Raw genomic sequence first — 288358 nt, 5'->3', positions numbered from 1 at the left:
TGATCATCTCTAATCGAGATGTAAAATTTACGTCAGCCTTTTGGAAGGCCCTATTTGAGGGATTGGGGACCCAATTACATTTCAGTACCGCATATCATCCTCAAATGGATGGGCAGACGGAAAGAGTAAATCAAGTTGTTGAAGATATGTTGCAAGCCTATGTAATGCAACAACCATCTAAATGGGAAGACTACTTGCATCTAGTAGAATTTTCCTACAAAAATGGATACCATACATCCTTACGGATGAGCCCATTTGAAGTATTATATAGGCGTAAGTGCAGGACACCTCTGAGTTGGAGCGGGCCAGATGACGAACTAATGTTGGGACCAGATATGCTGGAAGAGATGGAAAATATGGTGAAAAGTGTGTGAGTTAGTTTAAAGGCTGCTCAAGACCGACAAAAGAATTTTGCTGATCAGAAAAGGAGCTTCCGAGAGTTTCAAGTAGGGGAGCACGTGTACATTTGGGTTAAGGCCAAGAAAATCACCTTGCAATGGACCAGATGTGCTAAGCTAGCACCCCGATTCTGCAGGCCTTTCCAGATTTTAGCTCGAATTGGGTCAGTAGCATACCAGCTCACTCTACCCAGCCACATTCATGTGCACAACGTTTTTCATGTTTCTTTACTTAAGAGATATATTTATGATGCTAAACATATAATAAATTGGTAGGACATCCAGGTGAGTTGGAAAGACGAATCTCTCAAAATAATCTATTGTATACGTACATACAAATGTATAGATATACAGATGCAGAAGTAAAAGTTAGCAGTTGAATGAATTTTTTTTTATCACTGAATTATTTTATTTTGTCAAGTAGGTCGAACCGGAAGGATAATTCCTGTTAGAGACAATGGGTATACTCAATCGGAGAGAAGTAATGCTGCAGAGACGGCTTATCACCCAAGTTAAAATCCAGTGGCAGCATTGTGGGCCTGAAGAAGCCACCTGGGAAGATGAGCAGACTATGAGGGAGGTCTATCCACGGTTGTTTCCCATAGAGGAACATCGAAACGATGTTCAATCTTAGGGGGGGAGGATGTGATATCCCCCGTGAATGTGAATATTTATTTTTAATGCCAGTAAAACAAACTGGAAATAATTTGTGTTTTTATAATTAGAATTTTTTTTTTAAATTGATTAAAAGAAATTTAGTACTGGAATATGTTAAGGAAAGAAACTGTTTTAATTCATGAGATATATCTATCATAAGGGTGAAGGAAATGAGTTCTCAAGAAATAGTTGGTGGGGCAGTTACCCAACCCTAACTGCTCCTCTGAAAAATCCATCCCTAAAAGATCAAGAGGATGGGAGACAGGGGCATCTGTGATCAAGGGAATGGAGGAGTAAGAAAGGAGAATTTTTGTGCTGTAGAGATAGACAGACAAGCAGTGGATAAGTCTGGTTAAGATCAGATATCTGCTGCTATTAAAGACGGAGTTTTCTTGAATAATTTACCAAGTTCGAGTACCTCGGGAGGAGACTGAAGGCACTGGAGCGCAAGTCTCATGGCTGGGAGGTTAAACGAGTTATAAGGTTATAGGCAATTCAGAAAGTCAGATAAGTTTACATCTGGAATATCTTGCTTAATTATTATTGGAAATAATTTTCTTAGACTAGAATGCTAAATTACAAGCCTGAGAAGTTTACATCTGGAATATTTTGCTTAATTATTATTAGTAGAAATTTTCTTAAAATAGAATGCTAAATTACAAGGCAGAAAAGTTTACATCTAGAATATCCTGCTTAATTATTATTAGCAGTAATTTTCTGAGAATAAAATGTTAAATTACAAACCAGATAATTTACATCTGAAACATCTTGCTTAATTACTAAGAGCAGTAACCCTTAAACAAAATCCTAATCTCAAATATAGCCGCATATACGAATAGTAATTAAGGCAAACTGATTCACTAAACATGTATAAACTAAAAGCCCTTTAAGTTCAAGAGTTGGCAACATGAGACAAAATTTTCGGAAAGCTTCAGAGATAACATTGTGTATCTATTCAGAAGAATTCCCAGATAGCAGCATAAATAATGGCCCAATACCAGTAGGAAAGAACAACATCTATGTTTCAATAAATACAGAGAACCATTTCCTTCTCAATATTAAAACAAAAACATAACTCTATTCCAATCTGACGGAATCCCCAAATCTGGGTACAAATAAACGAAACTGGAACTAATTCTTTAGTTGGAAAGGAAGCAATCGGTAGGAAATTGTAATAAATATAGCCGCAAGGCTATAGTTATCCACAAAATGGAAGATTTAAAGATGGAAAGCCTATAGCAAAGAAACAGTCTGCGAGATCAAATACATTCAAGCCAGAAAGCAAATAAAACAGAGTATTAAATATCAGTGAGCGAAAGAGTCACTTAAAATTATCTTCCAGTACAGACACCAAGAAAATGACCTGCAGGTTTTGCATAAGAAATAACCGTGAATCATACATTAACCAAAGATAAAGACCGTCCTCAGAAATTACAGTTCAAGAGGAAAATGTCCCAGTTTTACATAATCAAACTCAGGCCGAGCCGACTTATTCATGGAACCAGTTTGAGGATAGTAGTCACCACAAAAATTAAAGAAAAGTACCATACATTCAGAAGGAGTAGATATTCCGGGCCCAACCCTCATAAAACTAAAAATAACGCCTCAAAGGCTAGAGACTCGTGGTCTCATTAACAGAGAATACATGTCAAGCAGCTCAACCTAGCTAAAAACTGAGAAGCTCCAAACTAGAGCAACCCCAGCTCTTGCTAACATATACACGTGACATAACGATTCATGAGACCAGGGGCACGCCCTTCGTTTCTTGAAGGATATACAGAACCAAGCTCATACATGTTGAAGACCAAGCAGAGTTTCGATAGTCGGAGCCAGGCCTCTCAAGTTGCACCTGCATACCCTGACAATGAGGCTAGTTAGGAAACATTGGCGACTGAATCAAACACTGCAACTCTAAATAAACAATGCCTACGTGTTGGGTTGACTTACCCGTGCTGTCACAAAACACGTCCAGTACCCCTGTAGCCGCGCCCAAAGCCATAGCAGCACACTGTAGTCAAGAAGGAAGAACAATCAAGGAGCGAAAGGCCTTCTCGAGCAGCGGCGAGGATGAAAAGGCAGAAGTTGGGTTTAGAGCTTTATCACAGTGAAACCCTTTGTGTGTGTACAGGAGCAGAAACCCTCCATTGCAAGCAAGAACAACAATAAAGACCTTTCCTGTATTCAACCAAGCATAACACTGCCAGCAGTGGCGTCCACCGTCCGATTCAACACGGCAAGGAGAGCCCTCAATGTGGTACAAATCTCGAAGCAGCAAGGGACAGTTGTTCACCATGGAGAAGCATCCCAAGGAGTTCGTCCCCTCGTCCTGGCAAGTGGCCTCCGAAAATTAAAGTCCACGATAAAGAATGTACAGTTCCACAATAGATAAGTCTGTGGATATTTATGATAGTACCCCGATGCATAGAATGAGGGTTTGTATAGTTGGATAGTCAATTAGGTGGTTGACAAAACCATTGATAAATGTAAACCTTCGAAATCAGAAACTCCCTACAAATTAAGCTATGGTTGTAACAACATCCCCCCAACCCCAAATGTATGGTGATGACATATGTATACAGTGTTTATTGTAGTTAATAATATGGTTAGTGATAAGTCAATATAATTAGCAATTATGAATATGTTGTGATTTGTAATCATTTTCAATTTTTTTTTATATGGAGACATTACATCAAAAATCTCTGAACTTTCAGTAGCTCCTATTGAAAATGTAACATTCCCATACAGTTCTTAAAAAGCAAATTTCCCACCTCTTTTATATATATATATATATAATTGCCAGAAAAAATTACAAAACAAACTCACAGAAACCACCTGACCAAAGTATTCACTTTGTAGATAATGCAGAGAGACTTTTGCCAAAATTCTAATGCTAGTTTGTTTTCACTGATTCAGGGTTACTATATATGATAAATTTTCCATTTCCTCTAAATAACGGGATTTCCCATAAATAACGAGAAGATTATGTGGGCGTGCTTTTTACATCGTTATGGTGTAAAATTTACTTTCTATGGTGAGTTAAATTAACTTTCAGTGTTCTTACCAGGAACTCAAATTTATAAGAATAATGGTTTTCAATTTTATGTTATAGTAATAGGTAATATAAGAAATTAATAAAAACAATTTACAATGAAACTGCGGATACATAGCTGGTCAACATTGCTATCACTTGTTAAAAAAAATTACAATATAATTTTTTATTATTAATTTATTGTTTTTTTTTTTTTTTTTTTAAAGATAATTAGATAATTAAAACGAATATAATTAACCATAAACATAAGGGAAAAAAGAATAATTAAATCAATTACATCTGTCGGCTAAGCATCTCCATATATATAAGTGAAAAATAAGGCCAGTCTTTCAACATTCTCTCACATCCTGAAGATGAACCACCGTTGCTGGTTCGAAACGTCGATGAAAAAGAATCCTGATGCGATGTTGCTGGTTCGAAACGTCGATGAAAAAGAATCTTGATGCGATGTATCCGAAAGATAATTTGAATAATTATTCAGATTTTTTTAGATATACTAATAAAAGATTGGGTTCTAATTATTTTATTATTTCTAAAATTTAAGTTTTAATAGAACACTGTTATAATAATAAGATTTTTGAATTTTTTTCCAAATTCTTGTAAAGTTTGAAAGTTTGACAGAATAATTTTCTACCTCCGTATTCTTTTTTTTAAAAAATCATTATAAAAAAAATCCAAATTTCCTCTCTATATTTATAAAAAAACGAATGTTAATTATTTCTCAAAATTTTGATTAATTTAATTATTCTCTAGAGATAGGAATTAAAATATAATTTACCAAATTTGAGGACGGCTATAAAAAAATTACTAATGGTAGTCAACGTCGTCATTATTAAAAACTCCATGTACACTCTGAGTTTCTTGCTCGTCTCGACCATAATAACTCGGTATTTCGAACAAACAAACAGATATAAATAATAACATAATGGGCCAATAAGATTATTTTTCTTTTTAATTTTCACTGACTTTATACATTTAAGTTTAAATCTAAAATTAATTTTCATAGAATTCTTGTCGAGAAAGGATTCCCACTTGCTTTAGGAAAAAAAAAAAAAAAAAATATAAAAGTTTTGGTTAATTTATTTATTTGGTAATACATAATATTTAAAAAAAAAATTATTTGTGAAATTTATCTAGAGTTAAATTTTGAAAAGAAATTAGTTGTGAGGGTAGTATAATTGGTGATAATTATGAATGTAATATAATTGATGATAATTATGAAAATGAAGTATTATGTTCTAAAATTTCTAAATTTAAAAATAAAATATTATATTTCAAAAAATTTCAAGTTTAAATTTGTTGTTACTAATAAAAAAATTCCTCCAATATAATAAAATAAAAAATAAAAAAATAAAATTGTAATACAATTAATTTAAATACTTTGTCAATTTTCTTTATCATAAATTATTAATTTAAATTCACTTTATAATTATGATACATTATCAAATCACTCCTTACCATAAATTATTAGTTCAAATCTATTTATAAGTGTCCCTTAAAGAAAATAGATTCGTCTAATATAATATAAAAAATAAAAAATAGATTCCTCTAATAAAACATAAAAAAACGAAAAATAGATTCCTCTAATAAAATATAAAAAATAAAAATAGATTCCTATAATATAATATAAAAAATAAAAATAAAAAAATTATAATACAATTAATTTAAATACTTCCCCAAAATTTTCTTTACCATAAATTATTAATTTAAATTCACTTTATGATTATGATACATTATCAAAGCACTCTTTACCATAAATTATAAGCTCAAATCCACTTTATTATGGTCCCTTAAAGAAAATAAAAACTCCAAATTTCTCAATCGTTCTATATTTATCGAAATAATAATTTACTAGGCTACAATTTTTTTTAACCTATTCAACGTCATCATTTATAGTTAAACTACATGCATATTAACACAGGGAAATATTTTTTATTAATATCTAGAATATAATATAGTTGTCATTTAATTGTCAAGTAAATTTGAAGTTTTAAATAATTTTGATAAAGATATATATATATATATATATATATATATATATATATATATATATATTAATTATATATATTAATTATTAATATAATTATATTAAAAATATTAATGTGGTTGATATAACCAAAAAATTTATAAATATAATTAAAAAATTATTGTAACATGAAGATTAACCATGTATAAAAAGGTTATGGGTCTATTTTAACTTAAGATTTTTCTTTTATATATAAATGAATGTTATAAATAATAGCTAGAAACTTATCATGAAGGAACTTATTAGAATTGTAATAATCTCAAACCCTTAGGAAATTGGTGGGTGGGAGTCATGAATATAAATTTATTAAAAGTAATGGACCATTTTGCTAAATAAAAATTGCTTACATATAAATGAATGTTATAAATAATAATGAGGAACTCATCATGGAGGAACTTATTAGAATGGGAATAATGTTAGATTTTAGACTTTTTGATCCATATTGCAAGTGAGGATGGGAGTCTTCTACTAAGGCCAGGAATTAAAAAATGGATTCAACACCATAAAAAACTTCTAAGGCCCCTAAAATTATGAAGTTTGATCATTTTTACTTGGATTTACAAAAATCTCTGCCAGATTTTTCAAAATATCTCCGCGATTTCCACAACTTTCAGGAAAAAAAACATAATCGTTAGACTACAACGTGAGGATGTCTTTAGGATTAATCACATCATTAATATTTGGTCTACTTTTCGACCAACTAATGTGGTTCATCTCAAATCCCAAGGAAATTTGTAGGTGGGGAGCCACATGGCACGAATCTAATTTTAAAATTTTTTCAAAAGCCAATGCAACTTAACAAACTTTTTAATACACTACAACACTTGATAAACATTAAGACATATGGTGAGCATATTCCATTGAGAATCAATCTAGGCAAATATTAAAAAAAGTCAATAAATACTCATCAAGCTTAAATTGAAATAAAAAATTTTAAAAATAAATTATCAAATCAATTTCAATTTATCATTATAATTTAAAAAAAAAAATTCAAATTTCTCAACATTTCTATGTTTATTAAATAATAATTTACTATTTAACCAACATCCAAATATAAGGATGGCTCTATCTTAAATTTAAAAATAGTTTTAGTAGTGTTATTTTTTAAAAGTTTTTTTTTTTTTTTTGTCTCCTGGTTCACTATTCAAATAAATTAAAGAAAAATTTGAGAATGAAATTTATCTTAAAGTATAAAAATTTGGGTTAATCTAATTAATCTTGAGTATACAAATTTAAAATATTTAGCTATACTTTTATAAAAATATATGCATTTTTTTAAATTTTATATATTTCTATAAAATTTTGGTTGTTAAGTAATTTTTTTCATAAAATTTTGGTGAACCACTTTTATAAAATAATGGAAATATGTAATTTTTTTTTGGCCAAAAACATGGAATTTGAGATTAGGAGAAATTTAGCCCTTAAAATGTTCTTATCAAATAACATATATAAGTATGGGAAATAGATGAGACATATAAAACTATCTAAGAAGAAATTGTGTTTCTAGGTCGAATGAAGAATTTAGGTACAATGAATGACTTAAGAAAATATTTTAAAGTTTTAGAGCATGTTGGAGTTGACCAAATCTAATTTAAAACTACAATATGAAAACATAGTGGAAACTGCTTTAAACCAAACTAGGCATTATGATAAAATGACCTATTTGAAACTCATGGGATTAGAAAAATCAATTATAGATGTTTTCTAAGGCACTCATTGCGTGAAGGTTGCTAGTTCAAAACCTCAAGGGTACAAAAAAACTAGAAATGTTAAGGGTTGGTGTGGTCTAGGTCGAGTGCAATCCTTTGTGATTTCGATGTCTTAGATTCCCCTAACTCATGGTTTCTTAGCAAAATGTTAGTCTCACAAGCCGTGAACAAGCTAGCAAATAAATAGAAAAAAGAATGATCTATTTGAAGGTAGGGATTAGCCTAGATATATTTTTAAATATCACCAAGCATCATGGAGTTGTCGTAATTAAATTTTGACCTCCAAATGTTCAAAATCATAACATTAAAAATATCTCACCATGATGCAAATTTTTACATTATGCTTTATAGAGTACATAAAAAAGGCATCAAAATGTATCATGCAACTAGTCCTCAAAAAACCTTTTGTGTTTTCTATGCACTACTTCTTATGGCACACCATTTATGCTTCATATGTAAGAGACATAACAATTGGAACCTTAGAAACCAGGGATTCACACATTTTTAGTGTTTTTTTTACATTTTTACGATTCAACTAGATAATGCTGTCTTTTTGGTTTGACAATTGAGAAGTTGTTTTAAGGGGTTTTTGACAAGATTCAGTGTTACCTATGGAAAATTTCACTGGCCCCATGTAGAGCATGTGAGCAACAATAAATTTACAAACATGGCCATGTTTATGTGCTTGGAAATCCAATTTTGGCTTATTCAAACTCGGAACTAAGCCATGTTATTTAAAATCTAGGCATGAGGATCACCTATCTCAATTTTTAAGATTTGGTATGCATCACAAGCTTAGGTCCAAGTTTATCATGAGATAATGAGTTAGTTCACTTCAGTCTTTTATTTCAACATCGAGGGAATTTCATAATTTAATTTTATGAAATATCATTTTTGAGATTATCTACAAAGAGTAAGTCATTAATCTATGACCAATATTCATAACTATTAGTTACAATTAACTAATTTATCACCATTTGAATAATTCACTTAACACTCATTACATCGAGTAATTCTCAAATGAACAATAAAATATAATTAAAACTAGTAAAATCCATACTTTAGAACTTACACCTAGTAACTAAGACTTCCCTTTAGACAAACCACAACTGTGGCAACGTCAATTAAAGTTTATAATGTTGCAACATCAAATAAAGTTTATAATATTCTTCCCCATGTATAAAATTATTTAATGCATCAAGTCACGTGATTTTGGATATTCAAAGTATGGTTCCCAATGTAATAGGGGTTCCACGTTGATGTTGACTTGTTTCAAAGATAAAAACATCAACCGCAGTAGCCTCATGCAGCAGCTCGTAGCAGCCCTAAACGTAGCAAGCTCACGCAGCAGCACACAGCTGCCCTCAGTGGCCTCCTGCTGCTGAGGATCGATCAACATGGAATCATCAGAGGACGAAGAGCCTCCCTCAGATAACCAACGAGAAAATGAAGGAACAACAAAAGCTTTCACCTCTCTCATTTTTGCAATGGGTCTGGCAAAGATCTGACCATCAGCCACCAAGTTTGTTAAAAGATTGGAAGACATCCTGGAAATATCGAGCTCTTCCTTATAAAGCAACACTCTCCCTAGCGAAACATGGATTAGTTGGGTAGTTTACACGGTTATGGCCATAGCCCAAAACGGTACAAAAATGGGTAGAAAGGAATTGGTCTGCAACAATAAACGGAAAAATCTCATTCAGGTTCTATGGAAGAGGATACTACACATTCCACTTTGAAACCAAGGAGGATCGAGATCTAATATTTAGGAATGGCCCGTACTTTATGGATACAAGGGGTTTGTATCTAAACATATGGATGTCAGATTTCAACCCAGAAATAGATAGACCCAATGCCATTCCCATTTGGGTCAGATTGCCACATCTTCCCCTCCACTATTGGGGAGACGATTCATTTAAAGCCATAGGAAATGCAGTTGGGAAATACATAGATAGGTGTGAGCCAAAGGAAAACATGCACGCATGTGCCAGAATCTGTGTAGAGGTGGATCTAGGAAAAGGGCTTACAGAATCCATCAAAATCAAAGTGGATCAGTGGATGCATATACAACAGATGGACTATGAACAAATCCCCTTCAAATGCAAGGTATGTCATGAATATGGTCATTTTGCTAATAGATGTACAAAAAAAAAAGATAATGAAAACGAAAATATTGAAGACCCGGAAAACAAATGGGAACGGGTCAAAAGAAAGAAGTAAGTCCATAAATAACCAAATCTTTCTTCTACGCGGCCCTCCATATCCTCTGATCTCCATCCTCTATCACCAAAAGCTAACAACAATTCTCTTGCTAGCCTCAATCCTTTTGAGCCACTGGATCCCTCCGTCCCCCCATCCCTCGGACCCAGATCCCCTCACCACACTCCCTTCCCTACCCCCCCCTCCCCCGCCCCCCCCCGCCCCATCCCCTCTGGCCCCAACCACCCAAATCTCACCCCCTCCCTCAGTAGACAAAATCCTAACTAGAAAGAAGTCAAAGGAAGCTCTCCCAAATGTAGAAAATAAAAAAAAGCAGGAAGAAAGACAAACAAAGAGCTGAGGGATGAAGCAGCAACAAAGGAAATGGAATTAGGAATGCAACAACCTATGGAAACCTTCTTAGGAAGGAACATAGGAAACAAAAAAAAAGCCAGCAAATAGGGAAAGGATCCATGCACCACCCAACAAGCAAATAATGATAGTGGTCTCCTGGAATTGCCGAGGATTGGGATCAGTCATCAAAGAAAATTCCACAAGAGACATTCTGGCAAAAGAAAACCGAGAAATCCTTATGATTCAGGAGACAAAAAAAAATAGCCAAGAAATTGAAAATATTAAAAAAAATTCAGAAATTATGAAGGTTAAGCAACACAGGCCATAGGAGTGTCAAGAGGTATCTGCACAATATGGAAGAAATGAATATGGGAATTAATACACTACAAAAGAGAACAACACTGGATACAAACGAATCTAATGCAAATCAGCACAAAAGAGAAGTATAGTGTCATCAATATATATGCCCCAAACCACTACAAGGAAAAAGAGCAATGCTGGGCCACCATAAAAGAAGCACTAAAAGAAACACAAATAGGAAAAATAATTCTAGGAGACTTAAATTTGGTAAGAACTATAGAAGAAAAGTTTGGAGGCATAATCACACAGACCCGTCCAAGGATGCACTAGAAGAAATAATGGAACAACATAATCTTTTAGACATCCCCCCAAGCAGCAGGAAATACACCTGGAGCAATAAAAGAGTGGGCAAAAGAAACATAAAAGAAAGGTTGGACATAATCTTGATACAAGAAAACATAGCAGCAACGTACAGTTCCATTAAAACAAAAATCATTCACACCACGGCATCCGACCATAAATCAGTAGTAATAGTCATGGGCAAAATGGAAAATCAAGGACTGCTCTCATTTAGATACAGCTCAATTTGGGACAGCAATACAAAAATCAATGAATTAATTAAGGAAGCATGGGAGCCAAGAGTATCAGGATCACCACAATATATTTGGGAGACAAAATTAAAAAATGCAAGAATCAAGTTAAAGGAATGGGCAAGAGCAAATGAAATTAAAAAAAAAAAAATGAAAAAAGAATTACAGCGGAGAATGGGCGGCATGCAAATTGAAAAAGAAGGTAGAGAAGAAGGCAAGCAAGATTATCTAAGAGAAAAGGAAATATTTTGGGAAATATACAGGGAAAACAGGAAAGAAGAAGAAGAGGTTAGACTAAAATCCAGAAGCCTATGGCTCAAGGCAGGGGATAAAAATACATCTTTTTTCCATAACTCAATGAAGATTAGAAGAGCAAGAAATCAAATAGAAAAAATCCAAGTGGAAAATCAAGAGGTCAAAGGTGCGGAGGAATTAAAAAAAGCAGCCCACAAGCACTTTAAAAATTTACTGTTAGCAAAAGAAGAAATGGCTGAATATGAATATTCTTTCAGGACACACAAAAAAAAAGAGATCAAAACGCAGAAATGTGTAAAGAAATCATAGAAGAAGAGGTAGTGGCAGCTATATGGAGCATGCATCCGGATAAAGCCCCAGGGCCCGACGGATTTACAATAGCATTCTTCAGATCTCATTGGTATAGGATCAGAAAAGATTTCTTAAGAATGGTGAACATGGAAAATTTTAGGGGCTAATGTTCGCCCAGTGGGCTAATTTTCCATGATTTTTCCAAAAAATGATTCGCCAATTTCCAATTTTTATAAAAGATGATTCGCCCAAATTTTAGAATATAAAATTATTTTATCTTAAAAATCGCCAACATTATATAGAGACTATATATAAAATCATTATAAATTTGAATAATTTTGCAAATATATCATTAAAAAATTTATAGTTTGCATATTAGGGATTAGTGAGAATCGCCAATGTTTTTAAACTTCAAGAAAATTTTCCATCCTTAAAATTTTCCTTGATGGTGAAGAATGTTTTAAAAAAAAATAATAATAGGAAGCAACACAAAATCCTCCTACCTCGCTCTAGTCCAAAAGGAGTCAAATCCCTCCACCTTGAACAGGTATCGCCCTATATCTCTGTGCAATTCCTATTATAAGATAATAACAAAAATAATTGCAAATAGAATCAAGGAAGTGCTACCAATAATCATATCTAAAAATCAAGGAGGATTTGTGCCCAACATGCAAATCATAGATAATGTAATTATTGTACAGGAAGTTGTACACTCTAGTATGCTAAGGCAAGAAAAAGACATAATAATTAAATTAGATATGGCAAATGCATTTGACAGGGTCAACCATCCATATCTCATGGCTATTCTTCAAAAACTCAGTTTCTTAAGAGAAATAATAGAATTCATCTAGGCATGCATTTCCACCCCTTGGATTGTCCCCCTCATAAATGGAAGGCCAAGGGAATTTTTTGAAAGCACAAGAGGACTCAGGCAAGGATTCCCTCTCTCACACTTCCTATATATTATAATGGTTGAAACTCTAAGCAGAGATTTGGAAAAACAAAGAAAAGAAAGAAACATTACAGGGCTCAGAATAGCAGAAAGAGTAAAAATAATCAACCACTCACTTTTTGCGGATGACACCCTGCTGCTGGGAGGGACATCAATAATAATAGCAAGAAGGTTTAAAAAAAATTTAGATGATTTTTCACAGGTTTCAGGTGGGCTTCTGAATAACACAAAATGCAGAATATATGGATGGAACACCCCCCCCCCCCCCCAGAATCATGCAAAGGATTTCACAAATATTAGAAATCCTAGTACAGGAAAAATGGACCCATTTCTTTTACCTGGGACTTCCAATCTCAAAAGAGAACATGAAGGAAGAAATATGTACTAAGTAGATTGAAAAAATGAAAAACAAAATTTAGAGCTGGGGTATGATGTGGTTAAATTTGGTAGGAAGGGTTATTTTAATCAAATCACTCCTTGCAGCACTACCTATCTACCAATATGCAATAATCATGGCCCCAGCAAGTGCAAACAAACAAATGGAGTTAATCTTAAGAAGCTTTCTATGGTAGGGGGGAAACAAGAAAATAAAAAATTCAGCCTAGTGAGGTGGGAGCAAGTAGTGCTACCATACGAACAAGGAGGTCTTTCTATATGGATACCTGGACTCACAAACGCAGCCCAGGGAATGAAGATAGTATGGATATTGATCACGGGAAAAGAGAGCTGGTGGAAAAAAACTCTCATCTCAAAACACATGGATGGTTCAAGGTACAGATTGATCAATGGAAATATCCCAATAAGATGTACTCAAGCTTGGAAGCTAGTAAAAAAAAAAATTCCTTTATTGAGTAGCTACATCTCTAAAACCCCAAGCAATGGAAAAACAATATCGATATGGGAGGACAAAATCATGGGAAAAGAACCACTGAAGACTCGTCCAGAAATAGAAGGCATCCAAGAGTGGATGAAAGGAAAAAGTATTAACATTGCATTCTCAATTTCTCTATGGAATCAAAAGGATTGGCAATACTGGAAACTCTCAACAATACCTGCAAATCTGGAAGGGCAATGGAGAAAAATTAGGTAGCTCCTAAAAGGGGCAGCACCAATCAACTATGATGAAGAAGATGGATACCTCTGGGATCGTAGTGGTGGGCATTACACAGTCAAGATGGGATACAAAATCATACAAGAACAACCAAATCAACAAAATTGGGACCCTTGAAAAATAGCCTGGAAATCTAAAAGCTTGCCTAAGATCAAAATGTTCATCTAGACTCTTTTAAAAGGGAAGGTATTAACCAGTGAAAACTTAAAAAAAAACGGTTTCCAAGGTCCATCAAGATGTCCATTATGCCAAGAGGCTGAAGAAAACATTCAACATTTATTTCAAGAATGCATTTTTTCCAAAGAATGTTGGCAACAGCTTATAAGCCCCTTGGAAACGAGAATAAATTTTGAAAAACCATTGCCGAAATTTTTACAAACACTAGAGAAGGCCTATCCATATACAACAAAGAAGAAAGTCACAATTCAAAGAATATGGAAATGCATCCTAGCAGTACTATGCTGGCAAATTTGGTTGACAAGAAATAAGTGCATCTTCAAAAACCAAACTCCAAGAATAGGGAAAACTCTATCAAAAACGTGGAGATTAACTTCTGAAATCCTCAGCGTTAAAGGAACAGAACCAACATATCACCACATTCTACAACAAGAAGAGTGAGATTGGCTCAGCAAAGCCATAATAAATAACAATGGACAAAAAGGACAGAGGAAAGCAATCTCACGAAATATTTGGAAAATAAGAATGACTGAAGAGGAACTAGAAATTTGGAAAAAAATTCAGAACAAATACTGCCTCTACTTTTATGGGGCCTCAAAGCATAATCCGGGAAAGGCAGGGGTAGGGGGATTAATCCTTGATCCTAATGGGAGAGAAATTGTCACCTATGAATGGGGACTTGAACAAATCTTAAATAATAAGGCTGAAGCATACAGCCTGTTGATGGGATCAAGAATGATCAAAAAAAGAGAAATACAAAATCCTATAATAATAGGAGACTCAGCCATAAGAATTGAGGCAATTGCACGAAATAAAAGCCCAAGTAATGAGTACATGAACATAATTCTCAGAAGAATCAGGAAGAACCTTGAAGACTCTACCGATGTAATCTTCAGACATGTCTTGAGAACACATAATCAACAGGCGAATTATTATGCAAATCAACCAGTGGAAAAAATTGAAGGGAATACTCGTGAAAATCAGGAGGAATATCACAACTCAGCCCCATAATAATAAGCAAAAGATCATAAGTATGAGGATCCCCAAAAATAAGGAACAGAGCACAATGATAAAAGAAACAAAAAATAAATCAATAGTCAAAAATCATCAAAAGACACTCCATTGTAGACAAAGGTAGAAAGTCACGAGAATGAAATGGAAACAACTCAGTAGTTCAGAAATTCACATGAGTATAGGAAGGCAGCAAGATCACAATCTTGGTCACAAGAATCATGTTGCAGACCACCCCATCGAAGGCAGTCATTGGAGTGCTCAGAAATGCTATAAAAGCATAAGGAAATCAAATATTTCAAGCAAGTGTTTCATGCAAATTTGTGCTCACGCAGAGTTTCTCTGCTCCCCAGTTCAGCGATCAGGGTCATCGCCCTCTCCAAGCCCTTCGCGCAAATCTATTACCTTCCCTGCCTCTCTACGAATTAATTCGCATGGAGCAGAGTATTCATATCGCATCGGCGGATTGTTAAAGGGGAGCGAGAGTCATCTGATCGATAGATCGACAGATCTAATGGTCATCACATGGGGAAGGCACACGGAAGATAACTAGCGAAAAGGTGGTTTTTATACAGGAAATGGTATTTCGGGTGAGCAAAAAGTAGTAAGTGGTAATTCGAATTGGGCACCCGATTCCATTAACTGCTCGACACGTAGCAGCGAAGGAGAGAGGAAAAAACAACTTTTCGAGCGGGTAACCACCGTGTAAGTGGTCCACCCGAAATCACTGTCAGCCGTCGGATCCAGTGGTGATGATCAACAGTGGAGGATCATCGATCATTTTGTTGACCAGGTAAAGTCACTACCGTCAGATCTAAAATCAGATCAACGACAGAGAGTTAGATTCGATGGAGTAATGGACGATAGAGATCAGAGCGGCGCAAGGAAATGCGATGAAGTATGGACCGTCGGATCGGAGAGATGGAAGGGAATGGATGTGCCGATATGCGATGGGTTGATACTCTGATGGTTGATGAAGCGCCAATCGGAGATTGGAGAATACGAAGGAGTAGCGCTCCCATGGAAGGCATTAACCAGAACTCGACCTCAGTTCTATTATGTCACATTCAAAATCACAGTTAGGAAAGTGCCGAACAACAAAAGCGTGGACAACAATAGTGAAGGAAGCAATAGATCATGAAAAATAAGACTCAGGAGGCATAGCTCGATCGAGCTAGTGTATCTCATAGATTAGTTGTTAAATTGATTTTGGTGTCGTTAAATTACAAGTATTGGTAGATTTGATTAGTTTGCTTCCATTTGTACATAACTTTAATATTAGCATCACATATGCAATAAAATATTCAAAAAAAGGCTGATAACAGGTGACTCTTACCTCATTCCTCCCTTCAGGGACCATGGCTTAAGGAACAATTCCCATTCAGCCCAAAAAAGACAAAATTCTGGTTTCTTATGAAATTTAGCGTTATTCTGCTAACTAGGTCATCCTCTTTCAGTTTTAGAAGAGAGGTTGCAGTTGTCATTTCTGATATCTTAAGTTTTGTATTAGATTTCATGTTGCTTTCATAGTAGGTTTCAAGCATTTCCATGCATGAACTTGACAAATAAATGATGCAAATTATGTTTTCTCATATTTTTCTAAACCCTTCTTGTTTTAAGATGATTTATGTATAAATGTCATCAATGATGTATATGTTGCACGAGTTTCTACATTGAAAGAAGAGCTTATGTCATCAACGTTAGCCACACCATATCCACCCGTGACCGCCAAGGGCCACTACGTTCTCAATTGGAAGTATTGTTTTACAAAGACAACTTATTCTTATTGAGCAAATCCAACCATCATAAAACTTTCGTTTTAGTTCTAAGTGAGTTTCATCCACTCCCTTGCCTTATTTCTTCCATTCCTCACCTTCCCTAAGGTCCATACCACTTTCCAAATCACTCATTATGATTTCGTCCTGTTCCCGTAGGAAAATAGGGGATCTTGTAGGTGAACTAGGAAATCCTCTAGACATCCTGAAGGAAAACCTGTAGTGGCCTATTTTGAGCCTGATTTGTGAAAAAAACATCACGAAAGCGAGGAGAACGCCCCTGCTTGCCTCCCAAGACATCTGACCCATTGCAATCATCTCCCTCCACACCTATCTCACTTGCCATGCAACCAAGAAGGATTAGCATTCATGTTCTTACAAAAAGATAAAAAGGAAAAAGGTCATGATTATTCATATGCACAACAGTTAAGCGCTTGTTTAGATCAGATTCCATTCTTAGGGTAGTTAATATATCACATGTGTTAAATTAGAATTCTTTTGAAATCAAGGTACATGAACAAATAGCTAGATGAGTTTTGTGTTTTAGGCATCTCTTTCAGCCTTTCATTACTGTAGTAGGTAGCATTTCAATCCTCTCCATTAGGGTAAAATTCTCCTTTCTCAATTCATAATCAAACTTCTTCTAAATCAATAGAAGGATGGTTTGAGAAACCCTAGTGGTCTATCGACCCAGCTCAACAATGACAGAAAGTGGACCCATTACATCTATTTGTGTATACAACACAGTGACCTCCAAGTTTGTATGAACCCTGAGTTGATGAAGTAAAGTTGGTAGCCCCAAGAGGTGCAACATTCTTGCTGCAATATTGGTGCTCATCAAAAGGCAAGGGTAGGAACAACAGGTTGGACCGAGGTCAAAGCAGTGTAAGGTTTAAGTTGATTGGATGGAGTGTTTGCAGGAGGATCGATGTACCAAATTGGGATCCCCAAGGTAATGTTGGGCAGACTCAACGTAGCCATGAGAGGTGTAGAATAAACTCTAGGAGGTGGGAATAAAAAAATATCTGACCAAAAGAATAGTGGCATGGAGGAACTGATCTATGATGGTTAAGGCCTGAGGAAATGGTTCTAGGCATAAATCGATTAGGAGAGACACCAGCAGAAGGAAAGGGTCCCTGAGGAGTAGTATCGGGAGGTAGGATTGAGTTAGGAACAATAGGTTGTTGACCTAGATTTAATCAGGAACGCAACAGATTACAGATACAACCATAAATACAGACATGCAGAAGAAATAATACTTCATTTCATTAATGTAAAACACTAAATATGCTTACAACCAGAAATGGAAATAAACCATCTAGGGCGATGGTAGCTTATCTCTGAGAAGAGATGTGGTGGCTACATGCCTTTGAACTGTCTTATAATGAGGCTCGAAGGCCTATTTAATTTTGAGAAACAATGGAAAACCTTAAACATCCAAAAACCTAACCTTAGAAGATGAAACACCAAATTGTGGGCCCCGTTTGGGTAAATTGGTACATCAACTTCCTGGGGTCGTAACTTTGGCATACGATCTCCGTTTGACACACACAGTATCTCGTTAGAAATATCTATCCGAGGACTACAACTTTGGGAAGAGAAACATTGGTCCATGGGGCCATGTTGCTCCCAGTTTTCCTAAAAACATCTCTAAGGGGCTCAAAATGGCTCCGGAAGTTCAGGACTCGAAATGCTGCTAAAAATAGTAAACTATGCTACAATTAAGGAAACTGAAAAGTTGAAAGAAACAACTGTGGGTGTCCAAGAGGACTTGGCAGGTGGCCACCAATATCCACCTGGATCATTCCTCCCCCCTTAGGAAGCAATGGTCCCCATTGTTTTGAGTTCCTCCATGAGATGAGGAAACTTCTGCTGAACTTGGTCCCTGGTGAGCCAATTGCCATGGTGAAGGAGTTGATCTGCTTTGACAACTCGATAGAGTTGGATATTCTACTGGCGAGTGTGTTTGATCTGTGTCCATGATCCGATCAATTGCAGCTTGTTCCATGCAATCTGGATTTAACTCTGTGGGTGTGAGTTGTTCTGCAATGTCGGATGTGTCTAGTAATGGTAGAAAGTATGGTCGAAGGCGGTCCACATTGAACACTCGGCGCAGGCCAAGGAATGGGGGAATGTTGAGCTCAAATGCATTGTCTCCCATAGCCTTGGTAATGGTGTAAGGACCATATCAGAGTGGTCCGAGTTTCCGATAGGCTACGGTAAGGCGTTCCTTTTGTAAATGCAACTAGACTTTGTCGCCCACCTGAAACTTGTGTGGCACCCGATGTTGATCATGTCGTTGCTTGTACTTGAAATTTGATTTCTCCAGAATGTTGTGGACCTACTGGCAAATATGTTGGATGTGCTCAATGAATTTGTTTGCCTTATCTGTTTCAGACTAGACATGAGCCGAATCTGCGTGAGTAGCTGCAAATGGCATGGCCACATCAATGGGACATAGTGGCTGGAATCCCAAGCCCACCTGAAAAGGGCTATGGCCAGTCAAGCTGTGGAGAGCCTAGTTGTAGTTGTGCTGAACATAGGGGAGGCTCTCATCCCATGTGCATGGATGCTTTGAGTTGTACATGCGCAAAATGCGTACGATCAGTTTAAGGATGGGAGGTTGTGGACTTAGTGAGTTTGGTGTCTAGCATCGATTAGAAACTAGACCAAAATGTACTGAGGAACCTGCTGTCCCAATCTGAGATGATAGACTGTGGGATCCAAAAGTGTAGCCACACTCGTTCAAAGAAGAGTTTAGCAGTGGCTTCTGCTGTGATATTCTTCTTGCAGGCCGCCATAATGGCTATCTTTGAGAACCTGTCGATGACCACAAAAACACAATCATTTCTATGCTTAGTGGAAGGAAGGCCCGGCATGTAATCCATGGAGATGGATTCCTAAGGTCAACTATGGGTAGGCAGCAGGGTATAGAGGCCTTGCTTCTTTATGGTCAGTTTGGAAATGGCACAAGCAGTGCATGATCTGATGTACTTCCTGACATCCTGTCGAAGATTCGACCAATAGAAATACTTCTACAATACTGCCACTATTTTCTCGACCACAAGATGCCCAACAACCCGACTGTAGTGTGCTTTCCAAATAATATTGGAACGCTCACTTGAAGGAACACAAAGGTGACCCAGGTGGCATAACAAGGCATCCTGGAGGTGAAAATCTGGAACATGCTGACCCTACAAGAGTGTTTGGTATGTGTGGCTGAATTTCGGGTTGCTTTTGTAGAAAAGTGGCCAATCAGAAGTCTCGTGCCCATAATAGTTGAGCACAGTGGTTAACGCCATGATCAATGGTCGATTGAGGCAATCTGCAACATTATTGGTGTTACCCTTCTTATACTTGACACTCAAACGGAACTGTTGCAAGTATGTGGACCACTTTTGATGGCGGTCATTCTGCAATTTCCCTTGGGTCTGTATAAACTTCAGGGGTCGGTGGTCTGTGTGGATGATCATTTCCTTCCACAAAATGTAATGCTTCCATTGTCGGTAGGCCTGAACAATGGAATACATCTCTTTTTCATAAGTGGGATACTTGCGGACTGTGTCTGAAAGTGTCTCACTATGATATGCCACTAGATGCCCATGTTGAGTAAGGACTGCCCCAATAGCATAGTCAGAGGCATCTGTCTCGACCTCAAATGGTTGTTGCAAGTCTGGTAATACGAGCACTGGTGCCGAGCAGAGGTGATCTTTCAACTCTCTGAATACCTTGTGTTGAGATTCAGACCAAAAGAGTTTCTTTTGCTCCTCCCTTGGTGACTTGACTTAAGGGACAAGTGATATGAGAATATCCCAACACGAACCTGCGATAGAAGTTGGCAAGACCTAGAAAACCGTGGAGCTCTATCAGAGTGGTTGGAGATGGCCAATACTGAATGACTTGGATCTTGGCTGGATCCACATGAACCCCCATTCATCAATAATGTATCCCAGATACGGAACCTGGGTCATGCCAAAAGTGCATTTCTCCAAATTGGCATATAACTTATGTTGCCGCAGTGTTTGGAGAACCTGTCGGATGTGGTGGAGGTGCTCTTCCCAACTCTGGTTGAATATCAGGATGTCATCCAAGTATACCACTACAAATGAGTTGGTGAATGGCCGCAAGATGTCATTTATTAACCTCATGAAGGTTGCAGGATCATTCGTCAATCCGAAAGGCATAACCAAAAATTCAAAAAGGCCCTCTTTGTGTTTGAAGGAAATCTTCCACACATCGGATGGTTTGATTGGTACCTGGTGATATCCTAACTTCAAATCGATCTTGCTTAAATATTTTCCCCCCTTCAGTTGGTCCAAGAGGTCATCAATCTGTGGGATCAGGTACCTATTATGGAGAGTGATCTTGTTCAACACCCGATAGTCAATACAGAGTCTCCAAGTCCCATCCTTCTTCTATACCAACACGATCGAGCTCCCACAGGGCGATGAACTCAGATGGATGTGACCTTTCTGCAGCAACTCCTGAATCTATCTGTTGATTTCATCGCTCTCCAGAATGGAGCGCCGATAGATTGGTCCATTGCGCAACAGCACACCTTGGGTCAAATCGATGGAGTGCTTGACCTGATAGTGCAGAGGAACCCCAACGGGGAAGGTGAAAATGTCCTCATACTCCTCCATGATCTTGTCCATCAGTAGTTTTTATGCGGAGGGGCCCTATCTGGAGGTCATGGCCACTGTATTCTTTGTTCCTTGAGGGCATATCATCAGGAAAACAAATTTCCCAGTTTTGGAAATGAGCTTATTACATTGTTTTACAGTAACCAAAGAGATGGTGGTATGCGGTGCTACCTCCGGTATCCTGTACAACTTATTTCCCAAAGTAACAATAACAACATGGGGCCTTGATTCATACATAGCAAGCATGTCACTTCCACAAGTATGGTTGTGCTAATAAAACATCGCAAACATCAAGGGGAGAAACGTCACACAATACCTCATCTGCAAAGATCTCGTCCTTGGTGAAGCCACCCTTTGGTGTACGGTTATGGATGTGTTGTGGTCGATAAGCCCAGCCGCTTCACGACCTCTATCGAAATGAGGTTCTTTTGGCTCCCGCTGCCGACAATGAACTATAGCAGGGAGCCCTTTACCCACATCTGGGAGTGGAAGAGACGCTCCTCCTCCTCTGGATCTTTGGGTTCCTCCTTCTGGATCTTCGTGGTGGAAATGGTGGCGTTGGGCTCCACATTGATAATCTTCTTCCCTTTATCATTCCCATTGTCGGGTTCTAACTCAGAGTTGGAACATGCATTTGATTTGAAACCTTTAACTCAGCCACCAATGACTGCTTGGCCCGACACTCACTTGTGTTGTGAGTGGAGCTCTTATGGAACTTGCACCACTTTCCCGTGTCCTTTTTCGGCATCGCGGCACTGTTCTTTGCTTGCAACTTTGGCACGTTGTCTTGGGCCACCCTGCCTTGTCTTTGTCCTTTGTTCTGCGGTTCAGGGGCACCTTTCCCTTGCTTCAGATTCGCAGATCCAAAGTCTCGCTTCTTCTGTTTAAACTTTTTCTCGATCTTGACGGCATATCGGTATGCCATGCCAAGCGAGGATATGTTCAGGAATTCTATTTCTTCCTGGATGTACCTATGCAAGCAGCTGCGGTATTTGAGTACCAAATGCTGCTCTGAACCCCTGATACCCAACTTTGTGTGAAGGGTATAGAAAATATTGGTAAACTTCGGCACGTCTTGGTCCCTTCCCTACCGCAACGTGGTCCACTTTATGTATTGACCCTCATAGCTTCCTATAGGGTAGTACTACTCCTTAATGGCATCCCAGAATGAATTCCAAGTGGGTGTGGCTGAAAATAGTGAGCCCATACTTTCATCCTTCTTCTTGCAGTAGGTTTCCCACCAGTCCTTGACGTGGGGGGCTGCTTTGAGAAGAGTGAAAATAATCTTTTCCCCACTGGAAAAATCATGAATAGAAAAATAACCATCTAGCATATTTAACCATTTATCTACAGCATCTACGTCTATCTGACCCTCAAATATGGGTATTTCAAAATTAAATTGTACCTTAAAGGTTGTGGCATGTCAACAGTAGCTGTTGGAAGCCGTTGCGTCACCTCTGGGTAGCCGCTGAAGGATTTGGGCGAAGTTTTCCATCATCGCGTTCCTTTGTCACTCGAGGGCTTCTTCGAGCAAGATTTTGATAGAATCTCCTACCTCTCATCTTTCTTTTCATCCGCCATGTGAGGCTGTCGGGATTTGCGAGGCTCGTCTTGCAAAGGTTCAACCAGTTTAAGCCCTAACTCCTTATATCCTAACCTCATTGGGGACATGCAAATAAAAATAGAGAAAAAACAAACCGCTCTAATACCACTGATCCGGATTTAAACAGGAACGCAATAGATTAGAGATACAACCATAAATACATATATGCAGAAAAATAATACTTCATTTCATTAATGTACAATACTGAAATATGCTTACAACCAGAAATGGAAATAAACCAGCTAAGGCGATGGTAGCTTACCTCTAAGAACATATGTGGTGGCTACATGACTTTGAATTGTCTTACAATGAAGCTCGAAGGCCTATTTATTGTTGAGAAACAATGGAAAACCCTAAACATCCAAAAACCTGACCCTAGAAGATGAAACGCCAAATTGTGGGCCCCATTTGGGTAAATTGGTACATCAACTTCCCGAGGTCGTAACTTTGGCATATGATCTCCTTTTGATGCACACAGTATCTCGTTAGAAATATCTATCTGAGAACTACAACTTTGGGAAGAGCAACATCGGTCCATGGCCCCATGTTGCTCCTAGTTTTCCCAAAAAACATCGTTCTAGGCCTCAAAACGGCTCCAGAAGTTCAGGACCCGAAAAGCTGATAAAAATAGTAAATTGTGCCACAATTAAGGAAACTTAAAAGTTGAAAGAAACAATGGTGGGGGTCCAAGTGGACTTGGTTGGTGCCAGCAATAACTACCTGGATCAGTTGTGGAGGTGCAGTCTGCTATGAAGGCAAACTAGACCATTTGTGGGCGGCCCAAGATGCTTGGAGCATGCAAACACTAGATGAGCTAAGCTCAAAGGAGTATGCAGTGGACCATAGTAAGCACCAAGCGAAGTGGAATGTTTGTAGAATCCTGGAGAGACATTGGTGAAGGACGAGACATCGATATTATCAGCCACAGAGGAAACGTTGGACTGAGGTGAAGTGTGGGCTTTGGGGTCATATTATGTCAACTGATCAATGGTGACGATCTTTCCATTATGGGGAAAGCCCATCTTATGGTGAATCGAAGATGCGACAAGGAAAATTTTAAGGATGGAAAATTTTCTTGAAGTTTAAAAACATTAGCAAATCTCACTAATCCATAATATGCAAACTATAAAATGTTTATTGATATATTTATAAAATTATTCAAATTTATAATGATTTTATATATAGTCTCTATATAATGTTGCCGATTAAAATAATTTTATATTCTAAAATTTGGGCAAATCTTCTTTTATAAAAATTGGAAATTGGCGAATCTTTTTTGTGGAAAAATCATGGAAAATTAGCCCACTGAGTGAATATTAGCCCCTAAAATTTTCCATGGCAACAACTGACATGACATAAGTATAACTACAACCCCAAATGATGTTATAGTCTAGGGGAGCATTAATGACCTCAATGTCAATACATAAAATCTTGTCGGCAATTGTGATTGGGCAGTTGCGATATTAGCCAAGGGGATGTGAAGGATGGCCATCCCATGCCTGAAGAGTGATGGTTGACAGGGATAGGTTAGTGCAACCAATTTACTTCCAAACATTGGCAACCATCACGCAGGTGGAGGCACCTTCATCAATGATACGTCACTGAACAATGGTGTTTCTGATGGAGATTGTGTTTGAAATGAAATGGAGGAAGGCAGCGGTGGATTTTTTGACTTTTCAGCATGAAAGAAAATCATTTGATCGCCTTGAGGATCCACGACACCCAAACCAGATAGCAAAGCTTTCAATTGGGAGGGGCACATCTGGAGGACTTCTAGCGTTGACATGGCAGCAGGAGATTGTGCCAAGTCATCTACTATGCTATATGTATGGGCAGCTTCGGTAGAAGCAATATTTCAGCATAACAGACCTTAACGGATCTTGGGAATAACCTCAACCTTCATTTGAGGGACATGTAAGGTACCGTTGGGTGAAGATAGAGGTTGGGTGAAAACTTTGGGTTGGGACTCAATTGCAAACTTAGGGGATGGATTGGGGTATTGACGCGATTAATTTTGACAGTTGACTTGCTCGGTATTAACATCATCATAATTCATCATAAGAATCTGATAATCATGGTTACTAGATGGTGGAGTTGGTTGAGATACCTGATCGTGTGTAGGTTGGGTAGCTATATATCCTTGGTGAGGGAAAGGATTGGTAGGCACTTCCAGTTGAGATGTTGATTAGGTGATCATGTTCTAAGTGAAGAAAATGCTCAAAATTTGAAGTGCTTAGAATTGGTTGAAACAAAAACAACCGAATAGATCTCGTCGTCCTGATTCTGGTGCCATGAATGGTTTGAAAAACTGGCACCGTATGGGGGAGTTATCGCATTTTAAAAATGCCAAGTAAACTACAAATTTTTGAATTTTGGAAAAAATTTAAAAAAAAAAAGGATATTTTGAGCAATATTCCTTGGAATATTCCATAGAATATTCTCTAGAATATTCGCTGGAATATTCTGTTTGGTTGGACCAATCAGAGGCCGACACCTTGCAAGCCCAGAGGTCGCCATGTGGCCCTGAATTGGCATGTTAAAAATTTTATTGGTCGAGTGGGATCGAACCCGTGACCTTCCGCATACAAATCTACAGGCCTGACCGTCTGCGCTACATGTTGTTTCTTAACCAATATGGAACGTGGGTTGTATTTATTGGGTTAACGTTTACGGTTTGAGGGATAAACTGCTAGCGGTTACCCACCAGCAGTTTCGACCTAGTCACATGCCGACGGTTAGGGCGACAGTTACGCCAACTGTCAACAAACCCGCCAGCGCAAACTGTAACCACCGCCTCGAATCAGTGTCACATGCGCAGACTCCACTGACGGTTACCGTCATCCCGGTGGTCAAGTCTTGGCAGACTGTCAAAACTAGCAGAAATTGCTATTTTTAGTGCCAGTTAACTCCAGTTTCCGGATTTGGTGGAGTTTCTTTAGGCCAACTTGGAAAAAACTTCAGTTGGTCATAACTTTCACTAGACAAAACCTTTTGGAGTGAAATTTTTTTGATTTCGAGGATTTTGATCATTCTAGAGCCAATGGTACAGGTTACAGAGTCAACAAAGCTGATCTTCACGTACTTTTTCAGCAGAGAAGCTGGGAGAGCCACAAGGGCCTGGGGAGTGTTAGAGTTGTATTGGGCTATGGTTAACCATTGGAGGTGAAACAAAAGCCAATCTTTACTGTTTTCTATGTTCTGAACTCATTTCCATATCTTATTTCACCTGTTTAGGCTTTCTTATCACTGTATAACCAATTTGGGCATCTAATAAGAGCAAGGACATGCCCATTTGGGGGTCTTGGACCCAGCAGATGTAGCCCAAGAGGGGTGAACTGCCTCATCAGCTGTTGTGTTATATTATGTGATTTTATCTTGCTTTGTTTTTCAGATTTAATATGCTAAACAGTAAAATGAAATAATACTCCTTCACACATAAGACTCAGAAATTTACCAAAAACACTTTGTTTCAATTGCAAGACATGAGTAACAGTTTGCACATATAATTTAATGGAAATGAATACCTTGAACATCAAATATAAGTAGTTTCATTTTCAGATCAAATGGTATCAGAGCTCAAGTTTTGAGTATTAGTTTTGTGCAAAGATATATTTGACTGTTTTGCAAGTTTTAATGCTTACTAGGCTTAAACTTCAAAGAGGGAAAGGACAATTGGTTAGAGCACAAGATAATCCTCAACCAAGGAGGGCCAGGGTGCCATTATCTCCACCTTCTAATTCACCCTCAATAGCCTTAGAAGAAGCTTCAAGTATGTCTGAAAGGGAAGGAGAAGTTCCTAAAGACATGGATCCAAAAGAAGAAGAAATTTTTTGGACATGACTGAGATGGCAAGAATATTATACCAGGAAAGGATTGATAGGTTGGTTGGAGAAGGGTCTAAACATCAGAAAGAAGGAGAGGGCTCTTCAAGAGGAAAGAAAGGTGATGATAATTCAAAGAAAGGACATGGAGGAAATGGTGATCCACCATCCCCATCATCATCCTCTTCCTCTACATCGTCATCCTCTACCTCGGTAAATCAATCTCATAAGCTTAAATCTTCTGGAAAAAGTCCATTTTTAAAGCTAGATGTTAAATTTGAATTACCCATGTTTAACGGTGAAGTCAATGCAGAGAAACTTGACAACTGGATAAGACAGTTGGAAGTTTATTTAAGGATACAGAACTTACAGGATGACGACACCAAGATTCAGTTAGCCTCTTTAAGAATGGATGGAGTAGCATTGGTATGGTGGGAAGCCAAGACCAAGGATGAAATTAAGAAACATGGTAAGATTACTTTAACATGGGCTGAATTTATTTCCACAATTAAGAAGCAATTTTATCCTCTTGCACATTTACAAAAGGCTATAATGAACTGGCAAAACTTTAGACAACTAAAGGGACAAAATGTTCAAGACTACACCCAAGAGTTCAGGAGAAGAGCACTCTTATTAGGGGTAGACTTACAAACTCAAGACACTTTGCTGAAATATATAGGTGGTTTGCACAGCTACCTTAAACATACTAGATGAAGTTTGTGTACAAGCTACGCATTTAGAGACTAGAGGGAAAAACAATTTTGATGAAGGTAGAAACAAGCCTTTTAAGGGGAAAACAAAGAGAAAACCTTTAATGGAAAAGGAAAAAAGAATGCATCTGTCAAAAAGGAGGGTGAGAAAGTGATATGTAAACATTGTTCAAGAGAAGGCCATGAAGAGAAAAATTGTTGGAAACTTTATCCTGAGAAAAGAAATTAGATTAACAAAAGCAAAGGAAAGAAGAAAACTACAGCTACTACAACTACACCTCAAGGTTTAGGTGATGATTCAGGGGATGAAACCAAAATTGCAGCCATGGGTTTGAAAAGTATGAAGGGAAAGGAAAATAAAACTAAAGCAAGCACTAGTACTTCAAATTGTCATGTACAAGCTCCTAATGAGGAAGAAAGAATTGAATTGTTCCATGTGAGGGTAGTCTCAAAACATACAAAAATTGACACACTGTTTGACAGTGGGTCACAAGCAAATATCATATTAGAAGACTTGGTCAAACAGCTTAAACTTGAGACCATTCCACATCCAAAGCCTCATCCACTTGGGTGGATATGCAAGGATGCAAACATACAAGTCTCAAGAAAGTACATATTGTGCTTTGCAATTACTGCACACTTTATTGACACAGTTGAACTTGATGTAGTACCGCTTGATATATCAGGAATTGTTTTGGGAAGTCCTTACTTATTTGACAGGAAAGCGATCTTCCATCGCCATGAAAATAAATATCATCTTTTCAAAGATGGTAAGAAGTACTTTGTCAGGGGACATCGCAAGAAGGCAAACATAGTGATGGTAAATGCGGGACAGGTAAAAAGGCTAGTTAATTCAAGTAAGAGTTTTGTACTTCTTATGAACGAGCCTAAGGTTGATGTGAATCATGAGTCATTTGAAAATTGTGATTCCAAGCTTAAATCATTTTTATATGACGTAGTTGATGCACATCATGAGATGTTTTAGGAACCAACAGGTTTGCCTCCTAAAAGGGAGATTCAACATGAAATCCATTTACATCCATATTGTCCTCTTCCTAACAGGCATGTACCGCATGTCTATCATGGAGAATGTTGAAATAAAGAAGCAAATTAAAGACTTGTTGGACAAAGGTTTCATAAGACCATGCACTTCGCGATGTGGGTCACTGATAGTGTTGATTCCAAAGAAATATGGAACTTGGCGCATGTGTGTGGACTTCAAGACATTGAACAAAATAATGGTAAAGAATCGTTACCCACTCCCAAGGATAGATGATTTGTTAGATCAGCTAAAAGATGCTAAATATTTCACTAAGTTAGACTTACATAGTGGTTATCATCAAGTTAGAATTGAAGAAAGTGACATTTGGAAGACAACTTTTAAAACCAAACAAGGACTCTTTGAGTGGCTTGTTATGCCGTTTGGTTTATGCAATGCACCTGCAACTTTCATGCGAGTAATGGATGATGTCTTACGTCCTTTTCTTGATGATTTAGTTATTGTCTACTTAGATGACATCTTAATTTTCAACAAGAATAGAGAAGAGCATGTCATGCATGTTAAGAAAGTACTTGATATTTTGAAGAAAAGTCAGTTATTTCTTTAAATGTCAAAGTGTGAATTTGGAAAGACTTCTTTGGTTTATTTGGGATACATAGTAGGAGGAGGTGCTTTGAGAATTGATCCTTCTAAGGTAGAAGCTATTGTGAATTGGCCTACTCCCAAATCCATTACAGAGGTAAGAAGTTTTTTGGGTGCAGCTCAGTATTGGAGGAAGTTTATTTCTAACTTCTCTGCCATAGCAGCTCCTATGCATGCAGTGACAAGTGTGAAGCGTGCTTTCCAATGGGGAGGCAAGCAACAGAAAGCTTTCGAGTCTTTGAAAGAAAAGATAAGTTTAGCTCCAGTTCTTGCATTACCGGACTTGAGACAGCCATTCAAGATTCAGACCGATGCTAGTGATTACGCCATGGGTGCAGTTCTCTTACAGCATGGTAAGCCTATCACATTTCATTCTGAGACATTTAATGGTGTTTTTGTGAATTATCCTACATATGATAAGGAGTTGTATGTGTTGGTACAAAGTGTCAAAAAGTGGAAACACTATTTTATGGGCAAAGAAATAGTTGTTCATACAGACCATCAACCTTTACAGTACTTGCAGTCGCAAAGTAAATTGCAGTAGTCACGACATTTCAGATGGATGGGCTTCCTACAACAATTTCACTTGGTAATAAGGTACAAGAAAGATATTTTCAATAAAGTTGTTGATATGCTTTCAAGGCCTATTATTAGTGCTACTAATTTACTTAAGAATGATTCTATTGTACATGAGAGCTACATAGAACAGTATGCATCAGAATGTTGATTTTAAGTATGTGTATGCTAACTTGAGTGAAGGGAATCATGTTGAGGAGAATGATTATCATTTGCATAATAATTTTCTGTTTCATATGGGCAAGTTATGTATACCACAGGGAGAGAGACTAAGTATCATGAGAGAAGCTCATTCTTCTCTTATTGTTGGACATTTCGGGGTAGGCAAAAGGGTGGCACATTTACAGAGGTATTGTAATTGGCCTCACATGGTAGATAGTGTTTCACGTTTCATTAGAGGTTGTTCATTATGTGTTACAAGCAAGCCAAGCAATAGGAAGCTTGGATTATATACGCCATTTTCGGTACCTTCTAAACCATGGGAAATTGTTCCTATGGATTTTGTAGGAGGTCTACCATTATCTAGAAAGCAGCATGATTATCTTTATGTAGTAGTTGATAGATTCAACAAGATGTGTATTCTTATGCCATGTAAGAAAACTATAACTGTTGAACAAACTGCTGATTTATATTTTCAACATGTATGGGTTCATTATGGCTTGCCTACTTCTATTGTTAGTGACAGGGATTCCAGATTTGTTGGGAATTTTTGGTCCAATCTATGGAAGATGATGGACACCAAGTTGAAGAAGAGTATTGCTTTCCATCCGCAAACAGATGGCCAAACAGAGGTAGTGAACAGAACCGTTGTACATATTTTGAGAGGTTATTGCAGCGAACCGTTGTACATATTTTGAGAGGTTATTGCAGCAAGCATCCCAAGCTTTGGGATGAGCACTTGTATTACATTCAACATGCTTACAACCGGGCCAAGCACTCTTCTACAAATACTTCACCTTTTGAAGCTTGTTTTGGGTATTTGCCTAAGTCACCTTTAGATTTCATTCTTGAGAAGGATGTTTCCATTGATGGGCATAGTGACATTGACAAAGCTCGCATGTTCATTGAAAGAATTTAGCTCATACATCAGCAAGTTCAAGAACAGCTTGAAAAAAGTCAAGGCAAGTACAAGGAGAGACATGATAAACATAGAATTGATCATAAGTTTCAAGAAGGAGATGAGGTATGGCTACATATTAGTAAGGAAATAATGCAAGGAGAAGGTAAAAAGTTGAAGCCTATTCATTATGGTCCATTCAAGATCCTTAAACAAGTTGGAAATAATGCTTTTCAACTAGATTTTCCTTCATATATGCAAATGTATTCCATTGTGAATGTGGAAAATTTACGTTTGTATGAACCTCCTTTAATTGTTGATCATGAAAGTGACATTCAGCTGCCATCCATAGATGATTTCTCACCAGAATTTTTGGATGAGCTGAAAGAGGATGCTATCCTTGACAGAAGGACACACACTTTGAGGAGGGGAAATGTTGATTATGTTCGGGTTGGTCTTAAAGGTAGAAAACTGAGTAAGGCAAAGTGGATAGAGGTGGAAAAGGTGAGGGAGTTGTACCCTTACCTTCTTAATAGGTAATTGAAGGATTTTGGGGTCCAAAAGCTTCCCATTTGGGAGGTTTGATCAGGTGATCATGTTCTAAGTGAAGAAAATGCTCAAAATTGGAACTGCTCAGAATTGGTTGAAACCAGAATGACCGGATAGATCTCGTTGTCTTGATTTTGGCGCCGCAAACAGTTTGAAAAAATGGAACCCTATGGGGGATTTATCACATTTTAAAAATGCCCAGTAAACCGCAAATTTTTGAATTTTGGAAAAAAATTAAAAAAAAAAAAATATTCTTTGGAATATTCACTGGAATATTCTGTTTGGTTGGACCAATTAGAGGCCAACACGTGGCAAGCCCGGAGGCCACCATGTGGCCCTGAATTGGCATGTTAAAATTTTTATGGGTCAAGCGAGATCGAACCCATGACCTCCAGCATACAAATCTACAGGCCTGACCATCCGTGCTACACGTTGTTTCTTAACCAATATGGAACGCGGGTTGTATTTATTGGGCTAACGTTTACGGTTTGAGGGATAAACCGCCAGTGGTTACCCACCAGCGGTTCCAACCTGGTCACACACCGACGGTTACGACGACGGTTACGCCAACGGTCAACAAACCCGCCAGCGCAAACCGTAACCACCGCCCCGAATCACTATCACATGCGCAGACTCCACCGACGGTTACAGTCAACCCGACGGTCAAGTCTTGGTGGACTGCCAAAAATGGCGAAAATTGCTATTTTTAGTGCTAGTTAACTCCAGTTTCCGGATTTGGTGGAGTTTCCTTAGGCCAACTTGGACAAAACTTCAGTTGGTCATAACTTTCACTAGACAGAACCTTTTGGAGTGAATTTTTTTTTTATTTCGAGGATTCTAAGCATTCCAGAGCCAATGGCACAAGTTGCAGAGTCAACAAAGCTGATCTTCAGGTACTTTTTCAGCAGAGAATTTTGGAGAGTAATAAGGGCCTAGGGAGTGTTGGAACTGTATTGGGCTATGGTTAACCATTGGCGGTGAAACAAAAGCCAATATTTACTGTTTTCTATGTTCTAAACTCTTTTCCACAGCTTATTTCATCTGTTTAGGCTTTCTTATCACTGTATAACCAATTTGAGCATCTAATAAGAGCAAGGACATGCCCATTTGGGGGCCTTGGACTCGGAAGATGTAGCCCAGGAGGGGTGAACTACCTCATCAGCTGTTGTGTTATATTATGTGATTTTATCTTGCTGTGTTTTTCAGATTTAATATGCTAAACAGTAAAATGAAATAATACTCCTTCACACATAAGACTCAGAAATTTACCAAAAACACTTTGTTTCAATTGCAAGACATGAGTAACAGTTTGCACATATAATTTAATGGAAATGAATACCTTGAACAACAAATACAAGTAGTTTCATTTTCAGATCAGATGAAGCAGGAGGGGGAGGAGGAGCAGTTGGCTACAATCCTTGATAATTTTCTTGAGCATCCCATACTTGCAGCATTTAAGGTAAAAGAGGACACTAATGGGTATAATGAAAATATACGATGCAACATGCACATCGTTTGTTCGCACAAAGACCCTTGTTTTGCTTGGTTTGACCACCCTATTGCTAGGTTGCAGGATTAGGTTGAGGATCCTGAGGGGCATTGGGTGGAGGACCCTGGTTGCCATGATTACCTTGAGACTATTAGTTCTGATTAAACTTCCCTTTGTTCCTTTTCTTGGGGCTAGGGGGATTGGGTCCACTCTATTGAGCATACACTTGACCTTGTGGAGGAGGTGCATGTTGTGGCAGAGGGGGAGCAATCATGGGGGGCTGGGGAATTATTGTCGGAGGGGATGGAGCATTAGTTAGAGTATACTGATAATAATGGAATGGGGCAACATTGGGATAAATAGGTGGTGCAACAACTATCCCTGACATATTTTGATGCAGATGGGGATATGCATATGGAATTTTGGGACCTGGATAAGGCTTGCCTGATGGAGGATCGGGGTAGGGATAATTGTAAGTGGAACTGGTCCCTCCCTGAGGTGGACCATAAATCATCAGAGGTGGAGAATATGGTTGGGGGTGTGAAATGGTTCTAACTATTCCATCCGTGACATGAGATTCCCCCATTGCATTGGCAACACCAGGCCAAGGCAGATCGGGGATGATAATGTAAACGTAACTTGATTAGTCTTGCAGGAAAGAAGTTCTTGTCTTTCCTAGATGGATTAAAAGGTTATAATCAGATCCAGATCAGCCTATAGGACCAAGATAAAACCACCTTCACTTGTCCTTCGAATACCCTTTCTTATAGGGTCCTTCCTTTCAGATTATGTAATGCCCATGCCACTTTTCAAAGGGAAGTTCTAAGCATCTTTGTTGATCTAGTTCTTGAACCTGTAGAGATATACATGGATGATTTCACTACCTATGGGTGTGACTTCCTGGAGGCTCTCTCTAACTTGGGGAAATTACTAAAGAAGTGCACTCAAATGAACCTATCAGTTAGTCTCTAGAAGTGTGAATTCTTGATGAATGCAGGGACCATTTTGGGTCATTCAATATCCCAGGAAGGAATACAAGTGTGTTGGGAATCACGATTTCTATTAAACCAAAACCTACAGGTGTTAGTAAACAATCACATCGTCAGAGATAAGGATCCATAATATGCGGTTATTCCATGTCTCGAAACACACGGGGAGCATTGGTTTATCTAATGTCCAACAATATTCCCCCCAATGCGAGTCGGGTGTGTATCGAACTCATGACCTACGCTTTGATACCACTTGTTGGGAATCACGATTATCGTTAAACCAAAACCCACAGGTGTTATTCAACAATCGCATCGTCAGAGATAAGGATCCACGAGAGGTGGTTAGTCCATGTCGCAAAACACATAGCAGGAATTGGTTTATAAAATGTCCAATAAAGTGGACCCAAATAAAATGGATTTGATAAAAAGGGTCGCTACTCCTCAAAAGTAGAGAGACGTCAGGAGTTTCTTAGGCCAAGTTGGATATTATTGGAGGTTTATCATGGACTTAAACAAAGTAGCCTCACCATTATTTGGATTGCTGGCCAAGGAATCTGGATTTTTCTAGTTAGATAGTTTCCAAGAGGCCCTAGAAATCTTGAAGGACAAGTTGACTATTGTACCCATAATTGGAGGCCCAAATTGGGCTCTCCCTTTCCACATCCATGCTGATGCATCCGACAAATATGTAGGAGTAGTTCTAGGCCAGATATAAGACAAGTTTCCTTATGCCATTTACTTTATTAGAAAAATAATGTCTAAGGCTGAATTGAATTACACTATAATTGAGAAGGGACTCCTAGTTGTTGTCCATTCCTTGAATAAATTCAGACACTACATCATTGGTTATAAAAACTTGTGCGTATTGTTGGGTGATTTAATGGTTAGTTAAATCCCTGTCATTTAATTTGTCAACCCGGGGTTTTGTAAACTGACGATGTATACCTATACTATATGTACTAGGTGGTTATATTTCATATTAGATTAATCTAAATGCAATTAAAACTAAGAAAATAAATCAATCTAATCTAATCCAAACCAAAAAAAACATACAGAAACTAAAATCACACTTTCATAGATGAAAATCACACCACACTTATGGAATTGAAAGCACTCTTACTGAAAGGAAATCACACTCACACTTGCATAATTGAAAGCACACTTGCATGAAAAGAAATAAAATAACAAAACTATATTATGTTACCAATGTACAAAGACTTGCAAACTATGGTTGATGGGGGCCCTCCATTCCTCAGCAAGCACACCAAACTACCATCACATCTTTAAGGTAACAATATGCTGGAGAATCTTAGACTAAACTATTTTGTTGATTGGAAGAATAGAATACATAGATATATAGATATATAGATAGATATGTTCCTTTTGAAGGATGCACCCCTATTTATACAAAAACTAAGGATGACTGATCAATAAATGTCGATCCCTCAAATCTCTCCTAAATCTACATTTATCTCATGTGGTTACAGCTAATGTCCTAAAAATGTGAGATACATATCCTCTCAAAATCCTCTCATCCATGATTCTTCTCCTTTGAATATGCATAGATAACGATCCTCATCTTCTATAATTACTCCACAAATCTTCATGAGTTGGAACTTGAAATTTGAGTTTGTAGTTAGGAGGCCAAGTAGGACCCTTCTAGAAGCTCCAAGTAGGCTTACAATATCACAAAACATATACCACTTTCATGTATATATGAAAACATGTTAATTTTATAATATTTAATCACAAATTCACTTAAGATACTTAAAATAAATGACTTTCAAAAATATAACTCTAAACCCATATGATCTTGAAAGTGGTTACTTAATGTAGGGTTATGTAGTTACAAAGTTATGGAATGAGGGTAAAATGATGGACATTAAGGTGAAAGTGGATGAAATTTTTTAGGCCCAACACATACTGACTATGCTGATATCAAGTACTCAATGAACAAGTGTGATGTGAATGCTAGAATTATTAGATGACAAGATCTTCGATCTAAAGCTAAGTTTATGGAGATTTTGACACTTTGTGTTTTGAGCCTAATTTTGAGCACTGATCACTCCTCCCCACTTGAAGCCTTTTGGACCCCAATAAGATCACTTTCATTTGTCCAGTAGGTGAGGGTACAGTTCCCTCACCTTTCCAAACTCCATCCATTTGGCTTTTAAAGTATTTGTACCCTTGATCCCCACTCTAAGATAGTCGATACTTCCCCTTTTTGATGTCCTTGTTCTTCTATCAAGTATAGTGTCTTTCTGAAGCTCATTAAGGAATTCATGAGAAAATAGTTCAATAGATGGAATTTGAATATTCTCTCCTTTATCTTCAATAAAAGGAGGCTCATACAACCTTAAATTCTCAACATTAACAACAACATAAATTTGCATATATGAAGGCAAATCAAACCTGAAGTCATTGTTACCAATCTTTTCCAAAATTTTGAATGGACCATATCTAATTGGTTTTAGCTTTTTAACTTCTTCTTGGAGCCTCTCTTCATTAATGTGAAGCCAAAATTCATCACCAACTTGGAACTTGTGATCTTGACAACGCTTATCGTGCCTTTCTTTGTACTTGCCTTGGATTTTCGCAAGTTTTTATTCAACGCTTTGGTGTACTAATTGGGTTTGTTCAATAAAATTTCTTGCTTTGTCTATGTCGTTATGACCTTCAATAGCAACATCTTTGCCAAAAGTAAAATCCAAAGGGGATCTAGGCAAGTATCCCAACAACTTAAATATAGTGAAAATGTTCATCCCACAACTTAGGATGCTTGTTGCAATACCCATGAAGAAGATGTATCATTGTTCTGTTCACCACTTCTCTTTGACCATCTGTTTGTGGATGAAAACTTGTACTCTTTTTCAATTTGGTGTCCATGAATCCCCACAAGATTGACCAAAAATTCCTAACAAAGTGAGAATGTCGATCACTAACAATGGATGTGGGTAATCCAAAATGCACCCAAACATTCTAAAAGAATAACTGAGCAGTTTGTTCAGCTGTAACTTTCTTTTTACATGGCATCAAAATACACATTTTCCTAAACCTATCCACACCTACATACAAATAATCATGACCTCCTTTTGACAATGGAAAACCTCCTACAAAATCCATAGAAACACTCTCCCATGGTCGTGAAGGAACCGGAAGTGGTGTGTACAATCCAAACTTTCTATTGCTAGGCTTACTGATTGCACATAATGAACATACTTTAATAAAAAGAAACACACTTTCAAGCATACGAGGCCAATAACAATACCTCTGTAGATGTGCCACCATCTTACTTACACCGAAATGACCAACAATAAGAGAAGTATGTGCCTCTCTTATGATGTTAACTCTTTCTCCTCGTGGAATACAAAGCTTTCCAAGATGGTATAACAAGTTATCATGCAAATGATAATCCAATTCCGCTACCTAGTTACCTTGAGTCAAGCTTGCATAACCATCTTTAAATTCATTATCTAATGCATATTGCTCAATATAACTTTCATGTAAAAAACAATTATACTTCAGTAAAGTAGCTGCACTAACAGTAGGACTAGAAAGAATATCAACAACTTTATTGTAGATACCTTTCTTATACTTGATTACCAAGTGGAATTGTTGAAGAAAACCCATCCATCGGAAGTGCCTTGATAGTTGCAACTTTGATTATTATTGCAGGTATTGAAATGGTTGATGATCAGTGTGAATGACTGTTTCCTTACCCATCAAGTAGTGTTTCCATTTTTTCACACTTTGCACCAATGCATACAATTCCTTGTCATATGTAGGATAGTTAATCATTGCACCATTAAAAGTTTATGAATGAAAACATATAGGCTTACCATGTTGCATGAGGATTACACCCATAGCGTAGTCACTAGCATCGACCTGAATCTCAAACGACTATCTCAAGTCTGGAAGTGCAAGTAATGGAGCTGTACTGATCTTTTCCTTCAATGCATTAAAGGCCTTATGATGTTTTCCTCCCCACTGAAAAACCTTTTTCACGCTTGTCAACGCATGCAAAGGAGTTGTTATAAGAGAGAAATTAGCAATGAATTTCCTCTAATATTGGGCTTCTCCCAAAAAACTTCTTACCTCCATAACTGTCTTGGGCCTTGGGCAATTCACAATGACATCAAGCTTGGAGGGATCTAATTTCAACTCACCTCCTCCAACAATATGGCCCAGGTAAACTCACAAAGTTTTTCCAAATTCACATTTTCACATCTCAAGATACAATTGTTCTTGTTTTAAGACATCAATTACTTTTCTTACATGCATAACATGTTCATCACAAGATTTACTAAAGATTAAGATGTCATCTAAGTAGACTATGGCAAACTCATCAAGCAATGGCCTCAGTAGATCATTCATCACATACATGAATGTAGCGGGAGCATTACATAAACCAAACACCATAACTAACCATTCAAACAAACCTTGTTTTGTTTTGAATGTGGTCTTCCAAATGTATCTTCCCGCTGTTCTAATTTTATGGTAGCCACTTCTTAAGTCCAACTTAGTAAAAATATTTTTCATCTTTCAATTGATCAAGTAAATCATCTATTCTAGGCAGTGGGTAATGGTTCTTTACCGTAATTTTGTTCAATACACGAAATTCCACACACATGCGCAATGTTCCATCCTTCTTTGGAACCAAGACAATAGGTGAACCACCCGGCGAGAAAGATGGTCTGATGATCCCTTTGTTCAACAACTCTTGAATTTGCTTCTTAATTTATGCACCTTCCATCACTGACAACTTGTACATGCCAATGTTAGGAAGAGGACAATCTTGTTTACTTGTATCTCATGTTAGATTCCACTCTTGGGAGGTAATCCCTTTGGTTCCTGAAACATATCGTCATATTGGTTAACTACGTCAACCAATTCAGATTTCAAATTTGAATCACAACCTTTAAGAGCTTCATTATCAAAATCATAGTTGGGTTTGATCATTAGAAGCACAAAATTCTTGCTCTAATTCACTTGTCTTCTCATCTTCCCTGCATTAACAAGCAAAAGATTTATTTTCTTGCTATGAGCTCTCACAATATATTCTACTCCACCTTTGAATAAATGATATTCATTTTCATGCCTGTGGAAGATAGCTTTTCTGTCATAAAGGTATGGGATGTCCAAAACTATGCCACAGATATCTAACGGCACAACGTCAAGCTCCACTTCATCTATCAAATTTGCAGTAATGGAAAATTTCAGTTTACACTTTCTCATAACCTCCAATTACGCGTTGTCACACACCCAACCCAGTGGATACGGTTTATGATGTGGAATGATTTCCAAATTTAAACTTTTGACAATGTTTTCAGAGACAAGATTGGCTTGAGAGCAGTTATCGAACAGCGTATCAACCTTGTTGTGTTTTGATATTGCCCTTCTGTGAAAAAGTCCTATTCTCCTCTTTTCATTTGGAGTTTCATTTTGTGAGTTTGAAGAACTAGTGCTAGCAATGAATTCTTTTCCTTTTAACCCATGGTTGTGATTTTAGTTTTATCACCCGAATCAAATCCCAAATATTGTTGAGTGGTTGCAGTTGTTTTTTGTTTTCCTTTGTTGTTGTTTTTCTTTGGTCTCATTTTAGGATGAAACTTCCAACAATGAGCTTCATCGTGACCCTCTCTGGAACAATGTTTGCATGTCATTTTCTCTCCTTCTTTTTTGATAAACGCGTTTTTCTTTGCCTTCCCTTTCAAAGCCTTTTCCTTTCCTTTACTCTTAAATGGATTTTTACTACCTTCTTCTTGGGTGTTTTTCCCTCTTGCCTCAAGATGAGTGGCTTGCACACACACATCATCTAGATTATTAGGACTAAACATTAAGATATTATGCCTAAGGTAACTGTGTAAACCCCCTATGTACTTCAACAATGTGTCATGTGATTGCAAATCTACACCTAACGTCAAAGACTTTTTTCTGAATTCTTGGGTGTAATCTTGCACGTTTTTACCTTTCAACTGTCTAAAGTTCTTCCAATTCATGATGACTTTCTGGATATAAGCTAGAGGGTAGAATTGTATTTTGATTGCAACAATGAAATCAATCCAATAAATTGAGATCTTACCATGTTTTTAAATCTCCTCATGAGTCTTTGATTCCCACCATACCAATGTTGCACCCTGCATTCTCAAGGAAGCTAATTGAATCTTTATGTCATCCTCTTGAAGGTTTTTAATCCTACAATAGACCTCCAAATGACGAATCCAATTATCAAGCTTCTCTGCATTCACTTCACCATTATACATTTGCAACTCAAATTTAACATCAAGTTTTAAAAGAGGTGATTTACCAAATCCTTTTGAAGAATGATGATGAGTATGAGTAAAGGTTGTGTTAGTGGAAGAGGGTGAAGGTTCTTTTGAAGAACAAGATGAAGAATATGGTGGAGAGGGTGGAGGTTTTTCTCCATTTCCATTACCTCCTTATAAATAGCCTTCTCCTTTGGGAGGTTTGGAACTTTCCCCTTGTAACTTGGTATTCCTCTCTTCATAGACGACCTTCGCCATCTCTATCATCCAAAGAAAGACATTCAGAAGGTCTTCTCATCTTTTGTCATGTTTTTAGGTTCTCCTTCATGAGACATGATATCTGGAGTGTCAACTGCAACTTGATGCTGAACTGGTGTTGGAGATTATGGAAACCTTGCTCTCCTTCCCCTTGACCCAACTTCAGGGCTTCCAACTAGCTTCCCTTCTCCTCTTTTGAGTTTTAACCTTGTAAGCACGACATAAAATTGCAAACAATTAAATCCTTATTTCACAAAGAAAACCTAAAGCTCTGATACCAAAATGATCTTATTTAGAATATTAGATTGTTGTGCTAAGATACTTCTCAGATTAGAAACAAATTGCTTTCATTGTGCTTAAGGATTCATGATTTTTTGCAAGTGAAATGATGAGTTTTTATGTTAATTTTATGAAAAATTTAATATAAATAAGAGACTGAACAACTACATAAATATGTACAGAACATCATCAAAAACATATTACTATAGGAACGTGATAAAGGAGTTCACCCCTCATGGGATACGTCTCCTTCGTCCAGCTTCCAATGGCTTGGGCCTCTCTATTATGCTCCAAAGTGTAAAATTTTGTGTTTACAATGGTCAAATTCTTTTGAAACCTACCCCAATCAGTTTAGAATAACCAAAAATGGCTATCTAGCCTCTTTTTGCATCCAATTTTGTGGAAAACTGAAGAAGTTATGACCTCTCCTAGTTTTTCCACTATTCGCTCCACAAATTGCTCCAAATCCAGCATGATCCTACTAATTATCTCCAAAAAGTGCTAACCGAGAGAAAATTTTACCATGCGACAGTCCATAATCTGTCGGCACCGACTGTCCCATCGCAAATTGCAATTGGCGAGAACTGAAGGGCTTATGGTTTGTGTATACGGTGGGGTGAAGTGTGATTGTGATATGGTAGACGCAACAAAACTATTAACCAGAACTCATAAACTTATCGAATCCGGCGTATTTTCACAATTCGCAATCGTCAGAGTACTGATGGTCCTATATCTGCAAGACTTTGTTTTCTGTGGTGTGTGATTGTGAAATGCGATTACGATTATCGCATCACAACCCTCCCCTACTCGGGGGCTAATTCTTTAATGTCTTTCCGCCTGCCCTGTTGCAATGTGCGAGTACGAGTATCGCATCACACCCTAGCTATTTCTCGGGCCGATTTTTAACGCCGACCCACCTGCGACATGAGATTTGCAAAATGTGGGGGCTAATGGTGGCCTGCCACTTGGTGTTTCCCAATTCCCTGAAGAGTGCTACCACATCATATTTTCCTGCCATCTGTCCAAGTCAAACCTAAACTTTGACTTGCTCTAACTTTTTCATACAAGCTCGGATTTGAGTGTCGTTCACACCGTTGGAATCAAGATGACAAGATCTTCGATTTGAAGATAATTTTATGGAGATTCTGACAATTTGAGTTTTGAGCCTAATTTTAAGCCACTAGTGAGTGAGAGAGAACAAAGATGGTTTGTGCACTATAGTATTCTATGGGCCATAGATCTCACTTCTTTTTATTTGGATCCATTTACATTTATAGAAAGAGATAGTAGAGCAACATCACCTTCCAATTGGGTTCTCTCCCGGAACAATTTCTCGAGTCATATCTTGTTTTATTATGATTATAAGTAATTGTATTTTATATATTCTCTATTTCTTCATTTTTTATATTATATGCATAAAAATAGAAACCTAATAGATCCATAATTCTAAGGAAAATGATCCTCATAATATAGATTTTGTATTTTCAGTATAAAATTTATTAGATATGTTGGGTTGAACTACCCAATGGAGTATCGATAGTTATTCACAAATCAAAAACATTAGGAAATCACCTTGTACAATAATATAGCTTAAAAATGAAACAAAATATAAGTAGTCATTTATATGATCTCAAATCACGATCATAGAAAAATAATTAGAGGAAAATGCTTACATGAGCCCCAAATCATTAGCTACTAGATCTAGAATTATGAAAGAAAAGGCCACATCATTCCAACATCTTAAACTATAAGCGACCAAATGGTAAGAATCTAAATGAAGAGGTCATATAACCCACTTCTATAATTTATATTAAGCCTAGATGCCTAAGAATAGGTAGCAAATGTTACATGGACTCTAATTTCAAAGATGATCAATTCAAAATACAAAGACTAAGGAAGTCTCCTGTAATCCCAAGTACACCCCAAGGTGTTGAAATTTTCATTGATACTTCATCAATTTGGATGAGTAGTCCTTATGATACCCACCTTCATAAGTGGGGTGCTTCTTGAGGCTTCATGAAGTAACAACAATTAATGTTGGAGAAAGTAACTAGTAGTATTGGAAAGGAGAGGTAGGATACAACTTGTTGCCTTGACATGGAATTTTGAATGGCCCTCAAATTCAACCTCCCTATGGTTGATACAAAAATATAAGAAGCCTACCAAGTATAGCTATAAAAAATTGTGAAGAATATTGATTGAGATTATTCTATAATCTATTTGTGATCTATCTTACCATTCCCATCTACCAAGTATAGATATAAAAAATGGTGACGAATATTGCTCGAGATTATTCTATAATCTATTTGTGATGATGTGGTCTATCTTACCATTCCCATCATCATCATTGAACAATGTTATTTACCATATTCACATTATTCCTTATGTAAAGTTTGAAGTGGTGTTCTTGATAGTACTATTTAGATTATAGAGGATATTCAATAAAAAAAATTAAATGTACATAATTGATGATCATCTAAATTTTTATGCTGACACAACAATTGGAACCAACATATATCTACACTAATGGTGGAATTGGATTTATCAAACATCAAGATGGATCAAATCCCTTGACTTGAAAACATTTCTTCATTTTATTTTTCTTTTAAGAAAAGTTCACCTCAAAGGATTTGATCCCTCTCAACACTTGATAGACCAATGGTTATAATAGAATTTATTAAAAAACTAGACAATAAAAAAGACTTTATCTCAAAAGTATTATATGTAGAAATTTCAAAATATTTGTAAAGCTATTAAATATTGTAAATCAATATCTTAAATAATTTCTTAAAATTTAATAAACATAAATTATATCACTAAAAATAATCAAAACCCTCTCCATCATTATTACTTTATCTAATTTTAAATTCATATTAAACAAATAATTTATTAAAAATTACCTATCAATAATAAGTAAATAGTTCAAAGTTCATTCAAAAAATTAAAAAATATAATATTATAAATAATACCATTTCAATTTTATATGTATAATTATTTAAATAAAAACCCATGTAAATGTAATGACTAATTTGATACATATTTATTATAAGGAATTCATGTGAAGGAAATGACATCATTGACTCAAGTGATTGCTTCAAGCTAAATATATAAAGCAATGAAGCATTTGACAGAGGTTAAAGCATAGTTCTACAACCAAGGTGAATCATGGAGAGGAGTTATGACACACTTGACTGCCAAATAATTTTTAAGGACATCGAGACCCTGCTCTCTACCGATCCCACTCATCTTGTACCCTCCAAACGGAGCATCAGGAGATACTACGTGGTAGCAGTTAACCCAAATCACTCCTGCTCGAATAGATCTCGAAATCCTATTGACTGTATCTATATTCTTCGACACAATTCCAGCAGCTAAACCATATATTGTTTTATTGCCCAGTTCTATGGCTTCTTCAATGGTCCTGCAAATATTATCGTAAAGTTGTAAAAAACAATTAAGTTGTGACAGGAATCATAACAGAAAATAGATAGTGTAATTTAATAATTAATGATTTTTTTATTTAGATTTCAAACTTACCTGAACTTGAAAATGGACATGACTGGTCCAAATATTTCTTCTTTCCCAATCTTCATGTCCTCCTGATACATCAAACCATAAAGAAATCAACCATAAAACATTAGAAAATTTTATTTTATATATATATATATTAAACTGTTGTCAAAGTAAAAATTTATGGCATCCAGATGTATAGTGTTCAGTGAGAGAACCTGCACATGGGAGAAAATGGTTGGTTCAATGTAAAATCCTTTCTCACCCACGCGACTACCGCCTGTCAATAGTTTTGCTCCTTCTCGCTTCCCATGCTCAATGTATTCTAATATTTTCTCAAATTGTGTCTTGTCAATCTGCTCAGACAGGAAATAATATTGACATGAATATAGTGCTTCTTTCTATTCAAATTGCGCCTTTTCAATGTACTTAGCGAAAATAATAGAAAGTTACATTGTTCATTTTCTACTTAAAAAAATGAAAATTTAAGAATGTTTTTGATGTGAGATTTACATGTTGTATGAGTAACTACAACATTATTATGTGAATTGTAGATTTTAAGAATATGTTGGAATTTTTAGTAAATAATTTTAGATATCTAAGAATCAAACAATTCACACCTCTCCCAAAAATCAGTTTCATAAATATTTCTGGAATCTATAATCGACATAAATTCACCATTGCATAACTATACTACATTAAAGTTTCCATGTAATTAAATATTCCTAAAATCTGCGATCGACATAAAGTTAATATTAGATAACTATACTGCAATAGGCTTTTAGAGAGTATGGAATTCATTTGTGGAATTGCAATTTGAAATTTGAGAGGAAATGATACCGAATTTCAACCAACATTGGTAACCCATATTCAGATGACTACAGTTCTAAAAATGGCAGCCCCTTACAGAAAATTGCGGATATAATTGCACAGATCAACATAAACTTACCTGAGGACCATGGTCAACTTCTGGGTTGAAAGGATCGCCGACCACCTGTTTCTTCGCTCTTTCCACTACTCTCTTCACAAATTTATCGTGGATACCCTCTTGAACATATATCCGGGATCCTGCGCAGCATACTTGTCCCTGCCATCCCAATGAAACAGTAATTGGTTTGATTAATGGAAGCGGACCTAATAACTGACTATGGCTACATCGTTGAGTTGTGCTTACACTATTCACAAATATGGCCATGTGGGCAAGATTCACGGCCTCCTCAATATCAGCGTCATCCATGATAATCAACGGAGATTTTCCCCCGAGTTCAAGGGTTACAGGTTTCAAGTTGCTCTGGGCAGCGGCCACCATGATAACCCGACCTATATCAGTAGACCCTGTAAAGGCGACCTACACACAAACAAATACTTCTTTACCAATATTGCTTCCATGGTACCTTGATGCTAAGAAAGATAAATAAGAAACATGATTACCTTGTCAATATCCATATGGCTGCTTATTGCAGCACCAGCCGTTTCTCCAAAACCAGTTATCACATTAAGAACACCAGGTGGAAGCCCTGCCTGTGACAACAGCAAAACACTGACATATTGGCATGAAAACTTCTTAGGGGATAAGAAATGATTTCTGACTTCAACGGTGAATAGAAATTACCGACACATATTGACTTACTCCTTGGCCAGATGTGCACAATAAAGTGCAGTTAGAGGAGTTTGTTCTGCAGGTTTGATAACTATAGTGCATCCACAAGCCAAAGCTGGAGAGGTTTTCATGAAAAACATGAAAAGTGGGAAGTTCCATGGTATAATCTGACCGACCACTCCAATAGGCTCATGCAAAGTATATGCCTGATATTGCCCTCCCATTTTTAATGTTTCCCCATGTATTTTATCAGCCGCTCCTGTACATGTCATGAAATTTATATATCGTAATCACATAGAAACCATTGTTAATTGCATTTCCAGAGCAGAGTAAGTCAATATAATATTTTTTTATTATTGGACAGTGGAGGTCCTGCAATGTTTATAATTGTGATAACTTAGAAGTTACAACCTTGACAATGAACCATATTGACGAACCCTCGTTAACCTACCACAGGATACATTTTGTTTTATTGGTACAAACTACACAAACAACACCTATTTCTTATTCTAAGGAATCAAGGTATAGATAAATATGTCATAAAAGACAACAGTCTAGTGACAACATTTACCTTTACCTACTATTTAAAGGAATCAAGGTGGCATTACAAACAAATAGGTTATATGAGATAATTTTTTAGAGGGTTTATTGTAATAATTAGGTTGGTACAAATAACGCTTATTTCTTTTATAAAAAATCAAAATAAAGGAATCAAGATGAAATTACAGAGAAATATGTTATATCATATAAAAAAAAATATAAAAAAGTTAAATAGTTTATTATATTTGGCATCTTATTTTGAGAAATAAGAAATCAAAATAGATAATTATATTATTGAGCGGAGAAGCTTATTCTACAACCTATTGCGATGTGTAACATTGTCTATTCATCATCAAAGTTGAAATTTTGGTCATGTTAGCCAAAAAAAAAAAATTAAAATCTGAAAAAGAAAACTATACAAAACATTTAAATAATGTAGGCTCATAGAAAAAAATTTACGTAAAGAAATTAGATCCCTCTAAACTCATGTTGGATCCATATTTAAGATAGATCTATGCGGCTAGATAGACATGTCATAACATGATATTAAAACTAGAAATAGAAAAAAAAACAATAATCCACAAACATATCATAACATGAGATTCAAACCCTATAACCAAAAAAACAACATAATCCCTACAACAAAACTTTCCCTCCTTAACACCTACCACAAGATACACATAATATAATATGAATTTTCAATCTTATACCTACCCGAAGATACATATAAGACTCAAAATTCCTTAATGGGAGCTATTTTAAGCACAGGTATCATGGGAGCTATTTTAAGCACAGGTATCATGGAGTATTGACTGTTCAGTACCTGCATAGTATCTGAGAATTTGGATACACCCCATCACATTGAAACGAGCATGTGTGAGTGGTTGTCCATTATCTAGGGTTTCAAGAGCTGCTAGTTCATCTATATGCTGCTCTACCAAATCAGCGTACCTATCCAGAAAGCGACCCCTTTCCTACCCACAAAAAAGGAAATTCTTCATGAGATCCAAATCACAAGGCAAAAACACAAGGGAATCTATTTATGCACAAGGGTCTAAAAAATGATATTACATAGCCAGACATTCGAGGCCAAGGTCCCTTATCAAAAGCCTCCCGGGCCGTCTTCACAGCCAAATCCACATCCTCCTTATCACCTTCTGCGACGCGCGTTATCAAATCTCCTGTTCGAGGATCCAAAGTTTCAAAAGTCTTCCCTGCACCACCAACACCTTACACCCATTAATCCACAGAAATTTCGCCTCATCCTATTAATCCACAGAAACGCCAAGCTCAAGTTCAGAATATTTTAGCATTCAAGTTTGGATAGAAATTTTGGGAGATCTGAGTTACAGCTATCAAATTACAGGATTTTGGGTGCTCAAAGAGTTTTTGAGGGTGCTGAATCAATTTCCACCATAAAAAGAAAAAAACAATTCAAACATTCCTATGATCATAGTCTTTGAAAAGAAATATCGAGATTCTGGTTAAAAATAATTTTCGAGGAGAATATGTGGCCTTGGAAGACAAGGCCGTTTATATCTATATCTAAAAATAAAGAAATAAAACATCAAAAACTCTAAATATTTCAACCTACCTATTAACATTGTTTAAAAATGCTACAATTTTGTTAAGACTGCTAGTTTTTTCAAGAAATTTAATTGTGGGAGTGTTTAAATCATTTTTTGATATTGGAAATAAATTAGTACCATCAAAAATCCTTGCCACACCCAAAATAGTTTAACCATTATAATAAAAATTTAAAAATTTACCACAAAATTTTATCAAAATCAAAATCAGACAAAAATTTCTCTCAACATACTTAAACTGCTTAATTTATATCCAAAAATAAACCAGCAAAACCTAATATTTCAAAATAACATATACATACCTGAAATTGCATCCACAAATTTTCCATCAATAAAGAGTTGGGTGAATTTCACAGACACGATACCATTACCTACCCCATTATCTGAGCCGGCCATTCTTTCACGCAACTCGAATTTCTTGAATCCTTCACGACTGCACACCATTCGTTATAATTAGAAAGTGCTAACAACCATTCGTTATAATTAGAAAGTGCTAACAACGAAGTAGAAACAGATCCAAGCGAAACGCCATGCACCCAAAACCAAGAAAGTTGAAAAGGAAATGAAATTGAGAGAATTCCATTATAAGCAATACCTTCAAGGGAAGAATCTCAGACAGCGTAATCAACATATTGATATCCTATTTATAGGAATCTAATGACTGAGTGACAGAGCCGAGAATCTCTCTAGCTCAACTCTGTATGGAGGAGTGATGCACACATTCTCAATTTTACCTCCGTTACATTCCAATCTCACCAGCTAAAACTGGTAAATACACTCCTTTTACCTCCGTTACTTTACAACGGAAACTCTTATTTTAGCTTCCATTCACACGACCAGAAACTGTTGAATGTCATCTGTGATTAAAATTAACTCTGAACTAACCGAGTCAACCCTTAGAGAGTTGGCGTAACGATCTTTCTCAGACTTTCAAATACATGTGATGTGTAACCTTCCATTTAATATTATTTGTCCATCAGTGAAATATATATATATATTTTGCATGAGTTTTTGGAAATTGAGAATTATGGGAGTTTGGGTATGGCTGCGGGAACTGTAAAATGTTTTCTCTAAGAAATTGTTATTAATCAGATTAATTTTTTTTACATGGTGGGAAAATTAATCATAACTTTGTTGTCAAACCACCAGTGAGGACAACCATCTCTAGGTGCTAATCGAGAATGCACGCTGATTCATCATTGTTATTTCAGGAAAACCATGCCACCTCGAATAACCCCCACCTGGAATAACCCGTTGCCATCACTGTTATTCAAGGAAAACCATGGCACCTCGAATAACCCACACCTGGAATAACCCGGTGCCATCACTGTTATTCAAGGAAAACCATGCCACCTCGAATAACCCCCACCTGGAATAACCTGCCGCTGGAAACCATGCCACCTCAAATAACCCCCACCTGGAATAACCTGCCGCTGGTGGTCTTTAACCTGTTTCACCCTGGTGGTTTTTAACCTGTTTCATTACGTCCGAAGAGGACTCATCACTGTTATTCAAGGAAAACCATGCCACCTGGAATAACCCACTGCTGGTGGTCTTTAACCTGTTTCCTTAAGTCCCAAGAAGACTCATCACTGTTATTCACAGAAAACCATGCCACCTCGAATAACCCCCACGTGGAATAACCCGCTGCTGGTGGTCTTTAACCTGTTTCCTTACGTCTACTCTTAGCCAAACAAAAGCAGTAATATTATATAATAAAAAAATTAAAAATATAAAATATTTTTTAATTATATAATTTACATAATAACAATAATCAAAATTAATATCGAATCAAAATATTCAAATATTCAAATCAATTTAAATTTATACTCTCTCTTATATATAAATATATTTTCTAGTTGTCTCTCTCCTTGAGTCTCTCCATTATATATATATATAATGTCAAGTTCATTATCAGTTCTCTCACACATGAATAGTCTTTGAAACGGCTTAAAAATACAAAAGAACAATTTTATGTTTTTATAGTTATTCTTAGGAGAAAAAGAAAAGCAACTCTATTGTTTAAGCATTCACTGCCACATACAATATGCACACACGATCTTCTCCAATATATACATAAACAGGGAAACAAATACTCATCAGCATGACATCCCAAATATCGCCCTTAGGTCGAGGTGTCACACGCTTCCTTAACCCATCAAGAGTTTACTCTAGTTTCTCAACTAAGGATATGGGTGTTAAGGATGTCTTTGGCCTTTCTTCCTTCGAAGGTTTCAACATAGGCTCATGTTTTGTGGGAAGTTTAGCATATTTCTCTACATGCTTTGTATTTTCCGGTAGCATGGAGGAGACTGAATAGTCTTTGAAACGGCTTAAAAATACAAAGGAACAGTTTTATGTTTTTATAGTTATTCTTAGGAGAAAAAGCAAAGCAACTCTATTATTTAAGCATTCCCTGCCACATACAATATGCACACAAGATCTTCTCCAATATATATACATAAACAGGGAAACAAATACTCATCAGCATGACATCCCAAATATCGCCCTTAGGTCGAGGTGTCACGCGCTTCCTTAACCCATCAAGAGTTTACTCTAGTTTCTCAACTAAGGATATGGGTGTTAAGGATGTCTTTGGCCTTTCTTCCTTCGAAGGTTTCAACATAGGCTTATGTTTTGTGGGAAGTTCAGCATATTTCTCTACATGCTTTGTATTTTCCAATAGCATGGAGGAGACTCAAGGCGCTAGAGTGCAAGTCTCAAGGTTGGGAGGTTAAACGAGTTATGGTTAAACGAGTTATAAGGTTATGGAATATCTTGCTTAATTATTATTAGCAATAATTTTCTTAGAATATAATGCTAAATTACAAGTGAGACAAGTTTACGTATGGAATATCTTGCTTAATTATTATTACCAGTAATTTTCTTAGAATAGAATGCTAAATTACAAGCTAGACAAGTTTACATCTGGAATATCTTTCTTAATTATTATTAGTAGTAATTTTCTTAGAATAGAATGCTAAATTACAAGCCAGACAAGTTTACATCTGGAATATCTTGCTTGAATACTATCATCAGTGACTAATAAAATAGAATGCTAAATTACAAACCAGATAAATTACATCTGAAACATCTTGCTTAATTACTAACAACAGTAACCCTTAAACAGAATGCTAATCTCAAATATAGTCGCATATACGAATAGTAATTAAAGAAAATTGATTCACTAAGCATGTATAAACTGAAACCCCTTTAAGTTCAGGAGTTGGCAACATGAGACAGAATTTTCGAAAAGCTTAAGAGATAACATTGTGTATCTATTCTGAAGAATTCCTCGATAGAAGCATAAATAATGGCCCAATACTAGTAGGAAAGAACAACATCTACATTTCAATAAATACAGAGAACCATTTCCTTCTCAATATTAAAACAAAAACATAACTCTATTCCAATCTGACGGAATCCCCAAATCTGGGTATAGATAAACGAAACTGGAACTAATTCTTTAGTTGGAAAGGAAGCAATCAATAGGAAATTGTAAGAAATATAGCCGCAAGGCTACAATTATCGAGGGAAAAACCTATAGCAAAAAAACAGTCTGCGAGATCAAATACATTCAAGCCAAGAAGCAAAGAAAACAACATTTTAAATATCAGTGAGCAAAAGAGTCACTTAAAGTTATCTTCCAATACAGACACCAAGAAAATGAGCCGCAGGTTTTGCATAAGCAATAACCATGAATCATACATTAACCAGAGATAGAGACTGTCCTCAGAGATTACAGTTCAAGAGGAAAATGACCCAGTTTTACATAATGAAACTCAGGACGAGCCGGCTTATTCATGCAACCAGTTTGAGGACATTAGTCACTACAAAAATTAAAGAACAGTACCATTCATTCAAAAGGAGCAGAGATTTCGGGCCCAACCCTCATAAAACTAAAAATAACGCCTCAAAGGCTAGAGACTCGTGGTCTCATTAACAAAGAATACATGTCAACACGATCAACCTAGCTAAAAACTTAGAAGCTCTAAACTAGAGCGACCCGACTCTTGCTAACATATACATGAGACATAACAATTCATGAGACCAGGGGCACACCCTTCATTTGTTGAAAGATATACAAAACTAAGCTCATACCCATTGAAGACCAAGCTGAGTTTCGACAATCGGAGTCAGGCCTCTCAAGTTGCACCTACATACCCTAACAATGAGGCTAGTTAGAAAACATTGGCGACTGAATCAAACACTACAACTCTAAAATAACAATGCCTTAGTGTTGGGTTGACTTATATGGGCGGTCACAAAACACCTCCAGTACCCCTGTAGTTGTGCCCAAAGCCATAGCAACACACTATAGTCAAGAAGGAAGAATAATCAAGGAGCGAAAGGCCTTCTCGAGCAACGGCGAGGATGAAAAGGAAAAAGTTGGGTTCAGAGTTTTACCACAGTGAAACCCTCTGCGCGTGGACATGAGCAGAAACCCTCCATCGCAAGCAAGAACAACAATAAAGACCTTTCCTATATTTGACCAAGCATAACACTGCCAGTAGTGGCCTCCACCGTCCGATTCAACGCGGCAAGGAGGGCCCTCGATGGGGTACAAACCTCGAAGCAACAAGGGACAACTGTCTGCCATGGAGAAGCATCCCAAGGAGGTCGTCCCCTCGTCCTGGCAAGTGGCCTCTGAAAAGTAAAGTCCACCATAAAGAATGTATAGTTGCACAATAGGTCAAGTCTGTGGATATTTATGACAATACCCTGATGCATAGAATGAGGGTTTGTATAGTTGGGATAGTCAATTACGTGGTTGACAAAACCATTGATAAATGTAAACCTTGGAAATCATAAACCCACCTACAAATTAAGTTATGATTGTAACAACATCCCCCCAACCCCAAATGTATGGTGATGAGAGATGTATACAGTACTTATTGTAGTTAATAATATAGTTAATGATACGTCTATAATTAGAAATTATGAATATGTTGTGATTTGTAATCATTTTCAAATTTTTTTATATGGAGACACTACATCAAAGCCCTTTGAACTTTCAGTAGCTCCCATTCAAAAAGTAACAATCCCCTACAGTTCTTAAAGAACAAATTTCCCACCTCTTAAAAACAATTTTATATATATATCAGAATTATATATATATATATATATATATATATATATATATATATATATATATATATATATATATATATATCAGAATTGCCAGAAAAAAAGTACAAAACAAACTCACATAAACCACCTGACCAATGTATTCACTTTGTAGATAATGTTGAGAGACTTTTGCCAAAATTCTAGTGCTAGTTTGTTTTCACTGGTTTAGGGTTACTATATATGAGAAATTTTCCATTTCCTTTAAATAACGAGGATTTCCCATAAATAACAAGATTATGTGGGCATGCTTTTACTTCGTTATGGTGTAAATTTACTTTCTATGGATATGGTGAGTTAAATTAACTTTCAGTGTTCTTACCAGAAACTCAAATTTATAAAAATAATGGTTTTCAATTTTATGTTATAATAATAAGTAATATAAAAAATTAATAAAACTATTTTACAATAAAACTGAGGATACATAGCTGGTCAACATTGCTATCAGTTGTAAAAGAAATAATTTACAATATAATTTTTTTATTTATATTTAATTTAATTTTTAAAATATTTATTATATTATTGATTTATTGTTTTTTAAAGTAATTATTATGATTCAAATTTTTTTAAAATATACTAATAAAAGGTTTAAGGATTCTAATTATTTTATTATTTCTAGATTATTTCTAAAATTTAAGTTTTATTACTATAAAAAAATTTAAATTTTTTTTGTCCAAATTCTTGTAAAGTTTGACAATCAGGGTAATTTTCTACCTCCGTATCTTTCTTTAAAAAAACCATTATAAACAAAATCCAAATTTCCTTTCTATATTTATTGAAAAAGAATGTTAATTATTTCTCAAAATTTTGATTAATTCAAATATTCTCAAGACATAGGAAAAATCCAAATTTCCCCGCTTCTCTATATCTATTAAAATATAATTTACCAAATTGGAGGACGGCTATAAAACGACTTACTAATGGTAGTCAACGTCCTCGTGTGTAAACTCCATGTACACTCCGAGTTTCTTGCTGCTCTCCGCGTTTATGAATATATAATATATTTACGGGTACATATCAATCTGAGGAATCTCGTTTGTTCTACTTGTCTGATAAGTGTAATAACAAAATATATATATAAAATTTAAAGTTCGTAAGTCTTTTATTTTTTAATTTAAGATTCTTTAACATCACATGAGGACACCTTTTACTTTATTTATTAATTATGAATATGAAAAATATGGGTTGCTTGTAGGCTTGTGTTGGGAAGGGTGTAATAACAATGTGAACAATTATATTATATTGATGTCCATCGCTATCGGTTCCGCCTCTGGGTATTTCGAAGGAACAAACCGATATAAATAATAACATAATGGCCAATAAGATTATATTTCTTTTTAAACTCAAATATAATTGTCATTAACATTAAATTATATATTTTCAAATTTAAAAATAGTTTTGATGTTGACTTTATACATTTAAGTTTAAATTAATGATAAATAAATATATATTATTATTACAATTATATTAAAAATATTAATGTGGTTGATATAGCTCAAGATTTTATAAATATAATTAAAAAATTATTGTAATGCGAAGATTAACCATGTATAAAAAGGTTATGGGTCTATTTTAACTTAAGATTTTTTTATTTTTTTTATAAATAATAACTAGAAACTTATCATGAAGGAACTTATTAGAATTAGAAAAATCTCAAATCCTTAGGAAATTGGTGGGAGTCATGAATATAAATTTTTTAAGTTTATCAAAAGTAATGGACCATTTTGCTAAATAAAAATTGCTTATATATAAATGAATGTTATAAATAATAATGAGGAACTCATCATGGAGGAAGTTATTCGAATTGGAATAATGTTAGATCTTAGACCTTTTTTATCCAGATTGCAAGTGAGGATGGGAGTCGTCTACAAAGGCCAGGAATTGCTCGGAATCCGAGTAAACAAAATTAAAAAAATCTTGTAGAGCCAGTGTGTTTGAATCATGTTTTCGATGGTGGAAATGGATTCGGCACCATCAAAAAATTCTAAGGCCCCTAAAATTATGAAGTTTGACCATTTTTACTTGGATTTACAAAAATCTCTACCAAATTTTTCAAAATATCGTTTTCAAAATATCTCGAGATTTCCACAACTTTCAGGGAAAAAAACATAATCGTTAGACTACAGTGTGAGGATGTCTTTCGGATTAATCACATCATTAATATTTGGTCTACTTTTCAACCAACTAATGTGGTTCATCTCAAATCCCAAGGAAATTGGTGGGTGGGGAGCCACATGGCATGAATCTAATTTTTAAAATTTTTCAAAAGTCAATGCAACTTAACAAACTTTTTAATACACTACAACACTTGATAAACATTAAGACTAAGCATATGATGAGCATATTCCATTGAGAATCAATCTAGGCCCTTAATTAAGAATATTAAAAAAAGTCAACAAATCCTTATTGAGCTTAAATTGAAATAAAAACTTTCAACAATAAATTATCAAATCAATTTCAATTTATCATTATTATTTAAAAAAAAAAAAAAATCAAATTTCTCAACATTTCTATATTTGTCAAATAATAATTTACTATTTAACTAACATCCAAATATAAGGATGGTTCTATTTTAAATTTAAAAATAGTTTTAGAAGTGTTGTTATTTAAAAGTTTTTTTGTCTCGTGGTTCACTATCCAAATAAATTAAAGAAAATTTTAAGAATGAAATTTATCTTAAAGTGTAAAAATTTGGGTTAATCTAATTAATCTTGAGTATTTTGGCCAAAAACATGGAATTTGAGATTAGGAGAAATTTAGCCCTTAAAATGTTCTTATCAAATAACATATATAAGTATGGGAAATGGATCAGACATATAAAACTACCTAAGAAGAAATTGTGTTTCTAGGTCAAATGAAGAATTCAGGTACAATGAATGACTTTAGAAAATATTTTAAAGTTTTAGATCATGTTGGAGTTGACCAAAACTAATTTAAAACTACAATATGAAAACATAGTGGAAACTGCTTTAAACCAAACTGGGCACTATGATAGAATGACCTATTTGAAACTCATGGGATTAGAACAATCAATTATAGATGTTTTCTAAGGCACTCATTGCATGAAGGTTGCTAGTTCAAAACCTCACAGGTACAAAAAATACTAGAAATGTTAAGGGTTGGTGTGGTGGTCTAGGTCGAGTGCAATCCCTTTGTGATTTCGATGTCTTAGATTCCCCTAACTCATGGTTTCTTAGCAAATGTTAGTCTCACAAGTTGTGAACAAGCTAGCAAATAAATAGAAAAAAGAATGATCTATTTGAAGGTAGGGATTAGCCTAGATATATTTTTAAAGATCACCAAGCATCATGGAGTTGTCGTAATTAAATTTTGACCTCCAAATGTTCAAAATCATAACATTAAAAAGATCTCACCAAGATGCAAATTTTTACATTATGCTTTATAGAGTACATAAAAAATGCATCAAAATGTATCATGCAACTAGTCCTCAAAAAACCCTTTGTGTTTTTTATGCACTACTTCTTATGGCACACCAATTATGCTTCATATGAAAGAGATATAACAATTGGAACCTTAGAAACCAGGGATTCACACATTTTTAGTGTTTTTTTTTTACATTTTTAAGATTCAACTAGATAATGCTCTTTTTTTGGTTTGACAATTGAGAAGTTGTTTTAAGGGGTTGTTGATAAGATTCAGTGTTACCTATGGAAAAGTTCACTGGCCCCATGTAGAGCATGTGAGCAACAATAAATTTACAAACATGGCCATGTTTATGTGCTTGGAAATCCAATTTTGGCTTATTCAAACATGGAACTAAGCCATGTTATTTAAAATCTAGGCATGAGGATCACCTATCTCAATTTTTAAAATTTGGAATGCATCACAATGGGAGCATCGGCAACAAAATTAGCTAAGCATACCAAACAATTACTAAGAACTTTAAATGAGCAAATGAATCACATAGCATCAATCGACACTTCTTAAGCTTTGTCGTTGATTTTCAAAACTTATTGAGAGGTCACTTATTCCAAGATTGCTCTAGCTCAACTAAGCTTACCTATGTAGCTTTCCCTATAATCAATCCCACTGAGGTCTCTACCACATTTGCAAAAACCTTAGCAAGTATTATGCCCTCTGAACATCTGAGTTAGTTCGCTTCACTCTTTTATTTCAATGGAAAACCCTAAAAATTGAAAAACCTAACCCTAGAAAATGAAACACCAAATTGTGGGCCTCGTTTGGGTAAATTGGTACATCAACTTCCCGAGGTCGTAACTTTGGCATACGATATCCATTTGACGTACACAGTATCTCGTTAGAAATATCTATCCGAGAACTACAACTTTAGGAAGAGAAACATCGATCCATGGATCAATGTTGCTCCCAGTTTTCCCAAAAAACATCGTTCAGGGCCTCAAAACGGCTCCAGAAGTTCAGGACCCAAAAAGCTGCTAAAAATAGTAAATTGTTCTACAATTAAGGAAACTGAAAAGTTGAAAGAAACAATGGTGGGGGTCCAAGTGGACTTGGTGGGTGGCCACCAATAACCACCTGGATCAGTTGTGGAGGTGCAGTCTGCTGTGAAGGTAGACTAGACCATTTGCGAGCGGCCCAAGATTCTTGGAGCATGCAAACACTGGATGAGCTAAGCTCAAAAGGAGTAGGCAGTGGACCTTAGTAAGCACCAAGCGAAGTAGAATATTTGTAGAATCCTAGAGAGACATTGGTGAAGGACGAGACATTGATATTATCGGCCACGGAGGAAATGTTGGACTGAGGTGAAGTGTGGGCTTTGGGGTCATATTATGTCAACTGATCAATGGTGATGATCTTTCCATTATGGGGAAAGCCCATCTTATGGTGAATCAAGGATGTGAGAAGGAAAATTTTAAGGATGGAAAATTTTCTTGAAGTTTAAAAACATTAGCAAATCTCACTAATCCATAATATGCAAACGATAAAATGTTTATTGATATATTTATAAAATTATTCAAATTTATAATGATTTTATATATAGTCTCTATATCATGTTGGTGATTTTAAAGGTAAAATAATTTTATATTCTAAAATTTGGGCAAATCATCTTTTATAAAAAATGGAAATTGGCGAATCTTTTTTGTGGAAAAATCATGGAAAATCAGTCCACTGTGCGAATATTAGCCCCTAAAATTTTCCATGGCGACAACTGACATGACATAAGTATAACTACAACCCAAAATGATGTTATAGTCTAGGGGAGCATCAATGACCTCAGTGTCAATACATAAAATCTTGTCGGCAATTGTGACTGGGCAGTTGCAATATAAGCCAAGGGGATGTGAAGGATGGCCGTCCCATGCCCGAAGAGTGATGGTGGACGGGGATAGGTTAGTGCAACCAATTTGCTTCCAAAAATTGGCAGCCATCACACAGGTGGAGGCACCTTCATCAATGATACATCGCTGAACAATGGTGTTTCTAATGGAGATTAGTATTTGAAATGAAATGGAGGAAGGCAGGGGAGGATTTTTTGACTTTTCAACATGAAAGAAAATCATCTGATTGTCTTGAGGATCCACGACACCCAAACCGGATAGCAAAGCTTTCCATTGGGAGGGACACATCTGGAGGACTTCTATCGTTGACATGGCAGCAGGAGATTTTGCCAAGTCATCTACTATGCTATATGTATGGGCAACTTCAGTAGAATCAGTATTTCAGCATAACAGACCTTTAGGGATCTTGGGAATAACCTCGAGCTTCATTTGAGGGATCTATAAGGTTATGTTGGGTGACGATAGAGGTTGGGTGGAAACTTTGGGTTGGGACTCAATTGCAAACTTAGTGGATGGATTGGGGTATTGACGCGATTAAGTTTGAAGGTTGACTTGCTCGGTATTAACATCATCATAATTCATCATAAGAATCTGATAATCATGGTGACTAGATGGTGGCGTTGGTTTAGATACCTGACCTTGTGTAGGTTTGGTAGCTATATATTCTTGGTGAGGGAAAGGATTTGTTACACAAAAATATCGTCACCATGATTATTTGCAGTCAGTATGGGTCTCAGACCTCAGTTCTTCAAATCAAGCTTTCGAAATGAGAGAAAGACATTAAAAATCAATGTAACTCTAGTTCCGCACTTTCTCTCATGGTCACCTGCGGTCCCGCACCTTCTGTGTACAAAAGCTGCAGACCTGCCTGCTCTGTCCCTAACGGTGTAGGTGCGGACCCCTGTGAAAGTCAAAAGGCGCAAGTTTTATCTTAAAAAACTCACTTTGGGTTAATGCTAGAGGTTTCTAGAAGGAATTTTGACGTGGATTGTTCGCTCTGAGGTGGTTCATGCATCCCAAAAGAGAAGGAGCTAATCCCTTGATGAGAGGAGCTATCCCTTTGAAGGAGGGCTTTATCCCTTTGAAGGAGGACCTAGTAACCTCCCTCCATTGCACTATAAATACAGGCATTGGGCTGGTTGCTGGAGAGGTTAGAAGTTGAACATTTTTTAGGGTAAATGCTGGTGAAATCAAGACTTCCTAGTTGAGCTTAAGAGGAGAGATCACACATCTTTTTGGCTTCATTGGGGAGTGAGTGAAACTTGTCAAAGTAGAGGAGACTTCTTGCTAGACCCTGGGAGGAGCTTGTACAGCGTCAAGGCAAAGGTTGTAAAGTTCTTCTTCTTTTGAATTAATACAATTAAACTCATTTTTCTCAACAAGTATCTTATGTTATTTGTTTCATGGACTCCTTGACTTTCATGTTAAATATGTTTTATGAAATTGGCTTTTCAAGTGCTATTTAATTTGTTTGCCTTGTTTTTGTTTGCAGATTCACGAAAAGGAGCTCATTTGGATCAAAGGAGCAAGGGCATCCACAAGCTTGCGTTGGACCTAAGGTAGGCCCTAAAAACACTTGTTTGCTATTGTTTATCAAAGCATATTTAGAGAAAGATAGTGTCTGGTTGGTTTGCTTGTCATTAGGTCTTCTTTAGATTCTAGGAAGGTCTATCTTGTCTGCAAGATCGACTTATTCCGCGTGACAAAATAATGGAGAAAAAGTCGGGGTCCGCAAGCCCGCAATGGTAAACCTGCAGGCCCCTGCGCGTGGGTTTTGCGCCTAAAAACCTTCCCAAAAATGAAATAAAGGACTAAAACAAAAAATTAAACGGTTAAAAATGAAGAGTGGGATGATGTGGATTACCTGGAGAAGGCGGCGTTCGATTCCAACGGTTGGATTTTCCGCAATCTTCACGGGAAGTTTTCTGAGCAAAAGCACTATTTTCTCACCCAAAATCAAACGGTAAAAATGAATTGACAAAGGCCCTTTTTATAAGTTTTTTGCGTAAGTAAATTGCAAATTTGTTTATGTTTCACTTTGAAAAGGTATTTTGCGACATTTTTATCCATTTCAAACAGGTATGAGTAATGTTTGTGTTTTTGTGCAGAATAAAGGATTATTCAGCCAAAATCTATCATTTTCGACGAAAAAACATGTAGAGTCATCTTTAAGCTCTTTTCTGACTCCTAAAACATGAAAAGATTGCCGAGTGTTTCTTTTAGACTCGTTAAAATAGAATTAAAGGACGGTCCACTTACAGCTCTTTTTCGACCGTAAAAACATGAAAAGATTGTCGGATTTTTGCCGTTTCAAATTCGATATCGGTCATAAAACGACGTGTCATTGATCGCTTTTTTACTTTTTCGGGTCAAGGGCACTAATAACGAAAAGTACTCCTTGGTCATAAAAGATCAAGCGGTTCTCTCAAGTATTATTTTATACTTTTTCGGGCTTGGGAGACACAAATTTACGAAAAAGGTCAACCCTGGAGTCTTCTTAAGTTTTTTCAGACTCTCTAAAATTGAAAAACACCGAGTTTCTCCTATACTGGACTCGTTAAAATTTCACAGTAAAGTACATGTTCAATTACAAACAGGAACGAACCACTCCTTCTTAGGGTTCGAATTTAAACTAAGTTGGACTCATCCGAAGGATGAGCTTATAATCAAGCAAATGTTATCCTCCTCAAGCTTGTCAAAAATAAAGAGGTACTTGCTAGAAATGGTGGGGGAAAAGAGAGAAAAATGAGCTTGTTTGTCATACTTTGTAACCACTCTTGAACACGACACTTTTGTTCACCTGGGTTGGGAAATCCTTTGCCTAACAGTTGATCAAACCATATTGAAAGTCTTCAGTCGGTTTCTGGGTATTAACTTTGGGTCAATTGTCACCAAGCCATCTGTCGTGTCGTTATGTGTTCAAGAGGTCACTGCCAATAAGCCATTCATCTGCAAAATATCTGTCATCCATCTTGACCATCCCTGAGTCGGTCCTTGCAACTAAATTTCTTCAACTTGATCTATGATTTCATGTTGTGGGCCTGCCTACGACGGATAGCTTTCTATCGACATCAACTCATTATCTAGAAAGATGATCTAGGAATCGTCAGTACCTTGAAGTCTGCATGCCTCAATGGCAGGTTTCTCGCCTTTGACGACAGTTTACATCATTGACTTTCGATCAAAGGATTCCGTGACATGTTCGACATCAACACATTTATTCACATCTCATGGATTGTACTGGGTACTTTGAGATCCATTGACATCACTGGTGGTTTCTCTCACACTTGTTAACAGTTTACATCATTGACTGGTAATCAAGTGGTTTCTACCATGTTCGACATCAACACATTCATTCGCATGGATAGAATCGCACTATTTTGGGAAAGTAGAAATGAAGACCCTGGATCCAGTTTCCATAATCCAGGTTGTGAGGGATTTTGTATTCATTATATAATGGACTATTCATAAACAGATGGTTGCGTCCATAGTGTGGCCACATGAGTCTATACTTGTGATGTTTTACAAGATCATTCCTATATCAGAGCAGTAGTTAGTTTTTCTAGTCAGTTTTGATCTAAGCATGGGAATGCCTACCTCAGCAATGATATGATCTCATATATATATCTTGCATTGAATGTTTTTACAGGTTCCAACCGGGTTCTCCACAAGATGATCGTCGAAATGATAAAGTAATTCACTCTTCCTAAATGATAAGAAATCCTCATCTACTACAGACTTCGCACTTTAGGGGGCAATCTGTTACACAAAAATATCGTCACCATGATTATTTGCAGTCAGTATGGGTCTATCATCACTTGTACTGTCCTCCTAAGCAAGTCTCAGAGCTCAGTTCTTCAAATCAAGCTTTGGAAATGAGAGAAAGACATTAAAAATAAATGTAACTCTGGTTTCGCACTTTCTCTCATGGTCACCTGCGGTCCCGCACCTTCTGTGTACAAAAGCTGCGGACCTGCCCGCTCTGTCCCTAAAGGTGTAGGTGTGGACCCTTGTGAAAGTCAAAAGGTGCAAGTTTTATCTTAAAAAACTCACTTTGGATTAATTCTAGAGGTTTCTAGAAGGAATTTTGACGTGGATTGTTCGCTCTGAGGTGGTTCATGCATCCCAAAAGAGAAGGAGCTAATCCCTTGATGAGAGGAGCTATCCCTTTGAAGGAGGGCTTTATCCCTTTGAAGGAGGACCTAGTAACCTCCCTCCATTGCACTATAAATACAGGCATCGGGCTAGTTTCTGGAGAGGTTAGAAGCTGAACATTTTTTAGGGTAAATGCTGGTGAAATCAAGACTTCCTAGTTAAGCTTAAGAGGAGAGATCACACATCTTTTTGGCTTCATTGGGGAGTGAGTGAAACTTGTCAAAGTAGAGGAGACTTCTTGCTGGACCCTGGGAGGAGCTTGTACAGCGTCAAGGCAAAGGTTGTAAAGTTCTTCTTCTTTTGAATTAATACAATCAAACTCATTTTTCTCAACAAGTATCTTATGTTATTTGTTTCATGGACTCCTTGACTTTCATGTTAAATATGTTTTATGCAATTGGCTTTTCAAGTGCTATTTAATTTGTTTGCCTTGTTTGTGTTTGCAGATTCGTGAAAAGGAGCTCATTTGGATCAAAGGAGCGAGGGCATCCACAAGCTTGTGTTGGACCTAAGGTAGGCCCTAAAAACACTTGTTTGTTATTGTTTATCAAAGCATATTTAGAGAAAGATAGTGTCTGGTTGGTTTGCTTGTCATTAGGTCTTCTTTAGATTCTAGGAAGGTCTATCTTGTCCGCAAGATCAACTTATTCCGCATGGTAGGATTGGTAGGCACTTCCAGTTGAGATGAAGCAGGAGGGGGAGGAGGAGCGGTTGGCTACAATGCTCGATAAGTTACTTGAGCATCCCATACTTGTAGCATCTAAGGTAAAAGAGGACACTAATGGGTATAATGACCATATACGCTGCAACATGCACATCGTTTGTTCGTACAAAGACCCTTGTTTTGCTTGGTTTGACCACCCTGTTGCCAGGTTGCAGGATTAGGTTGAGGATCCTGAGGGGTATTGGGTAGAGGACCCTGGTTGCCTTGATTACCTTGAGACTATTAGTTTTGATTAACCTTCCCTTTGCTCCTTTTCTTGGGGTTAGGGGGATTGGGTCCACTCTATTGAAAATAAACATGACCTTGTGGAGGAGGTGCAAGTTATGGCAGAGGGGGAGCAATCATGGGAGGCTGGGGCATTATTGTCGGAGGGGATAGAGCATTAGTTAGAGTATACTAATAATAATGAGATGGGGCAACATTGGGATAAACATGCGGTGTAACAACTAGCCCTAGCATATTTTGATGCAAATGGGGATATGCATATGGAATGTTGGGACCTGGATAAGTTTGACTGGTGGAGGATTGGGAGATGTATAATTGTAAATGGAAATGGTCCCTCTTTGAGGTGGACCATAAATCGTCAGAGGTGGAGCATATGGTTGGTGGTGTGAAATGGTTCTAACTATTCCATCCACAACATGAAATTCCCCCATTGCATTGGCAACACCAGGCCAAGGCAGATTAGGGATGACAATGTAAATATAACCTGATTGGTCTTGCAGGAAAGAAGTTCTTACCTTTACTAGATGGATTGAGTGGTTATAATCAGATCCAGATCAGCCTAGAGGACCAAGATAAAACCACCTTCACTTGTCCTTGAGGTACCTTTTCTTATAGGGTCCTTCCTTTCAGATTATGTAATGCCCCTGCCACTTTTCAAAGGGAAGTTTTGAGCATCTTTGTTGATCTTGTCCATGAATCTGTAGAGATATACATGGATGATTTCACTACCTATGGGTGTGACTTCCTGGAGGCTCTCTCTAACTTGGGGAAAGTACTAAAGAAGTGCGCTGAAATGAACCTATCAGTTAGTCTCTAGAAGTTTGAATTCTTGATGAATGCAGGGACCATTTTGGGTCATTCAATATCCCAGGAAGGAATACAAGTGTGTTGGGAATCACGATTTCTGTTAAACCAAAATGCACAGGTGTTAGTCAACAATCACATCGTCAAAGATAAGGATCCACGAGATGCGGTTATTCCATGTCGTGAAACACATGGGGAGCATTGGTTTATCCAATGTCCAACAATCTTCCCCCCAATGCGAGTCGGGTGGGTATCGAACTCGTGACTTACGCTTTGATACCACTTGTTGGGAATCACAATTGTCGTTAAACCAAAACCCCTAGGTGTTAGTCAACAATCGCATCATCAGAGATAAGGATCCATGAGAGGCAGTTAGTCCATATCGCAAAACACACAGGGAGCATTGGTTTATAAAATGTCCAATAAAGTGGACCCAAATAAAATGGCTATCATAAAAAGGGTCCCTACTCCTCAAAAGCAAAGGGACATCAGGATTTTCTTATGCCAAGTAGGATATTATAGGAGGTTTATCATGGACTTCAACAAAGTAGCCTCACCATTATTTGGAATGCTGGCCAAGGACTCTGGATTTTTCTAGTTAGATAGTTGCCAGGAGGCCCTAGAAATCTTGAAGGACAAGATGACTACTGTACCCATAGTTGGAGGCTCAAATTGGGCTCTCCCTTTCCACATCCATGCTGATGCATCCGACAAATATGTAGGAGTAGCTCTAGGCTAGATATATGACAAGTTTCCTTATGCCATTTACTTCATTAGAAAAATAATGTTTAAGGCTGAACTGAATTACACTATGATTGAGAAGGAACTCCTAGTTTTTGTCCATTCCTTGAATAAATTCGGAAACTACATCAATGGTTATAAAAACTTTGTGCGTATTGTTGGGTGATTTAATGGTTAGTTAAATCCCTGTCATTTAATTTATCAACTCGGGGTTTCGTAAACTGATGATGTATACCTATACTATATGAACTAGGTGGTTATATTTCATATTAGATTAATCTAAATGCAATTAAAACTAAGAAAATAAATCAATCTAATCTAATCCAATCCAAAACAAACATACAAAAACTAAAATCACAATTTCATAGATGAAAATCACACCACACTTATGGAATTGAAAATACTCTTACTGAAAGGAAATCACACTCACACTTGCATAATTGAAAGCACACTTGCATGAAAAGAAATAAAATAACAAAACTATATTATGTTACCAATGTACAAAGATCTGCAAACTATGGTTGATGGGGGCCCTCCATTCCTCAGCAAGCACACCAAACTACCATCACATCTTCAAAGTAACAATATACTAGAGAATCTTGGACTAAACTATTTTGTTGATTGGAAGAATAGAATACATAGATATATAGATAGATATGTTTCTTTTGAAGGATGCACCCCTATTTATACAAAAATTGAGGATGACTGATCAATAAATGCAGATCCCTCAAATCTTTCCTAAATCTACATTTATCTCATGTGGTTACAACCAATCTCCTTAAGAATGTGAGATACATATCCTCTCAAAATCCTCTCATCCATGATTCTTCTCCTTTGTATATGCATAGATAACGATCTTCATCTTCTATAATTACTCCACAAATCTTCATGAGTTGGAACTTGAAATTTGAATTTGTAGTTATGAGGCCAAGTAGGACCCTTCTAGAAGCTCCAAGTAGGCTTACAATATCACAAAACGTAAACCACTTTCATGTATATATGAAAACATGTTAATTTTACAATATTTAATCACAAATTCACTTAAAATACTTGAAATAAATGACTTTCGAAAATATAATGCTAAGCCCATATGATCATGAAAGTGGTTACTTAATGTAGGGTTATGTAGTTACAGAGTTACGGAATGAGGGTAAAATGATGGAAATTAAGGTGAAAGTGGATGAAATTTTTAAGGCCCAACACATACTGACCATGCTGATATCAAGTACTCAATGAACAAGTTTGATGTGAATGCTAGAATTATTAGATGACAAGATCTTCGATCTAAAGCTAAGTCTATGGAGATTTTGACACATTGTGTTTTGAGCCTAATTTTGAGCATTGATCACTCCTCCCCACTGGAAGCCTTTTGGACCCCAACAGGATCACTTTCATTTGTCCAGCAGGTGAGGGTACAGTTCCCTCACATTTCCAAACTCCATTCATTTGGCTTTTAAAGAATTTGTACCCTTGAGCCCCACTCGAAGATAGTCGATACTTCCCCTTTTTGATGTCCTTGTTCTTCTATCAAGTATAGTGTCCTGTTGAAGCTAATTAAGGAATTCATAAGAAAATACTTCAATAGATGGAATTTGAATATTCTCTCCTTTATCTTCAATAAAAGGAGGCTCATAAAACCTTAAATTCTCAACATTAACAACAACATAAATTTGCATATATGAAGGCAAATCCAACCTGAAGTCATTGTTACCAATATTTTCCAAAATTTTGAATGGACCATATCTAATTGGTTTTAGCTTTTTAACTTCTTCTTGGAGCCTCTCTTTATTAATGTGAAGCCAAAATCCATCACCAACTTGGAACTTGTGATCTTGACGATGCTTATCATGCCTTTCTTTGTACTTGCCTTGGATTTTCGCAAGTTTTTCTTGAACCTTTTGGTGTACTAATTGGATTTGTTCAATGAAATTTCATGCTTTGTCTATGTCTCTATGACCTTCAATAGAAACATCTTTGCCAAAAATAAAATCCAAAGGGGATTTAGGCAAGTATCCCAAGCATGCCTCAAATGGCGAAGTTTGAGTTGAAGAGTGCTTGGCTCAATTGTAAGCATGTTGAATATAGTGAAAATGTTCATCCAAAAAATTAGGATGATTGCTGCAATACCCATGAAGAAGATGTATCATTGTTCTGTTCACCACTTCTCTTTGACCATCTGTTTGTGGATGAAAACCTGTACTCTTTTTCAATTTGGTGCCCATGAATCCCCACAAGATTGACCAAAAATTCCCAACAAAGTGAGAATCTCGATCACTAACAATGGATGTGGGTGCTATATACATATTTGGGCACTTCAACCCCAAGCTTATATGTCAATAAACTAGGGCTCATCAAACCCTAAAAGAGTTGTTTCATACCCTAATAGAACATGGTCATATGATTACATCATTCCCCAAAAGTTCCACCTGAGAAACCATCCAAAAATGGCCTAAACTGAACCATATTGACTGCTACATTGGCCAGGTGCGATGCATACTGAGTGATACACTGCTCAAGTGCGATGCATACTAATTAGGCCTTCTATAGGGTGCGATGGGCGAGGATGGACAAATGTCCGAGACAGTTTTCTAGGTGGTTGCTCATGGAATCTTCTAGAAACTTCTCCTATGACACTTGCCTCTCTGAATTCACCCAGGGATGAGTAAGAGATCCAAGAAATCTCCAAGTGGAACCAATTGTAACAAGTGGAATGACACTAATCAAAACCCCAGAGATGACTCACACCCTTGCACACATCTATAAATGGATCCCTCATCTAAGAGATCTAGAGGCTGGAATATTGTGAATTGCAAGGAAGTGCTAATAATTTGTATTTGAGGAAAGAGCATTCTATTGTTGGTGTGATCTTGCTATTTCATGAGGTGAAGAGGGATTGATGCTGGGAGGATGATGCTGGATCAGAAAACTGGGTTGTAATTCTCCCTTCTATTTAATAAAGTTCTTCAAGTTTTCTTCCATATGATTGTGCAATTGTGAATGTTATCATTTCTGAATGTTATTGTATGTTCATTACATATCTGATTCTGTAATGCTTATGTTGTAATAGATCAAGATGCTTTGACGGTTCCTTGTTACTGTGTTTCTACAGGTACTGTCCAAGCGGGATAAGTACGGGGAGGAGTTGCAAGCTCTGTCAAGGGGGAGAGAGATCAAGCAAGGGATTAAGAGGAAGTTCCAAGTTGGTTACATTGTCTCTCTCTTATCTATTAGACATAGAAGAAATCGTGAATTGCTTTAAACTGTTGTTTCTAGGGTAGTTGCCAAACCTAGATGGCTAGTCATTCGAAAAGACACTAGTTTTCCCAAAAACAAATTGGCGACTCTGTTGGGGATGAATAGACATTTATTTGTTGTTATTGTTTGTTTTATAAACTATAGACAGAGCCTGAAGTTAGCTAGGTACCCTTCGAACTGCTCTTGCTCTGCAATTGCATAGTAGATGAATGTTGCTTCAGTCAATCTCTGGTTTAGTTTATGAATTAAAAATTTGAGTTACAAGCACATATAGATGCCCTTTTGGTAGCTCAGCAACCTCTCAAGACATTCCTATGTACTTTTCTCTTTACTGTCCATCATAGCTCAGCTTAACTCACTGAAAACAGCTGCACATCTGAGCCAAAACCCACTTCAGTTGTGCTCCCTGGCCCATCGCACTATCTGTCACTGTAAACCAGTATGCATCGCACCTCCCGAGTGTGTAAAGTGTGATGCATCCCTGTTTCTATGAAGCCCAGGTGTGATGACTGACTGAACCTATTTCCATTCTAGAAATTGGGGTTTTTGTCCTTGTTTTCAGTTCTGCTTAGTTGTTTTTGCTGCTTATGAACAATGCCTCATTACTGAAACCTCCTTGCATCACATAGATCAGCCTCCATTAGATTAGGATTAGTAAATGTTTTTATGTATTTTTCCATCATTTACAATCCTTTGTCGAAAAGTTTCTTAGATCGATCTGTCGCTTTGGTACAAAAAGTGTCGTAACTGTCGTTTTGCGTCGAAAAGAGAAGTGTCGTGGATTCTTCCTTCCCTGGATAGTCGATTGAACTTTTCATCATGTATTTGGTTTGATTTGTTGATATTTGAAGTGTCAAAAGAATTTTTTATTCAAAATTGAAAAGTGTCGTTTAGTCTTCCTTTCTCATTTGAAAAAGAAATTGTCGAAGATGTAATTTTGAAAGAAATATTTCAAATCTTTGCTGCATTTAGTTTTTTTTTTGGCATTTTTCACATAAGGAGAACGAAAGAAAAATACATGCATTTTCATTTGCATTTAGCTTGTGTGAGAAAAATTATTTAGGAAAATGCAGTAGTGTGTGCTCCTTGCTCTTTGTTTGAAAGAATTGTAATCTTCTTTCCCTAGTAGCTAGGATTTTCATTGCAAAATAAACAAAGATTGTTTATCATTGTAGATTGCATTTTAGGAATTTCAAATTAACATCACGTGGTGAACCATTGAAAGGAAAACTTTAAACAAGATCAAATCTAAAATAAATTTCAATGAAATTAACAACACTTTGGAACTTAACGCAACACATCTAGAGGTCTAGGCTAGAGACGTGTTTCGGCGTTGTAAAAACTAGTAACTATCATTTTCATCGAAGGTTGGGTGATTCCTCCTCCTTGATACAAGTGCTAGCACAGACTTGTGCTTCTCGTACCATTGTTTATATATTGGGAGACCACGATAGGCTTATATCCTTTATCCATAGGAAGTTGAGTCTACTGCTTTATTGATCGCAATGCACTGAACACAACATTTGGGAAGATTGACTGTCGTACATAAGTTCTTGGTAATTTCTCTTTAATTTACCACCAAGGTGTATATTGCAATTTTGAGATTGGTTTGGTAATTCCTTTGTCTAGATTTTCCAGAGTAGTGACTTTCATTCCTTTTCGACTCTTTAAAAGAAAAGGTCCATCTGAGCACTTGTCACTTCAGGCTCATTAAAAATCAAAGGAGACTAGAGTCATCTTTAGCTTTTTCTCGACTCTTAAAAATTGAAAAAGAAAAGTTGTGTCAAAGTGTCATTAAAATTAATTGAATTCATAATAACATCATTTTCCCCTTAATTTTGAGTTGGTCAAGTAATCCGCAATCGTGGAAGAAAGTCAATCAAAACCCCGTCGTTTGCGGAGACTAGTGAGTCAACTGTCTTTGACTCCGGAAGCGAAGCCAATCTAGGCAAAACGGTCTCGTTTAACTGAGTCTAATTCATTTGGTTTATTTGAAACTTTTGTTTCAACATCGTCAGAGACTACAGTTACTCTGATCATTTCTGGTACATCTGCCTTTAGAGAAGAAGTTCCGCAGTTACAAGAGGACATTAGAACTGATCCTGGTGTAATAGTAGACACTTCTATACTTGAACAACTCCATCTAGAGTTGATCCAGAACCCATCTCAGTTCAAACCGAGGCTACATTTGAACCAATAGTTGTTCAAGAACCTCCCTTTGAGACTGAAGTTCACTTACCTGAACATCTGGAAGTTGAGTTTCAAAATTCAGAAGGTGTCACCCCTCCAGTATCTGTCACTGCAGAAACTATACCTTCTTCAGCTCCAGAATTTTTTTACGGACCTGACAGTCTACCTCTCCCACCTGGTCTGATTGCCATAGAAGAGATAGTAGAGGATCCTCCATCCAGTACCCCATTACATTTTGGAATTCGGATTCATTTGTATCCTTCTAATCCTGAGTTTGGTTCTTTTAATCATCCTTCATCGCAAGTTCCTGTCGAATCGCTAGGAAAACTTTTGGATAGACTAAACATGTCTGAGCAACCGTTAACATCTAGGACTGTGTCATCTGATGCAGCCATGACAGAACTTCCTGCTACCATTCCTACAATGTTTGCTAGTATACCATCTACTTCGGATAGTTATCAATCACTAGCTGGAGTCCACTCAGGGGCTACTTCGGCAACATGGTTTGCTCCTATTTATTCATCCGGAGTCCCATCTGGTATTTCTTATGTTGAAACTCAGCAATTTGATCTTGCATGCCAGTATCAATTTGGGCAGACCAGTCTTCAAAGACCGGTATATCCTTTAAACATTGGACTACCGCCATATGGAGGGCAATATGCCTTTTCATTGTTCCCTCCTGGGGAACAACCATATGAGAGTTTACAACAAAATTCAAGTCAAACTGGAATTACATCCAGTGGTTGGGTACCAATACTGCCACAACAACCAAGGGTTGTATATTCAATGCAACCAATCCAACCTGTGTCGAATATTCCCACTACACCTGCTATTATGACTGTGTCGCAAGTACAAGCACTACCTGTTGTGTCTCAACCTCAAGTCTCTCAGGTTGCGATACAACAACCACTTGTCTCTATGGCTCAATCACAACCCCAGCTTAGTGTTTCCTTATCTAGAACGACTCAGGCTCAAACAGGTATTGTCACTCCGTATCTTGGTCAATCTTCCAATATTGGGCAACAGCAAATGGCCCAACAACCATGGCTAGTACAATACCAACAACCACAATTCCAGCAAACCTACCGAGGACCTGAACAACAAGGCTTTGTAGGTAATGGACAACCGTATTTTCAAAATGGTTACCAACAACCACACTATACTGGTTATGTCCAACAACCTTATCAAAGTTACCAGCATCAGATACATTATGCTAGTATGCAAAGACCTACTGCTCAGGCAATTCCATCCTATCCTCGGTATCCTTCACCTAACCTGAATCAGTAGTTTCCTTTTGTAGCAACTCTAGAATTACCAGATTTGAATCGGCTGACGAATGATCCAATTGCATACGCCCCTTGGTGGCATGCGATTCCTCATAAACTTCCCTCGGATATTCCTAAATTCAATGGAAATCCAGGTGAAGATCCATCGAATCACGTAATGACTTTTCATTTGTGGTGCTCTTCTAACACCCTGAATGATGATTCGATTAGGCTTCGCCTCTTTCAGAGAAATCTCACTGGTCTGGCAGCAAAATGGTATATTGAATTTCCTAGAGTTTCGTTTGATAACTTCAGCACCCTTGCCACTACTTTTCTAACCCACTTTCAATTACCCATTAGGTACGAAATGGGAACAGAACTCCTTACCAACTTTAAACAGACCATGGCCACTCACATATCTGATCATATTCATGAGCGACGACGTCATCGTCAAATGGTAAAGACGTATGTTCCTGATCAACTTTTAGCTGAGTGGTTTATTAAGTCCTTATTGCCATATATCACTGAGGACGTGGCGAAAGGAGGAGTTTTCACTCAAGAGCAAGTCATTGCTCGTGCCCAATATTTATACTTGATCTATACCCAGTCTGCCACACTCTACGACAAAATTCCTGACGCTCCAAGACCAAAATTTTCCATTCCACCCCCTCCTAAATCGAATAGGGACTCTCATTCCGGTGACGGCGTGATCGGTGCCTCAAGCACGCAAACCACAAAGGCTCCATCTCGCAAAGCTATTGTTGTTTCTAGTCAGAATGCAAATGACAAACCTCTTGCCTGGAGATTAATGCCGTGTCATTTGACAAAGGAAAAAATCCAAAGCAACCAGGGGGCAAGAAAAAAGGGAAAAATAATAAGAAGAAACAGGAGAATTCAACTCCTGAAAATCTTCTGAGAACCCTGTTGGGCCAAAGAAACCTCCTCAATTTCCATGTTACATATGTAACGAGAAGCATTATACGAGAGATTGTCCACATCGAGCTGAGGTTGCAAAATTTTCAAAGACTTCAAGTACCTCAGCGGTGTTGACTGATCCATTTCCGAACCCAGAAACTAATATGGTTTCTATCGATCATGCTTCCACATCCCAAGTGCTTATGCTATCCATCTCAAAAAGGAAAAATGATGCTTTGATATCGACAAGGAATAAAGATTATGGGAATCCATCGTCGTCAAACAACCAGGCTACAGATCAACCTAGTGGTTCAACAACGACTTCGCTAGAAGTTGTTTCACCCACTATTCCTGAATTAACTATAAAACTGCCAAAGGGAGTCGTACATAAATCGACATTTAATCCTCATGCTTGAGCTGTTAAGAATTATAATATAGTGGAGGATCTAGCTCAATCACCATCCGCTATGTCGACACTTGAGGTATTGCAAAATTGTCCCTCCCAAAAGCAGGCTTTGTTATTAGCGATAGGTGGGATTGATCTAGCGGATTCCAATCTTGTGGCCCTTAATCATAAAGGATATACACCTGAGTTACCAGCCCAACTCGCTTTCCTTATACAAGTAAAATCCCTCAATAAAAATGTTCATCGAACCATCATTGATGAGGGGGCATCTACCTGCATTATGTCGATGAGTTTCTGGAAAACTCTAGGTTCTCCACCCTTGTCACGGTCATCAACAACATTAAAAGAATTCGATGGAAGAACATACACTCCGTATGGGATTTTAAGTAACTTGCAAGTTGAACTGGGGGGCAAGATAGTAGAAATTGAAGTCGAGGTCATTGATGGAAACCTTGATTACAATATCTTACTGGGAAGGCCTTGGATTTATGCTATGGCTGCAGTTGTGTCTACATATTTTAGAAAGATTGCATTTCCCTTCCAAGGTGGAATCACAATCTTTGACCAACTAGCCTTTTTTCCTAACAGTTCACAAGCTACTGGAAGCATTCCATTCATCCATGGAAGTTCTCAACCGCTTCAAAATGTCGGAGTAGGTCTCCTAAAAGACCCTTCCTTAATGGGTACTTTTGTCCTCCCGCCTCCATCTGGTCTTGCAGAAGTGGCCACAGTAGAAACCCGTCATATGATATCTTCTACATCATTTGAGTTTAAGAATAACTCCGACAATTTTGATAGTGTAGATCACCGTGAGGTGTTGCCACCAAGCCCCATAGAATCTTTGTAGCAATCAATTTTTTGGGCCTGAGCGGAAAACTCGAATCAACACTTTTAGGTAGATAGGTCTTTAGAGTATGGTACCTCTTCCGATCCTTGGTCTCGTATATATTATACAGATGAAGGAATCATCCAATTAATGATGATAGGAGAGATGTCGTGGGAAGATTACCACCATCGTTCCCACCTTCAAGATAACAATGAAGATTATTCAAACGACCTCAATCATCCTTCAGTTTTTGATTTTTTATTAAATACTATAAATATAGTAGATTCCGAGCGAAATCTGTCCAACATTGAAGAAACTATCGCCATTAATATTTCGACCAAACCTAATGTTGTAGAGAATATTCACGTTGGCAAATCTTGTTCTCCATCAGAACTAGAAATTTACTACGCTCTCTTTCGCAAATTCAAAGATGTCTTTGCATGGTCATATGAAGAAATGCCAGGCATCGACTCGAGAATTGTTGAACATGAAATCAAGATGTATCCAGATGTCAAACCAGTACGAAAACGGCTTCGCCCTGTTCATTAAAAGAAAGTCGTTGCCATTAAAGCAGAAGTTGAAAAACTTTTGCATGTTGGCTTCATTTACCCTGTTCCTCTCACTGATTGGATATTGAATATTGTTCATGTGATGAAAAAACAAGGGATGATTAGAGTGTGCGTCGATTATAGGGATGTAAATCAAGCGTGTGCAAAAGACAACTATCCTACACCCTTTATCGACCAGATTATTGATGAATGTGCCAGATGTGAAATCTTTTCATTCATGGATGGATTTTCTGGATACAATCAAATCAATATACGCCCACAGGACCAGTCAAAAACTGCATTTATATGTCCGTGGGGCACATTCGCATATCGTAAATTACCATTCGGTCTGAAGAACGCAGGGGCAACTTTTTAGAGGGCAATGAATTACACCTTCCATGACATCAAACACATCGTTCAACGTATCTCGACGATCTACCAACTCATTCGCGAAAGTGGACTAATCATCCACAACATTTGAGAGCCATATTTCTACGTTGTCGACACTACAAGATATGACTCAATCCGTACAAGTGTGTGTTTCGTGTTGGTTCTAGTCGATTACTTGGTCTTGTAGTTTCTAAAGACGGAATTCGACTCGACCCACTTAAGGTTTAGGCAATCCTTGACATGCCTCCGCCTTCAAATTTGCTTTAGATTCAGAAACTCCAAGGGAAAGCTAACTTTCTGAGGAGGTTCATTCCACATTATGTTGAGCTCACTAAAGGTTATACACATCTTTTGAAAAAAGAAGTACCCTTCCACTGGGATCAGGTTGCGCAAGCTTCCTTTGATGCTTTAAAAGATTCCCTGATAAAAGCATCATTAATGTACGCTCTTGACTATCAAAAAGACTTTAACCTGTATCTGGCCACTATAGATACAACCATCGCCATGGTTTTAGTGCAAGAAGATAATGGAATTGAACATCCTATATATTATTTAAGTCGCAATATTAATGATACAGAAAGCAAGTACTCTTATGTTGAAAATTTGGCTTTAGCAACCGTTCAAGCAGTACAGAGATTTCAACACTACGTTCTCTTTCGCAAAACTACCATTGTGTCAGATTACAACCCTATGACCTTCATTATGTCGCGTCAATTACTGGGGGGGAAATATTCCAAATGGATAGCCATTTTGCAGGAGTTTGATATGGAATTCACCAAATCCAAATCAAAGAAGTCTCTTGTCTTCACGGAGTTACTTTGTGACCTTCCCTCATCATCCAACGATTTAACATCCAAAGCATCAATCGTGGATGAGACTCTGTTTCTGATATCGTCAAGCGATCCGTGGTACGGAGATATACTGGTCTATCTCCAAACCCAAACTTTTAGGCCTAACACCTCTCGCTCTGAACAACGGCATACTCGATACCAAGCCAAAGACTATCTGATCATTGGTGATACACTTTACCGTCGTGGTGTCGATACAGTTCTACGAAGGTGCCTCACACATGAGGAGGCCGAAAAAGTTTTGAATGATTGTCATTTAGGTGCTTGTGGGGGCCATCTATCTGGTTATGCTACTACATAAAAGATCTTACGAGTTGGTTAATTCTAGCCCACCATATTCAAATATTGCATAATTGCAGTAAGAAGTTGCCATGATTGTCAGATTTTTTATCATAAAACCAGATTACCACCTGCACCACTGCATCCAGTATTTGCTGTTGGGCCATTCGCTAAATGGGGCATTGATTTCATGACATGTAACCCCACCTCGACCAGGGGGCATGGGTATATTATAATCGCTGTCGACTATTTTACAAAATGGGTCGAGGCGACGCCTACATTAAACAACAGAGGCGAAACGATTGCTCTTTTCTTTTTTAATCATATAGTTTCTAGATTTGGTGTACCACAGGCTATAGTCACAGATCATGGGTCACATTTTCGCAATCACATGATGGTCGAATTGATTGTCAAATTAGGACTGTCCCATGATAGTTCCACTCCATATTATCCGCAGGCTAACGAACAAGTTGAGGCAATCAACAAAGTCCTTAAGCGCATGCTACAGAGAATGATTTGAGTCCACAAACGGAATTGGCATTTAATCCTATACTTAGCTTTGTGGGCATATAGGACTTCGGTGAGAAATGCGACCGGATTTACACCCTTTCAATTGGTGTATGGTCTGGAAGTTGTCTTACCAATTCAGTGCGAAATCTCATCCCTCAAGCTTGCAATTGATCTGCTTCCTGAAACAATAGCAGAAGAGGCTCTTTTCTTGGAACTAATCCATATGGATTAAACCCTTCGTGATGTCGCGTTGGGTAACGAAGCACATAAGAAACGTGTCAAGGCACAATATGAAAAAAATGTCAAGCCTTGTGTCTTCTCAAAAGGCGACCTAGTCTTGCTTTACGATCAGGACTCTAAAAAATTAGGAGCAGGTAAATTCGAACCTTTATGGATGGGCCCCTACATTGTTAAATGAGTATTGACAAAAGGAGCTTACGAGCTGGTCGATTATGATTGGATTCCACAGTCGCAGCCTCGAAATGGGTTGTATCTTAAACGTTGCAATGCTTGATTAAGTATAGTAAATTCATTTAACATATGATTTTGTTGCATTTTTGTTTTCTTTTAGAGTTGTCATTTTGGTTAGGTAATCCACTTCGCATTTGTTGTAGATGTCAGACTTTTTGGAACCATTTGTTGGGTATGCCGACAGAGCTAGTCGTAGTACGCAAAACCTATCTTCTACAGCTTCGACCATTTTCGCTCCAAGCGGCGAGTTAGTGAGTTTCAGGGGGATATGTATTGGTCGATCGACGAACAACATCGCTGAGTATAGTGCATTGATTGAACTTCTCTTTGATGCCATTTCACATGGCATACGCTGACTCGTTGTTAGGATAGATTCACAACTCGTCACTCTACAACTTACTGGTGTTAATTCCGTTCGAAACCCAGCTATTTATCGCATGTTCCTAAGAGTCAGGATTTTGGAAAGAAATTTTGATCCATTCAATATCAACACATTTCCATAAACATAAACACATTGACTAATTCATTAGCAAACTATGTGTTAAATAGAAATTTGCAGCATTTGTAAAGAAAGCATTTCACATCAACATTTGCATCAGGATTGCATAACTTAACCAAAATAAAACTTCGAAAATCAAAAATAGATAGTTGTTTATAGTTTTTACAAAATGTTTTGTGTCCAAGGCAAAATTGGTCATCTGACCTAGAAACTCAAAATGAATGCAGAAAATCATCCTAGACTAATGATGTTGGTGATAGCATGTCACCTCCTGTGCTATCATGCGCAGGAGCCTAGTCCAACGACTTGGTACGCTAGTAGTATGGCGTTGTAACCTCAAAGGTAACTCGTCGGTACTGACATCCTGAATGCAGAGAGTGAGGCCCTTGATATGATCCTGAAACACTGCCAGGGTCTCCGATATGTCCAGATCCCGAAGGACGGCCCTCCCTACAACCTCTCCTGCTCATCTACCGCCCGTGGGCGTGCCGCTGGTCGCACTAGTCCAATATCTGCACACGCATATGAGTTTGATTAGTCTTGGTAACATTGAAAACCCAAAAACATTATAAAACTGATAAACAAAGATGTGGCTGAATCATTTTACCTATAGCACTCCACTGATCGCCAGCTGGTAACGCCAAATCCGAGTCGCCGCAGAAATCCATCCCGATGTATGGATACTCTGCAAATACCATCTCCTGGCGGTTGAACCGCTCGAAAAAGGCATCAGAGAAATAAATCTGTGACAGGTCGACATGTCTAGCCATAAGATCAACCCATCTCTGCATCTGTGGTTCCCTCGGTGCTGGCAATCCTAGTGAAATATTCTGAGGTTGCATCAGTGGAATCCTCTCCAAAGCAAAAGCAATGAATATGGATCCATAGCCAAAATTCTTGGTTCTTCCATTCTTTAGTTTGGAGAGTTGTTCTTTTATGATAGGAAGTATCCCCTCACACCAATTGAACACCTTCGGTTCGAGGCATTCCAGGGCATACTACATATAAGGTCTGTTCACCAAATGTAAGGCTGCGCTACCAGCCAATCTAGAAAAGGTAAATAAAATGGTCCTCAAGGGCTGATCAGTGACATCCCATATATTGATCTTGTCATCTCTACTAGGCTGAGATCCATCCCTGCAGAACTGACAAATGTAATCTTTCACGGATTCACCCCCATGAGCGAATCCTGATAGTGAAAGAGGAGCACCACGCCTCGACAATCACGTTAGAAAGTAAATGTCCTCGACCGTCAGAGGAATAGATTTACCTTTGATCTGGAATACCTGGTCAATCGAATCCCAAGCATCGAGAAAATACTGTAACAAATTGATCTGTTGCCTCACACTGGATATGCAGAGGAACTTCAGAAAACCATAGTTTCTTAATGCATCAACTGTGCCCTGGTCATGTAAAAAAATCATGCCCTCCTCTTCATGTTCTCATTCACGCCATGTGACAACCATATTGATCCAACCAATATCTAAAATGAAGACAAAAGATGAGTTAGGATCCAAATTTGAGAAAAAATGGGCAAAATTTTGATGAAAAAACACTGTGTAAAGATGCCTTTCTACGCCCATTGCACCCTACCTTTGAGCAAGGTGAGATGCATACTAACTGACCTGTTGGCAGCTCAGTATGAATCACAGCTTTTGATACAGGCTAGGTGCGATGATTGGGGAACGAAATCTTCAAACCCTAGGGGCCCAGAAAAATGAAAAAACTTGCTCAGAATTCAAGAAAACGTGGAATGAAAATGAACAGCTCAAGGTTAGCTCGTACCTAGTCCTGACAACGTGAAGAATGGTCCACAGGATCTCCCAAAATCGACTGGTGAAATTTGAGGGGGAAAACAGCTCCAGAGCTCCAAAATCAAAAATTTAAAATGAAATTATGAAAGTGAAAGGTAAAACTACCTTTTATGGTTACTATTCATGTACTTCAAGCAAAATGTTAGTTTTAGTTCATTTTTCGTCCATATATATGTATTTCTAAACAATTTGATGGAGTTTTGAGCAGGTTGAACGACTGATGAAAGAATCTGATGTGCTAAATAGTGAATTGAACATCTTTGACCACTGTATCAAGCATAGTTCCCCCATGGTTCAAGCTCGTTAAAAAATGAACCCACCTTTGGTAATTAACCTTTGTGATTAACATTCTATTAGCCTTTTGAGCCTTGGTTGTGTACCTCTCATTACCTCCATTATTTTGGCCGATCATACGTTTCCACTTGGTTGTTTACCATTTTTGAGGAACAGTTGTGATGGGTGGTCTTATTAGCCAGCCTCTTTACAGAAATCACCATGTTTTGAGAAGTTCCAAGATTACCCGAAACCAGTTGCTACCCTAGACACCACTCGTTCCTCAAAATCGAGTCTCCTTTAAACCCTTTTCAGACTTGTTAAATATGAAAAGATTGTCGAGCAATTGGCCTTTCCAGCTCGTTAAAGTGCTTGGAAATGTCATCCCTCCTGTATATTTTAATCTTTTTTGGACCTGAGGGATTATCTCATGAAAAAGTTCGAGCGCTTGTCTTTTTCAGCTCGTTAAAGTGATCGAAAAAGTCATCCCTTTTGTATTATTTTATCCTTTTTCGGACTTAAGGGATTATTTTATGAAAAAGAACTATTGGAGTTTTCTTTTCGTCCCTTTTCAAACTCTCTAAACATGAAAAGGACTGAGTTATCCTTCTCATTAACGTTAAAAGAATAGCGACAAACTTGTCCATTCTAGACAAGACCAAGTTTCACTGTCGCTAGACTCGTTAAAACATAGCGACAGGTTTGCCCGAAGGGAAAATTATAGAACAAGCATATGTTATCCTCCTCAAGCTTGACAAAAATAAAGAGGTACTAGTCAGCAGTGACTTGGGAAAAAGGGAGAAAACTTGAAGAACTTATGGTAGCAGGTTTCTCTTGAACATGACACTTTCACTCCATCACCATTATTGAGTTGGGTTGGGTTATTCCGTTCACCGGTCATCTCACCATTGCTCTTGCACACCATCCATTTTTGGGGTTAACGCTACCAATCCATCTCAATGTCACCGACATGTTCAATAGAAGTCATTCAGTTGAGAAACCACAATCCAGTTAATGCCTCATCCACTACAATACCTTCAACCTTCATTTTTCATGACCGCCATTCCTGAACCTTGTGTCGTCAAACCGTTTTCACCTCCAGAAAATCATTTGCTTCGTTTCGTGTCGTAGATGTGGGATACATCAAGGCCCTCCTACGACGACTCACTTCTTGTCGACATCAGCTCATTATCCAAGAAGTTGACTTAGAAACACCCCTTTTAGTGCTTTGAAGCTTGCATGCCTCAATGGAAAGTTTCTCACTTCCGGCGACAGGTTGACATCAATCGCCTTCGACCGAAAGATTTTGCATCGTGTTTGACATCGGATCATATATTCACACCACATGAATTGTACTGTAGTACTTTGAGGGTCATTATCATTATCGGTGATTCCTCTTGTGCCTGTTAACAGCTCACATTATTGGCTGGTAATCAGGCGATGTCTTTCCATGTTCGACTTCAGAACATCTCTTCACATGGATTGACTTGTACATCGGGCGAAGATTGAACGAGTTTGAAGACCCCGGATCTAGTTTCATCCATCTCGCTTAATCCCTTGGAGATCAAGCAAGGGATTAAGCGGAAGTTCTAGGTTGGTTCCATTGTCTCTCTCTTATCTATTAGACATAGAAGAAATCGTGAATTGCTTTAAACTATTGTTTCTAGGGTAGCTGCCAAACCTAGATGGCTAGTCGTTCGAAAAGACACTAGTTTTCCCAGAAATAGTGGGAAATCCAAAATGCACCGAAACATTCTGAAAGAATAACTGAGTAGTTTGTTCAGCTATAAATTTCTTTTTACATGGCATCAAAATACACAATTTCCTAAACCTATACACACCAACATACAAATAATCATGACCTATTTTTGACAATGGAAGACCTCCTACAAAATCCATAGCAACACTCTCCCGCGGTCGTGAAGGAACCAGAAGTGGTGTGTACAATCCTAACTTCCTATTGCTAGGCTTACTGATTGCACATAATGAACGTCCTTTAATAAAAAGAAACACACTTTCAAGCATATGAGGCCAATAACGATACCTCTGTAGATGTGCCACCATCTTACTTACATTGAAATGACCAGCAATAAGAGAAGTATGTGCCTCTCTTATGATGTTAACTCTTTCTACCAGTGGAATACAAAGATTTCCAAGATGGTACAACAAGTTATCATGCAAATGATAATCCAATTCCGCTACCTGGTTACCTTGACTCAAGCTTGCATAAACATCTTTAAATTCATTATCTAATGCATATTGCTCAATATAACTTTCATGTAAAAACCAATTATGCTTGAGTAAAGTAGCTGCACTGACAATAGGACTAGAGAGCACATCAACAACTTTATTATAGATACCTTTCTTATACTTGATTACCAAGTGGAATTGTTGAAGAAAACCCATCCATCGGAAGTGCCTTGATTGCTGCAACTTTGATTATGATTGTAGGTATTGAAATGGTTGATAATTAGTGTGAATGACTGTTTCCTTACCCATCAAGTAGTGTTTCCATTTTTTCAAACTTTTCATGAATGCATACAATTCCTTGTCATATGTAGGATAGTTAATCATTGCACTATTAAAAGTTTATGAATGAAAACATATAGTCTTACCATGTTGGATGAGGATTGCACCCATAGCGTAGTCACTATCATCAATCTGAATCTCAAACGACTATCTCAAGTTTGGAAGTGCAAGTACTGGAGTTGTACTGGTATTTTCCTTCAATGCATCAAAGGATTTTTGATGTTTGTCTGCCCACTAAAAAACCTTTTTCATGCTTGTCAATGCATGCAAAGGAGTTGTTATAAGAGAAAAATTAGCAATGAATTTCCTCCAATATTGGGCTTCTCCCAAAAAACTTCTTACCTCCATAACTGTCTTGGGCCTTGGACAATTCACAATGACATCAACCTTGGAGGGATCTATTTTCAACTCACCTCCTCCAACAATATGACCCAGGTAAGCTAACAAAGTTTTTCCAAATTCAGACTCTGACATCTTAAGATACAATTGTTCTTCTTTTAAGACATCAATACTTTTCTTACATGGATGACATGTTCATCACAAGATTTACTGAAAATTAAGATTCCATCTAAGTAGACTATGGCAAAATCATCAATAAATGGCCTCAGTACATCATTCATCACATGCATGAATGTAACGGGAGCATTACATAAACCAAACTCCATAACTAGCCATTCAAACAAACCTTGTTTTGTTTTGAATGCGGTCTTCTAGATGTCTCCTTCAGCTATTCTAATTTGATGGTAGCCACTTCTTAAGACCAACTTAGTAAAAATATTTTTCATCTTTCAATTGATCAAGTAAATCATCTATTCTGGGCAGTGGGTAACGGTTCTTTACTGTAATTTTGTTCAATACACGAAAGTCCACACACATGTGCAATGTTCCATCCTTCTTTCGAACCAAGACAATAGGTGAACCACATGGCGAGGAAGATGGTCTAATGATTCCTTTGTTCAACAACTCTTGAATTTGCTTCTTAATTTCTGCAATTTCCATCATTGACATCTGGTACATGCCAATGTTAGGAAGAGGACAATCTTGATGTAATTGTATCTCATCTTAGATTCCTCTCTTGGGAGGTAATCCCTTTGGTTCCTGAAACATCTCGTCATATTGGTTAACTATGTCAACCAATTCAGATTTGAAATTTGAATCAAAACCTTTAAAAGCTTCATTATCAACATCATCATTGGGTTTGATCATTAGAAGCACAAAATTCTTGCTCTAATTCACTTGTCTTTTCATCTTCAATGCATTAACAAGTGAAAGATTTATTTTCTTGCTATGAGCTCTCACAATATATTCTACTCCACCTTTGAATATATGATATTCATTTTCATGTCTATGGAAGATATCTTTTTTGTCATAAAGGTATGGGATGTCCAAAACTATGCCACAGATATCTAACGTCACAACGTCATGCTCCACTTCATCTATGAAATTTGCAGTAATGGCAAATTTCAGTTTACACTTTCTCGTAACCTCCAATTGCACGTTATCACACACCCATCCCAGTGGATACAGTTTATGATGTGGAACGATTTCCAAATTTAAACTTTTGATAATGTTTTCAGAGACAAGATTGGCTTGAGAGCCGCTATCGAACAATGTATCAATCTTGTGGTGTTTTGATATCGCCCTTATGTGAAAAAGTTCTATTCTCCTCTTTTAATTTGGAGTTTCATTTTGTGAGTTTGAAGAACTAGTGCTAGCAATGAATTCTTTTCCTTTTAACCCATGGTTGTGATTTTAGCTTCATCGCTCGAATCAAATCCCAAATATTGTTGAGTGGTTGCAATTGTTTTTTGTTTTCCCTCCTTATTGTTTTTCTTTGGTCTCATTTCAGGATGAAACTTCCAACAATGAGCTTCATTGTGACCCTCTCTGGAACAATGTTTGCATGTAATTTTCTCTCCTTCTTTTTTGATAAACGCATTTTTCTTTGCCTTCCCTTTCAAAGCCTTCTCCTTTCATTTACTCTTAAATGGATTTTTACTACCTTCTTCTTGGGTGTTTTTCCCTCTTGCCTCAAGATGAGTGGCATGCACACACACATCATCTAGATTATTGAGATTAAACATTAAGATATTATTCCTAAGGTAACTGTGTAAACCCCCTATGTACTTCAACAATGTGTCCTGTGATTGCAAATCTACACCTAACGTCAAAGACCTTTTCTTGAATTCTTGGCTGTAATCTTGCACGTTTTTACCTTTGAGCTGTCTAAAGTTTTGCCAATTCATGATGGTTTTCTGCATATAGGCTAGAGGGTAGAATTGTATTTTGATTGCAACAATGAAATCAATCCAAGAAATTGAGATCTTACCATGTTTTTAAATCTCCTCGTGAGTCTTTGATTCCCACCATACCAATGTCGCACCCTCCATTCTCAAGGAAGCTAATTGAATCTTTATGTCATCCTCTTGAAGGTTTTGAATCCTACAATAGACCTCCAAATGACGAATCAAATTATCAAGCTTATCTGCATTCACTTCACCATTATACATTTGCAACTCAAATTTAACATCAAGTTTTAAAAAAGGTGATTTACCAGTGCCTTTTGAAGAATGATGATGAGTATGAGTAAGGGTTGTGTTAGTGGAAGAGGGTGAAGATTCTTTTGAAGAACAAGATGAAGCATATGGTGGAGAGGGTGGAGGTTTGTCTCCATTTCCATTACGTCCTGAAGAGCCTTCTCCTTTGCGAGGTTTGGAACTTTCCCCTTGCAACTTGGTATTCCTCTCTTCATAGAGGACCTTCGCCATCTCTGTCAAATCAAAGAAAGCCATTCTGAAGGTCTTCTCATCTTCTGTCATGTTTGTAGGTTCTCCATCATGAGACATGATCCCTGGAGTGTCAACTGCAACTTGAGGCTATTGGGGATTGTGGAAACCTTTGCTCTCCTTCCCCTTGACCCAACTTCAGGGCTTCCAACCAGCTTCCCTTCTCCTCTTTTGAGTTTTAACCTTGTAAGAATGACATAAAATTGCAAACAATTAAATCCTTATTTCACAAAGAAGACCTAGAGCTCTGATACCAAAATGATATGATTTAAAATATTAGATTGTTGTGCTAAGATCCTTCTCAGATTAGAAACAAACTGCTTTCATTGTGCTTAAGGATTCATGATTTTTTGCAAGTGAAATGATGAGTTTTTATGTTAATTTTATGAGCAATTTAATATAAATAAGAGACTGAACAACTACATAAATATGTACAAAGCACCATCAAAAACACATTACAATAGGAATGTGATAAAGGAGTTCACCCCTTCTGGGCTACATCTCATTCGTCCAGCTTCCAATGGCTTGGGCCTCTCTATTATGCTCCAAAGTGTAAAATTTTGTGTTTAAAATGATCAAATGCTTCTGAAACCTACTCCAATCAGTTCAGAATAAACAAAAATGGCTATCTAGCCTCTTTTTGCCTCCAATTTGGTGGAAAAATGAAGAAGTTATGACCTCTCCTAGTTTTCCTACTAATCGCTCCACAAATTGCTCCAAATCCAGAATGATCCTATAAATTATCTCCAAAAAGTGCTAATTGAACGAAAATTTTACCATCCGACAATCCATAATCTGTTGGCACCGACTGTTCCATTACAAATCACAATTGGCGAGAACTAAAGGGCTTATGGTTTGTGTATACGGCAGGGCGAAGTGTGATTTTGATATGGCAGACGCGACAAAAATATTAACCAGAACTCATAAACTTATCGCATCCGGGATATTTTCGCAATTCGCAATCAGCAGAGTACTGACGGTCTTATATCCGCAGGACTCTGTTTTCTGTGGTGTGCGATTGTGATCTACGATTTCCATTATCACATCGCAACCCTTCCCTGCTATGGGGCCACTTTTTTAATGTCTTTATGCCTGCCCTGTTGCGATGTGCGATTACAATTATTGCATCGCACCCTAGCTATTTCCGGGGTTGTTTTTTAATGCCGACCCACCTACGAGATGAGATTTGCGAAATGTGGGGACTAATGGAGGCCTGCCACTTGGTGCTTCCCCATTCCCTGAAGAGACCAGCCACATTATATTTCCCTGCCATTTGTCCAAGTCAAACCTAAACTTTGACTTTCTCTAACTTCTTCATAAGAGCTCAGATTTGAGTGTCGTTCGCACCGTTGGAATCAAGATGACAAGATCTTCGATCTGAAGCTAATTTTATTTTTGAGCCTAATTTAAGCACCTGGTCAGTGAGAGAGAACAAAGATGGTTTGTGCACTATAGTATTCTATGAGCCATAGATATCACTTCCGTGTATTTGGATCCATTTACATTTATAGAAAGAGATAGTAGAGCAACATCACCTTCCAATTGGGTTCTCTCCCGAAACAATTTCTCGAGTCATATCTTGTGTTATTATGATTATAAGTAATTGTATTTTGTATATTCTCTATTTCTTCATTTTTTATATTATACCCATAAAAATAGAAACCTAATAGATCCATAATTCTAAGGAAAATGATCCTCATAATATAGATTTTGTATTTTCAGTATAAAATTTATTAGATATGTTGGGTTGAACTACCCAATGGAGTATCCATAGTTATTCACATATCATAAACATTAGGAAATCACTTGGTACAATAATATAACTTAAAATTGAAACAAAATATAAGTTGTCATTTAGATGATCTCAAATCACGATCGTAGAAAAATAATTAGAGGAAAATGCTTACATGAGCCCCAAATCATTAGCTACTAGAACTAGAATTATGAAAGAAAAGACCACATCATTCCAACATCTTCAACTATAAGGGACCAAATGGAAGAATCTAAATGAAGAGGTCATATAACACACTTCTATAATTTATCTTAAGCCTAGATGCCTAAGAATAGGTAGCAAATGTCACATGGACTCTAATTTCAAAGATGATCAATTCAAAATACAAAGACTAAGGAAGTCTCCTGTAATCCCAAGTACACCCAAGGTGTTGAAATTTTCATTGATATTTCATCAATTTGGATGAGTAGTCCTTATGATACCCACCTTCATAAGTGGGGTGCTTCTTGAGGCTTCATGAAGTAACAACAATTAATGTTGGAGAAAGTAACTAGTAGTATTGGAAAGGAGAGGTAGGGTACAACTTGTCTTGACTTGGAATTTTGAATGGCCCTCAAATTCAACCTCCATATGGTTGATACAAAAATATAAGAAGCCTACCAAGTATATCTATAAAATTTGTGAAGAATATTGATTGAGATTATTCTATAATATATTCGTGATCTATCTTACCATTCCCATCTACCAAGTATAGCTATAAAAAATGGTGACGAATATTGATTGAGATTATTCTATAATCTATTTGTGATCTATCTTATCATTCCCATCATCATCATTGAACAATGTTATTTACCAAATTCACATTATTCCTTATCTAAAGTTTAAAGTGGTGTTCCTGATAGTACTATTTAGATTATAGAGGCTATTCAATAAAAAAAATTTAAATGTACATAATTGATGATCATCTAAATTTTTATGTAGACACAACAATTGGAACCAACATATATCTACACTAATGGTGGAATTGGATTTATCAAACATCAAGATGGATCAAATCCCTTGACTTGAAAACCTTTCTTAATTTCTTTTTCTTTTAAGAAAAATCCACCTCAAAGGATTTGATCCCTCTCAACACTTGATAGACTAGGTGTTATAACAGAATTTATTAAAAAAACTACACAATAAAAAATACTTTATCTCAAAAGTATTATATATAGCAATTTCAAAATATTTATAAAACTATTGAATCTTGTAAATTAATATCTTAAATAATTTCCTAAAATTTAATAAAAATAAATTATATCACTAAAAATAATCCAAATCTTCTCCATCATTATTACTTTATCTAATTTTAAATTTATACTAAATAATTTATTAAAAATTTACAAATCAATAATAAATAGTTCAAAATTCATTAAAAAAATAATATTTAAATAATATCATTTCAATTTTATATGTATACTTATTTAAATAAAAACCGATGTAAATGTAATGACTAATTTGATACATAAATATTATAAGGAATTCATGTGAAGGAAATGACATCATTGACTCAAGTGATTACATACAAAAATTTGTTGAAGCTTCAACCTAAATATATAAAGCTATGAAGCATTTGACAAACACATTTGATAGAGGTTAAAGCATAGTTCTACAACCAAGGTGAATCATGGAGAGGAGTTATGACACACTTGACTTCCAAATAATTTTTAAGAACATCGAGACCCTGCTCTCTACCGATCCCACTCATCTTGTACCCTCCAAACGGAGCATCAGGATAAAATGCGCAGTAGCAGTTGACCCAAATCACTCCTGCTCGAATAGATCTCGAAAGCCTATGGACTATATCTATATTCTTCGACACAATTCCAGCAGCTAAACCATACATTGTTTTATTGCCCAGTTCTATGGCTTCTTCAACGGTCCTGCAAATATTATCGTAAAGTTGTAAAAAACAATTAAGTGTGACAGGAATCATAACAGAGAATAGATAGTGTAATTTAATAGTGACAGGAATCATAAGTTTATTTAGATTTCAAACTTCCGTAAACTTGAAAATGGACATGACTGGTCCAAATATTTCTTCTTTCCCAATCTTCATGCCCTCCTGATACATCAACGCAATAAAGAAATCCACCATAAAACATTAGGAAATTTTATTATCCATGAGTATCCCACATGCTTTTTCAATATATGGTTTTAAAACTGTTGTCAAAGTAAAAATTTATGGCATCTAGCTGTATGGTGTTCAGTGGGAGAACGTGCACATCGGAGAAAACGGTTGGTTCGATGTAAAATCCTTTCTCACCCACGCGATTACCGCCTGTCAATAGTTTTGCTCCTTCTCGCTTCCCATGCTCAATGTATTCCAATATTTTCTCAAATTGTGTCTTGTCAATCTGCTCAGAAAGGAAAGAGTATTTACATGAATATTTGGTATACACATTTTTATAATTAGAGTGCTTTTATCCATTCAAATTTCTCTTCTTCAATTTACTTACCAAAAATAATAAAAAGTTATATTTGTGATTTTGGAGAAATGATTTTTTTTTAAGTGAGATGTGTGTATATATATATATATTTTTCTCCGTAAAGCTAACTCTATTAAAAAAAAACCATAAATATTTACAATAGGCCCTGCCTCAACAGTTGTCATTGAAGTACATCATAAAATTCTAAACTGCCCCAGATTTGGGGAAACCAGTTTGACAGGGAAAACCGTACATAAGACCAGTATTCAAGTTTAAGACAAAAACCAGAGGAGGATTCAGCACAGGACCACCTGTAGCTATATCAAAATGACAAAACCACTTATCGATCATATAAACAACGAAAACAACACGTGAATAGACCAAACCCGTCAGCAGTAGACTTCTGAGTTGGCGCTTAGGTGGCCACCTATGCCACGCGGCATCAGTTGTTGTCAACCTGGTTCGGTGGCTCCTCGATGATGGGGCAGGCATACTGGTCCCAATCTTCTTCCTTCTCCTCCATGTCGCCCTTCTCCACGCCACCTGGAGGCTTACTAGCATGCTGGCCTACCGCTCGAGCTACCAGCAAACTCCATCCTGATTGAAGCTTTTGCTGCTTTACCACCTCCATGCGGAATGTCACCAGCTTGCACACCTTCCCCATGCAGACTGCCACGACTAACGCCCCTGCGACCACGACCCTCTCCTTGATTTCTCTGCCCTTGAGAGGGTGCAGTCGAATTTCTTGCCTGAGCACTGTTCTGCTCATTATCCTCGGAGAAAACTATGGTTACATTCGCTGTAATGATGGACCTCTTCAGGCTACTCTGGAACCTGAACTGGGTCGAATGAGGGACAGAGCCTAAAAGCAGAGGGGAAATAGTAGTGTGGAGCCTGATATCACTATGCGCGTCCATGGAGGCATGCTCTAGACCCTGACCACTGCGCGTGTGGGGGTAGTTTCTGAGCAGAGGCCTGGGAAAAGGCGAGAACTCATGAGAATGAGGAGAAGAGGTCGGAACAGGGCTCGGCACAGTAGGAGGGTGAGAGCTGCTACCGCGGGTGCCACCGCTGCGACTTCTCATGCGGTGCCTGACCATATCAGCTAGATTTGTATGCAGAGCAGCAGGACACGGGGAAGGGGAGGAGAACAGGCTGTGGATAGAGGGCTCCAGTGCCGGATTTATAGGACAATGCTTGGAGTGGGAATAATGGTGCCCATCTCCGAGGTCAATGCAACAAAGGAGCCAGCATCGGCTTCCAGTGACGGTTCTGCAACAAGAATTCCCGGCTTGAGGCAGACAGATGCAAAGAGAGGGAGGAAAAGCAGAGGGTTTGAGAGGCTCCATATTGTTTCCATCAACAACAAAGTCTCGGCCAGAGGTGCCATTTAATGTAGCTCGAAGGCTTACCTGCGTTCGCCTTCGGTGAGCATTGAACAGTGCGCTGCCCGCCGTCTGGCATGTCCGATCGCCAGCGGCCATTAATGTTCTTGGAGAACACCCACATCCGGGTGCGTTGCTTCCTCCTGAGCCATTTCATTCTTTACCAATTCCTGATAATCCATCATCTGTTGTTCAGTGGCTAGAGTAGAGAGTGTACCTGTATGGAGATCTTTTCTGCTTTCCACTCCTATATTTTCCAATAGGTCAACTACTTTGTTTCCCTCCCAGTGTACGTGCTTGAGACTGATCGCTTTGTGGGAGGATAGCCAGATTTTGATAAGCTTTAGTCTACTCTCCATTCTCCAGTTGTTGCTCACCTTACCTGAGGTTGTTCCCTGTAGCATTTTGGTGACCATATTTATGAGAATTTGCGAATCTCCCTCTATAACCAGCGGGAATATACCCTTTTTTTGGGCTATAATGAGTCCCTACCATAATCCTTCTAACTCTACCGAGTTGTTGGTGTCCCATCCAGTTGAGCCAAAGTAGGTTAGAATAGTACTTCCTTTATGATCTCTGAAAATTCCTCCAAATCTAGCCTTCCCTGGATTTCCTTTCGAGGCTCCATCGAAGTTAAGTAGGAACATGTTACAGGGAGGAGGAATCCACTTATCTGGTGTCCTGCTTCTTGCTTGAGTTTTTCCTTTGATTGTCCTTTCTTGGTTCCACTGCAAATTCCAATTTGCCCATATGGTTTGTTCCAACAGGAGAGAGGGAAAGTCTTCCTCAGACCATGTTTGAAGAATCAGAGTTTCCCTGATATTTTGACATACTGTATTCCATAGAGATTCCAAGGGCATACATTGGTCCTTGAAGATTCGTCGGTTTCTTTCCTTCCATAATGACCACATGAGAAAACCCGGTATAAGCCTCCATAAAAAGTTTAACATCTTGCTTATGAATGGGTTCTTTGCCCAGTTGCGAACAGTGGAAACTAGATCTCCTTGTGTCCTTCCATCCTTTTGGCATCTAAAGCTGACCTTTTCCCAGAGCTTGTACGCTAATCGACAAGAGTTCATAAGATGTTGAGAGGTTTCCTCTTCTTGCTTGAAGTTGGGATAGATGGAGGGGCCGTGGAAGCTTCTCTTCCTAAGATTGTCCCAAGTAAGGATTTTATTGTGACATAAGAGCCAAAGAAAGGTCGAGACTCTCGGCCAAATCTTGGGGTCCCATATTTTATTCCAAAGAGGGTCCTTGACAGTGTGTTCCTTCATGATGATGTGATAGGCCTCCCTAGTTGTGAAGGTTCATTTTTCTTCATAGCCCCATCTAAGAATATCCTTTTCCTCTGAGTATTGTATTTTCCTCTTTGCTAATTCAGTACTAAGAATCTGTTGAGCTAAGTCTATTCCCTGTCTTATTATGTGGTCCACGCTACACCATTGCCTGTGCCCTTGCAATGTAGAAGGAAGCCAGAAGTGCTTGACAGTGTTATAGGTTTGCATTGCCTGCTCCGGGATTTGATGAGGTAAGATCAAATCCTTTAGTTTGGGTTGCTGCTGCCAAGAGTCGTCCCAGAACCTTGCTGTATTGCCATCCTTCACTTCCCAGAAGCTATGCTGCTGAATTAAGAGCTTGTGTTGCTTGGCCGCATTCCAAATTAGAGAACCTGGGTTGACTTCTGAAATTCGGATTAATTCTTCGGTGGGTCGAATGTTGGCATACTTGGCAGTACATAGGGATGCCGAAGGGGTGGATGGCATAGAAAGCCATCTCCACCAAATGCGGGCACCCATAACCATATTGTTGTGGTAAGGATCCCGCAGACCCATTCCACCAGCAAGCTTTGGCTGGCAAACTATGTCCCAATTGACTAGAGCCCATTTGCGTTTTTTATTGGAGTTGCCCCACAGGAAGGATCTCTAAAGGCATTTGATCTCTTTGAGAACCCATTTGAGTGCTGCTAGGATCGAGAAGAGATACAGCGGCATGGATTGCAAAATCGCCTTGATTAAGACAAGGCGACTGGCCATATTGAGAGCCCGATGAGTCCAGGAAGATAATCGAGCCTCCAGTTTTTCTAAGAGAATTATCCAGGAGGAATGTTTCAAAGCTGAGTCAGTCAAAGGAGCACCAAGATATTTGGAAGGGAGAGCAACGATTGAGAATCCAAGAATACGAGCTATAGAAGCTTGGGTGACAGCTGGTGTATGAGAAAAGAAGATTTGAGATTTGGCCTTGTTTATCTTTGCTCCAGAGGCCTCCGAAAAGTCCGTCAATAGTAAATTGAATTGTCGAGCTTCCTGGACTGAAGGGTGACCAAAAAGCATATTGTCGTCCACAAATTTCTGATGAGTGAAGGTAGGAGAGTTAGGAAATGACAGGCCTCTTAGCGTCTGGGACAATAGAGCAACTTTAATGCTGCGGCCAAGACCTTCTGCCATTAACACAAAGAGGAAGGGGGAAAGGAGGTCCCCCTGTCTGATACCCCAGGAAGGCTGGAAAGGTGATGAGGGGATACCATTGATCAATATAGAGAAGAAAGAGGAAGAGACGAGACTCATGACCCGGCGAATCCAAATTGGGGAGAAACCAAAGGCAGATAGGGTCTTTTGAATGTACATCCAACTTAAACTATCAAAGGCTTTTGAGAGGTCGATTTTAAGTAGCATACCTGATTTTTTGGAGTGCTTCAGGGAGTGGATTATTTCATGAGTTAGGATTATGCCGTCCGTAATCTGCCTACCTTCTACATATCCTGACTGCTCCGGCGAAATGAGAAGTGGTAGCAGCGATTTGAGTCTTAATGCTACGATTTTGGACACTATCTTGTAGATGACGTTGCACAGGGCGATGGGCCGAAATTTATCACGAGTGCTAGATTGAGCTTCCTTTGGGATAAGGGCTATAAATGTGGCATTCATAGCCGAAAGCATCCATCTGATGGTTCTTGATTCTTCAACAATCTGCCAGACTTCCAATTTAATTAGCTCCCAGAAATTATGGAAAAAATTGGAGGTAAATCCATCCAACCCCGACACCTTGCCTTCTTTCAGTTGGTGAACTGCATTTTCCACTTCTTGTAAGTCGACCGGCCTGAGTAAGATCTGGTTGTGCTTCTCTGTGACGAGTTTGGGGATGTTCTCTATGATTTTTCCTATAGCTTGCATTTTGTCCACCTGTGGTTCTTGATGAGCTCGCTTAAAGTAGTTGAGAAGTTCGAGCTCGATTTCTTCAATTTTTTCCACTTTTACCCCCTGCTCGTTTTGGATGTGAGTAATATTGTTATTCATTCGGCGCTGAATATTGGAAAGGTGAAAAAAATTGGTATTTTTTTCTCCTTCCTTAAGCCACCTGATTCTCGACTTTTGCCTCCAGAGCATTTCTTTTTGTTTGGCCCTCTCTGAGATCTGACTTTCAAGAGACTTTTCCTGTTCCGAAAGTTCCTATGATCTTCCCTCTGTGATGATCTTTTGCTGCAACTGTTTCATATCTTGATCTAGAGCAGTCTGAGCCTGGAAAGTGTTTCCAAATGAAGAATGGTTCCATTGTTTAATTTTACTCTTGAGGTATTTAAGTTTCTGCTGAAATTTGAACATGCTTGGACCATTTGGAGAAGAGAAGTTGGTCCATTCCGAATTCACCAAATTGACAAAGTCCGGATGTGTCATCCAAAAAGCCTCTAATCGAAACGGCCTGCGGGTAGCATTGCCTGGTCAAGACCATTGGAGAGAAATTGGCCAATGGTCTGAGCCTGTCAACAGCAGGATTGAAGCTAAAAGGTCCCCCCCTATGTGTATTGCGTTGTCAAAGATTAGGAATCTGTCCAGGTGAGACTCAATGTGGTGCGAAACAGCTCTTTTGTTATTCCAAGTAAAAAGGCCATTGTTGAATGGCATGTCAATAAGCCAATTGCTTTGAATGTAATATTTTAGATTGTTAATTTCCTTTTCCAGCTTGTTTCTTCCTCCCCGCTTTTCCTCCATCTTGGTTATCATGTTGAAGTCGCCTCCAGTAATCCAGAGTGGATGAGACCGATCAGTATTGATTGAGGAAAGGGTATTCAGAAGTTCTACCTTATGCATAGCTTCCTGGGGAAAATATACATTGGTTATGTGACCATGTATATTAGTTCCTGTAATGTGGAAAGTAGCTTGAAGGAAATGCTTGTTTGCATGGATGTTGTTGAGGTCGATTGTGCGTGCATCCCACATGATTGCTAAGCCTCCTGAGGCACTAGAGGCATCTACTGTTGCTGCTATACTACCTCACCAGACTTTTACAGCAATTCGATCTAGAGAGATGGAGTTGCATTTAGTTTCCTGCAGAAAGAGAATTTGGGGCTTCTCTTGCTTTATCATGTTCTTAATTAGTCTGCTTTTCCCAGGGCTATTGAGCCCCCTAATGTTCCATGAGATTAGCTTCAAGATGGAAGGTTGGAGAGAGAGTTGTAATACTTTGTAAGCTTCGAGTACCTGCCTAACTCCACTAGCATTTCCCTAATGCGGATCGTGCATTGAAGATATGTTTTCCTGCCTCTCTTTTTGTTATATTTGATTATGCTTTTCCCATCCCAAAGACCTCCAGTTTGAATACCTAGGGATTTTTTCCTTTGAGCTCTGGATAGAATTACTTCCATATTCTCCAACTGTCACTCTGGGATTTTATCATAATTTTTTGTTCTGCATGCCTACTCTAGACCAAGAATGTCCAAATCCCCAATGTCTATGCTTTATGGTTCTTCTTCCATATGTTGTGTGTCACTTATGTCTTCTGTTGTTTCTGTTGCCCTGGAAACGTCGGGCTACGAGTTGTCTACTTCCATTCCTTGCGAGTGCCAGGTTGGGATTGTGCGTGTAGCCATAGAGGAAGGATTTGTGAGCAATGGTTCTTTTGGTATTTTTTGGGGTCAGAATGTGCAGGTTGTTTGTTCATCATGGGATCCTTCTTAGATGGGTCAAAGGGCTTAGGGTTGTGTACCTCTTGTCGGGCTAGCACTTCAAAATTGTTGCTCGTAGAGGGTTTTGATGAACTGGCTTGAGGCTTCTTAGGGATTGTAGCAGGTTTCTTATGATTTTTCCTACGATTGGCAACTTTAGTGAAGCCAGTCAGATCTGGCTCCTCAGGGGCAGTGGTATTCAAGGGTTTCTGGTTTAGAGGACAGTCCTGAAACAGGTGACCCAGTGCATGGCATCTCCTGCATCTGAACGGCACATCTTCATAATCAATTAACTGAACCCATTCAACATCGTCGTGAAAAATACTTACCTCATCCGAAAGTGCCTTGCTAAGGTGCATGTAAATGCAAATGCGGGCGAAGGAGGTGTATCTTAAGAGTTTTGTTTCCTCTGCCGTTTTGAAAAATTCACCGAGACCATTTCCTATGGTTTGTAGCGTCTCTTCGTCCCAGTGTTCCATTGGGAGAGAGTAGAGATGAATCCAGACTAGTGCCCAGCTGAGATCTTCTTTGTCTGAATTAAAGCACTCCACCCATCCTGTAAGGACTTGTAGTCCTTATGCGCACACTCCTGCTTGAAGTGCGAGCTCAACCTTAGCACGCAAAGGCATTATGTTATAATGAAGTGTGTAGAAGGGAAGAGCGACGAGTTTTATATGCATGGAGGCATGGGTTAAAACTTATGGAGGTCGACCTACGAACATGAGCAAGGCCGACACATGTTAGAGGCATTTGCAATGGAGTAGGGGTGTTGGGAAAGTCGGTTGGGCAGCCAAGACTTCGCCCTACCATTGGTATATATTGATGATGCGTGGAGATCATTTGGACAATCACTCATCACTCAACAACTTCGCTCATGTGAAGAAGTGCGCAGATACAAGGTGTGGACGCAGCAAATAAGGAAGGCGCAGTTTGGAGATGCACCCGTTCTTGGGCAAGGCCGCACGGAGGTAAAACACATATCTTGGTTTTTGGTGAAGGGCGTGGTAGGGTCGCCCGCCGGTTGGAGTGTAGGGCATGCACGGGTGTGTGGCGCCCAGGTTGTGCGAAGGAGCGCCCGACGGTGAAACGAAGGGTGAGTGCATGTTTGTGCAACGACTTGGCATGGGTTCTTGGGTGACTCGGGTGAGCGCCCGGCCGTCGTGCAAGTGTGCACGGTGAAGACAAGATTCGGTTGAGAAGTGCGGAGGACAGCTCGTGTGAGGGCGCGCCCGCCCGCCTTGGACAAGGAAATCTTGGTTGTCGCACAGAGGTGTGACAAGGTTGTAAAATTGGCTAAGTATGAAACTTGGTGTTTCCCAAGTATACTTGTAAAGCTTGTAACATTGAAGATTGTATAATATATTATTCGGGCAGAATCATTGTTCAGGGAGTTGCCCCTCCCTTTATACTGTGCAATTGTGTTCTCGTTTATAATTTCTAATGATAATGAATGTGTATGGGTGTTCATTGGTATAAAGGAAACATTAATAATACTTGGTTGCGAAATACAAACTAAGTAGGAAAGTGGTTAGGCGTAGTCCACGAACATAAGTATTAGTGAAAAGAAAGTCTTCGGTGGTGCCGCACCTCGCCAAGCGTGGTTGAAAGACTACCACCAGGTTGGGGGTGTGACAGGTGGTATCAGAGCAAGGTTGCTCGTGACGAAGTGCAGGTGATATGCACTTGACAATTGGTGTTTGAGCAGGGTTGCTCGTGACAAGTACTTGCAGGTGAAGAAAGTTGATTTCACATACAAGTGGAGCAAGAGCTGGTTCATGTTTGCAGGGAACTTAGAGAACGCTAAAAGGAAAAGATGGTGGATGAACCTATGGCATGTGAATCTAGCCATAATGCAGGTGAAGTCTTTCGGTACAAAGTGTTGGAACATATGGGTCAATGGAGTTCTAACTGGATTTTGATGAAGGCTGAGAACATGAGGATTCGAGAAAGATGTTCGGAACTAAGGAGGGAACTTGAAGAACTCAAGAGCCAATGTGGAAGTACGATAGATGTTGAACTCAAGGAACTTGATGAAGAGATCCGACGAAGTGGTCTTAGTCTTCAAGAGGTCTTGGATGAAAGAGCCCGGTTAAGGAAGAAAAGTGCCATGGTGGAAGCCAAAATCAAGCAAGTTGAGGAAGAGATAAAGAAGAGGCTTCTTGGTAATAAGATCGTTGTAATTGAGCAGGAAGAGCTCGACTACATTGACAGGCTGGGAACTCACTACCGAGACAATCTAGAGGATGTTCGGAAGCTTAGTTCCATGAAAGTAGTCAATGGACACTTGGTTGGTGCACTTGAGCAGAATGCGATGGAGGACAAGCTTGAAGGGAGTCAAGCTAGACCAGGATCGGGTTGCTTAGAAGATCCAAGAAAGGAAGTGAAGTACCTTAGGAGGAATGTCAAGTTGGAGCACAAGCCAATTGACACTTCTGAGGTCGAATTCTTGAAGAAGGTTGCTGATGTGAGACACAAGATAAAGCGGACAGAAGGAGGTGATTCCTTGAAGCTGAGTTTTGTGCAGGTGACCGTGAAAGGCAAGAGATTTGCAGCTTTGGTGGATACGGGGGCTACTCATAACTTCTTGTGCAAGAAGGCAGCAAAGTCTTTTGGGAAGAAAGCTAAAATGGGGAGGGAGTGGAGTGCTTTCAAAGCAGTCAACTCTACCATGAAAGTTGTTATTGGTGTACTGGATAACACTCAGGTGAGAGTGGGATCGTGGTTTGGAAAGTTGGACTTGAGGATCGTGGACATGGATGATCATTCTACGGTGTTGGGGCAAGATTTTATGAGGCTTGCACAAGCCATACCGATGGTGGACCGGGATATTCTCTTGATCACAGCTGAAGCGAGAACCATGATGGTTCCGATGAATAGAAGGAGTTGCTTGGGGTATAGACCGAGGATGAATTGTATGACTTTGTATCCCAAAGATCCAAATGTGAAGCATGAGGATGTGGAGCAAAGAGGACTTGGGACTATGACTCAAACAACGAAGGAAGGGAAGGTGATAGACTTCATTGCAAGAGCGAGGAAGAAGGAAGGAAGTGAGAGGACAATCTCACGAATTATGGAGCACTTGACAGAGACATCTTCTACTGATGATCTTCACAATGGAGTTGCAGAGGAAGGGAGTCCGAGTACTACTTCAGAAGCAGTGGTTGGAGAAGATTATGAAGGTAGAGATCCGGCTGGTATAGTGGATTTTTGCAGGTATGCTATGGGCATATATGACTTTCAGTTGACGAAGGACAAGCTAGGTGAGCTTGGGTGTACATGTGAGGAGATTGAGGCTATGCACAGACACTTGAGGACACAACATCAATCTGATACATGGGTGGATGAGAGTCAAGGAGGAAACTTCCAGGCCCTCCTTTCTCTATAGACAACCTTGGAGATGGGTTGGTGTGGAGGCCTTGGTAGGGAGGAACCACATCAACTTAGCAAGGGGCCTTGGGAGAAGGCTTCTTTATGACAGATTGCAGACTTGGATGCGGATGGCCAGATGTTGGGATGGAGTCTACATGGGTTGGACACCATGGACAACTAGAGTCATGGACATCAGGTTGGAGACATGGAGCATGAGAGTTTTGTAGGGACATTATGCAAGAGCATGTGTAGAGGTGTCATCCATGGACATTCTATGGGGAATGCCAAAGCAAAGGATGTTGTGCAGATGCTGATGTGACATGGAGGTGTTTTGTATGATCCGATGGGGAGGTTGTACACTCCTTTTACAACAAGACCATGGACCGAACATGTTGCAGATGGGATGGAGTTTCCATGGACCTGAGCATGGGATTGAGAGCAGACTTTGATGAGTCCGAGATGTAGCAAAAGTCAGGGAAAGACTGATGGTGACATAAGGATGTGCATTCTTGTGGTTTGGGCATATGGTTGGATTAGCTACCCGACTAGCTTGAGTCATGGGGGGTACCAGTGTGCAGATGTGTGGCAAAATCAGTGGAGTATCTTGGCAAGCAGACTACATGGAGGGACGACACATGATGGAGATGTGGTTCTACATATGTTGCAAGGATGTTTGCAGTATGTGGAGGAGTTGATATCATGGATAAGACTGTTCGGATATGATGATCTTGATCTTGCTGGATGGCTATCATGATGGTATGTTGTCGAGGACGACAACGACTTCAGGTGGAGGAGGATGTAAGGACCTGCAGTCCTTATGTGCAGGCTGCGGCTTGAAGTGTGACCTCGACCTTAGCACGCAAAGGCATTATGTTATAATGAAGTGCGTACAAGGGAAGAGAGATGAGTTTTATATGCGTGGAGGCATGGGTTAAAACTTATGGAGGCCGACCTACAAACATGAGCAAGGCTGACACATGTTAGAGGCGTTTGCGATGGAGTACGGGCATTGTGCAAGTCAGCTGGGCAGCCAAGACTTCGTCCTACCATTGGTATATATTGATGATGCGTGGAGATCATTTGGACAATCACTCATCGCTCAACAACTTCGCTCATGTGAAGAAGTGCGTAGATACAAGGTGTGGATGCAGCAAAGAAGGAAGGCGTAGTTTGGAGATGCGTCCGTTCTTGGGCAAGGCCGCACGGAAGTAAAACACATATCTTGCTTTTGGGTGAAGGGCGCGACAAGGTCGCCCGCCGGTTGGAGTGTAGGGCGTGCACGGGTGTGTGGCGCCCAGGTTGTGCGAAGGAGCACCTGAAGGTGAAACGAATGGTGAGCACCGATTTGTGCAACGACTTGGTACGGGTTCTTGGGTGACTCAGGTGAGCACCCGCCCATCGTGCAAGTGTGCACGGTGAAGACAAGATTCGATTGAGAAGTGCGGAGGACAGCTCGTGTGAGGGCACCCGCCCGCCCGCCTTGGGCAAGGAAATCTTGGTTGTCGCACGGAGGTGTGACAAGGTTGTAAAATTGGCTAAGTATGAAACTTGGTGTTTCCCAAGTATACTTGTAAAGCTTGTAACATTGAAGATTGTATAATATATTATTCGGGCAGACTCATTGTTCAGGGAGTTGCCCCTCCCTTTATACTGTGCAATTGTGTTCTTGTTTATAATTGATGATGATAATGAATGTGTATGGGTGTTCATTGGTATAAAGGAAACATTAATAATACTTGGTTGTGAAACACAAACTAAGTATGAAAGTGGTTAGGCGTAGTCCACGAACATAAATATTGGTGAAAAGAAAGTGTTTGGTGGTGCCGCACCTCACCAAGCGTGGTTGAAAGACTACCGCCAGGATGGGGGCGTGACATATCCCCTCAAGTATAGGCCAGCAGCATTGAAAAAATAGGGGCCGCCATCTAGTACTCTGTTTCGGTTCTCCAAGCAGTTAAAAATGGTCGTGAAGAACCCTTTAGGTCCTAGCTGAGCGTTATGTGTCCTTTCGGCTTCCATTTCGTTGCTATCCAGCCATGTAGCGCTTTCTTTGTTGGCCACATACCGATAAACTTACCAATCAATGCATGATCTCTCATGTACTCGATCTGGGCATTGATCTGATGACTCGGGAGCTCTATTTTCGGGCGTTCAGCAGCGACCGGTCTACAGGTGTTTGAGGTACCCTGGGGGTTCTCCCTGTCATTCTTCTTGGCATCTTGTGGATCTATCTTCTCTCTATCTCCATTTTGATCAGATGAACTAGTTGCCTCCTCACGCCTCTGAGGAGAATCATTTGCGTTGGGGGGAGGCGCAGGTTCCTCCCCTTGGGGGGTATTCATGTTGCTCGCGCTGCCTCTTGTCGTATGCTACGTTTCATATTGATGATGATATGACAGTATTGTAGAAGGTTGCTCAAGTCTGTCGTTGCAGGTTCTGCAGAAACCCTAAGTCGCCATTCCCTCAGACGCACTCGATCATAATTATTAATAATTGATCAAATCTTCTCATATTGACAACACTACAAGCTAAGCATTGTTGTTAGTTGTGAGATGTATACATATTGGATAAATAGTAAAGTGATATTTTTATGTGGATTGTAGATTTGAAGAATATTTTGGAATTTGAAAATTAAAAAAAATTAAACAATTTCAAATATTTAAATATTGCATAAAATTAATATTCTCTAATCTGAAGATCCAGAATGGTCAGAATTAAACAATTAACCTACCTCTCAACAATAAATTTCCTAGATATTTCTAGGATCTACAATCTACATAAATTCAGCATTACATAACTATATTACAGTAAGGCTTCTAGCAATGAGTTTCTTAAATATTCCCGGAATTTGCCATTGACATAAATTCAACATTGCATAACTATACTACAATAGGCTTTCAGAGAGTATGGAATTCATTTGGGGAAATACAAATTCAAATTTCAAAACAAATGATGCTGAATTTCAACTAATATTGTAACCCATATTGAGATGAATACAGTTCTAAAAATGGCAGCCCATTACACAAAATTGCGGATATAATTGCACAGATAAACATAAACTTACCTGAGGACCATGCTCAACTTCTGGGTTGAAAGGATCGCCTACCACCTGCTTCTTCGCTCTTTCCACTACTCTCTTCACAAATTTATCGTGGATGCCCTCTTGAACATATACCCGGGATCCTGCGAAGCATACTTGTCCCTGCCATCCAAATGAAATAACAATTGGTTTGAATAATGGAAGAATTTTTTTAGTAATTTTTAATTTTATAAAGTTTTGGTCAAGATAAGATTACTACGGATTTAGATCAAGACTAAATCTCCCCACTTAACAATTTACTTAATTATAATAAAAACATTGCCAATTTACTTAATTATAATAAAAACATTGCCAATGACTACTTTGAGCTTAGCATGTTATAAAATATCGCAGTGACTGCTTTGAGCTGACCATGGAGTGTGGGCAAGATTCACGGCCTCCTCAATATCAGCATCATCCATGAAAATCAAAGGATATTTTCCACCGAGTTCGAGAGTTACAGGTTTCAAGTTGCTCTGGGCAGCGGCCACCATGATAACCCGACCTATATCAGTAGACCTGTAAAGGCGACCTACACACAAACAAATACTTCTTTACCAATATTGCTTCCATTGTACCTTGATGCTAAGAAAGATAAATAAGAAACATGATTACCTTGTCAATATCCATATGGCTGCTTATTGCAGCACCAGCCGTTTCTCCAAAACCAGTTATCACATTAAGAACACCAGGTGGAAGCCCTGCCTGTGACAACAGCAAAACATTGACACATTGGCATGAAAACTTCTTGGGGATAAGAAATGATTTCTGACTTCAACGGTGAATAGAAATTACAGAGACATATTGACTTATCTCCTTGGCCAGATATGCACAATAAAGTGCAGTTAGAGGAGTTTGTTCGGCAGGTTTGATAACTATAGTGCATCCACAAGCCGAAGCTAGAGAGATTTTGATGAAAAACATGACAAGTGGGAAGTTCCATGGTATAATCTGACCGACCACTCGAAAAGGCTCATGCAAAGTATATGCCTGATATTGGCCTCCCACTTTTAATGTTTCCCCATGAATTTTATCAGCCGCTCCTGTACATGTCATGAAATTTATATATTGTAATTACATAGAAACCATTGTTAATTGCATTTCCAAAGCTGCGTAAGTCAATATGATATTTCTTTATTATTGGACAGAGGGAGGTCCTGCGATGTTTATAATTGTGATAACTTAGAAGTTACAACCTTGGACAATGAACCATATTGACAAAACCCTCGTTAATGAACCATATTGACAAAACCCTCGTTAACGTACCACACGATACATTTTGTTTTATTTACCTATTTCGTATTCTAAGGAATCAAGGGATTAGATAAATATATCTTAAAATGACATCAATCTAGTGACAATATTTAAGTGTTATTTAAAGGAATCAAGGTGGCATTCCAAACAAAAACAAATAAGGAATCAAGGTGGCATTCCAAACAAAAACAAATAGGTTATATGAGATATTTTCTTAGATAATTTATTGTAATTTGATTGGTACACATAAAATTTATTTTTAGGAAATCAGATAAAAGATAAAGGAATTAAGGTGGTACAAACAAATATGTTAATGAGAAAAAATAAAAAAATAAAAATAGCTTATTGTACTAATTTGGTTGGTCCAAACAATATTTATTTTTATTTTAAGAAATGAGAAATCAAGATAGATAATTATATTATTGAGCCGAGAGGCTCATTTAACATGCCAGTGTGATGTGTAATGTCCATCCGTCATTGAAGTTGAAATTTTGCTCATGTGTGTCAAAATAAAAAATTTTAAAAATCTAAAAATAAAAAAATAAAAAATAAAACTATACAAAACATTTAAATAATATCAGCTCATAAAATAAAATTTGCACTTGAAGAAATTGAATCGCTCTAAACTCATATTAGATCCATATTTTAGATAGATATGTGCTAGTATATAAACATATCATAACATGATATTAAAACTAGAAATAGAAAAAAAACACCGATCCACAAACACATCATAACATGAAATTCAAACTCTATAACCAAAAATAAAACTATACAAAACATTTAAATAATATCAAATCATAAAAGAAATTTGCATTTGAAGAAATTGGATCGCTCTAAACTCATATTAGATCCATATTTAGGATAGATTTGTGCTAATATATAAACATATTATAACATGGTATTAAAACTAGAAATAGAAAAAAAAACAACAATCCACAAACACATCCTAGCATGAAATTCAAACTCTATAACCAAAAATAAATCTATACAAAACATTTAAATAATATCAACTCATAAAAAAATTGGCACGTGAAGAAATTAGATGGCTCTAAACTCATATTAAATCCATACTTAAAATAAATCTATACTAATATATAAACATATCATAACATAATATTAAAAATAGAAATAAAATAAAAAAAACAATCCACAAACACATCATAACATGAAATTCAAACTTTATAACCAAAAAATATAATAATAATAACCATTCACAAACACATCATAACATAAAATTCAAACTCTATAACCAAACATCATAACATGAAATTCAAACTCTATATCCAATTCAAAATCTATAACCAAAAATAGAACATAATCCCTCCGGCATGGCTTTCCCTCCTTGACACCTACCACAAGATATAAAATATAATAGGAATTTTCAATCTTATACCTACCACAAGATACATATAAGAGTCAAAATTCCTTAATGGGAGCTATTTTAAGCACAGGTATCATGGAGTATTGACTGTTCAGTACCTGCATAGTATCTGACAGTCTCAATACACCCCGGCGGAGTTGTCTATAATGCGATTTTTTGAAGATTCCGGTGACGGAATCCGGCGAAGAAATTGAGGTCAAATCTTGATTTCTTGCAGTTAAAATGGTTTTTTAACTGCATATTTGGATTCAGCACCCTGAAAAACCCTTGGAACGCTTTCATTGTGCAGAAACTAGCTATCAAACTTGTGATTCCAATAATTCCTGCCTGATTTCGACCGGAAAAATCCGCCGAAAAGACTTTCAAAAAGTGGCGTTATAGACAACTCCCACCCCGGCAAATCGACTGCACGAGCAAGGGTCAGTGGTTTTCCATTATCTAGAGTTTCAAGAGCAGCTAGTTCATCTATATGCTGCTATACCAAATCTGCGTACTTGTTCAGAAACCGACCCCTTTCCTCTGCGACACGTGTTATCAAATCTCCTGTTCGAGGATCCAAAGTTTCAAAAGTCTTCCCTGCACCACCAACACCTTGCACGCATTAATCGACAGAAATGTCGCGTCATCCTTGCACCCATTAATCCACAGATATGCCAAGCTCCGAATATTTTAGCATTTAAGTTTTGACACAGTTGTTAAACATGCTTTAGCTTATACATAGTTAAATAATCATGTTTCCTTCGGATACACAGTTTATATCTATATCGAAAAATAAAATAAAACAGCAAAAAATCAAAATATTTAGTTAGGATTGTTATTTTTTCAAGAAATTTTCACTCTTCTCTATATTTATTAAAATATAATTTACCAAATTTGAGGACGGCTATAAAAAGAATTACTAATTATAATTAACGTCGTCATGTGTAAACTATATGTACACTCCGAGTTTCTTGCCCCTCTATGAAAATAAATAACTCGATATTTCGACAAATAAACAAATATAACATGATGCTCAATTATTTTCAAATTCAAGTTTTCTGATTTATATTTTCATTTGAAAATAATTTCGGAAGAAATTATATTGTAGATTTAGGTTGACGTGTTTCGAACCAACCAGTGTGGTTCATTATCAGGTCCAGATAAAAAATCAGATCATAGGAGTAAGTTAAATAAAGAGTCAAGACCTTCTAACGTCTATGGGAAAACGGCTAAAAACAGTTATGGGAAAACAACTAAAAACAACTAATTTTGACTCGATGAGAAAAAAACAAAATATTAATTTTTTATTATTATTATTATTATTATTATTTATTTATTTTTAACTGAATAAATAAACTGAATTAAAAAATAAACACATTATATAATAATATTTAACTAACATGACCTTAGTTTAACCTAAGGAAGAAGTAATAAAACAACAATTGAACCAAAAGGAAAAAATATATAAATTAGAAGGAATTACTTTTATGAATTAGTTATAAAAAGAAAAAACAATTAAATTGGTTATACAATAAATTAAATGTAATAAGAATAATTAAACTGGTTGATTCTAAACGCTTGGACAAATGATTTATCATGTGATTTACGGCGAAAAACTTTTTTCTCATAAAGAATAATCAAATCTTATTTTAATTTTAATTGTTTATTAATATATTATTTTTAGCTTAATAGTTATTCGGAAAAAAGAGAAAGAAATTATGATAATAAATAACTAACATGACCCTTAAAATGAAAATAACCTAATCCATTGATTTTAAATCATATTATAAGCATTTGACATTAATCAAAGTGGACGAGAGGAACAGTCGACGACTCGTAAGAGCTAGGGTTTACAAAATTAATCAGGTGTTGAACGCCATGGAGGGGCGTAAGGGGGGGAGCTCAACTCCCTCCTACAGTCAGGTAGTCTCCAACCGAGGAAAGAAAATGTTGGAGGTTGATAAAGGTCTCTCAGGAGGAGGGAAACAGGACAACGATGATACACAGAAGCAGAATAATAGGAGGGAGGGAGATGGAAAAAAAGATAAAGAAGAAGAGGACAAAAAACAGCAAGCAGAAAACAAAAAACAAAATGGTCCATGTAAGCCTAAGACCGTTGTCACACCCAGAGTGGTGTTAAGTGATCTAGCACTGCAGGCGCATAGGGATCACATGAGTACTTATGCCATCATTTGTAAATTCATGGGGTTATGGCCCACAGAGAAGGCGCTACAGGCATGGATTAAATATCATTGGAAACCTAAAGGGGATATAGACCTACATCTTGGGTCAAAGGGTTTCTTTACTGTAGTCTTTACTAACATCGAGGATAAAGACATGGTGTTTGAAGGAGGGCCCTACTTCTATGCAGCTACAGGCCTCTATATGCGGCCTTGGATGATGAATTTTGTCCCGAAGCGCGAGACCTTCACCTCGGTCCCGGTTTGGGTAAGACTCTACTCCTTACCTCTAGATTACTGGCAACCAGAATCTTTATCAGCAATAGGAAATAAATTAGGGCGTTTTGTTAAAATATCTGAGGCAACGAGAATGGGAAAGTACACCTCCTTTGCCCGTATATGTGTGGAGATGGATCTCTCTGGAGCTCTACCGGATGAGGTGATCCTGGAAGATTTTGATGAAGAATGGGTGCAAACAGTGGATTATGAACATGTTCCTTTTAGATGTCGCAAATTCCATGAACATGGGCATTTATTCAGAGACTGCCCTCTCAACTATACAAAGAGCAGAATTAAAGTTACAATAGGGAAAGATACTTAAAGCTTTCATAAAGTGGGAAATAGAGGTAAAGGAGGGAAAAGGTTGCAAAAGAAAAACCACACCGAGGAAAAACAGGCAAGTCAGAATAGGTACAAGATACTAGAAGAAGAGGAAGAGGTAATAGAGGCAAATCAGGCCATAGAGGACAGCCCAGGGGAGAAGGAAAAGGAAGAAAACAGGGAGAAGACACAGGACAATAACCAGCTAAATGAGACTATGCTGAGCAACATGGAACTTGAAATGGACCAAGAAATGACCCCGAGTGAGGTGGAAATGGAGGATCATGAATTGCAGGATATTCTCGAAAGAGAACATCTAGATCTGGAAAGATTCCTGAAACAGGGGACCATGGAAGGTATGGATTCATTACCTCAAGATGAGTTTAATAGAGTGCAGCAGCTGTTTCTGTGGAGAACTCAGGCTAAAGGGATGAGAGGGAAAAGAAACCTCGAAAGACAGGACAACGAAGGGGTGAAAACCTTGAAAACCACATCAGGACTTGCTCCCAGAAACCCAGGAAGGAAAAGGGGCAGAAAGAAACAAAATGAGTTACTGATAGAATGTGGAAAACTGATGATAGATTTAGGTAAGATGAAAGATCTAACTAGCTACTCCTTTACAAATCTTTCTTAATGAAGCTCACATCTTGGAATATTAGAGGTCTAGGGAGTAAAAGGAAGCAAAGGAATCTTAACAATAGAATGAAACAAGAAACTCCATATATGATTTTCATCCAGGAAACTAAATGTTCAATTCAAAAAATAAGAGAAACACACAATAAATGGCTCAAGAGATATGAATTTCTAGAAGTCAAGGCAGACAAAACAGCAGGAGGTATTCTAACACTTTGGAACCCTCAAAAGATTGGCATAGTGGATGCTGAAGCATCTAGGAATTATTTATCAGTGGTTATTCAGCCTATGGCAGACAAGGAGACTTATTTAATCACAAATGTTTATGGCCCTTAGAGACCTGATGACAAACTCAGAATACTCACTTCTCTAGAGGATTTAAGAGTTAGACATTCGGGAATACCATGGATTCTGGGCGGGGACTTTAACATGATTAAATCTCTATCAGAAAAAAAAAGGTGGGACCATAACGCTAAGCAGAGACTCTATAGCATTTAAGAATTTTATAGACATCATGAAGCTGGTTGACACAGTTACAAATAATGGCCTCTTTACCTGGAACAACAAAAGAGGAGGAGAGGCTCAAGTAGCCTCAAAGTTGGACAGATTCATTATCTCAAAGGACCTCATGCTCACAGGCCTTGATATGACAGTGAGAATTCTCCCCTTTGGTGGCTCGGACCATTGGCCTGTTCAATTTGAGGCGACCGGCATTGGAACCCCAAAGAATAGACCTTTTAGGTTTGAAAACATCTGGCTCACCCATCCAGAATTTATTAGCAACATTGAAAAATGGTGGAAAGAAGATATGCAGATCCAAGGAACAAGGATGTTTCTATTACACAAAAGATTGAAGTATATCAAACTCAGGCTCAAAGATTAGAATAAGAATGAGTTTGGTAATATTTTTGAAGCGAAAAAATTTGTTGAAAGAAAAATGCAGGAAATTAATCAAACCCTTATCACAAATGGCTTTGATGGGGAAAGAAATGAACAAGCCAACAAGCATCAACAAGATTGGGAGGACTTATGCAAACAAGAGGAAATATTTTGGAGACAAAAATCAAGAGTACAATGGCTAAAAGAAGGGGAAAGAAACACAAGGTTTTTCCACAAATCTCCAATGGAACACAAGTCTCACAACAGAATCTCCACAATAAAGGACTCCAAAGGCCATCATCTCAATACCCATAACGAAATAGAAACTGTGTTGGTTCAGCATTTTCAAAGCATAGCAGAGGAACCTCTCTTCGATAGATCACAATTCATCAGGGACTTCACAAAGCACATCCCTATGCTAGTAATAAGAGAAGATAATTATAATCTTAATATGTCGGTGAATGAAGAGGAGGTTAGTGAGGTCATCAAAGAAATGCAGAATGGAAAAGCACGAGGCCCGGATGGCTTCAATGTAGATTTCTTTAAAGCATGCTGGAGTATTGTCAAGCAAGATATTTTGAATGTGGTGGAGGACTCTCGGAAGAATAGAATGATATTGAAGGCGCTCAATACATCCTTCATCCCCTTGATTCCTAAATAGGACAATGCTATGACACCAGAATTATTTAGGCCTATAGCTTTATGCAATGTGGTATATAAGATAATATCGAAAATTATTGCCAACAGACTCAAACCCCCTCTTCCTACTCTGATTTCGGTGGAGCAGAAGGGATATGTGGAGGGCAGAAAAATTCTCAATAATATCATTCAAGCACATGAGGTGGTTCACTCATTGATGAGTAAAAGGCAGGAAGGAATGATTATGCAATTGGACCTAGAAAAGGCGTATGATAAGTTAAATTGGACCTACATCAGGAAGGTCCTGCTAGCTTTTGGATTTGACCACAACTGGGTAAGATGGGTAATGGCCCTGGTGACTTCCTCTAGTTTTTCAATTCTGGTAAATGGTTCTCCATCTAAGACCTTTAAACCTTCAAGAGGCCTCAGGCAGGGAGATCCTCTATCCCCCTTTCTCTTTATTCTTATGATGGAAGGACTAGGTCGAGCCATAAAGTCCGCTAAAGAAGCAGGTAAGATCCAGGGTCTCAAACTTTCCGGGAACGGGTAGGCTTTGACCCATCAACAATTTGTAGATGATACCATGCTACAGAGCATTCCCATGGTCAAAGAATCGCTTGCTTACAAACAAATCCTGAGTGACTTCACTATGGCGGCATGCACAGAGGTGAGTCTCTCCAAATCAAAGATTTTCTTTTTCAATACTAACATTGTTATTCAACGAAATATCTCCAGAATTCTAGGCTTTCAAAGAGAAATGCTACCTTCCAAATATTTGAGTGTACCACTCACTGACATACCTCTGAACAAGACTGTTTGGGAGTCTGTGATTAATAAGCTGCAGGACAAGACGCGAATATGGACTAACAGATCTTTGAACTTGGTGGGCCGATTGGTGCTTACAAAAGCTGTCCTGCAAACAATCCCCATCTTCATGTTTTCAGCCCTTCTAGCTCCAAAAGGAGTTATGCAACAATGCAGAAATATCCAAAGAGATTTCCTTTGGGGTAAAGGAGAAGAAAAGAAGAAATGGGCCTTGGTTGCTTGGGAAAAGATTTGTAAACCTAAAAACCATGGAGGTTTAGGACTGGATGATCCTGAAGTGCTAAATAAAGTTTTGGGGGAAAAATTATGGTGGAGATGGATAAAAGATTCAGATGCTCCTTGGGCTCAAATTTGGAACCAGAAATATGCAAGCAATTGGCAAAACAAGGACCACATAAGAATGTCTGGCATCATAAAAGGCTCCCACATCTGGAATAAAGCTTGGGAAAATAGAGACATAGTTCAAAAGAATAGCTTCTGGGAGATTAGAGCAGGAGACCTGGCATGGTTTTGGGAGGATAAATGGCAACAGGAACCAAAGATGTTAAGAGAGGACTTTGTGGATCTCAAAAATGATACTGATAACAAAGGGTTACTCCTGGTAAATGACTTTTGGGATCAGACAAACAGCAAAGGAAAATGGAGAACCTAGAAGAAAATGGATTACAGGGATGATAACCACTTGAAAGCAAAGGCTGATGCTCTAATGGCCATTCTGGATCAAGGAAAGATAATGATATCAGCTGATCCTGATCAAATCAGATGGGGAGATAACAATGAAGGCACCTTTAACCTTAAAGAGGCAAAATTCATAGCCCTTAAGCTTGATTCCACAAAACCGGATTGGGTATGGAAGAATCTCTGGAAGAACCAAGGATGGATGAAAACCAAATTGTTCATGTAGCTGATCATAAGAAAATTCTGACCTGGGAGAATATCCGGAAAAGGGGCGTTTTGGGCCCATCCAGATGCCAGCTATGTGAATCACAAGAGGAAACAATGGAGCACCTTCTGAACACCTACATATTTACCTCCGTGTTGTGGGATGGTATTGCCTTAATATTCAGACAAAAAGACAGGGACCGAGGAAGCATTACCAATACCCTAAGCAACTGGAGGAGGAACTTCTCTGATTATGAAACGATAAACAAAGCTTGGGCTTTAACTCCAAGCTTCCTAATATGGGACGTATGGAAATAACACAACAGTAGAATTTTCAAAAGTAAAAAAAGTTCCTCCCAGAACATCATGGAACAAATTTTAAGACAGCTCAAGGAGACGGTTGGAATTTTAATGCAAACACCCCCTACAACTCTCCCTTCAAATGTTGATGTGTAGATACTTCTTCAGTTGGGTATGCAAGGGCTTATTCCTCAGGGCAAGAACAGGGTGGTAAAGCAACTGGTCACTGATAAAGATTTCTGGCATCCTCCCCCTTAGGGATTTATGAAATGTAACATAGATGGGGCCTCAAAAGGAAATCCGGGTATGGCTGGTTATGGTGGTGTAATAAGGGATGAAAAGGGTTGCATACAATACATTTTTCATTTCAATTTGGGAAGAGCCACAAACAATATGGCGGAGCTAATGGCATTAGAGAAATATTTAGAAATCCTGAAGTACGATAATCTTCAGAATATTATAATTGAAGCAGATTCTGAGATGATCATCAATTTGTTCAACAGAATCTGTTGTGGTTCGGCTGCAGAAAAGGTCTCAAGACACTGGAGGTTTCTGCAGGTTTATCAAAGAATCCATCTCTACCTGCAAAACATGAGAACCTTAAGCTTCACACATGTGCACAGGACGGCCAATAAATTGGTGGACATACTTGCCAACAAAGGTGCACTCTACACCAAAAGCAGTAATAAGTATAGATGGCAAGAGGTTCCTCGGGGTAGATTGAGGGATGACTGTCTTAACCAGGCAAATGAGGACCGAGAGATACATCAGAAGAGAGAAGGTCAGCAGTAGCAGAGGTTGGGTTTGTAGATACACAATCAACATGAAGGGGTTTTCCAGAGGTAATTTTGAAAATGGCACGCAGGCCTTTGTTAGCTTTATCAGTCCAGAACAACTCAGACACAGAGTTCTTGGGTGGGAGATGATCTGCAGATTAAGGATTCTTTCAAAACTTTCTCCTAACTCAGATCAACTTAGTTTTACTCGACGGGAAGAGGGGGTGAATAGTCTCCAGTCAGAAGGAATAGCAACACCCCACCATAGGTATATAACTATTGGCAATGGATACAATGAACTGACGGGGTTGGTCTACATGTTTTTGGATGCTCGAATGGCGGGAATCGCTCCTCTCATCCGTTGGATCAAACGGCTGAGGATCAAGGGTGGAGATTCAAATTGCAGAATGATGGGTTCAGGCCAGAGTCTTTGCTTCCTCAGCGGACTCGAAACCTTCCTCATTACTACCTTTAGTTTCAATACCGCCCTCACGGTGGTTTTTGGCTTATCGAAAGCTCTCAACTCTAGAAAGTGGTTTCAAAGATTTGAGCCCGATGCCACTCAACATGCAACACGTGGCTCTAGTAGGAGAGAGAATACCGCCCTCATCGGGCGGGTATTCTCCAGGCTTCTTTTCCATCCGATATATTCTTCAACCATTGGATCTTGCAAGGCGGATCAACGGCCCAGGATCATTTTGCATGTTGGTGGGTCCGGGTCAGAGTTACGCCTTATTGTTATCGTCCGTGCTTTTTTAGCTTCATGGCAGGTAGTAATGAATTTCAGGCGGACCACATACGCTATATTTATGCCACTTTTTGGACCCGAAATCTGATTAGTTTGGTTTTTAATTCTTTTTCGGGTCCGGTTCTAGTTCCAACTTGTATGCCTTGTTTCGCTCCTTTGTGACGGATCAAATTGCATCTGTTTTTTGGAGGACGTAGGGGTGGGAGCCCATGGCTCAACTGTTTAGCCTTGGGCTCTCTGGCCCATTCCCTGGGAGGGACAGTTAATTCAATGTCCCCCGATTCCTTAGGGGTGGTTGTAATTTATGTAATTAATCCTTTTTGGTTAATATGAATAGAAGGCACGACTCCTGCTTCAGTAAAAAAAGAAAACAACCTAATCCAAATTAATGGAAGAGATAATCAAATAAAACATCAATCAAGTCAAAGGAAAATAAATAAGAAGGAAATAATACTATTAATTAGTTGTACAAAATAGAAAAATTAATTAAATTGGTTATACATTAAATTTAAATGTATAATCAAATTCAATGCAGAAATTTTGACTAGTCTAATTAATCTTTGGTATACAAACTTTAAAATATTTAGCTATATTTTTATAAAAATATTTAAATTTTTAAAGATTTTATATATTTCTATAAAATTTTCGTTATTCAATAATTTTGTTTTATAGAGTTTAGGTGAATCACTTTTATAAAAAATGGAAATATTTGAATTATTTTGGGCAAAAAACATGGAATTTGAGACCATGGATAAATTTAGCCACTAAAATTTTCATATGAAATAACATATATAAGTATGGGAAATGGATCAGAGATATGAAACTATGTAGAAGGAAATTGTTTTTTTAGGTCAAATGAAGAATTTAGGTACAATGAATGACTTAAGCAAATAATTTAAAGTTGTCGATCATTTTGGAGTTGACCAAATCTAATTTAAAACTACAATATGAAAACATAGTGGGAACTGCTTTAAACCAAACTATGCATCATGATAGAATGACCTATTTGAAACACATGGGACTAGAACAATGAATGAAGGGTGTTTTTCTAACGCACTCCTTGTGTGAAGGTTGCTAGTTCAAATCCTCATGGGTACAAAAAAGGCTAGAGTTGTTAAGGGTTGGTGTGGTCTAGGTCGAGTGGAATCCCTCTATGATTTTGATGTCTTAGATTCCCATAACTCATGGTTTCTTAGCCAAATGTCAGTCTCACAAGTCGTGAACAAGCTAGCAAATAAATAGAAAAAAGAATGACATATTTGAAGGTAGGCATTAGCCTAGATATATTTTAAGGATCATGGAGCATCATGGAGTTGACATAATTTAATTTTGACCTCCAAATTTTCAAAATCATAACATTAAGAAGGTCTCCCCAAGATGAAAATTTTTACAATATGCTTTATAGAGTACATAAAAAAGGCATCAAAAAGTATCATGCAACTAGTCCTCAAAACACCCTTTGTGTTTTCTATGCACTACTTCTTATGGAACATCATTTATCCTTCATATGCAAGAGATATAACAATTGGAATATTAGAAACCAAGGATTCACACATTTTTAGTTGTTTTTTGACATGTTTTGTATATAAATTTAGACTAGACAATGCTCTCTTTTTCGTTTGAAAGTTGAGAAGTTTTTTTAAGGGGTTGTTGATATGATCGAGTGTTACATATGGAAAATTTCATTGGCCCCATGCGGACAATGTGAGTAGCAAAAAATTTACAAATATGGCCATGTTTATGTGCTTGGAAATCCAATTGTGGCTTATTCAAGCATGGAACTAAGGCATGTTCTTTTAAGTCTTGGCATGAGGATTACCTATCTCAATTTTTAATATTTGGAATGCATCACAATGGGAGCTCCGACAATAAAATTAGCTAAGCATACTGAACAATTACCAAGAACTTTAAATGATAAAATGAATCACATAGCATCAATTGACACTTCTCAAGCTTTATCGTTGATATTTAAAACCTATTGAGAGGTCACCTATTCCAAGACTGATCTAGCTCAACTTAGCTTAGCTATGTAGCTTTCCCTATAATCAACCCCACTTATGTCTCTATCCCATTTGCAAAAATCTTCGCAAGTATTGTGCCCTATGAACTACTAAGTTAGTTCACTTCAATCTTTTATTTCAACATCGAGGGATTTCAATAATTTAATTTTATGAAATGTCATTTATGAGATTATCTTTAAAGGGTAAGTCATTATGACCTGTAATCATAAATATTAGTTGCAATTAACTAATTTCTCATTGTTTGAATAGTTCAATTAGCACTCATTACATTGGTGATGCTCACATAGGAAATGAAATGGGATTGAAACTAGTCAAATCCATACTTTAAGGCATGTACCGAGTAAATAAAACTTCCCTTAAGGGAAACCAGAAATGTGACAATGTAAATTAAAGTTTATAATGTTGCAACATCATATAAGGTTTATAATATTCTTCCTCGTGTTTAAAATTAAGCAATACATCAAATCATGTGATTCTAGATATCCAAAGTATGGTTCCAATGTAATAAGGGTTCCACCAACTTGTTAGTAGGGTTATTGAGAGAGGGGTACCATGTTCCATGGCCCTAATACCTACATCTATCCAATATACTTGTGCGTATTGTGACTCTTCACAAAATTTTAGAGGAAAAAGTATGAATGAGTCTAGTTGTTCACATCAAAAGAGTCAAATTGATGGTGATCATTTCATGGCAAGGTTTCAGAGGAGGGGGAGGCCCTACGAAAGAAAAATCCCCATGAGTGAGAACCCATCCAAAGCCATTTGATGATCCAAATATATATTTTTTTAATTGAGGCATCATGTTCATGTGATAGTGAATAAAACACATAACCTACTTTTTCTATAAAATCTCCACGGGGTCTTCTGTATCAAGACGTTGAACAAAAAACTTCACAAACGTGGGGATAACAAGATATATGTTATATTACCCTTGATACCATGGAAGAATGTAGATAAAGTTGATTATGCTCATGAATAGATAAACTATATGGGTCACAATGCAACTCTCCAACTTATTAAATTGTATTTTCTCACACTTATTTATAGATTTTGTTATATTTTGCTTAGTGAGAAGAGTAAAAGTGACTTACTATGTCATATGGCTTAATGTGTGTTGAATGTAGAAAATTGGAGCAGTTTTGAGATGACTTGAATGTAGGGACTCGAAGTAGGGAAGCAAGAGATTCTAGGAAGTGATCTCCCTCCTTAACTCCTCAAATCATTTGAAGATTGCCCCCCTCTATCTCATCAGCTCATTGCCACTGGCAGCCAAGCAAGCTGAGTTCATTGACAGCCAAGTTAGTGCTAGTCAAGGAAAATTTATTCTCAAGTTAGGGAGCTGTTGGTAGCTCCAGTTTTTTATAAATAAGCAAGCTAAGGGACTCATTAGGATTCAAATTTTTGCTGTAGCCAAGAGTCCATTGAGTTGAAGTAGATTTGACTGCTATTGTTATGATGTATTTGACATTTTTATGATAATGAGAAATTCTGTTTTGATCCATCACTGAGTTGAGTTGGAGGGCTAAATCTCTTGGGTTAGGGGCCAACCCTAGCAGCAGAAGTTCCTCTCTTTTGTATCTGTATTATTAGCTTAGAATGTTGATTAACTGCTAAATTTATTTATGTTTCTGTTTAGCTTATAAGGTTGATTAAGTTTTTGCTTATCCATGCTTTCATTATCTTAAAGAGTAGATTGCTATTACAGTCTAGTGAAGGAAAATATATCAAGAAATATTGTGACAGTGACCTCTATCTCATCTTCCTTATGGGACCATGATTAGGGGACCCCACTCTAACAACCCAAAAACAAAGTTTGTCTTTTATTCATTGGCTAGGTTAAGTCTCATTCTTAGCTAGATATCTGTTTATGATTCCTTGGAAATATTTGCAGTTGTTATTATTATTCTTGAGGTTGTTGTAGCTTAGAAGGTAGTCCATTTCACAGATCTAGTCCTTAACAATAGTTAGATCAGATTTTCAGAAAAAAAAAAAAAAAAAAAAAAAAAAAAAAAAAAAAAAAAAAAAAAAAAAAAACTCATATTTTCCATGTTGACATGAAATAATTTGTAAATGCAAAGAGAGACAGGTTTTATTGTAGGGATTATTGATCTGGAGGAAGGGAATCCTCTGACCAAGTCCACCTAGGTCTTCTTCACCTTCTCTTGAGGCATGCCAACCCATATTCTGAACCTTTGTTTTCCAACCACCATGAGCAAACCATCTTAGGAAAATCCAACCTTCTTGGCATGTTAGGCTTGACCTTGGGTGAGGTTCACCTTCCCTACACCTTCCACCACTGTCATGCACATTTCCAACACTTCATTCCACCATTCTTGTCCTCCAAAACCTCTCAGCCAACTTCCTGTAGCAGTTAAGGACATCCTGTAGCAGCCTATTTTGACCCTATTTTGACCTAAAAATGATAGTATATCCTAGTTTAGGTGTAGGTTAACCCCTCAACTTGGGCTCCATAACCAAAAGTGCACCTAGACCAGTCCTCTCACTTCTTTCCTTCCTGCATGATTAAATAGCATTAGCTCTTTTATTTCTAAGTTTAGTAATTAGAACTTTATCTATTCTACAAGTGTGAATGAGATAGTTAATGCATGCATGTTTGAATTATGAAATGATATCATAATCTTCCATTTTCAAGCAACCCTGATAGCTAGGTGATCAAGTACAATATTAGCATAATTTCCTTTCTGCAAGTGATTGGTGTCATTTCATAGAATTTACAAGTTGGCAACTTTCATTTCTTGGTTTTATAAGAATTTACCTTCTTTGGACTAGAAATAGCTTTACATTCCATTGTTAGCTGTCAAACTCCCTTTAGTTCAATAGAGGAATGGTTTGGAACCCTAATGTTCAAGTGCCCCAGTTGAGAAGTGACATGAGTAGGATGATGCATCTATTGTGTATATATCACTATCACCTCCAAGTTTGTACAAAACCCCGGGTTGATAAAGTAAAGCTCGTAGCCCTAGGAGTTGCAGTAATCTTGCTGCAATACTGAGGCTCATCACTTTTTGGTGTCATTGCCGAGGAGGTTTCTAGTAAATGTAATTTCTTCTTTTCATTTCTATTTTTCATTTTCTGGATAGATGTTACTCTTGATTTCCTTTCCGTCTTACATTTGGTTTAGAAAAAAAACTCATAAAAAGGAAAAACATTTTTCTTTCATGCCTCGTAGGAGTAGAGACACTTTAGGGAAATTCTTTCCAAATACCCCCGCACCATTAAAAAATCAACCTTCCCTCTTCTTTGGTGACTATCAGCTTCCCTCTCTAACTGCAGGAGAGTTAGAAGACTTGTTGAGTCTTGAAAATGTCATTCATTTCCATTACACTTTCACTATTATGTCCATTATATCACCTCCATTTCACTACTATGTCACCACATTCATCCCACTTTCATTATCATTGGGCTACCTTTATGTTTTTCCAATATTTATTATTTCTAAGCCTTTTAAGTGAATTTGTGGTTAAACATTAGAAAATAATGTGCATATGCTTATACCTAACAAATGGGTTGAGTTTGTTGACATGTGTAGGTTGAAAGGAGACTTCTAGAAGACCCTTATGTGGCACTCTAAGGCCAAATTCGAATTTGGTTGGAAAGAATCATGGGATCATGAGGTTATGTGTCACATCTCCTAATTGTATTGTAACTCTAAAAGACATGTGTCTTATCAGTTCCTATTTTGATTAGGACTCTAGAGGTAGAGGGAGAGATTCATGGATTATCATTAATGAGATGACTCTCATCTTTTTGTATAAATAGGAGGTCTCTCTCCTTCATTAGTTAGTCTCTCTTTAGTCTTTCCTTTAGTCTTTTCTTAGTCCTTTTAGCTTGTTAGTCTCATGGCTTTTGAAAGCTTTTGTACTTTGCACTTTTGAAGAAATTGAATAAAGCTTTGATGTTCTCAACATGGAAGGAGATGTGAAGTAGATGTCATGGAGCATATTAGGATGTAAGTAGATTAGATTTCATTTTGTAAATATTGCTTTGTAGAATGTAAGGTAGATTAGATTTTCATTCATGCAATTTTAATTTATGCAAGTGTGTTTAATTTTGCTTTGATTTCATAGGTAGTAGGGGGCCCCTGCCTTGTACAGTTTGAATTACTGCATTTTATTTTCTCCCGGGATTGTGTGTGTTGTATTTGCTTTAATATCTAATGGTAGTTGCAGTTGTCTTATTCATAGTGCTGCCCTTTTTATTCTGTTTTCTAGATTAGCTTTTAGTTTAGTTTTACAAGTTGTATGCTAACTAATTTATGGTCTCTTTATCATGAATTATTTATCTTTAAGAGAACCGAATACTAATGAATTGCAACTTGTTTTGAAGTAGTCTTGGCTTGTAGCACTAATTCTTTTTCCACTTGTTACACATAATCATGTATGTAGGAAGCAGTATGATGGAAAAGGCATAGTAGTGTTATAATTTGTCATTTAGAGTTTTTATCATTTCTTGGATTTGTCTTTAGCTACTTCCTAATCGTGTTTTACACAGTACTATGTGATAGAAGCAGGGAGTTAGGAAGAGATAACCATTATCATCAGTCCTTGAAGTGATTTTCTTATTTCTTTTATTTGCAGCAATATGAGTAGTGACTAATGCCATTAGAATGTGGTCATTTACTTTCAAGTCATTTCAAGTTCTTTGCTTTTAGTTTCATTTCAAGTTATTTCTTTCAAGCTCTTTCTTTGCAAGTTTAAAGTTTGATTACTTTCTAGACTTATTTCTAACTACTTCTTAATCGTGTTTAACATAGTACTATATGTTGAAGCAGGGAGTTAGGAAGAGTTGAACATTATAACTAGTCTTTAAAGTGGTTTTTCTTACTTGTCACCTTAGAGCTTGATTACTTTTTGGACTTATTTCTGACTACTTCTTAATCGTGCTTAACATAGTACTATATGTTGAAAGCAGAAGGTTAGGAAGAGTTGAACATTATAACTTTATAAAACAACGAAGTAAGAAAGAGGTTAACTAAGCACATATAGTGCACCACACTTCATCAGTTTACGATACCCGGATTGATAATTTATGTAGAGCAATTTAAGACATTAAATTGACTAAACATTTTGGCGCCGTTGCCGGGGAAGTGTAATTAGGAGACCTTATTTCTTACATCTGAAAAAAAAAAATTAATAATCCTTGAGTATGCTCTCCTCCTGCACTTTGTGTGATCTAGAGGATCAGAAAAAGGATTGTTAAGTAAAAAAAGACAAAATAATAATTCTTGAGTATGCTCTCCTCCTGCACTCTGTGTGATCTGGAGGATCAGAAAAAGAATTGTTAAAAAAATAAAATAATAGGAGACAAAATAAACTTCATCACTTCAATTGATTCAATAAAAAAAAAAAATGAAAAAAAAAAAATGAAAAAATGAAACTCAAGTGCTTTGATAGGTTCAAATTGTCCAAAATTGTCTGGTTATGCTTTGTAGTGGTCTTCAAAACACCGTATCTTGTTCAAATAAGGTTTTGCCACTTAGCTGTAGAAACTGCCCTGATTCCGCAGCCATCTGACAATTCCACAGCTGTTTCAAGGTTTAGCAGGTTACAGGCATCCAATGAAAAAACCGACCACATGGGCATCTCCAGAATTGTCCCGACATGGATCCTATCCTAGTCACCCAGCTCAGATCGATGAAAAACCAGCCTAGGACCTCAGTCAAAGTCTTGTTTTTAACATGTTTTTCTTGAAGTATTTGCTGCCTGAAATTGAAAATCATTAATCCTTTTTATAAAAATTTTACAATTTCAGAGAAGAAAAAAAGAGAAAAGCAATCTATGGCTGTCTCCATTTCTATTTTTCATTGTGGCTTCAAAAAAAAAAAAAAAAAAAATCTGCCTCCCTGATCAAGCTTTGGTCCATTTGGATTCAGTGGTGGATTTTGTTGTCATGTGTGGTTTCAATTTGGGCTCAAAACTCTCTTCAATCATGCATGGGCTTGCTGGGTTATGTATGAAAAATCCAAGGAATAGAAAGAGTTTGAGTAGTCTGAACATTAGCTGGAAATCTGCGCTAAATTTTTTCCCACAGACACCACCTTTAATACCAGCATTATAGCCAAAACAACAAAGTCATGACTCGTATCAAAAAGGAAATTCCAACGGCCATGAACCTAGTGGATATATAGCTTCACAACCAAGATTTGACGATGCATCTGAAATCTGAGGATCCGCCAACAAAATGTCATCTAGAACAGGCCCATTTGTGTGAACGTTTTGTTGTCGTATCTTTGTGCTGCTCCATTTGAGTCGTCCAACACTAGAAAGCAGATAACTGAGATCCAGTTGCTGAGTCTTCATGAGGGATATGCGCCTTGGTCTTAGCCTATTCTCCCAAAAAGCCGAACGCAGCAATTCATCAAAAGTGCAGAACAGAAAAAAATTAACTCAGAGAAAAACGGCAAACTTCACACCTTCGATTCTCCCAAACAGAGACGAATTTCAAAAAACTAAAACATGGGTTTTTTTTCCAGGTGGGTTAATTAGATAACCCAGAAACCGTTTGATAAAATTCGTGGCGGTCTGGGAGAAATCTTCGGTTCTTTGGAGCCTCTTTTTTGCCGCCGCGTGAAGAAAAACGTGAGTTATTAACTGATAGTTTGATTAATTAAACTAACTCCGCGTGTCTGAGGAGGAGAAATCCAAATAGGAGTTATCTATGTGCTGTTGTTAAAAGCCTAATTATAGTTATACTCTTGAGACGTGACCGATGCATCCAAATCATGATGCTGAGTGTGCTGTGATTCTGTCATAGGCAATGGATGATTTTGCGTTTGAATGGACACGTTTGACTCATGTGTTGCAAGCCTTAAAATTGCATGGTTCATTACGTTGATATATGTTGGTGCAGCATGTTGACAAAAAAAACTATTATGCAGCACAGCGTAGCCTAAGCTCCCATCAATATTTGGTTCAGTCATTACTACAGCACCATACGTTGACTGATAGCATTCATTTAAACTGATGATCAGGAATTCACTCATAGATAATAGGCTATCTGTGTTACTCACTAGGCAGTGATTTTGTGTGCTACATAAGCCTAGTAAACTGAAAAATATGGAGAATATCAGTATGAATGAGCTACATACCATACACCTCACATGCTTTGCTGAAAAATCGTCAAACTCAAGTGATTTATTTGAAGCGAAAGTCAAATCAGTTAATTGCAGCTCAAACAAAGCTTGGCAGAGCTGAACCGTGTTAGTTGTCTTGAAGGGGCACATTTTTTTCTCTTCCACGCACACAGCCACTCCATTTCACAGCACTTTCTACACTCTGCACTTTCCGCAGCCATTCAGCGATTCCGCAGCCATCTGGTGATTCCGCAGCTGTTTTGTTAAACTCTAGGTTGTAGGTGTCATCAGGCAAAACAGGTCACATGGGTAGCTAGGGAAATGTCAGTACATGGATGGTGTCCTATTCATTCGGTCAAATTTGATGAAAAATACCTTGGTCAAAGGGAAGTCAAATTGGGTGTTATCATAAAGTCGCCACACTGAGTCGCCACACTAAGTCGCTGCATGTCAAGGAAAAAATAATAATTTTGAATCAATGAAATGAACAAGTTATTTTCTCACTTTTCTGAAGGTATTGATTAATTTTGGACTGATAATGAAAATTGAATGGCTAACTTTTTATTCAAGATTTTTAGCTACAGAGCTGTTCCTCAATTCCGCAGCCAGAAAAACCTCATTGTTCAAATCAGCCTATCTTTCTCATACAAAATCAGATTTTGATGATTTAAGTACCATTGGAAAGATCTCAACAAGATCTATACAATGAGAAATATATCATTAGAGTTTGAAATGGCAAATAATGAAATAAATTGCTGAAAAGAAGCAACATCAACTTGAGGCACTAATTCCAAAGCAGGTATAAATTCTTTTGATTTTTCCTTTGAGAACTTGTTTCATTAATACAAATTCTTAGTTTTGTGTGTAAATATCATAACTAGAGAGATTGATCACCTCTCTCCTTTGATAATCTTACATTCCATTGCAGAAGAAGTATTAGTTTTTTTGCAGGTTCCAGGAGGAAGGACAAATGACTACAAGATAATGGTGTCTCTCTAAGAGACCAATTTGTTTCATAAGAGGATGATCAACAACAAAGAGGAAATAAGCTGATGCAAAATCAGATCCAAACACTTGAAAAACCTTCAGATACTATTGTCTCCATCACATCCATACTTCATAATAAACCATTCACCTCATTCCACTCCATATTTTCCATTTTCATTCACATACACTTTCCATCTCTTTTTGTCCATTCATAACCCACCAATAAAAGCAAAAGGCTCATTCACATGCTTATTGCCCATTATCATTTCTGTTCTCCATTGCCATTTTCCATTTTCACTTTCCATTCCTTGTTATTTTCATTCCGCAAATAAGTCCTGCTTCAATGCAAATTCTTGAGTCCATAGTCCTTTGAGTCTAAGTTCTTTGTAAAAACACCTTGAGACTTGCATGCCTTAATGGCAAGTCCTCATGCTGACAAACAATGGGAATACATTAATGTCCCTTGTTCGTTAGATCTTCTAGGTGACTCGACATCAGCAAATTCATTCGTACCTAGCAAGATGTGTTTGGGCATCTTGACTCTCATTGTCATCAATGGTGAGAGATCTCGTGTTGACTAGCGGCATCCATTAATGGCCACTAAGCCAACAATTTCCTACTATGTTCGACATCAGAACATCTTTTCACATAGTAGGAATTGTGCCAATGAGTTTTGAAGACATGAAGACTATTATTTTCAGCATTTTGGAGCAGATTCAGCAAGTTTTAGTAGAAGCAATAAAAAGTCATCTTATCTCTCTATCCATGACTCCTCTTGTTCAGCCACTTGAAGAAGAATATGATCAGAAGTTTTCAGCCACCACACATACAACTCATCCATTCCAAAGGGTAAGTGAAGGTATGGCATTTTCTAACTTTTAACCATAGAATTCCATAAAAAGCTAGAATGATAATTGTTGGAAAAACATTTCTCTTCCTCATTGCATAAAATTGCCAATACCATCAGTTGGGGGGGGAATACATTCATATTCATATCTTTCCATGTCCATAACATATTCAAGAGCTCACATACTTCCAACATATATTAATTATTACATTGCTATTATGAGCATACAATGGCTTTTGAAAAAGTGCTTAAAGGATAAATTGGATACAAACAAAATCATGGTTGTCACACAAGAACCAACCATCATGCAATCCAATAAAGATATACTTTGCAACAATAATCAAAATATCATTATGCAAAGTTCAAAGATCAAAATAGAAGGCAACAAAAAAAAATGGTTGTAACACAAGAACCAACCATGTTGCAATTCAAGTAAAACACTTTGTAGAAATATGAAGTTATCAAATGATATCATGCAAAGTTAAGCCAAAGCTCAAGGATCAAAAGAGTCAATGTAATATATGTTGCATGAGGACATGCAATAGCTTCAGTTGGGGGGTATGTTGAGTCTTGAAAATGTCATTCATTTCCATTACACTTTCACTATTATGTCCATTATATTACCTCCATTTCACTACTATGTCACCACATTCATCCCACTTTCATTATCATTGGGCTACCTTTATGTTTTTCCAATATTTATTATTTCTAAGCCTTTTAAGTGAATTTGTGGTTAAACATTAGAAAATAATGTGCATATGCTTATACCTAACAAATGGGTTGAGTTTGTTGACATGTGTAGGTTGAAAGGAGACTTCTAGAAGACCCTTATGTGGCACTCTAAGGCCAAATTCGAATTTGGTTGGAAAGAATCATGGGATCATGAGGATATGTGTCACATCTCCTAATTGTATTGTAACTCTAAAAGACATGTGTCTTATCAGTTCCTATTTTGATTAGGACTCTAGAGGTAGAGGGAGAGATTCATGGATTATCATTAATGAGATGGCTCTCATCTTTTTGTATAAATAGGAGGTCTCTCTCCTTCATTAGTTAGTCTCTCTTTAGTCTTTCCTTTAGTCTTTTCTTAGTCCTTTTAGCTTGTTAGTCTCATGGCTTTTGAAAGCTTTTGTACTTTGCACTTTTGAAGAAATTGAATAAAGCTTTGATGTTCTCAACATGGAAGGAGATGTGAAGTAGATGTCATGGAGCATATTAGGATGTAAGTAGATTAGATTTCATTTTGTAAATATTGCTTTGTAGAATGTAAGGTAGATTAGATTTTCATTCATGCAATTTTAATTTATGCAAGTGTGTTTAATTTTGCTTTGATTTCATAGGTAGTAGGGGGCCCCTGCCTTGTACAGTTTGAATTACTGCATTTTATTTTCTCTCGGGATTGTGTGTGTTGTATTTGCTTTAATATCTAATGGTAGTTGCAGTTGTCTTATTCATAGTGCTGCCCTTTTTATTCTGTTTTCTAGATTAGCTTTTAGTTTAGTTTTACAAGTTGTATGCTAACTAATTTATGGTCTCTTTATCATGAATTATTTATCTTTAAGAGAACCAAATACTAATGAATTGCAACTTGTTTTGAAGTAGTCTTGGCTTGTAGCACTAATTCTTTTTCCACTTGTTACACATAGTTATGTATGTAGGAAGCAGTATGATGGAAAAGGCATAGTAGTGTTATAATTTGTCATTTAGAGTTTTTATCATTTCTTGGATTTGTCTTTAGCTACTTCCTAATCGTGTTTTACACAGTACTATGTGATAGAAGCAGGGAGTTAGGAAGAGATAACCATTATCATCAGTCCTTGAAGTGATTTTCTTATTTCTTTTATTTGCAGCAATATGAGTAGTGACTAATGCCATTAGAATGTGGTCATTTACTTTCAAGTCATTTCAAGTTCTTTGCTTTCGGTTTCATTTCAAGTTATTTCTTTCAAGCTCTTTCTTTGCAAGTTTAAAGTTTGATTACTTTCTAGACTTATTTCTAACTACTTCTTAATCGTGTTTAACATAGTACTATATGTTGAAGCAGGGAGTTAGGAAGAGTTGAACATTATAACTAGTCTTTAAAGTGGTTTTTCTTACTTGTCACCTTAGAGCTTGATTACTTTTTGGACTTATTTCTGACTACTTCTTAATCGTGCTTAACATAGTACTATATGTTGAAAGCAGAAGGTTAGGAAGAGTTGAACATTATAACTTTATAAAACAACGAAGTAAGAAAGAGGTTAACTAAGCACATATAGTGCACCACACTTCATCAGTTTACGATACCCGGATTGATAATTTATGTAGAGCAATTTAAGACATTAAATTGACTAAACAAGACTCCTTAGGAGAACAACCTGAAATCTTTGAAGAGCCTATTAGGGAAGAAGAAGAAGACGCCATTCTACACACTTACACCATGGATGAAAACAAAAATGAAGTTGAAAATAGAAATGGGAGTGCTTTTCCCATTAGAGAGACTAATGGGGATACTAGGATGAAGAATATAAGTCCCTTTGCCCTTCCTCACTTCCATGGCTTAACCTCAGAAGACCCTCATACCTTCTTTTTTGAGTTTGTTTTCATCTGCAGAACTTATGATTATACCTCTCATGACCAAAGGTTCAAGTTGTTCCCATCCACCCTCAAGGATGTAGCCTTGCACTAGTTCATGGGTCTACCTGGGGATAACATCACTACCTGGGCTTAAATGAAACAATCCTTTAATAACAAGTACACAAACTATTGTAGGTCCAAACACACCAAAGAGGAAATGTTTAGAATGACCTTAGAACTTGATGAATCCCTCGAGGATTATGAGGAAAGGTTCCAACTCAGTTAAAAAAGGGCCAAATACACCCTTGATCCTGAATCACTCAAGTTAGTCCTTCTTATAGGAATCAAGGAGGACATATTGGAAACGCTAAACATGTTGTCTAGAGGGGATATTTATCAAATACCCTATAATGATATCAAGACAATGTTCAAAAACCATTCTAGGGCTGCTAGAAAGGAGGGTAGGCTTAGTCATGCTTTGGCGAGTTCCTCTTCCTCCAACACATCTATCAAGAGTGAAAATGGAAACATGTCGGAGGAATTTAAAAGTGAAATGTTGCATAACTTTTCTCTGGAAATGGACACTATGCAAATCAAGAGGAAACAAGAGGAAGCAGAGAGATGCTTAGCTATCCTTTTCCCTAAATGCACTAGGAGGCACCCCATAAAGTAATGTCTACTAAATGTTATAAAGGTCTGCTCAGTCTGTCAGGAAAACCATTCCACAGATAAGTGTCATTCTCTGCCTAGATTAAAGGTTATATACCAAGGGACTGAAGGTGGGGCTGAACAACTCGGTTATATCAATCAAAGGAGGCCTCAAGGACCTCGACCATACTAGCAGGGCTTGCAAGGTGCATCATATTCCTATTACAATCGCAATCAAATGCACTCCTTCCCCCTTGGTGTTATCCTACTCACCCTTCATGGTACCCACTTTTTCCTTGTTCTTATTCACCTCAGTCTCCTCCCCAACCTTCCAATCAACCATTTCAGCCATATGCTTCTCCACATCCTCAGTGGAATACCCCATCACAAGGTTGGAGGTCTCAATTCAACCAACCTTCTGCTTGACTACCTCCACCTCCATCTCAACAACAACTAATTCATCTTGCTCCACCCAAGCAACCTCAAATGCCTGCTGAACCAAATCTGAACCCGAATAACAAACAAGCACAATAGGTTTATAGTGGAGAGACATCTTTGTTATATGCCTAGGGGGGATAATATGGGGTACCAAGGGAGGTACCCAAGGTAATAATGTAATAATGGGATGGGCCATAGTAATAAATAAGGTGGTTAACCCATGTCATGTAAGGACCACAAGTAGTTAATAATAATGTAATGGGCCCATGGTATTAGTTGATGGTATGAGGGAACCATGGTAAGGACCCATGGTATTGTATGTATGAGGCCTATATAGAGGCTAGAGACTCCACATGGAGAGATATGAAAAGAAGTATTATTGTATGAACATGCATATGGCTTGTGGAGTGCTCTCCTTCCTTAAGGAGTGAATGTATGGTGTTGCCCTACCTTAAGGGTTTGATCTATAAAGAATCATTTCATATTATCTTTGGGTTTACTTGCATTATCTTATATTTTTATATCAGATCTATAGTATTTCCGGGTCAGAGCTACAACAATTGGTATCAGAGCACTTTCTTGGGCAAACCGTGGAATTTTTTTTTTTTTTTTTGCAGGGATTTTTTGGGTGGCGAATTTGCAGATCAGATCTGTACGTTTTGGCACAATATTTGCAGAATCTAATTGCAGATCTGTATTCCTTGTGAAAAAATACCCAAATTCAAAAAAAAAATCAGTTGAATCGGAGTCTGGATGAAGGAGATATCGCTGATCTAAACATCAGTGGGGTTGCAGACAATTTTCAGGGCAGCGAGTTGCGGTGCCGATCTAGAAGCGCTGGTGCAAGATCTGAAAAATATAATTGTAGATCTATATTCTTTGCGAAAAAACACCCGATTTCAAAAAAAAAATCGGTCGAATCGGAGTCCGGATGAGGGAAATATCGCTGATTTAAAATCAGCTCTTTTTGCAGACATTTTGGGTGACGGCGGCAGAGTAGCAGAGCAGATCTGGAATTCTAGTGCCTGGATCAGGATTTTTATCACATGGGCAGATGCAGAATGATTGTTCCATTTCTAAAAACAGGTTATAATAGGGATTCTGAGCAATATTGACGGATCTGTGACCATTTCAATTTTTCGCCAATATTTTTATGATGGCGAGCCTAGATCGCTTTGAACAGGAAGAATCTTTTTTGGGTCATCTCACTAAGCTCCGACAAACTGGTACAGTGGAGGAATATATTACCACCTTTGAAGCCTTAGCCTTCCGCACTAGGGGTCTCACAGATACATTCTACAAGGACTGTTTTATCATCGGTCTTAAAGAAGCCATCAAAGCTCAAGTTCTACTTCACCACCCTTCCACGTGGACGGAGGCTTGCTAGTTAGCTCGTCAGGTCACATTGCCTAGCAAAGATTTTATTTTTACAGAAAAGAAGGAAACTATGGAACCTAAAGGGTTACTTCCTACTGGTATATCCTTATTGCAGATTCATGGATTGATTCAGAAAGAGAAGATCATTGTTTCTATCAATCCTAGTTGTAAACATAATTTTATTAGTGTTAATTTGGCAAAAAAAATTGCAAGTCCCAGCAAAAAAAATTGAACATACACAGGTTGATGATAAAGATGTTCAAATCTATAAGGATTTGAATCTTTCTATGGATAAGTATGTGTTTCATGGTGATTTTTATGCTTCAGATACGAATAACATGGATGTTGTTTTGGGATACCCTTGGATGGAATTAGTGGGTACTACCAATATTAATGTGCAGAAGAAATTTCTGAAGCTCTGGCATAAAAAGAAGAAAATTACATTACAGGATATTTCCATTAATAAGCAGGTAGAGTCCAAGGAGGCTGAAGCAGAAGATGTTCAAGGGACTGACACATCAGATGATGAGCCTTTGATGATCAAAAATCAAACACAAACAGAGGCTGCAGAAGAAAAGGTTACAGATGATGATACATCAGACGAGGGCTCAGTGGTTGAAGTCATATTGAAAAAGAAGACACCACAATAGGCACCACAGCAGGGTGAAGTAAAGAAACAGCCATCGTGGGTTAAAACTTCAACATATCATCACCCACATCACCCAGCGAGACAACCATCAAGATGGAAACCAAGTCGTCACATGACGGATCACGAGGAGAGAAGATCAACCCACTGCACATCAACACAGAAGAGCTGCCATGGTCAACTTCCATCTCAAGCGAGCGAGGCACCAGCGAGATCGAGGGTTCACCTTTTTCTTGGATGGCTAGATGCACGTGCATGGTATCAGTGGACTACTCTTTTGAGTAGATCTTATTATTTGTGTTCTTCCCATGTTTCAGGGATGAAATATGCTTAGGGGGGTGGAATGTTATATACCTAAGGGGGATAATATGGGGTACCAAGGGAGGTACCCAAGGTAATAATGTAATAATGGGATGGGCCATAGTAATAAATAAGGTGGTTAACCCATGTCATGTAAGGGACCACAAGTAGTTAATAATAATGTAATGGGCCCATGGTATTAGTTGAGGGTATGAGGGAACCATGGTAATGACCCATGGTATTGTATGTATGAGGCCTATATAGAGGCTAGAGACTCCACATGGAGAGATATGAAGAGAAGTATTATTGTATGAACAGGCATATGGCTTGTGGAGTGCTCTCCTTCCTTAAGGAGTGAATGTATGGTGTTGCCCTACCTTAAGGGTTTGATCTATAAAGAATCATTTCATATTATCTTTGGGTTTACTTGCATTATCTTATATTTTTATATCAGATCTATAGTATTTCTGGGTTAGATCTACAACAATCTTACCCTGCATATGCTGTGGAAATTCAATAAATCAACCTCAGGTCTGGAATAGTGCTCCTAGATAACCAACCTCCATATCCACATGAGGATATTGAAAGGGAAAATGAAGAGAGTGATCCTAAAGCCAATCCACCTATTTTTCTTGAAATATTGATCTATCCCACTTAGCACACCCCAAAAGAGACTGAACTTCTAAGAGAACTGAAAAACTTGTTTGTTAGGATCCCACTACTCCAAGCCATCAAGGATGTCCCCATATACAACAAGCTAATCAAGGAGAAATGCTTCAAACATCCCAGGAGGAGAAAGAAAGACACCCCTAGCATTAATGCCATTGGTCAGTTTTCTGACCTAATGCCGGGGAGAGTGATTTTCCTAAAGTATGTAAACCCTGGAAGTCATGTGGTAGATGTGCACATTGATGGCATCATTGTCCCTCACACCTTGATTGATCTTGGGGCTGCCATCAATGTGATGACTAAGGAGACCATGCTCAAACTAAATCTCCAAGGATCCTTAAGAAAGACCACAACAATATTGCAACTTGCAGACAGGTCCACAATAGCTCCTGAGGGAGTTGTTGAGGATGTAATGGTCTCTATTGATTCCTGGGAGTATCCTGTTGACTTCTTAGTTCTCCAACCCAAGACCAAATTCAATGGTTATCCTCTCATCCTTGGAAGACCATGGCTAGCCATTTTTGATTCTTACATAAATTGTAGAACTAGGAACATGACCATTAAGAATGGGCATTTGTCCAAACAGTTGTTCTTGTAACCTCCACCTCAACCGTCCCTAGAGCATGACTTACCCTTATGGCTGGAAGAGGAGGAGGATGAAGTATGTCATACCACATCCTATCCAATTTGTACCCTAGATGTTATTATAGGAGGGGGTAAACCTTACGAAGATGGCCTCAATGAACAAATCCTCTAGAACCATCCCCCCAACACCATGCCTCTTGATGAGTTGGTGAAGGAGTTTGAAGATAACCCTTGGACTGATTTATGCCTAGTGGACCCAAGTGCTTCACATGTCAAAATGGTATAATTTGGTCCATCTCAGAATTTGAAGATCAACCCCTCTCTCAGCCAACCAAGAAGAGAAGTTATGTAACATGTTGAGAGAACACTTAGATGTCTTTTCTTGGAGCTATAAGGAAATGAAGGGAGTCCATCCTTTGGTGTTTACTCACCACATATACATTAAGGAAGGTTGCAAAACAGTGTGCCAACCTCAGAGGAGAATGAACCCAACCATTAAAGAAATAGTCGAAGAAGTATTACAGAAGTGGTTGGATGAAGGGTCATTTACCCCATCTCAGATAGTCAGTTGGTGTCCCCTCTAGTTTTGGTACCAAATAAAAATGGAAAATGGAGGATCTGTGTGGATTACTAAGAGCTAAACAAAGCCACTAAAAAGGACCATTTTCCTCTATCTTTCATTGATAAATTCTTGGATGGTGTCAGGCGGAAAGAGTCGATTGTGGGGACACAACCAACCTCCCTAGGAGCCTAAGACTCTCCAGTGACAAACAAGACAAACAAGAACAATCCTTCTCTAAACATGCCTTTACTATATGGGAAATCAAGTGTTTAGATCCTACCTGTAATCCAACGCTGTTGTAGCAGTCCAGCTCCACTGATCCGGATGAGCTCCTCCTTCACTTTGAAACCTGCATACACTAACAATCAAACGATTAAATAGCACTTGATAATCTCATAGAATAAAACATATTTAACACATAGACCAAGGAGTACATGAAACAACTCATAAATAACAAGTTATTGAGAAGAATGGACTCATTTGCATTAATAGGTAACAAAAGGAACAAATACAACCTGAGCCTTGGTGTTGTGCAAGTCCCTCCCAGGGTCCATCAAGAGTTCTCCTTTACTTTGACAAAGCTCACCCACTTCCAAATAGAACAAGAAAAGATGGCAATCTCTCCTCACAAGCTTCTAAATGGGAGTCCTAATTCCTGCAGCATTTACCCTTAGAAATGTATAGCTTCCAACCTCTCCGCCTTCTGGCCCAATGCCTGTATTTATAGTGCTCAAGAGGAAGCTAATCAGGTCCACCATCAATGGGATAATCCCCTCTTTGGATGGGATAGCTCCCTTATTGATGGGATAAGTTCCTCTTTGGTAGGAGTGCATGAACCATCTGGAGGCGCTCAATACACGTCGAACAACCTTCTAGAATGCTCTAGAAATGACCACAAGTAACTTTCTAAAGATGAAACTTGCGCATTTTAACCTTTACAGGGGGACGCACCTGCCCCTTTACATACAGAGCGTCCAAAGACGCAGCTTTTGTGAACATTGGGTGCGTCCCCGCAGGTAAGGTTGAGAGAACCTGCGTACCCAGAGATAAATACATTTATAAAGACTTTCTCTCTTTTTTGAAGTTTGACACGGAGAGCAGAGGCATAAGACTTGCCTAAGAGGATAGCATGACTGTTGATAGAGCCATACTAACTGTAAATAGTCATGGTGACATTTTTTAGTGTAACAGATGGTCTTGCAGGAAAGAAGTTTTTGTCTTTCCTAGATGGATTCACTGGATATAATTAGATCCAGATCAGCCTAGAGGACCAAGATAAAACCACCTTCACTTGTCCTTGGGGTACCTTTTCTTATAGGGTCCTTCCTTTCAGATTATGTAATGCCCCTGCCACTTTTCAAAGGGTAGTTCTGAGCATATTTGCTAATCCAGTCCATGAATCTGTAGAGATATACATGGATGATTTCACTACCTATGGGTGCAACTTCCTGGAGGCTCTCTCTAACTTGGGGAAAGTACTAAAGAAGTGCACTGAAATTAACCTATCAGTTAGTCTCTAGAAGTGTGAATTCTTGATGAATGCAGGGACCATTTTGGGTCATTCAATATCCCAAGAAGGAATAGAAGTGTGTTGGGAATCACAATTTCTATTAAACCAAAACCCACAGCTGTTAGTCAACAATCACATCGTCAGAGATAAGGATCCATGAGATGCAGTTATTCCATGTCACGAAACACACAGGGAGCATTGGTTTATCCAATGTCCAATAATCTTCCCCCCAATGCGAGTCGGTTGTGTATCGAACTTGTGACCTACGCTTTGATACCACTTGTTGGGAATCATGATTGTCGTTAAACCAAAACCCGCAGGTGTTAGTCAACAATCACATCATCAGAGATAAGAATCCATGAGAGGTGGTTAGTCCATGTCGCAAAACACACAGGGAGCATTGGTTTATAAAATGTCCAATAAAGTGGACCCAAATAAAATGTCTATCATAAAAAGGGTCCCTACTTCTCAAAAGCAGAGGTACATCAAGAGTTTCTTAGGCCAAGTTGGATATTATAGGAGGTTTATCATGGACTTCAACAAAGTAGCCTCACCATTATTTGGACTGCTGGCCAAGGACTCTAGATTTTTCTAGTTAGATAGTTGCCAAGAGGCCCTAGAAATCTTGAAGGACAAGTTGACTACTGTACCCATAGTTGGAGGCCCAAATTGGGCTCTCCCTTTCCACATCCATACTGATGCATCCGACAAATATGTAGGAGTATCTCTAGGCCAAATATATGACAAGTTTCCTTATGCCATTTACTTCATTAGAAAAATAATGTCTAAGGTTGAACTGAATTACACTATGATTGAGAAGGAACTCCTCATTGTTGTCCATTCCTTGAATAAATTCGGACACTACATCAATGGTTATAAAAACTTTGTGCATATTGTTGGGTGATTTAATGGTTAGTTAAATCCCTGTCATTTAATTTTTCAACCCGAGATTTCGTAAACTCGCGATGTATACCTGTACTATATGTACTAGGTGGTTATATTTCAGATTAGATTAATCTAAATGCAATTAAAACAAAGAAATTAAATCAATCTAATCTAATCCAATCCAAAACAAGCATACAAAAACTAAAATCACACTTTCATAGATGAAAATCACACCACTTATGGAATTGAAAGCACTCTTACTGAAAGGAAATCACACTCACACTTGCATAATTGAAAGCACACTTGCATGAAAAGAAATAAAATAACAAAACTATATTATGTTACCAATGTACAAAGATTTGCAAACTATGGTTGATGGGGGCCCTCCATTCCTCAGCAAGCACACCAAACTACCATCACATCTTCAAAGTAACAACATTCTGGAGAATCTTGGACTAAACTATTTTGTTTATTGGAAGAATAGAATACATAGATATATAGATATATAGAGAGATATGTTTCTTTTGAAGGATGCACCCATATTTATACAAAAAGTGAGGATTACTGATCAATAAATGCACATCCCTCAAATCTCTCCTAAATCTACATTTATCTCATGTGGTTACAACCAATCTCGTAAAAATGTGAGATACATATCCTCTCCAAATCCTCTCATCCATGATTCTTCTCCTTTGAATATGCATATATAACGATCCTCATCTTCTATAATTACTCCACAAATCTTCATGAGTTGGAACTTGAAATTTGAATTTGTAGTTAGGAGGCCAAGTAGGACCCTTCTAGAAGCTCCAAGTAAGCTTACAATATCACAAAACATATACCACTTTCATGTATATATGAAAACATGTTAATTTTATAATATTTAATCACAAATTCACTTAAAACACTTAAAATAAATGACTTTTGAAAATATAATGCTAAACCCATATGATCATGAAAGTGGTTACTTAATGTAAGGTTATGTAGTTACAGAGTTACAGAATGAGGGTAAAATGATGGACATTAAGGTGAAAGTGGATGAAATTTTTGAGGCCCAACACATACTGACCATGATGATATCAAGTATTCAATGAACAAGTGTGATGTGAATGCTAGAATTATTAGATGACGAGATCTTCAATCTAAAGCTAACTTTATGGAGATTTTGACACTTTGCGTTTTGAGCCTAATTTTGAGCACTAATCACTCCTCCCCACTGGAAGCCTTTTGGACCCCAACATGATCACTTTCAATTGTCCAGTAGGTGAGGGTACAGTTCCCTCACCTTTCCAACCTCCATCCATTTGGCTTTTAAAGTATTTGTACCCTTGAGCCCCACTCAAAGATAATCGATACTTCTCCTTTTTGATGTCATTGTTCTTCTGTCAAGTATATTGTCTTGTTGAAGCTCATCAAGGAATTCATGAAAAAATACTTCAATAGATGGAATTTAAATATTCCCTCCTTTATCTTCAATAAAAGGAGGCTCATACAACCTTAAATTCTCAACATTAACAACAACATAAATTTTCATATACGAAGGCAAATCCAACCTGAAGGCATTGTTACCAATCTTTTCCAAAATTTTGAATGGACCATATCTAATTGGTTTCAGATTTTTAACTTCTTGGAGCCTCTCTTTATTATTGTGAATCCAAAATCTATCACCAACTTGGAACTTGTGATCTTGACGATGCTTATCGTGCCTTTCTTTGTACTTGCCTTGGATTTTCGCAAGTTTTTCTTGAACCTTTTGGTGTAATAATTGGATTTGTTCAATGAAATTTCTTGCTTTGTCTATGTCGCTATGACCTTCAATAGCAACATCTTTGCCAAAAATAAAATCCAATGGGGATTTAGCAAAGTATCCCAAGCATGCCTCAAATGGCGAAGTTTGATTTGAAGAGTGCTTGGCTCGATTGTAAGTATGTTGAATATAGTGAAAATGTTCATCCCACAACTTAGGATGCTTGCTGCAATACCCACGAAGAAGATGTATCATAGTTTTGTTCACCATTTGTCTTTGACAATCTGTTTGTGGATGAAAACCTGTACTCTTTTTCAATTTGGTGTCCATGAATCCCCACAATATTGACCAAAAATTCCCAAAAAAGTGAGACTTTCGATCACTAACAATGGATGTGGGCAATCCAAAATGCACCCAAACACTTCAAAAGAATAACTGAGCAGTTTGTTTAGCTGTAACTTTCTTTTTACATGGCATCAAAATACACATTTTCCTAAACCTATCCACACCTACATACAAATAATCATGACCTCATTTTGATAATGGAAGACCTCATACAAAATCCATAGAAACACTCTCCCGCAGTCGTGAAGGAACCAGAAGTGGTGTGTACAATCCTAACTTCCTATTGCTAGGCTTACTGATTGCACATAATGAACATCCTTTAATAAAATGAGACACACTTTCAAGCATACAAGGCCAATAACAATACCTCTGTAGATGTGCACCATCTTAATTACACCGAAATGACCAGCAATAAGAGAGGTATGTGCCTCTCTTATGATGTTAGCTCTTTCTCCCTATGGAATACAAAGCTTGCCAAGATGGTACAACAAGTTATCATGCAAATGATAATCCAATTCCGCTACCTGGTTACCTTGACTCAAGCTTGCATAAACATATTTAAATTCATTATCTAATGCATATTGCTCAATATAACTTTCATGTAAAAAAAAAAGTATGCTTGAGTAAAGTAGTTGCACTTACAATAGGACTAGAAAGCGTGTTAGCAACTTTATTGCAGATACCTTTCTTATACTTGATTACCAAGTGGAATTGTTGAAGAAAACCCATCCATCGGAAGTGCCTTGATTGTTGGAACTTTGATTGTGATCACAGGTATTGAAATGGTTGATGATCAGTGTGAATGACTGTTTCCTTACCCATCAAGTAGTGTTTCCATTTTTTCACACTTTGCACCAATGCATACAATTCCTTGGCATATGTAGGATAGTTAATCATTGCACAATTAAACGTTTATGAATGAAAACATATAGGCTTACCATGTTGCATGAGGATTTCACCCATACCGTAGTCACTAGCATCAGTCTGAATCTGAAACGACTATCTCAAGTCTGGAAGTGCAAGTACTAGAGCTGTACTAATCTTTTCCTTCAATGCATCAAAGGCCTTTTGATGTTTGCCTCCCCACTGAAAAACATTTTTCACGCTTGTCAACGCATGCAAAAGAGTTGTTATAAGAGAAAAATTAGCAATGAATTTCCTCCAATATTGGGCTTCTCCCAAAAAAATTCTTACATCCATAACTGTCTTGGGCCTTGGACAATTCACAATGACATCAACCTTGGAGGGATCTATTTTCAACTCACCTCCTCCAACAATATGACCCAGGTAAACTAATGAAGTTTTTCCAAATTCACACTTTCACATCTTAAGATACAATTGTTCTTCTTTTAAGACATCAAGTACTTTTCTTACATGCATGATATGTTCATCACAAGATTTACTGAAATTTAAGATGCCATCTAAGTAGACTATGGCAAAATCATCAAGAAATGGCCTCAGTACATCATTCACCACACGCATGAATGTAGCGGGAGCATTACATAAACCAAACGCCATAACTAGCCATTCAAACAAACCCTGTTTTGTTTTGAATGCAGTCTTCCAAATGTCTCCTTCAACTATTCTAATTTGATGGTAGCCGCTTCTTAAGTCCAACGTAGTAAAAATATTTTTCATCTTTAAATTGATAGTAAATCATCTATTATGGGCATTGGGTAACGGTTCTTTACCGTAATTTTTTTCAATACTCGAAAGTCCACACACATGCACAATGTTCCATCCTTCTTTGGAACCAAGACAATAGGTGAACCACATGACGAGGAAAATGGTCTGATGATCCCTTTGTTCAACAACTCTTGAATTTGCTTCTTAATTTCTGCACTTTCCATCATTGACATCTTGTACATGCCAATGTTAGGAAGAGGACAATCTTGATGTAATTGTATCTCGTCTTAGATTCCTCTCTTGGGAGGTAATCCCTTTGGTTCCTGAAACATATCATCATATTGGTTAACTACTTCAACCAATTCAGATTTCAAATTTGAATCACAACCTTTAAAACCTTCATTATCGACATCATCGTTGGGTTTGATCATTAGAAGCACAAAATTCTTGCTCTAATTCACTTGTCTTTTCATCTTCCGTGCATTAACAAGCGAAAGATTTATTTTCTTGCTATGAACTCTCACAATATATTCTACTCCACCTTTGAATAAATGATATGCATTTTCATGTCTATGGAAGATAGCTTTTCTGTCATAAAGGTACGGTATGTCCAAAACTATGCCACAGATATCTAACGGCACAACGTCAAGCTCCACTTCATCTATGAAATTTGTAGTAATGGAAAATTTCAGTTTACACTTTCTCGTAACCTCCAATTGCGCGTTGTCACACACCCATCCGAGTGGATACAGTTTATGATGTGGAACGATTTCCAAATTTAAACTTTGGACAATGTTTTCAGAGACAAGATTGCCTTGAGAGCCGCTATCGAACAACGTATCAATCTTGTTGTGTTTTGATATCGCCCTTATGTGAAAAAGTTCTATTCTCCTCTTTTCATTTGGAGTTTCATTTTGTGAGTTTGAAGAACTAGTGCTAGCAATGAATTCTTTTCCTTTTAACCCATGATTGTGATTTTAGTTTCATCACCCAAATCAAATCCCAAATATTGTTGAGTGGTTGCAGCTGTTTTTTGTTTTCCCTTGTTGTTGTTTTTCTTTGGTCTCATTTTAGGATGAAACTTCCAACAATGAGATTCATCTTGACCCTCTCTGGAACAATGTTTTCATGTAATTTTCTCTCCTTCTTTTTTGATAAACGCATTTTTCTTTGCCTTCCCTTTCAAAGCCTTTTCCTTTCCTTTACTCTTAAATGGCTTTTTACTACCTTCTTCTTGGGTGTTTTTCCCTCTTGCCTCAAGATGAATGGCTTGCACACACACATCATCTAGATTATTGAGATTAAACATTAAGATATTATGCCTAAGGTAACTGTGTAAACCCCCTATGTACTTCAGCAATGTGTCCTTTGATTGCAAATCTACACCTAACGTCAAAGACCTTTTTCTGAATTCTTCGGTGTAGTGATGCACGTTTTTACCTTTGAGCTGTCTAAAGTTATGCCAATTCATGATGGCTTTCTGCATATAAGCTAGAGGGTAGAATTGTATTTTGATTGCAACAATGAAATCAATCCAAGAAATTGAGATCTTACCATGTTTTTAAATCTCTTCGTGAGTCTTTGATTCTCACCATACCAATGTTGCACCCTCCATTCTCAAGGAAGCTAATTGAATATTTGTCATCCTCTTGAAGGTTTTGAATCCTACAATAGACCTCCAAATGACGAATCCAATTATCAAGCTTCTCTACATTCACTTCACCATTATACATTTGCAACTCAAATTTAACATCAAGTTTTAAAAAAGGTGATTTACCAGTTCCTTTTGAAGAATGATGATGAGTATGAGTAAGGGTTGTGTTAGTGGAAGAGGGTGAAGATTCTTTTGAAGAACAAGATGAAGAATATGGTGGAGAGGGTGGAGGTTTGTCTCCATTTCCAGTACCTCCTTCTGAAGAGCCTTCTCCTTTGGGAGGTTTGGAACTTTCCCCTTGCAACTTGGTATTCCTCTCTTCAGAGAGGACCTTCGCCATCTCTCTCATATCAAAGAAAGTCATTATGAATGTCTTCTCATCTTCCATCATGTTGGTAGGTTCTCCTTCATGACACATGATCTCTGGAGTTTCAATTGCAACTCGAGGCTAAACTGGTGTTGGAGATTGTGGAAACCTTGCTCTCCTTCCCCTTGACCCAACTTTAGGGCTTCCAACCAGCTTCCCTTCTCCTCTTTTGAGTTTTAACCTTGTAAACATGACATAAAATTGCAAACAATTAAATCCTTATTTCACAAATAAAACCTAGAGCTCTGATACCAAAATGATCTGATTTAGAATATTAGATTATTGTGCGAAGATCCTTCTCAGATTAGAAGCAAACTACTTTCATTGTGCTTAAGGATTCATGATTTTTTGCAAGTGAAATGATGAGTTTTTATGTTAATTTTATCAACAATTTAATATAAATAAGAGATTGAACAACTACATAAATATGTACAGAACATCATCAAAAACACATTACAATAGGAACGTGATAAAGGAGTTCACCCCTCCTGGGCTACGTCTCCTTCGTCTAGCTTCCAATGGCTTGGGCCTCTCTATTATGCTCCAAAGTGTAAAATTTTTTGTTTACAATGGTCAAATGCTTCTGAAACCTACTATAATCAGTTCAGAATAACCAAAAATGGCTATCTAGCCTCTTTTTCCATCCAATTTGGTTGAAAACTGAAGAAGTTATGACCTCTCCTAGTTTTCCCACTATTCGCTCCACAGCATGATCCTACAAATTATCTACAAAATGTGCTAACTGAGCGAAAATTTTACCATGCGACGATCCATAATCTATCGGCACTGACTATCCCATCACAAATCGCAATTGGCGAGAACTAAAGGGCTTATGGTTTCTGTATATGGCGGGGCGAAGTGCGATTGCGACATGGCGGATGCGACAAAACTATTAACCAGAACTCATAAACTTATCGCATCCAGGATATTTTCGCAATTCACAATCGGTGGAGTACTGATGGTCTTATATCTGCAGGACTCCATTTTCTGTGGTGTGCTATTATGATCTGCGATTGCGATTATCGCATCACAACCCTTCCCTTCTCGGGGGCCGATTCTTTAATGTCTTTCCACCTACGCTGTTGCGATGTGTGATTATGATTTTCTCATTGCACCCTAGCTATTTCTGGGGCCGATTTTTAACGCCGACCCACCTGTGAGATGAGATTTGTGGAATGCGGGGGCTAATGGTGGCCTGCCACATGGTGCTTCCCGATTCTGTGAAGAGCCCTGCCACATCATATTTTCCTCCCATCTATCCAAGTCAAACCTAAACTTTGACTTGATCTAACTTCTTCATACGATCTCGGATTTGAGAGTCGTTCACACCGTTGGAATCAAGATAACAAGATCTTCAATCTGAAGCTAATTTTATGGAGATTCTGACAATTTGAGTTTTGAGCCTAATTTTAAGCACCTGGCCAATGAGAGAGAACAAAGATGGTTTGTGCACTATAGTATTATATGAGCCATAGATCTCACTTCTTTGTATTTGGATCCATTTACATTTATAGAAATATATAGTAGAGCAACATCACCTTCCAATTGGGTTCTCTCCTGAAACAATTTCTCGAGTCATATCTTGTGTTATTATGATTATAAGTAATTGGATTTTGTATATTCTCTATTTCTTCATTTTTTATATTATATCCATAAAAATAGAAACCTAATAGATCCATAATTCTAAGGAAAATGATCCTCATAATATAGATTTTGTATTTTCAGTATAAAATTTATTAGATATGTTGGGTTGAACTACCCAATGGAGTATCCATAGTTATTCACAGATCAAAAACATTAGGAAATCACTTGGTACAATAATATAACTTAAAAATTAAACAAAATATAAGTAGTCATATAGATGATCTCAAATCACGATCATAGAAAAATAATTAGAGGAAAATGCTTACATGAGCCCCAAATCATTAGCTACTAGAACTAGAATTATGAAAGAAAAGGCTAGATCATTCCAACATCTTCAACTATAAGGGAGAAAATGGTAAGAATATAAATGAAGAGGTCATATAACCCACTTCTATAATTTATATTAAGCCTAGATGCCTAAGAATAGGTAGCAAATGTCACATGGACTCTAATTTCAAAGATGATCAATTCAAAATACAAAGACTAAGGAAGTCTCCTATAATCCCAAGTACACCCCAAGGTGTTGAAATTTTCATTGATACTTCATCAATTTGGATGAGTAGTCCTTATGATACCCACCTTCATAAGTGGGGTGCTTCTTGATGCTTCATGAAGTAACAACAATTAATGTTGGAGAAAGTAACTAGTAGTATTGGAAAGGAGAGGTAGGGTACAACTTGTTGTCTTGACATGGAATTTTGAATGGTCCTCAAATTCAACCTCCCTATGGTTGATACAAAAATATAAGAAACCTGCCAAGTATAGCTATAAAAAATTGTGAAGAATATTGATTGAGATTATTCTATAATCTATTTGTGATCTATCTTACCATTCCCATCTACCAAGTATAGCTATAAAAAATGGTGACGAATATTGATTGAGATTATTCTATAATCTATTTGTGATCTATCTTACCATTCCCATCATCATCATTGAACAATGTTATTTACCATATTCACATTATTCCTTATGTAAAGTTTGAAGCGGTATTCTTGATAGTACACTATTTAGATTATAGAGGATACTCAATAAAAAAAATTTAAATGTATAGAATTGATGATCATCTAAATTTTTATGTAGACACAACAATTGGAACCAACATATATCTACACTAATGGTGGAATTGGATTTATCAAACATCAAGATGGATCAAATCCCTTGACTTGAAAACCTTTCTTAATTTTTTTTTCTTTTAAGAAAAGTCCACCTCAAGGGATTTGATCCCTCTCAACACTTGATAAACCAGGGGTTATAATAGAATTTATTAAAAAACTTGACAATAAAAAAGACTTTATCTTAAAAATATTATATATAGCAATTTCAAAATATTTGTAAAGCTATTGAATCTTGTAAATTAATATCTTAAATAATTTCTTAAAATTTAATAAACATAAATTATATCACTAAAAATAATCAAAATCCTCTTCATCATTATTACTTTATCTAATTTTAAATTCATACTAAACAAATAATTTATTAAAAATTTACATATCAATAATAAATAGTTCAAAATTCATTCAAAAAATTAAAAAAATATAATATTATAAATAATATCATTTCAATTTTATATGTATAATTATTTAAATAAAAACCCATGTAAATGTAATGACTAATTTGATACATAAATATTATAAGGAATTCATGTGAAGGAAATGACATCATTGACTCTAGTGATTACATACAAAAATTTATTGAAGCTTAAACCTAAATATATAAAGCTATGAAGAATTTGACAAACACATTTGATAGAGGTTAAAGCATAGTTCTACAACCAAGGTGAATCATGGAGAGGAATTATGACACACTTGACTGCCAAATAATTTTTAAGAACATCGAGACCCTGCTCTCTATCGATCCCACTCATCTTGTACCCTCCAAACAGAGCATCAGGAAAAAATGCGTAGTAGCAGTTAACCCAAATCACTCCTGCTTGAATAGATCTCAAAAGCCTATTGACTGTATCTATATTCTTCGACACAATTCCAGTAGCTAAACCATATATTGTTTTATTGCCCAGTTCTATGGCTTCTTCAATGGTCCTGCATGTTGAAGATAATGGAGAATATCCTAGAATAGGTAGAGTTGGTTCACGTAACCTCAGGATAGGAATTAGTTTCTATTTCTTAGGATGTTGTTCTAACTTCCCTAAAACCATGTTTTCTATTTAATGTGTAATGTGCATAAACAATGTAGAGCGTTCTGCAGACCCGGACTCTCCTGGTTCAGACTCTCTTTCGTAGAGCTGACCAGTGGGTTTTATTTTATTAATACAAACATTGCCATTTTTATCATGGTATCAGAGCATCAAGGCTGAGGAACCTGTACGCTGGCTGGTGGGTGGTTCTTTGAACCGAGATCATCGCAGTTGTAAGGTGGATAACTGCGACGATTCTGAAATCATCACTGGTTATGAGTGTACCTCTGCAACGAGGGCACTGTAGCACCTTTGCACATATTTTCTGATTTTTTCGTCGTAGTTCATTGCAGGAAAGACGTGTACAGCTGCGACAACGTCACAGAAAAGACAGGAACTTCTGCGATGATCGTGGAAGCCAACAACAACATTGTAGTTGCGTGGGGAAGCCAAGAACAAAGGATGTCGCTATCAGAGAAGCTGCGTGGAGAGGCCAAGAACAAGTCTGTAGCTAACAACAAAAGGTTATCTAGAGGTTGAGAAGGAAGCCACGGTGATCAGCGGGTGTGCTATGAGATCAAACAACATTGAAGATCAGTGATCTATCTCTGTCACAGATCTAGGGTAAATTTAACATCTTTTACCTGTGGAATTTTTTTTTCTAAATCGCCAAGAGGAATAACAATATTTTTGAAGCATGCATGAACAATCATAACAAGCTCAATGGTTCCAATTATGCAAATTGGAAGTTCAAGATGCAGACTCTGCTAGAAGCGCAGAGTGCTTGGATGATTGTGAATGGGGATGAGCCAAAGCTCGCGCCTGGATCAACATCGATCCCAGATTGGGAGAAACAAGAAAGAAAAGCAAGGACAATGTTAAAGATGTCAGTGAAAGACTGCATCATACCACACATCAGAGAATGTAAGTCAGGTAACGAGATATGGGGAATTCTGAAGGAATTGTATGAGATAAGGAATTCAAATCATCTTTTGTTTCTCAAGAGTAAGATCCTATCCATGAAGATAGAGGAGAATGAAACAATTGCTTCATTCGTAGAAAGGATCAAGGATCTGAAAAACAAATTATCAGACATTGGTCATACAGTTGACGATACAGATCTTGTAACCATTACAATGAATGGTGTCACTGATGATTATCAAATTTTCATCACTAGGATAAATGCCAGAGAGAAGATCCCGCATTTTGAAGAGATGACAGGTATACTGATGCAGGAAGAAGAGAGGAGATCGACTCTAAAGCCCCAGAGTGCCGATCTTGCATTGACGACGAAGAAAAACTTCTACAAAGGGAAAGGAGGTCCACAACAGCAAAACAGAGCAAGTTCACAGAAACGCCAAATCAGACCCAAGGTATGCATCCGAATAAAAAATACTCTGAAACTAAATGTTTTTATTGTGGAAAATTGGGTCATATTGCCAAGGAATGTAGGAAAAAGAAATATCATGAAGAACAGCATAAGTCGAAAAGACATGCAGGTCATCTCGCAAATGGTGATCAGGTGCAGTAATTTAAGATTGTTCATGGCAGATCGTGATCAGAATGTTGATGCAAATATCTGGTATGTAGATTCAGGAGCGTCAACACACATGACATGGAATAAGCACTGGCTCGAAGATTTTAAAGAAATCAACGAAGGCCCACAAATTTACCTCAGTGATGACAGAAGTCATCAAATCAAAGGGTGTGGGAAAGTTTCTTTCATCCTACCTAATGGTAATATCAAACAAAGTTATAATGTTATGTATGTGCCTGGTATAACAAAGAACTTGATTTCTGTATCTATGATTACAGATCAATATTTGAAAGTTGAATTTTTAAAATCTAACTGTTACATTAAAGATCTGCTAGATGGCATGAAGACAATTGCTACAGGAATCCGAACAGGAGGACTGTACAAGTTGGATGTGAGACCTGCACCAGTTCGAGCATTGATAGCAGCGAGCCTGACTACAAAAGAGCTTTGGCATCAGAGATTTGGCCACATCAACTACAATGATTTGTTGTTACTACAAAAGAAGGAAATGGTAAGAGATCTTGTTATCCTAAAGCAAGTTCATAATGATTGGGATGCCTGTACATTAGGAAAAATGCATAGAGGAGAATTCCCTGTTCAAGTAGAAAAGAAACAGAGGGATATACTACAGTTAGTGCACACAAACCTTTGTGGACCCATGCAGACAAAATCATTAGGAGGTGCACTGTATTTCCTACTGTTCATTGATGACTGTACGAAGTTTTCTTGGGTGTATTTCTTAAGTAAGAAGAGTCATACATTCAAATACTTTAAGCAATTTAAAAATATGATTGAAAGACAAACAGGGAAACAGATAAAAATTCTTTGTTCTGATCAAGGGGGAGAATACAAGAAGGATGAGCTTATCAGATATTGTAAAAAACATGGAATTTTGCAGCAATTTACAGTACCCCATACTCCACAACAGAATGGAGTAATAGAAAGAAAGAAAAAAACACTGGTGGAATGTGCTAGAAGTATGCTGAAAGGTAAGAATCTTTCAAATGGTTTTTAGGTTGAAGCAGTGAATACTGCAGTTATTTGAAAAATAGGAGTCCTACAAAAAGTCTTGAGTCTAAAACTCCTTTTAAAGCATTATATGGATATAAGCCTACAGTGAAACACTTGAGAATATTTGGATCTAAAGCATTTTCCCACATTCCAAAGGAAGATAGAAGAAAATTAGATTCAAAAGCCATCATATGTATTTTTATAGGGTATTGTTCGTCATATAAAGCATACGGATTATTTAATCCCTCTACTCCCAAGATTTTTGTTAGTAGAGATGTTAAATAACATGAGCAGGATCATGAAGAACCTGATGAGTACAATCAGGAATGGGACATTCCATACTTTGTGGATGAAGGAGAAGTAGATAACAGTCAGGGTCAGCAGCAGACTAAGGCAGAGGATGAGCAACAGCAGGAGCAGCAGGAAGAAAAAGCAAATGATGATCAAATAAGGTTTGAAACCACCACCCCACCACTCAGGAGATCAGGTAGGAAAGCTCAAATGCCTGCAAGGTATAGGGAAAATGCTTTTATAACTAGTATGATGAATGTGGTTGAACCATCTAGTTATAAAGAAGCAAATGAAAGTAGTAAATGGAAAATAGCCATGGAATAGGAATATGATTCAATAATAAAAAATAACACTTGGGAATTGGTTGAACTTCCTAGAGGAAAACAGACCAGAGGTTGTAAATGGTTATATAAACTGAAAATTAATGCAGATGGAACTATAGAAAAACCGAAAGCTAGGTTGGTTGCAAAGGGGTACTCACAAAAAGAAGGGATAAACTATAAAGAAACCTTCGCCCCTGTAGCTAAATTAAACACTATTAGAATGTTAATTGCTTTAGCTACTAAAAAACATTGGATGATGCACCAACTAGATGTAAACTCTGCATTTTTGAATGGAGAACTAAAAGAAGAGGCTTATCTAAAGCAACCAGAAGGGTTCATCCAGAAAGGAAAAGAACATTTAGTCTGTAGATTGAAGAAAGCACTTTATGGACTAAAACAAGCTCCCAAGTTGTGGTATGAGAAAATTGATTCATTTTTTCTACAGGCTGGCTATAATAGAAGTAAAAATGACCCTAATCTTTACACCATGAAAGATGAACAAGGGTGCGTAGAGATGATTTCATTGTATGTAGATGATTTGATAATGATAGGTGATGCTACATATCTAATTGATGAAATCAAGCAACAAACGTCATAGATGTTTGAAATGAAGCATCTCGGTGAACTCAGATACTGTTTAGGTCTCGAGATCTGGAGAGATTCAAGTCAAACATTTTTGTTTTCAGAAAAGTATATCAAAGGCCTGTTAGAAAAGTTTAGAATGGATCAGTGTAAGCCGGCACCGATACCATTGCAGCAGAACATCAAATTGCAGTGTGAGGATGGCTCAAAAGTGGCGGATGCAACACTTTACAGACAACTGGTTGGGAGTCTGATCTACCTAACAACCACTAGAACTGATTTGGCTTATGCAGTCAGTGTGCTAAGCCAATTTATGTCTAAGCCACTTGAAAGCCATTGGAATGCAGTGAAGAATGTTTTGAGGTATCTACAAGGTACTGTAGATTATGGAATTATTTACACTGACTCTTTTGATGTTAGATTGGCAGGATTTGCATATTCAGATTGGGCACGAAATGTAGATGATCGTAGATCTATAACAAGTTATGCATTCAGTCTTGGATCCGGGGTGATCACATGGAGTAGCAAGAAGCAGAACACAGTCTCCTTGTCCTCAGCAGAAGTAGAGTATCAAGCCATGTGTGCAGCAACGTGTGAGGCAGTTTGGTTGCAGAGACTTCTCCAAGATGTTGGGGAAGAACAGACAGTCGCAACAACAATCAGATGCGACAATCAGAGTTCAATCAAGCTGGCCAACAATCTGGTGTTTCACAAAAACACTTAACATATTGATACACAATTCCACTTTGTCAGGGAAAAAGTGCAATCCAAAGAAATCCATTTGGAATATTGTAATACATGTGATAATGTTGCAGACATTTTCACTAAGCCTCTTGGAAAATTTAAGTTTCAAACGTTTAGGGAGATGTTAGGCATATATGTGAACCCATTCTCCATTAAGGGGGAGTGTTGAAGATAATGGAGAATATCTTAGAATAGGTAGAGTTGGTTCACATAACCTCAGGACAGGAATTAGTTTCTATTTCTTGGGATGTTGTTCTAACTTCCCTAAAACCATGTTTTCTATTTAATGTGTAATGTACATAAACAATGTAGAGCGTTCTGCAGAGCCAGACTCTTCTGGTTTAGAATCTCTTTCGTAGAGCTGACCAGTGGGCTTTATTTTATTAATACAAACATTGCCATTTTTATCACTACAAATATTATCGTAAAGTTGTAAAAAACAATTAAGTGTGATAGGAATCATAACAAAGAATAGATAGTATAATTTAATAATTAATAATTTTTCTATCTAGATTTCAAACTTACCTAAACTTGAAAATGGACATGACTGGTCCAAATATTTCTTCTTTCCCAATCTTCATGTCTTCATGATACATCAACGCATAAAGAAATCCACCATAAAACATTAGGAAATTTTATTATCCATTTGTATCCCACATGCGTTTTCTGTATATATATATATATATATATAGATATTGTATTAAACTGTTGTCAAAGTAAAAATTTATGGCATCCAGTGGTTAGTGTTCAGTGAGAGAACCTGCACATCGGAGAAAATGGTTGGTTCAATGTAAAATCCTTTCTCACCCACGCGACTACTGCCTGTCAATAGATTTTCTCCTTCTCACTTCCCATGCTCAATGTATTCCAATATTTTCTCAAATTGTGTCTTGTCAATCTGCTCAGACAGGAAAGAACATTGACATGAATATTCAGTATACACATTTTTATAATTATAGTGCTTCTTTCTATTCAAATTGTGCCTTTTCAATCTACTTAGCGAAAATAATAGAAAGTTACATTGCTCATTTTCTAAGGTAAAAAAAAATGAAAATTTAAGATTTTTTTTTTAATATGAGATTTATATGTTGTATAAGTGACTACAACATTATTATGTGAATTGTAGATTTTGAGAATATGCTAGAATTTTCAGTAAGTAATTTTAGATATTGCATAAAGGCAATATTCTCTAATCTAAAAATAAAAATAAAACAATTGATTTCTCTCCCAACAATCAATTTCCTAAATATTTTTGAAATCTATAATCTACATAAATTCACCATTGCATAACTATACTACATTAAAATTTCCCTGCAATTAAATATTCCTAAAATCTGCAATCAACATAAAGTTAATATTAGATAACTATACTACAATAGGCTTAGCTAATATTAGATAACTATACTGCAATACGCTTTCAGAGAGTATGGAATTCATTTGTGGAATTGTAATTTGAAATTTGAAAGGAAATGATGCCGAATTTCAACAAATATTGGTAACCCAGATTCTGATGAATACAGTTCTAAAAATGTCAGCCCCTTACAGAAAATTGCGGATATAATTGCACAGATCAACATAAACTTACCTGAGGGCCATGGTCAACTTCTGGGTTGAAAGGATCGCCGACCACCTGTTTCTTTTCTCTTTCCACTACTCTCTTCACAAATTTATCGTGGATGCCCTCTTGAACATATATCCAGGATCCTGCGCAGCAAGAGGATTAACCACACCATAACATATTAGATTATGATCTAAATGATGGTTCTAATAAGGTTTAGGTGCATGATCAATAGCCTCTTGCTTATAGGCCAAGATAGGATGGTCATACTATATAAGATTATGGTTAATATAGTAGGCTTTTAGGTCCAACACCTTATCAATGGCATCTTGAAGAGTGGGAGGGTGGTTCTCTGATGATATGCGGGTTACCTGGCACATGACCACAACAGTGCCACTGCTCTGAGCCAATCGTTTAGTAGGTTACTAAGCTGCTCATAATGCTTGCCACTAGTTCAGAATCCAAAGAACTATTTGTATACTTATTGCATGGCAAAGAATAAGGTATATCGACAGGGCTCAGTAGCAGGTTCATGGTACAAAGGACTCAAAGTAGAAGGTGGCTCGGCTAAGAATCAGCAGAATAAGGTGAACTTCTGGTTGTTTACTGCTCAAATTATGTTCTAAACCTTGTGCTGACTAGAGCTGTCAGTAACATGACTCTAGTTGATAAGTGGCGTGGTCAGAGAATATTATGGGTTATTGCTACTTAATCTGGGCTTAGCTTCATCCCTGCTTCTTAGTGTCTGATTGGGCTTGAGAGTAAGGGCAAGTCCTGCTTCTGGCTTAAGACTTTTGTTGCCCTTGTTTAGGCATAAGTTGGGCTTGTCTAATGACTTCTGGCTTGTGGACTTGTTTAGGCATAAGTGGAGTTGTCTAAAGGTGAAGGACTAAAGGCTTCTGGTGAAAGGCTTCTGTTGGCCTTATTTGTTGATTTTTATGATGAGGGCTAAAGGTGAGAGTCCCAAGGTTCAAGGTGAAAGGGGCCCCCCCGCCTTAAAGAAATTCTTTTTATCTAATCAAAGTAAGCATAGTAGGTAAGGTATAAAAGAAGAGGGTAAAAAGCCATGTGGTTTAGTAAAGGCTTAGGTAGTCTATTCCTAAGTAGGCGGAGTGGATAAGCTAAGATACTTCCTTCCAGTGCTTGTATCAAGTAAGTAATAGCTTTGGGGTATGTTGTGGGCTCCGCACTCGTTATTGTAAAGGTAACCGGGCCCAGGATCCGCACGACACCATACTGGGTCGTCGTCATGCTAAAAACTAACTAATTCGGAATGAGAGTTCGAAAGTATAATAAGGGTGAGGTAGTTGGCATCAAAAGTCTAAGGATGAGGTGCTCGACTTGCTTGACAAATCTGAGAATAAGGCTTTTGAATCCAGTCATATACTAAGGCTATATTTTTGTCTCTCTCCGGTAAGAGAATAAGGCCGTTGTCTTCTGTATGTCTCCGGGAATCAGGCTATCTTTCTCTCTCCGATAAGAGAATAAGGCTAAGGCTCTTTCCGGTAAGATACTACGACCTTCTGTCTGTATGTCTTCGAGAATAAGGCTGCTTCCTGTCTCCGGGAATAAGGCTGCTTTCTGTCTCTCTTCGGTAAGAGACTAAGGCTGCTTTCCGTCTATCTTTCTCCGGTAAGATAAGAAGGCTGTCAAATCCGGCATAAAAAGGGTCTAATCTAATTAGGGTGAGTTGCTCTCTCTACTCGCTGGACCAATAATAGAAGAAGGTTGTGTAACCAGGCCTAAAACGAAAGGTATAATGATAGGTGCTTGCTCTACTCGCTGGACCAATAATAGAAGAAGGCAGTCTCTCTCTCCGGTAAAAGAAGAAGGGTAAGGCAGCAGCTGCCCTTATTCTTTCACGGGGTCCTCTCGTCATCTCATATATAAGAAGGCTGGCAGTGTCTCTCCATTCATATCAGAAGGCAGCATTCAATCTGTCTGTCTTTCTCTGGCATATGAAAAGGGTGAGGTGGTCGACTCGCTGGACCAATAATACTAAGAAGGCTGTGGAATCAGGTAATATAAGAAGGTTAAGGTTGTCTCCATCCGATCCGGTAAGAGAGTGTTGTCTGTGGAATCTGGTCTAAGGCATAATCCCGTAATAAAAGAAGGCAGTATATCTTTCTTTTCAATTTACTTATTGGGTGGCCCCTCTCAAATAAGTAACTAAAAAAGAGTTCGGCAGGCTCACGATGGCGGCCTTAACAGTCGAGCGATGGCGGCCTTTTAGTCGAGCGTTCGTTACCTCTCCCATAGGTCGAGAGTTCGACAGGCTCACAATGGTGGCCTTAGCAGTCGAGCCCCTCTTCTTAACAGTCGAGCGTGCTTACGCACCCTGTCGGTCCTCACCCTGCCGAGGGCATGATGGCGGCCCATTGGTCGAGAGTTCGACAGGCTCACGATGGCGGCCTTATCAGTCGAGCGTGCTTTCCTTGATGCTTATTGGGTGGCCCCTCTCAAATAAGTAACTAAAAAGCCTGCTTACGCATCCTTTCTTATAACATCAATCAGAGGACAGGAAAGTCAAAACCCCATATAACCCAAAAACATTATACCCTTACAGCAGCAAATGAACAAACTACCTACAAATATTGGCACACCACAGTGGACACACTACCCTCACCAGTTTCTTCATTCATTTATGAGGAAAAGCACTAGGAATAGAGACTGTTTCTTATCCCACCAGTAACCTCCTTTATTCATCAACACACATTATTGTGACAAAAGCAGCAGATCAAGGGAGAGATAGAGAGATAGCATTAGGGAAAACACAAACCAACAAGTTGAATCTAATGAATAAAAACAACTAGTTTACCCAAACCGGGGATACCTATAAGCAATAGTAGATTAACCAGTAACTAGATACAAATACATACCTAGAAACAAGGAAAACAACACCATATAACTTCCTTTATTGAAACCGGAAATAATGCCATATTTGACCTATAAAACCTTTAAGAATGAAATCTTGGTGGTCAACATACCTATTAGGGACCCAAACTCGGCCTTTATAGCAGAGGGATAGACATGAGAGTGGGAGGCATACTGTTCATCTTAGACCAGCGGTTCAACCACATGCGGCAAACAGCGCTTTTAGACTGGTAGATCAACTCCAATTGGTTCAATTTATAAATAACTAGAACTAGTTAGGATGCTTACATAAGTAGGATGGTAAACAGCAAGCAACCCAAAGGAATCTACACATGATCCCGGACAATTCAGTAGTTCCCACCAAGCAAGTAGGCGCGTCTCGTCAACGATCGAAGCAAACAGATGTGTATCACGAAAAAAACACCGATGTAGTACTCTTACTATTTAGCCACTCACCCTAGACAATATTTTTTAGGAATCTTAGACTTGACTTAGACTGTTTGATACTAGCCGAGTTATATTAGTATGAGCAATATCAGGAACATGATTTGTATCTTGACTCGCTATTGGGATATATATGCTCCTAGCTATCCAACTTATACTACTGGTCCTCGTTCAAAGACTGCATCTGGAGACACAACTCCTCCCATTGAAGCCAACTACTAGCCCCATAAACTCATGAAACTGGTCCGTTATAAACTCCTTTATCAACCGATACTTTAGGATATGATCATAGGTACCTTCCTAGGAATCCTGCTAGTTAACCCCCGGAAAGCACAGCTGGAACCGGAAAACATCCTATTCGTGGTGCTAGTAGTCGTTATGCGTATCCAACCCACACCAGGGACGGAGTCACTCACTATTCATATGGTGAGGGATACATCTCGAACTCCTACAGACACCGTAGCTTCTCTAACAACCTATTATTAGACTCCAACTACTCCTACTTAGTATGGGTATGGAACTACACCAAGCCATCTAACAGCTATGCACTAGATTACCAACGCACTATTATCCCTATCGATCTGGATAAGATGATCCCTATGAGACTATTGGGACTAGTACTGCTACCTATCCTCATGTAGACTATGCGTCTCGATAAAGAACTGCAACTATAACTACTGGCCGGGCGTATCCATCTCGCACTTGGGCAACCAGAACACCCTTTTATATCTCTTTTTATTGCTCATTACTCCACACCGATACAACTTAGCTTTGCCCTTAGTATTCTATTTACAAGCAGGGAACACATCATAGAGCCCAAAAACCCATGAATTAGACAGGCATCCCTATCAGTAACAATCACCTGCAATGTTTACCATGTGTTTCCATCCATAAAACCACACGATCAGAATTTTCATCATTCCAACACCGGATCAGACACCAAGCATAAACACTTTCTGAAATCCAGCTAAAGGGATAGAGTACCTAACACACCCTAAACTCGGTGGAAACTAGTCTGATGGTTCTTAGACAACTGGTTATTAATAAGCTATTGCCCCACAGAGTGCATCTTCTACTGGTCCTATATCATATGCTGAAACTGGTCATGCTCCTCCTGTATATGCTGGTGGTTCAATAGGGGACAGACTATGCATCTACTCCTCCTTATTAAGCTATTACTTTCTATGCTACTGCTCCTAGATCTTAGACTTTATATTGGTTGTGGGTAATTCCTAAGCAAGTAATTGGAGAGGTAATAAGAGGGGTATTAGGTGAAGAGTGTGATAGAAATCTATAGGTACGGGTGGGTATTTTCGTTCCTGCTATTTTTGGCCAATCTGGGTCGGCTAAAAAGAATAGAGAAAACACAGGTAGGCCAAGTTATCCCTCTCCCCCTGGTCGAGAGTTCGCTTACTCACCCTCATATTCCCCTCAAAGAGCGAGCTATAAGGTCAGGAAGGAAGGTAAGGGCCCCATATTACTTAGGGGTCACTCACTATTCATATGGTGAGGGTGCGTAAGCACACTCGACTGCCTTTAGTTACTTATTTGAGAGGGGGGCCGCCATCGTTTCTCAAACTGATTCTATGGCCGTGGTTCAGGCTATGGAACCGACCTTTACGACCTCAAAGGTATATTATAGGTAAGGTTAGGAAATATGGATACAGATCGAGCAGTACGCGCACGCTCACTCTTCACCGCCCCTCACTCATCATAGAATAGCATATGAATTCTCCTTCCAATCAAAATATCCATTAGTAAGAGAAGCCAGTCAGCTAGCTCAAAAAGAAAATAGCATATACAAGACCGAGATCTTACCTACGGGATACTGCCGGGCTCCTCATGCAGTCAGGATATCCAATAGCTCTTAGGCCAGGCAGTTGTTTCGTTAAGCTGCTCTTAGGTCAGTTGGTTCATTAAGCCGCTCTACTAAGGTAGGCCGCGATTTGACCTACGGGATACTGCCGAACTCCTCCTTCCAATCAAGAACAATATCCAGACAAGGCTCCTCGCTCACGATCGTAAATGAAGCTAGCCAGTCAGCCAGCTAAGGCTTTTCACTAACGCTCTTAGGCCAGTGACTTAGAATGGGACTGACTGATAGGCCGATTTCTTTCGTCCAGTAGAAGGGTAGAAAAGAGACCCAACCTTGAAACTGATTGAATGGAAACGAGCCTGCACCCACTCAACTAATTGAATGGGACTTATGGGACTGACTGGGACTGACCTGCACCTGGGACTGACCTGCACCTGGGGCTTAGACTGATTGACTGAGAATGGGACTGACTGATGATTGGGACTGATAGGGCTGATTAGGCCAGCGCCCCACTCATTAGGCCAGTATAAGAGACCCATCCAGTAGAACCTATCTTTCCATCCGTTAGAAAAGCCAGTAGAAGAGACTCTTTCGCCCAACTGATTGAATGGCTTTCCATCCGTTAGAACTGATTGAATGGGTTGGATGTGCCATGATTTCTTGTGATGATGCCATGATGTGATGATGTTACATGATGATGACATGATGATGCTATATCTTTCAGTTTAAGCCAGGATGCATGATACTTATCAGTTGTTATTCATGCTACATATGTTTATGGTTCGTGATGGTTGTATTATGCTCATTTAGGATGAAGAATGTGTTTAAGATTACATTCATGTTATACTTGCAAAACCCTGCTAATACATAACATAGAAATCCTTGGAGCCATGGAATAGGGATTCACGCCAATAACATCTCGTGCAGCATGCTACCCCTGATATTCAATGTCATACAGAAAATGTGAAAGCCCTTGGAGGCTCCCATGGTGGAGCTGACGGGCCACGAATACTACGAATCACAGGGTCTTTCGCCTCCCGAATGCTTTGTTCTCGTTTATGACATTCATATCTGGTATAAGTGTGGAATTTAGAAAATTTGTGCGGCAATGCCGACCCTCTCACATTTCATTTTAAATTTAATTTCAAATTTTGCACGCTGAGGTTTCGTTTGCATTAACTACATCCACTTGTATTAAGTACATCCAAGATATAAAGTCGGAGCCGTGGAGCCTGCGGCAGTCGGAGCTATGGAACACACTGGAAAAGAAATCATCGTGTATGGGCTTGTATGGTAATAGGGCTAGTCACTAAGCCAATTATTGGCTTAGTGACTTGTTTTTAATATTTGCCTCAATAGATAGAGCAAGCTATAGCGCAAGCTTGGCCATACTCTCTAACGCCTACCTTGTTTAGGTGAGCTATAAGTGTGTTATAGGTATATTTTATACAGTAAAGTATGTGCATATCAAGTAAGAACCATGCATTTAAGGACTTGGACCAGCTTCGTGTGCTGATTAGATGTGAATAACGAGGATTTGAACCAGCCAGGCATTCCTATGATTCCAGAGGCAAGAAGTAACAGCTCAGACAAGGAACTCACCTATAGCAATCATAATCTCAGGTAAGATTCCGAAAGGATTTTCTTGGGGCAGGATGCATGACAAGTATGTTAATTTTTCCCTATTCCATGGCTCCAAGGATTTCTATGTCTAAGGATACACCCCTGCAAATCGACAGCACCTGCATAGTATCTGAGAGTCTGGATACACCCCGGCAAATCGACAGCACGAGCATGGGTGAGTGGTTTTCCATTATCTAGGGTTTCAAGAGCTGCTAGTTCATCTATATGTAAATCAGTGTACTTATTCAGAAAGCGACCCCTTTCCTACGCACAAAAAAAGGAAATTCTTCATCAGATCCAAATCACAAAGCAATCTATTTATGCACAAGGGTCTAAAAAATGATATTACATAGCCAGACATTCGAGGCCAAGTTCCCTTATCAAAAGCCTCCCGGGCGGTCTTCACAGCCAAATCCACATCCTCCTTATCACCTTCTGCGACCCGCATTATGAAATCTCCTGTTCGAGGATCCAAAGTTTCAAAAGTCTTCCATGCACCACCAACACCTTACACCCATTAATCCTCAGAAATTTCGCCTCATCCTCATCCAGTATTAATCCACAGAAACGCCAAGCTCAGAATATTTTAGCATTCAAGTATGGAAACAGTGGTTAATCATGCCAGTTTCATAATTTATATATAGAAATACAAATTTGTTTGGAAAATAGTGGAAATTTCTGTGTGACATTAAAATTTTGTACGGGGATTTTTTTGAGAGTGCTGAATGTATTTTCCACCATAAAAAACAAATTCAAACCTTCTTATGATAGTATTTTTTGAAAAAAAATTCGCGAAATTCTGGTTAAAAATAATTTGCCAGGAGAATGTGTGCCCTTAATATCTATAACTAAAAATAAAACAGCAAAAACTCCATTATCGGTACCATTACCTACCCGATTATCTGAGCCGCCCATTCTTTTCACGCAACTCGAATTTCTTGAATCCTTCAAGACTGCACACCATTCGTTATAATCAGTAAGTGTTAACACTGAAACAGATCCACGCGAAACGCCATGCACCCAAAACCAAGAAAGTTGAAAAGGAAATGAAATTGAAAGAATTCCATTATAAGCAATACCTTCAAGGGAGGAATCTCAGCCAGCGTAATCAACATATTGGTATCCTATTTATAAGAATCTAATGACTGAGTGACAGAGCCGAGAATCTCTCTAGGTGAGGGGCACAGACACGTCACTCTGTACGTGGAAGTGATGCACACATTCTCAATTTCACCTCCGTTACATTCCAATTATCTCACCAGCAAAAACTGATAAATACACTCCTTTTACCTCCGTCACTTTACAACGGAAACTCTTATTTTAGCTTCCATTCACACGACCAGAAACTGTTGAATGTCATCTGTGATTAAAATTAACTCTGAACTAACCGAATCAACCCTTAGAGAGTTGGCCTAACGATCTTTCTCAGACCTTCAAATACATGTGATGTGTAACCTTCCATTTTTAATATTATTTGTCAATTAATAGTACTTCTTGATATCTCTGCAACGTTTTCTTGACAGCCACTCATACTTCTCCTGCCTTGATTTAGTAGATACCACGACAGAGTCAACAAAAACAAGTTAATGAAATGAATGTCTGAATAACGATTAAAATCGCTACCACAACCGCTTCAAAGTCTACACACGAATAAGAGAAGAGCTCTGACCCTATTATTATACACAGACACAGAGACATGCCAGACAGAAATATTATAAGGTAGTAGTAGCTAGTGACAGGGTGACCCGTGAAATGAAGTATTATGTTCTAGAAAGATAAATTTAAAAATAAAACATTATGTTTCAAAAAATTTCAAGTTTAAATTTTTTATTATTAGTAAAAAAATTCTTCTGCTGTAATATAAAAAATAAAAATAAAAAAATTGTAATACAGTGAATTTAAATATTTTCTCAAATTTTTTTTTACCATATATTATTAATTTAAATTCACTTTATAATTATGATACATTATTAAAGCACTCCTTACCATAAATTATTAATTTAAATTCACTTTATAATTATGATACATTATTAAAGCACTCCTTACCATAAATTATTAGTTCACATCCACTTATAACTGTCCTTTAAAGAAAATAGATTCCTCTAATATAATATAAAAAATAAAGATAGATTCCTCTAATATGATATAAAAAATAAAAATAGATTCCTTAATAAAAAAATTGTAATACAATTAATTTAAATACTTAACCAAAATTTTCTTTACCTTAAATTATTAATTTAAATTCACTTTATAATTATGATACATTATCAAAAAAAAGTTTCACCATAAATTGCTAATTTAAATCTACTTTATAATTATGATACATTACCGAAGCACTCTTTATCAATAAATTATTAGTTCAAATCCTTTTCTTTTTTTTTTAACTGAAATGGGTATGTTTTTTATTTATTTGAAGGTAGATGGTTGGGCCAAAGCCTAAACAACCAAGACTACCGTTCTCCTTATCCTCTTTCTTATGCTAGGATGGATTACAATTCTATCAAGAGAAGCAAGATTGGTATGGTATCTCATCATTACTGATGGGTTGTCCCTTCTGAAGAGCGCACCCTTTGTTTGCCATGAGGTCTGCTTCACTGTTCGAATTCCTTAGAATGTGGTAGAATTTGTAGGTGTCGAATTCAAGGACACTTCTCTTTAATTTGCTGAGAATTTTGTTGAGGCTTGCATTATTGAACAATTCCTCTGTGTTGAGTTTTTTGACTAGTATTTCTGAGTCTCCAAATGCTTGAAAGTCTTTGATGCCTATTTCCCTTGCAATTTGGCATGCTTTGAGGAGAGCTAGAATCTCTTCTTGGTTGTTGGTTTTTTGCCCAATACCCCAGCAAAAGCAATCCCTTCTTGAGCCATCCGTAGAGTACATAATACCCCCTGCTCCAGCAGCATCGGGGTTCCCTTTGGAAGCCCCATCAAAGAAAATCGAGGTTAGATGTTGTTGCCTCCAACAATCTTGGAAAGTGATGTCAGAATCTCTTTTTCGCCATTCAGGGTTTGCAATGGGGGGACCAAGGGGAGCTTTCGAGGCAGAGGGGAAAGAGAATCCAACCATCTCTTTTCTTCAGGAAGGAGAGTGAGGTCTTCTTTAAAGTAAGATTGTTGGACTGCTTCTAAAAGTAGGGATTTTGCTTTGGTTTCTACTTTCAAGGGAGTATAAGAGATTGCTTTGAAAATCTGTTCATTCCGGGTCAACCAAATTTTCCAACATACGTATTTGGGGATGGCGATCCAAATTATGTTCCATAGAGGTTTAGTGGGAATATTGTGGGGATATATGTGGCTCCATGAGGCAAATAATTCTGCTACAGAATCATGGCCCGGGGGGGGGCAATCTGGAGTTCATGGAGAATGTAGCCCCATACTTCTTTAGCAAAATAGCAGTCAATAAAGAGGTGTTTAGTTGTTTCAGTATTGCTTTTGCAGAGGGCACATCTGTGTGGTCCTGCATAGCTTCTATTGGCCAGATTTTCTCCTGTTATGACTTTGTTATGCACCAATATCCACACAAAAAAAAAAAAAAAATTGACTTTGGGAAGACCTCCAGGATCCCATACATTTTTCCATAAACTGGGCAGATGATTGCTATTTTTTGTTGGGTGAAGGACACTGTACCCAGCAACTGTGGTATACCTTCCTGAGTGTCCCCATCCCCATGCGTCCTTCATGCTTCGATGGACTGGTGCTGCCTCTTCAAGAAATTCGATGAGCCGATTTTGTTGTTGCAAGAGTCTAACAGGGACGCCGTGGAAGTCCCAGCAGCACCAATTGCCTTTGTTGTCCCACCTAGAAAGATCGTAGACGCTATTGATGCCAGCGCGTTGGAGCCACTCCTTTATATCTACGATGTCTTCAGACTCAGATAGCAGAGCATGATCCATAATGCGATCATCCCACAGAGAGGTTTTCTTTCCATTTCCGAGCACGCGATACACCTTCTCTCTGAAGAAGTGTAGACTTTTTCAGCATAAATTCCAGGTTTGGGAGCAGTTAACTAAGATGCAGGCTTGCAGATTCCGTAGCGCAGGACCATCTGCGTACTTGTGCAAGAGTGATTAACTGACCGGGTGTTGTGGATCACAATACAATTTCCACAGGATTTTGCCACCAAGCAAAAGGTTAACCATCGTAGGATCGCAAATTTGTAAACCGCCCTCTGTGATGTCTCTTTTGACTGTGCCTCAGTTGATCAGGTGAATTTTTTCCTAATTCCCTTTCCCCCCTTGCCATAGAAAATCCCTCAGGAGTTTAGATATTTGATCCATCACATTTTTAGGAGCAAGAAGAAAAGTAGCTTGGTAAATTGGCAACGCAGACAGCAGAGTTTTAATTAGAATTACTTTTCCTCCTTTTGTTAACCAGTAGCCTCCCCAAGATGAGATTTTTGTTTTGATTTTGCTGATAATGTCGCTCCATAGATCCCTTTTGTTAATTCCATTTGTAATGGGCAAACCCAGGTATTTGATCTTGTCCCATTTTGCATAGGCTTTAAAGCCCAGGATCTGAGATATGCTCATGAGCTCTTGTTGTTCCATATTCCAGCCATAAATTTCACTCTTTCTTTCACTTACTAAGGCTCATGTTGCCCTGCAATAGCATTTGAGGACTGAGTCAAACGCCATTGCAATTCTGAGAGAGGCTCCTCCGAGAAGAATAGAGTCATCCGCATATAGGGCATGGTTTAAGGGATCTATGCCATGGGAAATTCTGAGGCCAGGTAGTGACCCAACATCTCTCTCAGCAGTGAGCTTTCTGCTCAGAGATTCAGCCAGCATAATGTACAGAAAAGGAGAGAGGGGGCAGCCCTGCCTAAGGCCTCTCTGGGCATGAAAGAAGCCAGTAGGGCACCCATTAACCAGGGGGCAATCCAAGGATTGTCAATACAGGCTTTTATAAGATTCAGAAACTGGTTCGAGAACCCGAAGGAGCATAAGACTTTGATGAGGAAGGTGTGATTAACCCTATCAAAAGCATTCGCCATGTCTAGTTTTATCAACATTCCTTTTTCTTTTCATTGTTTACTTGAGTGAATTGTCTCCTGCACTTGGATGACATTATCCAAGATGTGTCTACCTTCAACAAATCCTCCTTGGGAGGAGGAGATGAGCCTTTTGAGTAATGGTTTAATTCTGTTTGCCAACAGCTTGGCCAAAATTTTGTAGGAGGCATTACATAGAGATATGGGTTTGAATCTGGCAAAGGTTTCTGGGTTGGCCTCTTTTGGAATTAGTGCGAGGTAGGTGGAATTGGTTCCTCCTCCTATCTTATCTTTCTTCTAGAACCCTCTTATCATTTTCTGGAGGTCATATTTAATGGTATCCCAGCAGATCTTGTAGAAGTGGATGGTGAACCCATCAGGCCCAGGAGCCTTATCAGGTTCCATAGACCAAATAACATTAATTATTTCTTCCTCCGTGAAGGGTTTGATGAGAGCATGATTGTCTTCTGAGCTGACAAGGAAAGGGATGTTTGAGAGGAGCTCCGTTGAGTCTTCCTCGCTACCTTGTGTCCCTGCAATAAAAAGCTTTTTGAAGTGACTTTCTGCTGCCTCTTTTATTTGTGCAAACCCTTTGCAGATCTGCCCTTCTTCAATTGTGACTTCCGAAATATAATTACGTGAGAGTCTAGCTCTATATTGGTGATGAAAGAAAAAGGTGTTTTGATCCCCAGCCTTCAACCACAGGCTATGGGATTTGATTCTCCAGTACTCTTCTTCCATTCTAAAGGAGCGGAAGGAAGATCATTGGGCTTCTACCTCTTTGCCTATCATCTCTAAGGTGATATCCTTGTGTTCCATTTCAACTTGTATGTCCTCCAAAGTCTGCACTATTTCTTTGCTTTGGCTGGTTGGATTTGAAGCGGGTTTTTTCATCCATTCTTTCAAAGGCTTGTTTTACTGCCTTGAGATTTTGCTCCCAAAAATAACATGGTGATCCTGAGATTGGTTTGGCCCAAGATTCTTTCATTGTTTCCATGAAACCATCCCTTTCAATCCATAGGGGGCTGAAGCGAAAAGGAAGAGGACCCAATTCTTCTTCATCCTCCAGGAGCAACTGAATGGGCTTATGGTCTGAAGTTAATTTGGGGAGGATTTTTGTATTGATTATCTTGTTGTTCATCATCAACGAGCTTTGAACTAAGAATCTGTCTAGACGAGAAGATATGTGTTCCTCCCCTGTCCTGTTATTTGTCCATGTATAGAGACCTCTTATTGGGCTAAAATCAAGGAGGTCCCATTGCTGGATGAGATCTTCCACAAAAGGTAGCAAATGGTCTCTACTGTTGTTGCCCCCTCTCTTTTCTTTGGGCTTCAGAACTATGTTCAGATCTCCAGCAAGGATTATGTTATTGGGGTTATGCTGCTCTAAGAATGCTAGGAGGGAATTCCAACATTCTCTTTTTTCAGAGTAAAGAACTAGAACATAAAGATTGAAGAGTGAGATAGTCAACTTACTTGCACAATGCTTTAATTCTGTGAAGATCTAGTGCTGAGTTTCGAAGGAGTTGTTCAGGTGGAAGAGATCTTCTGTCCATAGGGTAGCCAGCCCCCCTGAAGAGCCCCTTGAGCTTACTGCTTTGCCTGCGTTTTTCTTCCACTTCACCTTACTGATGTTCAAATCCACTTTATTATGGTCCCTTCAAGAAAATAAAAACTCCAAATTTCTCAATCATTGCTATATTTATCGAAATAACAATTTACTATTTAACAAACATCCAAATATAACAATGGCTACAATTTTTTTAACCTATTCAACGTCATCATTTATAGTTAAACTACATGCATATTAACACACGGAAATATTTTTTTATTAATATCTAGAATATAATATAGTTGTAATTTAATTGTCGAGTAAATTTTAAGTTTTAAATAATTTTGGTAACGTTGTTTAAAAATAAATTTTAGATTAATGATAAATAAATATATATTATTAATATAATTATATTAAAAATATTAATGTGGTTGATATAGCCGAAGACTTTATAAATATAATTAAAAAATTGTGATGTATCCCGTAAATGTGAATATTTCTTTTATTTACTGCATGTTAAAATAAATTGAAATTGATTTAAGTTTTTTATAAATAGAAATTATGTTTTAATTGTTAAAAGAAACGCAGTGCTAGAATTTCAGGAAGAAAATGATTTAATATAATTTCATGAGAGGGCATATGTCAAAAGGGTGATGGATGTAATTCTCAAGAAACAGTTAGGTTGGGCAGTTACCCAACCCTAACTACTCCTATGAAAGATTTTATCCCAAAAGATCAAGAGGATGGGGGGCATCTGCGATCGCAGGAGAAGAACAAAATATTATCCAATGGAATGGAAGAAAGAACTGTGTTGTAAGGAGAAGCAGGAAAATCCCATGACCAGATAATTACTGTGGTTCAAGATAAAAAAGCTCCTGAAAAGAAAACCCGGAAAACGGGTAACTCGGGGGAAACAGGGGCGCTTTAGCCGAAGTCTCAAGGTTGGGAGGCAAGTTGAGATTAAAGGTTTTTATGCGGTTCAGCTAGTCAGATAAGTACCATTTGGAAATACTTTGATTAGCTGATAATGGAGCTATTTGTGCATTGATGTTAGATTCAGTATGACTGTTTTAATCTAGTTGAGTACATGGATATATATTAACTTTATATGGTAGTATATCTGTGCATGTATATACTATTTAGATCTAAATGAAAAAATTTACTGGAAAAAGGAAACTTGAAGGTAAGTTTGTTATACTCAAATGCAGTACAAAGTAAATAATTCTCAACTGATTAAACTAGAAAAAAACGACATTTCAACTAGATAATATCTTTTGTGTAGAGGTTTTCTTTTGGGTAGAAAGGAAAACCTCGGTCATAGGTGCATAAATCAGAAGTAGAGTTACAACATACACTGTATTCATAGAATAAATAGATAAATGGAAATGGCCACGCCTTGATGTTCTCATAAAACCCTTAACAATATAAAAATGAGAACACAACTCTGTCTTTAAAATCAAGAGAATACCACACACTGGGAAATTGTTAAACAAACTTTCCTGAAAACTTATTATAACAGCTAGAAGATGCATAAAAATAGTAAGAACTTTCAAATAATCGACCTCATAGATAATTTTAATACCTCCTGTGAATTAAAGAGGAAAAAAATAGTGAAACAAGAATTCTTTACCACAGAATGCATAAGGAATTTCTCGTAATTTTTACAGTGCAAACATATGAGAAAATAAAATAACATTGAGGGACCTCCGCGAGGATTCCATAGAATAAATACAGTAACAAAAATTAGAAGTTTCTCTCCAAAATCAGGATGACATATGCAAATACTCAGCGTAGCCGAGACCTTGGGTCAGGGAATACCCCCAAATCATGCAAATATTAAATAGGAATAGTAGACCCTAAGTCCTTAAAAAAATATACTATATCTGGAAGAAGAATTCAGAAACCCTTAGGTCCAAATCCTAAAAAAACAATAACACTCTCTCCAGAAAGTTAGAAACACAGAGTCTCTTCGGATGAAAAGATATCATACTCAAAACCCTGAGTCGAGCCTGGAGAAGAATCTCAACTCTCTGAAAGGAAAATGACATAGAATGTGAGACCCAAATCAAATGAGACAAGGACAAAAGACTCTTGAAATACATTTATCCCACATTCTCTGCATTAAATTGACAGTACTCATACCCGCTGAAAGTCTAAGGGTGAACTTGAAGAAGCGATAGCCAGAGTCAGGCCACCTCAGTCAAATCCTGCAAACAATCTCAACACATTTCGATTAGGAGACTAATAAATAGAATAGGGAAAACAAACACCCGAAAAACATAGGCCCGTATGAAGAATTCTTACCCAGACAGTCGTAGAGCTCCTTCGGTCTGTCGAAAAGCTTCTCTAGCGTTCCTTTGACAGCACTTACAACCATGGCAGAAGGCAGTTGACAAGAAGAGGCAGTTAGATTTACGGGGAGGCCACTCTAGAGTAACATAGCTTGTGGGGTTAACAGAAGTGAAGGGGCCGGAACATACTCACAATCAAAACCCTCTCCCTGGGAGCTGGAGACGAACCACTCCACCGTGAAAATGCAACAGGAAACCCCTATCTAGACCTAGCTAGGGCATAAAGTCGTAAGTCGCAACCTCCAACGTCAGATGAACAACAACAAGGAGAGCCCTTGTTGGGGCACAATCAACCAAGCAAGAAGGATCCAACTTTCTATCACAAAGAAGTCTCGTGAGGGAGCGGCTTCTCTTCACTAGGTAGGTGGCCATACCTCATTAATGTCCACCATAAAGGGTAGTACGAGCTCACAGCAATATAACAGTATATTGTAATATGTCATGACCGTGGGAAATATGTAATGTCTATGGTAAGGTTAACCACCATCAACAAGAAATGAATCACAAAGACATTTGAACTTATGAGATTTGTACCAAGAATATAAACCCACATGGGTGGAAAGATTCCAAACCCAATCCATTTTGATTAATTTGTTAATTATGTTGTGACATAATGAAAGGTTTAATTTTGGTATTTTGTATAAATAAATTATTTATTTATTCTTTTATATGGGTATGTTACATATGGTATTAGAGCACTCGGGATACTAAGCTTAGACATCTGGAATAAAGGAATAACAATTTTTGTGATATGCACGTAGGAAGCAAGAACAACTAGTATGAGGAGAACAGGTAATCCACCACTTAGATCCGCAATACGGACAGGTGCCACGTCATTTCAGGAAGGCAATCGTGAAGTGTGGGTACAGCTGGGCGAGGAACCACGGAACACCGGCAGAGGTATTATGGTGACAGTGCAAGAGTTAAAGGATGAAATGGCCCGGTTACAGGCAGATAACGAAAGATTAATGCAGGAACAAGAAAAAAATTTATGAAGAGTTTATCTGATGGAAAAAATAATCGGTCACTAGTTCCCAGCCTTAAACATAGAAATGCATTAGGGGAACAAAATTTTCGGACAGAAGATATGGAAACCGGTGGTGGTGAAGAAAATCACGAAGAGGAGTCGGATAATGTGTCTAATCACAGAACACAAAAGAGGCATAAAGTGGAACTTCAGGGGGAGTTTCGAAATATAAAACACCCTCTCTTCGATGGAGAGCAGGAAGAAGTTGCAGAAGCATGGCTCATAAATATGAATAAATATTTCCAACTGTACGAATATGAACATAATTTGAAGGCTTGCTTGCCTATTTTTCAGCTAGAAGGAAAGGCTACACTATGGGAGGAGGAAGTAAAGACTATTCGGGGAGTGGATGAACAAAGTATCACCTGGGAAAAATTCCAGAGATATTTTAAAGAAGAATTCCTAACAGAAAAGATTCTATGATGAAAAATCTAAAGAATTTCATGATCTCCGGCTAGGACAAATGTCCATGGATGAATTCATAACAAATTTCACATCGTTACTCCGATACGTTCCTTACATACATGAAGAGAAAGCAAAGGTACAACGATTCATCAACAACTTACCTCTATTCATGAAGGAAAAACTAGAATTTGACAACCCAAAGACCATGGTCGAGGTAATCTACAAGGCACAATCAGCAAAACAGACCGAAAGAAGACATGAGCAAGAAATGGAATGATAAAAAAGGAAATAAATTTGTCTCTAGTCAAAAAGGAAATAAAGACTCTGGTAGCAAAGGAGTGTATAAAGGACAAACCAACAGGAATTTCAATAAAAATCAACCCAGATTTAAAGTACCAGGCGAAGCTGGAACTAATGAACAAATAGGCAGAATTGGAGCAGAATTAGCTACAAGGCCCCTTGTATAGTGTTGGGGATGCAGAGGCCCACATTATATCAAGAACTGCCCACAACGCAAGGGAGTTGACCAGGTGTCTCAGTTAGAAGAAGCCTCTACAGTGGGAGAGATAGCAAGGAGTCTCCCCAAAATTAACGCAGCCCTAGAAGATCATTAAGCATAAATTCATCCAACAATGATCGAATTTGAAGGTAAAATTCTTGACCAAGCTGTATCTATTTTGATTGACCCCGGGGCTACTTTGAGTTACGTTAGCCCTAAGATTGTGGAACAATGTAAATTACAAGCAGTAAAGTTTAAAAATTGATGGTTGGTACAACTGGCCACAGGGGCCAAAAGAAGAGTATTGGCCAAAGTCAGTAATTGCCCACTACAGCTAGATGACTAGTCCATAATGGCATATTTGAATGTACTACCATTAGGATCATACAACATCCTTATTGGTATGGACTGGTTAGAAAAACATTGGTCCCTTATTAACTACAAAACCAAAACCATTAATTTTCGGGATGACAAGGGAGAAAGACAAGAAATGCAAGGCATATAGAAGCCTCTGCAAATAAGACCTGTAACAACTTCCCAATTAGCAAAATGCATCAGAAAAGGCTGCCATATTTTCTCCATACAAGTAGGTTATGCTGACTCTAAGGAGAAATTTTCTGCTTTAGAGAATATACCGGTGATACAAAACTTTCCAGATGTCTTCCTTGAAGAAATTCTGGGTTTACCCCCAAAAAGAGACATAGATTTTACCATTGAGCTAATTCTGGGAGCTGCCCCAGTCTCCCGAGCCCCTTACTATATGAGTGTACCTGAATTGACAAAATTGAAAATGCAACTACAGGAGTTGCTATATAAGAATTATATACAACCTAGTATGTCCCCTTAGGGAGCTCCAATATTATTTGTTACGAAGAAAGATGGAACATTACGAATGTGTATGGATTACCGTCAATTAAACAAACTGACCATTAAAAATAGATATCCCTTATCTCGTATAGATGAATTATTTGATCAGGTTAAGGGGGCAACCGTCTTCTCCAAGATTGATCTCCGATTAGGCTATCATCAAATCTGGATAAAGGAGGAAGATGTAGCAAAAACTGCATTCATAATTCGTTATGGGAATTATGAGTTCATAGTGCTACATTTTCGATTAACTAATGCTGCCACAATCTTCATGTGTCTCATGAACAACATATTCCATTAATACATGGACAAGTTCGCTTTGATCTTCATTGACGACATAATGATCTACTCACAGAGCATGGAAAAACATAAGGAGCATCTCCGCATTGTTCTTCAAGTCCTAAGAGAACACCAGTTGTATGCCAAATATAGAAAGTGTGACTTCTTCAAGGAACAAATCCAATACTTGGGACATATTATCACCAAGGAGGGAATCACAGTAGATTCGGAGAAAATAAAAACCATCATGGAATGGCGGATACCAAAAGATGGGGTGGACATAAGATCGTTCATGGGTCTAGCGGTATATTATAGGCGATTTGTGGAAGGATTTTCTAGGGTGGCATACCCTATTACCTCTCTGCAAAAGAAGGAAAGAGCCTTTAAATGGACCCCTAACTGCCAAAGAAGCTTTGAACAACTTAAACATCTACTCACCACTGCCCCAATTTTGAGTATTGTTGATCCTAACAAAGAATATGTGGTGTGTACGGATGCTAGCAAGGAGGGGGTAGGTGGCGTACTAATGCAAGAAGGTAGGGTTATAGCCTATGAGTCAAGAAAGCTCAAATAATATGAGCAAAAGTATTATGCGTATGACTTGGAGTTAACAGTAGTGATTCACGCCTTGAAAATGTGGCGACACTACTTATTGGGCAAGAGATTTTTGTTATTAACATATCATCACAGCCTGACAAGCTATTTCAAGCAACCCACATTAAACGCTAGGCAAGCTCGTTGGGCTAACTTCCTAAGCGAATTTGATTTTGAAATCAGACATTTGAAAGGAAAGGAAAACCGGGTTGTGGATGCCCTAAGTCGAAAGGTAAATTGCTTATATGAAATTTCTTTTAGTGAGTCACGCACTACCTTCTACGAAAAAATTCGCGAAACAACTATGCAAGATTTAGTAAACATTTGTGGCAACAAGAAAAAGTAGTAAACAACCATGAATAGCAAATGGGATATGAGGTTACTCCAAATGAACTGCTGATTAATAGAAAAAGGCTATATGTACCTAACCAAAAATTGCTTAAAGATCTAATTTTATATGAATATCATAAAAGCCCTTATGCAGGACACCCAGGATATTAGAAAATGATTTCTATCCTTAGAAAGGAATTCTTTTGGCTCGGAATGAAGAAATAAGTAGCAAAATATTTAGGACATTGTTTGGAATGCCAGCAGATAAAAGAAGAGCACCAACATCCAGCAGGGCTGCTTCACCCACTGCCTATTCCTGAATGGAAATGTGATACTATATCTATTGATTTCATCACTATACTACCTAGATCAAAAAAATTAAACAACTCTATCATGGTGGTAGTAGATAAGTTGAGTAAATCTGCTCATTTTATACCCATTCAATTGACTTATAAAGCGGTACAAATTGCTAACTATTTTATGAAAAATATTTTTAATTCCATGGCCTACCCATGATGATCATTTCTGACCGAGATGTGAAATTTACATCAGCCTTTTCGAAGGCCCTGTTTGAGGGATTGGGCACTCAACTACATTTTAGTACCGCATATCACCCTCCAACGAATGGGCAAACAGAAAGAGTAAATCAAGTGGTCGAAGACATGTCGCGAGCCTATGTGATGCAACAACCATCTAAGTTGGAGGATTTCCTGCACTTAGTATAATTTTCATACAACAAAGGGTATCATTCATCCTTATGGATGAGTCCCTTTGAAGTATTATACGAGCATAAGGGTAGGAAACCTTTGAGTTGGAGCGGCCCAGAAGACAAACTAATGTTGGGACCAGATATGCTGGAAGAGATGGAGAATATGGTGAAAAGTGTATAAAATAATTTAAAGGTTGTTGAAGACAGGAAAAAGAATTTTGCTGATCGAAAAAGGAGCTTCTGAGAATTTCAAGTGGGGGAACATGTTTACATATGGGTACGAGCCCAGAAAAGCACCTTGCACTGGACTGGATGTGCTAAACTAGCACCCCGATTCTGCGGGCCTTTTTATATTTTAGCTCGAATTGGGTCAGTGGTGTACCAGCTCGCCTTACCTATTCATATACGTGTCCACAATGTCTTTCATGTTTCTTTACTTAAGAAATACATTTATCATGCTAAACATATAATAAACTGGTAGGACATTCAGGAGAGCCAAAAAAGTCGAACTCTCGAAACAATCTATCTTATATATATAAGATGTTTTACGGTTGAATGAATCTTTTCTTATTTAGTTTAGGCTTTGACAAAAAAATTTCTTTTATATGTTGATATTCAAGTCGAACCGGAAGGAGAATTCCTAGTAGAACCAATGGGTATACTCGATCGGAGAGAAGTAATGTTGCGGAGATGAGTTATCACCCAAGTTAAAATTCAATGGCAACATTTTGGGCCTGAAGAAGCCACCTGTGAAGATGAGCGGACCATGAGGGAGGTTTACCCTCAGTTATTTCCCATAAAAGAACTTCGGGACGATGTTATCTAATGGAATGGAAGAAAGAACTATGGTGTAAGGATAGGCAAGAAAAGTTGTAGTTAAGTCTGGTCATGACCAGATAACTACTGTGGTTCAAGATAGAAAATTCTTGAAAAGAAAACCCGGAAAACGAGTAGCTCAGGGGAGACAGAGGCGATGTAGCGCAAGTCTCAAGGTTGGGAGGCAGGTTGAGATTAAAGGTTTTTATCCAGTTCAACTAGCGAGATAAGTACAATCAGGAAATACTTTGATTAGCTTATAATGGAGCTACTTATGTATTGATGTTAGATTTAGTATGCTTGTTTTAATCTAGTTGAGTACATGGATATATATTAGCTTTATATGGTAGTATCTATGTGCATGTATATACTGTTTAGATCTAAATGAAGAATTTTACTGGAAAAACGAAACTTGAAGGTAACTCTGTTATACTCAAATGCAGTACAAAGTAAATAATTCTGAGCTGATTAAACTAGAAAAGAGCGACATTTCAACTAGATAATATCTTTAGGGTAGCAAGGAAAACCTCGGTCAGAGGTGCATAAATCAGAAGTAGAGTTACAACATACACTTTATTCATAGAATAAATAGATAAATGGCCATGCCCTGTTTTTCTCAGAAAACCCTTAATAATATAAAAATGAGAACACAACTCTGCCTTTAAAATCAAGAGAAGATCACACACTGGGAAATTGTTAAACGAACTTTCCCGAAAATTTATTATAACAGCTAGAAGATGCACAACAATAGTAAGAACTTTCAGATAATCGACCTCATAGATACTTTTAGTAGAGGAAAATAAATTTAATACCTCTTGTGAATTAAATAGGAAAACAGTAGTGAAAAAGGAATTCTTTACCACGGAACGCATAAGCAATTTCTTGTAATTTTTACAGTGCAAACATATGAGAAAATCAAATAACATTGAGGGACCTCCCTGAGGATTCCATAGAATAAATACAGTATCAGAAATAAGAAGTTTCTCTCCAAAATCAGGACGACATATGAAAATACTCGGCATAGCCAAGACCTTAGGTCGGCAAAAACTCCCAAATAATGCAAATATTAAATAGGAACAGTAGACCCATGTCCTTAAAAAAAATATACCATATCCGGAAGAAGAAATCAGAAACCCTTCGGTCCAAATCCTAACAAAACAAGAACACTGTCTCTAGACAGTTAGAAACCCGAAGTCTCTTCGGACGAAAAGATATCATAGTCAAAGCCCTGAGTCGAGCCTGCAGAAGAATCTCAACTCTCTAAAAGGAAAATGACATAGATTGTGAGACCCAAATAAATGAGACAAGGACGAAAGACTCTTGAAATACATTTATCCCGCATTCTCTGAATTAAATTCAGAGTACTCATACCCGCTAAAAGTCGAAGGGTGAACTTGAAGAAGCGACAATCAGAGTGAGGCCACCTAGGTCAAATCCAGCAAACGCTGTCAACAAATTTTGATTAGGAGACTAATAAATAGAATAGGGAAAACAAACACCTGAAAAACATAGGCCCATATGAAGAATTCTTACCCAGATAGTCGTAGAGCTCCTCCGGTCTGTTGAAAAGCTTCTCCTGCATTCCTTTGACAGCACTTACAGCCATGGCAGAAGACTATTGATTAGTAGAGGCAGTTAGATTTACGGGGAGGCCACTCTAGAGTAACATAGCTTGTGAGATTAACATAAGCGAAGTGGTCAGATCATACTCACAATGTAACCCTCTTCCTGGGAGCTGGAGTCGAACCACTCCACCGTGAAAATGCAACAGGAAACGCCTATCTCGACTTGGCTAGGGCATAATGTCGTAAGTCACAACCTCCAACGTCGGATGAACAACAACAAGGAGAGCCCTTGATGGGGCACAGTCAACCAAGCAGCAAGGAGCCAACTGTTTATCACAAAGAAGTCTCGCGAGGGAGCAGCTTCTCTTCCCTAGGCAGGTGGCCATACCTCATTAAAGTCCACCATAAAGGGTAGTACCATCTTGCAGCAATATAAGAATATATTGTAATATGTCATGACCGTGGGAAATATGTAATGTCTATGGTAAGGTTAACCACCATCAACATGAAATGAATTACGAAGACTTCTAAACTTTTGAGACTTGTACCAAGTATATAAACCTGCATGCATGGAAATATTCCAAACCCAATCCATTTTGATTAATTTTCTAATTATGTTGTGACATAATGAAAGGTTTAATTTTGGTATTTTGTATAAATAAATTATTTATTTATTCTTTTATATGGGCATGTTACAAAAATTATTGTAACAAAAAGAGTAACCATGTATAAAAAGGTTAAGGGTCTATTCTAACTTAAGATTTCTTTTTTTATAAATGAATGTTATAAATAATAACTAGAAACTTATCATGAAGGAACTTATTAGAATTGGAATAATCTCAAATCTTTAGGAAATTGGTGGGTGGGACTCATGAATATTTTTTTTTTAATTTATTAAAAGTAATGTACCATTTTTCTAAATAAAAATTGCTTATATATAAATGAATGTTCTATATAATAATGAGGAAATTACCATGGAGGAACTTATTAAAATTGGAATAATGTTAGATCTTAGCCTTTTTTAATCCATATTGCAAGTGAGGATGGGAGTCGTCTACGGAGGCGAGGAATTGACCGGAATCCAGGTAAATAAAATTCAAAAAATCTTTTAGAGGCAGTGTTTGAATCATGTTTTTGATGGTGGCAATAGATTCATCATCATCAAAAACTTCTAAGGCCCGTAAAATTATGAAGTTTGACCATTTTTACTTGGATTTACAACGAAATTTCCACAACTTTCAGGGCAAAAAAGCATAATCATTAGACTATAGTGTGAGCATGTCTTTCAGATTAATCACATCATTAATATTTGGTCTACGTTTTGACCAACTAATGTGATTCATCTCAAATCCCAAGGAAATTTGTGGGTGGGGAGCTACATGGCACGAATCTAATTTAAAAAAAAAAAAAAAAAAGTCAATGCAACTTAACAAACTTTTTAATACACTACAACGCTTGATAAACATTAAGACTAAACATATGATGAGCATATTCCATTGAGAATCAATCTAGGTCCTCAATTAAAAATATTTAAAAAAGTCAACAAATCCTCATCGAGCTTAAATTGAAATAAAAACTTTCAAAAATAAATTATCAAATCAATTCCAATTTATTATTATTATTTTAAAAAAAATCAAATTTCTCAATATTTCTATATTTATCCAATAATAATTTACTATTTAACCAACATCCAAATATAAGGATGGCTCTATTTTAATTTTAAAAATAGTTTTAGTAGTGTTGTTTTTTAAAAGTTTCTTTTTGTCTTGTGATTCACGATTCAAATAAATTAAAGAAATTTTTAAGAATGAAATGTCCCTTAAAGTGTAAAATTTGGATTAATCTAATTAATCTTGAGTATACAAATTTAAAATATTTATCTATACTCTTATAAAAATATATACGTTTTTTAAGATTTTATATATTTCTATAAAATTTTGGTTGTTAAGTAATTTTTTTTAATAAAGTTTAGGTGGACCATTTTTATAAAATAATGTATATATGTAACTTTTTTTTTCCAAAAACATGGACTTTGAGATTGGAGAAATTTAACTTTTAAAATGTTCTTATCAAATAACATATATAAGTATGGGAAATGGATCAGACATATAAAACTACCTAAGAAGAAATTGTGTTTCTAGGTCAAATGAAGAATTTAGGTACAATGAATGACTTAAGAAAATATTTTAAACTTGTCGATCATGTTGGAGTTGACCAAATCTAATTTAAAACTACAATATGAAAACATAGTGGAAACTGCTTTAAACCAAACTAGGCATTATGATAAAATGACCTATTTGAAACTCATGGGATTAGAACAATCAATTATAGATGTTTTTCTAAGGCACTCATTGTGTGAAGGTTGCTAGTTCAAAACCTCAAGGGTACAAAAGAAACTAGAAATGTTAAGGGTTGGTGTGGTCTAGGTCAAGTGCAATCCCTTTGTGTTTTCGATGTCTTAGATTCCCCTAACTCATGGTTTCTTAGCAAAATGTTAGTCTCACAAGTCGTGAACAAGATAGAAAATAAATAGAAAAAAGAATGATCTATTTGAAGGTAGGGATTAGCCTAGATATATTTTTAAAGATCACCGAGCATCATGGAGTTGACGTACTTAAATATTGACCTCCAAATGTTCAAAATCATAACATTAAAAAGATCTCACCAAGATGCAAATTTTTACATTATGCTTTATAGAGTACATGAAAAAGGCATCAAAATGTATCATGCAACTAGTCCTCAGAAAACCTTTTGTGTTGTCTATGCACTACTTCTTATGGCACACCATTTATGCTTCATATGAAAATTGGAACCTTGGAATCTAGGGATTCACACATTTTTAGTGTTTTTTTTACATTTTTAGGATTCAACTAGATAATGCTCTCTTTTTGGTTTGACAATTGAGAAGTTGGTTTAAGGGGTTGTTGATAAGATTCAGTGTTACCTATGGAAAAGTTCACTGGCCCCATGTAGAGCATGTCAGCAACAATAAATTTACAAACATGGCCATGTTTATGTGCATGGAAATCCACTTTTGGCTTTTTCAAACTTGGAACTAAGCCATGTTCTTTCAAATCTAGTCATGAGGATCACCTATCTCAATTTTTAAGATTTGGAATGCATCACAATGGGAGAATCGACAACAAAATTAGCTAAGCATACCGAACAATTACTAAGAACTTTAAATGAGCAAATGAATCACATAGCATCAATTGACACTTCTCAAGCTTTGTCGTTGATATTCAAAACTTATTGAGAGGTCAGCTATTCCAAGATTGCTCTAGCTCAACTGAGCTTAGCTATGTAGATTTCTCTATAATCAAACCCACTTAGGTCTCTACCCCATTTGCATAAACGTTAGCGAGTATTGTGCGCTATGAACTACTAAGTTAGTTCGCTTCACTCTTTTATTTCAACATCGGGAGAATTTTATAATTTAATTTTATGAAATGTCAATTTTGAGATTATCTACAAAGAGAATCATTAATCTATGACATGTATTTATAAATATTAGTTACAATTAGCTAATTTACCATCGTTTTAATAATTCACTTAACAATCATTACATCTAATGATTCTCAAATGAACAATAAAATAGTATTGAAACTAGTGAAATCCATACATTAACACTTATACCTAGTAACTAAGACTTCTCTTTAGACAAACCACACCTCTAACTAAGACTTCTCTTTAAAGAAACCACAACTGTGGCAACATCAATTAAAGTTTATAATGTTGCAACATCCAATAAAGTTTATAATTTTCTTCCTCATGTTTAAAATTATTCAATGCATCTAAGTCACGTGATTATGGACATTCAAAGTATGGTTCCCAATATAATAGGGGTTCCACCAACTTGTTAGTAGGGTTATTGAGAGAAGGGTACCATGTTCCATGGCCCTAATACCTCCATCTCTCCAATCTACTCGTGGGCATTGTGCCTCTTCGGAAAGTTTTGGAGGAAAATGTATGAATGACTCTAGTTGTTGATATCAAAAGAGTCAAATTGCTGGGGATCATTTCATGGCGAGGTTTGTGAGGAGGGGAAGGCCCATGAATGAGAACCCGTCCAAAGCCATTCGACGATCGAAATAATTTTTTTTTTAATTGAACCATCACGTTCATGGGATAGTGAATAAAACACACAACCTAATTTTTCTATAAAAATGTGCATGGGGTGTTCTGTATCAAGACGTTCAACATAAAATCTTCACGAACGTGGGGATAACAAGGTAGATGCTATATTACCCTTGATACCATGGACTAATGTAGATAAAGTGACATGGCCATGGGTGCCACACAATTCGAACGGTTCATAAAGCTCATTTTAGTAATATAAAATCCCTATGCTTGTTTTATTATAAATGCCTTTAAAGGTGGGTATTGTATAGAGCGTGAAATTTGGTTTATAAAGTGCACATATGGTTATTGAGTTCAAAACTCCTCTTGCAATAACCAAGCATCCATTGCAACAAAGCCGAGAAGCATCAAGTACCTTTACGAGGTTTATGATATATTCTTCCTCAAAGAAGTGTTCTTATAGCAACATAAAATAATTTAAAATATACATTTAATTTAGTGTGTAATTTTAAGTTAAAAAAAATAAAAATAAATAAATAAAGTTAATTTGTTGGGAGAAAATATTTTTAAATTTATTTAATATTTCATAAATTAATTTATAGATGAATTTTTTTTTTTTCATCATAATCTGGTGATATTGTTTCAAGCAAGATTGCGATTTTTTATTATTTAAAAGAAATTTATGCACAAATGGGTTTAGTACCCCGAAACACCCTTGGAGAACTAGAATTTTACACATTAAACAACTTAAACTCAAGATTTAGAAAATCTCCTCCATATTTTTGTTAAAATTAACCAAGAAAAATATCCTTAAAAAAATCAATTCATCTATTAATTAGATTACTAAATTTAATATTAAAAATAATGTATCTATAATCTACCTACTTCATCCACTTCAATTCTTATTTATTAATCATGGATTCCATCATCAATTTTATTCTTATCATATATCATCTTTCATAGCTTATCCTGAATTCAAATTTCATAACTTATCCTAAATTCACTGTTTTAAACCAACCTTGAATTTTGCTTAATAATTATCTTTATTTTGTAACTATAATTTTTACTTTTTACAATCAATTATCCTATATCATCTTTCATAACTTATTCTAGGGTGAATGCATGAATATGGGTTACACTTTTTGGTAAGCACACAAATTAGGAGGGAGAAAAAATGTAGCTCAATCGAGAAATAGTTTATCCCTCAAACGAGCTATTTGAGGGCTTAAAAATAACCCTCAATTGAGCTCCTATGTAACCCACAATTACATAGCAGCTTGATCGAGCTATTTTTTAAATTCCCACCAAAAACATAATGATGGATTTATGGTTTGAAGGGCTCGATCGAGCCCTTGTTTAACCATGTCAAGAGCTCGATTGAGGGTTTGTTAAACCTTTGATCGAGTTATTTCAAATTTTACCTTAAGCGCTTGATCGAACTTCTTAAGTGCTCAATCGAGCTAGTGAGGGCCTAAAAAAAAGGGTTTAAGCTCCCCTTCTGCATATTTCTCTGCAACAACATTTTGTACCCTAGCAGACTTCAAGCATAATTTTTCCTTAAGTGACAGAGTTGATCATGTTGGATTCATGAAGGAATCCTCTATCCAATGGCATATGAGTGACATTTTCAAATCTATATGATATTTTTCATCTAATTTCTTTTAAACATAATGCTTGAAATTTTTTTAGACACTTTTTCAAAACGGTTGAATAAAAAATCAATAACATAAAATATACTAAACGAAAAAATTTCAAATAATACACAAATATTTGTTTACAAGTCCTCTGAAAAAGGGTACTCTTAGTTTTTTAATTTATTTAAATAGTAGAAAAAATCTTACATGGACACATGTGTTTGCAAAATGCAATTGAAATATAACTTCGCCAACTTCGAAAAGTAATAAAAAAGTATAATTTTACATAAAAAGTAAAAGTAAGATGTCATGTCTAGTGGTCTAATGTGCATTGATTGCAGGTTTTTGGGAACAAATTATGGCTAATTAGTGTGCAGGAAGTCGAATGAGACAAGAATGAGAGATTATAGGAGATGGATCTCTCTCATTAAATACTCACTCACTCGAAGATCCCTCAATCAAATCCCACCAGCTCGGAGTTGCAGGCAACCGATTCATGAGGATCATTGGCAGCCAAGCCATTGATAGTTAAGAACCAGTTAATCTCAATATTGGGAGCCAAGCCTCCCTAGATTTAAGGAAGTTGATGGCAACTTTAGTTGTATAAATAAAGAGGCCTAGAGCCTCATTAGGATTCAGATTTTTTATGAAAGATAGCTAAGCAATTTTTGAGTTGAAGGATTGTGACCAAAAATTGTTATGTATTTTTTTGATATGTTAATGAAAATGAGCAGTATTCCCTTGATCTAGCACTGAGTTGACTCAGAGGGCTAAATCTCTTGGGTTAGGGCCCAACCATAGCAACAAAGGTTCCCCGTATTGTACTTGTATGCTTAGTATCTCATATATTAGTTGTTAAATTGATTTTGGTGTTGTTAAATTACAACTATTGGTAGATTTTATTAGTTTTCTTCCATTTGTACATAACTTTAATAGTAGCATCACATATATAATAAAATATTCAAAAAAATGCTGATAAAAGGTGGCTCTTACCTCATTCCTCCCTTCAAGGACCATGGCTTGAGGAACAACTCCCATTCAGCCCAAAAAGACAAAATTCTAGTTTCTTATGAAATTTAGCGTTCTTCTGCTAATTAGGTCATCCTCTTTCAGTTTTAGAAGATAGGTTGCAGTTGTCATTTCTGATATCTTAAGTTTTTTATTATATTTCATGTTTCTTTCATAGTAGGTTTCAAACATTTCCATGCATGAAATTGGAAAATAAATGATGCAAATTATGTTTTCTCATATTTTTGTAAACCCTTCTTGTTTTAAGATGATTTATGGATAAATGCCATCAATGATGTATATGTTGTAGGAGTTTCTACATTGCAAGAAGACCTTATGTAATCAGCCTCAACCACACCATATCCACCCACGATCGACAAGGGCCACTACGTTCTCAATTCAAGGTATCGTTTTACAAAGACAACTTGTCATGCTTATTGAGCAAATCCAACCATCATAAAGCTTTGGTTTTAGTTCTCAGTGAGTTCCAACCACTCCCTTGCCTTATTTCTTCCATTCCTTACCTTCCCTAAGCTCCATACCACTCTCGAAATCACTCATTATGATTTCGTCCTGTTCCCGTAGGAAAGCAAGGGATCCTGTAGGTGAACTAGGACATGCTGTAGGAAAACCTGTAGTGGCCTGTCTTGAGCCTGATTTGTGAAAAAAACATCACGAAAGCTAGGAGAACACCCCTGCTTGCCTCCCAAGACATCTAATTGATTGCAATCATCTTCCTCCACACCTATCTCACCTGCCATGCAACCAAGAAGGATTAGGATTCATGTTTTTACAAAAAGATTAAAAGGAAAAATGTTATGTTTATTCATATGCACATAGTTAAGTGCTTGTTTAGATTAGATTCCATGCTTAGGGTAGTTAAGATTTCACATGTGTTAAATTAGAATTCTTTTGAAATGAAGGTATATTAACAAATAGCTAGATGAGTTGTGTGTTTTAGGCATCTCTTTCAGTCTTTCATTACTGCAGTAGGTAGCATTTCAATCCTCTCCATTAGGGTAAAATTCTCATTTCTCAATTCGTAATCAAACTTCTTCTAAATCAATAGAAGGATGGTTTGGGAAACCCTAGTGGTCTATCGGCCCAGCTCAGCAGTGACAAAGAGTGGACCCATTACATCTATTTGTGTATACAACACGATGACCTCCAAGTTTGTACGAACCCCGGGTTGATGACGTAAATTTGGTAGCCCCAGGAGTTGCAGCATTCTTGTTGCAATACTGGTGCTCATCAAAAGGCAGGGGTAGGAACAACAGGTTGGACCGAGGTCAAAGCATTGTAAGGTTTAAGTTGATTGGATGGAGTGTTTGCAGGAGGATTGATGTACCAGACTAGGATCCCCAAGATAATATTGGGTAGACTCAATGTAGCCATGACAGGTGTAGAATAAGCTCTAGGAGGTGGAAATAAGAACAATATATGACTAGAAGAATAGTGGCATGGAGGAACTGATATGTGATGGTTAAGGCATGGGGAGATGGTTTTGGGTAGAAATGGATTAGGAGAGACACCAGCAGAAGGAAAGGGTCCCTGAGGAGATGTACCAAGAGGCAGGATTGAGTTAGGAACAATAGGTTGTGGAGGTGCGGTCTACTGTGAAGGCAGACTAGACCATTTGTGGGTGGCCCGAGATGCTTGGAGTATGCAAACAATGGATGAGCTAAGCTCAGAAGGAGTAGGAAGTGAACCATAGTAAGCACCAAGAAAAGTGGAGTCTTTGTAGAATCCTAGAGAGACATTGGTGAAGGATGAGACATTAATATTGTCAGCCACGGAGGAAATGTTGGACTGAGGTGAAGTGTGGGCTTTGGGGTCATATTACGTCAACTGATGATCCAGGTGGATATTGAAGGCCACCTGCCAAGTCCACTTGGACCCCCACCATTGTTTCTTTTAGCTTTTCAGTTTCCTTAATTGTAGCACAATTTACTATTTTTAGCAGTTTTTAGGGTCCTAAACTTTCGGAGCCATTTTGAGGCCCTAAACGACATTTTTTGGGAAAACTGGGAGAAACATGGGTCCATGGACTGACGTTGCTCTTCCCAAAGTTGTAGTTCTTAGATAAACCTTTCTAACGAGATATTGTGCGCATCAAACGAAGATCATATGCCAAAGTTACGACCCCGGGATGTTAATGTACCGATTTACCCAAGCGGGGCCCACGGTTTGGCGTTTCATCTTCTAGGGTTAGGTTTTTGGATGTTTAGGGTTTTCCATTGTTTCTCAACAATAAATAGGCCTTCGAGCCTCATTGTAACACAATTAAGAGGCATGTATCTGTCACATCTCTTCTCAAAGATAAGCTACTATTGCCCTAGCTAGTTTATTTCCATTTTTGTTTGTAAGCATATTTCAACATTTTACAGTAATGAAATGAATAATTATTTCTGTTACATCTCTATACGTATGGTTATATTTGTAATTTGCTGCGTTCCTATTTAAATTTGGATCAGTGGTATCAGAGCGGTCTGGTTTTTCTTTGTTTTTCTTTGCATGTCCCCAATGAGATCGGGATATAAGGAGTTAGGGCTTGAACTGGTCAAACCTTTGCAAGACTAGACTCACAAAACTCGATGGCCTCCCATGGCGGATGAAAGGAAAGATGAGGGGGCAGGAGATCCTATCAAAATCTTGCTCGAAGAAGCCCTCGAGCAACAAAGGAATGCAATGATGGACAACTTTGCCTAGATCCTTCAGCGGCTACCCAGGGGCGACACATCTACTTCTAGAAGCTACTCTGGAAGCGCCACACCCTTTGAGGTACAAGTTAACTTTGACATTGCAATATTTGAGGGTCAGATAGATGCAGACGCTGTAGATAAATGGTTAAATCTGTTAGAAGGGTATTTTTCTATTCATGATTTTCCCGACCAGGAAAAGATTACTTTCGCTCTTCTCAAAGCCGCCCCCATGTCAAGGACTGGTGGGAAACCTACTCTGAGGAGAAGGATGAAAGTACAACCTCACCATTTTCAGACACATCCACTTGGAATTCATTCCGGACTACCATCAAGGAGCAGTACTAACCTATCGGAAGCTATGAGGATTAATACATAAAGTGGACCACGCTGCGGCAGGGAAGGGACCAAGACGTGTCAGAGTTTACCAATATTTTCCATACCCTTCACACAAAGTTGGGTATCAAGGATTCGGAGTAGCATTTGGTACTCAAATACTGTAGCTACCTACACAAGTAAATCCACGAATAAATAGAATTCCTAAACATCTCCTTGCTCGGCACGGCATACCAATATGCCGTCAAGGTTGAGCAAAAGTTTAAACAGAATAAGCGAGACTTTGGATCTGCAAATCAGAAGCAAGGGAAAGGTTCCCCCAAACCGCAGAACCAAGGACAAAGCCAAGGTGGGGCGACCCACGACAAATCGCCAAAGTTGCAAGCAAAGAAGAACGTTGTGAAGCCGAAATAGGACACGGGAAAGTGGTATGAGTTCCATAAGAGCTCCACTCACAACACAAGTGAGTATTAGGCCAGGGAGTCACTGGTGACCGAGCTAAGGGTTTTAGAATCAAATGCATGTTCCGACTCTGAGTAAGAACCCGACAAGGGGAATGACAAAGGGAAGCAGATTATCGATGCGAAGCCCAACACCACCGTTGCCACCGCGAAGATCTAGAAGGAGGAACCCAAAGATCGAGAGGATGAGGAGCGTCTCTTCCACTCCTAGATGTGGGTAAAGGGCTCCCCGCTACAGTTCATTGTCGACAGCGGAGCCAAAAGAACCTCATTTCGGCAAAGGTCACGAAGCGGCTGGGCTTACTGACCACAACAAATACACAACCATACACGATCAGGTGGCTTCACCAAGGACGGGATCTTCGAGTAAGCCAATAATGTCGCCTTCCATACAACATCAAGCCCTTCACGGATGAGGTATTGTGTGACGTTGCCGCCCTTGATGTTTGTGATGTATTATTAGGACAACCATACTTGTGGAAGCGACATGCTATGTATGAATCAAGGCCCTATGTTGTTATTGTTACTGTGGAAAATAAGTTGTACAGGATACCAGAGGTAGCACCCCGTACCGCCATCTCTTTGATTACTGCAAAACAATGCAGTAAGCTCATTTCCAAAATCGGGAAATTTGTTTTCCTGATGATATGCCCTCAAGGAAAGAAGAAGACGGTGGCCACGACCTCCAGAAAAGGCCCCTCCGTACGATAACTACAGATGGACAAGGTCGTGAAGGAGTACAAGGACATCTTCACCTCCCACGCAGGGGTTCCTCTGCACTGTCAGGTCAAGCACTCCATCGACTTGACCCCAGGTGTGCCGCTGCCCAATGGACCAATCTATCGGCGCTCTATTATGGAGAACGATGAAATCAAGAGGCAGATTCAGGTGTTGTTGTAGAAAGGTCACATCCGTCTGAGTTCATCACCTTGTGGGAGCCCGATCATGTTGGTATAGAAGAAGGATGGGACTTGGAGACTCTATATTGACTATCGGGTGCTCAACAAGATCATTGTCCATAACAGGTACCCAATCCCATGGATTGATGACCTCCTGGATAAACTAAAGGGGGGGAAATTTCAACAAGATCAATTTGAAGTCAACATATCACCAGGTACTAATCGAACCCTCTGATGTGTGGAAGACTGCCTTCAAAGCCAAGGAGGGCCTTTCTGAATGGTTGGTTATGCTTTTTAGATTGACGAATTCTCCTGCAACCTTCATGAGGCTAATGGATGACCTCTTCCGGCTATTCACCAACTCATTTGTAGTGGTATAGTTGGATGATATCTTGATCTTTAGCCAGAGTTTGGAAGAGCACCTCCATCACATCTGATAGGTTCTCCAAACACTACGGTAACACAAGTTATGTGCCAATTTGGAGAAATGTACTTTTGGCATGACCCAGGTTCAGTATCTGGGATACATTGACGAGGGGTACATGTGGATCCAGCCAAGATCCAAGTCATTCGAGATTGGCCATCTCCAACCACTCTAATAGAGCTCCGCATCTTTCTAGTTCTTGCCAACTTCTACCGTAGGTTCGTGTTGGGATTTTCTCATATCACTTGGCCCTTGAGTCAAGTCACCAAGGGAGGAGCGAACGCAAAATTCTTCTGGCCTGAATCTCAACAGAAGGCATTCACAGAGTTGAAATATCACCTCTGCTCGGCACCAGTACTCACATTACCAGACTTGCAACAACCATTTGAGGTAGAGACAGATGCCTCTGACTATGCTATTGGGGTAGTCCTTACTCAACACGAGAATCCAGTGGCATATCACAGTGAGACAATTTCAGAAATAGTCTGCAGTATCCCACTTATGACAAAGAGATGTATTCCATTGTGCAGGCCTTCCGACAATGTAAGAATTACATTTTGGGGAAGGAAACGGTCATCCACATAGACCACCGACCCATGCAGTTCATACAGACCCAAGGGAAATTGCAGAATGATCACCACCAAAAGTGGTCAACATACTTGCAACAGTTCCATTTGAATATCAAGTATAAGAAGGGCAGCACCAATAATGTTGCAGATTGCCTCAGTCGACCACCGATCATGGCGCTAACCACCATGCTCAACTCTTGTGGGCATGAGACTTCTGATTGGCCACTTCTCTACAAAAGTGACCTAGAATTCGGCCACACATACTAGACACTCTTGGAGGGTCAACATGTTCCAGATTTTCACCTCCAGGATGCCATGTTATGCCACCTGGGTCACCTTTGTGTTCCTTCAAGCGAGCGTTCCAAGATGATTTGGGAAGCACACTACAGTCGGGCTGCTGGGTATTTCGACGTCGAGAGAATGGTGGCAGTACTACAGAAGTATTTCTATTGGCCGAATCTTCGACAGGATGTCAGGAAGTACATCAGATCATGCATTGCCTACGCCATTGCCAAACCGAACATCAAGAAGCAAGGCCTATATACCCTGCTGCCTACCCCTAGTCGATCGTGGGAATCCATCTCCATGGATTACATGTCAGGCCTTACTTCTACTAAGCATGGAAACGACTGCTTTTTTGTGGTTGTCAACAGGTTCTCGAAGATGGCCATTATGGCGGCCTACAAGAAGAATATCACAGGAGAAGCCACTGCTAAACTCTTCTTTGAATGAGTGTGGGTACACTTTGGGATCCCACAGTCTATCATCTCAGATCGGGACAGCAGGTTCCTTAATACATTTTGGTCCAGTCTCTGATCGATGCTGGACACCAAACTCACTAAGTCCACTACCTTCCATCCTCAACTGATGGCCAAACAGAGGTTGTGAACAGGATGACCGTACACACTCTCTGCATGTACAACTCAAACCATCCATGCACATGGGATGAGAGCCTCCCCTATGTTCATCACAGCTACAACTGGGCTCTCCACAGCTCGACTGGCCACAACCCTTTTCAAGTGGGCTTGGGATTCCAACCACTCTGTCCCATTGATGTAGCCATGCCATTTGTAGCTACTCACATAGATTCGGCTCATGTCCAGTCCGAAACAGATAAGGCAACCAGCTTCATTGAGCACATCCAACATATTTGCCAGCAGGTCCACGAAATTCTGGAGAAATCAAATGCCAAGTACAAGCAACGACATGATCAACATCGGGTGCCACACAAGTTTCAGGTGGGCGACAAAGCTTGGTTTCATTTGCAAAAGGAACACCTTACCAGTGCCTATCGGAAACTCAGACCACTCCGATATCGTCCTTACACCATTTGAGCTCAACATTCCCCCATTCCTTGGCCTGCACCCAGTGTTCAATGTGGACCGCCTTCGGCCATACTTTCCACCATTATTAGACACATCTGACATTGCAGAACAAGTCACACCCACAGAGTTAAATCCAAATTGCATGGAACAAGCTACAACTGATCGAATCATGGACACATAGATCAAGCACACTCGTTAGCAGAATATCCAACTGTATTGAATTGTCAAAGCATGCCAACTCCTTCACCAGGGACCAAGTTCAACAGAAGTTTCCTCATCTCATGGAGGAACTCAACGCAATGGGGACCATTGCTTCCTAGGGGGGGGGAATGATCTGGGTGGATATTGGTGGCCACCTGCCAAGTCCACTTGGACCCCCACCATTGTTTCTTTTAGCTTTTCAGTTTCTTTAATTGTAGCACAGTTTACTATTTTTAGCAGTTTTTCAGTTCGTGAACTTTTGGAGCCGTTTTGAGGCCAACGTCTTTTGGGAAAACTGGGAGAAACATGGGTCCTTGGACCAATTTTTCCTTTCCTAAAGTTGAATTTCTCGGATAGATCTTTCTAATGAGATATTGTGCACGTCAAACGGAGATCATATGCCAAAGTTACGACCCCGGAAAGTTGATGTACCAATTTACCCAAACGGGGCCCACAATTTGGCGTTTCATCTTCTAGGGTTAGGTATTTGGATGCTTAGGGTTTTTCATTGTTTCTCAACAATAAATAGGCCTTCGAGCCTCACTGTAACACAGTTCAGAGGCATGTATCCGCCACATCTCTTCTTAGAGATAAGCTACCATTGCCCTAGCTAGTTTATTTCCATTTCTGTTTGTAAGCATATTTCAGTGTTTTACAATAATGAAATGAAGAATTATTTCTATTGCATCTCTATACGTATGGTTATATATGTAATTTGTTGCGATCCTGTATAAATTTGGATCAATTGATCGATGGTGAAGATCTTTCCATTATCAGGAAAGCCCGTCTTATGGTAAATCGAAGATGCGCCGACAACTGACATGACATAAGTATAACTATAACCCAAAATGATGTTATAGTCTAGGGGAGCATCAATGACCTCAATGTCAATACATAAAATCTTGTCGGCAATTGTGACTAGGCAGTTGCGATATAAGCCAAGGGGCTATGAAGCATGGCCATCGCATGCCCGAATATTGACGGTGGACGGGGATAGGTTAGCGCAACGAATTTTCTTCCAAACATTGACAACCATCACACAGGTGGAGGCACCTTCATTAATGATACACCGCTGAAAAATGGCGTTTCTGATGGAGATTGGTATTTGAAATTAAATGGAGGAAGACAGGAGAAGCTTTTTTTACTTTTCAACATGAAAGAAAATCATATGATCGTCTTGAGGATCCACCACACCCAAAGCAAATAATAGAGGTTTCCATTGGGAGGGGCACATCTAGAGGACTTCTAGCGTTGACATGGCAGCAGGTGATTGTGCCAAGTCATCTAGTATGCTATATGTATGGGAAGCTTTGGTAGAAGCAGTATTTCGGAATAGCAGACCTTTGGGGATCTTGAGAATAACCTCGACCTTCATTTGATGGATCTATAAGGTACCATTGGGTGACGATAGAGGTTGGGTGGAAACTTTGGGTTGGGACTCAATTGCAAACTTATCGGATGGATATGGGTATTGATGTGATTGAGTTTGAAGGTTGACTTGCTCGGTATTAACATCATCATAATTCATCATAAGAATCTGATAATCTTGGTGACTAGATGGTGGAGTTGGTTGAGCTACCTGACCTTCTGTAGGTTGGGTAGCAATATATCCTTGGTGAGGGAAAGGATTGGTAAGCATTGTCGGTTGAGATAAAGCAGGAGGGGGAGGAGGAGTGGTTGGCTACGATCCTCGGGAAGTTGCTTAAGCTTCCCATACTTGCCGCATATAAGGTAAAAGAGGACACTAATGTGTATAATGACCATATACGCTGCAACATGCACTTCGTTTGTTCATACAAAGACCCTTGTTTTTCTTGGTTTGACCACCCTATTGCTAGGTTGCAGGATTAGGTTGAGGATCCTGAGGGGCATTGGGTGGAGGACCCTAGTTGCCTTGATTACCTTGAGACTATTGGTTCTGATTACCCTTCCCTTTGTTCCTTTTCTTGGGGTTAGGGGGATTGGGTCCACTCTTTTGAGCATACACATGACCTTGTGGAGGAGGTGCATGTTGTGGCAGAGGGGGAGAAATCATGGGGGGCTGGGACACTATTGCTCAAGGGGATGGAGCATTACTTATTGCATACCGATAATAATGAGATGGGGCAACATTGGTATAAATAGGCGGTGCAACAACTAGCCCTGACATATTTTGATGCAGATAGGGATATGCATATGGAATGTTGGGACCTGGATAAGGTTTGCCTAGTGGAGGATTGGGGGAGGGATAATTGTAAGTGGAACTGATCTCTCCCTGTGGTGGAACATAAATCGTCGGAGGTGGAGCATATGGTTGGGTGTGTGAAATGATTCTAACTATTCCATCCGCGACATGAGATTCCCCCATTGCATTGACAACACGAGGCCAAGGCAGATTGGGGATGACAATGTAAACATAAACTGACTAGGCATGGATCAGATCAAATTTTAAGGCTACTTGGAGTGCCTATTCCTCAGACTGGGGGAATGTGATGCAAAATCTTTAGAAAAGGGGGCCAATAATGACATAAGGAACAAATCCATATAGAATCGATATTCGAAGTCAGGAGCTCTACATATACTCTCCTTCTACGACATTCTTGAACATGGTCGGAAAGGTGAGTGGCAGAAGTTTGACAGAAAGAAGTCAAAAGTTCGGTATCGGTATCATAATATAGAGTTAACTCGAAATATGACAAAAAATATGTGGCAAGAGTCACAACAATGGAATGAGTGGCTCTGGGATGATTGACATACCACTTAGCAGCAACTCCAGTGAGTGTGTGTTGGAACATATGAAGATGGGTGGAGTTTTTAGTAAAGGAATTTAATGAACACCAAGTGTGGAATGAGCGAACATGATTAGTTGGATTTTATCTAGGATTACTTTCAAAATTTGGGATGTATGAAATGAGTTCTGTAGGCATAATTGGCCAAGTGGGATCATGGAGAAGAGGATCATTGATAAGATAGCTAAAATCGGGGAGACTTAAGCCTGGCATAAAAGGAAGCAAGGGAGTAGGAGTGACCACATCGATGGGGGTTCCGCTGGTGGGGGAACCCTGAGTTCTCGAACCCATGTTGGTGCTTGACATAGTGGCGATACAGGGTTGATAAGATGCAGAATCAAATGATGAATTGGATGAATTAGCAGAATCAAAATCAGAATGATGACTTGATGGAGGACTAGGAGGATGAAATCTAACTTGATGGGGAGGAGAATATGTCCTAACGGTAATTCAGGGTGAAGATTCAATGTGACAAATGCCTAGGGGCACAATGATGTATCAACAACAATGATCTAAGAACTAAAGGGTGATGATAGGAATAAAAGATCAACAAACAAGAAGAAAACACTTAGTGAAGTGGTTCCAAGTGTAAACTAACTATTTTAATGATGTTACTCTAATACAAGAAAACATGTCATATCAAAGAAAAATACCTCTAGTCTATAAGGGATCTCAATCCTCAAAAAATCCTAGATCTATTGTTTCAGATGGCCTTCCAAAGAACTTCTTACTTGATAGAATCTCATCCCCAAAAGCAGAGTTGTCTAGAGAAATGTAGGGTAGAGAACCAATTGCTTCCCACAGCCAATCCTATAGGGTGTTTTCCTAAGATTGGTCACTATGGTTACCTTCATCCCATGGGGGTGGTTGAGTCTTGAGCTTCTTGGTAGTCATCCACTACATGGGATTCCCTGGCACGAGTTGGGTAGCCTTGAGGAGAACTTCTTGCACAATGACCTAGCCTAACCCCCTCCGAAATGGGATTCTGAAGCACTCATGCTTTGGATTGTGGGATGTTGAAGGATTTTAATCTCCCTAATATGTCAACTTCTATGTCTGAATGAAAGTGATCGATGGGACTTATTGGAAGCCTATCCCACCAATACTACACCTACACTACAAAGATTGTTTGGCTCTGGTGCCCAAGTGGGCTTAATCTATGTGTGGTAAGTTATTAAGTTGTAGTTTTTTAAGTCTTGGCTTGGTGGTGTTAAGCAAGCTCACATTTTCATAGGGTGTGGGTATGTAAAAATAATGTGTCAAGTGTATGAGTTAATTAAGCATGTTTCATGATGCCATGTGCTGCTGAAAATAAAAGGTTGAAATACTGTAAATAAATTTGGAAATGACAGAAAATAAACATCCAATCAAGCACACAGAACCCCACCCATAAGGGCTTCTAAACAGTTAAGAAAGAGAGGGTAAACAAGCTACTCAAAGACACATAAAAATGCCTAAAATATCTAATGTCTAGGGGCTGAGATCTAGAGCCTCTAATCTACTGTAAATGGTGTAGACAAACAACAAAAATCAGAGGTTAAAAATGTTGCAAAGGATAGGTGTGAAGCTCTAAAACCTAGGATGCTCAAGGGGATCCTAAGGGGGAAATGACAAACCCAAACTCTAAAGGGAGAAAAGGTAAAATAAACTTATCCAAAAGCACTTAAAATTAATGGACCAGACTCTGAAAATCAGTTGCTGAAAATGCTGAAAACCCTAGACTCACTCAAAAAATTTCTTCCTAACAATGTGGAGGTGTACTCTAAACCCTAGGGGGATTTTTCCTTCCTCAAAGAGACAGATAAAGTAGATCAAAGCCTAAGGAAGATTGAAAACAGAGGTGAAGTACCCAAACCAGTCTGCAGACAACACTCTCGATAATTCTAAAAAAACTTTGAAATTTTTACGGTAAAATTCCAAAATGCAAGTACTGACTTGAAACAATGGAAAACATAGTTTTTGGGCGAAATAGTGCGCTCTAGAACCCAGACCTAGCGCTGAAAAGTGTGGTTTTCTCTCGGGACTCTTGGTCAGTAGATCTCACACAAATTTTGTCGTCTCCTGCTCGATTGGTACCTGTGACCTGTGGAAAGAACTAGAAAACCACCAAAATCTGAAAATTTGACAAAAAATGGTTTAATACTATAAATAGAAATTGTGAGGCTAAAAATAGCTTTAGAAATTCTTAATTTTTTTTGAAACGTCAGTCACCCAAGAATGTTTTTATTACACCAGTGGAGTCACCATTTGTTAGTGTGAAATTTCTTGGAAGGTGTACCAAAAACACTTCACTTAAGTCACTAGGTGAAAAGTGACCCTAACAACAAGTTGATGGCTACTAGCGATTCAAATATGCAATAAAAATGGAAAACCTACAACAAAAGTATAGACGATCCATAATAGAAAGCAACAGTAAAAATATCCAATGCAATAACCCAAATGGAAAGACTTTAATTGAATAAATATTTTATTAAAAACACTTGGTGAAAGAGATCTATAGATGGGTCTGTAAGTCCCCCTCCGTGGGATGGGTCCTTTGATGTCCTTGATGCTTCAGAAAATGATCTTCTCTCTTAATATGTGAAAAACCCAGACAAAATGTGGAGAACTCGAATGGGAGCTCAAAAGAAAAAAAATGATAATGGTGATGATGATTATGATCATGGTGAGGAATGAATGAAAATCTTTCCTATTTATAACAAAGTATTGAGTTAATCTCGAAAATGGAGAATAATAAAATAATATTAACCAGAACAAGATCTAACCACTTGGAATATGTTATTATATTTATTGAAGAGGGATAAGATATTCAAAATTGTTAAATATCTTTATTTAGAAATAATTAACTAATAAAAATATTTATTAATTATTTCGCGAGAATTAAGATTAATTTGAAATTGAAATAATTATTAAATAGTGATTTAACCATTATTCCAATAACATGAATAATGAAAATTAAAGAAATAGTGATTTATTTAATTATTCCTAAGGGGTTTAGTTAAATGCGACAATGAATAACTATTTAAATAATGATTTAATAATTATTCTTAGAGAAAATTAAATAAATAATGATTTATCTAATTATTCTCATGGGTTTTTTATTTAAATGAGAAAATAATTTAATAAAAGTGGTTTCCTAAATTATTTTCCATAGTAAAAATGATTTTACTATGGTAAAATTAATCCTACACAGTGTATTTCAATCCGCCTAGTTAAAAATGGCTAGGGGATCATTTTTTGGTGATAACAAATTATATCCTCAAAATGTGGTCCCCATTTAGGTAATTGTGTATGAGTTGAAGGATGAGGGTAATTCTGAATAATTTCAATTAGAGTGCCTAATTAAGAATAAATCAAGTCAAAATGTTGGACACCTAAAGTGGCCTACTCCTATGTAACTTCCCAAGATAATTGTGAATAATTTCAAATAGAGTGCTTGACTAAGAGTAAATCAAGTAAAGATGTTGGGAACCTAAAGTGGTCTACTCCTATGTAAATTTTGAACCATGGTGACATCTATGGAAATAGGTGATAGCAAGGGTTGGGTAAAGCAATCTTTAAGAAGTTGGTTAATAATCTTTGTCCTAATCAATAGCTTTCTTCGCCTCCACTCATGTATGTGATGAAATATGTGGGTAGAGGTGTACAACTTGAAGGTAGATAAGAGATAGATACATCTCTTACCACAAAGGTAACTGAAAGTAGTTCAAGAACATTTGTGCTAAAGAAGAATAGTCGCCATAAGATGCCTGATTTAATTCTTTATACCATTTTGTAACATCTCTACATTACATTACATTATACTATATTACATTACATTACACATTTCTATTACATTGGGGTGAGACAAGCCTCTATACTTAATGATTCATTCAAATTCTAAAAAAAAATTATTTAACATCTAAAATTTTATAGAAATATATAAAAATTAAAATATATATATTTATAAAAATAATGATAAACATTTTAGAATTTTACATGCTAAAAATTAATTAATTAAAATAACCAATATTTTTACACTTATATATTTCCATCCCTAACATTTCCTCTAAATTATTTGATTTGCAAAATTCAATTAAAAATAAAGCACATTATCAAACAATTAATTATTTGTGAACAACAACACTATCAAAACTAGTTTTAAAACTCAAAATGAACGAGATGATCAAATAATTAATTATTTATGAACACCAACATTATCAAATCTATTTTTAAATTTAAAATATAAAATATATAATTGAAAAATAAATTAAAATTATATTCTAGATGTCGCCAAATATGAATGAAAAAAGGTTTGCCTGTGTTATATTTAATTGTTTTTAGATGAGGAATCCTAATCATTTCTAACAACCATGGCATCAAAACTATTTTTAAATTTAAACGAGTTGGGATGCCATCGTGGCTTCAAATGGATTAGGATTCCTCGTCTATTTTTATATTTAAATATATATAATTTATAGTAAATGACAATTTCGTCTAAAGGGCAATTTAAAACTATTTATATATATATATAAAATTTATAGTAAATGATAATTATATTCTAGATGTCATGAAATACTAAAGCAGAAAAATAATTATGTGATATTTTATTTGGTTGTTTGTCGTAAAGACGGAACCATTATTGTCAGACAGGAGCGAGAAATTCGGTGTACATGTAGTTTAAATATGAATGGCGACGTTATTTATTAATTCCATTTTTTTGGGTGGCACTCTTTACACTGGTGGTTGGTTAAATAGTAAAATATTATTTTGATAAATTTAAAAAGGAGTCAGAAATTTAGAGTTGATTTTTTTAAATGATGATGATTTTATATATATAAAAGAGGTTATGGTTAAGTTAGGTATTAAATTTGTATGGTTAAGTTAGGTAATAAATTTTAATAATAATTTTTTAAATAAATTATATATTAAGAAATAATTAAATTTACTAAAATTTTTATACTTTCAAATAAATTTTAATTTGAATAATCCATAATAATATATATGGAAAAAATTAAGAAAACAATGTCATTAAAAACTATTTTTAAATCTAAAAATATATAATTTATAATAATAATAACGTTTTTGAGCTATGTTTGTTCGAGAGACTCAATTTTTCAAACAACTAAATTTAAACGAGTAATCCATAATAATATATATAGAAAGAATGAAGACAACAATGTCATTAAAATAGCTTTTATTCTTAAAAAATTATAATTTATAATAATAGTAACGTTTTTGAGCCATGTTACATTTGGTTGTTTGTTCCACAGAATTAATTATTATTTATAGAGAAGAATAAGATAGAATAACGAAGTTAACTATTATTAACCATCCATCCTTTTTACAGAACTATTTGTTAGTTTCTGGTATTGTAATTTATTGTTTTAATAAATAAAGAAAAGATTGAAAATTTTGGAATTTTCCATCTTTCTATGAAATGATTAATGTTTACAAACACTTAAATGAGATGCTTTATTAGTTTTTAAGGAAGTAAAAAGTTAATTGGAATTTTTAATATTTTAATTTTATGTTAAAAAAAAACATCTTAATTTAATAATATTATAAATATTTTAAAAATAAATTGAATATAAATATAAAGTTAACTTTATTATTTTTTATTAATTTATTATCCTCCCTAGTTAATTCAACCAAGGGGATAACTTTCCATTATTTTTTTTATCTGACCAAAAACTAAACCCTATCCTATTTTATAATGTTAACATTATTAAAAAAAAATTAAGCTTATCAATAACCGCAGGCAATGATGTTTCCGTTGCCAATTCATTGATTTTGCAATGATGTTTCTATAACATCCTTATCTTAACATTTTTTTAAAATCTAATAATGCAAGCTATATAATTAACGAAATTAGGTTAATGTTAAGTGACTCGACTCTATGTCAAACTCCAAACATTTTTTTTAAATCTAATAATGCAAGCTATATAATTAACGAAATTAGGTTAATGTTAAGTGACTCGACTCTATGTCAAACTCCAAACATTTTTTTAAAATCTAATAATGCAAGCTATATAATTAACGAAATTAGGTTAATGTTAAGTGACTCGACTCTATGTCAAACTCCAAACATTTTTGAGGGATTTTTCTACAAGTTTAGGTTACGCATTTAGATATCAGGTAACGTTATTGTAACACCGCGGATTCGTTTAACTGCTCACTGAACTCCACATCATTTGCATTGATGTACAGTGCATTAATGCTGCCCGAGCAAACTTAACTTGGGATGGCCCCTCCTCATTAAGACCGGGGAGCCCCAAGGTCCTTCCCTCACACCGTCGTCCCTATCCTTACTGGCCAGTGGCCACACAGTGTGGCATTAATGCTCTTTACTTCGGCTGTTCGGAAGAGTCTCGAACCATTGCAGATGGCACATGATTCGCCATTGGATCTAGACTGGTCTCGACGTTTCAGGGCTGACGGAATAGGTTAATGCTTTTCTTCTGCGATGAGAGGTTCATTTGACTATTTTGGTTTGGCTCTTTAGCTCTGCGACGGAAGGGGAAAGAGTGGCGACCTGGTTCATTGATTCGCCCTGCTTGTTTCCTCAACCTTACATGTATTTGCAAATCCTGTAACTGATAGCTCATGACCTTCCGATTAAAGATTTTCTCTGCTATGGTTCTATGCGCATTTGATGGGCCGCTGTGTAAGATTTTTGAGATACACAGATCTAGATCTGCGAAACAATAAACAAGCTTGCAAGAGAAGGAAGGAAGCGAGCAAGAATTGAGAAAAGAATGAAAATTGATTCTACAATATTAGTTTTAGAATAAATACATAAAAGCAACTAAGTTAGGCTTAGTTGTACATGCAATAACTAAAGCTAACTAAAGCTAAGTGTGCTTTATCTTATGTTAATGTGTATATGTGCCACATGCAAGCAATAAGTTAACTAAAGCTAATCTAGGTGCATTTACACCAACACAGCTAGTCTAAGTGCACGTACACCAACACCCCCCCTTAAGCATAACTTAGGTGAGTGTGATGCAAAATGAATGAGTCCTGGCAACACGGCCATTTTAGGTACCCATATGCAATGCATAAAAATGAGGAAAAAGGGAAAACCCAGTGGGAAGAAAACCCCCCCTCAAAATATAATGCAAAAGTAAAGAAAAGACCACTGCTAGGCAGTCGTGTCCTTCACCCCGAGACGATCTCGCAGGAATCGAAACTTTTGCTCAGTGAAAGTCTTGGTGAAGATGTCAGCAATCTGCTTGGAACTAGGACAGTACTAAAGATCGATGATCCCATCATGAATGAGTTCTCTAATGAAGTGCATGTGGATCTCGATGTGTTTGGTACGCTGCCGCTGCACTGGATCTCTACAAAACTTTAGCGTACTTTGATTATCGCACCAGATGACAGTTGGATGATGGACACTGATCCCAAGCTCAGATAGGAAATGTTGTAGCCAAATTGCCTGAATAGTGGCATTGACTGCTCCTCTATACTCGGCCTCTGCTGATGATAAAGCAATGGCAACCTGCTTCTTACTTGACCAACAAATTGGGTCGGATCCCAAACTAAGTACATAAGCGGAAGTAGACTTGCGATCAATGGTGTCGCCAGCCCAGTCTGAATCTGTGAACCCGATGAGATTCAAAGAACAATTGGCTGCATAATGAATCCCATAGGTGATTGTCCCCTGGACATATCGAAGGATGCGCTTTGCAGCGTTCCAGTGTAACTCATGTGGCTCCTGCATGTATCTGGAAACTGCTCCGACAGCATAGGAGAGATCAGGACGGGAGTGAGTGAGATAAAGAAGACTTCCCACAAGTTGGCGATACAATGTGCAATCAACCAATGGTGTGTCTTTGCCATTCTCAAGCTTTATCCCTGATAAGAAAGGTGTGGCCGCTGGCTTGCAGTCACTCATGTGAAATCGTGCCAAAAGATCTCTGGCATATTTTGGTTGAGAAATGGTAATGCCAGAATCACGCTGATGGATCTCTAGTCCAAGGAAGAAATTTAGCAAGCCCATGTTTGTCATAGAAAACCGCTTATGCAATGCAGTTTTGATGTTAGTAATGACAGAAGCGGAACTACCCGTTATCAAAAGATCATCTACGTAGAGTACTATGATCAACAAGGAGTCAATTTTCTTCAGAAAATAAACATTGGAATCAGATTTGCAGCGTACAAAATTTTGAGATAACAAATAAGAATCCATCTTTGCATACCATGCTCTAGGTGCCTGCTTGAGGCCATAGAGAGACTTCTTTAGTTTGCATACCAGAGATGAATTCTGCATGTATCCCGGTGGCTGCTCCATGTAGATTTCCTCCTCGAGATCACCATGAAGAAAGGCATTCTTCACATCCATAGGATGCACCTCCCATCCTCTTGCTACTGCAATGGAGAGAGCTAGCCGAATGGAATCCATTTTTGCCACTGGAGCAAAAGTCTCAGCATAGTCAACACCATGTACTTGCTGAAAACCTTTTGCTACCAATCGTGCCTTATATCGACTAACTTGGCCATTTGATGCTTTCTTGGTCCAGTAAACCCACTTGCATCTCACAAGTTTGCGATTTGAAGGTAGCGGAACCAAATCCCAAGTCTGGTTCTCAATGAGAGAGTTATATTCCTCATCCATGGCGGCTTCCCATTCAGGATGCCCATTTGCTTCTGCATAAGTTTGTGGATCAGATCCATGCATCATATAAGCATGCATGGGCATGGATGGCTCCATAGCTAAGAGTGCTTGCGGATCTTCCTCAAACAGAGGGATAGAGGCAGGATCATCAAGGATATCACTCATGCTATGCCATTTTTGTGTTGAAGGTGGTCGAGAATCTTCCGAACTACATGCAGAATTATGATCTCGATGTTCAACAACTGATGGTCTAACAGGGGTCACAGGAAAAGGCTCATCTTCATCAGAATGCTGGTGTGAAGTTTCATCTGCATACTCATCAATGAGTGGTGATGAAAATTTGGTAACAAGTTCATCTACTGGTGCATGCGAAATATCTTCGTCAAACTTTACACTCCTTTCAATAAAGAGCTCTTCAGTGTGGATATCAAGCAATCTGTACCCTTTGACTTCATCAGAATATCCAACAAACATGCATGCTTTGCTTTGAGGCTCCAAAGCCTTTCTCTTCTCTGGAGGAATGCAGGCCCATGCTCGAGATCCAAAAATGTGGAAATGACTAACTTCAGGTTGCATGCCAGTCCAAGCCTCAAAAGGTGTTTTTCCAGTAACAGATTTATGAGGAGATCTGTTCTAGATGTATGAGGCACAATTAATAGCTTCGGCCCACAATTTCAAAGGAAGAGATCTTGCATGCAACATGCAATTAGCCATCTCTTTCAAGGATCGATTTTTCCTTTCAGCCACGCCATTTTGCTGTGGAGTGTAAGGAACTGTATGCTGCAACTGTATGCCTGCTTCATCACAAAGATTCTTGATATCTTTGTTGACATATTCCGTCCCATTCTCTGTGCGGAGTATTTTGATGCGTTTTCCAGACTGATTTTCCGCATGCGCTTTGAAAATCTTTAGATGTTGAAAAACTTCAGACTTGAGTTTCAAGAAGTAAACCCAAGTGAATCTCGTGTAATCATCTATAAATGACAACACATATCTTGCTTTTCTCATTGAAAGCACCCGAAATGGACCCATGAGATCACTGTGTACAAGTTCCAAAGGTGAAGAGGCTCTCCATGCATGCCCCTTCTCGAATTTTTCTTGTGGATGCTTTCCAAGAGCACATCCATTACAAACACCATCTGAAAATTCAATGGTTGGCAATCCTTTGACCATCCCTTGCTTACTAAGCTGTTGCATATATCTGAAATTCAAGTGCCCAAATCTCTCGTGCCAAATCCTACTTTCTTCATTTGCATGCGTAAGTAGCAAAATAGAATCTGATTGAGGAACAAAATCAGAAAATGTATACAGACGAGATTGATCATTTACCTTGCCAGATGCAATCTTCCAATTGGTTTGCATGTCATAAATGCTCACGGAATCTGGGGTAAATTCCACTTTCCTTCCGCTGCCTGTGTGTGTCATTTGATACACTGAGAGAAGATTCACAGAAAGCCTTGGAATATGCAAGACATTTTCAAAACTTCCATCTTCGAATTGCACTCTTCCTTGTCCAGTTGCTGCAACTGCAGAATTATCCCCCATGAGAATGGGAGGACCTGAGTATGCATGTAGAGAAGAAAAGGATTCCTTTGAAGAAGCCATATGATGTGAAGCTCCTGAATCGATGATCCATTCTTGTGGTGCAGAATGAAGAGCAATCAAAGCATGCCCGTTACCTCTTGGATCTGGTTCTTTTTCTCCAGACTTCTTCTTAGCATTCTCAGGAATGTGGTCTCCAAGATTGTGTTGCTGGAGTGTCTACGCCATAAGATCTATAGTCTTCTTCATGCATGCAGATTCAGGATGAAAACCACGGTGGCAATAATTGCACATTGATTGCCCTTTCGTTCCTTTCCTTTCCTTTGAGCCAGATGATCCATCAGGGGGTTTGGGATGTCCTCCCTTTCTTGGATCAGGATCCTTCTTCCCTTTTCCTTTCTGATGGTCTTTGGAATTTTCCTTTCCTTTTGCATGCACAGTAAGTGCATGCGCTTTGGAATTTTTTAGTGTGCCCATTTTGATGAGCTTATCTTGCTCATGCATCAAAGACTGAATAAAAGAATCCAGTGAGGGCATCTTCCAAGCTGCACCAGTTGCAGATCTGACTGTGTGGAATGTAGAGACGAATACTGCATACTCTAGACCAAGTTTTGATAAAATGGAAAGAATCAACTGATTTTCTTGCTTGGATTTGTCGATCCCGCATCCTTTCAGCTGAACCAACAAGGCTTTATACCTTGTGAAAAAATCTTGAATGTTCTCAAAGTTTCTCAGATCTAATGAGTTTAACTCATTTTCGAGAATGTGACCTTGCATTTCATCCTGTTTCCCAAACAATCCTTCCAAAATTTTCCATACTTCATTTGGAGTTGAACATGATTCAACATGAAATAGCAGTTCCAGAGAAATAGATAAACATAGGATGTTGAAGGCCTCGTCCATGCGATTGAAATATCTTGTTTTCTCCATTGCCGATGTTGGTTCAACTTCCGTTTCCATGGTTATTCGAAATAAGCCTCTTCTTCTGAGATGAAGTTGAATCTTTGGCTTCCATTCGAAATAATTATATGGAGTGAGAATTGCCGATTGTGGAAACTCCAATTTAGACTCCATTCTTTGTTGTTGTTTCAATCTTCTGAACTGCAAATAAAATTGCTTGTGCACTAATTACAAATCCCTGTGCTCTGATACCATGTAAGATTTTTGAGATACACAGATCTAGATCTGCAAAACAATAAACAAGCTTGCAAGAGAAGGAAGGAAGCGAACAAGAATTGAGAAAAGAATGAAAATTGATTCTACAATATTAGTTTTAGAATAAATACATAAAAGGAACTAAGTTAAGCTTAGTTGTACATGCAATAACTAAAGCTAACTAAAGCTAAGTGTGTTTTATCTTATGTTAATGTGTACATGTGCCACATGCAAGCAATAAGTTAACTGGAGCTAATCTAGGTGCATGTACACCAACACAGCTAGTCTAAGTGCATGTACACCAACACGCTGACGAGGGTTTTAATGATGCCCTTGAGCAGGTGCATCTACCACATAATGGATTCACATTTCCGGTGGAGCAGGTCGATTCCGCGTGGCAGCATGAGGTAAATCACAATTTTTATAAGTTTTACGTTAAAATTACTCTCCAGCTTTTTTTGCCAAGGCTCTATGTGCACTGACAGGCTTCGTCCGCAACTCCGAGCGATGCTAAACCCCAACCCAGGTAAATATATTTGTTTTTATTGCAAGATTCATATCGGTAGTCAAGTTATAATTGATTCCAATTCTCATACCAAATGTTCTCTGTGTAGGTACACATACCGGTGATTCGAACTCTGCTTGCGGCACGGGCCTTTTTGTGTGGCGCCAACGCTCTAAACTAAGATTACTGTTCTCGTTTCCCAGGTGGGTTTGGATTCAGATATTTCCTATATTTCGAGCTCTTAGAGCCAGCCTCCCATGAAGAGAGGGTTTTTAGAAATGTAATTAAACATGATTTTAAGCCTTGCGGCAGGAATGCTACTGCTGTTGGTGATTGTATTTAGTTAATTTTGAAATGGTCAGCCTTTGCATTACCAATACAATAGTTTGGGCTAGCGGTTTCGTTCCAAGAGGTTTCTATAAGAATCCAGACTGTACATTTTTGGCATAACGATTATATGCTAAATGTTGTATCTAAACCACCGTGATAACTCGACTTCTCATATATATATTGAGATTTGAATTTATTTATGTACTGGCTTAATTCCATGAACTGAACATCTTTGGTTATTATGTAAATGATTCGACTGATAATATGTCTATGGCCGTCATTACTTTGTTTTCTAAATATAATCGTTTCAGTCATGCTCGACTATTGCTTATGGTGTAATAACTAAGAGGTTTATGGTTTGAAGAGAGCCTGGGTACTTGGCTCATGGTGAGTTCTCTCCAGAACTCGACCGAGAGATGATAAACCCTAACTCATCACTATTTACAATCCAAAGCCATAGGAAGGTTTGATCGATTATATTGGTATAGATTTCTTTTGTCATAAATAGGTGGAAGATAACAATGTAAATTCGGGAAACTGATATTTTATAAATTGGGTATGTTTTCCAAAGGGCTGTGTAAAATCTAGTGATGTAGTTAGATATAGAAAAACCAGAACAGAATATGGATTCTTTGAACCAAGTCCTTCACTATAATTAATCATTAGAATGTTTACTGTAAATATCATTGCCATGTAAGTAGATATGTTAGTTATTTCTTGTATGCTCTGGTTACATGTAAACATCTGATAGCAATGCAATGTATCAAAAGACAATATTTCTACTCTTTTTAGTGACAGAATAACGTTGATACTATATTCTAGCATGTTAACATGCTTTATGTTGTAACAAGAAATAATGTATTCTTTCCTAGTAATAATTTGTTGACACAGTAATATTACTTATCTGTTTTCCTATGTGAGTGTGATTTATGCACGTAACTCCTTTATTTTGGAAGGTCTCTCCACCCATCCTCAGATATGGCAATTACGTCCAGAATCCCCCTCCAAGCTCTTCCACTTCTGTCAATGATAAACAGTTTGGTACCTTGGGCGTCAGGACCATGTCCAACCTCAAGTCTCGTACCCCACAGTTGTTATCACAGTTTCTTTCCCACTGGCTAAATTTCCCAGCTCTAGGAAGAAAATAATCACAGTATAGTTTTCCTCTCTTTTTCCCAACCCCCTCAGGGTTCTGTCCTTTTTCCTTTTCAAGGAAGAGGGTGAAAGAATTGTCTCTAACTGTTTTTCAGAAGTTAATTTAACTGATTCTCCAGTTCTTTTACAAACTAATCCAAAATATTTTAATTAATATTTAACAACATTTGTTATGGCTTTTCAGCCTAATCGTTTTAACAATTTAGATTAAACTAAATAAAATTAATAGTGGTAAATAAAACTTGGTAATTACCCTCACTGGGTGTTACAGCTCCCTCCCCTTGAGAGAAACGTCATCTCTGGTGTTCTTTCCTTATAAGTAAACAATGTAGGATAGACTTTTTGCATGGTTTCCTCTTCTTCTTAAGTAGCCTCATCCGGGACAAAGTGCTTCCACTGCACTAAATTAACTTGCGTGATGGCTCATCTCCACAAGGTGGTTTCTTTCCGATCAAGGATACGAAGAAGATTTGCCAGAAATTCTCCCTCGGGTTCTAACTGCACATTCATAATCTGCTGTCAGAAAGTTCCTACAAACAACAATTCTTAATATATTGACTTCATTCTACCATTACCTAAATACTTTCCCAGTTAATAATATGCTGGGTCGTACACATATTTTTTTAATAAAGATACATGAAAAACATTGTGGACTCGGATGTGGCTCGAAAGTGCTAGCTTGTATGCCACGAGCCCAATCCGCTCCAAAATCGAAAATGGTCCACGGTGTTAGGGTGCCAACTTAGCATAACCTTTCCGTTGTAAGGTTCTTTTTCGTGGTTTAACCTTCAAGTACACGTGATCCTCCAACTAGAATTATTTATGAGTTATTTTCTTATTTGCATAAACCTTCTGCCTATCCTGAACAGCTTTTAGGTTCTAGCGAACCTTCTTAATGGTGGCCTCCATTTCAACTAACATATCAGGACCCAATGCTAACTTATTATCCAAACTATTCAAGTCCATGGGTACCCGACACTTCCTTCCATACAATACTTCGAAAGGGCTCATACCCAATGATTCATGATGTCCATTATTGTAGGTGAATTCTACAAAGTGGAGGTAATCCTCCCACTTCTGCAGTTGTTTCATTACAAACTATCTCAACAGGTCTTCCAAGACTTGATATACTCACTCTTTCTGACCATCTGTCTTCATATGGTAGGCAGTTCTGAATTGAATCTGAGTACCCAACCCCACAAAGAGGGTTTTCCAAAATGCGGATGTAAATTTTACATCTTTGTCGGAGATCACCACTCGGGGTATCCCATGTAGTTGGAAGATTTCTCTCATAAATATGTCTGCAATCTCCACCGTTTTATAGGTGGATTTTACAGGAATAAAATGAGTGGTCTTGCTCAGCTTGTCCACCACAACCATGATTGAGTCATGTTGCTTCTTAGTACGAGGTAACCTAGTGATAAAGTCTAAAGTGATCGTCTCCCATTTCCATTCAGGGATGGGTAATGGTTGCAACAGACCGACAGGATGTTGATGTTCCGCCTTCACCAGTTGGCACTCTAAGCATTTGGATAAATATTCAGCCACATATTTTCTTAAACCTGGCCAGAAATAAATTTTCTTGATAGAAGAAAATAGTTTTTGGTATCGTGGGTGGGAGGCGTAAGGATTCCTATGAAACTCATCTAATAACAACTGCTTGACAGAGTTCTGGTTAGGAATATAAATTCTATTTCTGAATGTTAACATTTTGTCAGGGTTAATTCCATACTCAGATTGTTTCCCTTTTTCCTGAGCTTCCGAAGCTTGCTTCCATAGGAATGCATATTCTGGGTCTTTGAGGGATGCTTCTCGGATGACCTCTGGTAGGTTAGATTGTGCTTGGCTGAATTGTACTTCATAAATGCAATGTAATTTTCTGCTTAAAGCATCTGCTACCCGGTTTTCTTTCTCCTTGAGGTGTTTCATTTCAAAGTCGAATTCACTCAAGAATGTGGTCCATCTGGCCTGCTGAGCATTTAAATTACACAGGTTAAAGAAACTTGTAAGACTGTTGTGGTGAGTTAATAATACAAATTTCTTTCCCAGAAGGTAGTGTCGCCACATTTTTAATGCATGCACTACCGCGGTCAACTCCATGTCGTAAGCAGAATAACGTTTCTCATAATCCTCCAGTTTGTGTGACTCATAGGCTATGACTTTCCCTTCCTACATTAATACTCTACCGACACCCTCCTTACTTGCATCGGTGCATACTACAAAGGATTTTTCCAAATCTGCTACTTTTAGCACCGGTGCGGTAGTAAGTAGTTGCTTTAGCTACTCGAAACATTGCTGGCATTCCGCTGTCCAGTGGAAAGCACGCCCCTTTTTCTATAGCGTAATCATAGTAAAAAGCTATTCTTGAAAATCCTTTAACAAATCAATGGTAATAACCTGCTAGGCCCAAAAAGGATCTTATGTCAGCAACATTTTTTAGAGTGGTCCATTCCATAATAGTTTCGATCTTGTCTGGATCCACCACTATTCCTTCTGCTAATATAACATGGCCTAGGTACTGGATTTGACTTTTATAAAAATCGCACTTGCTAAACTTTGCATACAGCTGGTTATCTCACAAAATCTACAATACTGTTCTCAAGTGTTGCTCATGTTCCTCCTGATTTTTTGAATAGATTAGTATATCGTCAATAAAAATCAGTACAAATTTATCTAGAAATGGCTAGAAAATGTTGTGCATCAGGCTCATGAAAGTGGTCGGAGCATTGGTAAGGCCGAAAGGCAGTACCACGAACTCGTAATGTCCATAACGAGTTCGGAATGCGGTTTTGCAGATGTCTTCATCCTTTATTCTGATCTGGTGGTAACCAGACCTTAAGTCGATTTTTGAGAATACGCTAGCTCCCTGCACTTGATCAAATAAATCATCAATACGAGGTAAAGGGTACTTATTCTTGATGGTCAGCTTATTTAGCTGACGATAATCAATGCATAATCTTAAGGTTCCATCCTTCTTTCATACAAACAACACAGGGGCTCCCCAAGGGGACACACTAGGGTGAATGTATCCTTTATCCAACAATTCTTGAAGCTGCATTTTGAGTTTTGTTAACTCAGGAATGCTCATGCGGTAAGGATCTTTTCAAACAGGGGCTGCTCCAGGCACTAATTCAATGGTAAAATCAATATCACACCTTGGTGGAAATCCAGGGATGGATTCAGGAAACACATCCATGAAATCCTGAATTACAAGGATATTCTCTAAAGAGGTCATCTTATTTCTTTCATTGTTGTACCCTACTTGGACAACATAAATCTGGCAACCCTTCCTTATGCATCTTCCGAGCTGGTTGGTTGTAATAGGACATAATTTGATGTTTTTCTTGATTCCTTGAATTTCTTTTCGCTGCCCTGACTCGGTAAGATAGCTTACATATTTTTCTTTGCAATCTACCAGGGACCAACGACCTTCCAACCAGTCCATCCCTATTAATACATCATACGAACCCAGGGGAAGGATGTTCAAATTAACATGGATGGGCTGTCCTGAAACTATTATAGGGCAGTTTTCTATTTTTGCAAACACCTTCCTTTCTGTTCTGGTGGCTAGTTTAACTAGACAAGACTTCTTAAATTTACTGCTTTGCAGCTAGAATTTATCTACCACTTTAGGACTAATGTATCTTAGGCTTGCCCCTCAATCAAATAAAATAGAAACAGGTTGATTAACAATCATACCTTCACATTCGATCATGGTTGGCTGATATTTCGCTTGATGATCATCCAAGGCAGCATTAATTCTAGGCATGCTCCTTGCTATATCTCCCACTGTGGAGTCTTCTTGCATGTTCGAAAGTTGTTCAATTTGAGCTTTATGTGGGCAATTCTTGTAGTAATGTGATTGCCCACATGGCCAACATTGGAGTGGTGGTTTTGGCGGTTGATCAGTAGCAGTTTTACTAATTCCCTCTGGCTGTCTATTCTCAGTGTATGTCTGAGCTCTGGGCGAGTTTCTTGCAAATTTTTTGAAAGTTCTTTGCTGATTATTTCTTCCATTTATGACTTTCGGTTGCCTATTTGGTGGTAAGTTCCTCATTTTCTTGCCAATGGCTCCTTTGGGCCCCTCATTTTTCTGTTTCATTTGTTGATAACAGATACGGGCTTTTCGCACTGCATCGTCCATCGTTTTAGGATAATCAAATTCTAATTTTTCCTTCATGAAGTTGGGTAAACTGCTAATAAACCGTTGAATTTTAGCTTTTTCCTCCTGCATATACGGAACATATCACAACAGGGAAGTAAACCGTTTTACATACTCATCCATGGTCAAGGCTCCCAGCCTTAACTCATGGAACTCCTTTGCCTTTTCATCATAGTAACGTTCAGTTAGATATTTATCTTTAAAATGTTTCTAGAATTCTTGCCACGTTACTTATTCCTCATCAATCTTCCTCACAGTTTTAATCTCTTCCTATCGGAGGGTGGCCTTTCCCCATAATTGGTAAACTGTCGTCTGTGCTTTAAGTTTGTTGGTATATTCATAAGTATTAAAATATTTACCCATGTCGATCAACCAGGCTTCCGCTGCTTCTTCAGATTCTCATTCAAACAACAACAGTTTTATTTTCTTAAACTCGACTTGTAATTTTGTCTGCTTCCTTTTTGTCTTTATTTGATCGGAAACGTTATCTAAACGCCCTTCTTCCTCCTCCTTATGGCCTTCTATTGATTCTGCATTATCTTCCCCATTATGGGTAGTTGGTGTCTTCTCCCTATTCTCTGTACTGGGGTCTGGTCCTCGCCAATTTTGTCGGTTGGACAGACTTTTAAGGATCTTCTCCTACTCCTGCCTTAGCTGCTCATTGTCCATCCTCAAGTTCATCATCTCTACTTGTAATTGTTGCACTATTTCAAGCAGGGCAACATTTGCTTTCCGCAATTCTTCTCCCAGTTGTACCCATAGTCAGTTTCTTCTTTTTTGCATCAATACACATACATCAAAAATTAATTGACTATGTTAAAATAACCCAAAAGTCTTAGTATATGAGCCTAGGCTCTGATACCATTTGTAACATCCTTATTTCAACAATTTTTTTTTTTAAATCTAATAATGCAAGCTATATAATTAACGAATTTATGTTAATGTTAAGTGACTCAACTCTATATAATTAACGAATTTATGTTAATGTTAAGTGACTCAACTCTATGTAAAACTCGAGACATTTTTGAGGGATTTTTCTATAAGTTTACGTTACTTATTTAGATCTTAGGTAATGCTATTATGTATATTCAATTAACACAGCGGATTCGTTTAACTCCTCGCTGGACTCCACGTCATTTGCATTGTTGTACACTGCATTAACGCTGCCCGAGCTTTCTTACCTCGAGATGGCCCCTCCTCATTAGGGCGGGAGAGCCCTAAGGCCTTCCTTGAAACCGCCATCCCTCTACTTACTCGCGACACAGTCCAACATTAATTCTCTTTACTTCGGCCGTTCGGAAGAGTCTCGAACCATTGCAGATGGCACATGATCCACCTTTGGATCTACACTGATCTACGGTCTCGATGTTTCAGCGCTGACGGAAGAGGTTAATGATTTTCTTAGGCAATGAGAGGTTCATTTGACTGTTTTGGTTTGGCTCTTTAGCTCTGCAGTGGAAGGGGAAAGGGTGTTGACCTGGTTCATTGATTCGCCATGCTCGTTTCCTCAACCTTACAGGTATTTGCAAACTCTATAACTGATATTTGCAAACTCTATAACTGATAGCTCATGACCTTCCGATTAAATATTTTCTCTGCTATGGTTCTATGCGTATTTGATGGGCAGTTGGCGAGGGTTTTAAGGATGCCCTTGAGTAGGTGCATCTACCATAGAATGGACTCACATTTCCAGTGGAGCGGATCGATTCTGTGCAGCAGCGTGAGGTAAATCATAGTTTTTATAAGGTTTATGTTAAAATTACTCTCCAACTTTTTTGCTAAGGCTCTATGTGCACCTACAGGCTTCGTCCTTAGCTCCGAGGGATGCTAAACCCAAACCCAGGTAAATATATTTATTTTTATTGCAAGATTCATATCGGTAGTCAAGTTATAATCGATTCCGGTCCTCATACGAAATGTTCTCTGTGTAGGTACGCATACTGGTGATTCGAACTCTGCTTGTGGCATGGAGCCTTTTGTGTGGCGTGAGCACTCTAAACTAAGCTTATTGTTCTCGTTTTCCAGGTGGGTTTGGATTCAGATATTTCCTATATTTCGAGCTCTTAGAGCCAGTCTTCCACGAACAGAGGGTTTTTAAAAATGTAATTAAACATGATTTTAAGCCTTGCGGCCAGAATGTTACTCTTGTTAGCGATTGTATTTAGTTAATTTTGAAATGGCCGGCCTTTGTATCACCAATATGATAGCTTCAGCTAGCGGTTTGGTTCCAAGAGGTTTCTACGAGACGCTGGACTCTACATTTTTGGAATAATGATTATATGTTAAATGTTGTATCTAAACCACCGTGATAACTCGACTTCTGATATATATATTGAGATTTGAATTTATTTTTGTACTGGCTTAATTCCTTGAATTGAACATCTTTGTTTATTATGTAAATGCTTCGACTGATAATATGCCTATGGTCATCATTACTCTGTTTCTAAATGTAATCGTTTCAGTCCTGCTGGACTATAGCTTATGGTGTAATAACTGAGAGGGTTAGGGTTTGAACAGAGCCTAGGTACTTGGCTCATGGTGAGTTTTCTCCAGAACTTGACCAAGAGCCGATAAACTCTAACTCGTCAGTATTTACAATCCAAAGAAATAGGAAGGTTTGGTCGATTATATTTGTATAGATTTCTTTTGTCACAAATAGGTGGAAGATAACAGTGCAAATTCGGGGAACTAATATTGTATATTGCGTATGTTTTCGTGTAAAATCTAGTGATGTAGTTAGATATAGAAAGACCATAACAAAATATTGATTCTCTGAACTAAGTCCTTCACTGTAATTAATCGTTAGAATGTTTGCTATAAATATGATTGCCATGTAAGTAGATATGTTACTTATTTCTTGTATGCTCTGTTTATATGCAAACATGTCATACCAATGCAATGTATTAAAAGACAATATTTCTACTCTTTTCAGTGACAGAATAACGTTGATACTATATTCTAGCCTGTTAACTTAATTTTTGTTGTAATAGTAAATAGTATATTCTTTCCTAGTAATAATTTGTTGACACAGTAATATTACTTATCTGTTTTCTTGTGTGAGTGTGATTTATGCAAGTAACTCCTTTATTTTGGAAGGTCTCTCCACACAGCTTTAGATCTCGCAATTACGTCGAGAATCCCCTCCGAGCTCTTCCACTTCTGTCAATGACAAACAGTCTAGTACCTCAGTCCAGTACTTTGGACGTGAGAACCATGTCTAGCTTCAAGTCTCGTACCCCACAGCGATTATCGCAGTTTCTTTCCCACTAGCTAAATTGCCCAGCTCTAGAAAGAAAATAATCACAATACAATTTTCCTCTCTTTTTTCCAACCCCCTTAGGGTTCTGTCCTTTTTCTTTTTCAAAGAAGAGGTGAAAGATATGTCTGTAACTGTTTTAGAGGTTAATCTAATTGATTCTCCAATTCTTTTTACAAACTGATTCAAAATCTTTTAATTAATATTTAACAACCTCTGTTCTACTTTTCAGCGTAATTGTTTTAACAATTCATATTAAACTAAATAAAATTCACAGTGATAGATAAAACTTGGTAAAAACAATTCTTGGCATATCACTAGGTGTTACAGTTTGCGTTGCCGCTTCATTGATATATCGGATCGTGCATGTGCAGTTCGGGTTTTTAGACATCTCGTTCATTTCGAGTTTGAAAATTTATGTGATTTCTCTAGATTTGGATGGGAAAATATTTATCTAATTCATGGTGTGACTTATATGGATGTGGACGGTAAAATATTTTTTTTTATCTAATTTACTCCAGTCTCGATGTGAACGATAAAATATTTTTTTTATCTAATAGACTACAGTGGTCACATGGTTCAAGTTAGGGTTTGAGTTTAGCAAGGATTAGATTCGATTTGAGTCGAATTTTTTTTATAAAATTGAAATGAAGTTCACGATACATATATATATAATGAATTATAAAACAAAATAGTAAAAATTCGACATCAAAAATATTTTACAGACATAAAAAAAACTACAAAATAAATTATAAACTTGAGGTATGACATGAAATTATGTATTTTGATCTTTGAATTCAGTCAATAACTATGAAGTTTTACTTGAAACTCCGGTTTTAAAAAAAATCATGAAAATCTAAATATGCAATACATATCCATAAGCGTATATATCATAGTTACCAAGTTCGGCCGTATCGGCCTTGAAAATTCGAAAAGAAAATTCGGAAATACGTCTATTCGGTTCGGTTCGAGTGAAAATTCGTTAATTCGAATTAGGTACGGGCTCACTTGAATAATAAATTTAATAATGTTATTTTTTATATAAAAAGATATAAATATGATATATTTAAAAAAAAGTTATAACTGGTTAATTGTATATGAAAAATTGTAAAATTTGATTTAAAAAAATAATTGTAAATATAAAATTTAATATTTAAAAAAAAGTTTTATATTAAAAAATTATAATTGTGGTGTAATTTTGTAAAGTTTTTTGTCAATAAAAATTTAATATTTAAAAAATTGAAACTTTTATATTAAAAAGTATATAATGTGTAAATTGTATATTAGAAAAATTGTATTTATAAAAAACAATCAGTTTCATATTAAAATATGGGAGAAAATAGTAAGTTTGTAGTTACTAAAATAATAAATTCATGTAACAAAGATTATTAAATTCTTATATATAAATCTCTGTAAGATATATAATTTCTATATAAAGTGGAAATTTCTATATTAAAACGTATATGAACAGTAAATTGCATATTAGAAAATTTGCAGTTGTGAAAAACTATTAGTGTCATCTTGAAATATGGTAGAAAATAGTAGGTTTATAGTTACTAAACTAATAAATTCATGTAACAAAGATAATTAAATTCTTATTTATAAATATTTGTAAGATATATAATTGCTATATAAAATGGAAATTTCTATATTAAAAGGTATATAAACAGTAAATTGTGTATTAAAAAATTTGCATTTTTGAAAAACAATCAGTGTCATATTGAAATGTGGTAGAAAATAGTAAGTTTATAGTTACTAAAATAATAAATTACAACAAAGATTAATAATTTCTTATTTATAAATATTTGTAAGATATATAATTTGGAATTTTTTCCAAGAACAAAATCAACTTTTGAAAGTGTGCTTTCAACTAGATCCACTTGGAACCACTAAATCTATGAGCATGAATTTAGATTTTAATTATTGATTAATAATGAAATTATTTTTCATTTTTAAAAGAGATATTAAAATGTATGATTTGAGGTAATTACTCTTTTCTAAAAATAATATAGGTTTATGGTTTTTTTTATAGAATTATATAATATTAAATATATTTATAGTATTTTCAATTGTTTTAGTTTATAAATAATTAGTTCAAGTAGATAGAAAGAAAAAATATAAATTTATTTTTTTAAATAATTAAAATTTATAGGATCTATATTTTCGAATTTTTTCCATATTGAATTTTAAGTAGTCAAATTTTTTCCGTATCAAATCGAATTCGAATTTGGTAACTATGGTATATATACAAGAATACTACTTACGTTCCATGTAATATATTCGAGAGTCTTTTATAAAAGTATGACATATGTTCGTACGTATCAATCTCAAATTGCCCATCTAAATTTTACTTGTGAATAGTAGTTTTATTATATCACGGTCAATTTTAATAATACAAGTTTCTAAATCCGTGAAACTTTTCAAAATGTCATGTACCTAAGTAATTATAATAAAATAGTAATTATAATAAAATAAAATAATAAAAAGAAAAAACACTTAATTAAAATTATCTAAAGCATATGCTTACATGTTCCCATCTCATAACTTTTAAAATTAAATGTCCAACTTCCTCTTTTCTCTCACAATTTCAATAACTACATTTAATGAGATACAATAAATATGTTACATTAAAATTAAATCAATTTCTAGATACTAAACCATAAACAATATTACAAATTTTAACAATTTTTTAATTATTTCAAATAATTAGTCTCAACTTTAATTTACGCACGGACTTCATGAAAGCAATCAATTAACTCGAGTTCGAGGGCAAGGCCGAGCTTTATCTTCTCCGCTGCATTTTCATTTTTAATTTTTTTTCGTACCTGTGTGCTAAGGCTCAGTTTTAATTTAATCCCGGATTTATGAAAGGAATTAATTAACTAGCACACAAGTATTTAATTAATGGTAGGATTAATTTTTCTGGAGATAGCACAAGATTTGAACCTAAGACTTCTGGTTAAGTGAGATTTTATTTTCACTGCATTGTCAATTGAGTTGTCCCAAGAGAATGTCTGAGAATATTAAATTATATATAACTTTTTAATCTTATTAATGGACTAAGATTAATTATTAAAATATAACTATGTATTTGAATGGATAGTAAATTATCTCATGCTTTTAATAGTTCCTTTATCATATACATGAATTTGAATGGATCATAAATTTACCTTTAACATATTTTTTTACCACATTAAAATTCCAAATTAGGTAAAATTTTAAACATTTTTACTCTTTACTAAAGCCAATGTCATTTCTTAAATCAAAGGAAAAATGTTAATTCAACACAAAGAATAAAAAATCTTGCTCCAAAATCTTTTAATATTTCTTTTAACTAAACATTTGTAAAATAAATCTTTAAAATGAAAAGCCATATCCTAGGGATATATGAAAATATTTAAAGACATAAATATTTCTACATTAAAGTTGTAATATTTGAATATATTAATTTGATGTTGTTTTATTATAAATTTTGTTGTCATGCCATGTAAAAAAATCATTAAATCTAATATTGATATTATAATATTAATATTATATTTAATAGTAATATTAATATATTATAAAATTAATATTATTAAATTTAATAAATTTAGATTAATGCAATATTAAATTTGTTATATTATAATATAAATTAATTTATCATGATATATGTAAACTCTAGATATATATGGAGGGAAGAACAAAGACATAGAGTGATAGAAGCGGAGAGATAGGGGGAGCGACAAGGGAGAAGAGGAGATACAATGAAGGAGAGGGAAGAGGAGGAATGAAGAGAGAGAAAGAGAGGAGTGAGAGAGGGAGAGAAGGGTAAGAGAGAGATAGGGGAGACACAAAGATGAAATGGGGAGAGAGATAATGAAAAGGTTGGAGGGCAGGGGGGCGCGGGGAGATAGTGACAAGGTTGGAGGACAGAGAGAGGGGGGGGGGAGATAATGACAAGGTTGGAGGGCAGAGAGAGAGAGAGAGATGGGGGAGGGAGAGGGAGGTAGGAGAGAAAGGGAGAGAAGGGAAGGACTAGAGAGAGGAGGAGAGAGGGGAAGGACTACAAAGAGGAGGAGAGAGGGAGGGACAAAGAGATGGAGTTGTAGGGGGATAGAGGGAGTGAAGAAGAAAGACATAGAGAGAGAAAAGTGGAGAGAGAGAGAAAGGGAGTGACAAGAGAGAGTGTGTATGTTTTGGGGTGAGATAGAGAGACAAAGAAGGAGAGATGAAAGGAAGGCGGAGAGAAGCAAAGAGGAGAGAGGGAGGGAGATAATGACAGAGTTGGAGGGTGAAAAGAGAGGTGGGGGGAGAGATAGAGTGAGGTGGGAGAAAAATGGACAAAGAAGAAGGAAGAGAGACATGAGAGAGGGAGGGAGAAAGAGGTAGTTGGAGGGAGAGAGAGGTAGGTAAGAAGAAAGACATAGAGAGAGAAATGTTGAGAGAGAGAGAAAGGGAGTGATAAGGCAGAGAGAGAGGGAGAGAGGAGAGTCGGAGGGAAGAGAAATAGAAGGGGGAGAGAGGGAGAGGGAGAGGAAGAGGGAGGGAGAGATAGATAGCTATGGAGAAAGAGTGTGTATTCTTTTGGGGTGATATATAGAGATAAAAGATAGGCAGAGGGAGATAGAGATATAGATGGGAGGTGAAGAGAAGGAAGAAGAGAGAGATAGAGACAGGGAGGGGGGAGAAAGGGAGAGAGGCATATATATATATATATATATATATATATAGGTGAGAGCGTATGTGTTTGGGGGGTGAGATAGAGAGACAAAGAAGGAGAGATGAAGGGAGATATGTATATAAATAGAGAGGGGAAAGAGAGAATAATATTTCTTGCACAAGATGCATTGATTTCAGTGTAGATGATGATTTATAATCCTATTTGATTGCTTGCACTAGATGCATTGATTTAAATGTAGATGTTGTTTTTGTAATTCTATTTGATTTTTTGCACTAGATGCATTGATTTCAGTGTAGATGTTGATTTCTAATCTTATTTGATTGTTTGCATTAGACGCATTAATTTCAGTGTAGATGCTATTTTATAATCCTATTTGATTGCTCCCATTAGAAGGATTGGATGTTGTTAATCTTCAGACTGTAAATTATTAAAAATATTTTTCAAGATTTTATGGAGGGGAGATAGGGGGAAGAATATTTCTTGCACCAGATGCATTGATTTCAGTGTAGATGATGTTTTCTTAGAATTATATTCAATTTCTTGCACTAGATGCATTGATTTTAGTGTAGATGTTGATTTCTAATCCTATTTGATTGTTTCCTCTAGATGCATTGATTTCAATATAGATGTTGATTTCTAATCCTCTTTGATTTCTTGCACTAGATGCATTTATTTCAATGTAGAGTTGGATTTCTAATCCTATTTGATTGCTTTCACTGGATGTATTGATTTCAGTGCAAATGTTGATTTCTAATCTCATTTGATTGATTGCATTAGGTGCATTGATTTTTAGTGTAGATGTTTTTTCTAATCTTATTTTATTTCTTGCATTAGGTGCATTATATGTTGTCAATCTTGACGTTGTATATTATTAAGAAAAAATATTTTCAAGATATATTTAGTAAATGCCTAAAAGGGCACTATTAAGAATTAAATAGTTGTCACAAATTGCAATATCTAGAATTAATAGGAAATAGATGTACATAACCAATACTCCTGCAAAGTGCAAATTAATCCTTGACAAGATCGTATCCCTTCTACATCACCAACTAATTAGTAATATATAATTACATATATTCAAAATTACATATATTCAAAATTACTAATATATATTTGCTTAGAATAATGTATTCATAATATTTATAAGAGGAAAAGATATATTTATAAACATTCAAAACAAATCAAAATATTCTTGAAGGAAATAAATTATTTCAAACATTAGCAAAGAAAAAAATTATTTCAAGAGTAATCTTGACGCAATAAATTATTAAAACTAATCTTCAAGATATATTTAGTAATACCTGGAGGGACACTATTGAGAATTAATTAGTTGTCAAAAGTTGTGATACCTAAAATAAATGAAATAGATGTGTAGTATCAATACTCCTGCAAACTATTGACAAGATTGTCTCCCTTCTTTATCACCAACTAATTAGTAATAGACAATTACATACACATATAAAAATATAGCACAACAACTGTAATATTCAAAAATATTATCATCCAAATCCAAACATATAAACACGCAAACCATTCAAAGCATCCAAAAAGAGATGTACAAAGCATTCAAGGAAAGCAACACAGACTAAATTAGAGAAGAAAATGATATGGTCATGTGTGATGTCCCCCATATATGTAAATATTTATTTACTTCACTTTTAAACAAACTGAACACGGATTAAGCTTTTATAAAATTAGTTATTTTTTATTAAAATGCATGACAAGTGGGATGTCGAAATGATGGCAGTAATTGTTTGATTAAACTTAAATGAGAATGAATTGTCAAATGGGTGACAGTTTTATTTCTCAAAGAGCAAACTGAATACTCATTAAGCTTGTATAATTAGTTATTTTTTTATTAAAATGCATGAAAAGTGGAATTTAATTAAACTTAAATGAGAATGAATTGTCCAAAGGGTGATAGTTTTATTTCTCAAACAGTTAGGCTGGGCGGTTACCCAACCCTAACTACTTCCATGAGAGATTTATTCCAAGGGATCAAGAGGATGGGGGCATCTGAGATCTGGGAGGAAAAAATATTGAGAGATATTAAAAAGAAAGAGTTTAACTGTGCTGGAAGGAGAGACAGTGATAAAGTAGCTAAGTCTGGTTAAGACCAGATAGCTATTACTGTTCAAGACAAAAGTTCTTGAGGAGAAACCCTGTGAGGGGTAGCTCGGGGGGATACATAAAGAAGTTCTTGAGGAGAAACCCTGTGAGGGGTAGCTCGGGGGGATACATAAACAGAAACCCTGTGAAGGGTAGCTCGGGGGGAGACATAAAGCGAAGCAGTGTTGGTCTCAAGGTTGGGAGGCAAGACAATCAGAGGATTAAAATCCAGTTCAACTGTAATATAATTGAGACAGATAAGTATAATATGAAAATAATAGCTATTTAGTCATAGGATTTATCTTCTAATTAGCATGATGGATATGTTTTTCTTTTAAGTAAATTAGTTACTATGAAACTATGGACCTGGTAATTAGGAAGGGTATGTGAGTAAACCTGTAGAAGAACGAAATTATTTACTATCAACTCATAAAGACAGTAAACTCGTAGAATAACGAGATTATCTATTATTAAGTCATAAAGATAGTAAACCTGTAGATTAACGAGATGATTCATGTTAACTAGTAAAGATAGTAAACCTGTAGAATAACGAAAGCATTTACTGATAAATTTATAGAGACGATTCATTGTTAACTCGTAAAGATAGTAAACCTGTAGAATAATGAAATCATTTACTGATAAATTTATAGAGACAAAAATTAAAATAATGATGAAGAACCTATAAATAAATGAAAATATCTGCTGTTAAATTCATAGAAGAAGCAAACAAGGTAAAGGAATGTGCGTAGTTTTCAAGTTAGGAAGAACACAAGAAAATGCTACTACAACCCATACTGTTGATTTAAAAGAAAAAAACAATAGTGGGAGTTAGGTGAGGAACGAGGGTTCTGCCGCGCTACCAGAGCAAGAAAACCACTAACCCTCAGAAAAAGAAATATAGTATGGAGGCTTTTCCAGTACCAACGCGGCTCTAAGGGGGCAGAGACAGAAATAAATCTAGCTAGAGGATATAACAAAAAAAAGAACCTTTCCAACCCAGAAAGAAAAGAAAGATATGCCACTAAAAAATAACCATAGAAAATACCATAAATATTGTGTTGTAAGTTAATACAAAAGCTACAGTGCCACAATTTGAAACTGGAGAAATACATGCATAAAGAACAAAACCAAATATTGCAATAATTATTATGTAATCAAAACCGAAACACTTTCAGTTTAGAGCCAAAGAATGGATGAATACAGTGCAGAACCCCAAGCGAGGGTTTCATCTTATACAATTAAAACTCATAGAGTGTAATATCGAATTGATGGCTCTGAGCCTTAAAACTCAAATACATACACTGTGTCGGAACCCCTAATCCATTTTCATAATTGACGCTTTCATCTAACATAGGAAAAGAAGCTAAGAAATCTCCATTTCTGTAATACCCAAAACCCCTCACGCATACCCGGTGAAGACTTGTTGAGGAATAAGGATTTTGGCAGAAGGAGCTGAGATTTCCAAATGCTTCAGCACCTGGGCATGACTGGCGGATAAGCACCAAGAAACATATTAGATTCAACAAAGAATTTTAAGAAAATAAACCAAGAATCAACAATACATAAATGGAAGTTACGGGAGTATATACCTGTCCATACATAAGATACATCAAAACTACACCCGAATGTGAGGATAGTCTCAGGAGGTAAACTGTGGAAAATAGGAAAGACCTCAGTTCCCATGGAAAACATTTCAAACCCAACATTGAGAACACTTCAGAAGGAAGAAAAATACAAGCGAAATCCATTACTAGAGAAGGAATTCCACAGTTGAACCGGAGACCGAACAAGCCTATGGAAATTGCACCAAAGGACCGGTTTCCACATCCTAACAGAGTTTAGATCGGCGGGAAAATTTCTCCATCGTTCGATTTGGAAATCTCTGGAGCACTGTCGATGCTGCACTCTTACTCGCACATGAAGTCCCAGCTGGAAACCACGACGAAAGCTCCAGAGGTTGTGGGTCTGTAGCCCTAGGGGCAATCAGTCGCCCAAAGTTAAAGGATGTCATTAATCACTGAACAACTATCGAATGATGTAATTAAAGATTGAACTAAGTCATGTGCCTAAGGTATAGCTGAACTAGTGTGAGGTGACTCGTATATCACCGCAGAACCTCAGTAAATATTACCATAGAGCCTATATCTATGCCTCTGTACTACAAACATTCAAAAATTAAATAAGTGTTGCAGTATTAATAAATCCTTTTATTTATATGTTTAGGGGCTGAGTCAATGTATTATTATACAACTAAATAAGTAAATCTTTGGTTTATATGTTGAAGGACTAATGCAATGTATTGTTATATAGTTAAAAATATAAATAAATATTAAAGGTTTTACTTATGGGTATGTGACATGTGGTATTAGAGCGCTCAAGTTACAAAACTGAGGCCTCTGGAAAATAATGATTAACAACATTTGTGATGTACACAGAGAGAGGTAGAGAAGTAGCTAGTATGAGAATAATGGGAACCATACCACATTGAACGGTGACAGGGACAGGAGCAACAACCTTTCAAGAGACCAATCTCAAGGTATGGGTACAACTGGAAGAAGAGCCACGAAATAATAATACCGCAATATTGGAAAATGTGCAAGAACTAAAGTCAGAAATGGCTCGTCTTCACGCAGACAATGAACAGTTGATGCAGGAACAAGAAAATATCATGAAGAGTCTGTCAGATAGACAGAATCAACGACAAACAATTCCCAGTCCTGAGCAGGGAAACATGACTAGAGAACAAGAATTTCATACTGAGAGAGCAGAAACTGAAGGCGGTGAAGAGAACCAGGAAGAAGAATCTGGTAATGTATCAGAACACAACAAGCAAAAGAGACAAAAAGTGGAACTTCAAGGAGAATTTTGGAAGATAAAACTTCCACTCTTTGATGGTGAACAAGAAGAGGCAGCAGAAGCCTAGCTAATCAACATGAACAATTATTTCCAGTTTTACGAATATGATCATAGCTTAAAGGCTCGGTTGGCAATCTTTCAGTTGCAGGGAAAAGCCACCCTATGGTGGGAGGAAGTAAAAACAGTACGTGGTGTAAATGAGCAGAGCATAACTTGGGACAAATTTCAAAGATATTTTAAGAAAAAATATTTTACTGAAAGGTTTTATGATGAAAAAGCCAAGAAATTTCATGACCTTTGATTGAGTCAATTAACTATGGATGAATTCATAACAAAATTTACATCCTTAGTGCGTTATGTCCCATACATACGAGAAGAAAAGGCTAAGGTGCAACGGTTTGTCAGTAGCTTTTTGTTGTTTATGAAAGAGCGCCTTGAGTTCGATAACCCAAAAACCATGGATGAAGTCATATGGAAGGCCCGAATATGTTACCAGCAAAACAAGCTAAAAGGGGAAGGAGGTAAGAGATGGAATGACAAAAAAGGGAGTAAATTTTCCTCCAGCAGTAAAGGAAATAAGTTTATGGTCAATAAACCCCCTAAAGGGCAAGCAAATAGAAACTTGAACAAAAATCAACCAAGGTTCAAAATTCCCAGTGAGACCAAGACAAATGAACCATCAGTAAGGACTGAAGTGGAGATGGCAGCTAGACCATCGGTACAGTGTTGGGGATGTAGAGGACCCCATTATGTTAAAAATTGTCCACACCGCAGGGGAACCAATCAGGTGGCACAAATTCAAGAAGCATCAATAGTGGGAGAAGTGGCAAGAAGCATGCCTAAAATCAATGTTGCTCTTGAACACCATCAGGCGGAGTACCAACCGACCATGATAGAATTTGAAGGTAAAATCTTCAACCAAACTGTGTCTATTTTAATTGATCCTAGAGCTACCTTGAGTTACATTAGTCCCAAGATAGTAGAACAATGTTGTTTGCAAGCTGTTAAGTTTAAAAATCCTTGGTTAGTGCAATTGGCTACGGGAGCCAAGAGAAGAGTGTTGGCCAAGGTCAGCAATTGTCCCTTACAAATTGGAGGTCAGTCTATTATAGCAGACTTGAATGTATTTCCCTTAGGATCGTATGATATTTTAATCGGTATGGACTAGTTGGAAAAACATTGGTCCCTCATTAACTGTAAAATAAAAACTATTAACTATATGGACGAGGAAGGAAAGAGACAGGAAATTCAGGGAATAATAAGACCCTTAAAGTTGAGACCGGTGACAACCTCCCAATTGGCCAAGTGTATCCAGAAAGGATGCCAGATTTATGCAATACAAGTAGGATATACTAATTCAAAAGAAAAGTTTGTCGCCTTAGAAAATATACCAGTAATGCAGAATTTTCCAAATGTATTTCCTGAAGAAATTCTGGGACTTCCACCAAAAAGGGATATAGATTTCACTATTGATTTAGTACCAGGGGCTACTTCAATATCTTGAGCCCCTTATTGTATGAGCATATCAGAGTTAACAGAACTAAAGGTGTAGTTACAAGAACTACTTGACAAAAAATATATTCGACCAAGTGTATCACCTTGGGGAGCCCCGATACTTTTTGTTAAAAAGAAGGATGGAACCTTGCGAATGTGTATGGATTACCGCCAACCAAATATGTTAACAATAAAAAACAAGTATCCCCTACCTTGTATAGACAAGTTGTTTGATCAAGTGAAGGGAGTAACCGTGTTTTCAAAAATCGACCTTCGCTCAGGTTGTCATCAAATTAGAATCAAGGAACAGGATATAGCAAAAAAAACCTTCAGAACTCGGTATGGGCATTACGAGTTCGTTGTGCTGCCCTTCAGGTTAACCAATGCACCCATAACCTTCATGTGCGTTATGAACATCATATTCCATCAATATTTGGATAATTTTTTGTTAATTTTTGTTGATGATGTACTAATTTACTCTCGGACGGTGGAAGAGCATAAAGAACACCTCCGTATTGTCCTGCAAGTTTTAAGGGAACACCAGCTATATGCCAAGTACAAAAAATGTGATTTCTTCAAAGAACAAATTCAATATCTTGGCCATGTCATTTCTAAGGATGGAATAGTCGTTGACCCAAAAAAGATAAAGACCATAATGGAGTGGCCGGTACCAAAATATGTGGATGATATAAGGTCGTTTATGGGATTAGCTGGATATTACAGGTGATTCATTGAAGGGTTTTTCAGGGTAGCCTATCCTATCACTTCGCTGCAAAAGACAGGAAGGGTTTTTAACTGGAGCATAGATTGCCAAAAGATTTTTGATCAACTTAAACATTTACTCACCGCCACGTCCATATTAAGCATTGTTGATCCAAATAAATATTATGTGGTTTGTATAGATGCTAGCAAGGAAGGCGTAGGTGGTGTACTAATGCAAGAAGGCAAGGTCGTTGCTTACGAGTCTAGGAAGCTTAAGGAGCATGAGAAAAGATACTTAACCTATGATTTGGAACTGACAGTAGCCATTCATGCTTTAAAGATGAGGCGACATTACCCAATGGGTAAGAAATTTTTGTTAATGACTGATCATCATAGTTTGACTAACTATTTTAAACAACCCACTTTGAATGTTAGGCAAGCTTGCTGGGTTGATTTTTTAAGCGAGTTCGACTTTGAAATTAAGCACTTGGAAGGAAAAGAGAACCATGTCGCTGATGCACTAAGTATGAAAGTCAATTGCTTATATGAAGTATCATTCAGTGAAGTGCAAAACACATTCAAAGAGAAAATCAAGGAGGCAACGATGTGGGATCTAGAAATGATGATCCGGAATATCATTTTTTAAGGCAGCAAGCTAAATTTCTGAACAACAAAGAATAACAACTGGGGTATGAAGTAAATTCGGATCAGATACTGATCTATAGAGGAAGGATTTATGTACCTCACCAAAAGGTTATTAAGAGTTTAATTTTAGATGAGTATCATAAAGTTCCTTATGTCGGCCATCCCGATTATCAGAAATTGATTACTGCACTCAGAAAAGAGTATTTTTGGCCCGACATGAAAAAGGAGGTGGTTGAATATTTGGCCCACTATTTGGAATGCCAACAAGTCAAAACAGGACACCGTCACCAAACCCATTTACTTCGCCTCTTACCTATTCTGGAATGGAAATGGGAGGTTATTTCTATCGATTTTATAACAGGGTTGCCCAAGTCAAGAAAACATAATGATTCAATAATGGTGGTAGTTGATAAGCTGAGCAAATCTGCTCACTTCATACCTGTACAATATACTTATAAGGCAGTACAGATTGCTAACATATTTATGCAAACTGTTTTTAAGTTGCACGACATACCAAAAGTTATAATTTCGGACTGTGATGTAAAATTTACATCAGTCTTCTGAAAAGTCTTGTTTGAAGGACTGGGCACTCAGCTACATTTTAGTACTGCCTACCACCCTCAGACGGATGGACAAAATAAGTGAGTAAACTAGGTAGTGGAGGATATGCTTCAAGCTTACATAATTCAACAACCGTCTGAGTGGGAAGAGTATTTACATCTAGTGGAATTTGCATATAACAACAACTCTCATACCTCTACACAAATGAGCCCTTTTGAAGTGTTGTATGGGCGTAAATGTATGACTCCCTCAAATTGGGGTGGCCTATAAGATAAGTTAATGCTAGAGATCGATATGCTAGTAGAAATAGAAGAAATGGTAAAAGAAGTACGAACTAATTTAAATGTTGCTCAAGACCGACAAAAGAATTTTGTTGATCGGAAAATAAGTTTTCGGGAATTCCAGGTGGGGGATCATGTCTATGTTCATGTTTGGGCCAAGAAAAGTACACTGCAATGGAATGGATGTGCCAAATTGGCACCTTGATTTTGCGGTCCTTTTCAAATTTTAGCACGAATTAGACCAGTGGCTTATCAACTCACCTTACCCAGCCATATTCGTGTGCACAATGTCTTTCATGTTTTTGTATTAATATATATATATATATATATATATATATATATATATATATATATATATATATGACCCCAAACACATAATAAATTGGCAGGATATATAGGTGAGTCAGAGGAGTTGAACTCTCATAGGACTATCTTATATAAATATACGTGTACATAAAAGATCGTATAACTGATTTATGTTTTGATTTCATGAAATTGACTAAAGTTTTATTCTAGCATACAGGTTGAACCGAAAGGCAAGTTCCTGGTCGAACCAATGAGTATACTCGATTGGAGAGAAGTAATGTTGCGGAGACAAGCTATCACACAAGTTAAAGTAGAGTGATAGAATTTTGGGCTAGAGGAGGCTACCTGGGAAGATGAACAGACTATGAGGGAGATTTTTCTGAAGTTATTTCCAATAAAAGAACATCGGGACAATGTTCAATCTTAGGGGGGGAAGATGTGATGTCCCCGATATATGCAAATATTTATTTACTGCACTTCTAAACAAACTGCGTACTGATTAAGTTTTTATAATTAGTTAAGTTTGATTAAAATGCATGAAAAGTGGAATGCCAAAATGATGGTAGTAATTCTTTGATTAAACTTAAATGAAAATGGATTGTCAAAAGGGTGACAATTTTATTTCTCAAACAGTGAGGTTGGGCACTTACCCAACCCTAACTACTTCCATGAGAGATTATTCCAAGGGATCAAACGGATGGGGGCATCTAAGATCTGGGAGGAAAAAAGATTGAGAGATATTAAAAAGAAAGAGGTTAACAGTGTTGGAAGGACAAACAGTGATAAAGTAGCTATGTTTGGTTAAGACAAGATAGCTATTACTGTTTAAGACATAAGTTCTTAAGGAGAAACCCTATGAGGGGTAGCTTGGGGGGACACATAAAGCGAAGCAACACTAGTATCAAGGTTGGGAGGCAAGACAAATACAGAATTAAAATCCAGTTCAACTGGAATATAAGCGAGACAGATAAGTATAATATGGAAATCCTAGCTATTTAGTCATAGGATTTATCTTCTAAATTAGAATGATCGATATGTTTTTCTTTTAAGTAAATTAATTACTATGAAATTATGGACCCAGTAATTAGGAAGGGTATGTGAGTACACCTGTAGAAGAATGAAGTTATTTACTGTTAATTCATAAAGATAGTAAACCTGTAGAATAACGAAATTATTTACTGTTAACTCATAAAGACAGTAAACCTGTAGAAGAACGAAATTATTTACTATCAACTCATAAAGACTGTAAACCCATAGAATAACGAGATTATCTACTGTTAAGTTGTAAAGACAGTAAACCTGTAGATTAACGAGATGATTCACTGTTAACTCGTAAATACAGTAAACCTGTAGAATAACAGAATCATTTACTGATAAATTTATATGGACAAAAATTACAATAACGATGAAAAACCTGTGAATAAATGAAAATATATGTTGTTAAATTCATAGAAGAAACAAACGAAGTAAAGGACAGTGCGTAGTTTTCAAGTTAGAAAGAACGCAAGAAAATGCTACTATAACCCTAGCTGTTGATTAAAAAAAAAACACAACATTGGGAGTTAGGCGAGGAATGAGGGTTTTGCCTCATTACCAAGGCAATAAAACCACTAACTCTCAAAGAAAGAAATATAGTATGGAGGCTTTTCCAGTACCAACTCGGGTCTAAGGGGGCAGATCCAAGACTAAATCTAGGTAAAGGATATAACAAAAAAAGAACCTTTCCAACCTAGAAAGACAAAGCAAGATATGCCGCTAAACAGTAACCAAGTAAATACCATATACAATGTGTTGTAAGTTAATGGAAAATTACAGTGCCACATTTCGAAACTAGAGAAATACACGCATAAAGAACATAACCAAAATCTGCAATAATTATTATGTATTCAAAATTGAAACACCTTTAGTTTAGATCCAAAGAACATCAGAACCCCAAGCGAGGGTTTCATCTTATACACTTAAAACTCACAGAGTCTAAAGTTGAATTAATGGCTCTAAGTCTTAAAACAAAATACAAGCACGATATCAGAACCATTAATCCATTTCAGATTTGACACATTCAACTATCAAAGGAAAAGAAGCCAAGAAATCCCCATTTCCGTATTACCCAAAACCCCTCATGCATACCCGGTGAAGACTTGTTGAGGAAGAAGAATTTTGGTAGAAGGAGCAGAGATTTCCAAACGCTTCAGCACCTGGGCATGAAAAACCTGGCGGATATGCACCAAGAAAAGGATTAGATTCAACGAAGAATTTTAAGAAAATAAACCAAGACTCATCAATACAGAAATAGAAGTGCGAGAATATATAACTGTCCATTCAAAAGATACATCAAAACTGCACCCGGATGTGAGGATAGTTGCAGGAGGTAAACTGTGGAAAATAGGAAAGACCTCAGTTCCCATGGAAAACATTTCAAACCCAACAGTGAGAATGCTTCAGAAGGAAGAAAAATACAAGAGGAATCCTTTATCGAAGAAGGAATTACATAGTTAACCAGAGACCGAACAAGTGTATGGAAACTCCACCAGAGCATTGGTTTCCACATCCTGACAGAGTTTAGATCGGTGGGAAAATTTCTCCATCGTTCGATTTGGAAATCACCAGAGCACCGTCGATGCTGCACTCTTACCTGCGCATGAAGTCCCAGCTAGAAACCAAAGTGAAAGATCCAGAGGATGTGGGTCTGTAGCCCTAGGGGCAGTCAGTCGCCCAAAGTTAAATGATGTCATTAATCACTCAACAGTTGTCGAATGATAAATTAAAGATTCAACTAAGTCATGTGCCTAAGGTATAGCTGAACTAGTGTGAGGTGACTCGTATATCACCGTAGGACCTTAGTAAATAGTACCATAGATCTTATATCTATGCCTATGTACTGCAAAGATTCAAAAATTAAATAAGTGGTGCGGTATTGATAAATCCTTTTGTTTATATGTTTAGAGGTTGAGTCAATGTATTATTATACAACTAAATAAGTAAATATTTGGTTTATATGTTGAAGGACTAATGCAATATATATCTATATATATATATATATATATATATATATATATATATATATATTAAAGGTTTTACTTATGGGTATGTGACATCATGCCCAACAAAGAAAACATAATGTGAATTTTGATGTTAATCTCAAACATATACATAATAATGATTCATATGTTTAGCGGTTGAGTCAATGTATTATAATACAATTAAATAAGTAAATATTTGGTTTATACGTTAAAGGACTAATGCAATATATATATATATATATATATATATATATATATATATATATATATATCTATATATATATATATATATTAAAGGTTTTACTTATGGGTATGTGACATCATGCCCAACAAAGAAAACATAATGTGAATTTTGATGTTAATCTCAAACATATACATAATAATGATAATCTAAAAATGTGACATTGTTTCCCTCAACTGCAGCCATGCTAGATCCATCTAACATTGGATATATCATGCGCCGAGATTAATCAAATCCCTCGAGGTGCAAATCTTTCCTAAAATTCTACACTCCAAAAAGAAGGTTTGCACCTCGAGGGATTTGATCCGTCTCGGCGCATGATATATCCAATGTTAGATGGATCTAAGATGGTCCCTCTTGGTTCAAACCTTTCCTAAAATTCTACACTCCAAAAAGAAGGTTTGTACCTCAAGGGATTTGATTTGTCTCGACGCATGATAGATCCAATGTTAGATGGATCTAAGATGGTTTACTTCTAGTAATGTGTTATCATGATTAATTTCTGATTCTTGGTTTAATTGATGGATGATTATATTTATAATATATTGTACATGAATAATCTTTGGGAAATAGTCTTTGTTAGAGAATCAATAAATCAATCTTCTCCCTTCCTAATCAACTTCCCCCAAAAACCAAATTCTCAATGCTAGATTTATCAGTCTTCTCTCTTGCAAGAAGATATGTTATTTGAGAGCAGTGATGAAGGGTGTGTTTATCCTTCCTCAAGGTTAGGTGCAACAGGAAAAAGAAAACCAGTTAGTTAGCTAAAGAGATAAGCTCATACCAAGAGGAAGACTTTGCATCAACAAAATATCTCACTAAGATCCAACTAATACCTTCAACAAATAAAGTGTGAAACAAATCTTCAATTGCTCCAATATCACAATGTCCAACAATAAAATGAGTGGATTTAAGTGCTTTGTGTTTTGTTGGATCTCGTGTTTTACATATGTTTTCTTCCTGATTTTGTTTGTCTTTGATCTTCTCCAATGATATTCTACATGTTGATACATCATGTCCATCTTTACCACAACTAGGATATCTCTTGTTGATGGCCAGGGCTTAACTATTTTTAAAATAAATATCACTCTTTTATTTTCCATCCACAACTATAAATATTCTAGAATATTATGGTAAGGTTAAATCACTACCATCTACCTAATAATTATTGTTAATTAAATTAAAATTTGGAAGTCCTATGTTTCTACTATAATCATATAAATAAAATGGTTGGTAAATGCCTATAGACATAAATTCATAATAAACATCAAAACATTTACCATATTTATAGATATCTTTTGTTACAATATTATAGACCAATACCATAACTTATCAATACCACATACTTAAAAAAAATATACTTCATTTCGTATAACATTTTTTTAATTAATTAAATTAAAAGGAAAAAAATAATATATATATTTTTTAAATATTAAATATCTTAAACTTTTAATTATTAATTTTTTCTACAATATTATACCATAAAATAGATATTTCATGATATATATAAACTTAATACACAAGTGTGCTTAGCCACTAGCTTTTAAATTGAGTTTCTTGGATAAGCACTTAGTTGATTAAATTTTACACAATAACGATGTAAAATGCATGACCACATAATCATCCCCATTATTTATAGGAAATGGAAAAATTTCCATATATGATATTTTAATCATTGAAAACAAACTAGCACGAGAATTCAGGCAAATATCTCCCTGCATTCTTGGCAAAGTGAATACTTTGGTCAAAAGGTGGTTTCATACTTTGGTAAGAAGGTGGTTTCTATCAGTTTTTTTCCTCTTAACAATTCCAATCTATATTTTTGGCATGTTTTTGTTTTTATATGTAATTACACCAATAAGCATTTTTTATTGGAATTGGAAACTTAGCAAATAGTATAAATTAAACTTGACCTTACTAAGTTTTTTTGCATATCTAAATTACATGGTTAAATTAAAAAATTACAAATCATGATTATAAATTTACTGTACCATTAGTTAATTAACACCTATAGTGATTAACGAAAAATGAAAAGCTTTTAAAAGGTGGTTGATATTCTACTCCAATATTAGAATATTACACTCAGTTAAATTGAATGAATGACAATGGTCATAAATCCAAAGAATTAATAACACATTGAATGAAGGAAGATTGGTAACACATTCTTATGCCTTTAATTATGTGTTACGATGAAATGAGTTTGAACAGTGGAGCACGAGCTGTGGGATCAGATGACAGTATTGATATTTAGTAGAGCATTGGATTTATATTTTGTTCTTCCATAAAATATCGTTGCATTTCAAAGGTTAATTGTTTTAATTTGTTAATTCAATTTGCATATGATGATAAAATGGGCCTGCAAACCAGGTAGTAATTTTGATGAAGAAGAACTACATTCGTAACACCAAGATTTTTGAAGCAAACAGGGATGCGTTAAAAATTTTGGCGAATTCAGAGATAGATGTAATAGTGAGTGTGGGTAATGGTAAATTTCGAATTATATTTTTTTAAATAAGATTTATTTATTAAATTGAGAATTCTGTGATTTATATCTAATTTTTCAAATAAATTTTTGGTGATAATCTTATTAAAATTCATTTATCGGCCACTTAAATAAATGAATTTTGATATAATTATCACAACAAATCTCTCTCAAAAATAAAACTTATTTATTTTATTTAATATATTATTTACTCATGTTACTATGGGTAATGGCTAACTGCATGCCATATATCCAACCCAAGAATCACTCATTTGATTTAATATGCAGTTTACTCGTGTTGCAGACAATATCTTCCCAACAAGAAGTATTTTTTAAATGTGTTATTCGGTTGCTTGGTTATATATATATATATATTTATTTATGATATATATATTTTTTATGACCAGGAAGTTATTTTATTTAATGTGTTATTCATTTTCTTGGTTTAATATACATATTTTTTTTTGTCACCTTGGAGGTGTAGAAAGTTTGCTAGGAGATTTTTTAAAAAAGTTAGACTTTGTACAAGGAAAAGCACTATATACACAATTTCAAATGAGGAATTTTTCATATATTTCGCACTTACATCAAAGTATGTAAATAATCTATGTTGTATTCTCGGAAACAAAAATTATTATGGAAATAAAAATTGAAGAAAATTAAGTCCAACTTTTGATGTAATCTTCCATGTTATATTTTATTCAAAAATTCAATGAAAAATAAAACTTCAACCCTCTCACAACTTTTGATGTAATCTTCCCTGTTATATTTTATTAAAAACTCAATGAAAAATAAAACTTCAACCATCTTACTTATGATCCAATCTCATTTCCAAAGGCTTTTCAACTTAATAGCTATATCAATCTTAACCACGGGGAATTTCAAGCCATATATTAAATATGTATTTAATATGTTATTTAGTCATGCACGACATATTGGTTTAATATATTTTTCCCTAATTGCGTAGGTGCAAGTGTAGAAGGATTACCGAGAAGATTTTCTAAAACCGTCCGCAAAAGATTTCATATTTGTGTAAAAAGATTTTTTTTTGGTTTTCAAATTTTGTGTGCCTTGATCTCTTCACCTCCAAATAACTTAAAAAGTGAAATCTTAAATAGTTTCTTCGTGAGTTTATCTGCGCACTTTATTGTTACATATGATTTTGAAAATTTTATTTGAAGGGTATTAATCTTTATAATCTTAGTAAAGGTTTTTTTAAAGACAAAAAGATGGTTGGAATTTGATATGGTTGCTGGAGTGTTATAAGTAATTTTGTCTTATTTACTCAAATGACTTATAAATTGGATCAATCAACATTCTTAACACCTTGAAATTATCTCTTTGCAATGTCTTAATCATTATTTCTCTAAAAAGTTCAATAATTCTGGGTTTAACAGCTTTAAAACCTAGTTTTGGCCCCAACGCACTCTGCGTTCTAGCCATCTACACTGATTTCATGTTGCATAACTGAGAAACTACACTCACTGACATAGGTTTCCTTCTTTTTTTTTGTTGAAGCAAGCGCCGATCCTTCTATTTCATTAATCCAAAAGTAAAATTACATATTGTACAAAAAACCTGATCCTTTACAAGAACTCGGGAAAAAGGAATCCCTGCCAATGACAAAGACCCCCCACCCTACTACAGTAATCACCAGACTTATGAGAAACAAACATGGAAAGGCTACCCTTAAAAAACACACTAGGGACATTCTAGAAAAACCACACTCCTCGGAGTCGACATACGACTACAGACACCCCCGACCGCGCAATACCCACACACCACGAAAGAGGGAAAAGACGCGCCAAACAGGATGAATGGATAAAGCCCACCTGGCCCCACAAAACTGCACGTTCGATCCCAACCGTTGATCCTGGCTGCTGGATCCAACGGCCAGGAATCATATCGCGCAACCTAACACAACTGAAAGATAGTGTGCGATCGAGGGCGGTTTCAAAGTCAACCACCCTGCCACGTGTTGCAATCCCTATGGGATCGCTCCCGAAACTGCAAAACCACAAACCGCTTATGAATCGTGCGATCTCCGGAAAACCGACCAGGGCGTGGCTTCCAAGCCCGAAAGCTGAAAGGGGGAAAATTCCAGCTGCCGGAAAAACTAACCTCGTGTTCTACCTATTCCTACTACGGAACCTGAACCCGATACTATGCTTGTTTGGGAAAAGACCCAGCAAATTGTCTTCCGAAAAACTGGGGACCCCGTTCAACAGACTCTAGGATAAAAAGAGACACAACTTAGCTTGCCCTTCTACCAAGTACATACTGATAGGTTGTGTATGTTCTTGCTGGAAAAATCAATTCATGCTTGTCATCCTGGCCCGATATCGAAACACTTCTCTGTCTTCTGCAGCTTGTTCATCGCAGAGAGCCTTTAAATGGTTTTGAGGTATCTCTTGCCACTTTTTTGCCATCCCGCAATCTGCATTGTTCACCCCTTGGTTGGCCAGAAGGTCTGCTAGTTTGTTGGCAGAACGTCGAACATGGTTGAAACTAACCGTTCGAAGCCCCTGGAGGTGACCATGGATTCTTTGGTAGACCTGGATTAGTTTCCAGTGATTAGAGACTTTCTCCAGCCGAGTACCACAGTTGATTCTTTTCACAGAGTTAATGGTAATCTCTGAGTCTACTTCTACAATGACATTTGAGCCATGGTTCTGGATCAGAAACTCTAGACATTGTTCCAGAGCCATTAATTCTGCCATATTGTTTGTGGCTCTTCCTAAATGGCAGTGGAAGATAAAGATAATACTGCCCTCTTCATCTCTTAAAACTCCTCCAAAACCAGCTGTTCCCGGGTTGCCTTTTGAAGCCCCATCAATGTTGTATTTCAGATAGCCTTTTGGTGGAGGTTGCCAGAAATCCTTCTCTGTATCCATAGCTATGACCTTCCTGATTAGTCCTTGGGGAATAATCCCTTTCATTCCCAGTTGTCTGAGAATTCTCAGCTCAGTCTCAGAGGGGGGATTTTTGGGGAGATTGCGTACTGTGGTACTAACTATCTCCCGGAGCTATTTTAGGATCAGATCAAAAAGACGATGAGGTATAGCCTTTTCATTCTTAAAAATTCTTTTATTCCTTTCTTTCCAAACATTCCAGATAATGAAGCTTGGCATGAAGGCCCAGGCCAAATTAAGGAACTCATTCTCCGAATAGTTTCCTCTCCACTTGTTTAGGGTATTTGTGATACTACTTCTATCCCTATCTGTCTGTTGGAAAATGGTAGAGAAAGAATCCCACAAACAGGTGGTGTAAGAGCAGCTATTAAGACTGTGCTCCATAGTCTCCTCCTGCCCTTCACAGAGTTGGCATCTAGAAGGCCCCATAACACCCCTTTTCCTAATGTTGTCCCAAGTTAAAATTTTCTTATGATGAACCAACCACATGAAAAGCTTGATCTTCATCCAACCTTGGTGCTTCCAGAGGTGCTGCCAGGTCTTTTCTGGAACACTGGAATCAAGCCCAAGGAGAATACCTTTAGCTTCTTTAAGATTAAAGGTGCCTTTATTGTTATTGCCCCATCTCAATTGATCCTGCCCCTCTGTTACTAAAATCATCCTTTGTTTAAGCAAGCTCCCAAGAGCCTCTGCTTTAATTTTTATGGGGCTATCATCTCTGCAGTCAATTTTTCTCCAGCTTCTCCACTTTCCAGAGATTTGAGCAAGATCCCAGAAATCCTTAACTTTGTTTAACCCTTGGGAATCTGTTTCCTGCTTGAGGCTTAAAAAATCCTCTGTTAACAGCGTTGGTTCTTGTTGCCATTTGTCCTCCCAAAAGAGTGCAAGATCTCCTGCTCTGATTTCCCAGAAACTGTTTTTTTGAACTAGGCTTCTGTTTTCCCAGGCTCTATTCCAGATGTGAGAGCCTTTTAAATTTCCAGACATTCTTATGAGATCATTAGTGTGCCAAGAGCTGGCATATTTCTCTTTCCAGATCCTTGCCCACTGGGCTTTTGGCTCTTGAACCCATCACCACCAAAGCTTGGCTCCTAGAACTTTACTAAGAATCTCCTGATCATCCAAGCCTAGGCCCCCATGGCTCTTGGGTTTACAGATTTTATCCCAAGAGACCAGGGCCCATTTCTTCTTTGTTTCTTCCTTACCCCAGAGGAAATCTCTTTGTATATTCCTGAATTGTTCTAAAACCCCTTTGGGAGCTGGGAGGGCTGATAACATGAAAACCGGGATAGATTGCAGAACCGCCTTTGTCAGAACCAACCTGCCTGCCAGGTTCAAGACTCTGAAGGTCCAATTTTTGACTCTGTCCTGCAACTTATTAAGCACCAGTTCCCAGATACTCTTGTGCATTGGTCTGGCTGTGAGAGGAATTCCCAAATACTTTGTGGGGAGGGAATCCCTTTGGAAGCCAAGAATTCTTGAAATATTTCTCTGAATAGCAATGTTAGTGTTTAAGAAGAAGATTTTTGACTTAGAGAGATTGACTTCCATACCTATAGCCATGGAAAATTCCTTCAGGATTTGATTGTAGGCTGAAGCTTCTTTGACTGTGGGGATTCCTTGTAGCATGGTGTCATCTACAAATTGTTGGTGAGTCAGAGCTTGACCATTCTCAGATAATTGAAGACCTTTGATTTTTCCCATTGCCTTGGCATGCTTAATGGACCTTCCAAGTCCCTCCATCATGAGAATGAAAAGAAAGGGAGAGAGAGGGTCTCCCTGCCTAAGGCCTCTAGAAGGAATGAAGATCTCTAAGGGAGAGCCATTCACCAAAATTGAAAAGCTGGAAGAAGTCACCAGAGCCATGACCCATCTGACCCAGTTGTGGTCAAACCCAAAAGCAGTGAGAACCTTCTTAATGTAAATCCAATTCACCTTGTCATATGCTTTGGCAATATCCAATTGCATGATCATCCTCGCCTACCTTTTACTGGTAAGCGTGTGAACCACCTCATGGGCTTGAATAATGTTATTTAAGATTTGTCTACCCTCCACATAACCTGCTTGTTCCTCTGACACTAAATAAGGAAGGAGAGGTTTTAGTCTATTAGCCACAACCTTGGATATTATCTTGTATACCACATTACATAAAGCTATGGGTCTATACTTATCTGCAGTTTGAGCTGACTCCTGTTTGGGGATCAGGGAGATGAAGGAGGTGTTGAGGGCTTTCAGGATAGTTTTGCTACCCTTGGAATCCTCCACCACATTCAGAATATCCTGTTTGACAATATGCCAACAAGCTTTAAAAAAATCCACATTGAAACCATCTGGGCCTGGTGCTTTGCAATTCTGCATGTCTTTGAGAACCTCGCTGACCTCCTCTTCAGTAACAGGTCTATTGAGGTTAAAATTGTCCTCTCTAGACACCAGCTTAGGGATATGCCTTATAATTTCCTTGATGGATTGTTCCCTGTCTGGATTGTTTTCCCGAGTGATGTTTCGGAAATGCTGAACAAGCACAACTTCAATATTCTTATGAGTGTTCTGAAGCTCCCCATTCTCATCCTTTATCGTAGAGATTCTATTGTATGCTCTATTAGCCATAGTGGATCTGTGGAAAAATCTTGTATTCCTCTCTCCTTCCTTGAGCCATTGAACTCTAGACTTTTGCCTCCAAAATATTTCCTCTTGTTTGCATAAATTTTCCCATTCTTGATGATGTTTGTCAGCCTGATCACTTTTGACTTTGTCAAAGCCATCTTTGATCAGTGCCTGGTTGAGTTCCTAAATTTTGATCTCCAATGATTTTTTGTTCACAAAAATGTTACCAAAATCCTTCTTGTTCCATTCTTTGAGCTTGAGCTTAACATGCTTTAGTCTTTTATGAAGGAGGTACATTTTTGATCCCTGGATTTGCAAGTCTTCAGACCACCATTTTTCAATGTTACTGATGAAATCCGGGTGGGAGAGCCAGATATTCTCGAATCTGAAGGGCCTATTCCTGGGAGAAACCATACCCTTGATTTCCAATTGAATTGGCCAGTGATCGGAACCTCCAAAGGGAAGGACTCTTGCTGTTATTTCTTTATCTATAAGCATAAGCTCCTCTAATAACATGAACCTATCTAATTTAGAGGCTACCTGTGCCTCACCTCCTCTTTTGTTGTTCCAGGTAAAAAGGCCATTGCTCAATTCTGAATCAACCAATTTCATATCATCTGTGAATGATTGGAACGCTAAGGAGTCTTTGTTTAGCGCTCTGGTACCTCCTTTTTTTCCAAAAGAGATTTGATCATATTAAAATCACCTCCCATGATCCAAGGAATCCCAACCTGTCTGTTCCTGAGATCTATTAGGGATTCTAGCAATTTGAGTTTGTCATCTATTCTTTGAGGACCATAAACATTTGTGACCAGGAAGGTTTCTGAAACCCCCACTGGTTGAATGACCACTGATAAGTAATTTCTGGATGCTTCTGCATCTATTATGCTGATTTTCTGGGGATTCCAAAGAGTTAGAATGCCCCCCGCTGTGTTTTCAGCTTTAACCTCTAGAAACTCAAATCTATTGAGCCATTTGCTATGAATTTGTTTTATTTTCTGAATGGAACATTTCGTTTCCTGGATGAAGATCATATCCGACATTTCTTGTTTCATTCTATAACTAAGCATTCTTTGTTTTCTTTTACTACCTAGACCTCTGATATTCCAGGATGTGAACTTCATAATTAAAGATTTGTAAAGGAGTAACTGGTTAGGTCTTTCATCTTACCCGAGTCTATCATTAACTTTCCACACTCCATCAAGAGGTCCTTCTGCTTTTTCCTACCCCTCTTCTTTCCTGCATTTCTAGTAGCTAATCCTGGAGTTGATTTCATTGTTTTCACACCTCTGTACTCCTGCTTGTCAATGGTTTTTCCTTTATCTAACCCCCTTTCCTGAGTTTTCCATAAAAACAACTATTGAATTCTGTTGCAGTCTTCTTGGGGTAGTGAATCTATCCCTCCTGTGGTTCCCTGCATCAAGAACCCTTCCAGATCTAGGTGTTCCTTATCTAGAATTTCCTGAAGTTCATGGTCCTCCAGATCTGTTTCACTCTGGGTCATTTCCTGATCCATCTCTAGTTCTATTTCCCTCATTGTAGTTTCTTCCTTATTACCCATCTCTTTTGTTGGGTTGCAGTTTTCTTCCTTTTCCTTTTCATTAGGGCCGTCCTCCATAGATTGGTCTTCATTAGCCATTTCTTCATTCTCTTCCAGTGCTTGATACCTATTTTGACTGGCCTTTTGACCCTCATTACGATGTTGCTTTGGTCCTTTTTTGCCTCCTTTTCCTCTACTTGCCACTTTCTGAAAGCTTTCTGTGTCCTTCATTACATTAGGTTTGCTCTTGTTGTCTGCTCTACTAATAGGGCAATCTTTGAACAAGTGTCCATGTTCGTGGCATTTACGACATCTGAACGGGATATGCTCATAGTCCACAGTTTGCACCCATTCCTCATCAAAAACTTCCAGGATGACTTCATCCGGAAGGGCTCCTGATAGATCCATTTCTACACAGATCCTTGCATAGGAAGTGTATTTTCCCCTTCTTGTGGCTTCCGAAGCTTTAACAAAATGACCTAGTTTGTTGCCAATGGCAGCAAGCGATTCAGTTTTCCAGTAATCAAGAGGTAGAGAATAGAGCCTTACCCAGACAGGCACCGAAGTGAAAGTCTCCTGCTCTGGAACAAAGTTCATCATCCAAGGCCGCATATAGAGGCCAACTGCTGCATAAAAGTAGGGTCCTCCTTCGAATATTCTGTCTTTGTCTTCGATGTTTGTGAACACCACGGTGAAAAATCCCTTTGACCCAAGATGAAGATCGATGCTTCCTCTGGGTTTCCAGTGGTACTTGATCCATATCTGTAAAGCCTTTTCCGTGGGCCATAATCCCATGAATTTTTAGATAATAGCGTAAGTCCCCATATGTTCCCTGTGCACCTGTAGTGTAGGATCATTTAACACTACTCTAGGAGTGATCTCCATTTTGGGTCTGCACGGTCCCTTTTGTTTATTGTCCCTTGTTCCCTGGCTTTTGTCTTCTTCCTCCTTATCTTTAGTGCTGACATTTTCCTTGGGCCTGACCCCATCTATCTCCTTTTCATTATTACTTTTTTCTTCTTCCACAGAACCTCTGACATTACCTTGTGGGAACTTGCCTCCGCAGGCAACAGTATCCTTGTAGGAAGGAGTGGGGCTCCCTCCTCTACGTCCCTCCATTAGGAGCAAGCACTGAAACTCTCAGAAACCCTGGCTACGCTTCTTCTCCCGCTCTGCATCCTGTCGCCCAAGGGTTTTCAAAAAAGCACTCACTTGGGGTATTTTATTGAATTGTTTGTTAGAGAATGAAGAAAATAATATGATGGAAGAGTTTCATAAAGGGGACTCACCGACATAGGTTTCCTTCTTTACAGGTGTAAGAGTTCAATAATTTCAGGTAAAATAAAAAATAATTATGAATCTTCTCTTTCCAAAAGTTTCTTAGGTGGCTTTAACCATTTACTATTGATTGAGATCTTGAATTGCTACTCTAGAGGTATTATCTCTTATCCCTAGAGCTTATCCTCTCCAATATATGGATCTAAGGCTTAGATTGGTAAAACCTAAACTACCCTATTTATCCTATAATTCATTGCCTCCGATGGAGTCTAAGTTGACTTTTGGAGACTTTTAGCTATGCCTTGATGTTGCTGCTTTTTCCCTAAGGATCCATTACCATCCTTGAGTTGAGATTGAAAGCTTGCTTTGTGGCTAAGGAAAGACAAGTTAGGTGGGAGACATCTAAATTGTCAAGATTTGTAAAAGGGCTATGTTGTAGCGGCTACAACCACCCTCCAAAATTTTTCCTTAGCCTGTTTTGGAGCCTCCCTACCAACCTTCACAACAAATTTCCCTGCTTCGTCAAGTCCTCAAACTTTAGTGTCTTTCTATCTCAAAGGCAACCTGTCAATCACAATTTGATCTTTTCCCTTCACAGGCTGCTCACTAAGATTTGGTCCAGTTGTAGGCTGAGAAACTCCCCCTCGAAAATTGCGCATTTCTGGAGGGCAACAAGTCTTCCCTCTAGAAATTGCGCAATCCTCTCTGACAGCCTGTTGGGCTCTAGGATTGCGCAATCCTGCTAGCCAATCCTCCCAGTAGGATTTGTGCAAATTTTTGCAAAAGCATGTTATTCATCCTAGAATTTGCGCAAATCTGGGCATCAGTCGGCTACTCAGCCCATAAATTGGCAAATCTCTTAGGTAGCCAGCCCAGCTCCTAGCTATAAATGCAGATTTTTCTCCAGCAGTCAAGCAGTCTCTTGCATGTGCAACTGAGTTGACCGGTTCCCTCCATGACAGAGCAAAACAGACTTGCATGCATGTTCTCTTTCTCCCAAGGCAACATGCAAATGCATCCCTTGTTTTAGGGATCTATGTTTAATAGTTGGAGGTTACATGCAAGGAACAACTCAGAAACCTCCCTCCAAGTGTCGCTTCCCCTAGATTTGTGGCATGCGCGTCACAACCTCGATGTTATCAAAGCTCATCAACCGAACATTGCAGAGCTCATTCCTCACATTAGCCTTGTAGCTCTAACATCCCTAATCACATCTAGGAGCAGTCAGCACGTTCAACTCAGTTGTTTTGGGGTAAGCTCGCTTCCCATGCCTTGTGTTCCATTTTTGTCACTTTTTATGTTTTCGCTTGTGGGAGTATTGTTTTCTTGATTTATTTGAGTGCTTGCTATTGTTTACATGTATGCTAGCTTGTCGTAGCTCTGTTTCATTTTGCGTTGCTATCTCACTGCTATCGCATGCATGAAACTATCTTGCACGGACGTTCACCCAACTGGCGAGCTGCCTCACCCACATGCATGTTGATCTGTTTGCTGAATCATCCATTCATGTTTTGCATGTAGTGTTTATCAATTCTGCTACCACTTAGTGTCACCATGCATTCCATCGACCTACTTGGTTTTAGTTGCCCATAGGCAAGTCGGGCCAACCTTGGCTCGATCTCTGCCTTCCCCAAGGCTGCATTGCGCAATCTGGAGAAGGAAGGCTCAAATTGCTCACCAGATTTGTGCATTCTAGCCAAGCATTGGCCTCCTGGACTGAATTGCACATTTCTGGAGGTGAGTGGTTGCTTGGCCCAAAAATTTGCGCAAATCTGTCCCTGGGCCAGCAATCATTCCCAGCTGGAATTGTGCATTGTGCAATCCTAGCAGCCAACTGCCCGACTGGACTATGCATTGCACAGTTCTAGTAGTCAGTCACTCTCTTAGCAACTCGGATTGTGCCTTGTGCAGTCTTGGCAGTCGGTCTCCAGACCTCTCAGCTGAAATTGCGCAACCTTCATGATCATTCAACTGTGTATGTTGCAAGTCAGTTCTCATGTTCATTTTGGTTTTCGACTGACAGATTTCTTGCTATGAGTGTTGCCATGTCTCTAGGTATCGTAGGTGTTCATCTACCTCTCAGCAGTACAGCTACAATGGTTTCTAGGAGAGCAGAGATGAGGATATCGTTTAGAGCACGCTTGGGGATGCAGTCGATCAAGTGTCCATGGACATGCCTACCCACGGAGCCACCAAGTTTTTCGTAGACAAGGACATTAAGATATGACAGTAGCAGCATCACAACGAGAAACATCATGAACAATAGCTGAAGACAACATACTAAATGCAATGAACGCAAGAGGAGGGTGATTGACAACACAAAGGTGGAACAAGGTTGCAGGCTCAAGTAGGTCCATTGATGATGAAAGCAACTTTGGAGACTCTGACTATGGAGTGACGGCACGACATGAAGATCGTGTGAAAGCAGAAGATGTAACAAATAAGGATTTGCATGTGTTGAAGCAGCAACTCAGGAAGAACATGAAGCTGCACAAAAAGACGAATGAGTTGCAATAGGATCAGGAACAACAGTGGGCACAACATGCACTCACGGATGAAACTGCGCCTGCACAAGTTAAATATCCATCTCAGCAGTTAACATGGAGCAGACATGGTGAGCAGTGTGGATGATTTCATGAAAGGGATTCAATAGCATGCATGTCATTGTGAACACGCATGTAATCCAACCCATTCAACACACTCACTAAGGCGAAGAAAAGAAGTAAGTCCAACTAGAGCCGAACGAATACTTCGGCAAGTTGATGTGCATGACCACCAGCATACACTTGAAGATCAAAACAGACACTATGCATCAGTGTGTTTTCGGTTCAGCCGCACCCAAGAAGACCATGTGCATGTTAGCAGATGAGTTGGATGAAGGGGTCGAACCAATGCATCGGTTGCAACAGAAGCAAGAGTTCGCTTCATCAAGATGTCACCATGAGGTGCATGCACACCATCACAGATGACCAAGCTTCACAACATCTCACCAGTTTCACATCACAAACATGTCAAAGAGTTGGTCTCACCACAATGGACCAAGTGTCACTGATGTCTTGCAAGGCTTGCTCAAGCCATGTTGTCTCACATGAGTACATGTGCATTGTAATGTTTAGTCATGTCAAGTTTGAGTCAAGTGTCAACAGTTGGATGTAACAGTCATAGAGTAGGTGAAGAGTCATGAGGGTAGTTGAACTATCAAAACGGGGAATGTTAAGGGTCACCCCACCCTTTTCTACAAATAGTCCCTCATAACTCATTGTATAGGATTTTGGTCAGCCAAGCTTCTACTAAGACTATCTTGAAGAAGGCTTGGACAATATTGTAACTCGCCTTGGCTTCTCCACTACACGGAGCTAGTACATCTCTTTGGAGGAGCATGCAGATGTGGTTGTAATGTTCCACTGATGGGGCTAGCAGGTTTACATCATGTATTGTATGATTGTGACTTACACTTATTTATATAATAAAATCCAACACATTTTCATGCATATGTTGTTATTGTAGTTGGAGTGCTTCGGTTGCCTTAATGATATATGTTGTTTAACTTAGGTGATTGTATATGAATTTATTTGTATGCAATTATATGAATCTTGTTTCTAATGTGTTGCATATGTTGTTAATATTGTCTTCGTCCATGTCGACTACCTTGCCGGGCATCAGAGAGACCTTTCTTTGAACCTTCTTATATCAACCGTCACACTCGTCTCGGATTGATCCATGAGTGTTGTTCATCTTATCTTACCTTGTATGTTGTGACTGTCGCATCCGGGTTAATTGCTCTGCCAGAAGTTGTGCATGTCATTTGTGTTGTGTGTTCCTAGCCGAGTTGGGACTAATTCCTTTCAACCTGGAACTCACCTTCACCTTCCTCTCCCTTCGAAATGTTGGAACCTCTGATACTCATTCCTTGACTCACTGCATCAGTCACACCCTTCGTACTGATAGAGTTATCTTACTTGCCTTTGTGCAACATCGTGGTCAAGGCATTACCTTACTACCCACTGTTGGGACTCCTACACCAAATGGTTTGAGGTCTAATTGGGACTTCTTATTGGGGAGATCCCCTTGACATGTTCGTGGGTCCAACACTGTCAACATTTTTGGCGCTATAAGGAGGGCCTGATGACAAGCAATGTCCTCTCATCTAGTTTTGAACCTTTGCATATCTTTCATGGAGTCTTGCATTCTTCTTCCCCCGAAGTGTTTTCCGAATCATACAGATGTCTCCATCTCGAGGAAGCTGTTCAATCTCTTGTCCACTCACATGTATGATGATGAAGGCGAAGTCGCGTCGCTTGAGCACTTACATAAATTTATTTCCATGATTTATGAGGAATATGAGTTTACTGACGAACAAGCTGGTTTTCTGCTTGCATACACACTTCGTGAATCTCCATTTCGTTGGGTGCTCAGCCTATCGGCTGACACCGTGCACTCATGTGATCACTTCTGTGATCTTATTGAAGACACGTTCTATCATTTTGATCCAGACCATCTTGACCAGAAAATGTTACAGCAACGGAGGGCTCCGCATGAATTCGTTATTGATTTTTGGCAGCGCTTATGTGACTTACAGTTTCAAGCTCTAAGGAGCAAGATGAAGTTTGCTTATCTCTGGGACCGGTTCGAGTATTTCCTTAAGAAATCTGCCCGTCCCAAGAGAAATATTGAGATCAAGCCTCGCTTAACCTTCTTCGTTGATGGAAATATGCAATCTCATGTGGGAGTAGACACTGTCTCAACGGACTGTCCGCCTCCCTCTCAAAAACAGTTCCACCATTCCCCTGTGATGTTGAGGATCATGTTCACACACCTATTCAACCTTCACACCCTCCCAACATCACTCCACACAATTTTCACGCAGATTTGGTTGTGAGTCCTTCGAGTCCTCATATTCATTCTTTTTTTCGACCTCCGTCTTCGCACCCAGGTGTTCCTCCGAATGATGATGTCTTGTGTTCATCCATTCTGGACTCTTCACTTGTTGTGAATGAGGAACAACCCATTGATGGAGTTGGTGTTGCACAACCAACATGCGTTGTCATTCATGAAGAGTATGAGTGGGAGCTTGAGCATCAACACTCGGCAAAGGATGACTCCCTTCTATTAGAGCCCCCTCTGTTCTTTCCTAACTTAATTGGTGAACCTGCCATCCATGATTTTGCATGTGTGTCTTCATCCACGGATGCACCCATTACTGATCTTTCACAGAACACACCGTATGTTAGCCCATCATCCAACAATGGAGAGGACCAATCATTCATTGAAAATGCACTTGATATTTCATCTGCTCTTTCCAGACACGCAGAGCGTGAACATCCTTCCTTCTCATCTACCCCTCTATGTGATTCATCGAATCATGAGGATGTCGACCAACATCCTGAATTTTCTGATCTTGGTTGTCGTGATCTCCTCACCTCATTATCCGATCACGATGTTGATTCACTCATTGTTAATCCATCTAATCCACTAGTCTATGAAGATCCATCTATAAACAAAGTCAAAACCCCATAGACCATCGAGGCACTTTAGCCCGAGCTGATGGTTATGTCAGGCCCTCGCTGTCCTGAGGTTGGTTTCACTTCCAATCAGGAAATTGTTCAAACACTCAAGGCTCCTCATCACTCATTTGTTTTCACTCAAGGTCAATCTAACACTCAGATCACACTTCCTCCACTTGAACTGCATGATCGCATTACTCATGCATTGGAGGAGTCTTATATTGCAAGCACTCATGCGTGATGCAAGTTATCTTTGTTTCTTTCGTTTGCTTGCATGTCACAGTCAAGAGTGTGCTTATGCTTCAAAGTTTCACGTAGTGTCACACAACACCATGACAAGTCCATGGACTCTCCATCATGCACATGTAGTCGCTTATCTCCAGTGGGAGCTTTGAAACACGAAGTGTGGATTTCTTCACTGTTATATCTTTATTGTATGCTGGTCCGCACAACTAGGTTACTCGCGGACCAAGCCTTCACCCACATGGGTCTACAAATGCACTGGAGGCTACATTGGAAGTATCACTCCATGTGATCAGGCCCATGCATTGTTAGTGTAGGAGTAGGAGTAGTGTTTTCTTTCAATTGTTTGGTAGCATGCTTGTTTTCTTTCATGCTTTGATTGCTTGATTGTTTGCTTGCTTTGCTCTCATTTTTGCTTATGCTTTTGCTTGGACTTATTTTTAGTTCATTTTCTTGTTTTGTTCATAGGTTAGTTCACATGAAACCATGTGTGACTCATGAAACGAGCTAGGTAAAGTACAAGAGGGTTTGTACAACTATCGCTACATGGTTATCTGTCATTTTGCCTTTGTATGATGAACTTGTTACTCTTAATCCATGATAGGTCATAGGAAAATATGTACTCTTCGAAGTGAACCTTGGTGTAAACACAACACTTGTGTGCTAACTAGTGTCACCTTCTCAAGTCGATTATTTTTGTTAAACCTTGTCAGCTCAGTCAAGTAGAGTAAGGTGAGGGGGAAAATCTTAACAAGCACGTCAGAGATACAATAAACTACTTCTCTGCTGGAACAACCTCTTATGCTCTCAATAAGTCGGGATCCCTCTTCCACCTCTGAAATGAATAAGTGTTATGCATAGTGAAAATGAAAATGAAAACAATAAAAAGTCAAAAAATTCAAATGAAAAATGAATAAAGCGAAAGAAGAGAAAAGCTTCATGTGCTAGGAGGTGATGCAAGTAACTCCGTCGGGGCACTAACCAGGCTCGCTGGAAGAGGAGCCATGCTAGTGTTCCTATGTGACTCCACCGGGGTACTTTCTAGGCCTGCTGGTAGTGGAGCAACACTAGAGATGAAACCTAGACTCTGACGACTATATTGCTTGTGCACTTATATACGCCTCAACCCCAATCGAAACAATTGTGTTTCCCTGGCTTGGAATGTGTGTCAATCAACTAAGAGTCTAGCAGATGCTACATCCTACAATCAAGCTACTATGAAGCCAAGACAAGCTGAGAGCTGAACAATACTTCCAGAGGTGTTAGACTTTCTTTTCACGAACAAGGTCCATTCAGAGAGCTAGAATTCTACCAGTGTATCGTCAAGTGTTTTAGCGGCCTCAACCGCCCTCCAAATTTTTTCCCTAGCCTATTTTGGAGCCTCCCTACCAACCGTCATAGGAGCTTTCCTTGCTTCGTCAAGTCCTCAAGCTTCATTGTCTTTCTTGCTCAAAGACATCCTGTCGATCACAGTTTGATCTTTTCCCTTCACAGGCTACTCACCTGGACTTGGTCTAGCTTGTAGGTTAAGCAGGTTCCCATTGAAAATTGCACATTTTTGGAGGGAAGCCATCCTTCCCTCCAGAAATTGCGCAATCTTCTCTAATAGCGTGCTGGGATCCAGGATTGTGCAATCCTGCTAGCCAACCCTCCCAATCGGATTTGCGCAAATCTAGGCAGCAGTTAGCTACTCAGCCCAGAAATTACGAAATCTCTTGAGCAACCAGCCCAACTCCCAGCCAGAAATGCACATTTTTGTCCAACAGTCAAGCAGTCTCTTGCATGTGCAGCTGATTTGACCGGTTCCCTCCGGGACTAAGAAAAACAAACTTGCATGCATGGGTTGTTTCTTCCAAGGCAGCATGCAAAGGAATCCCTTGTTTCAAGGATCTATGTTTAGCAGTTGGAGGTTACATGCAAGGAAAAACTTAGAAACCTCCCTCCAAGTGTCGCTTCCTTATATTTGTGGCATGCGCGTCACAACCTCGATGTTATCAAAACTCATCAACCGGACACTGTAGAGCTCATTCCTCACATCAACCTTGTAGCTTCGACATCCCACATCACATCTAGGAGTGGTCGACATGTTCAGCAAAGCTATTTTTGGGTAAGCTCGCTTCCCATGCCTTGTGCTCCATTTCTGTCGCTTTTTGTTTTTCGCTTGTGGGAGTACTATTTGCTTGATTTCTTTGAGCGCTTGCTGTCATTTACATGTATGCTATTTTGTTCTAGCTCTGTTTTAGTTTTCTTTGCTATCTCACTATTGTCGCATGCATGAAATTTTTTGTTGAATCTTCCATTCATGTTTTGCATGCAATTTTTATCACTTCTGCTATCACTTAGTGTCACCATGCATTTCATTGACTAACTTGCTTTCAGTTGCCCATCAGCAAGTCGGGCCAAACTTGGCCCCGATCTCTGCCTTCACCAAGGCTGCCTTGTGCAATATGGGGAAGGAAGGCTCACCTTCCTCCCTAGATTTGCACATTCTAGCCTAACAGTGGCCTCGAGTACTGAATTGTGCATTTCTGGAGGTGAGTGGCTGCTTGGCCCAAAAATTTGCGCAAATGTCCCTGGGCTAGCAGCCTTTCCTAGTTGGAATCAGGCATTGCATAATCCCAGTAGCCAAATTCCAGATGGGACTGTGCATTGCGCAGTTCTAGTAGTCATTTAGTCTCTTAGCAGCCCGAACTGTGCCTTGTGCAGTCTTCACAGTTGGTCTCCCGACCTCCTGGCCGAAATTGCACAACCTTCATGATCATTCACCTAGGTACGTTGCAAGTTAGTTCTCATGTTCATTTTTGTTTTCGACTGACAAATTGCTTGTTATGAGTGTTTCCATGTCTCTAGGTATTGCAGGTGTTCATCTACCTCTCAACAGTACATATACAATGGTTTCCAGGAGAGTAGAGATGAAGACACCATTTAGAGCACGCTTGGGGATGTAGTCGATCAAGTGTCCATGGACATGCCTACCCATGAAGGCATCAAGTTGTTCATAGAAAAGGTGATCAAGATATGACAATAGCAGCATCACAGCAAGCAACATCATGAACAATAGCTGAAGACAACATACCAAATGCAATGAATGCAAGAGGAGGGTGGTTGACAACATAGAGGCTAAACAAGGTTGCAGGCTCAAGCAGGTCCATTGATGATGAAAGAAACTTTGCAGACTCTGGCTATGGAGTGACGACACGACATGAAGATCACGCAAATGCAGAAGATGTAACAAAGAAGGAGTTGCATGTGCTGAAGCAGAAACTCGGGAAGAACATGAAGCTGCACAGGCAGATGAATGATTTGCAACACGATCAGGAACAACAGTGGGTGCAACGTGCACTCGCAGATGGAACTGTGCCTGGACAAGTTAAAGATCCATCCCAACAACTAACATGGAGCAGACATGGTGAGAAGTGTGGTTGATCACATGCAAGGGATTCAGCAGCATGCATGTCATTGTGCGCATGCATGAAACCCAACCCATTCAACACACTCACCAAGGTGAAGACAAGAAGCAAGTCCAACTGGAGCAGAACGTGTACTTCAGCAAGTTGATGTGCATGACCACCATCACACTTTTGAAGATCAACATGGAAACTAAGCATCAGTATGCTATCGGTTTAGCCACACCCAACAAGACCATGTGCATGTTAGCAGACGAGTTGGATGAAGGGGCCGAACCAATGCTTCGGTTGCAACGGAAGAAATAGTTCACTTCAGCAAGATGTCACCATGAGGTGCATGCACACCATCACAGATGACCAAGCTTGGCATCATCTCACCAACTTCACCATCACAATCATGTCAAAGAGCTGGTCTCACTACAGCGCATCGAGTGTCATTGATGCCTTGCAAGGCTTGCTCAAGCCATGTTGTCTCACATGAGTACATGTGCATTGTAATGTTGAGTCATGTCAAGTGTGAGTCAAGTGTCAATAGTTGGATGTAACAGTCATAGAGTAGGTGAAGAGTCATGAGAGTAGTTGAACTGTCACAAAGGGGAATGTCAAGGGTCACCCCACCCTTTGTTATAAATAGGCCCTCATAACTCATTGTATAGTATTTTGGTTAGCCAAGCTTCTACTAAGACTATCTTGAAGAAGGCTTGGATAGTATTGTAACACGCCTTGGCTTCTCCACTGCACGAAGCTAGTACATCTCTTTGGAGGAGCAGGCAGATGTGGTTGTAATGTTCCACTGATGGGGCTAGTAGGTTTACATGGTGTATTGTATTATTGTGACTTACACTTCTTTATATAATAAAAGCCAACACATTTTCATGCATATGTTGTTATTGTAGTTGGACTACTCCGGTTGCCTTAATGATATATGTTGTTTAACTTACGTACTTGTATATGAACTGATTTGTATGAAATTATATGAATCTTGTTGTTACTGTGTTTCATATGTTGTTAATGTTGTCACCGTCCGTGTTGACTTCTTTTCCGGACATCAGGCAAACCTTTCTCTGAACCGTGTTATATCAACCGTCACACTCGTCTTGGACTGATCTGTGAGTGTTGTTCGTGTTATCTTACCTTGTATGCTGTGACTATCACATCCGTGTCAACTGCTCTGCCGGAAGCTGTGGATGTCCTTTGCGTTGTGTGTTTCTAGCCGAGTTGGGACTGATCCCTTTCAACCTGGATCCCACCTTCATGTTCCTCTCCATTCGAAGTGTTGGAACCTCTCATACTCATTCCTTAACTCACTGCATTAGTCACACCCTTGCTACTGACAGAGTTATCCTACTTGCCTCTGTGCGACAACGCAGTCAAGGAATTACTTTATGACCCACTGCTGGGACTCCTACACCAAATGGTCTAAGGTCTAATTGGGACTTCTTAATGGGGAGATCCCCTTGACATGTTGGCGGGTCCAACACCGTCAACAGGTTGTAATCTTCTCCTACATTTCGTTGTATTTTTTTTTCCTATATTTATGTCTATTTGATGCATATGTATTTCAATGCCTTATTGACTGATTGATTAGAGATATTAGTTTATGCTATTTGCATCTTGTAGTTCTCGTGCTTGTTATAATTGTTTTGTAGGCTCCATTTATAGCATTTTGAGTTGAAGCTAAAGTTAAGAAATAGGGAGAAGAGAAGGACTTGTGTTGGACCCAGGTAGGTCTTTTCCCCATATGGTAATTTCTCTAAGGAAATCAGAAAGTGTTTTTGTCACTATTGTTTCTAGATCATGCCACTAGATCTAGGGGACTCACTTTTGTCTATAGAAGAGAATTTTCCATAAAAACAATTGGCGACTCCATTGGGGTACGAGATGTTCATATAGTTGTTTCCTTTACCTAGTCATTTTATACCTTTAAATTCGACTCAATTTGACTTGTTTGGACAGTAATCAGTCCAAGGCAAGTCTTATTTTGTTCTTGGTGGGTTTTTTCTTTTTTCCTTTTGAACAAAAGAAGCCCAAACACACTTCCCATTCTGGGACAAAGTTACCTAGTGCACCTGTGTCCCTTTGTGAGTGTGATGGTTAGCAATGGTGTCCATACATCACCCACAATGGTCCCTATAGGATGCAAAATTTTTCATTTAACTTCCTTGTTCTGAGTTTTGATTTGATACATTGGATTTTCTTGAGCCTCAAAACTAGTTATTGTCTCTATAAAGTAATCAATGTGTTTACATTTTGGTTTGATTCCTTTTGATGAGATTTTGTTTGATTTTCCTTTCTTCTTTTCAATTAAAATTTGTGAACACTTGGATTAATTGTTGATTGGATAAAAATATTTTTCATATTGTAGTTCTAGTCTATGTGAGTTATTTTGATCAATGATCTAGCTTCATTTTCATTTTCATTACATTTGAAATTGGAGAAAAAAGAAAAGAAAATTTTCCATTTCTTGCATTACATTTAGGGCTTTGAATTGAATTGGAATAGTCAAATTGAAAGATTTGATTAGGAAGATTTTTTTTGTTGCATCTTAGATTGTTGCATCATTGCTTGTTTCTTCCTTTCCATAGATAGATCTTCATCGAAACAAAAGATTTATTTTCATAATGTTATTTTCATCATAGGAAGTTGAGGTGAATTCATACCGTGAGCCTTGAAATTGAAACTTAATTAAATATCAACTTTAAAATTTATTCAATTAACTTAAGGAGCATTTTGACTATTCACAACACATAGTGACCTAGGTTAGAGATGTTTTCTGACATCATTAAAGTAGGCGTTTTTGTTACTTGTTTGCATTACATTGTAAGGGTAGCTAGTATTCCACATATGTAAGTATATCAGATCGTTCTCCACATACCCCTGGGTATATTGGAGGATGCTCCATGTATGAAAATTATATCACAATACTTCCTATTGTATAGGATGCATTAGACAACACTAGGGCAGATTGTGCTTCCACGTACCTCTTGGTATATTTTGAAAGTCCCCATTATGTTTCTATCATTCCACAAGTAACTGATTTTGTCACCTTGTTTACTTTGATACATCGAACACTACATGCAAGGAGATTGCCATCATGTACTGGAAACAGTATATTGCAGTTCACAATGACTTGGTAAACCCTTTTTCCTAGTTACCCTTGTTTTGTTTTATTTATGTTTTTAATTTCTAAAATTAATTAATCCATCATGGAAGAACACCATGAACAACCTCGTCCTTCACGTAGAATGCAAATATTTCCTCCTTTACCTCCAAAGGAAACACCTAGTGGCTGTAATACTAAGAAAATGCAAACTAAAGAACATAGTGCTTCAGAAGCTACCCCTTCTGAAACCACATATGAATTTAATCAACCATAATTGTCACTTCCTATAAGTATTGAACCCGAAATTACATCCTTACCAACTAGTGAGTCTTACGGAGTCGAAACTGAAGCCCTTGAAACATTAGAACCTAAGGTCATTGAACCAAAGTTTTTATATTTAGATACTTTACAACCTGAGGTTATACAACCCTAGGAGCCTCATATAACTGAATCGAATACTTCAGAGACTTCTCTTTCTCCTCCTCCGCCTTTGTCTCAACCACAACCCCAATATTTTGGTCCTAACGGAGAACAACTTCCACCTAGGATTTTGAGTATTGAGGATATTACTGAAGAAGAGTATCAACCTTCATCTCCAACCCATTTAAGAGGGACCCTTATTTATAAATATTGTCATTTTCTTACCCCTCATATTCAAACACAATCTCCTTTACATAGGAATTCTCATTTTAACTCACCTTTGAAATTCTTTCAGCAAACTCCTTTGATAGGTTTAACCATAACTGAGTCAACAATGGTCTATCAACTAGTGTATGTTATCATGAATTAATTGACCAAAGTTACAACATCTTTTGTGTTTGTAAATTTACCATAAAACCATCCGTATCGTGGTCCACTAGTGCCACCTCACTACTAGTCTTTGTCTAATTTTTTTTTGGTGTGTCGAATAGTTCATGGACTTCTCCTTTATCATATTCATCTAGAATACTATCTGGTGTTGGGAAAATTAATTTTTCTAAGAGGATAAACTATGTATCACAAGTTAATTTTTCATCCTGAGGTTTCATTTGGTTATTTCAATGTTGTATGCAAAGTATATGCAAGAGATAGTGCTGAAAACTAACTTGAATGACAACCAAGATAAAAATAATGAAGGAATTAACTTCTAATATGAAGCACACATTTGCAAATTCTAACTCTCAAGCAAACTATATCTTTAGAAATCATCTAAGAATATCAGATTCTAATTACTCTTTATAGGAAACAACAAGTAAATCCATCGGACGCTAAGCTGCTACCTAAGGAACAACAATCTCAGAATTGAAGAAACAACACTAAGAAACTATACTTTGTGTAATACAAAAGAATAAATAACAGGAGAAGAAACTAAACTAATGTAGTAACATCAACGATGTAACGATAACCTTAAGGGAATATCAGAAAGGACACAACAATTGTAAATCAACTTATCTAAAGAAAAATCCACGTAAACCAATGATACAACTACCAAATAAAGCACTTGATTTTGCAATTGATCTAACAAGTAAAATTAATAGGAAACAATAAAATGTGAAGCTAGTGATAGTCTTCATACGGTTCTTCTCCTCTGAGCCTGAATCCACTCCTACTTTTTATTTCCTGGAAGGCCACATACTTACCTGTCTCAGACAACTCATAATAAAACTCATAGTAAGACCGAGGACACCAGATCGTTAGACACTTGTACCTACATCTCATCCATTTGATCCCAACTCCCATCAAAATGTTAACAAAATCTTGCACTTTGGACAAAGCTTGCTGGAAATTATAAAAGCCAAAGGGTTCCCTATTTTTTATTTCCCTAGATGTCACTTTCTATCTCATCTTGGCCCCCTAGATAGCTTCATCTCTTATATATTCCATTTGTTCCCACAACACTGGGTTTTTCTATAAAATAATTATGACAGAGAAGTGTAGTGAAGGGCTTTTCTCTAAAAATTGTCATAGGAGTTTTCCCACTTTATCTAGTTTAATGAAAACGATATGAAATCCTAGAATTGGACATCTTCGATAAATGGGACAACATTATTATTTACCTATTATTCCAAAATAAATTTGTGCATATAAATCTTGCACAAGAGCTACTTTGTTTGCTCTTCTTCCTTGTGGAAAGCAATAATAAAATCCATAACATTGTTATATTCATATGGTTGGCTACATTGTATAGCCTTGGCTTTGACAATAAAATATTATTCAAGTAAAAACAAAGCATAGTTTTATGCTTGAGATCTACATGCTAAGGAATCGAATTAAATAGAAGATATTTTATCTCTCTACTCTATGATCTTAGAAATACCCTCCTTCAAAGCCTGGATTTTCTTTTTTAGTAGCCCATAATTTTGCATATCTTTAATCCTCTGTCGTAGATAGTTCCTAGAACTATTGGAGAAACTTTTGGTATTCTTTATGAGGCACTACTCCCCTTCAATTTCTATCTATGGTCTCTTTATCTTATGCCATGGTTTTATTTAATACCCTTATTATAGAGTCTATAATCAATGGGGTATAAGGTGGAAAAATATATGTTTGTTTTTCTCTCTCAATAGAAATAAGTATAGGTTTGGTTTGAGTCTTAGCTTCAGTAAGGGTAGGTGGAGGATCAATCTGAACCTATTGTTCAATAAAAATGGATGCAAAATTGGTTTGAGTTCCTTATTTAGTGGAAACAAGGAAGAATTCAATATTAACACCTGCTTCAATGAGTATAGGTATGAATTCAATTTGAGTTTCAATGTTCTAGGATTCTTCCTTCTTATTAGCAATCCCAAGTTGCCCTACAAATTTCTTTCCATGTTCTTCATGAAGCTACCTACCTATCTACAACCATATTTTCATATTTTTCACTTTCCTTTCTAATTTGTTGTTCTCTCTTCTTAGTACAATAACTTCATTGAGAAGTTTCTTTTTACCTTATCCTTCACAGCTTTGACACCTCTGGTCCTTCGAGCAAAGTTTCTAGCCAGGATTGTTGAAACAAGAGGAGGGGAAATAGAGGTTGTCACTTCATAACCTTCAATAGTATCCCTTTGGGTAGAATCACCCATTAGAGATTTTATGGGTGAGTTACAAACTTCCATTGAGGTTCTACCAATCACAAGTTCTGAGAAATTATTAACAAGAGGGTCAATTTGCAGTCCACTTCAAGGAACAACATTAAATTGTTGGATCTCATCAATCAAGTCTCCAGAAGGAAATTGTGGAGTTGTGTCTACCAGAGAAGAGAGTTCCAATACCGTGGAAACAAAATCCCCATAATTTTCTTGAGTAACAACATGTTCAGAATCACCAGAAGATTCTAGAATGATGGTGGCCATGGACTCAACAAAAAGAGATGCAGTTGGAGAATTAGGTGAGGCATTCTAATTGGAGTTAGGAGGGTTACCTAAATGAGTTACATTATCTTCCATTCACTCCCCTAAATTTATTTTTTCCAGTAGATTATCTAATCCTTCAATTCCTATGCCACCTCTATTTCATGTTCTTCCTGCCTTGCAATTTTTTTCTCTTAAGGGGTTCCCTATTGTGTCTCTTCATCAGTCAATTCTTGAACTAAATTTTATGTTACCAGCTACTCAAGGCGGTTTGAGGAGCTTTGTCCCTGCTGAATTTTAACCAGTCTAGTTGACCTTCTCATCTTCTTAGGAAAGGAGGTAACAAAGGATGCTACTTGCTTCTCTGATCGACTAAGTTTCTAAGGAGTTGTACTTTTAGGTTACACAAATTCCTGTGAATCAACATTTGTCATTGGGGTTTTGTTTTTATTAGCCTCACTATCTCTTCCTACCAGCTCATTAATGGGTGAAGGATTTCCAAATGTTCCAACAATTGCTTCATCTTCTAAGGGAATTTCTTGTTCACCCTTAGGGTTTCCTAAAAATCCATCCCAACTATGTTGAATTTGATTCAAATTCCTTACTAACAATTTAATGAGCCCTTCATGGCTAACAATTGAAGCTTGGTATTTAGACTTAACCTACCAATAGTCTCATGCAACAATGAATATATAAAATAGGGAAGGTTTAGAACTACCTTTTGTCTTAGAAACACCATTAACTTGATATGGTGACCTCACACTATGTCATACCTTTTGTCGCAAGTGATGTACCACTAAGTGATGCCTGCTAAATCTTTCCAAAGGTATGGAAGTGAACTGGGGTTGTACACTTTTCCTTTCTTGACAAATTCTTCTCAAGGGTTTGAAAACATAAGAGTCACATTTTGTAGTGAAGTGTCCACTCCGTACAACTTCTCCCCTTCTAACAAAAGCCTTGTTACCTATGCTATTATTTCTTCACTTACATGTATATACACATTCCTTACTATTGCAACTCCTACATTTAAATTCTCCATGAATTCGAGTACGACTTCATTATCAAATCTTTACATACGTTCAAATAATTTTAGCTATCTTGCCCAATTCAGAATACTATGTTCCTCCTACGTTGAAACCAATTGGGTTGGTTCACGATGTATTGAATGGCCTCCCATATTAGTTGTTCAACAAGGAGAAATTTGTAAATGGAAATAGCAGAGTTCAAATATAGAAATGATGCGCATAATATGGAAGTTCAGTGAATGCAATAATGCCTTCTCGAGAATTCGTTGAACATAACATGCAACAACACCTTCTCATCCCCATATAGGATTTGAGGGTCATCCCTAGCTATTGATAAATTTGATGAGTTGACAATATCTTGTCATGATTATATGATAAAACCATATTAATTAATCATGGGAGGACAACCATAAAAAATGGTGGTGGAGAATGAGAAATATTAATAACACACCAAGAAATCATTAGATCGATCATCAATAATAAACTACAATAATGAAAAAATCATTATGATACCCAAAATATTAATTTCAAAAGGAATAAGGGCATGAGGAGATTTAAATTCAATGGATGGTTGGAAACTTTGTTTGATTAAAGAATATCACATGGAGAAAAATAATAGGAGTAAATAAAGAAGGATGATAAAAATGTTCGATTCTGGAATGTCCTATAGTTTTTATCCCTATGTTGAAGAGTTATTATTAATGCTTATTAAAAACCAACATCATCACTTTATAGGATCTATTTTATTAATACCCCATAGAATATTCTAACAAATCTAACGGTTTTCCTTTGTTGATTATTGATTTTGGGGAATCAAGATAACTAGCTAGATTGTAGTATATAAATTAGCTCTAATACCACAAGCATGTCCACTACTGCCAGCAAGAATCCATAGCCTCCACGGAGTTTCCTTTTAACCCTTTGAGATACCAGTATCCCATCTATTAGAAATAAATTCATATCTCATAATTTTTATTTCGATTCTATTAAATGTTGATAAAAAAGTCACTGGTAACGAGTTAATAAAAATATCATTCCTGAGAAAAAATCCGGCTCGTAATGAGATCTATTGTCATCCGACTTTAAGAATGAATACCATTATCTTGCCTTTTTTACCAAAGGTTATAATGTCACTTCACTAGGTCCTATGATCATGGTAGGCTAGCTCGTGATGAGGCCTCTTATCCCTTTTTGACTTTTTATTTTTATTATTTTTTTGATGATTTTTGTTAATCATAAGAGATTGCTTAATAGATGGGGTGGAATATAAAATCCTTAAGATCTAGGGATGACATAAAATTTTTTATAATTACTTTTTGGTTGGCTAATATTTTCGCCAAAAAATAATTTCTTAAAAGGAATCGTAGAATTATTTGTAAAATTGGAGGGAAAAATGGCTCCTTTAGGTGGTGATAGAAGAAATGTACAATACGTACTTCTATAAATTTCTTACAAGATTAGGGAGTTGAATATTTTAAGATATTCTAGAATCCAAATAATAAAATCACCCTAAAAAAATTCTCCTTTTAAAAAGTAAATTATCATGTGATAAATATCATACAAACTGGTTATCCAACCATCGTATCGAAATGGCCTTGAAGTGTTTGAAGGGTCTCGAAGTGTTCAATGATAGCAATTATTTTGAGGATTAGTTCATAGCCTTTTAACACTTTTGGGTTGGATCTCTCTCTCTATTCTCTCTATCTCATACTCTTGTACACTTAGACCATTCTGGGAGCACTCTAGCATTGGAGAAAGGAAGGACATGAAAGAAAAGGAAAATAGAGATCAAGCAAGTAAGAGTTGGATCAAGTGGCTACAATGGGATTACTTTTAGGTATCAAGTCACATGTATGATTTCCTTTCTAGTTTTAGCATGCATGGTACATGCATGTGTGTATTTGGTTCTATTGTTGTCATTGGCATGTGTTTTTCCAAGTGTGATAGTGGTTTCAACTTTTCCTTGACATTTCCAAATAGCCATGATGTGATGGGGTTCTTTCATTTGCTTGAGATTTGGATTTCTAGGTGGTTTTGGATTTGGGTGAGGTGGTCTTAGGAAAATTCCCAAAGGCCTAATATTCCCTTGATCGATAATAGGAGGATTGCAGTAAATCCTGAGGGTGGATATGGGAAAATTCCTAAAGGTATTGGTGAAGAAATCTAGAGGAATCCAAGCTTATTTAGGGCCTAGTGATCCCTTGACCGGTTTTGGTGGGATTGTGGTAAAGCTTGGTAGTGTATGTTTTCTATTTGGGCCTAGGAATCCCTTGACTGGTAATCGCAGGATTGCAGTAAAGTCTGGTTGTGTAGGTGCTTGTTTCGGGCCTGGGAATCCCTTGATCAGTTTTCGCTGGATTGCGGTAAGGCCTGAGGAATCCTAGTTGTTTTGTTGTGAGTCCCATATTCATCCTTGGAATATGGCACGAGGGTGATTGGCTGAAAGAAATATTTGGTTCAATGCAATCCATGGTTGGGTGGCACGTGGAATTCCCTAACTTGGTTGGATTTTTCAAAAGTTAATAACAACTCTTTCCCTATTTTATTCTATGATTAAATGTACTTATTATGTTGTTCTTTGATGGTTGTTCTATCGTTGTTATTATTATGATTATATGTTGGTTATAAGCATGGTTTTATGACAAATTCTTTTTATGACTCTTATCATGTTTTGTTTGGTAAATGATTGGTTATCGAATGCATGACATAATATATGTTATTGCAGCTATTATGAGAGGTAATTAGACCTTCTTGATGATTTTCAGATAACTATGACACCCCTATGTTAAGATATGCATTTATAACATGTAGATTACATGTTCATAATTTTTTTGATGAAATGTTTGTCATGGTAAGGCCTGGTTAGGTCAAGTTTATGACTAGGTTATGTATTAATGGATTTATCCTTGCGTCATTCATTATTCTTGAAAGTTCTATCAATTTCTGGGTAGAGGTCTGGATACTAGCCTTGAAAAAGTGGTTGAGATTCTGGGGTTACATGCTCAGAACTGGGAAATCTATACTGCAGTCGCTGGGAGGTAGATATATCCATGTGACTCGAGGGTTATAGTCACTAGCTTTCATTGTTATGCAAGTGAATCAGAGTCCACATCATTGAAAAGGGAAGTTAACTAAGGGTTTTGGCACCTGGAGTGGTTGTTTAGCTCCTGTGGGTTTTGTAGCTCTTCAGGAAGTTCATTAAGGTTTTATTTTGTCGACTCCATTTCCTTAATGTGATCTAGGAGTTTGAGTCATGTCATAGTAGCCCTCAACTCATGTTTACCCTGGAAGGCTGGTGAAAGTGGGTAGATATGGGAGGAGTGGTGACAGAGTGGTATCAGAGCATGGTTCAATGCTTGGACTGGATGAGCGTAATGTGTGTGTCATGCATGCATGTTAGTTGTCTATATGGTTGTTATCAATGAATTTTCATGGCTTGTAGTTGGTATTGTCATGCATGATGTCCATATATTGATGAGATTGTGATTATACATGTATCATGATAATACAGATTGATTTTGGAGACACGAAAGCCTCCCCTGAACTTCACTAAGGTATGTTGATTATGTTTATATTTTGGTTTAGCTGACATGGTATACTTGTAGGAATAATAATATAAAAGATGAATAGAAAAATGGTGGATTACAGCTCACGAGACTCCCCTTATAGATCAAATGAGAAACCAAGATATGAGTATGCTCTAAACATATCAGACACATTTAGAGGTTTGAAGGAAGAGATAAGAAGTTGAAAATTAGACAATGAAAAAATAATTCAGTCAAAAGAGATACTAGTAAGGGCATAGGAGAAACAAGCAGAGGTCAATGCAGTCATCCTTCAGAGCTTGCCATATTTCAAGAGACATGGACAACCACGAATCACTTATGGACAGAAGGACATGACTAATGGGGCATATGGTGGAAGGTATCATGGTGGGCATTGGTCAAGTATGGATGACATGGTTAGAGATGGAAGGGTCTTGGATACACCTAATAGGAGAGGTAATGGACATGGGTTCTACTCTAGTTCTAGTTCAGACAGGTATCATGGTCATCATTGCTATAATCCTTACAGGAGGAGTGATAGGGGATATTTTTTGGATGAGTTCAAGAAATATAAGCCACCTACATTTGATGGAGAGTTGAAGAAACCTGAAGATGTAGAGGCATGGTTTCCTGGGATGAAGAAATTCGTTGAGCTGCATGACTACACAGAGAACATGAAGGATAGGAAAGCTATTTTTAACCTCAAAGGGAAAGAAGACATCATGTGGGAATATGTGAAGTGCATCAAATATATAAAGACAGAGGAGTTGAGTTGGCATGAATTCAAGAGACCTTTCAGGAAGAATTACTTGTTAGAGAGGTACTACGACAGTAAAGCAAAGTATTTCTATGAGTTGAAGATGGGATCGATGACAGATGAGGAGTACACCACTGAGTTCCTAGAGTTATTGAGGTATGTACCATATCTTAAGGATGAGAAGGAAAAATTTCAAAGATTTTTCAGTGGATTTCCATTAGCATTTAAGGATCACATTGAGTATGATGAGCCTCAGTCACTAGAGGAAGTCATTGCAAAGTTGAAGCATTGTTATGAGCAATCAAAGTGTAAGACCGAATCTAAGAAGGGTTGGACAACACTGAAGGTAAATGGCCACTGAAGCGAACAAGACCTCAGGATGCAGGTGAGAAAGATAATGTTGTTCCTTAAGAGAAGTTTAATGTAGTGGAGAAGGGACATGGGTCTCAACCTAGAGAGTAGCAAAACGGAGGTGATGGTACGAGATAGTTGAAGTGTTGGATATGTGGCAAGGAGCATCTCAAGAAGGATTTTTCATCGTATCAGGGTGGTAGGCCTCATAATTACAGTGCTCAGGAGGCACGTACAGTTGGGGATGTTATATAGAGAATTCCTCAGATTTATGTAGCATTGGATAACATGCAGGAGGATCACTAGACATCTATTATTGAGACGAATGGTAAGATTTGCGATCAATTTATTTCTATTTTTATTGAACTTGGATCTAATTACAATTATGTTAACCCTCACCTCGTGGATAAGTGTGGTTTGATAAAATAAGTACATGTAGATTCTTGGTTAGTGCAGTTGGCTACAGGTACTAAGAAAAGAGTTAGTCATTGGGTAAGAGCTTGTACATTTGAGTTAAATGGTATGCCTACATCATCGCATATAAATTTACTTCCATTGGGATTATACAATATGATTTTGGGTATGGATTGGTTCTATATTCATAGGATTAAGGTGGATTGTTATGAAAATGTTATTGATTGCTTGGATGACAATGGAGAACAGAGAATATTACAAGGTAAGAAGAAGGCAATATCAGTGAGAATGGTTACATCTATGCATGAAAAGCACAGTTGCAAGAAATGGTGTGTATTATTTGCAGTGCATATTTCTAGTGATAAAGGTAAGGATGTTGAGGATGTGGAATTCTTCAAGAAGTCTCTAGTTTTGTAGCAGTTTCAGGATGTATTTCCTGAAGATATTTTAGAGTTGCCACGTAACTAGATGAGCACTCCCAAGCTAGTCGAATTGAAGCTGTAGTTGAAGGAAATGCTTGACAAGTGATACATTAGGCCAAGTGTATTGCCTTGGGGGTGCACCCATATTGTTTGTGATGAAGAAGGATGCTACTCCCAGGTTATGAATTTATTACAGGCAGCTGAACAAGCTGACGATCAAGAACAGGTATCCATTGTTGAGGATCAATGACTTCTTTGACTAGTTGAAGGGAGCAACAATGTTTTCAAAGATTAATTTGAGATCATGATATCATGACGTATGCATAAAAGAAGAGGGCATATACATGACTACTTTTTGGACCAAGTATGGGAATTATGAGTTCGTTGTAGTTCCTTTTGGTTTAACTAATGATCTAGCTACTTTCGTGTGTTTGATGAATAGTGTGTTGTGTCCTTATTTGGAAACGTTTGTGAATTATTCCTTAATGATATATGTATATATTATAAGGATGAGGAAGAGCATGACGAACAATTAGCAACAGTTTTGAGATTGCTAAGAGAACATCACAGCAATTAAACTAACAACAAACATTATATCTGGCCTAGTTACAGTTAAATACATGAGGCTGCCAACTATGCTCTTGTACAAGCTAGGATCAAAATCCTTGCTGCTGTCCTCTTTGCTGAGTTTTAATCCCATCGCTGTGGGAGTGATTGCTGCCTTGCTGTCCTGCATATTGAATCTTTCCAATACTTCATTTACATATTTTGCCTGTGAGATAAAAATCCCATTTTCATTTTGATCTACTTCTATTCCTAATAAGTATCTCAGCAAACCCATGTCAGTCATCTCAAATTCTTCTTTCATGACTGATTTGAAATTTTCAATGAGGTAGTCATCATTACCTATAAAAATAACATCATCAACATATAACACAACAATTAAAGTTTTACCATCATTTTCTTTGATGTAGACGGTGGGTTCTCCCTCACACTTCTCAAATCCATTTTCCAGTAGATAGAAATCTATCCTACTGTACCACGCTCTTTGCGCTTGCTTCAACCCATAAAGAGCTTTCTTCAATATGCACACTTTGTGCTCTTGGTGTTTCTTCTCATAGCCTGGAGGTTGTTCAATATAAACCTCTTCCATTAACACTCCATTTAGGAATGCTGACTTCACGTCCATTTGGTAAACTTTCCACTTGTGTTGTGCTGCTATGGACAGCATTTCTCTCACGGTTTCCATTTTTGCAACTGGTGCGAAAGTTTCCTCATAGTCTCTCCCATACTGCTGTTTGTATCCCTTGACAACCAGCCTTGCCTTGTGCCTTTCTATCTTGCCTTCAGCATTACTTTTGGTCTTGTAGACCCATTTAACTCCAATGACTTCTTTACCTTTTGGTAGTTCAACCAAATCCCATGTCTTGTTTCTTTCTATGGCATTGATCTCCTCATCCATAGCTTCTATCCATTTCCTATCCTTAATTGCTTCTTCGAAATGAATAGGGTCATCAACATGACAATATAATGCAAACAAAGAGTTCATACCTTCATTTGATGCCTCTTGCTCATAAATATCACTTAAATTTCTGAATTTCTTACCTCTTTCATTTGGTGTACAAGTACTTGAATAAGCACTTGAATTCCCTCATTGTGGTGTGCTTGGAGAATCACTTTCATTTCTCCTCAAGGGTGTCTCTTGCTGTCCTTGTGTTGGCGCCGCTATTTGGGGATGTATTTCAGCCATCTCCTCATCATCTTCATCATGAGACAAACAATTTTTAACATTCACTATTTTCTCTATGCTTCCATCCCAAGCTTCCTCCCCAATGAACTCAACATCTCTGCTCACAAAAAACTTCTTGGTAGATGGGATATACAACCTGTAAGCTTTGGATTCCTCACTGTATCCAATGAAAATATATTTCTCCCCTTTGCTGTCCAACTTCTTCCTTAGCTGATCTGGAATGTGTGCATAGGCCACACATCCAAAAACTTTCATGTGGGTGACTCCTTGCTTTCTCCCACTCCATGCTTCTTCCGGTACTTTGTTCATCACTGCTTTTGTAGGACACTTATTCAAAATATATACTGCACAGTGTACATCTTTAGCCCAATAATCATTTGGCAAATGCTTTGCCTTTAGCATACTCCTCGCCATATCCATAATGGTCCTATTCTTCCTTTCAGCAACTCCATTTTGCTGCGGGGTGTACCTAGCTGTAAATTGCTTATGTATTCCATTTTCTCTACAAAACCGTAGGAATTATTTGGAGATATACTCACCTCCTCTATCAGTTCTTAGAACTTTGATATGCAGCCCGCTTTGATTTTCTACAAATGCTTTAAAAATTCGAAAATTTTCAAACACTTCACTTTTGTTCTTCAGGAAATAAACCCAAGTCTTTCTTGTAAAATCATCAATGAATGTTAGAAAATATTGGCTGCCTGCTAGTGATGGAGTTTGCATTGGTCCACATAAATCTGAGTGGAAAATTTCTAAGGGTGCTTTTGCCCTAATGATTTTCCCGGATGGAAAACTTTCTCTGTGTTGTTTCCCCAAGATACAACCTTCACAAAGGCTGTCTGGTTTCTCTATCAATGGTAATCCTCTTATCATTCCTTTTCTACTCAACAAGTTAAGACCTCCAAAGTTGAGATGTCCAAATCTCAAGTGCCACAACCAATTTTCATCCTTTGGTACGCTTTGGAAGGCCTCTTGGGTAACAGCTGCAATTACTTCTTTGTTTTTCAAATCTGCCCTTATTCTGAGAGGGAACATCCTATTCCTCGTCATCTTCACTTCAGCAATACATCGTTTGCTGGGTGCTCAATTCATGTTGGTGCATACATCATTCTCAAAGAAGACATTGTAACCCTTTTGAACAAGATGTCCAATACTTAAGATGTTACACTTCATTCCAGGAACATAATAGACATCTGCTATGGTTTTCTTTTCACCTTTCTTTGTAAATATTTTAACTTCTCTTTTTTCCATAATAAAAATTTTACTATCAGTCCCAAGTGTGACTTGTGATTTCACATTTTGATCTAAAGTAGAAAATAGGGCTATGTTTCCTGTCATATGGTTACTACAACCGGAATCTAGAAACCATATATCTTCATTGTTTGTTTCAACCATATTACAAGCTAAAAGCACATTATCTTGGATGATATTTTATCTAGTGATATTTGCATTAGATCTATTATTCATATCACACTGCTTCTTCCTACATTCATTGGCATAATGCCATTTTTTTACAGTAATAACATTGGACATTGGATTTTTCATACTTTTTTCCTTGAGCATGATGCTGTCCACTTTGTTGGCTGCTGCCTTGGCCTTGGTTCTGATTTGGATTGCTGCCTCTTCCTTGAGCATTTGCTGGACTGTTCCTTTCACCTCTGTTTTGGCTTCTACCTCTCCCTCTCTTGTTTCCTCCGTCTTGACCTCTTCCTCTTCCAAAGGACATCTGGGTCTTGAAGGCTTGTTCTAGAGATGAGTTTTCATTTCTACTCAACCTCTGCTCATGTGTTATCAGTGATGCATGAAGTTCATCAACTGAAAAGTTTGAGAGATCCTTTGTCTCTTCTATGGTGGTGACAATCACATCAAACTTTGAGGGTAGAACTCTCAATATTTTCTCCACAATCCTCTTTTCTTCAAGAATCTCTCCATGAGATCTTATTTGTGTGATCAGACCAATCACATGTGTGAAGAATGAGTCAATATTATCTGACTCCTTCATGCACAGGTTCTCAAAATCTCTCCTCAGCAACTGTAGTTTTGTTGTCTTCACTTTCTCCATGCCTTGATAGACTGTCTTGAGAGTTTGCCATGCTTCTTTGGATGTCTTGGCTGCTGCTATCCTTGGAAACACACTCTGGTCCACTGCTTGATACAAAAATACAAGGGATTTTGAATCCTTCTTCCTATTGCTCTTCAACAGATCCTTCCCTGCCTGAGTTAACCTATTAAACTCATCTTCATCTGCTGGTTCTTCAAATCCATCTTCAACTAATTCCCATAAATCTTGTGAGGCAAACATGGCTCTCATGGTTATTGCCCAATAGTCATAGTTTTTTCGATTAAACTATGGGAGGTGAGTATTAAAAATACCCATGCTAGTGCTGGAGCCAGCCATCCCTTGCACTCTCAGCTATGCTTCAAATACTTCACTGTGTATTTAAAATAACAAACTGTCTTCAACAACAACACAAAAAAAACTTTGAGAAATACCTGAATCATTTCTTGACTGTGTCTTCACTCTGCTGACGAAGTTGTTGCAGTAAAAAAATCCTTCCTTCAGCTTCTTTGACACCTTCAAAGAGCCTGGACAAGCTCTGATACCAAGTTGGAAATTTCTGATAATTTGAAACACAAAAGACTGAATACAGAGACAATGCTTTGTTTATCCCAGGAAACCAAAAAAAATGTTTGCTGAAAGCAGAGTTCACACATACACAGATAACACTTTGTATTTATTAATAAAACAAACTGCCATTACAAAACATCTTCCTCTTAATAGAGGGATTCACCGCCACTTGCATAAAAAAAATTTACTCTGGCTCTCGAGAAAGTTTTACACTGCTATGTAAAAAATTTCTTTACATTCACTCCTGTGTGAAATTTTTCATTACATTCAGGTTGCCGGTCTTTCACATTGCATATTCAATAAAAAAAAATTTACATTTGCGCTACTGCGCATTCCCATTCGTTTCAACGAACAACTAAAAACTCCTGTAAAAGGAATCCCCAAATTTCATTCGCTGCCGCGAGTTTTTCTTCTTTGTTTCGCACTGCTGTGCTCCCCTTTTTATTACACATACGAATGAACACAAAACATTACATATACCAAAACGAAAAAAAAACTTAACAATACGTTGACTTGCCCATACCTCCGTAAGTAAAAAAAAACAATAAAATTAAAACATTTACCAACCATCCTACGAACCATATTAAATTTCATTAATACTTTTCTGACGCTGTCAAACAAAAATTTCACCTCACGCAATATTCAGGCTTGTATGCATCTTTGACTTCAATCAACGGCTTCAAACCTTCACTTTAATCTAACGGTTATCGCTCAGTTGAACCAAACGAAGTTTACCGGCTGGGGGATTAGCAGTTTTGGAGTCGTACAGCGAACACGCGTCGCTCGGTCAGAGTGATCAGAGGCCCACTGCTTTGTGCGAAAGGTGGTGCCATATGAAACAGGTGGTTTTGTGGAATTAAATGCCGCGGGACTGTCCAGCTATTACGGCACTTGAAATTACGATTTCAACACTTCTTCGCTCTTTCCACTACTCTCTTCACAAATTTATCGTGGATTCCCTCTTGAACGAATACCCGGGATCCTGTGAAGCATACTTGTCCCTGCCATCCAAATGAAATAGCAATTGCTTTGAATAATGGAAGAATTTTTAGTAATTTTTAAGTATATAAAGTTTTGCTCGTGATCAGATTGCTATAAATTATTACATCAGGACCAATCTCCCCACTTAACTATTTACTTAATTATAATAAAAACATTGCCAATGACTACTTTGAGCTTACCATGTTATAAAATATCGCAGTGACTGCTTTGAGCTTACCATGTTATAAAGCAGTGTGGGCAAGATTCACGAACTCCTCAATACCAGCATCATCCATGATAATCAAAGGAGATTTTCCACCGAGTTCGAGAGTTACAGGTTTCAAGTTGCTCTTGGCAGCGGCTACCATGACAATCCGACCTATTTCAGTAGACCCTGTAAAGGCAACCTACACAGAAACAAATACTTCTTTACCAATATTGCTTCCATGGTACTGATGAGCCCCAAAAATGGACAATTATTTGGGCTCATTCAACCTCCTAATTTGACTTAATCCACCATTCTCATTAGTTTATTGCATGCTTTTGATTATATTTATGTTAATAGAGTGAATTTGGTTAGTCATTATGCCAACAAGTCTAATGGGTGCTTTGTGTAGCCTTTTTGGTCAACTTGGAGACAAAATTGAAGGTCTTAATGAGCACTTGGCAGCCAAATTCGTGGGAGAACAAGCTAGAGGATTTGTAGGAAGGTGTCCCCTTCATTTATGGGCCCTTACCTCGAATTCTCCACCATCAACTCGGAGTTCAAGGGCCACTGAATCAATCAGCACAAGGGCAGCCAAGCAAGTCAAGTAGGACTGCTGTTAACTCCAAGTTTTGGGCAGCCAAGTCCCTAAAGTTTAGGAGGACTGTTGGGTCCTCAATTTGTATAAATAAGAAGGCTTAGGGCCTCATTTTGGTTAGCCAGTGGATGTTAGCTAGTTAGCCAGTAGATAGTAGCTAGTAGATAGTCATTTCGTAGTCTTGTTGTAGCTAGTTTGTAGTTCGATTTTTATGCAATAGATTAGCTTTGCTTTCAGCTCATTCTCAAGCTCTCCTTGTGGACAGTTTTGATGTAACTCTTCATTTCTTGATCAATAAAGATGAATCCAGCTTTGCACCAGCTCTAAATCTCTCTTTGGAGGCTGTAGCTCTTGGGGTTGGGCCCATCTCAAGCGCCCAATACCTCCTTTGTTTATCTTTATGTGTTTTGCTGCGTTCTTAAAATAAAATCTGCTATTTAGATTTAGATCTTTCTTTGTTATGTAGATTTATTTTGATGGTTAAAGTAGCTTTTTACGTTTGGAATAGAGTGGTAGGATTTAGTCATGCATTCAGATCTTTTGGACTGTTCTTGCTCACGTGTTGTACATGGTTTCCTTGCAAATAAAGCTGCTGTCCATTCTTGTTACTGTTAGCTAGATCATATTAGGGTAGCATAACTAGATCTTTGTTTTCTTGCATGTCTTTGTTTGTTCAGTTTGAAAAACCACTTGCAGAGTACCTGTTATCCTTCCTTACCTGCCCATACTCCATCCAACCTACCTGCTTCATCCTTCACTTATAAACCTTACCTTACATTTGCCTCATCCGCTTACTTTGCCATGATTCTCATCTTCTTGTGCAACATCGCTTCATCCATCCTTGAACAAATCCAATCGCTCCTTAGCCTCATCCACCAAGTCCTAGACCTCTTCACACCCCTATTTCACCTCCATACTCATTCCTCCATCTTTTTCCCTCCATCCATGCTCCAAAATCCCATTTCGAAACATCCTGTAGAAGAATTACAGAACATCCTGTAGAACCCCTGCAGACTTCCTGTAGAAGCTCATAAACACGGTTTCTTGGCAGCCAAACTTTGTGAGACTCTCTGGAAGGGTGTTAGGGACCCTTTAGACCCTCTCTGAACCTTCCCAACCTTTCCCAAGCGCTTCTCCTCCTTGATCCACCTCTGCACAGTGAAAAGCTAGTTAAAAGCACATGCATGATAATTCTAATAACTTAATCAAAAATACAAAAAGATGTTTTCTTCAGATAGTGATAACTTAGACACATGCATTTTACCTTCCTAGAAGTAATGGCATCTCTTCTCGTAGTTTGCATTCTCATTTTTGCATCAGTAGGACTAGTTGGTAGAATTAGGGTTTGCTAGGGTTTGCTAGGGTTTGTATTTCTTTTTGGCTTTCAGTTTCTTTCCGCAAGTAGATTAGCTTCCTTTGAGTTAGCTTTCGTCCATCAGTTAAAAAGCTTATTCTAAGAGCTCATAGAAGTTGGCTTGAGCCCCTAGCGGACTTGTGCCAGCTGACCAAGTGACAGCTGCGGCAAGAGCTAGTACTTGTGCATACAGCACCGTCGCTTCCAAGTTTGTTACGAACTACCGGGTTGATAAAATTAAAGAAGGGAGTTCCAGGAGTTGTAGCATTATTGCTACAATACTGGGGCCCACCACCTTTTTGGCACCGTTGCCAGGGAAGCGTCAGAGTATTAGTGATTGTTGCTATTCTTCTATTTTCCACTACAACCTTCTGCTAAGTAGTTTATTTCATTTCCATTATGCAATTTCTTTTATGCAAAAGTAGATTAGCATTTCCCGCTATCATAGATTAGCATTTCAATTCCGCAATTTCATTTCTGCAAGCGTAGATTAGCATTTCAATTCCGCAAGCGTAGACTATCATTTCATTCCTGCAATTTCATTTGAGCAAAATAGATTAGTCCTTTCTTGCTTTCGTTTCAATTCCGCATTTTTATTTTAGCAAGATAGTTAGTTGCAGTTCAATCTATTTCAGTTTTGCAGGTAGAAGTAGAAAAAAGCAAAAATCAACCAAAAAGATTTCCTTTCATGCCTGGTAGGAGTAGAGATAAGTTAGAAAGATATTTTCACAACACCCCCCTTTGCTTCACACAGCCAACCTTCTCTCTTCTTCGATGGCTGTGACTAAGAAGAACCCCTGGGTGGACATCAAGACATATCTGAAGAACCTCTAGGGGAGAAGAAGAAGAAAACATTCCTCTGGATCAAATGGCTACAAGCAGAAATGTTGGGAGCAATACCTTGTCCAAGAATGAATTTGCAAATCAAATCGAAGATTTCAAGAGTGATATGAGGCAGTTTCTTGCCATGCAACTGGGTACCTTGCGGATCCAAAAGAAGTAAGAAGAAGCCAAGAAGGCTTTGGCCATTTTTTGTCCTAGGTGCACTAGAAAGCATCCTAGGAACGAATGTCCAATGCACTCTTTAGAAGTGTGTTTCATCTGTGAAGAATACCATCCTACAAATCAGTGCCCTTCCTTGCCTGGACTTAAAGTTGCATATCAGAGAGCCAAAGGAGCCACTGAATCACTCTGTTATATGAACCAAAGGAGGCCACATGGACCCATACCCTACCAGCAGGGAATGCAAGGTACATCCTAGACCTATTATGACCCCTATCAAGCCACTTTCATGCCTTCTTGGGGTCCCCCTGCTCATCCTTCCTGGTTCACACCTCCTCCTTGTTCCTTCACAGATCCATATTATGCCCAACCAGTTGCTCATTCATTTCACTCTTATGCTCAGCCACAGCCTCAGTGGAATGCACCTTATCAGGAGTGGAGGCCCTAGTACAACTCTCATCCCGCTCATTTTCCTCCACCACCTGCTCATCCACAACCATCGCCTCCTCCTCCACCAAGGCAACCCCAAATGCCTACCCAACCACAATGCCATCCATCTCCATCTCAATTTCGCACCTCCACTCAACTACCCATACCATTTCCAAAGCCATACAATGGAGTAGCTCAATCCAATATCAAAGCTGAGGCACAACATATCCAAATGACTCCTCTTGAGCTCAATGATATTCACCATAGCTCAGGAAAAGCATTGCAAAAAAGAGATCATCTTGAAAGCATTGAAGGATCACATCCAGCAAAAGAAGATTCAAAAGAAGAGATCAAAGAACCATGGGCTGCACTTGATGAAGAGAAGAGATCAAAATCAGAGATCGAGAAAGCTTCATCATGGTTACCATAAATCTTCCATGTATTCAAGAGAAAGATCAGCAAAAAGAGGAAGATGAGAAAGTCATGTTAGAAGGTGACATGAAACATGATCCAGATCAGCAAAAGAACCAAGGATATCAAAGCTATATTAAGATATGGTTTCAGAAGGTCACTAAGTTGCAGCGGTACTTTCTTCCTCAGCTTTGTTTGATCCCTCCAAAGCCAGATCATTTGGTCTCTGAGATCTGGATACCTGTCAAAGCATGCATTTGGAGCCTTCACATCATCTTTTCTCTAATCTCGATGTGCACATGGCTCCATTGGAAGTATTCTTATACTTGAAAACGATTTTGTTTTTCAAGTAGGGTAGGGTACAAAAAAAAAAAAAAAAATAAAAGAAAAAATGAAAATAAGAAGAAAATAAAAATCTAAGGTGAAAACCTCCTTGGAGGCGCCTTAGATTGGCTCATTGATTGAAAACCTCCATGAGGCGGTCAATGGGTTGGAAAGAAAAGAAAATAAAAATGGAATAAGATCCCTGGGTGAAAACTTTCCTTGGAGGCGCTCAGGGCAGGCAATTAGGGTGAAAACCTCCATGAAGCGCCCTAGTTGTTTTTCAAAAAAAATAAAAAAAGAGAAAAATAAAATAAAAATATAACTAATTTCCATTGGCTAATTGCAGGTTGCAAGAAGGACGTTTCATGACAGGAGGAGCACTTAGATCAAGATCAAAGGAATTTTTCTTGTGCCTTCTACAGGAAGCTCTGTATTTCTACAGGAAACATCCTGCAGAACCTTTGGACGAGCCAAATCCCAATTTCAAAAGTGAATCTAATGGTGGGAATCTGTTGATTAGGCCTACAAGCACTTGTGTGTCCATCCGTTGCCTTTATCCATCATTTTTTTCCACCTCCTTGTGCTTCTCATTGTGCTTCTGCAGGAACTTCCTGTAGAAATTGTGGGAAACTAGACATGGATTTCAAAAAGTGGTTTGGCGAACATGGTAGCTTCCTCAAGGGTTCAGAAGTCCTCATGCAATCTTCCAACTCCTCCTCCATCATCTCCATACCTGCGTCACAGCCCAAGCTCAGTTTTTCCTTCCATGCAAACATTTGCAAAAAGCCTTGAGGCAAAAATCCATAGAACAAAATTTGTTTTTGCCATAACTTGAAAACCATGCATCCATTTGACAAACCGTTTTATGGGGAATTGTACAAGGGTGATGGCAACATGCTTGAGCAGTTTCAGCCAATTCCGGTGCACGGTTTCCAATAAATAAGCCTCCATCACCATCAGCCATTTTTGCATTTTCTCCATAACCGTGCATCCATTTCAAAACTTGTTTCATGGGGATATGCATATGAGTGATGGTAACCTACCGAAGCAGTTTCAGCCAATTCCGATGCACGGTTTCCAAGAAATCGATCTCTGAAATCTTCAGCCATTTTCCATTTTTCTCGAAATCCGTGCATCCATTGATCACGATTTTGCTATGGGAGATGCATCATGATGATAGAAACATGCTCAAAAAGTTTCATATCAATCCGCTTTACCGTTTGGGAGAAATGGCGAAAACAAGTTCTGATTCTGTGACATTGCAGCAGCAGCAGCTTGAAAGTGCAGATTTGAACGTGGAAACAAATGCATGTAGCTTAGATCTGGTCAGAGGACACATGCACAAGGAAAAGCAATAAAAAATCATCAGCCAAGCCCTCATGCAACCAAAGGATCCAAGCATGCAGCAGCAGAACATGAGCATGCAGCAGCAAAAAGCTTCACAAGCAGCCGTTTGACTTCAGGTACGTGACTAAACCTTGTTCATCTATTGCATGAATCTAGCCTAAGCATTGCATGAACGAATGGAATGGTGAAATTAAGCCATGAATATAGCAAGACATCCAGTTCTCTAGCACTCACGAGAAAGTCACGCAGCATGCATGGATCAGTCATGCACGTGAAATTTAAAAAACACGGACAGTGTGAGTAGTCTAAACTCCAGTGCAACTGATGGATGAGATCACAGGTAGAGAACACACAGTTAACCACTGCAGTTCATGATAGCACAATAGTTGCATGGGCCAGCACACGTCTTTGCCACCTCACTCCACCAACAATCACGCAGAAATTAATGAGCGCTCAGCCGAAATTCGTAGGCTGTTATCCAACTTGCACTTGCAAAACATGTTCTTTTTTTTCACCCAAGCTGGCTACGTTGTTGCATCCAGGAATCAATGTTCGGGTTTTCTTGCCTGGTTCCCTTTCTCACATTGTCCAGCACATAGCTCCAGGTTATAGATCTTTACCAAATCCAGGTAGTCTCTGTCAGATTCAAAGTTCCGCTGATATAAATGACAATACATCTTTGTCTTCTGATTGTTCCTTTAGTGAAGGAAGTTTGCAGGGCCCTGAAAGTGGATTAGACCAAGAAATTGATCAATCACATGTTAAGTGAAGGCTCAGACCCTGAAATTATGTGCAAGGATAGGTCAAGACATTCACCAAGTAGCTTGACTAGAAACTCTGGTGTGAAGTTGAAAGCTTCCGAGTCAAATGATAAAATGAGTAATGATGTAGAAGGAAAGAGTAAAGTTGGGAAAAAAACATGTCGAACCACTAATCTCTTTATCGGATGGTGAGCATGGAAAAGACAAAGAAGTTGATCACTATGATCTGTCTACAATTTCTGACAGTATACCGCTGATGCGCCATGATGCATTGGAGTCATGGCTATGGCCAGTCCTGCCTGTTCCTGGCCCTTTTTCATCTACAAAATAATCTATACTATCTGGCTATGCCAACCTGTCAATAGGAACTGTGGATAGAGAGCCCAGGAAGTATACACTTTTAGATTTTACAAATGGGGATGGTATGAATGTCATGTATGCATTCTCTAATGAACAGTCATGTTATTCACCAATGATGGTCTGTGCTCGTTTTTTTTTATAATCGTTCAGTAGATGCAATTTTTAACATTGTTGTCAAAGCTGATGAGTCAATCAAGTCTCCTGTTGAATCTGGAGCACCAACAACATAATACACGATCAACCTGTGGTTTCATCAGAACCACCAAAAGTTATTCCTATGCAAGAGATTCCTTGTCTTGGTCCAGGTCAAACAATAGAGGCAGAGTTGTATGTTTCTTTTCATCATCAGTTAGTACCTCTCAAGTTGGGTGTCTATTGCAATAAGGATGGCTAATGACAGCAGTTCCTCACATATCTACAGAGAAGAAAACACTGAAGCAATTACAAGCTCGGCATACCTGAGACACGGTATCCTGGATGGACAAAGAAGACTGTGTATATATATTGCAGAAATAACAAGGGTTACATCTCGGCTCTATATTCAGATCTGTCTAGACATATCACAACGAATATATGTGATACTCAGTATACCTATGATTAAGAAATATCTATGGAGGTATAAACCTAGGAATATATATGAACATCATCTCGCCAACCTGCAAGTGTTTTCATCAAAGAGATGAAGTTGAAGGATCTGTCCTATGATCAAGGATCTCAGCATACAATTTATATTGGCCTGCATACCTCAGTGTGAACTGTAATTTGATATCTCTCAATGGGTATTTGAAATAAAATTCCAGGGTTGCAATCACAGTTTAGAAACACATGGAGATCTAACCTTCAGGTAGAGTTCATGGATATGATAAAGAAGCAACAGTGAGGGTCTCAATGATGATGTAACAAACACAAGAAAGACCACCACAGAAGGAACAAGAAGAGGAATGAGGGAAAAGGACAAGCTGTTGAGGCCAAAGCAGGGGGTGGTAAAATAACACAAATGCCAAGGGAGAAGCGGTTGCAAGCACGAGCAGAGAAGACTGAAAAAGGCCAAACAAGTAGGGACACACCCAAGGCAGCCACAACACAGTTCAAGGAGAAGGCACCCCCAGCCAAGCAAGCAAAATCAGAGAAAATTGGTTCTACAGGAAGTTAGCAGACTGTTTCTACAGGAAGACAGAGGACTGTTTCTACAGGAAGCCAGCGAACTGTTTCTACAGGAAGTTTGAAAAGAGGGAAGTCAAAGGAGAAATCGGCCGAGATTTTAGCCAAGGAGGCCACCAGGGCCATCAAAGATGAGGAGAGAGATTGGTTGCTTAGAGGATGAGCAACACTTTCAGTAGGGGGGTGATGATGAGCCCCAAAAATGGACAATTATTTAGGCTCATTCAACCTCCTAATTTGACTTAATCCACCATTCTCATTAGTTTATTGCATGTTTTTGATTATATTTATGTTAATATAGTGAATTTGGTTAGTCATTATGCCAACAAGTCTAATGGGTGCTTTGTGTAGCCTTTTTGGTCAACTTGGAGACAAAATTGAAGGTCTTAATGAGCACTTGCCAGCCAAATTCGTGGGAGAACAAGCTAGAGGATTTGTAGGAAGGTGTCCCCTTCATTTATGGGCCCTTACCTCGAATTCTCCACCATCAGCTCGAAGTTCAAGGGCCACCGAATCAATCAGCACAAGGGCAGCCAAGCAAGTCAAGTAGGACTGCTGTTAACTCCAAGTTTTGGGCAGCCGAGTCCCTAAAGTTTAGGAGGACTGTTGGGTCCTCAATTTGTATAAATAAGAAGGCTTAGGGCCTCATTTTGGTTAGCCAGTGGATGTTAGCTAGTTAGCCAGTAGATAGTAGCTGGTAGATAGTCATTTCGTAGTCTTGTTGTAGCTAGTTTGTAGTTCGATTTTTATGCAATAGATTAGCTTTTCTTTCAGCTCATTCTCAAGCCCTCCTTGTGGACAGTTTTGATGTAACTCTTCATTTCTTGATCAATAAAGATGAATCCAGCTTTGCACCAGCTCTAAATCTCTCTTTGGAGGCTGTAGCTCTTGGGGTTGGGCCCATCTCAAGCGCCCAGTACCTCCTTTGTTTATCTTTATGTGTTTTGCTGCGTTCTTAAAATAAAATCTGCTATTTAGATTTAGATCTTTCTTTGTTATGTAGATTTCTTTTGATGGTTAAAGTAGCTTTTTACGTTTGGAATAGAGTGGTAGGATTTAGTCATGCATTCAGATCTTTTGGACTGTTCTTGCTCACGTGTTGTACATGGTTTCCTTGCAAATAAAGCTGCTGTCCATTCTTGTTACTGTTAGCTAGATCATATTAGGGTAGCATAACTAGATCTTTGTTTTCTTGCATGTCTTTGTTTGTTCAGTTTGAAAAACCACTTGCAGAGTACCTGTTATCCTTCCTTACCTGCCCATACTCCATCCAACCTACCTGCTTCATCCTTCACTTATAAACCTTACCTTACATTTGCCTCATCCGCTTACTTTGCCATGATTCTCACCTTCTTGTGCAACATCGCTCCATCCATCCTTGAACAAATCCAATCGCTCCTTAGCCTCATCCACCAAGTCCTAGACCTCTTCACACCCCTATTTCACCTCCATACTCATTCCTCCATCTTTTTCCCTCCATCCATGCTCCAAAATCCCATTTCGAAACATCCTGTAGAAGAATTACAGAACATCCTGTAGAACCCCTGCAGACTTCCTGTAGAAGCTCATAAACACGGTTTCTTGGCAGCCAAACTTTGTGAGACTCTTTGAAAGGGTGTTAGGGACCGTTTAGACCCTCTCTGAACCTTCCCAACCTTTCCCAAGCGCTTCTCCTCCTTGATCCACCTCTGCACAGTGAAAAGCTAGTTAAAAGCACATGAATGATAATTCTAATAACTTAATCAAAAATACAAAAAGATGTTTTCTTCAGATAGTGATAACTTAGACACATGCATTTTACCTTCCTAGAAGTAATGACATCTCTTCTCGTAGTTTGCATTCTCATTTTTGCATTAGTAGGACTAGTTGGTAGAATTAGGGTTTGCTAGGGTTTGTATTTCTTTTTGGCTTTCAGTTTCTTTCCGCAAGTAGATAGCTTCCTTTGAGTTAGCTTTCGTCCATCAGTTAAAAAGCTTCTTCTAAGAGCTCATAGAAGTTGGTTTGAGCCCCTAGCGGACTTGTGCCAGCTGACCAAGTGACAGCTGCGGCAAGAGCTAGTACTTGTGCATACAGCACCGTCGCTTCCAAGTTTGTTACGAACTACCGGGTTGATAAAATTAAAGAAGGGAGTTCCAGGAGTTGTAGCATTATTGCTACAATACTGGGGCCCACCAAGTACCTTGATGTTAAAAAAGATAAATAAGAAACATGATTACCTTGTCAATATCCATATGGCTGCTTATTGCAGCACCAGCCGTTTCTCCAAAACCAGTTGTGACATTAAGAACACCAGGTGGAAGCCCTGCCTGTGACAACAGCCAAACATTGAAACATTGGCATGAAAACTTCTTGGGGATAAGAAATGATTTCTGACTTCAACTGTGAATAGGAATTACACACACATATTGACTTACCTCCTTGGCCAGATGTGCACAATAAAGTGCGGTTTGATAACTATAGTGCATCCACAAGCCAAAGCTGGAGAGATTTTGATGAAAAACATGACAAGTGGGAAGTTCCATGGTATAATCTGACCGACCACTCCAATAGGCTCATGCAAAGTATACGCCTGATATTGGCCTCCCATTTTTAATGTTTCCCCATTTATTTTATCAGCCGCTCCTGTACATGTCATGAAATTTATATATTGTAATTACATAGAAACCTTTGTTAATTGCATTTCCAAAGCTGCGTAAGTCAATATAATATTTCTTTATTATCGGACAGAGGGAGGTCCTGCGATGTTTATAATTGTGATAACTTTGAAGTTACAACCTTGGACAATGAACCATATTGACAAACCCTCGTTAACGTACCACACGATACATTTTTTTTATTGGTACAAGCTACACGAACAACTTCTATTTCTTATTCTATGGAATCAAGGTATAGATAAATGAATAAGGAATCAAGGTATAGGAAAATATATCATAAAAATACAACAGTCTAGTGACAACATTTACCTGTTATTTAGAGGAATTAAGGTGGCATTATAAACAAATAGATTATATGAAACCATTTTTTAGATCGTTTATTGTAATAATTTGGTTGGTACAAATAACATTTATCTTTATTCTGAGAAATCAAGATTAAGGAATCAAGGTGGTATTATAAACCAATCTGTTATATAAAATAAAAAATAATTTTTTTAGATAATTTATTATATTAATTTAGTTAGTATAATCCATATTTATTTTTATTCTGAAAAATGAAAATAGATAATTATATTATAGATAAACATACTAGAAATAGAAAAAAAAAAAACAACAGTCCATAAAATATCATAACGTACGTTAGATTCGAACCCTACAACCAGAAAGACAACATAATCTCTACCACATGACTTTCCATCCTTGACACCTACCGCAAGATACATATAATAGGAATTTTCAATCTTATACTTACCACAAGATACATGTAAGACTCAAAATTCCTCTTAATGGGAGATATTTTAAGCATGGGTATCATGGAGTATTGACTGTTGAGTACCTGCATAGTATCTGAGAGTCTGGATACACCCCGGCAAATCGACAGCACGAGCAAGGGTCAGTGGTTTTCCATTATCTAGTGTTTCAAGAGCTGCTAGTTCATCTATATGCTACTCTACCAAATCTGCGTACTTCATGAGATCCAAATCACAAGGCAAAAACACAAGGAATTTATTTATGCACAATGGTCCATGATCTAAAAAATGATATTACATAGCCAGACATTCGAGGCCAAGGCCGCTTATCGAAAGCCTCCCGGGCCGTCTTCACAGCCAAATCCACATCCTCCTCATCACCTTCTGCGACGCGCGTTATCAAATCTCATGTTCGAGGATCCAAAGTTTCAAACGTCTTCCCTGCACAGAAATTTCGCCTCATCCTTGCATCCAGTATTAATCCACAGAAATGCCAAGCTTAAGCTCAAAATATTTTAGCATTCAAGTTTGGACACGGTGGTTAATCATGGTTCGGTTTATACATAATTCATATATAGAAATATAAATTTGCTTTGAAAATGGTGGAAATTTTGGTGTGACTTTATAATTTTGTAGAGATTTTGGGAAATTTCGATTTTGGGTGTCCAAAATTTTTTTGAGAGTGCTGAATCCATTTCCACCATTAAAAAACAATTCAATGCTCATATTTTTTTGAAAAAAAATTTCTCGAAATTTTAGTTAAAAATAATTTTCCAGGAGAATGTGTGGCCTTGGAAGACAATGCCCTTTATATCTATATCCAAAAATAAAGAAACAAAACAGCAAAAACTCTAAATATTTGAACCTACCCACTAGCATTATTTAAAAAGGCTACAATTACACTAAGATCTGCTAATTTCTTCAAAAAATTTAATTGTGAAAGTGTTTGAATCATTTTTTGGCATTAAAAATGGATTCAGTACCATCAAAAATCCTTGCTATACCCAAAATAGTTTAACAATTATAATAAAAATTAAAAAAATTACCACAAAATTTTATCAAAACCATACAAAAATTTCTATTATTTTCTCAATATACTTAAAATACTTAATTTATATCCAAAAATAATATAGCAAAACCCAATAATTCAAAATAACATATACATACCTGAAATTGCATCCACAAATTTTCCATCGATAAAGAGTTTGGTGAATTTGACAGACACGATATGGTCCGGATCGGTACCATTACCTACCCCATTATCTGAGCCGGCCATTCTTTCACGCAACTCCAATTTCTTGAATCCTTCAAGACTGCACACCATTCGTTATAATTAGAGTTCGGTGAATTTCACAGACACGATACAATTACCTACCCCATTATCTGAGACGGCCATTCTTTCACGCAACTCGAATTTCTTGAATCCTTCAAGACTGCACACTATTCGTTATAATTAGAAAGTGTTAACATTGAAACAGATCCCAGCGAAACACCATGCACCCAAAACCAAGAAAGTTGAAAAGGAAATGAAATTGAAAGAATTCCATTATAAGCAATACGTTCAAGTGAGGAATCTCAGACAGCGTAATCAATATATTGATATCCTATTTATAGGAATCGAATGACAGAGCTGAGAATCTTTTTAGGTGAGGGGCACAGACACGTCAACTCTGTACGTGGGAGTGATGCACACATTCTCAGTGTTACCTCCGTTACATTCCAATCTTACCAGCAAAAACTGAGAATTATGGGAATTTTGGTATGGTTGTGGGTAACTGTAAAAAGTTTTCTCAAAATCTATAAGAAATCGCAATTAATCCTTCCTTACCAATACATCCAACTTTATGTGCTGCATGAGTTTTTGGAAAGTGAGAATTATGGGAATTTAGGTATGGTTGTGGGTAACTATAAAAGGTTTTCTCAAAATTTATAAGAAATTGCTACTAGTCAGATTCAGTAATATTTTTTTTACATGGTGGGAAAATTTATCATAACTTTGTTGTCAAACCAGCAGTCATGAATGTCCTCATCTCTCGCTGTTAACCGCCAATGCTAGCCGACTCGTCATTGTTATTTAAGGAAAACCATGCCACCTGGAATAACCCCCACCTGGAATGTCTTCATCTCTGGTTGTTAACCGCGAATGCTAGCTGACTCATCATTGTTATTCAAGGAAAACCATGCCATCTAGAATAACCCCCACCTGGAATAACCCACTGGTGGTGTTGTTATTCAAGGAAAACCATGCCACCTGGAATAATCCGCTGCTGGGAGGTTGAACGAGTTATAAGGCTATAGGCGGTTCAATAAGTTAGATAAGCTTACATCTGGAATATCTTCCTTAATTATTATTAGCAATAATTTTCTTAGAACAGAATGCTATAAGCCAGACAAGTTTACGTCTAGAATATCTTGCTTAATTATTATTAGCAGTGATTTTCTTATAATAGAATGCTACATTACAAGCTAGACAAGTTTACATCTCGAATATCTTGTTTAATTCTTACTAGTAGTAATTTTCTTAGAATAGAATGCTAAATTACAAGCCAGACAAGTTTACATTTGGAATATCTTGCTTGAATACCATCAACAGTAACTAATAAAATAGAATGCTAATTTACAAACCAGATAAGTTACATCTGGAACATTTTTCTTAATTACTAACAATAGTAACCTTTAAACAGAATGCTAATCTCAAATATAGTCGCATATACGAATAGTAATTAAAGAAAACTGATTCACTAAGCATGTATAAACTGAAACCCATTTAAGTTCAAGAGTTGGCAACATGAGACAGAATTTTTGAAAATATTAAGAGATAACATTATGTATCTATTCAGAAGAATTCCCAGACAACAACATAAATATTGGCCCAATACCAGTAGGAAAGAACAACATCTACGTTTCAATAAATACAAAGTACCATTTCCTTCTCAATATTAAAACAAAAACATCTCTATTCCAATCTGGCGGAATCCACAAATCTGGGTACAGATAAATGAAACTGGAACTAATTCTTTAGTTGAAAAGGAAGAAATCAGTAGGAAATTGTAAGAAATATAGCTGCAAGGCTACAGTTTTCCACGAAAGGAAAGATATAAACATGGAAAACCTATAGCAAAGAAACAGTGTGCGAGTTCAAATACATTCAAGCCAGGAAGCAAAGAAAACAGAGTACTAAATATCAGTGAGCGAAAGAGTCACTTAAAATTATCTTCTAGTATAGAAATTGAGCAAATGAGCCGCAGGTTTTGCATAAGCAATAGCCTTGAATCATACATTAACCAAAGATAGAGACCTTCCTCAGAAATTACAGTTCAAGAGGAAAATGTCCCAGTAGTACATAATCAAACTCAGGCCGACCCGACTTATTCATGCAACCAGTTTGAGGACAGTAGTCACCACCAAAATTAAAGAACAGTACCATACATTCGGAAGGAGCAGGGCTTTCGCGCCCAACCCTTATAAAACTAAAAATAACACCTCAAAGGCTACAGACTCGTGGTCTCATTAATAGAAAATACATGCCAACCAGCTCAACCTAGCTAAAAACTCAGAAGCTCTAAACTAGATCAACCCTGACTCTGCTAACATATACACGCGACATAACGATTCATGAGACCAAGGGCACACCCTTCATTTCTTGAAAGATATACAGAACTAAGCTCATACCCATTGAAGACCAAGCCGAGTTTCGACAGCTAGAGCCAGGCCTCTGAAGCTGCACCTGCATACCCTGACAATGAGGCTAGTTAGAAAACATTGGCGACTGAATCAAACACTGCAACTCTAAATAAACAATGCCTTAGTGTTGGGTTGACTTACCCGGGCTGTCACAAAATACCTCCAGTACCCCTGTAGCTGTGCCGAAAGCCATAGCAGCACACTGTAGTCAAGAAGGAAGAACAATCAACGAGTGAAAGGCCTTCCCGAGCAGTGGCGAGGATGAAAAGGTAGAAGTTGGGTTTAGAGTTTTACCACAGTGCAACCCTCTGCGCGTGGACAGGAGCAAAAACCCTCCACTGCGAGCAAGAACAACAATAAATACCTTTCCTACATTCGACCAAGCATAATACTGCCAGCAGCGGCCTCCACCGTCTGATTCAACGCGAAAAGGAAAGCCCTTACCTCGAAGCAGAAAGGGACAGTTGTCGGCCATAGAGAAGCATCCCGAGGAGGTCATCCCCTCGTCCTGGCAAGTGGCCTCTGAAAATTAAAGTCCACCAAAAAGAATATACAATTCCACGATAGATCAAGTCTGTAGATATTTATGACAGTACCCCAATGTGTAGAATGAGGGTTTGTATAGTTGGGATAGTCAATTAGGTGGTTGACAAAACCATCGATAAATGTAAACCTTAGAAATCATAAACACGCCTACAAATTAATCTATCGTTGTAACAACATCCTGCCAACCCCAAATGTATGGTGATGATAGATGTATACAATGATTATTGTAGTTAATAATATCGTTAATGATAAGTCAATATAATTAGCAATTATGGATATGTTGTGATTTGAAATCATTTTCAAATTTTTTTTATATGGAGACATTGCGTATGGTATCAGAGCGCTTAGGTTGTAAAACTGAGACCTTTGGGTAAGAAATAACAAGTTTTGTCATATGCACGTGGGAAGCAGGAAGAGTCACCATGAGAAGAACAAGGAACCTACCATCTAGACCTGCAATAGGAGCAGGAGCAGGAGCCCCGCCGTTTCAGGAGGGCAATCTTGAAGTATGGGTACAACTGGGTGAGTAACCCCGAGATATTGGTATAGACATTAGAGAGACAGTACACGAGTTAAAATATGAAATGGCCCATTTACAAGTAGAAAACGAGATATTGATGCTGGAGCAAGAAAAGATTATAAAAAGCTTATCTGATAGACAAAATAATCGGCCACTAGTTCCTAGCCCTAAATGTAGGAATATGTCAGGGGAGCCAGAATTCCGAACAGAAGATTGGGAAATCGGGGGTGGTGAGGAGAATCATGAAGAAGAGTCTGATAATGTATCCAACCACCGAACCCAGAAAAAAAAAGAAAAAAAAAGTGGAACTCCAAGGGGAGTTTCGAAAGATAAAGCCCCCACTTTTCGATGGAGAGCAGGAAGAAGCAGCAGAAGCATGGCTCATAAATATGAACAAATACTTCTAGCTGTATGAGTATGACCATAACTTGAAGGCTCGTTTAGCCATTTTCCAAATACAAGGAAAGACCAGATTATGGTGGGAGGAAGTAAAGACTCTTCTTGGAATGCATGAACAAAGTATAACTTGGGAGAAATTCCAGATATATTTTAAAGAAAAGTACCTAATAGAAAGATTTTATGATGAGAAATCTAAAGAGTTTCATGATCTCTGGCTAGGAAAATTGACCATGGATGAATTTATAACAAAGTTCACCTCGTTGCTTCATTATGTGCCCTACATACATGAAGAAAAAGCAAATTTGCAACGACTCATCAACAGCTTACCTTTCTTTATGAAAGAACGACTAAAATTTGACAACCCAAAGACCATGGACGAAGTGATCCACAAAGCATGGATTTGCTATGAGCAGAAAAGACCAAAAGGGGACATGAACAAGAAATAGAATGACAAAAAGATAAATAAATTCGTTCTTGGACATAAAGGAAATAGAGGCTCAGGCAGCAAGGGAATTTTCAAGGGATAGACTAACAAAAATTTCAATAAAAATCCACCCAGATTTAAGGTGCCAGGAGAAGCAAAAACTAATGAGCAACCGGGCAAAATTAAAGTTGCCTTGACTGCAAGGCCCCCTGTATAATGTTTGGGATGCAAAGGGCTGCACTATGTCAAAAATTTCCCACAGCGTAGGGGAACTGACCAAATATCTTAGCTACAAGAAGCCTCTATAGTAGGGAAAATAGAAAGGAGTCTACCCAAAATTAACGCAGTCCTGGAATACCACTAAGTAGAATTTCAGCCGACAATGGTCGAGTTTGAAGGTAAAACTTTTAACCAAACTATAGCTATTTTGATTGACCCTGGGGAAACTTTAAGTTACATTAATCCCAAGATTGTGGAACAATATAAGTCACAAGCAGTAAAATTTAAAAATCCAAGGTTGGTGCAATTAGCCACAGGAGCCAAAAGAAGAGTTTTGGCCAAGGTCAATAATTGCCCATTAGAGCTAGCTGACTAGTCCATCCAGGCAGATTTAAATATACTACCCTTAGGATCATATGGTATCCTTATTGGTATGGACTGGTTGGAAAAGTAGTGGTCCCTTATTAACTTCAAAACTAAGACCATTAATTTCCGAGATGATAAGGGGGAAAGAAAAGAAATATGGGGCATTCAGAAGCCTCTGCAAATAAGACCTGTAACAACTTCCCAACTAGCAAAATGCATTAGAAAAGGCTGTCAAATTTTTGCCATTCAAGTAGGTTATGTTGACCCTAAGGATAAATCTGCTGTGTTCGAATATATACCAGTAATACAAAACTTTCTTGATGTTTTCCCTGAGGAAATTCCATGTTTACCGCCAAAAAGGGATAGAGATTTTACCATTGAGCTAATTCTAGGAGCTTCTCTAGTCTCCCAAGCCCCTTACTGTATGGGTATTCTTGAATTGACGGAATTAAAAATGCAGCTGCAGGAGTTGCCAGATAAGAAGTATATACGACCCACTATGTCCCCTTGGAGAGCTCCAGTATTATTTGTTAAGAAAAAATATGGAACAATGAGAATGTGCATGACTACCATCAATTAAACAAGCTAACCATTAAGAACAAATATCCCTTTCCTCGTATAGGTGAATTCTTTGACCAGGTTAAGGGGGCAACCATTTTATTCAAGATTGACCTCTGATTAGGTTATCACCAGATCGAGATAAAGGAGGAAAATATAGCAAAAACAACATTTAGAACTCGATATGGGCACTATGAGTTCGAGGTGTTGCCTTTTGGACTGACCAATGCCCCAGCCACCTTCATGTGCCTAATGAACATCATATTCCATCAATACTTAGATAGGTTCGTGTTGATCTTTCTTGAAGATATCTTGATCTACTCATGAAATGTGGAAGAACATAAGGAACATATCTGCATTGTCCTCCAAGTTCTAAGAGAACACCAGTTGTATGCTACGTACACCAAGTGTGACTTTTTCAAGGAACAAATCCAATACTTGGGACATATTGTCATCAAGGAAGAAATTGCGGTAGACCATGAGAAAATAAAAATCATTATGGAGTGGTCAGTATCGAAATATGTGGCTGACATAAGATCATTTATGGGCCTAGCTGGATAGTATAAGCAATTTGTGGAAGGTTTTTCTAGGGTAGCATACCCTATTACCTCTCTACAAAACAAAGGAAGAGCCTTTAGGTGGACCACTAATTGTCAAAGAAGATTTGACCAGCTTAAGCACCTGCTCACCACTACTCCAATTTTGAGTATTGTTGATCCTAGTAAGGAATATGTAGTGTGTAGGTGGTGTACTAATGCAAGAGGGTAGGGTCATAGCTTACTAGTCAAGAAAGCTCAAGGAATACATGCAAAAGTATTATTCATACGACTTAGAGTTAACAACAGTAATTCATGTTTTGAAAATGTGGTGGCACTACCTGTTGGGCAAAAAATTTCTGCTTTTAACAGATCATCAAAACCTAACAAGCTATTTCAAACAGCCCACATTAAATGCAGGACAAGCTCGTTGGGCTAACTTCCTAAGCAAATTTTATTTTGAAATCAGACACTTGAAGGGAAAAGAAAACTGGGTAGCGGATGCTCTAAGCCGAAAGGTAAATTGCTTATACGATATTTCTTTTAGTGAGTCCCACACTACCTTCTATGATCAAATTCGAGAAACAACCATGTAATATGTGGTATATAACCATTTGTGGCAACAAGCAAAAGTGGAAAATAGCCACGAATAGCAAATGGGGTACGAAGTGACTCCAAATGAGTTGATGGTTTATAGGAAGAGACTTTATGTGCCTAGCCAAAAATTGCTTAAAGAATTAATCTTGAATGAATATCATAAAATTCCTTACGCACGACACCCAGGATATCAAAAATTGATTTTTGTCCTTAGGAAGGAATTCTTTTGGCCTGGTATGAAGAAAGAAGTAGCATAATACCTAGGACACTATTTGGAATGCCAGCTCGTAAAAGCAGAGCACTAGCACCCAGCAGGATTGCTTCACCCACTACCCATTCTAGAATGGAAGTGGGAGACAATATCTATTGATTTCATCACTAGACTGCCTAAAACAAAAAAGCTAAATGACTCTATCATGGTGGTGGTGGATAAGCTGAGCAAACCTGCTCATTTCATACCTGTACAATCAACTTATAAAGCAGTAAAAATTGCTAACATTTTTATGCAAAATGTTTTTAAGTTGCATGGGTTACCTAAGATGATCATCTCTGATCGAGATGTAAAATTTATGTCAGCCTTTTGGAAGGCCCTGTTTGAGGGATTGGGGACCCAATTACATTTTAGTACCGCATATCACCCTCAAATGAATGGGCAGATAGAAAGAGTAAATCAAGTTGTCAAAGATATGTTGCAAGCCTATCTAATGCAACAACCATCTAAATGGGAAGACTACTTGCATCTAGTAGAATTTTCCTACAAAAATGGATACCATACATCCTTAAAGATGAGCCCATTTGAAGTATTATACAGGTGTAAGTGCAGGACACCTTTGAGTTGGAGCGGGCCAGATGACAAACTAATGTTGGGACCAAATATGCTGGAAGAGATGGAAAATATGGTAAAAAGTGTGTGACTTAGTTTAAAGGTTGCTCAAGACCGGCAAAACAATTTTGCTGATTGGAAAAGGAGCTTCCGAGAGTTTCAAGTAGGGAAGCATGTGTACATTTGGGTTAAGGCCAAGAAAATCACCTTGTAATGGACTGGATGTGCTAAGCTAGCACCCCGATTCTGTGAGCCTTTCCAGATTTTAGCTCGAATCAGGCCAGTAGCATACCAGCTCGCTCTACCCAGCCACATTGATGTGCACAACATTTTTCATGTTTCTTTACTTAAGAGATATATTTATGATGCTAAACATATAATAAACTGGCAGGACATCCAGGTGAGTAGGAAAGACGAATCTCTCAAAACAATCTATTGTAGACGTATATACAAATGCATAGATATACAAATGCAAAAGTAAAAGTTAGGAGTTGAATGAAATTTCTTTTTAGGACTGAATTCTTCTATTTTGTCAAGTAGGTCAAACCGGAAGGAAGATTCATGGTAGAGACAATGGGTATACTCGATCGGAGAGAATTAATGTTGTAGAGACGAGTTATCACTAGAGTTAAAATCCAGTGGCAGCATTATGGGCCTGAAAAAGCCACCTGGGAAGATGAGCAGACTATGAGGGAGGTCTATCCACGGTTGTTTCCCATAGAGGAACATCGGGACGATGTTCAATCTTGGGGGGGGGGGAGATGTGATATCCCCCGTGAATGTGAATATTTATTTTCACTGCCAGTAAAACAAATTCGAGCTGATTTGAGTTTTTATAATTAGAAATTTTGTTTTTAAATTGATTAAAAGAAATTTAGTACTGGAATATGTTAAGGAAAGAAACTGTTTTAATTCATGAGATATATTTGTCATAAGGGTGATGGAAATGAGTTCTCAAGAAACAGTGGGTGGGGTAGTTACCCGACCCTAACTGCTCCTATGAAAAATCCATCCCTAAAAGATCAAGAGGATGGGAGGCAGGGGCATCTGCGATCAAGGGAATGGAGGAGTAAGAAAGGAGAATTTTCCTGCTGTAGAGACAAACAGACAAGTCGTGGATAAGTCTCGTTAAGATCAGAGATCTGTTGCTATTCAAGATAGAGTTTTCTTGAATAATTTACCAAGTTCGGGTACCTCGGGGGGAGACTGAAGGCGCTGGAGTGCAAGTCTCAAGGTTGGCAGGTTAAACGAGTTATAAGGTTATAGGCAATTCAGCAAGTCAGATAAGTTTACATCTGGAATATCTTGCTTAATTATTATTAGCAATAATTTTCTTAGAATGGAATGCTAAATTACAAGCTAGACAAGTTTACATTTGGAATATATTGCTTAATTATTATTAGCAGTAATTTTCTTAGAATAGAATGCTAAATTACTAGACAGACAAGTTTACATCTAGAATATCTTGCTTAATTATTATTAGCAGTAATTTTCTTAGAATAGAATGCTGAATTACAAGCGAGACAAGTTTACATCTGGAATATCTTGCTTGAATATTATCAACAGTAACTAATAAAATAGAATGCTAAATTACAAACCAGATAAGTTACATCTGAAACATCTTGCTTAATTACTAATACCAGTAACCTTTAAACAAAATGCTAATCTCAAATATAGTCGCATATGCGAATAGTAATTAAAGAAAACTAATTCATTAAACATGTATAAACTGAAACCCCTTTAAGTTCAAGAGTTGGCAACATGAGACAGAATTTTTAAAAAGCTTAAGAGATAACACTATGTATCTATTCAGAAGAATTCCCACATAGCAGCATAAATAATGGCCCAATACAAGTAGGAAAGAACAACATCTACATTTCAATAAATACAGAGAACCATTTCCTTCTCAATATTAAAACAAAAACATAACTCTATTCCAATCTAGTGGAATCCCCAAATCTGGCTACAGATAAACGAAACTGGAACTAATTCTTTAGTTGGAAAGGAAGCAATCATTAGGAAATTGTAAGAAATATAGCCGCAAGGCTGCAGTTATCCATGAAAAGAAAGATTTAAACATGGAAAACCTATGGCAAAGAAACAATGTGTGAGATCAAATACATTCAAGCCAGGAATCAAAGAAAACAGAGTATTAAATATTAGTGAGCGAAAGAGTCACTTAAAGTTATCTTCCAGTACAAACACCAAGCAAATGAGCCGTGGGTTTTGCATAAGCAATAAGCTTGAATCATACATTAACCAGAGATAGAGACCGTCCTCAGAAATTACAGTTCAAGAGGAAAATGTCTCAGTTTTACATAATCAAACTCAAGCCGAGCTGGCTTATTAATGCAATCAGTTTGAGGACAGTAGTCACCACAAAAATTAAAGAACAATACCATACATTCGAAAGGAGCAGAGATTTCGGGCCTAAACCTCATAAAACTAAAAATAACACCTCAAAGGCTAGAGATTCGTGGTCTCATTAACAGAGAATACATGTCAACTAGCTCATCTTAGCTAAAAACTTAGAAGCTCTAAACTAGAGCAACCCCAACTCTTGCTAACATATACATGAGACATAACGATTCATGAGACCAAGGGCACGCGCTTCATTTCTTGAAAGATATATAGAACTAAGCTCATACGCGTTGAAGACCGAGCCAAGTTTCGACAGCCGGAGTCAGGCCTCTCAAGTTGCACCTACATACCTTGACAATGAGGCTAGTTAGAAAACATTGGCGACTGAATCAAACAATGCAACTCTAAATAAACAATGCCTTAGTGTTGGATTGACTTACCTGGTCTGTCACAAAACACATCTAGTACCCTTGTAGCTATGCCCAAAGCCATAGCATCACACTGTTGTCAAGAAGGAAGAACAATCAAGGAGCAAAAGGCCTTCTTGAGCAGCGGCGAGGATTGAAAGGCATAAGTTGGGTTCAGAGTTCTACCATAGTGAAACCCTCTGCGCGTGGACAAGAGCAGAAACCCTCCATTGTGAGCAAGAACAACAATAAAGACATTTCTTGTATTCAACCAAGCATAATACTGCTAGCAGCGGCCTCCTCTGTCTAATTCAACGTAGCAAGGAGAGCCCTCGGTGGGGTACAAACCTCAAAGCAGCAAGGGACAACTGTGATGAGCCCCAATTTTGGTACAATTTGGGCTCATTTTGGCCTATTCTACTTGCTCAAACCATTCATATTTTATTGCTTATGCATGCATTTCTTAGTTTGTTCGTGTTGTTTGTAGGAAGAAGGGTAGACATATTATCTACGTGACTAATGCATGATGCTTTCAGGTTTTTTGCATTTAAAGGGAGAAAAGACACGAAAAAGGAGACAAGGGGACAATGAGGTGGCACTGTTGGTTTTTAGGAGAGGATGTCCACAGTCTTAGGGACCTTCCTCGTGATTCCCACCGTAGCTCTGAGTTCCAACCAATCTCCCCACCGAGCATAGAGCACCGAGCATAGAGGCAGCCAACTGTTCTACAGGAACAACAGTCATAACTGTTCTACAGGATCACCAAGTTAAACTTCAGTTGGACAGCCGAGTTCCTAAAATCAAGGAGACCTGTTGGATGATCGTTTTGCATAAGTATAGAGGCCGTAGCCTTTGATAGGTTGTTGAAACTTTCGCATTACTATTGTAATTTTTGAGCACAACTCAGTGTTAGTTCTTGTTGTAAGCCAGTTTTGGCATAACATCAGATTATGAATAAAGAAGGCAGATTTTGATCTAGCTCTGAGTTTTCTTAAGGAGACTATAGCTC

General features: G+C 37.7%; 3 protein-coding genes and 1 long non-coding RNA gene across 4 annotated transcripts; 1 reads left to right on the top strand and 3 right to left on the bottom strand.

Annotated features, from left to right (window-relative positions):
- Positions 1-43883: 43883 nt before the first annotated feature.
- Positions 43884-45767, bottom strand: LOC149205748 (aldehyde dehydrogenase family 2 member C4-like). The gene is made up of 6 exons (XM_089395145.1): positions 45678-45767; positions 45421-45594; positions 45196-45333; positions 44465-44602; positions 44274-44335; positions 43884-44157 (listed from the first exon to the last, which is right to left on the bottom strand). Exons 1-6 carry the CDS (start codon positions 45690-45692, stop codon positions 43884-43886), a joined length of 801 nt encoding a protein of 266 aa, XP_089251271.1. The 5' UTR covers positions 45693-45767.
- A 105-nt stretch (positions 45768-45872) lies between these two features.
- LOC149205747 (aldehyde dehydrogenase family 2 member B4, mitochondrial-like) lies at positions 45873-48416 on the bottom strand. The gene is made up of 4 exons (XM_089397494.1): positions 48344-48416; positions 47458-47600; positions 47210-47360; positions 45873-46105 (listed from the first exon to the last, which is right to left on the bottom strand). The coding sequence occupies exons 1-4, from the start codon at positions 48414-48416 to the stop codon at positions 45873-45875; spliced, it is 600 nt and encodes a 199-aa protein (XP_089253620.1).
- A 39735-nt stretch (positions 48417-88151) lies between these two features.
- Positions 88152-206147, bottom strand: LOC149205746 (aldehyde dehydrogenase family 2 member C4-like). The gene is made up of 13 exons (XM_089397493.1): positions 205703-206147; positions 157224-157282; positions 156679-156816; positions 156449-156593; positions 149600-149718; positions 104543-104585; positions 102608-102849; positions 102414-102511; positions 102192-102325; positions 101792-101955; positions 88825-88962; positions 88615-88670; positions 88152-88488 (listed from the first exon to the last, which is right to left on the bottom strand). The coding sequence occupies exons 1-13, from the start codon at positions 206145-206147 to the stop codon at positions 88215-88217; spliced, it is 2055 nt and encodes a 684-aa protein (XP_089253619.1). The 3' UTR covers positions 88152-88214.
- Positions 206148-207425: 1278 nt separating this feature from the next.
- LOC149205745 (uncharacterized) lies at positions 207426-208511 on the top strand. The gene is made up of 4 exons (XR_016252486.1): positions 207426-207684; positions 207793-207890; positions 207968-208008; positions 208191-208511. It is a non-coding gene; the product is annotated as an uncharacterized LOC149205745 (long non-coding RNA).
- Positions 208512-288358: the final 79847 nt, after the last annotated feature.

Source organism: Pinus tabuliformis, chromosome 1_2 (assembly GCF_031772625.1).
Source record: "Pinus tabuliformis cultivar Carrire ecotype Pingquan chromosome 1_2, CPIR1, whole genome shotgun sequence".
NCBI classification, from domain to species: Eukaryota; Viridiplantae; Streptophyta; class Pinopsida; order Pinales; family Pinaceae; genus Pinus; species Pinus tabuliformis.
Note: the sequence above shows the minus strand (reverse complement) of the source record. Positions and strands in the feature narration are given on the sequence as shown.

Coding starts and splice junctions, on each gene's coding strand:
- LOC149205748 (XM_089395145.1), bottom strand. Junction 44,603..45,195: donor AAGTTGACCATGGTCCTCAG/GTAAGTTTATGT, acceptor CTGTCTGAGCAG/ATTGACAAGACACAATTTGA. Junction 44,336..44,464: donor CCATTTTCTCCCATGTGCAG/GTTCTCTCACTG, acceptor TTGATGTATCAG/GAGGACATGAAGATTGGGAA.
- LOC149205747 (XM_089397494.1), bottom strand. CDS start 48,416: ATGGTGTGCAGTCGTGAAGGATTCAAGAAATTCGAGTTGCGTGAAAGA. Junction 47,601..48,343: donor CGGCTCAGATAATGGGGTAG/GTAATGGTATCG, acceptor TTGGTGGTGCAG/GGAAGACTTTTGAAACTTTG. Junction 46,106..47,209: donor AATTCTCAGATACTATGCAG/GTACTGAACAGT, acceptor TGACATGTACAG/GAGCGGCTGATAAAATACAT.
- LOC149205746 (XM_089397493.1), bottom strand. CDS start 206,147: ATGGACGATGCAGTGCGAAAAGCCCGTATCTGTTATCAACAAATGAAA. Junction 102,850..104,542: donor GACTGTCAGATACTATGCAG/GTACTGAACAGT, acceptor TGACATGTACAG/GAGCGGCTGATAAAATTCAT. Junction 102,326..102,413: donor GATATTGACAAGGTAATCAT/GTTTCTTATTTA, acceptor TCGCCTTTACAG/GTCTACTGATATAGGTCGGG.